The sequence below is a fragment of the Urocampus carinirostris genome, chromosome 15 (assembly GCF_059441175.1).
Source record: "Urocampus carinirostris isolate Australia breed hairy pipefish chromosome 15, RoL_Ucar_1.0, whole genome shotgun sequence".
In the NCBI taxonomy this organism is placed as follows: Eukaryota; Metazoa; Chordata; class Actinopteri; order Syngnathiformes; family Syngnathidae; genus Urocampus; species Urocampus carinirostris.
Genome location: NC_142363.1, coordinates 18,709,981 through 18,998,338, shown reverse-complemented (window position 1 = coordinate 18,998,338; position 288,358 = coordinate 18,709,981). Strand labels below are relative to the sequence as shown.

General features: G+C 38.9%; 3 protein-coding genes across 9 annotated transcripts; 1 reads left to right on the top strand and 2 right to left on the bottom strand.

Annotated features, from left to right (window-relative positions):
* Positions 1-91,056: 91,056 nt before the first annotated feature.
* colec11 (collectin sub-family member 11) lies at positions 91,057-97,219 on the bottom strand. Its single transcript, XM_088354258.1, has 7 exons — positions 97,126-97,219; positions 96,021-96,178; positions 95,888-95,959; positions 94,225-94,296; positions 93,380-93,433; positions 92,656-92,751; positions 91,057-92,585 (listed from the first exon to the last, which is right to left on the bottom strand). Exons 1-7 carry the CDS (start codon positions 97,131-97,133, stop codon positions 92,194-92,196), a joined length of 852 nt encoding a protein of 283 aa, XP_088210384.1. The 5' UTR covers positions 97,134-97,219; the 3' UTR covers positions 91,057-92,193.
* Positions 97,220-102,394: 5,175 nt separating this feature from the next.
* Positions 102,395-194,454, top strand: LOC148351777 (unconventional myosin-VI-like). 2 transcript variants are annotated; one of them, XM_088353927.1, is made up of 33 exons: positions 102,395-102,621; positions 112,199-112,322; positions 120,982-121,051; positions 121,121-121,194; positions 121,403-121,532; positions 122,557-122,662; positions 122,759-122,814; positions 122,900-122,997; positions 123,085-123,249; positions 125,079-125,159; positions 126,254-126,434; positions 128,033-128,177; positions 137,533-137,690; positions 140,166-140,257; positions 140,584-140,656; positions 143,856-143,983; positions 147,085-147,180; positions 147,599-147,769; positions 149,807-149,845; positions 149,924-150,017; positions 151,011-151,141; positions 151,210-151,287; positions 151,377-151,506; positions 152,742-152,832; positions 154,161-154,311; positions 158,519-158,727; positions 158,797-158,875; positions 168,591-168,751; positions 170,538-170,588; positions 175,317-175,420; positions 187,121-187,255; positions 189,459-189,677; positions 193,575-194,454. In XM_088353927.1, the coding sequence occupies exons 2-33, from the start codon at positions 112,206-112,208 to the stop codon at positions 193,772-193,774; spliced, it is 3,813 nt and encodes a 1,270-aa protein (XP_088210053.1). In that variant the 5' UTR covers positions 102,395-102,621; positions 112,199-112,205; the 3' UTR covers positions 193,775-194,454. The 2 variants fall into 2 exon arrangements, with proteins under 2 accessions (XP_088210053.1, XP_088210054.1); XM_088353928.1 differs by lacking the exon at positions 170,538-170,588 and having other exon boundaries at positions 102,396-102,621.
* A 1,343-nt stretch (positions 194,455-195,797) lies between these two features.
* Positions 195,798-261,284, bottom strand: LOC148351776 (interphotoreceptor matrix proteoglycan 1-like). 6 transcript variants are annotated; one of them, XM_088354020.1, is made up of 19 exons: positions 260,982-261,284; positions 244,777-244,998; positions 242,343-242,509; positions 242,082-242,110; positions 240,885-240,934; positions 240,768-240,814; positions 240,547-240,696; positions 237,866-237,924; positions 237,291-237,478; positions 237,084-237,224; positions 236,850-237,002; positions 235,199-236,784; positions 234,416-234,505; positions 221,932-222,151; positions 213,725-213,935; positions 208,413-208,598; positions 206,730-206,898; positions 199,156-199,239; positions 195,798-196,337 (listed from the first exon to the last, which is right to left on the bottom strand). In XM_088354020.1, the coding sequence occupies exons 1-19, from the start codon at positions 261,049-261,051 to the stop codon at positions 196,254-196,256; spliced, it is 3,906 nt and encodes a 1,301-aa protein (XP_088210146.1). In that variant the 5' UTR covers positions 261,052-261,284; the 3' UTR covers positions 195,798-196,253. The 6 variants fall into 6 exon arrangements, with proteins under 6 accessions (XP_088210146.1, XP_088210148.1, XP_088210144.1 ...); XM_088354022.1 differs by having other exon boundaries at positions 237,084-237,212; XM_088354018.1 differs by having other exon boundaries at positions 236,850-237,224.
* Positions 261,285-288,358: the final 27,074 nt, after the last annotated feature.

Genomic DNA, 288,358 nt, shown 5'->3' with positions numbered 1-288,358 from the left:
TACGGCAGAGGGGACACCTCACCGCCAGGCCAGGAAACCAGGCATAGCTGAGGAGCCTCCTAGACGCCAAAACTAGGCGCGGCGGGGGTCCTTCTCCCCACTGCCGAAACAGTAAACCAGGCACAACCGAGGGGCCTTCCTTCCTCCAAAACAGGAAACCAGGGGCAGCCGAGTTAAAACAAAAAGTAGCTCTCAGCTTCGAAAAAATGGTCTGAATTTGGTTTACATGATCTTGTTGTCTATGAATTGCTGAGGTATCACATTTAAAACTGTCGGCAGATACAAATCAATCAATATTTTTTCCCTTCTGCCCAGTAGCAAGTTTTTCAACCCAATGTGGCAGGAAACTCGCCCGCCCCTGCAATATACAGTTACCATAGAAAAGAAAACTCAAATCTTGAGTCAAATAAAACTTCCTCAAGCCTTTCAATGGCATTATTTCCCAAACTTTCATCGATTCCACCTGGGCTGAACTCTATTTCTGCAAAATTATACACAGCATGGATATTTACAGCCCCCCAAAAACAACATTTTCACACAATTGCTTGACAGGTCACCGTTCCCATTCTTGATTCTTGTCAAAGCTCTGAAGTTTCCATTTATGAAAAATGTCTGGGTAGAAGTCTATCATTACGGCAATCGCTGCCTCAGTGTTGTTTCGTCTCCCCCTCGAGCGCTCATCATATTTGAAGGCCTGTAAAAAAACGCTCTCAGCTTGGGCTAGCGTATCGGCGCGCACGCTATCATTTTGCACCAATGGCGATCTTCACGGGCAATCTGCATCTAGCTGTGGCACAGTTTTGCCACGGGAATAAGAATCAGACACCTGTCTGCGGTGGGAGCTTTTATTTATTTGTATCCTCCCCTTTTTTCCACACACTTCAACAGCTACCGAGCAGCCGAGCGTATCCAAGCAGGGGAGGGAAAATGTCTCTTTCAGGAGTAAGAGAAAGGTACTTGTTGTTGTGAAATAAAAACATTATTATTATTCACAATGGTTATTGACGCTGTTGGGTTAGGGTTACAAAGTAACCCATTTCTCAAACCCAATAGCCTTTCAGGTACTGTGACAGGTTTTTAATCGAATCTATTAACTCAACTTTCGTTACGACATGAAGCAATACTGCAATACCCAGGGGAGGGAAATAATGGTATTTTTGGTATTGATCCGATCCGTGTGGCGCCAGCTTCTGTCACAGTTGCCAGGGCGCCCAATTGGACCCGCCCATAGACAACAGCTGAAACTTGTTGTCAGATTTCTCGCTATCACTAAATAAATGCTGTCCTGAGAGTCGTTTTTTTGTCGGAGCGTCTGTGATACTCTGTTTTGACACGTCCAGCCCTAAGAATCTCCGTTTTTCCCGTGTTTTTGCTCTTGTTTTGCCAAGCCCTCTGAATCTCAGTTTTTTTCCTGTGTTTTTGCTCATGTTTTGCTCTCGCCACGATCTGTTTGATTTTGACTTCCGCGTTCCGAGCAACGATCTCAGGATCGAGTGTGCGCTCCTTTTTCCTCTCCCCAATAAACTGTGAGTAATGTTACGTGAGTGGGTTCTGCTTCCTGTCCTGGTCCTGACAATACTGTAGAACAATGCCAAGAAGACAACTGAAATACTGTATTTTCTGAACTACAAGGTCCACCCAAAAACTCGAAATTCAAAAGTGAACAATATAATCAGGTGCGCCCAAAAACCCGAAAGTATGATACATTTCATTGCACAATATTCAGAAAACAAAAGTAGCAGTGCAAATAAAGTGATTTGAGAGTTAAAATATATTTATAATCTTACCACAAATTGACCATATTATGTCAGTGATACTTAAAATTAGAAGACAGTATCGACCTTAAGACAATTGTATGGATCCAAACTAAGAGCTCTCCGCGTATCAATAATATTCATATTTGGATCGTTCGCGTTACTTATTGAATGCAGATAATGAACTACGATGACGACTGCTTAACAATAATGTACCACTCATATTGTCTCATACAACACTATATCCGCCAGTAATAATGTGTGGGCATGTTTATTTGTACCATCAAAATACAACCAAATACAGTTACAGTTTTTCAAGCACAGAATACAAAGACGCCAGGTGGGTAACAGAGTTACATTTTAAATGAAGTAACTTGTAACTAAGTACAGACGCTCCCCTACTAACAACCATACGACTTACAAAAAACTGTGGATACGAACATTTTTTTCGGGATGTCGAAAAAATCCGGACATTGCTGTTAGTTAGATTTTGCTTTGTGCACTTTTTTCCGAGTACAGGACATTACTGTAGTGTTTCTTTCCGCTGCTACCTGTGTGTGGTGGCGCTGTGAGAGGTCACCCAGCATCCCCCCCAAAGAAGAATTTCGCTTCGTCTTCCGAGTTCGTGTGTAAACATTCCATACTGTATTTCCAAAAGAACTTTGACATTTGTATTGTTTAATATCTTGTGCATCCGTTCAATATGGTCTGTGTAAAGTGTAAAGAAGAGGCAAGCTGTTTCATTTCAAATGAAAGTGGAAAATGGAAGCTTGATGCGGTTGAGAAAATGGTTGCATCACTTTTTTTCGGCCACTTTTTACCACAGAGGAGGAAGTAGCCTAACTCTTGAAGCCCATCTTCCAAAAGTAAGTCAAACTTAACTTTACTTATGAAATGAAATGATCTGCATTTATGTAGCGCTTTTCAAGTCAATGACTTCCCAAAGTGCTTTACAATGTTCTCCACATTTCCCAATAGCGGCCTAGCAGCCATGTAAGGCGCTAACCTGCTTATTGGGGGTATTAGAGGTTCAGTGTCTTACCCAAGGACACTTCGACATGTAACACGGACGAGCCGGGATTCGAACTGGGATCCCTTGATCCCAAGACGAGCGCTCTACCTCCTGAGCTACTGCTGTAAAGCATACTATTTTATGAAATGCTTATTTCTTTGTACAAAACAATACAGGTTACTTATACAAGCCTTGAACATACTTATATAAACCTTAAACATACAAAATATAGTACTGAAGCAACTTACGAATAAATTCAACTTACAAACAATTGTCCGGAACTCGTTCATAAGGAGGACAGCAGTTGTTTTCCCCTTCCTCCTTTGGCTTCGGAGCATAGGTTCTGACCTCATTAAAACTGCGTCCTGTTAAAGAAAATTATCTGGCAAATCAGGGGAAGACCAAATGCATAACCTGGTGCCAAGCAGCCCCCCGCCCCCCAATTATGTTGTGCTTTATTTTTCAGAATGCTGAGTTGATGAGGATTGAGTGCTGCTGCCTCTACCATTCACATTTCTGGGTTTCCTGACTACTTGAATCAGCTATTTATCAGACAGGAAAACGCTTCAGAGGGTCATCAACACAGCCCAGAGAATCGTTGGTTGCTCTCTACCCAGTCTGGAGGACATTGCCTGCTCTCGCTACCTCAGCACAGCAGAAAACATCATCAAGGACTTTTTCTCACCCTGGCCACCACCTCTTTGACCTGCTACCTTCCGGCAAGTGCTACAGGTCACACAAAACAAAAACAAACAGACTCAGAGACAGTTTCTTCCCCAGAGCCATTACCACACTTAACACACACCGCACAAAAAATGAAACTCTTGCAAACACACTACCTCATACAGATGTAAAATTGTATTCATGCCTATGCTCACTTTGCACAATGTTGACTATTTTTGCACTTAATGCATATTGCACTAATACGATCCCAAAACTGTATGTAACATCCTACATGACCACATTTCTTGTGTAAATATTGTGTAAATTATAACCTTATCTTCTTTGTTCCTTTATCCTGGCCATTAGACTGTTAAATGGTCAATCTAACATATAGTTAACTTAAATCTAAACGGCTGCTAATCCGACTTTTTGCACTACTGGCAGTTTTTTATAGCTTGCCACTCCTTGCACATTGCTCTCTGCACTATTGTAATTACAGCGTTATTGTTACAGTGTTAATGTTACTGTGTACCTGACTTGTTAACCTGACTGCCCATTTTGCACATCTGGTTAGCTACTCTTCTTGCACTATCGGCACTATGGTAAAATACTATACGTAGCCAAAATACAATACAACTTATTTATATCTGTACATTCAAGGAAACTGTGGGGGTCAGATGCATCGACATTTCGTTCTGTATACACGTGTACTAGAATGACAATAAAGTAGATCTGAATCTGAATCTGAATCTGAATCTTCTTGGTTTTCTCTTATCCTCACTGTTAAATGTGATATTGGAGTGCCACGCCCAATTTTGTTGTCACAATATGTCCAACCCATTTTGTAACAATGACAATAAGGTATAATATATTCTATTCTATTCTATTCTATTCTATTCTATTCTATTCTATCTATCGACCCTGGTCATATCCCTTAAGAGGGGTGACCGACAGCAAGGCAAACACATACATCAAAGAAAATGAAAAAAGAAAATAAAAACGGGAAAAAGAAGCAAAAAACACACACAATTATTTTGGGGACCATGGCCAACCCAAATGCCCAAACACCCAAACAAGTTAAGCACCTCGGCATCCATGCTTTTGTTTCTCCAGATGAAAACGGGACACAAGAAAGCGGCCACGTCACTCGGGTCAGGGTGCCACAACACACTCTTCTGATCAACAGCAGGGCCCGACAGCTTTCACTAGTTTACCCCTGCCGCATCATACGGGTGCCCTGCCCATCCCTTACAACGCGTCTAAACATCCCACTATCCTTTTATAACACCTCTCCACTTATTCCTATCACAAACAAGAGCTCTAGCTTCCATTATATTTAGACCTCTTGCCTGCGGTGCACTCATAACACCATGCATCCACGTCAATCGCGGCCTTCCTCTTAATCTCCTTCCATTGACTTCTGCTCTGTAGATCCTCTTCAACATTCGCTCCTCATGCCTCCCCTCCATGTGTCCAAACTAACCGAGTACTCTCTTTTCCACATGCTTTCTCAGTTCCACTACTACTCCAATTCGGTCTTTCACAATTTAATTTCTCAATCATTTAATTTCCTTCTCAAATCTGCGTTCAGGCTCCAAGTCTCTGCACCATTCAACACAGTCGGCACAATCACACTCTCATACAGTCCCCTCTTAACATCCATACTCATACTCTTGTTGCTCATCACTCTCCTCAGAGCACCCAAAACCTTGCTTCCTTGATTTACTCTGTGCAATACCTCGCACTCCATTCCACCAACTGCAGCCACATAACAAACCAAGTACCTAAAGCTTTCAACTTCTTCCAGCACCTGTAGCACCTTGAATCAGCTAAGAGTCGAAAATACCCTGGAATAGCCAAAGTCTTATGAAGTATTTTAATGTAGGGCACAGAGACACGGATGAACCACAGAAAAACAATAATAACAATAATTATTACTGTTTTTCAGTAATGCAACCAACTCTGGACATTTAGGACTAATAGTGCTACTTCAAATATGAAAATCAAACCTTCACTGGAAACTCAATAGTGATGACAGGCAAAACAAAGCTGAGGCACTGCAAGTTGATGAACTAAAATGGGGAAAAAATGGAAGAAAAACTGAGCTCAATACTGCTTAAGCTTACGCCGACAGGGATGCGTGACCGTTGTCTAAGTTTGTCCCGGGAGTACGGCATCAAACGCATGTTAGCAAGTCCCGGGGGAAATAACAGCACCGGTGGATGCCGTATTGACAGCGTTGTTTGCCCCGGTCTTCTCGCTATCCGATCAGTAGCTTTGGCGAGAGAGGATGAAAAAAACAGATGATGTCATTGGGTCACGGAGCGGAATATCCGTCTGAAAACAGCAATCATGCCGCGGTGGGTTTGAAACTGGCTTTTGTGCAAAATGGGGAAATAATTCAAAGCTTCATCAGATGGTGGATTTATTGGATTTAAAGAAATACAATTGTGACTCCTTGCACCAGCATGGCAATATGTTAAATTGATTACTGATTAAAGAAGAATTAATCAAACTCTCTAATTGGCCGCAACTAGCAGTAGACCTCTTAATTAGGTCAATTAGTTTATTAGCTAAAGAAAATCAACATTCTGTCAGTGAGCTACATCCACACATTGCCTAATAATATCAATAGCCAATTGAAAATGATCATGTATGTATTGATCGTAAGTGTATGTTTATAAACAAACTTATAAACAAATGTTAATTCCTAATCTTTGTGAAATTCAACTTTCAACCTTATTGTCAAAAAATGCTATTTGCACAACATCCTACACAAATTAATTTACTTCCTCTTCCCCACGTGCAAACATGCAATAAATAAGATACAATACAAATAACAAATAGCAAAAGTGTGCATATAAATTATAAAAAAATATAAGGGTTAGGGTGGGGAAAAAAATTGCAAAGTATAGGCGGGAATCATAAACAATTGTGTACTTAAAAATAAGATACTAAATAGAATAGAATGTCAGGACCGGAACGGAAACAGGACCCACTTGTGTGACGTTTACCACAAGTTTTATTGAAGGAAAGAGGAAGGGTTGCGCCCACAATTCGGTGTTCGCTGGAGGCGGGAAGGAAATCACTCTCGTACTCGGATTGCGATCCAAACACGGAAGTGGATCTTCCGTTGCGAGCGATGGCGTTGTCAAGGACGGAAAACAACGGATCGTAAGTCGGGAGAGCAGTCGTGGTCGGAATCAAAACGGTCGTAGTCGGAGACAAACGGGAGCAAAATCGGGTCAAAAAAGGCTTGCCTTGAAAAACAGGTTCGCAGACGGACTGACCACGGGATTGACAGGACTGAGTTCAAATAGTGACAGGGAGCCAATCAAAACCCACGGTGGGTGGTGCCAAATGAGCGGGCACAGCTAAATCTCATCAGTAATCATAACAAGAATTGTCATTGATTACAATGTAGTGTACATTATTTACGACAGGATTTGGCATGCAAAAAAATAAAAAGAACATTAGGATTGATAGGCAATATTTACAAGCTTGCAAGTGCATCAGGAAACAGTGCAATTCAAATTAGCGCAATGACATGAGCAACAACATTGTGAAAAAATAATATAATAGAAAACAATATTTACATAAATTGTTACTCTTTATTGCCCTTTAAACTTATCGAAACACTCCTCAATTTGTCCAAGTATGACATAATACGCAGTACACAAACCCAAAATACATTGTATATTTTAATTATTATTTTTTGGGAGAGTGCTGCTTTACTCTTGGTTATTCATTGAGTCACTTATACTGATACCATGTACAAATACCAATAATATATAAATTATATTAAATAAAAAGCTGTTTGATATCTTTATATAGCTTTTATTTTTAGCTATTGATTGTTGAATGGTCAACTGATACCTTAAATCACTTATACATATACAAATATATAAAGATATCAATTAATGTCCATTCTTAATGGATGTGATTTTGATGTTTTAATTTAAATACATAAAAATAAGCTATGAAAGTACGATTTTAAGTTATTACACTTTAAACTCGTCCAAGCTGTGTCGTAGTATTCAAGTGTAACATAATACACCCTATACAAAAGAATGAGCATGCTATATTTGTATACTAACCTTCCATGGAGTTACTGATACCAGGTACAAATATCAATAACATATGCAATATTTTAAATTAAACATTCTTGTATTTCAAATAAATAATTTCAAATTCTAAGTTCCAACTAACTAGTATGTTTTATTCACATATTTAGTGAATGGAAATGTATCATCCCTTTTATGTATAGCGCCTGTTGTTAAACAGACACTAGTATTGGCTACCGATACCGATGCAATACTATATGCAATGCTAGTTTTACCAACATAGACTTTCCAAAACAAATGCATTGTGCCTGAATATGTCCATCGAACACAAAAATATAACTCTAAAATACATTGGGAACTTATTAGGTCTAAAGTTGCGTTGTCTTTGTTGTGTTCCCACTACCATCACAAACCATAACTTTTCTGCCTTGGTGCCATAACTTGTTATTTCCAGATACTAGGTTCTGTTCTAATGTTCCGGTTGAAAAAAACATTTAAAAACCTTAAAATACACTTCAATGACAGTTTCAGTTTAAAATAGACTCAGGGGCACCCTGGGGCAAAACAACCCAATTACTCCTTACGGTACCTTTCAGCTACCTGCGTTCCATACATCATGCTGTTAATTCTTTGCAATTGCCTTATGCAAATCCAAACGCTTCTTATCGCAGACACTTCATTACTTTTTTCTCCTGTTTTCATTTTTTTCAATCTCAAGTCAGCAGGTCAAGCAGCACCTCATATTCTGAGATTAATCACGTAGAGGAGGACAACACACTGTACAGCCTCACTTGTTTAATTGGCCCATGTGGCTACGTTGAGCAGGTGCTGATATGTGTTTTTTTTTTCATGAGTGCGGGGCCCTCCACGCAGCCAAGAGGGCGCATAAATGGATAGTCTACTTGAGAGACCCTCTGAGTAATCCCCCCCTGCATGTTTGATGCTTTTTAGGGGGGGGGTCTATCGTAGCCCTTCGCTCCTCCTGCTCACCATATAAAAAGCATTATTAATATTCACCAGAAATTTCCAAGAAGAGCAATGGAGGGTCGCTACGTCCAGATGCATGCCCCTTAAATCTGTCTTCAATTAGTCTCCGCAAACTTACATCTTCCCGTTGAATTCTGATTAGCTGATCTGGCAATTTACTCAGCTGGCTTGGAGAGCACTCAGTGCCCCCTTTTCTAGTGCAACCTTGCTGCTTTTGAGAATGGAAAACCTTTGATCAGATGGCTCTTATTATCTATAAAACCCAATACTATTAGATTTCCTCTCCATCCGTGTGCATAGTGCTTTCTATCCCCTCATTTATATCAAAGCTAGACAAGATGATTATGGCTTTTAGTTAATATATACCTCATAGCTTTTTTTCCAGCACTATTGTGGCCTTCCCTCTGATGTCTCCTCAGCTTGCTACTCCCCTCTTGTGGCTGACTCGGATGAGTTTCACATTCACTGCAAGGTCCGTCCACACAATTAGGTATGAGTAACACGAAAGCAACGCACTGATATTCTGTGCATCACCGGGGGATCTAAAGCATGCCTATTAACATATAGAGTCTTTATTTCAACCCCATTCACTTCCGCATCAATTTCAAAGCGTAATACCAGCAGGTTGCTGCTAGTAGCGCGGCGTGGGGCTGGGACTGAGCTTCAAATTTGATCGTTTTTATCTGATTGTGCTGGTAAACAGCGCCGTGATGGATACGATCTCATTACAAGGGGAAAGTGAGAGTTTAATTTCCTGTACATGTTCCGTCTTTATTAATGTCAGAGGCAGCGGGGGTCATAAATTACGTTACAGGTCTCGCCGCTCCTGCTTGACACAAATGAGGCCACAGAGTCGGTTTACATGGGATTACACCGGGCACAATCCTCCAGCCAATTTCAATTTGGCCTTGTGTTAGGGTAGCTTTATATAACGCATCCCAAAGCGGAAACACACCTACGGTGTGTTGAAAAAGCTCGAATATAAGCTTTGCACCATTCACTTTCAATCTTTGTCACAGAATGGGATTTTTCTCAATGTGTTAAAACGGTCGCCAGGGTGGTAAAACACCAGCTGGTCGCTAAAGCAGTCTTGTGTTGTCTGTCAAGATGCCAGCTGAAGGGGGAAGACAGGGACTGTTGCACCTTGGTGCTCTACGTCCGGCGTAAACAGATTTCAATAATAAACCTGTCAACACTCAAATCTGAATACCAGGGAGTCACAGCAGCCTCAACACTCTTGCCTCAGCAACATGCATCAACCTAGACTCCTCTGAGAGACGGGATCAGTATGTCATTATTTCCACAAATATCTCAGCTGCCCCAAGTTCTTGTCTTCATTGCCATAACATTCAATCATCTTTTTGCGTGTTTTGTCCAAACGCTGTAATCTTTATCGAACAAAAGACAATTGGCCCTTAGTGGCTCTCTGTCTCAGCATCCCCTGCACCTGATCTTTAGTATGCATTGACTGATGCAGCTTAGAAGCTAAACGGGAGATATTCCCCTAGGGGACCTCTGTGTAAGATGTGTAGTCTTGGGCTCGTGGTAATCCAGAGAAACCACAACATGGAGATGATGTTTGGTTATAGATAAGGCGGAATGCATTTATCTATGTCCACCTGACCACAGCTACAGTGAGTGGTTTCTCTTTTTACTAATATAAATATAAACACAAACACAGCGCTTTATTTAAGCATGTTTTAATCCCCACTCAGTGGTCTCCAATTTCACAACAGTCTTGGTCAAGAACAGTTAATAGAGCTGACAGAGAGCGTTAAGCCAGGCCTACCGTAGTAACGCTATCAATGTATCACAAACAGAGAAAATAGGGCGCACAAAACAACAACAAACGACTCTTAAGTCATCGTTTCTGGTAGCATAGCCACATAATGTCTTCGTTATTATGCAAACTTAGATCAAAAGAGAGAATAAAAGGGTCTCAATTATTATATACAGAGTTATATTCATGGATTTAAGGTGTCCAAAGACTAATAAGAGTGGATTCAAAATGTTGGTGACCACATCAACCACACATAGAAATGGAATCACATTTGTGAGAGATAATGGTATATAGAAAATATAATAGTTTACAAGTTTTACTTTAATTACCAAACACCACCTTCGCATGTATTGGTTTTGGTCATATGCTAATGAGGGCGCAGTGATGTTCTCAAAGAAACTGCAAGTAAAGTAGCCACAGTAACTTACAAACTTCTGTCACTGACAACTAAACGACCCAACAGCAGCTAAAAAAAATAAAATACCCACTGCAAAACAAATAACTTTGTTTCGGTTCTCATTGATCCTATGCACATTGAGTTGATCTTGAATCCGCTAGCATGGCATGCATTGTGTGTAGTACAAAAGGCGCCAGGCTGTCGTCTGCATTGCGTTCTGATTGGCTATAAACAAGCGCTGTCGATGTATTATTTGCTCTAAAAAGGGACGTTTGGTCAGCGTTAGCTAAACCCACATGCTATTGAAACAGTGATCCTTGGTCATTTTCATCACTTAAGGTAAAGTCTGATTCATACAAAAAAGGAAGATTCATTTTTGATAGTTGTTTTATTGTATGTTCTTACTGTAATTTTCAAAAAGTTGAAGAATTTCTTGATATCGTTATTTTTCTCAATGCGGAGAATGTGGTCATTGAGTTGTTATGTTCCTGCATTATGTTCCTTTTGGCAGAGCTCTATTTAACTTTCTGTCTTTTTGAAATCGCTAGTAGGCAACATTTGCAATAAAAATTAGGTACCATTTGAAAAATCTGTCAGCAAAGGGAGGCTTTTCTCTGAGTATGTTAATGATTTACTAACTTTAACCATTTAGTCTTGTTTGCTATGGTTTGATTTAGGAGTTTTGCATTCAGCCTGTTAACGTTTCTTGGTCAATAATTATTATTCAAAGCCACTTTTGAGTTATATATTTTTACTTCATATGTGGTATTGTATGTACAGTCTTGGTCTTAGTCTAGCTTTCTTAAAGTATTGGTCTGGTCTTGGTTTTGACCTCCAAATGCCTTGTCTTTGAGTTTGTATTGACGCGTAAAAATCTTGATCTTGAACTCCAAAAGAGTAGTGTCCAAGTGTTTGGGTCTTTTCTTGGTATTGCATTGGTTATGACGTCAAAAAGACTTGATCCTGACCTTTAAAATGTTGGTCTTTTCCTGGTCATGACCTCCATAACCTTTGATCTTGTCTTAGTCTTAACCTCAAAAAGTATTGGTCTTGTTTAAATGCAGAGATCATTTTCAATTTTGTTTTGTTTTGGATCACCAAAAGTCTTAAAGTTGACCTCCAAATGTCTTAGTCTTGTATGGGTTGTGTGAAGTCTTCCAATTATCCGTCCTTTCTTTGTCTTGACCCTAATTTTGTCTTGGTCTACACTTACCAAAAGTCTTGATCTTGACCTCTGTTATTGCTCATAATACTCTCTCTTGACCAAACCATGTTTCAGAGTTTTCTTAGTACTATCATTTTCTATGTCATTGATCGATCTTATCAACCCGACCTAAAGTAGTGGACATTCTTTATTAGTTTTGTGAGTTAAAAATGACCTAAAACTAATTGCTAGTATGTGAGGTATTCTCAGCCTGCTGCAACCTATCACCCTATCTGTATACATGTACTTGCCCTTGACATTATCATCAGTATATTTGCACAAGAGGCCCTGAGGTTAAGTTGGAATACTGCTGAGGTTTCTGAGCAAGCGGCCCGCTTTAAAGAAAGCATCCAAGGGCTAAATACCCGCCAAGAGGCGAAGTAGAAGGCAAAGAGCTCAGTGACCGAAGCTCCAGTCGAAGAGCAGCCCTCAGGGGACAACAGTAATTAAACAGTGATTAAATTAAGGGGCAATGTGGGCAAAGCGCTTGCTGATTGACACTTCGCCAAACCCCCCAACCTCCCATCCCTTCTTCACTGCCTCACACTCAGCTCGGTCATAGTGCTTTGGTTTCTATTGACCTCCAATTACTGGACCTCTCAGGATTCCACAAAGTCCGATTCTCGAAAACAGTTTTCGTCGCGCCGTTGTTCCTAGGGAAAAAACAGACTCAAGTCTTCCAATATTATCAATGTTTACTTCAGATAAACTCCATACTACAAATCACTCCACTGTTGTGCTGGGAACGCTATCAGTCTTTGCTGGCAGATATGACTTGCAATCACAAGAAGTGATTTAGAAACTCTACGCATGCAGAATCCCAAGCAAGCACAACAAGCCTGCAGCCAGGCAGCCTCACAAGTGCTTTATCAAATAGTTTTCCAAAGAGGGAGGTGTGCTATAAATTATCTATGGTGACTCCTTAAAGCCAAAGCAAATACATACCTAGACGGACATATGGGTGAGGACAACAGCAATAAAAGCAGCTTTAGCAAACAATCCGAAAAGGCAAGACACTGGAATTGCCTTCCTCGGGGGCCTGGAATTCTCGACACCTTCTTAATTTACCCCGCGTGCCACGAAGCATTGCCCGCAGGCCCATGGATAGATTTTCATAATGTATATTTTTTTAAGGTCTTGTGTCCATGAAAACAACACCGAGTCCTTAAACAATCTGTTAAGTCTTCTGATAGAGAAGAAGGCCCTCTTAGCGTGTAATGAAAATTCAAATCGCAGCAAGGAGATGGATCATGGAGAGACAAATAACAGGAGCCCACTTTAGCGGATGAGCTAGAGATGACAGCTATTGATTAAGTGCTCAAAGAGCGCAGCAATGAAAGGCCAGCAGATGCCATGACGGCTCATGAAAGAATCATACGGCTCATACTCGAGGTGCTCAGCAAGCTGAAGTGAGCATTTCCTACTGCAGGGCAAAGAGATGATATCAGGATTTCTTTACTAGGTTTGAGAATTACAATAATAAACATTATGCGATGCGTTTTTTTTTTTAAATAAAGATGTAAGACCAATTGCGGAGTTTGGACAAATGTCCTTGGGATTATAATTTTGAACTTTTATCTAAGCACTACCGGAGAAGAAGACCAACGTGTTTGATTGAAGACAGTCAGAATTGTGTAGATTTCTTTTATCCAGAACATTTTAATGCACTGGACACATGTTTTCATTATAAGGTCACATTTCTAGCTGAAAAATAAAGATGAATGCCAATCACATTCTTCCTTGCCAAACTGCAACATACTAGAGATAAAAGACGCATAAGTATCTAAATTGCTATCCAGTAATCCATCAGGTACCGTTAAAGATGAAAAATGAAGCTTCATGAAGAACTTGTGCTAGTAGAATTAAGAAAATAGCACTTCTGACCATTTCTATCGTGCTAAAATGCAGAAAACAAAATATTTTTTAAAATGTTATATTAAATTTAAAAGAAAAAAAAGAATTATGTTTTTACTATTTTGATAAAGTGTAAAAATAAAAAATAAAACAATAAGTGCGAAGATAAAATTTGTATTTAAATAATAATTGTTCGAATAATGAAGCTATTTCAACATATTTTTATTTAATTAAAGAGGAAAAAAAATCATTGAGAATGCTGAAAACAATGTTTTCCCATTGGCAAAATTGTTTTACTTATTTTAAAGGTTTTATTCTTAGTTTAAAACATCATGAAAATAAGTTAAATTATCGTAAAATACAAACATAATTCTTGAGATAAAGTCTGTATTTAAAAAAATATAATACAGCTGTTTAGACTTATTTTCTAAAAGAAGATTAGAATGATTTATTGTATATTCAATCAATTTATGTTAATCTCCTCAGCAAAATACAGCATTTTCTATTTAGTTAATTAATTTTGTGAGGACAATTTCACAACTTTTAAGGATTGTTAATTTGCATTAATGCGTTTTAACAAATTTATAAAAATTGAAATTAAAAAAATATTTCTTATTATTTGCTAAACCTTTTGTCTGTTCAACTTGATAGTTGTTTGTTTTTACAATTGAGTTCACTGGGAAATTGAGTATTAGAAGAAATGGTGTGGTTTGGTCATTCTGAGTATCTGTACTTTGTATTTTCCTTTGTGCTTTTTCACACTCACCATCATGTTGTCAAATACTACGAAGTGTCCCTTTAAATATTCAAAACACTATTTACTGGAGTGAAGAAACATCTCTTCTTTACTTCTTTATTCCCATCATTAGTTGCCAATGACCTAAAATCACACCAATGGAGCCTTTTGATCAGAGTAAACCTCACAGTGTCTCAAGAACAACTTAAATTATTCAGATATTAGACCATAGAAGTATTACTCTCTCGGTAGTAGAGCCTTTAAATGACAAACATCTTGCCTGTGAAGACCATCTCATTCCATTGCGTATATTCAAATAACAATTCTTTCTCTGAATCTATCCCTTGCGTGCACTGTCAAAGGTCTCTCCAGCCCGTGTTCCGATGGAAACCAAGCAATAAATGCTTGTTAAACCCATCATGAATATTCAGCTTACCGCTCTGAGCTGCCAGTTGCTTCCAACCTCATTATCCTTGGACTGTATAGTGGCAGGTTCGCATGCCAAGTTACAGGCAGGATCACTTATAAAAAACCCTTAAGGTCGCCCTCAGTGGAATTCTAAGCCGTCTTTCGGAATACCAAAACAAGATCATCAAGAAAAAGCCCCGGCGTTAAATTTTTACTCGACTTGAGACGATCGACTCAATCGTCCATTGCACGCCAACAAACCGTAATTGTCCAATGAGCAATGTGACTTTTGGAGTGGAAACTCAAACATTAAGAATGTATGCTTTCTTCATTTTTTTTATTATGGATGTCACCCTATATGTGGTTTGGGTAGGGGGAAAAATCACGTGTATGAATAAATCAAACATTATGGAAGCATCTGGAGCGAAATGAAGTGTATCCAGAAATGAGTATTTCGGGGAGCCATCATCCAAATATTTTCGTATGTCATTTGTGATGCATGGGAGGCCCATTGGACTCGATTACCTCCTGGCATTTCCCCCCCTCCGAGAGTGAAGGCGGATGGTGATAAGACAATCATGGCACTGACATAGTGTAAATATATGAATATGTTCATTCATCCTGCTTGCCGATAAAGACACAAGGGCGCACAAACGCATGAATGGACTTGTCCGGTCGTACCTGCCTCCCCGGACGGCGACGTGCCCTTCATTATCGGCCGGTAATGCTCATCACAATGACTTTTTTTTCCGCCGTAGCCATCTCCTCTCCCAACTCTCACTCACAATGAGAAATGGAGGCGGAGGGGGGGAGATAACGCAAGGGAGACCATTTCTCTTGACATTCATGATGGCAAACTCATCAGTCATGCTGTCAAAGGCGATGCTATTGGCTAGTTTGGGATTTATAAGGAATAATGATGGGTCAAAAAAAAAAAAAGACAGTTAAAGTGTGTGCTTTTGGATTTGCTTGGGGAGTGTTGTGTACTGGATACCGTCTCTGCATAAAACCCAATTTGGTTTGTCAGTGACCCCGTGCACTGTCTTTGCATTCAATCTCAGTTGTTGGGGAAGGCTTGTTTGTGATAGCCATGGGATTTCAGATTCCTATGATGAAGGACAAGTGAAGCGAGAGATTTATTTAAGTCTCCTTGGATCGTATACAAAGCACTGAACAGGTATCATCCAACTTTACGTGGCCGTCTGCAGCCAAGACAGTATTTATTCATTGAGTGCAGAAATGTACAGATTGGTGAATAGCTGTGCCCACTGGCTGACAAAATTGTCATTCAGGTTGTACAGTGATGATTTTTGATCCAAGCGGGCATAAGCCCAAAAAGAGAAAACAAGAAAACAAGGTATTTTGTGTGTTGTGTGAGAAATGGCACCCTTCACACCCTTTGCTTTTTTCCTTCTGAATGGCAACCCAAAAACATTTTCCCTTGCCGAAAAACCATTGCTTTTTAAAAAAAAAATCCAAATTAATTCTGGAATTTCTGTGTCTTTTTCCCCTTATTCCGGCCTTGTCACTGTGACACCGAAATTAGATGAGAGATGCACATATTCGAGTCATTTAAAAACTGAATTTGACGTCCACTCAGCTGATGATTCACTAGTTATATATGGAATAATGTTGGGTCAGACAGTTAAGTTGTATGGTTTCGGATTTGCTTGGAAAGTGTTGTGTACTGCATGCCGTATCTGCATAAAACACAATTTGGTTTGTCAGTGACCCCGATGCATTGCCTTTGCATTCAATCTCAGCTTGTTGAAGCAGGCTTGTTTGTGCTGTCCTAGGGGGTTTTCTGATTCCTAGGATGAAGGACAAGAGAAGCGAGAGGTTTATTTAAGAGTCTCCTTGGACGGTATACGAAGCACCGCACAGGTAACACCCGACCTACAACTGGGATGAGTTCCTTTCAAGATAGTGTTTGTTCAATGACTGCAGATTTCTGTGGTAGATTTTTGGTAGATTTATGTCCTGGCTAGCTTCCCAAATTGTCAAATGTTTTGTCCTTTGATCTAAGTGTGCACAAGCCTAAAGAGAGCTATGGCCTCAAGTCAGAAAGTGAGGTATTTAGTGCGTCCAGAGAGTTATAATCAACGTCCCACAAACAATGTCATTCTCCCCTTTGGTATTTATCTTCTAGCTGGCGATCCTCAAAACCTTTTTCCTTTCCGAATAATTCTTGCTCTTTCCGAATTGTATGCGTTTGTTTGAAAACTCCCTGTGTTTTCCCTCTTTAGCGGAATTACAAGCTCAACAAGGCTCTGAGATGCGTGGTGCATATCCTGGAGTTGCTCAAAGACTAAGCTTGAGGTCCACTAGATGCTTATAACAGATCAGATTCCCTTTTAAATTGGTTTCCCTCCTAATTTGCTTACACATTTCTACTTAAACACATGACTTTTAGACTTAACATGTTCTCACTCCGACATTAAAGTTTTTCAATGGTATTTGTCGTGATTGCCGATTTGGAGCACCAGCGGCGGCTTGTTTAGCGCCAACAGCCCGGACAGCTGATTGGTGGACACTCCCTTTTTAAAACCCCGGCTTCCTCTTGGTAGCAGTCAGATCGTTTCGAACTGTTACCTTCTGCTCAGTTAGCCTTCTCGTCCGACCCTGTTTTTGCTAAGCCTTTTCCTGTCTGATCTTCGTTACTGACCTGTTTCTGGACCTGTTTATGCCCCGTTCTGCCTGCCCCTGTTAACGACCTTGATTACGAACTCGTTCTCGCCTTTGATCTTCAGTTCCGGCCAATGACTTACTATTCCCACCTGTCTCCGTCCGACACGGAAGTGTCACTCCCGCCTCGCTCGCTCCTGTTGTCCGTCAGCCCTCGGATCAAGCAAGCAGGTATTAGTTTAAATAAAGACTGTTAATTCTATTAAATCAATCAATTTGTGTCTCTTTGGATAATTTGTTAATGTCACCGTCAAATTAAAAAAATCACAAATTGATAGAGAAATAATGAAGTAAATTAGATTGATTTTCCATATAATTTATCGTTGTTTACGCATAAGGTTAAAACTAAACCCAAGGATTCAGAGGAAATTACATTTTGCTCACATCAGACATGCTCTTTTTATCATATCGAATACGTTAAATATACTAAAGATATGTCAGATATTGAAATTATAAAATTAGCATCTTTTAGCGAATGTTGAAGAGGATCTACAGAGCAGAAGTCAATGGAAGGAGACCAAGAGGAAGGCCGCGATTGACGTGGATGGATGGTGTTATGAGTGCACTGCAGGAAAGACGTCTAAATCCAGTGTAAGCTTGAGCTCTTGTTGGTAATAGGAATGAGTGGAGAGGTGTTGTAAAAGGATAGTGGGATGTTTGGACGCGTTCTTAGGGATGGGCAGGGCACCTGTATGATGCAACAGGGGTAAACCAGTGAAAGATAGATAGATAGATAGATAGATAGATAGATAGATAGATAGATAGATAGATAGATAGATAGATAGATAGATAGATAGATAGATAGATAGATAGATAGATAGCATCTTTTAGAAAAAGGATCAACTTTTGGCCGTGGTTGTAAGTATGGTTGAACATCAATAATGCAGCAAAATCGTCCACATCACGTTGCCCGTCGTTTTTAGAAAAATATTTGGCCCTCTTTTCTGCCTGGCAAGCACAAAGCAGGCCAGGTAGGGAGAGTTGCTAAAAGTGTGCCTGTCTGTCACACCTCAGGCATAAACTTAGAGCGTGGCTAAGGGTGCTGGTTGTGAGAAAAAGGCTGTTTTATACGTAGAAAAGCGCAGGAAAATAGTATGGATCCGATCCAAGTACTTATTTGATTGATCCGCCCACCCCTACTCTCCCAACAAATACAAAGCACTAATTACATTTTCCCATTATCACCAAAATTCAACTGATTTGGATAGTCAGTAAATAACCTCAATTCAAATAAAATAAAAATCAGCATCTCCTTCAAAATCCATCATACTCCATACACCAAAAATATGAAAATTGCATCGCTATTTCTTCGTCTCAAGGTGACACTTTGACTTTGCGAGTTTCAACCTTCTACCTGTGGAACAAGGACAACAACAAACCAGTAATAACACGTGTCAAGCGTTCCCATTCTCCCTTCCAACTCGTGACAGGCAATGACAGACGCTCCCTGAGCACTTCACATTGTAAACATAGCGGGACACTTTGTATTGAAATGTCTCCAGTGCATGTGTGACATCGCATGTAAATTATTAGTTTCAAAGTCATTTCAAAGTGCAAAATATCTGAGATGTATAGCGTAACCCTTTGGGAGCACACTGAAGGGATGCCCGCGAGCAGAAAACGTAATCGTTGGCTCCATATTATGAATTTTATTCATTACTTTTCCTATGATATCAGGAAAAAGCTAATACATTCTGACAATAAAATCCATGTACTTTTGCAGTGTTTATTCAGAGCCCATTTAGAGCCAAGGCCCACGTTATTTCATTAAATAAATCACACACCGTCCATCAAAAATATTTTGGCCTGGACGGACAAGGACCTTAAGCCGTCCCCTCTTCCGGTGAATGTCTGTTTGATGTAGCCTCCATCTTTTTGGTTTTGTTATTTTTGGTCCGAAATATATTTTATTGTTTTTTTCCAGAGCAATATTAAACAGCTTCATGATACAAAGTTGATAAATATACTATGGTACGTAATGAGCAAAATTATGAAAGTATTCCTGGATTTATCCTGGTTGTAATCAGCTCGTTTCGCTTCATAAATCCCTTTTAAACTTAAAAAGACTCATCAGATGATTTACAAAATGGCTGTAGGCCTCAGACGTTTTTATTGAGACCACTCCCAACCAATTGCAAGCTTTTGCACTGTCCTTAAGCGGTATCAACCTATGAGGGCTTGTGATGAAATGAGACTGCATAATCCAATTTGGTTTCAACATTTTTTAGCCAATAGTGACCAATTCAAACTTTTATTGACATATTTGTTAGCCAGATAAATCCCAAATGTAATTCTTTGCAATTTTACAGGCTGTATATAAATCACAACTGAAATTAAATCTGAGAAAATACAAACCAGTATCTATTTTAATGTGGGATTTCCATGCAAATGTGCACAATCATGAATTAATAAAGATATGTTGAACATTTACAATTGTTTCACAATGTCTAAAACGTGGCCAAAGTAGCATGCACAGTCGTCTCCAAATAGGCACTTTTGGAAATGCTGTTTACTTTTTCAAAAAGTGATCAAATTTGACCTGGGACCAGGTAATGCTTCATGCTATTTTACCTTCTGTTTTTCAAGTAACATAACCATGTTCCACTATTTTGCAGGCATGCACTTTCAGAAAAAAAAAAACGGTTAAAATGATAACCTGCTATTTTTGTGTGTTCCAACTTGGGTTACTCAATGTCAGTGGCACTTGCAGTGATTGTTTTAATTTGGGACAATACTTCAAAATAGACTAAAACCATCCATATTTTCCACACCAGCATTCAATTCACTTTGGGTATGTCTTGGATTGTTATTTTAGGCAAATTTTGCAGTAACTTCACAGGGTCAACATCTAATTTTTTACATACAAATGTATAAAACACATTATTTTATTACGCTCTATTTTTCTTTCTTTTGTAAGATAAGAAAATAATCGTTGAAATAAGAAAAATGATATGCAAGTTTTTCCCTTTATATAATGTATTTTATTGTTTTTGGTACATATTCTGTAACAGTCACATGTACTACCTGTTGAGCAAATGATTAGTATAAAACAGGGGAAAAAATAGTAATCTGCTGCCACCTACTGATATGGATGAATATTACCTGGGCCATCAGCTCGTGTTTATCTGACTTTATATTGAGTCACCTGTTGATTTCTTTACAATTTATGATAAAAAGTAATTCCTTTGTACACATTATACTGTGTAATTAGAATTTGGTTCAAGTTTCAATTATGATAAAAAGTGTTAAGACCGTCAAGGCGACGGCACCAAGGTAACCGCAAGACCCTTTTTTTCTTTGTTTTCTCAATAGTTTATCATAAAGGATATCGTGTAATATTAAATTCCTCCTAGCGGTACAAAACAACATTCATTCAGTAAAAAAAAAATTAAAAACATGGAATTGCATATTAGACAAAAACACATGAACTATGATACCGATGTTAATTTTTATAAAAAATCATAAGAAAAGTGTAATTTTTTTACACAATGGAATCGCCACTTAGTTTGCCGCCATGTTTTTCCATCTTCCATCTGCCACGCTGTGTTGTGGCACGGGCCCTCACTCATACCAAGACAACACAGTGCCGTCTAGTGGCCAAATATTACACATTGGGGTTTAATGTTGTTTATTTTTAATGTAATGTACAGATGGAAAGAATAAAATGTTGCTGAATATGGTTATAAAAAGCAAATATCGTAAACAATGGCAAAGATGAAGTCGAGTAAATGTCCTGCAATACACTAGACAATGACTCACAGCACACAATTTGAAAAACACAGATTCAGAGCACCTGTACATAATATGATCCTCCACCTTCTTTTAAGTGTAGCAACATTGCTCATAGCTTATGTCAAATGACCCAACAACTGAATTTGGGGCAATTTTGATACAAGTACGCTTATGAGACCTATTGAAGTCCAAGAGTACTTGAGTCGGTATGGAAATTCTGAATCTGAGATTGCAGCCGGGGGGACGGGGAATCGTCTGCGACGTTAGCCCCCCGGCACCTCGCTCTTACCGTAGAACGGCACCGAGAAAAAAAAAAAAAAACAAGCAGCAAATTAACTCCTCTTAATAGACGGCAGGGATTTACAGTGAGCTGGGTTTGAACTGTCGGACCGAGCGAGGAATGAAGTATGGTGTTTTAGCGGAACGGCATCAAGAGGCTTTGGAGTGTTTTGGCTAATTGGCACACGGCTGCCGACTTCACATACACGGCAGCATTTATATTAATTTGAAAGTAACTCAAGCGGAATGCTCGCGGATCTATACTTCAAGGAAGTTCGAAAGGTCGCAGCCACTTGGTTTTCATATTCATTGGCATCATAACAAACAGAACGCAGGCATTAAGGCAGATTTATGGGACATGGTTTGCAATTGAAAATGTCTAATGTGTAGAGTTGCACAGTTCCATTTTATTGTTATTATTTTAACATATTTATTATTCTGTTTAAGTTTCCCAAACCTAAGATTAAACATTTTTTTGTTTCTTTTATCCCTCCAATGTGAAAACATCCTGAAATTCATTTTTTTGGGGTTAATTATCTAAATATTTTCTCAATGGTTTATGAAAACCATATTTTTTAAATATGTCATTTTTTATTGTTCAGGCATTTTTTTCAGATCACAGCAAAAATGTATTAATTTCTGAAGATCATCACCATCCTGATGATCTTGTTATGTCACCCTACCATTGCAGTTTTTGCCTGAGCATAGTTGACAACATTTTTTCGTAGGGTCCAATGTGCCCTACGGTGGTGTTGCGTACCATTTGGTTTGTCACATGGGCTAAATAGCTGAGGGCTAGAAGTTTCCTCTAGCATCGCATATCCATGGCCTGGATTTTCCTTTCCAGCTTCTCTTTGAGACTCCATGTCTTGCAAGCGCAGAGAAAGATAGAAGTAACCAGCGCTTGCACGAGTCCTATCTTTGATTTCACTGCTATGTTCTTGTCCCTCCAAATCGGTTAAAGTCTGGCAATTGCAGGTGTGGTTTGAGCTCTCTTGGCTAAGATTTGTGGTTCTGTCCCTTTTTCTGATATGACAGCTCCAAAATATGTATATTTTCTGACAGGTTAAAGTTCTTGGTGGCTTAATCGTCACTCAAAATAAGGACAGAAGACAGCGATTTTATTTAAAAGAAAGGACTCTCTTTAGGGCTTTTAGAACAGGCTGGAATTTCTTGTCTGGGTTTTTTTTTATTTTTTTATTTTTTTTAAATGTAATGTAATGTTTATTGAAAGTATTGTTAGATACATTAATCAAAACATGACACAAAACTAATGCTGAGAATGAGCATGGCCAAATTTGGTCACCTTACGCCCCATCCCCTAAGAAAATTTGAAAAATCTATCTCTGCCAACCTTTGCTTAAAAAGTTGCACCGAATTTGCACTAACAACCCGGTTAGGCAAAAAATTCCAAATGTTTGGTATCCTGAAAGAAATAAAGTACTCTAGATCTCCATGGTTTGGGTCTTCTCCTGTTCTCCTTGAAATTTTAATATCCATTGCTGTCTTTGGCCCTCATTTTGAGTATCTACAAAACTATAAAATCATCAGGCATCTTTATACATAATTTATACAAAGAGAGGTAGAAAGGAGGAATATTACAACAACGAACATACGTGATTATCATTATTTAACAAGTAGTTTTCACTATATCATATCATAGTGTGGCTCCAACTAAACAATATCAGGTCTCTTTTTGGCATTGTGCCTAATTTTTTTCCGCAATCGCACAACCTTAATATTAACATCTTTCTAGAGTTGAGCTAACTGCTGATTTTTCTGTGCAGTTATAAAATATACAGCATGATAGGTTCATTTTTTTTTTTATTTTGTACAACAGCAAAGGAGATTGCATAGAATGCCAGTTTGTTATTTTGACTAGTATGCACTGTTTACATTGTTGTCACTATCGGCCAGTCGTGTTGCTCTGTCCCTTCTGATATTACAGCTCCAAAATATCTTCATTTTCTAAACAGGTTGAAGCTCTTGGTGACATAGTAACAAGTCAAAATAAGGACAGAAGACAGCGATTGTATCAAAAAGAAAGGGCTCTGTTTAGGGATTTTAGAAAAAGTTGGAATTTTTGATTCAAGGTTTGGGACCTCTCCTGTTCTCCTTGCAAGTTCAATATCAATTGCTGTCTTCGATTCTTAGTTTGAGTGTCTACTAAACTATTAACGTATCACAGCACCAAAAAAAACGATTTTAGACTAAAAGATCATATCCTTCCAAACGCACCCAGACATCGTTGATCGTTTCCCGACTGCTATTTTTCCGCAGGCGGCGACTCAACTACGCTTTGACGGCGAAAGGCTAAGCACGACGTAGACAAAGCCAAGTCGGGGAATCTTTGGATGCATGCACACACTTAACAGTATAGGAGGGAGCGAGGTGTTTTTCAATGCATTTAGATGAGACCTTTAACAAAAGGTCCCTAATGCAGATATCAATGAAGCAGGGGACTCTGCTATCTCGGCGAAATAGGCTGACGGAGGGATGTCACCCCGCGTGCATGAAAAATGATGGATCCCATTTGTAAACTTCTCCTTTATCCGCCGACACGTTCGCATGAGCGCCCCCGGGTCCCGCCCGCCACCGCTGGCTATTAAACAAGGAAGAAAACCTTCGACTTTGCCTGCAAATAGCAAGTGGTCTGGTAAAATTGGCACTTTGGCAGCCTTTCCGAGCGTATGCCGGGGAAAGGCGAGAGGATCGGGAATATTTCAAACCAGGTGGATTAGCATTGGAGCTATTTATATTTTTTCATCATTCTCCTATTTCTTACACATTTCTCAAAGGACACCAATACAAGAAGAGCAAAAACAGTGACCATTTCTTCCTGAATATTAAATTTTAGGCAACGGAATGTTGAAGTGGCGCCGCATATTCGAAAGTGATTTAAAAACCAATAGCGACTCTTGAACTACAGATGAGTTGTGGTACAAAATGTATTTGGTTTATATCTCATTTTCCTACAGGAGGTCATAAACTCACCTTATTGACAAAACAGCCTTTTGTCTTATCTGCAAAAAGTATAACATCTATTGTACATTTTTTAAAAAGTCTAAAGGATTTCAATTCAAAAGAATATGACTTATTTTATACAGTTTCCAATCCTAGTTCCTTCAATGGTCCACAAATGCTCAATTTCAGACATAGGTTCAAAACAGCGATACTTAAAAGAAAAGAGGATGAAAGAACACATACAGACCTGAGCTTGTGCAATCGAAACATTAATTCAATTAATATATGAATATTTACAAAGAGCGCAATTGTTTTTATATAAAACAAATGAAAAAAAAACTTTAAAATCCGTCTTGAATCACTGGTATGTGGACAGGGCAACAGGTGAAATGACTGTCTAACTGTATTTCAATATCAACAATTGTAAGATTGGGAAAATATTCAATTAAACATGAATTCTAACAAGGGCAGCATGGCAGCGCAGTGGTTAGCGCGTGTGCGGCACAGTTCTGAGGTCATGAGATCGAATCTTCTTGTGTGGAGTTTGCATGTTCTCCGCATGGTTGTGTGGGTTTCCTCAGGGCACTCCGGTTTCCTCCCACATTCCAAAAACATGCATGTCAGGTTCCTCGGCCGATCCAAATGAGCGAGTGAGTTGTCTGTCTCTGTGTGCCCTGCGACTGGCTGGCAACCAGCTCAGGGTGTCCCCTGCCCGCTGCTCGAGGATAGCTGGGATGGGCTCCAGCACCCCCGCGACCCTACTGAGGATAAGCGGTTGGATGGATGGCTGCTTTCTCGTGACCGTTTAACATTCAAAAGTCTCAATTTGAAGGAATGGTCAGCCCAGGGTATGGTAAATGATACTAACATCGGCTGCTATCTAGTGACCATTTAACAATTAGGAACCTGAATTATAACAAATAGTATTGGGTGTATTGATTGTAAACTATATAAGTGTTGAATGCCTTCTGTTGACCATCTGCCATTTGGGAATCTGAATTTCAATAAATGGTATCAGTCCTGGTAATGGTACACAATACTAGTATTAGCTGCCTGAAATTAAAGGATTAGTACCGTGTGGTGATGGTAAGTAAACATTATCAGTATTTGCTGCCTTCTAGTGACCATTTAACAATCAGGAAACTAAAATTAAAGAATTGGTAAATTGCCGTTCAATATTAAAAATGCTATATTAAGGGAAAAAAGGGATTTCAACATATTTCTATAAAAACATATGTACTTTTTTTCAAAGTGAAGGGATTTTTACATACTATGAGGCATTGGTATGAATGAATATTAAAAATTAGTGGATTAGTATGAGGTGATAAATAAAATCCCTACAATTCCACCAAAAAGGTGGTAAATTGTACTCACTCAAGTCCTAGAATTGAAGAATATTAATCATACGTCGGAAAATGAAAACTTTCCAGGAAAACGTGAAGGACATCCTCAATGCTGACATTGCGCTTTTGCTGATGGAGTGACTTTGGGAGGCAGCTGCTGTGTAAGAGTCACGCCTGAGGGCTGAGAGGTAAATTCACCAAGTTAATCACATAATGAGGCCAATTAAACATTCACCAAAGCCGGCCCAAACCCTCAACAAATGAGTTGAGCCGATTCCCTCCGGACTCGGGTTGGACAGCGACCCGATGGTCCTTCGGTGGCTCATCTCTCTAGGTTTTATCTGTGCTGGTGCACATGGTTGTACATGTCCGCTACCGATTGTCCTCCGGAGGACAAAGAGTCACCGGAAAATGCGTTGCGCGGACCCTCTGCTGAGGACAACAGCAACATTCATTAGAGAACCGTAACAACAGCAATGAGGGCGATAAAATGTTACAGTCGTGCACATGTAAAGTCAGAGTAATAGCAACAGATTTTTATGGGAATTACACTAAGCCATAAGCCTGTAAAGTTGATAAGGTATCGCATTTCATAAAAAGCTCTTAGTAGTAAAAATGCATAGTGTCTGTCGGGGGGGAGCAATTAGTTAGCAAAGTTTTGACAGTACAGTGGTACCTCTCTATACGAGCACCTCTACACGCGAGAATTTCGATACAAGAGATTTTTGGGAACAAAATTCTTGCTCGCGTTACGTAGGAAAATCTAATTCAAGGGCAGTCCCAGTGCTTACCACTAGAGACTGCTCACCGCTTGTGAGCACTCAGCGCCATCATCTAAGTCCAGTTTGTGCATGCGCCTGTCCGAATCAGGCACCTCATTCCAAGCCGTTTCTTACCTTCTGGTTTGCCCCCTTCCAAAACGGGCCTGTTTGGAACTGGGCACCGTCCCTAACTATCCTCAGCCCTTTATAAGGACATTTTGACAGGACACCTCATCTGGTTATTTTCATTTCCACTGCCATACCAGGTTTGTTAGTTACTGGTTTCTTTATTCCCTTGCTCCTTACATTTTCCATGACCAGCTTCAGTCTGATTTGGACTTGGTCAGGTTTTGTTTTGTTTGGACATTTTCTTGTTTTGTGAACCTATGTTTGTTCTTTTGTACATCCTTTTGGTATTAAATGCAACTCCTCTGTTTTCGCACCCCTGCCTCAGTTCCTGCTTCCCCCACATGGGTCAATCACCCTCAAAACTTAACGTGCCTGATTATACCTGTATTCCACAGCAAGTATGTTTCATTTTCTCTTTAATCAGATTTTAAAGAACCACCTTTTTGGGACTTTTTGTATACTTAGCCGTGAGTTCCAGAAAGAGAGAGAAACAGTAAGGTGTCTGAGAAAAAAAGGAAGAATGCTGACAATTGATACTAACCAATACATAATAGAAATAATAATAGCAGCGAGTGCCTATCACAAAGCCTGAAAGAATGTATGCAGCGCTTTGCTGTAGTAACTTCCGAAGGGGGTTGTAATTTTTCCTGCAAAAAAACTGCAAATAGGAGGATAAACAAGAAAAGCATGTATCTACAGAGGAAATTAGAGAAGTGCTGGCTATGTGAGTGGAAGTTGCTGCTTTCAACGAAAAAAAAAACATCCAGAAAACTCTCTGGAATCATTCTTTTGACATTTTGAGGGGGAGAATCAGACAATTTTCTTCAAAAAAAAGAAAAGAAAAATACCTGTGGAAAGTGATAGTGTTGCGAGTCCAGTTAAAGGCCAAATGAAAGTGATGAATGAAAAATTGAATTTTAAGTGTACATTAGAAGTTTACGTATCATCAAAAGTCGTGCCGTCCCTCCTCCCTCTGCACCACGCACACATCTTTCTTACAGCAACTCATAATAAACTCACATTTTATTTCATTAATATTATCTTTTATACAGAGATGCATTGGTTTTCGCGTTTACTAGGGACCCAAAACACACGGGAAAAAGTGTAAATCCATTGCGTCGCACCTTCATAATAGCCCCTAAAGGGTTGAACTTACCTCAAGGTTACCTCATTACCAACTCAGAGTATACAACCATAACAAAAAACAATTCTAAATATACAAATAATGAATACATGTTTTATCGTCAAAAGAAAAAGAAAATTGGAGGGCTTCTCCTTTCAGTTTTTGGAAGCAATTTAGAGAGCGACCGGCTAGCTGCGCGCTAGCCTCGGGTGTCCTCTGATGGAGACTTATCTCTGCGATGATTAAAATAAGACCAACTGAAATGTGGTGGTTTTCCCACAAGTTCTGCCTCCAAGTCATCCATCTCATGGCTAATGGACCTGGCGTTGGCAAGATACAGGGTACGCAGCAGTGGCTTTGGAGAGTAGTTAGTTAGTCACAGACTCCGCCCAAGTTGCTTCTGTTGGGAATTAAATATCAAAATGTACTGTTTACCAAATTGTTCCAATTAGTTATCTGACTCCATTAACCAAACACAACCTACATTCACCCAACAATTTATGCACGCTCGTTTCTTGAGGAAAAAGATGAACAAGAAAGCCGACATTTTCACAAAGGGGCAGATTTAATTTCATTAACAATTTAACTAAGTGTACTCCATCGAAAACGGCCAAATTAGTGTCGTTGGAGTCTTTGGGAAGCCCTCTTCTGAAGTCCTTTAGCTCTCTCCTATTCACCATCCTCTCCCCGCATAATGGTGTGCCGACTCCTCCTATGGGCCTGCCAAGGAAGCCCCCCCTGGGCGTCGCGATGTCTGGAATACTCAAAACATCACCAAGCGGTTCTAAATCATCAGGGCCTCACTGCGTCTGGATGTGCTGATTATCTTATCAGCAGTAGGACCCGTTCTGTAAACAACATCTTCCACCACTCATGTCTGCCCTGAACTTTCACCGCTCATTGAATAAAGGCACAGTCAGTAAATAACTCCAGCATTAAACTCAATAAATGTAACTTGTATTCAATCATATAAAATCCTTTATAGTCAAATATATAAAACCCTTCACTTCCGACATAGCACCCCAATTTCGTTGTTAGAGTCCGATCTAATTAATGAATTTCCTTTCAATGAAACAAGCATCGAAAAGTTAGCAGTTGCTATCCTTCCATGGTTGTTTACCGCTGCAACACCACCCCACATTTCGACCGACAGCTTACAGCAGCCTATCAGAGTCCCACACACAGAAAGTTGCACCCAACCACAACACAGAACACCTTCATCACTGAAAGCAAGACAAAATCAATTCATTTAAAAATCCACGAAGGAGTGAAGCAGCAATAACCGAAGCGCGAAATACTGAGGGGCCTCTACACTTTTTTTTATGTCCAATTACAATTTGAGTGTGTTTTTAGGGATCAGGAAAATGTTTTTTATAGCTCTTTAGGGTTTTTTTGATTATTTTGAGAGGTCGGGAGCGAGCCGGTTGGTTTTGAGTAATTACGGAAAAATTCAGATGTTATACGAGTATCTCGCGCTACAAGCTCGATCCTGGATTGAATTAAGCTTGTATGTAGCAATACGACAGCATGCCCAGTTTTTTAGTGTTTTATAATGATTTCCCCTGCTTCCATTTGAATTATTACTACAGTCACTTTACAGCATGTTAGCTACACTGCCAGAACGCGTTGTTGACGAGAGTTTGTGAGTTTTAGAGTGCCACTAGAGAGCCTAAGAGAGTTCAAGTCGTTCCAGCTGCAATTAGACCTTCCCGAGTGCCTTTAGCTTACGTGTAAACACGGGTTTGGCATGCACGCTGGAGGGGTTAAAGTTCACAAGGGTTGGATCTGAACGAGATGGATTACAGCTGAAGAGGATATTCCTGGTTTAGCATTTGAGTTTCAGGGGTGGCAAATTATGTTGTTGTTGTTTTTTTTACTGTGTACAATGAAATTGTTTACCAAACAAGTGCTGATAGAGAAGTTTCCAGTCGGCAAATGATCATGAAAATAAAAGTTTACCTTTAGCACTCAAGGTAAGTGGCCAACATCATGAGTGAAGTGTTAGATAGATAGATAGATAGATAGATAGATAGATAGATAGATAGATAGATAGATAGATAGATAGACAGACAGACAGACAGACAGACAGACAGACAGACAGACAGACAGACAGACAGACAGACAGACAGACAGACAGATAGATAGATAGATAGATAGATAGATAGATAGATAGATAGATAGATAGATAGATAGATAGATAGATAGATAGATAGATAGATAGATAGATAGATAGATAGATAGATACTTTATTCATCCCCGAAGGGAAATTCACATTTGTTGTAGTCATTACCCCCAAAAATGAGTTAAATAAGTTTCTAGTTAATGCAGAGTAAATTGCTTTAAATTCTATGTATTTAATTCAGAATGAAATACCGTGGCTGCCGATTGGGCCAGCAGGTAGTGTTAATGGTTTCCTACCCAAATTAATAAATCATAGCCTCATATTGTGTCTAGCATTTATCATGAAGGAAGTAGTACTCTCAACATATTTTCCTATTGGCTTTAAATGATCTATTTTTTTAGTTTATTGATGTAGATAATGATTGATCAGTTTAGAAGTAAAATAGTAGAGACACACACATACCGTAAATTCCGGACTATAGAGCGCAACTGATTATAAGCCGCACCCACCACATTTTAAGGGGATAACCGCTTTTGTACTTACTCAAGCCGCACCTGTACATAAGCCGCATGCACCCACATGAAAACATGTATCACAATCACAAAATTTACCCAAACCCAACTTTGAGTCCCGCAATTGTAACTGAATATAAAGTACACAGTCCCAAAACCACAGCCGGCAAGATGAACGGAAAATGATACCGGTACTTAAAATTTGATGCAGACCTGCAGAGTCTGGGTCCCGTTAAAATAATCCAAGAAAAAAATGTATATTTCCAAAGGTAAGGGTGGGAAAAATATATATCCAATATTGTCTGCTGCGTCCTTTAACACGTCTCACCTTTACTCCACTTCCCATCCGCCCCCGTTGTTTTCGCCCCTTCTTTTTGATTCGCCCGTGGAAAACATATCAGAATAAGTCTCTAAAATAAATACATTACAAAAATATACAGTTGCTAATACATATTATACATGGTTATACATATTTACAAAGAAAGACGCTACACTGAGAGAGTTTTCAAAGCTTTAATAATAATATTGTAACTTTCATCCCAAACCGTGCCTGTGAAGGGTAGCAAAACGCTACTAGCAACACGCTTGCAACACAGTTGACAGGTCTGTTAAAAAATATACGGTACTTGTAGAAATTACGGTAAATCGTCCTCACCTATAGATGTCGTCCCACGCTCCCTTATTCAAAAACACGCTAGCAACACACTCGCAAAGTACAGATTATGTGCAGTAGCTCTGTTTCCTTCTTCATCAGATGGCTCAATTGCTTTTAGCATGAAAGCTGCGTCATGTGCCTTTCTTATTGCAATTTACATGGTGAGGATATGTCTACGCTAATTTAAATTGTGCACAAGCTAAGAAGTTGCAGTCTTACTCGGCGCGTATATTCCACTGGTCCAAATCTTACCTTTTGTACTCAAGCGCCGCTGGCGGCCGTTAGAAAAATTACATAAATTGGCCGCATCACTGAATAAGCCGCAGGGTTGAACGTTTGGGAAAAAAGTAGCGGCTTATAGTCCGGAATTCACGGTACATATGGCAAATGATTGATACTAACAATTGACATTTATTTACATGAGAAAGGAGAATTGAATCACAGACACACACACAAAAAATACTTTGTTGACACAACCCCTCGCAGTCTTGGAAATCGGTCACTTGGAAAGAAGTTTGGTAGCAAAAAAGAAATCATTGGTGCATAGATGGTGTTAAAACACTCGACTTATTTAAATGATCGAGAATCATTTTCATTGCATGTCTAAGATGAAGTATTGGTTGTCCCTGCACCAAAAGAGTCCATTGTGAAATATTTTCTTGGTTTACCTCACAGGAACCCAAAGAAAGGTGTCTTGTTTGGAGTGTTTGTTGAAACGGATGCCGGACCAGAAGACGCCAACCTTCTGCTTTCAGGTCTGGGCCACATGGAGACTCGGCCTTCTGAAAAACCAAAGGCCACCCCATGCTCTGCCGTCAAAATAACCATTATTATTTGTATTATTTTACCGTGCGCTCACGTGCCATTGGTTAACCCCTCGAGTGCCACTATAATAGGTTGCCGACCCCTGCTATAGGCTACAATAAAGTCCTCTTGTTTTACAAGGTGTTTTTCAAACAACTGAGCTGAACACAAACACCATAATAATTGTGAAGCTTCTATTTTAAGGACATATATTTGAGATAGTTTCTTTTTAGCTACAGAATAAAGCCATTTTGAAGCAGGGCATCAAACAAACTAATGCACAGAAACACTAATAAGAGCATTTCATCAGCATCAAGGCTTTGGACGTACATCTTAGGCCTGTGCCAGACACTAATGAGGATGTCGAGGATTTGTCCCGGCTAAGACGGACAAGAGAGACGAAGGCGGGCCCGTTTTGTTGCCCGGTTTGTTAATAAAATGCAAAGCGGGCGAGGCGCGGAGATGATTCCGACTTAATCCGTCATTATCTCGCCTTTGAAGTGACCTAGCGCGTGGCGTTCAGACGGCGACCTCAAAGCTCACCGGCAGCTTCTTCATTAGCCGCCATGAAATGGAGCCGCCGAAGCATCTTTGATGTCCTCTCTACCCACAAAAACACACACTAAGATATCCCGAGGTGTGACTAGACTGGAGCATGCAGAAACACTACGTTTTTTAATCAATTACGTCTCTCACCTTAGGGGCCGCACATTCATTACATAGGATGGGAGCAGCCGAGGGACGATGTTTGAAATGCTCAGGAAGTGATTTTTTTTTTCTTGCCTGGATACAAATAGAAGAAATTGTATAGTTGGAGGCGAGACACAGTGCTGACACTTTTGCACGACCCGTTGATGAAATACGAAACAGTCAAAGAGAATATTATTTTTAGAGTTGGTGTTATTTAGCGCCTCCTAGTGGAGAGAAAAAAACTTTCATGAGGAAAAAAAACATACGGATTGTCAAAAATGCATGATTTATCCATTTTTTGTCTTCTTTTAATACTTTTTTCCTTTCTTTTTTCTTTTCTTTTTCTTCCTTCTTTTTTCTTTTCCCCTTTTTTCTGTTCCCTCTTTCATTTTCTCTTTCCTTTCTTTTCGCTTTCCCTCCTTTCCTTCTTTTTCCATGTCACGAACCAGAATGGAATCTCAGACCCAATTGCATTCGTTTTAAAGGAATCTTTATTGGATTGAGCTGACAGAGCTAGCTTTGGAAGCCGATGGTTGTCAGTCGCTAGCAGCGTTGGACGGAATGGCAACTCTGTGACAGGTAGGCAGAATCGATACAGCTTAGCGGGCAGGTCGGTGGCCAGGGCTGGGGAGTAGATCGTCAACGTGTGACAGAAGCAGGTCAAAACAGGAGGCAGGCAGGAATCAAGCAGGACAAGACTTTGGTACTGGTAATCTGGCGAAACACACAGGGAGACACAAGTACGGTCTGACACTCCTCTCTGGGTACTGACAGCTTAAGAGGGGAGTGCCAGCCAATCAGAGAGCGCGCTCCTGCGTGCCAAACGATTGCCCCAGGTATCTTCATTTTGGCAATCATGACATTCCAGGTTCTTTCTTTTCTTTATCGTTAATTTATTTCTTCTTTTTTCTTAATGATTCCCTCTTTTTTAGTTAATCCTTCACATTTTTTTTCTTCCTTTTTTCAATCTTTTGTTCAAATTTGATTCCTTTTTCATTTTCTGTTTTTTCTTTCATTTTTCTTTCGCTCTCTCAATTGCCCTTTTTTATTTCCTTTCATTTTTCTGCATTCTTTCTTCCTCTCCCCTTGCTCTTTCTCTTTTTTTTCTTTTCTTCATTCTTTTCTATGTTCTTCTCCATAGCATTACCTTTTTTTTTCTTTTTCTGATTTTTCTTCTATTTTCTTCCTTTGGCCACAGTTTTTGTCAGTGTTATTCCTTTCCCACTGCCTTTTTTTTAAATTGACTTTAATTTTTCTGCAAGAGACCTGGCCAGAAAAAAGAGAAGAAAAATGGTGCGGTTTGGTCAGCTTGTGTCTTCTTAGTTTGTCTCTTTCCTGTTATTTTTAGCCCTCCATTAACAGCATCAGTTTGAGGCCAAATATTACACACTGCTCCTTTAAGACTTTTTTTGATACGAGACGAAATTGTACGCAGTACTTTTTACCCCTAGCGGCGTTTCATCACTTCCAACAAGCGCACCCGGGTGTTAAAGTGCAGGACTGGTACAGCGAGAAACAGCAAGGCCATCTGCCATGGGAATGCAAACATCCATCTTGCTGGAGGACAGCAAGTCTGGGAATAGATAAGGAACACGAGTGGGATGGGAGAAAGAGCAGCGTTGGAGCAAATAGGTGAGGACAAGGTGAAATCTAGTCAGGGGAGGTGTTGGCAATTCAGCGGTCATGTCGACATTTTGAACCATTTCCTATACAAGGTGCCCTGAAAATACAGATACACATTTCAGTTGCTGAAGACATTGTTTTTTTCTTTCTTTATATACTCGATTCGTTGAACCGAATGATGGCGGCCAGACTTGACTTGGTCGGAAATGCAAAGGCAATTTAGGAGGAACTTTAACAGAGAACCACCGATTTCATTAACCATCAAGTAGGAATCTGATGGAACTCTACAAGCATCACAAAAGAAGAACAATTACTGAAAATATTTCAACTGCATTCAAGAAAGTCTTTGTGGCAAGCTCGTTGTGAGGTTGGCATCTAAAAATCATCTTTCCATCGCATCATAAAACGTCAATGGAGAAGGCATATTCAAAGATTAGTCAATGCCCTTAATGACGATGATCCAGACTAGAGGAAAAATCGGGCCTAAAGAAATTTCAGCCCGACCCGAGTCGCGGGTATATAAACCCGAACCCGACGAATAAACTTGATTTAATAACCGAGCCCGAAAGTAACCCGAAGCTTTAATTTGCCGTGCGTACTACTGTGCGATTCGGCTGAACTAAGGAGCCTGGGGTTTACTTGGGGCTGAGTACATAGTTAACATCAATAAAAGAGAACAATAGATAACATGTTGAAATTTGTCCAAAAAGTGCATGACAGCAACAACGCCTGAAGACTATAAAATAGTCCAAAAAGTCCCTGACAGCAACAAAACCTCAAGCCTGTAAAATTGTCCAAAAAGTCTATGACAGCAGCGGCGCAGCTTCCCATCTCTGTCAGCTGGTCAATGCAGACATTGACATGCTTCAGGTCCAGAAAATGGTCTGCTGACTCATCTCTAATTGTCATTCTCCCTCGAATCGCCACCATACAGGCAGTTGGAAAAAGACAGGAAAAGAAAAATATGAGGTGGGCATTAATCATAAGCTACTGAACAACAGTGGGTCCAAAGTCTTTATTTAAAAACTTCCACTGAGGTTGCAGATCTTGTCTACGGAGGCAGAGCATTCCACAGCACCGGGGCCCGGATGGAAAACACTCTCCAGCCTGCAGACTTCTTCTTGGCTCTTGGATTCACAATTGGAGGTAGAGGTATAATGGGTTTTTGTCTCTAAAAGAATAAAGAATTATGTGTATTCCTTTTTTTGGTGCCACCTTGGATACTTACACCGGTATCTACAATATCAGCTAAACAAGGTAAATTTTCATGAAAACTCATATGTTGGTTCCGTTGGCCAATTTAAGGGCTGCACTGATGAAGCGGCTAGGATCCATTCCAAAATAATGTTGGGTTTGTCATTAGTATAGAGTAACAACTAGAGAGATAGGTAGGTTGTTACTGGGTGCTGAATAATACACACTGTCTATTCATCCATTATCAGCACCGCTTATTCTGGAACCCTCTTCAGGCAGTTGGCAGGGGACACCCTAAACTGGTTGCCAACCAGTCACAGGGCACACAAAGACAGACACCTCACTAACTCATTCACACCTAGGGACAATTTGGACCAGCCAATTAACCTGATATGCATATTTTTGGGAATGTGGGAGGAAACTGGAATGCAGGCACAAGGAGAACCTGCAAACTGCATACGGGGAAGCTGCGGTAGCTGGACTTGAACGAGCTATACCATAATCACCAAATTCAATTCTTCTTTATTTGATGTGTTTCTTTCCACACCCTACATAAAACACTTTTTCAAGCTGAGAGCTACTTTTAGTTACTAACAAGCACAGAGGAAGGACTCCTAGTTTGATATGCATGCAGGTTTATTATTGGAAATAGGGTTAAATAGAATCAGTAAACCATTAAAAAAGGCTGTTTTCAGAATAGGTCCGCAGGCACCTTAGCTGTTCAATAAGGGGCACTCTGGTGCCCATAGGCACCATGTTGGAGACCCTTGATATAAAACATATATAGTACAGAGCTCCCCTATTTATGACTTTCCAACTTGCGTAAAACGGTAGATACAAAAAAAAAAATCTCGGATGTCGAAAAATATCCGGACATTGCTGTTAGATTTTGTAACGTGCACCTTTTTCCGAGTACAGGACATTACTCTAGTTCTTCTTTCCACTGCTACCGGCGTGTGACACTGTGAGAGGTCACCCAGAATCCACCCGGAGGTAAAAAAAACGCTTCCCCTTCCTAGTTCGAGTGTAAACATTATATACTGTATCTCCAGAGCACTAAGAACTTTTATGTTTTGATTTTTTAATATCTCCGGCATCCATTCAATATGGTTGGTGTAAATTGTAAAGAAGAGGCGAGCCGTTTCTTTTGAAAAGAAAGTGGAATGAGAAAGCTTGATGCGGTTGAGAAAATGGTTGGAACGCTTTTTTTCGGCCATTTTCTACCACTGAGGAGGAAGTAGCCTAACTCTTGAAGCCCATCTTCCAGAGTAAGTTACACTTAACTTTATTCATTTTTATAGAGCATATTATTCATGAAATGTTAATATTCTACTACAAAACAATATAGGTTAGGTATACAAGCCTTAAACATAGAAAAACCTTAAACATACAAAATATAGTACTGAAGCAACTTATGAACACATTCAACTTGCGAACGATCCTCCGGAACGTATCGCATTCGTAAGTCGGGCAGCGTCTGTATAGTATTCTCAGTACATGAGCAGGACAATGTGAAAGGTCATTTGAAAGGGGAGTAAAGAAAAAGCCATAACCATCGCATGCCAAATACCGCAGTCAGCAGACTGTACACAACGGATGCTATCTGGCATTCTCCATTTATTGTTATTTTTAGACTGTTTCCTCATCACTGTATAATCAATATAGATGGTCCCACTGACACAGCACTCCATATTACCTTATCACGCTGAGAGCTTTTAGCCGTGCATGCAGCCATTAGCTTCAGATGGCCAGGCAGAGCGCAGGGAAAGAAAAGTGGCCTCTTGGTACCTTCGGATGATGTCATCAGCGAGAGACCTTTGTTTTATATCGCCGCCATGTCCCTTCTGCTGGACGGGGGCAGTTATCAAGCCCCCTCCCCTGAACCGCTCTGAAAAATTACCTTTGGCATTCAACATCACTTGCTTGTTGTTGTTTCCAATGTTCAGAGACACTTTTGTCCAGTAGCTGCAGGATGCTATAAAACCTTTATTGCATCCACATTGTGCCCTTGAGCAAGACACTTCAGCAGAAATTGATCACCTGCGAAACAAAGCAGCATAATGGCTCATAACGCAAGATGGTGATGTCAGGCTATCTTATCCAGATGTGCGTCGTAATTCAATTTGGAGCGCCCGTATGACCACTGAGCTTACAAATGAGTCTGGTACTGATACAAACTCATCATTTAAAGATAGCATTTAGACGTGAGGGGAAATTTGTTTTAGGTTTTATTAGTCCGTATAATAAGATAGATAGATAGATAGATAGATAGATAGATAGATAGATAGATAGATAGATAGATAGATAGATAGATAGATAGATAGATAGATAGATAGATAGATAGATAGATAGATAGATAGATAGATAGATAGATAGATAGATAGATAGATAGATAGATAGATAGATAGATAGATAGATAGATAGATAGATAGATAGATAGATAGATAGATAGATAGATAGATAGATAGATAGATAGATAGATAGATAGATAGATAGATAGATAGATAGATAGATAGATAGATAGATAGATAGATAGATGGGGGATTAGAAAGGTGGATAGGTTGATAGGTTGGCAAGTAGTTCTGTAGGTCGGTCGGTCAGTGGGTTGGTAAGTCGTTCTGTTGGTAGTTTGGTCGCTAGGTTGGTCGGTCAGTCGGTAGGTTGGTAGGTAGTTCCGTAGGTATGTTGGTAAGTAGATAGGTCGGTCGTCGGTAGGTTGGTAAGTAGTTCTGTAGGCTGGTAGATCGGTAGGTAGGTCGGTCGGTACGTCGATGCGTGCGTAGGTATGTCGGTACTTCAAACATCGATTTTCAGATAAGGTATGCTAGCAGTTATTGACCTTTCTTTTCTGTGGCAACATGCTTATTTGATTGGAGAATGTACAGCTCTAAGAAGTATAAGTGGAAGTAAACATATCAAATTAAAATTGATCTGAAAATTGAGATATTTGTACAGAAGCCCTAACAGAAATTGCACTACAGTACTTTAAAAAGCTAAAGAATGCGCTACTGAATATAGCTCTGAAGCGTAGCATTAAAAAAGTACATAAAGCTCTACAAACGGAATCCCCACAACAACTCTCGCTACGCTAGCGTGTAAAAGAGAACGACTCCATTACTTTGATGACCCTTCACCGAAAGAGAAACTTTGGAGTTTAGCATCCAATCAGCAATTGCAACCCAATTTAGCATAGCACCAAGAACCATTGTTCCGACATGTTCACTGGAGCGTTTCAGGTGGTCCGAGAAAGCGCGGCCGTCGTGCGCGGTGACCGGTGTGTTATTGACAGATGGCCGGCCCCCCTCCTGTACACCCCTGAGGCAGACGTCTAAAGCAAACAACTGGATACACTTGATGCGATCCTCGCATCAATAGCGATCAATTATTCACAGATTTGCGCCGGCTCGCCAGAAGAAGCTCGCCTGCAACGTGAGGAGCGCGAGACCGGCATGCATTTTGTAGGAGAGCGCTCGGTACACGCTGTTGTGGTGCGATGACTTCCAGCCTGTCACACTTTGACAGAGCTGCCATTAAGTGGGTCAATGACTCCCATTGTCTGCATTAGAGCTATTAGCTTTTATGGAGGAATACATAATGCACGACGGCTTTAGTATTCAAGTTCAACATAGAGAGAAGCTTGTTTTATTCATTTCCAATTGAGCTTCAACTTTGAACTTGGGGAAGAATATTTTCCTTTATGGATTGCTTTTAATCCAACCCGAGTGGGATTATTTAATGAGGAAGTCCTCTGCTTCGATAGCTAGTTTGACTAAGCCAAGTTGATTATTTGATTGATTCGGTGTATCTAGTTCTCAAGTCAGTTCAGTAAAGTCTTCTTCTACCATTTTTCTGGTTGCTTCTCCTGCTCATATCTCCAAATTCAGTCCGAAAACTATCACTCGAGCCATGTTAATAAAGTTTGACAGGACTCAAACACATCTCTCAAGTCTCAAGACACAGTGTGCTTTGTTACTTCAGTGCCTGGGCCGCATTGTATTATGTTATATATTTACGCCATGTTTTTGTATAACTTCTTGTAAAGTGCAAAATGAACATATCTCAAAAGTCATTTTGATCACTATCACTTCTCTTATGTTACTACCAGGGTTGGGTAGGGTTACTCTAACTGGATTACTTTCAATTACTTTTGGATTACTCCAATACCAAATATGCTAAAAAAAGACAAAAAAACCTAAGTATGAATAAAGTTATGACTCACAACACGTGGTAAGCGCTCTTTGATCTCCGGCAAAACTAACATAGAATGCGACAGGAACAAAATGAAAATAAATCCAAACAGCTTGTCAACATCATTTTTGCCATTCCATGTATTCCATTACTCCCCAAGCCTGCACAAAATTTAGTAATTTTATTCACATTTAGTTTCTTTTGTCTTTTATTAGCATATTTGGTATTGGAGTAATCCAAAAGTAATTGAAAGTAATTCAGTTAAAGTAACCCTACCCAACCCTGGTTACTATGTTTCTGAACGAAGTTTGAAGAGCCACACCTTGCATTGCACTTTCAAGTGTTACTTCAGAGCCTGGACAGCATCCTATTCTGTTATATTCTGTACTTTGAAGTACAAAATGAACATATCTCAGAAATGAGCAGGAATCTTTTCAGAATCACTGAACAAAGTATGGCATGTCACTCCTCTCATCCCAAAGTCTCAAGAGTGTCATGATGTGCTTTGTTACTTTAAAGCAGAAGTCAGGAACCTTTTCGACCTAATGAGCCTCAAAAGCAAAAATCTTTAGATTATTTTTAGAGAGAGCCACACTATAGTTTAAGACGAAAATAACAAACCCGCTCTCCAAACAAAATCTAATCATTCAGCGCAATTTCACTGTACGATCTTTGATGATTTGATGAAATGTAAAAAATAATAATTATGTTTGGCATTATGATTATTTTATAAATGTTGCCATGTGTAGCGTGTTACCCATGCGTATATAAATATACCACTTGAAATGTGTCTCCCTCCCGCAGTTGGTTTAGTGTTGAGGCTTTGTAATTTTCGTCCTAACAAATGGCTTCAAAACAAGGTGCAAGCAAAGTTCTTCGGTAAAAAGGTGACAAAATACTGAAAACGAGGATACCAACGTATTCACCTTCAGTGCAGAATAGCGCTAGGCGAGGAGGAGAAGGAGTGAGTGCCAGAGCTCCGCCCATTTCTTCTGCTCGCCCTATCAAATTGCTATAGGTGCTTTTGCAAGAGCATCTGGGTGTTAAATAAATGTTTATTTGGCTTTTTACTGTAAAGTATGAACATATTGTTTAATGATTTGCCATATAAAGGTTAATTTAGCAATTTACAAACACAACAGAGTCTGTAGGTGTGACACCTTGACTGTAAACCTTAGTTAAAATTCTGTCCTGAAAATATTGGACTGAACCCATTGATTAGGTAAAATTGTCTCGACTTTGCATTTGCAGAAATCTACTTCAAAACCCACGATATATTTAGTAGTTGTGCAGGATTTCTTCTATATCCAAGCCATATGTACTCATGAAAGGAGCCATATAGAAAATATACAATTGTTTCATTTTGAGCTCCAATTTCAAAGGTGTAGAGGTAACAAACAACTTTCGACCAGGATTGTGACTTACCAACCCTTACAATGGTGCCATATGGAGCAGAGAATGTATGTAGTTACTGAGTAAACACTTTAAAGCTGTGTCGGCTGGACTTTAGACTTTTCATATACTTGCTGGGCTGCTATGTGTTGCGGTACTAGAGATGGATCCCTGCTGACCGTAAGCCAAGTCAAGTCATTTTTATTTGTATAGCCCTTAATTACAAACAGTCCCAAAGGGCTTCATTGGTTATTATACAGACTATTTTTTCAGACTATTATTACACCATCCCCTGATCTGGAACCAACATGAGGGCAAGGAAAAACTCAAAAAACCTCAACATGAGGAAAATGAAGAAACGTTGAGAAGGGACCGCACATGTGGTATCCACCTTCCAGGATTACCAGACAGCAAAGGATGTTGCAATCACAAATAATACAGAGATATTGTCCACAATAAGTATAGGTTCTTCATATGCTATAGTGTAGAAGTGAGTCTTAAGCTTAGATTTAAACATTTCCACTGAGGTTGCAGACCGGATCTCAGGGGGAAGAGCATTCCACAACACCGGTGCCCGGATGGAGAACGCTCTCGAACCAGCGGAACACTTCTTGGCTGTTGGGATCACCAGAAGACCGGCGCTCTCAGAACGAAAGCTTCGGACCGGAACATAGGGGGAAATCAGATCTGAAAGATATGAGAGAGCAAGTCCGTGTATGATTTTGTATAATACTAAGAGAACCTTGAAATCACATCTTAGGCTAACAGGGAGCCAATGCAGGTTAGCCAAAATTGGCGTGATGACTTAAGAAAAGTAATTGGTAATTGGTAATAGTTACTCACTACTTATTCCAAAAAGTAAGTAGTAGTAGTTACCAGAAGTAAAAGAAGTTTTATGTTAAAGAATGTGAAATTTCCTCAGCAAATATGAAACCACGGAGTGACATTTGCGACCAAAGAGATCTAAAGTCCGACTATTTTTAGAGAACCGTTTCTTCTGCTTGGTTCACTAAAAGAAGCCAGTGCTTTCGGTTCCCAAACGGCTCTTTGGGGTTTTTTTTTTTTGTTTTCTTAATCTCTACATTACCAATCAGTATGTAACATTATGCACAGAATGACTCAAAAGGGGGGGAAATTAACGAAAAAAGACAAAAATGATGGAAAAAATATAATAAAGAAAAGAAAAACGATAAATAAAATAAGAGAAATAATAATACTTTACATTTTTATATACACGCATTATCACTGAAAAACACAGGAAATATAATTTAAATCTAAATCTAAAATAGAAGATAAAATACAAAGCAATTTTAACATTTTTGTGCTCAAGAAAATCAATGTCAATAACACTAAATAACAAAAAATGCATTTTGACCAATCATAAGGAGGGAACCAGCTGTTAATTGGTAGGGCCGCCTGGCTCTCTTTGTTCACTTCCAAAAGCCGGCTCGTAGAGACATTTCTTCGTGAATGACAATGATCGAGTGCTGTCAAAATTAAACCTCATTAGCCTTTTCTTTCAGCGCATTAGTAAACACTATATTTATAAAAGCTATCTAACTATACGGCAGTTGCTATTTTAAATGAAGACATGATCCAAAAAGACAGGAAGTGACATAAACAATTTCGGAGGAGAGCGGAAAACCTCTGCTGTAAACAATGACATTAAAAACATTTACAGACGCAGCCCTATTTCCGGATGATCGTTCGTAAGTTGAATTTGTTCATAAGTTGCTTCAGTGCTATATTTTGTATGTTTAAGGTTTATATAAGTATGTTCAAGGCTTGTATAAATGTAAAAAAATAAAATTTCATGAAATAATATGCTCTATAAAGATAAATAAAGTTAACCTACTTTTGGAAGATAAGCTTCAAGAGGTCCTCCTCCATGTTTGAGTGGCCAAAAAAGCGATCTAACCATTTTCTCAACCGCATCAAACACTCTCATTCCACTTTCATTTCAAATGAAACGGCTCGCCTGTTCTTTACATTTTAAACCGGCCATATTGAATGGATGCACAAGATATTAAACAATAAAAATGTCAAAGTTCTTAGCGCGCTGGAGATACAGTATAGTATCTTTACATACGAACTAGGAAGAGAAAGCCGGATTTCTTCTTCGGGGTAGATGCTGGGTGAGCTCTCGCAGCACCATACGCCAATAGTGGCAGAAAGAAGGACTACAGTAATTTCCTCTACTCGGAAAAAGGTGCACACAATACAAAATTTAACTTACAGTAATGTCCGGATATTTGTCGATATCCCAAAAAAATGTCCGTATCTACCTTGTATCGTAAGTCGAATGGTCGTACGTAGAGGAGCGTCTGTATTCAACTGCGATTCTGTTTTTATTTGTAGATCTATAGTTGTTAATGTGTTGCAGTTGTATACTCGCAGTCTTTAAGGACATCATCTCGAGTTACGTTTATGTTCTCCCCAAAAACCAAACAAGCATACAAAAGCACTTTTCTTTTAAAGTCGGAAGTCTGAAAAATCGCAATAAGTTTTTTTTTTGCGCATGACCAACAATGAGAACTTTACTACACCGTCCTCATTTTACAAAAAGCACGTTTTCCCCTTGTCTGCCTCACTATCATTAAGCTATTAGTTGCTTTCTGCAGATTTAATAAAAACTGTAATTATTTCCCGTCTCGAGAGTCGATGTCCGCTAGCCCTCTCTGATAAAATAGAAGCCTCCCAAAAAGAAAATCATCCTAAAACTTGTATAAAAATCATTTACCATGACTCTTCATACAAAACTGTGCCTGGGACCTTCACTTCTTAATAATTAAAGTCCGCAATTAGACATCTTAGCATGGCCTCAGTGTGGGGTTCCATGCAATATTCATAACAAGGCGTAATTATGCAATATATTCACTGAAATAAGAGGCCATATATCCACAGCGGGCCTGTCAAGAGCCAAGACATTTTTATTTGCTTTGTAGCACTGTTTCATCTTATACATGAGCAGCTGGCTCACAGAGACAGTAGAGAACGAGGACGTCTGGCCCTTGGCACTGTGCTAGTCGCTCATGGAGAGAAGAAAAAAAGGAATTGGGAGATAACCAGTGAATGGTGATGCTTTTGTAAAAGGACCTTGCTAATAATGAGTGATGAGTTGTTCGTGAACAAAATGGCTCTATGAGCCTCTGTTATGACTCTTGGATGTGAACATTGGAAGCGGGCTCCTCACTAATATAGAGCCAATTCTAGTCAAATGCTTTTTTACTCTTATGATAAGTCAATATCCATGGATTCTGGGTTGTTGACTTTAAATTTGTTGAGTATAAACAAGGTCAAAATTGTTTTGTATTCTATCTTGTTTGTAGATCTATGTTTTAACTCATTGACTGCCATTGATGGCTATAGACGTCATTGCTATCAACGGCAAAAGAGTAGGGATGAGAGAGTTAATTTGATTTTCCTGCGTTTTTCGGGGATAAGGTTTTTTTTACAATTCGATTTTTTACATGAAAAAAAATCAAAATTTGATTATTTTATGCCATAGTGTAGTTGTTGTTGCACCTAAAAGTCAGAGTTTTTAATGTACTTGTTGGGTTTTTCAGAGATTCTGAGGTGATTGACATTAACGTTGTTTCGTGTCAAAATGTTAAAAGTTCAAATAAGTTAGAAGTTCCCTAAAGAGTGAAAAAAATCAATGCTCAAATGGTTGAGTAGAATTGATTTTTTTTCAATCTATTATTTCCTTGTGTGTGTAATGTTTCATTATCATTGGTAATACACCGGTCAATGTAACTATCTATCTTTTTCTTTTTCTTTTTTTCAAGCTTTTTTTCTCTTTTCCCTTTTTATCTAGCAATTTTCTTCCTTTTTTTTCTTGTTCTTTGTTTATTTTTTCCTTGATTTTTCATTTTTGGCTTTTCCTCTTCCTTTTCTCCTGTTTTTTGTCCTTGTTTTTCATTTTTAATAGCTTTTTAATTTTTTTCTTGCCTTTTTCAACTTTTTTTTTACCCTTTTTTGGATTATTATTCTTGTTTTTTGCCTTTTTATCGTTTACCCTTTTCCATTGTTGTTCATTTATTTTATTTGTTTTTTTTGTTTTTCCTTTTTCTTGCTTTTATTTTTTTTTCTTTTTTTTTTTTTTTGCTTTTTCAATTTTAATCCTTTTTTTGCTTTTTTATTTTATTGTGATTTTTTTTTTATTGTTACCTTTTTCATTGTTGTATTTTTTGTATTGTTTTTCCTGTTTATGATTCTGTGCGTAATGTTACTTAATAATTGTTAATTTATGGATTGGCCCAAAAAAAAAAATCTAGAAAATCGTTTGGAAGCAGAAGCAGCTTGCTCTTTCTAGTGAGCAGAGCAGAACAAGACTGTTCTCTAAAAAGGGCCAGAATTCCCATCAGTACTAATAATGAAGCCTATTTGCCAGACAACAAAGACACCTTAGTGGACATCAGTCGGCATAGTACAGAAAATATATACGGTCGAGGTTCTGTGTGAAAACAGGCTCGCTCTCCTGGGATGTATTGCATGATAAATTATACATAATGCTCATAGTAAGCTATTGTAAAAAAAATGATTGTAGGATGGAAGAAAAAGAAAACTCTTGATGGCGCCTGAAGCAAATAAGCATCAGCAGCGGTCTACAGTGGACGCGCTGTGAACAAGGTTGGCTTTCATCTGGAGATGCGGATCAAAGCCGGCGGCGAGGCGCTCAACAAACTGCCAATCAAAGGCGCGGCAGTAAACCGGGCCGCGTTGCACTTCACAAGAACCGTCGTCTGGGCCGTGGCGCTGATCACACGCTGAGGCGCTCGCAACACAATTGCTGATTTTCCTGTCTTAGTGTACATGTTGCACAACGCCGTGAATGTTATCACTATCATTTGGACTGTTACTATGTTTCTGAACAAAGTATGGCAGGTATTACTTTCAATCTCACAGTCTCAAGGGTGTCAGGGTGTGCTTTGTTACTCCAGAGCCTGTTCAGCTTTCTGATCTGTCGTATTCCTACGTCATTTTTTTGGCCCATTCCTTTCTTTAAGTGGAAAATGAACATGTCTCAAAAACCATTAGGGGTGTGCAGCATTAGAGAATCATCTGGGTTAAGACATGAATTCATTTTTCCGTGGAATTTCCCTTTTTGGCAGGGTCGTTCACCTCTAAAGCGACCTACCTGATTGCTTGTAAAATAATGTGACCGTGGCCAAATTTGTTCTGGTCTGATTGTGTTATGCCTGACTGGGGTAAGTACCCACATTTGCCAGGTACCCAAGGAACAGACTCAAAGACAACAATGCTACAGGACAGGATTAATTGAAATAATTGAAGTGTAGATGTGGGAGACCAGGATCTGAAGCAAGTCTTGCTGAATCTGACGAAGGGACGTAAAAGAAGGGTAAGCGTAGGGCTGGAGACACTGGAGTTCGGAACAGAAGGCATCAACCAAGAAAGGAATTATTTCAAAAATACCAGTTTAAAACTTGAGTGAAATCTGGGTGGGCTTCAAATGCCACAATGGTGAACCACCATCTGATTGTCTTCAGCAGGCTTATAAAGGGATCTTGATTGAAGGCGGCTACAGCTAGGTTGATTGTGATCCTCCTGTGCTGGCTGAGGCTGAAGGCTGGGCTGGTAGTGAGGAGGAGGAACAGGTACCTTTGAATTGGTGGGGTTGTGCCATAGGAGAGAAAGAAGAATGTCTTTCTGGGAAAGCATCAGCAAAACCAAAAATGCAGAGTCAGGTTTGTTTTGGTAGACTTCACATTTGGGATAACCTACCTGACTGCCTGTAATAGATGGTGTTGATAGTCGTTGTTCTGGCCCAGTAGGGTGGAATCCCTTTCTTGGAAAAATATTTTGTCACCAAAATCAAAAGTGCTGGTTCGGCTTTTTTGGCACTTTTCACATCGAGGGTAACCTACCTGAAATCCTGTGAAAGATGTTGGTCATATCTAAACTTTTACTCGCTTTTCTTGGGTGGACAGACACACAAACAGACAAAGGGTTTTTTCCTATTTGACTGGTATTCCTCTTATCCGAGTTCTACTCAAAGATGATTATTTTTCGGTAGTCTAGATGGTAAGGCGCCCGCTCCGATTCTGGGAGGTCGCTGGTTCAAGCCTAAGCCGAGTCATACCAGAGATTTACAACATTGGTACTCGTTGCCTCCCATTAAGGGTTGGAATTTGGGGGCTTGGTCACCTAATCACTGCCAACACAGCAGTTGGGTCTAAAAAATGGCGGCGCCCTGTTTAGCTGCGGCTGCATCGGCTCGCTACAGTTTAACTGTACGGGTCAGGTGTATCGACATTTCGTTCTGTGTGCATGGTTACAAAGAATGACAATAAAAGTAAATTCTTCTTCTTCTTCTCCTCTTCTTTTTGTTATTTTGAATGACTGATTGAATGATTCATACGCAAGAGACATCCTTCGGTGTGTCTTGGGCAAGTGCATTCTGTCGGTGCATCTGGGACATTTTTTTATGGGCTTGGGATTTGCTCCCCCTTTACTTTATAATTTAAACTGTGGTATTTTTTCTTTTGTAAATGTTCATCCATCATCAGGATACCACCTTTAATTTTGTAATTCAAGGGAATAAAAATATAGCAAAATAACTTAGATGGTGTTTGTAGTGTGCAGATGGAAAGTAAACACAATCAATAAACTGTACTACAGATAGCACTACAAATGGGAGTAAAACCTAATACAAGTGTTTCATGAAGCTTTATAATGCTTTGTTTTCCTAATACCATTTGCTAGTCACTTGTTTGAAGGGCTAAACAATAACAGCAACCTCCCTTTAAATATTCTTCCTGACAATAAACCAAATCTGTCTGTTTTAGTCGCCACAAGCTGTACTGCCAAACACCGACCTTTTGAATACGGCCCCCGTTTACTGTCGGTACAATACAGATGCGATTAACATAAATAAGAGTCGAAGTCAAACAGGCATAAAGGTCATCACTCAGGAATAGTTTGGGATCCGCAAAGTGATTTACAACAACTTAATTTGACTGTGCGGAGTCATTTATCTGCCAGGGAGGGAGCCATACAAGTCGCGACGGGGGGGACAAAATGCCGTCACTGCACACGTCCCGCATCCTACCAATCAGTCAAGATGCTTTACACCTTCTGTCACGGACCCTAACAGCTCCCATAAATTACCAGGCCATTGCGCTTGCTGCCAATAACTTTTGAAGGAGAATCTTTGCCCGGTGCAGAATACTGTAGGCCAGGGGTGTCAAACTCGTTTTAGCAGGGGGCCGCATGGTCAAAAAACATTTTCACAGGGGGCCAGACTAGTAAAGTTATGTTATCAATGGTGTTCCTAAGATATAGGGCTGGGGTGTTTTCAGAGCTTCTCAATTAAATTAAGATTCAGTGATGAATGTTAGGGTCTGACATACTTCGTATCACCAAGGGGCCCCCAACCGGGGTTTGAACTGGACACAGTGGGGTCTAATAATTGCATACCTGTGCCCAATTATCCAGAACCCTTTAAAAGGACATTTTGAACATTACACGTAGTCAGGCCATTCTGTTGGGTTTAGGTGGGACCATGTGGGAGAGGCAGAAATTACAAACAGGGGTGCTCAAAACAAGGACGATATTTATTTACAACAAAAGGAGGTACAAAGTGACAAATAAACATGGGTTTACTGAGTAACAAAATCTCCAAACAAACCAAAACCTTCTTAGATTTTATTTTCTATTTACCTGAAAACAAATAATTATCCAATAAGTAGGGGCGGCAGTAGCTCAGGAGGTAGAGCGCTTGTCTTGGGATCAAGGGATTCCTGTTCAAATCCCGGCTCGTCCGTGTTACATGTCGCAGTGTCCTTGGGTAAGACACTGAACCCATAATATCCCAATAAGCAGGTTAGCGTCTTACATGGCTGCAATACAAGGCCGCTATTAGGAAATGTGGAGCACATTGTAAAGCGCTTTGGGAAGTCATTGACTTGAAAAGCGCAATATAAATGCAGATCATTTCATTTCATGAGTCAAATGGCACATAATAGATTTGTTTTAATGGGAAATAGGAAAATAAGATTTTTTTTTATTATTATAGCATAAAAGATAATATATTTATATATTTGTGTTTATGTATTTTATTTTTTTGAATTATAATACATTATTTAATTGTTAAATTAGATTGTACATTCTTAATGTATTGCCTTATATTAATTATTCAATAGTTAATCTATATATATATATATATATATATATATATATATATATATATATATATATATATATATATATATATATATATATATATATATATATATATATATATATATATATATATTGAATAAATAATCATAATAAAATGGCCAATGGATTTTGAGTTTAGTTGTTTTTTGTTTGTCATTCGTTTGTTTTTTGTTTGTTTTTGTTTGTCTCATCTCATCTCATCTCATTAGCTGCACCGCTTATCCTCAGTAGGGTTACGGGCAGGGGTCAGCAATAAATGATTGGTGAAAAATTAATGCCATTAATTGCGAAAAATTAATGGAATGGTTGCTTAAACTCATAAATCCATTTATTGCAAAATTTAAATAATTAGCAATTATTGCAACCCATTAATTGCGAAAATATTCGGGCTCATATTACCTATGAAAACCGTAGATATCAACGTTATTTAACAACGGCAATGCTTTTCTAAGAAATTTTTAGCGAAAATTTATTACTTTTGCACATATTTTTATTTCAAAACCTCAATTTTTGACGATGATTTTGAAGTAAGGCCGGCCTTATATTCGGGGAAACACGGTAGCTGTACGTACGTAGTGTGGTTGCAAAGCAGCTTTTTATTGGTCGGGACAAAATCGGGCTTGTTGATTGGCTCACGTTTTGCCTCAAGCACGTACGTCGTGGATGCACATACGCACACGTTGTACACCACTACTACTACGCTGTATTGATTGTAATCTTCGCACGGTTATGGGACCGAAGGAAAAAATGGTTAGAGAGTACTTCACGCAGATTGACGGCAAATGGCGCTTCTCATGTGGCGCCGAGCGCATCCAACGGCGCAACACCGGTTGGAGCAATTTGGAAAGCCACATTAAAAGTCAGCACTTGAAGAAAGAAAGTAATGCAAAGAAGCAGGAGTCATCCAATCCTGGATCGATAGAAAATTTCCTGTCGTCACCGGCTAGTATACCATTAAATTACCAATTAATGGCTAGAAATCCAATAAATACCCATTAATTGGCCTTGCCGCGAAAAAATTAACATTAATTTTTTCGCACTTAAATTTTTTTTTTTTTTTCCAAAAATCAATTACTGATGACCCCTGGTTACGGGGGTGCTGGAGCCCATCCCAGCAATCATCGGGCAGTGGGCAGGGGACACCCTGAACTGGTTGCCAGCCAATCGCAGGGCACACGGGGACAGACAACTCACTTGCACATTCGCACTTAGGGACAATTTGGACCGGCCAATTCACCTGAAATGCATGTTTTGGGAATGTGGGAGGAAACCGGAGTGCCCGGAGGAAACCCACGCAAGCACGGGGAGAACATAGAAACTCCACACAGGAAGTCTGGAGCTGGGTTTGAACCAACGCAGGAGGTTCCAAAGACATGAACTGTGCCGCACATGCGCTAACCACTGCGCCGCCGTGCTGCCCTGTTGTTTTTGTTTGTTTTTAGTTTACATTTTATTTACTTTCAATGTAGGCAGAGGAAAAGTAAAACAATCATTTAATTCAAAGCACATTTTTATGTGAAGAGTTATAATTTTAGTGATTAGAGAATTAATCAGTAATTTAAATGGAATTTAACCACTCAATTATATAATCCTCTTGGTGTGTGTGTGAATGGGTAAGTGCGAAGCACATTGTAAAGCACTTTGGGTGGTCTTCATTGACTTGAAAAGTGCTAAATAAATTCAGATCATTTACCATTTACCATTATCAAAAATAGATACCAATACATTGCAATTAACTAAAATAAAGTATTATCTGTGTTCAAATTCCTAATATTCTGAATTTGTTTATTCCTGAAAAGAGTCACATACAGTTTCACAGTGCAGTTCAATTTCCTGCTAGCGGATGTTTCATGTATTTGACCCATCGCCGTACTTGCATCAGTGTTTTCATAGCACAAATGATGATTCACTATGCTATTTATTTTTCATTCTGCTGATAGATTTCCATTTGATTTTCAGAAGGTTTGACGAATGCTTTTCATTCTTGGCGTCGGTACACATTTTAGCGAGAGAGTTGTATGGCATGAATGATGCGGAATCATTTATAAACGCAGACGACAATGCGATAGGGAATGAGACATAAATATGGCCGACCATGCTCCGAACGGTAACATGCTGTGGTATATTTCAAACGCCCCCCACATCAGGAGACTATTGATAATCTGGGGTGGAATATTGACTATAACTGCAGCAACTGCCATCAATATTGGAATAATATACATGGTATGTTGAGCAAATTATGTCGGTGAACGTGGCAAGCATGACAAATATTCCTGAACTGTGTGGATGTGAACGATAACACGTAAACAAGGTAGCCTGTTGGATCCGTTTCTTTAATTTGATTTGAATACAGGAATTACGCTGTTCCCATTCCTTGTAGTGATCAGTGTAGAAATTAAATACAGTATTGGTAAAATTCAACAATTATAACTATTTTGGAGCCTTACTGCATCACTTATATTGTGATCTTTTATTGATAATGGGTTGGCATATTTATATCCAGGGTTGGGTAGGGTTACTTTAACATGATTACTTTCAATTACTTTTGGATTACTCCAATACCAAATATGCTAATAAAAGACAAAAGAAACTAAATATGAATACAATTATGACTCACAACACGTGGTAAGCTTTCTCTCCTGGCTTTGATCCCTTTGATCTCCGGCAAAACTAACATAAAATGCGACAGAAACAAAATTAAAATAAATCCAAACAGCTTGCCAACATTGTTGCCGTTCCATGTATTCCGTTACTCCCCAAGCCTGCACAAAATTTAGTAAGTTAAAATAACCCTACCCAACCCTGTTTATATCTACCTATATTTTAGATAGATCTTTCCTCATCTCAGCTATATCTACAACTATAAAATAAAATACTCAAATCAGGGGGCCATCTTAAATCGCAGGGCACACAGGGACAGACAACTCATTCGCTGTATATATATATATATATATATATATATATATATATATATATATATATATATATATATATATATATATATATATATATATATATATATATATATATATATATATATATATATATATATATATATATATATATATATATATATATGGGAACCTGTCGTGGGTTCAAATCCAGCTCCAGACATCCTGTGCGGAGTTTGTATGTTCTCCCCGTGCTTGCGTGGGTTTTCTCCGGGCACTCCCATGTTCCAAAAACATGCATTTCAGGTGAATTGGCCGGTCCAGATTGTCCCTAGGTGTGAATGAGCGAATGAGTTGTCTGTCCCTGTGTGCCCTGCGATTGGCCGGCAACCAGTTCAGGGTGTCCCCTGCCCACTGCCCGGAGATGGCTGGGATGGGCTCCAGCCCCCCGCGACCCTAATGAGGATAAGCGGTACGGCTGATGAGATGAGATGAGATATATATATGTATATATATATATATATATATATATATATATATATATATATATATATATATATATATATATATATATATATATATATATATATATATATATATATATATATATATATATATATATATATATATATTGAATTAATTTGGCATTAAAGAACATCTTTGAAGACCAGACACAAAATAAGTACAAAATGTCTCGGCCAGGGTTGGGTAGGGTTACTTTAACTTGATTACTTTCAATTAGTTTTGGATTACTCCAATACCAAATATGCTAATAAAAGACAAAATAAACTAAATATGAATACAATTACTAAATTTTGAGCAGGCTTGGGGAATAACGGAATACATGGAACGGCAAAAATGATGTTGGCAAGCTGTTTGGATTTTTTTTCATTTTGTTTCTGTCAGATTTTATGTTAGTTTTGCCGGAGATCAAAGGGATCAAAGCCAGGAAAGAAAGCTCACCACGTGTTGTGAGTCATAATTTTATTCATTCAAAGGAATGATGTTCAATAACAAAACACAGGAACAAAGTAACAAACAAATGGTCAAAGAGACGACAACGGTGTCTGAACTAGAAACATAAACTGAGTTAAAGTTTCTAGTCACTTCCTTTAAAAAGTAACACATTTGTATTTGCAGTTACGTGCCTAACACTTTGCCCAACACTGCTAATCATATAATATATTGTTGTTTTTTCAACATGCACGCTATAAAATATAAATAACACAGGTGCCTTCACACAAAATAAGTCATTTTAGATTACAGAATCAAAACCCTTCGGAGAAGATGGTGGCCATAAATCAGAGGTGCTAAAGTTCTCCCAGATGTAAGAAAGCGCTAGCGGTCGTGGTGACATGCAATACAAGAGAGCACCTGCTAATGCTAAAGCAGGACGTATTAGCAGCCTCTTTATGGTCATGCTTAATGCTATGCAGAGAGAGTAAACGATAGTGAGCTACAGCCCAGTTTTTAGTGATTTGTCGATCGTGAACGAAATAAATCGATTTCCCCATGAATAAGGAGCTGGCTCTCTTTGAAATTATCTCTCCCTCTCTCTCTCTCTCTCTCTCTCTCTCTCTCTCTCTCTCTCTCTCTCTCTCTCTCTCCCTCTCTCTTTTACTCACTCTTACTTTTTCTCTCTATTTCTCTCTCACCTTTCCCCTCGCTCTCTCTTTCTCTCTTTCTCCCTCTGTTTATCTCCTTTTTGCTGTCTTATTTTCCCACCTTGTCTCTATTTTCTTGCACTCTCTCCTAATTTCCCTCCCTCTTATTTCCTCTCTCATTATCGCTCTTCCTCTCTCTTCTTCTCTCTCTCTTAGCTCTTTCTCTGTTTCTATTTTCCCTTTTTCTTTCTCTTTTTCTGTGTCTCTTGAAGGACCTCTTAACCCGTCAATTTAAGTAGAGTCATCACTGCGTTGTTTGGTTAGCATACACAATTTGAAAGTTTAAATTAGGTAAAAGTTTGTTGTATATTGAAACATCCATCCATCCATTATCTGCTCCGCTTATCCTCAGTAGGGTGCTGGAGCCCATCCCAGACGTCTTCGGGCAGTGGACAGGGGATACCTGAACCGGTTGCCAGTCAATCGCAGGGCACACAGAGACAGTTTGTGGAATGCGTGAGGAAACTAGAGTGCGCGGGGGAAACCCGCACAAAAGCACGGGGAGAACATGCAAATCCCGCACAGGAAGGCTGTTAGCTGGATTTAAACCCATGACCACAGAACTGTGCTGCAACGTGCTAACCACTGCTGTGCCACCCTTATATTCAAACAATAAGGGGTATTATAATAGAGTAGCATTATACATTTTAAAATTAATTACTTTGGAGAATAATATTTCACTATTATTCTTAATATATAAAACAAAACCAAAATCTAAAGAGGCGTTTGGGAGTCAAGAAGGCCGGTTCTCTGAAAGGAGACAGAATTCCCATCATTACCGGTTTTACGCATTGATGCACCTACCCTTGAAAAAGGCAAGCGAGGGTCTCCGATAGAATACGCCTCGCGCTCTCCTAGCATAAATCAGTTTTTCCATATCATCATCTAGTCATATCCAATGCATATGCAGCTTTAATCAGTAAATCTGTCAGCTTCCTACTCTTTTAGTGATATATCAGACTCGTAATAGTCTGGCGCGGATGCCGTAAATTCCCGACTGAGGCCGCTTTCCTTGAAATTTTGAAGTTCACCAGATAACGGAAGAGAGTCGCTCGTTTCTCAGCGGGAAGCCGGGATGAATTTTTCCCACCAATATCCATAACCACGGATATCCTTCTTCTCCATATTGATACAACTACCATTTATACAGTATATCCAATGTATTTTGATTATAATGTGTATTTATTCGGCGGCACGGGGCTGAATGGTTAGCACAGTTCCGAGGTCATGAGATTAAATGCAGGTATCAGCCTTCCTATGCGGAGTTTGCATGTTCTCCCCATGCTTGCGTGTGTTTCTCTTCTGAGCATTTCCTCCCAGATTCCAAAAACTTTCATGTCAGGTTAATTGTCCCTAGGCGTGAATAAGCATGTGAATGATTGTCTGTCCCTGTGTGCCCTCCGACTGGCTGGCAACCAGTTCAGGGTGTCCCTTGCCCACTGCCTGAAGATAGCCGGGATCGACTCCAGCGCCCCTGCGACCCCACTGAGGATAAGCGGTGCAGATAATGGACGGATGCATGTATATTTAATCATTGAATGTTTACTTATTTTTGTATTGGGGAAAAACAAAAATACAACAATTGGAATTTATCTATTTTTTGTTTACATTTACAACATCTAAAGCGAAACAAGTTCCAGGACAGAACCTAGACACATGGGAGCACGTGACTAATTATTAATAATGGAATTTTGTTGTTAACCAATTGATAGTGGCCTGAGTATATTTCCCTTTATCAGTATAAAATTGCCCTGAAAATTGTAATCATTCATTCTTTATCAAATGTGAATTCGTCTTGGAATAACATTTTGTAATTAAAATGTAAAAAAAATCAAATAAAGATCTATTTGTATAGCAACTTTCAGCCAATGCATAGCAACTCAAAGCGCTGTATGAAAAAATTGGGTATATAAATAATCAAAAATGATAACAAAATGATGACAAGGCACAGACTATCCATGTGAAGAAAGAGACCCAAGGGAGCCTTATCCACATTGATAGGGATATTTGGCCAGCTAACCAAACTCTACCAGGGCGGAGGCCCAGGAAACATAGAAATTAAGATGAAACAGATTTTTAAAAACGAGTAAAAGCACCTTAAAACCGATCCAAAAATGCACAAGGCGCCAATGCAGCAATTTTAAAACTGATGTAAGGCTTTTCCTTCTCCAGCTGCAGAATTTAGCACCAGCCACAGGCTAGCAATATTATTTTTGGGGAGGCTAGAGAGCAGGGTATTACAATTATCAAACGAGATTGCATAAAAATTTCCATCAGCACCTGAGAGAGACATGGGCTGACTCTGGTTATCTATCCATCCATTATCTGCACCGCTTATCCTCAATAGGGTCGCTGTGGTGCTGGAGCCCATCCCAACAATCTACACCTAGGGACAATTTCGACCGTCCGATTAACCTGACATGCATGTTTTTAGATAGTGGGAGGAAACCGGTGTAGAACATGCAAACTCCACACTGAGAGACTGTGGTAGCTAGACTTGAACCTGAACATCTGCACCGTAGGGCTGCGTGCTAACCAACCAGCCACTGATAAAACCCTATTCGTGTTATATTTTTAATATTTTGAATAAAATTCAGGTTTAAAATCTCTCTGCTCTGTGACTTCCAGGACTGATGACTGAGGTTGGTCCGGTCCTGGTTTAGCTTTAGGAAGTTTTTAGCCATCCATGTCTTCATATCAAAAATGCATTTTAAAAGTGTTAAAAATTGTGAAAATGCATGTTGTATTTTGCCACATAGTCTACATTTACCGTCTAATACTCAGTACTTGAACAATATAACACTTAAGGGCTTAAAAACCCAAAGGGCCATCTTGCGCTGCACATGGAAAACGCGTGACATTGTCCCCGTTTGATTATAGTTGACCTTGTGCGCAGAGACCCAACGACCGCCGTGAGCTTCGGGGAATAGTCGCTCGAGAAGGAACTTGCAGGCAAATGGATTCAGAAAAGGAACAGAACGAATCGAAGGGTGCGCTCGATAGCTCTTTGATTTTTTTCATCGCCAAATTCTTAAGGAAAGGAAAACGATTGATCACGGCGTCCCCGGTGGAATTGGCATTTCTAACAATATCAATTAAGTAAAAATGCTTAGCTGACTGCTTGATAAATCAGCCGATATTGTTTAATCAAAACAAATGATCAAGTCTGCCTCAATATATTTTCTCAAACGGTTTGACGTGGAGAAAAAGGGTCACAGCCGGCGTCGAATCAATCAGCTTCTTAATACGTGAAAAGTCCAACAAAAGGCAAAGTGATTATAAGGAACGCTTTGACGAATGTGAGCAGCCAGATGGTCTCCCAATGGCATTGAATCCTGAATGCTGAATTGCAGTATTCCTTTTTTCTTTTTTTTTCGCCTCCGCCGTAATGGTCAATATCACACACACACACACACATACACTCTATAAAGCATTTCTTCCTTATGCACAGTAGTGAATTAAACGGGGTAAATCAGTTTATATCTTGGGCTGAGAATGTAATCATGTAATTGGATGTGATCATCACTCTTGGGAGTAACGCGTTAGAAAGGAAATATTTTTCTGGATGGAGTACAAAATGTTGTAACTCAACTGTTGTTTCAACATAGAAATGCCCCCCCTACTTACGGACATTCGAGTTACGAACAACGGTACATAAGAACGTTTTTTGGGGGATGTCGAAAAATACCTGGACATTGCTGTTATTTAGATTTTGTATTGTCTGCACCTTTTTCCGAGTACAGGACAACACTGTATTGCTTCTTTTCGCCATATCTGACCCCGATCTGTCCTTTCAAACACACGTTAAGAATATAACTAGAACAGCTTTTTTCCATCTTCGCAATATTGCTAAAATTCGCCCTATGCTGTCTCAGTCGGATGCGGAGATTATAATTCAATTTACCTCCCGTCTCGATTACTGGAATGCACTACTCTCCGGTCTCCCGAAGTCCAAAATCAAGAGCTTTCAGCTGCAGCGAGGCTTTTAACTAAGACAAGAAGGTTTGATCACAATACCCCGATTTTAGCCAGCCTGCATTGGCTCCCTGTTGGCTTGAGGTTCTGTTGGTATTATACAAAATTATACAAAGTCATGCATGGACTTGCTCCCTCATATCTTTCAGATTTAATTTCCCCCTATGCTCCGGTACGGAGCTTTCGCTCTGAAAACCCTGATCTACTAGTGATCCCAAGAGCCAAGAAGAGATCCGCAGGTCCGAGAGCGTTCTCCATCCGGGCCCGGTGCTGTGGAATGCTCATCCCCCTGAGATCCGATCTGCAACCTCAGTGGAAATGTTTAAATCTAAGCTTAAAACTCGCTTCTACTCTATAGCATATGAATAACATAGATTTTATGTTGATAATATGTGTATTATTTCCCCTCGTGTAGGTTTTAGATGAGGGGGATGGTGTCATAATAGTCTGTAGTTTGCAATAGTCTTTGATCTGTGCAACCCTTTGAGACTCTTTGTGAATAAGGGCTATACAAATAAACATGACTTGACTTGACTTGACTATTGTTTAATATCTCCTAGGGTTGGTGTAAAGTGTAAAGAAGAGGCGAGCCGTTTCATTTGGTGTACACGTTTCCTTTTATTTATATGGCTTTGTTATGTGGCTACTTTTAAAAAGCTTTAGATGGTCTGCTTCGATGTGAGTATTTACAGCTCTTTGTAATAACATTTCTACTTTCAGAGTCACACGCTACTTTTGGGTGTCAGTAATCTTAGGGTAACACATTTAGTTTTCTAATTGAAGTACCAGTAACTGGAACCAAGATTTATTTTTTTTAGTAGTGTGCTTAACTTTGGTGAGCAACATTATTATTTTGCATATATTACAGGGGGATTTCACAAGCAGGAAGGAATACTGTTTTCATCTCAAGTCAACGAGTCATGGCGGCACAATTATCGCTCATTAATATTCACGGCGCTCTTTTTCATGACCGGCAGACGGCCTCGCTACGTTTGGCCTCAAAGGGGGAAAAAAGCAAGGAGAGAATCAAGTTCATTTACTGTGCTTTTGAATAAAGAGCTACACTAAAGGAAAATGGAATAGAAGAATCTCTGAGAAATGTACTCTTTGATGATGGCAGAGGAAGAAATTTCCGTCAAGGTGTCAGCTTTTATTTACGTTAATAGAGTCTATAGGATCGATTATTAAGTGATTATTGTTGTTGCAAAAATGATACAAAAAAATAAGAATTGATATTATGTATTGTTATTTTACAAAGGATGTAACAAAGGAGGTCTTAACAGAAAAAAAATGAGTGTGACATATACCAGAGCAGCACAATGACTATTTTCAATAATATAAAAAAATGAAGAAAAATATTTAATGTGGGAAATGTCAGCTAATTTCTTCTTCATAGTATTCCTAGTGGGCAGCACGGCGGAGCAGTGGTTAGCGTGTGTGCGGCACAGTTCTAAGGTCTTGGGAACCTCCTGTCTGGGTTCAAATCCAGCTACCGGACTTCCTGTGCGGAGTTTGTATATCCTCCCCGTGCTTGCGTGGGTTTCCTCCGGGCTCCTGGTTTCCTCCCACATTCCAAAGACATGCATTTCAGGTGGATTGGCCGGTCCAAATTGTCCCTAGGTGTAAATGAGCGAGCGAGTTGTCTGTCCCTGTGTGCCCTGCGATTGGCTGGCAACCAGTTCAGGGTGTCCCCTGCCCACTGCCCGATGATTGCTGGGATGGGCTGCAGCACCCCCGCGACCCTATTGAGGATAAGCGGTGCAGATAATGAGATGAGGTAATGAGATGAGTATTCCTAGTATTATTTTATCCATCCATTATCTGCACCGCTTATCCTCAGTAGAGTCGCGGGGGTGCTGGAGCCCGTCTATGCTATCTTCAGGCATTGGGCAGTGGATACCCTGAACTGGTTGCCAGCCAGTCGCAGGGCACACACACACACAGACAAGACACAGACAATTCACTCGCTCATTCACATCTAGGGACAATTTGGACCGGCCAATTAACCTGACATGCATGTTTTTGAAATGGGAGGATACCGGAGTGCCCGGAGGCAACTCAAGAAAGCACAGGTAGAACATGCAAACTCATACCTGTCAACCTGTACGGTTTTAAGACGAGTACAACGTACAAGGAAATCTGTACGGAAAAACGCAAATTTGTCAATGATGGGTACCATCCGGTGTACACCGACTATCACAAAACGGCAAATCAATCAAGTTAAAGGAGTTCGCCGCGGAAGCCTCTATCTCGATATCGTTTTTTTCGTTGTAAACGAAGCGAGCGGCTTGATGCTACTGTGCGCATGCGTCTGCCGCCTGGGGATTTCCCATCATGCATCATTCCAAAAAAAAAATGGCTTACGATTATTTTGTATTTTGTACAAAAAATACGACAGTTTGTACGGGCATGGAGCCATGGATGTTAACAGGTATGCATACTCTGCTCAAGATGGCTGGTAGCTTGATTTGAACCCATGACCTTAGACCTGCCCAGCAGTATTATTTTAATTTACAAAAAAATTGGATTCCTTTAAATAGTTCTATGAACAAATAAAATATTATATTTAATCACCACAATTAGCTGTCAATAAAACTAAACTAACACTAAGAAAGTTGATAATGTAATTTACAAAATGTTTTCCACTAGAGTTCGTAATAGCGGACAGCACCAACCCATCCTCAATAATCAATAAAATATTTGCAATACCTTCAACAAAATGTCACGAAGCCGTTGTCAACATTGACTTGAAAACGGAAAATTAAAATAACTTGAAAGCTTTTAGCACAAACTAATAGTATGAGTGAGTGCCGCAAGCTAGCAGTACCATTCAAAAGAAAGTTAAATGGGTAAAGAATATTTGACAAGGTTTAATGGTAGGTTATTGTTAAAAATACATTTTTATTAATAGTTTAGGTAAAAATTGTAAAAATACAATATGGTAACTTGTCTTAATAAAAAAATATTCTTTAACCAAGCAAAAATGATAGTGTACAGTTAATGTTTTTTCCCATTGATACCGGTTATTGCCAATGCCCTAAAATGGACGAATTCAAATAACTTGAATTATTTCAGTATATTTAAAAAATCGAAAACTCAATAATTTGCTTAAAAGGAAAAATTGTTTTTTTGTATAGCGCCCCCCAGTGGTAAAAACATCAATTAATAAAAATAATAATAATTAATAAACATTATGGGATTGAATCATAACACTGTTGTAAATAAAGTTCACTGAGTTGTTATCAATGACAATAAAGACAATTCAATTTTCTTAAGCAAACACACTTAAACTATCTTAAAATATTTTTAAAATATTTGTAGGACGAGATATCTGCATGTGTTTTACATTACATAAGTCTCAACCAGAGGGAGTCTAATCAAGGAATTGACCGCCATTTTGCTGCTAATGGTACACCCAAAAACCAAATTTCTTTTAAAAGGTAGGCCAAAAAAATGAGGGGAAAATGGTGTATTTTGGTCCCTTTGAGTCTCTGTAGTTTGTATTCTTCCTTGTGCTCTGTAGCACTCATTTTTTGTTTCAATACACCATAAAGCGACAAATATTTAACAGTGTCCCTTCAATTTTCTGCATGTGAGCCTCAAACTAAACGTTGGTTGACACCAACGCTTTAATCATGGCACAGGTGTCAAACAGGCGGCCCGTGGGCCAGATCAGGCCCGCTAATGGATTGAATCCGGCCCGCGAGACAACACTCAGAGAAGCGCAAGAGAAAAACAAGCTGCAGGTTGAAATATGTCAACTTGATGTTGTAAAAGCCAGGTGCCTCTCACAAAGACACTGTATTTGTATTTATTTCTCTCTCTCTCTTTCTTTTCCACCCCTTTTCTCCCACTCTGTCTCTGTCTCTTTTACTCTCTGTGTCTCTCTCTTTTTATCTTCCTTTGTTGCTCTTTGTCTCTTTCTCCCTCTGTGTCTTTTGACCTCTTTTGCTCTAACCTCCTTTTTTTCTTTTCTCTCCTTTCGCTTTCTCTTTTCATACCCTTTGCACTTTCCTTTTTCTTTTCTCTCCTTCTGTCTTTCTAATTCTCTTTAGATTTCTTTCTTCTTCTCCCTTTCTTTTCCCCCTCTCTCACAACTTTTTATATTTTGTTTGTCACGCTCTCTCCTTCTCTCTCTTTTTCTTTCTTTGTACCCCCCTCTCTACTTTTCCCTCCCTCTTTCTCTTATTTCTTTATCTCTCTTTTTCTTTCTCTTTAATCTACGAGTCCTGCCCACAACAGAATGTTTGTTCTATCGTGTGGCCCCCGAGTTCAAATGAGTTTGACACCCATGGATTTTGCCAGTATATATATTTTTTTAATTTTCTCCAGCTCAAACATTCCACGTTTCTCACAATGCTACTGTTATGTCCTTGGTTTTTAATGTATTTCCACTTAGTCACCAGCGATGAAGCCTCTGTAATGAGATTCCAAAATCGAACTGCTATTTCCTTAAGTTCCATGTCATAAAAACATTCTGATATGTTACAGTATGTTTTTCCACAACCAATCTGAATCAGCAATATTCACACAGGACTTAAAGCAATAAGTAATGAACGGAGATATTGACGAGGTCCTTAGCCTGGGTCATAACTGCCCCCAAGAAGTCAATAATTATCCCGATAAGAATATCTTTATTACAAAAATGCATACGGCAGCAAAAATCTCGGCCACACCAAAACATCCCCCCGCGGTGTAATTGCCACCGCTTGGAATTATAGTTTTCATTAAAATGGAATGTTGGAGGTTATTGATTGCTTAAATAAGACTCAATATCTTCTCATTTCAAAGGCGAATGAAATTGCCGGCAACGGTAATATCGGTCGACTGTTGTGCGCATTCATTTCCGCGTTAGGCTGCCGCATATTGCCGTCCCTGGAGGATTATCAACCAGAAATAAGTGTATTTAAATGAGCGTCATTTCGACGGGGCACCTAGCCGTGCAAAGGCGTCCGAACGGGTAGGAAAGGCTCGACTGTGCTTTATCATTGCAAATGTACGCGAGGAAAAAAAATTGCAGGCTTCATTTACTGGCTACACACAGCGACAACGACATTATATGATCATAAAAACCTTTTTTTTAAAGCTTGACGGAGTAGCCTCAGCGGACACAACATTGTGTTTACTATGCTTTGCTGTCTTTAACGAGCGCCGTGGAAAGACTTCAAAATAAAGCACGGTTCACATTAAGCGTGTTTTATTCACAAGAAAATGATAATGTGGGATTGGTGTTGACCGTAATTGCGAGTTAGGCTGTTTTCCTGTGGCATGTACTTATGAAGAATATATACAAACAAGGGAAAGTGGCTCTTATTAAACTCATAAGCACTTGCTGTGCAGATCCTGCAACGTTTTGTCATCACGACTGGAAAGGAAACTGCATTGATCGGTCACAAGTGGAACAAAAACTAAAAAGTGCTACAAGGACAGTAGAACTTGAAATTGGACTCACAGTGACACCACCCGGATGGAATCCACCCATATTATAGTCTTACAACGTTTCTAAAGTGGAATCAAGACAACAAGCACCCGCACATATCAAGGAGCCAATGTGGGAAGCGTTCACGACCTGGTCATGATGAACTTCCTTGTTCGCCTCCAGAAAAACAAGCAGTCATGGAATCCATGGATCAAGTTTGACCTTGAGCGACTGAAAGACCCACAGGTTGTCGAGAGCTACGAGGCCTTTTGCTCTTTTGCTCGCCTTGGACAAAGTTGGTGAAACCCTTACTACCAACTTATCAGAGACAAAGACTGAAGCAGTAAAAGAAACATTGGGAGGAGATAAAGCCATGGGTCACAATGCAAGAACGCAAGAAGAAATCATACAGCCCCAAAAGAGCAACCATGTAAAAAAAACAAACAGACTCAGAGACAGTTTCTTCCCCAGAGCCATTACCACCCTATACAGACACCGCACAAAAAAACTGAAAAACTCTTGCAAAAACACTACCTCATACGAACGTAAAATGGTACTCATGTCTATGTTCCTTGCACATGATGACTGCACTATGTTTACTGCTAACCTTGCACAATGTGGCTATTTTTTTGCACTATGATGACTATTTTTTGCACCAAATGCATATTTTGACTATTTTTTGCACTATGATGACTATTTTTGCACCAAATGTATAATTGCACAACCCCCCTACGTTACCAAACTGTATTATGATACCAAACTGTATATAACATCCTACATGCCGACATTTCTTGTGTAAATATTGTGTAAATTATAACTATAACCTTATCCTCCTTGTTTTATAACCTTATCTTCTTGGCTCTTTTACCTCACTGTGAATGTATGAAACTGGAGTGTCATGCCCAAATTTGTTGCCACAATATGTTAACCCATTTTGTAACAATGACAATAAAGGTATATTCTATTCTATTCTATTCTATTCTATTCTATTCTATGTATAGAGCAGCCAACAACAACAAAATTGAAAAAGCCTAATAGAAGCAATGGAGAAATGGACCTGAGTTAGAAGAGTGCCTCAACTAGAACCATTCAAAGAAAGCCTCACAGATTATAAAATACCTCACACAAACAAAACAAACAAAATTCAGCAGCATTCAAAATGAAGCAGGGAATAGCCTAACTAAAGAAAAAGAGCATATGAATATACGTAAGGATACTGTTCCAAACTCTACAACAACCCGACACATGGAGACCCTGAGGTCCTTGAGAATTCCGGCCCAGGAGAAAGTGACGACTTCCCCATCCTCCAAGAACAAGTACAGGCAGTACTTAAGGTCCTGAAAAACGGAAAGTCTCCAGGAATTGACAACATCCCATCAGAACTTATACAAAATGGTGGAGGACCAACTTAAGACATCTTGTCAAAGATTTGCCAAAAAGGATCTGGCAAAAAGGACAGTGGCCATCTGCATTGGCCAAATCGCTCATAAATATGCTAACAAAGAAAGGAAACTTCCAACTATGTTCAAACTATGTAAAAATCAGTCTATTCAGTCAGGCGTGTAAAGTTATGTAAAGGTCCTACTGAACAGACTGAAACCACATCCTGTTCAAACAACAACCCAAAAAACATAAAAAGTCACTGAGCCGCCGGATGCATGAAATAGGAATCCAGCGATTGTTGTGTCTGTTTGGAACGCAGAATATATTTATTTTATAATGTTTCAAACAGTTTTCATCAAAGATTTCCATTGCCTGTTTGTTTTGGGCTTTATCTGGATGTATTCTTGTGATAAAAGCCTGCAGTGTTTCCCAGCAGGCGAACACTTCCTTACTTTCTACCAACGATAATGTGAAGGTGTCCCCAGGGAGCTCTTTTTCTCTTATGCAGATCATGAAAACTTTTTTTAATACAGTGGAGATTGTAGACATGCTTCACCAAATTGGCAACCCTACTCCCATTTACATATTTGGTGAGTCCTGGCTCTGTTTCCCTCCTCTTAACGCTGGACCCATGGCTAGAAATTAAATACGACTTTACAGTGTACTTTAAACAATGCGCAATGGCAAAAATGTTGGCTGCAACCAATGAATTTAGGAATAAACCATTGGGCAATTTAGTGCAGGGGGGGTTAAGGGCAGAGGTGGGTAGAGTAGCCCAAAATTTCACTCAAGTAAAAGTACTGTTACAGTGTTCTCGTTTGCCCGCGTCCCTGCGTCTTAGACGGATCATTTTTGCTGTCCACTTTTTTGACACAAAATTGTCATTTTTACCCGATTACATTTTTTTAAACAAAGACTTACCGCACTCCAAACTTTTCGTCAGGCAGATCCGCCATTGTTGTTTTGGTCTCTAGATTTTTATTATATATTTGTCACCGATTTACAATTTCAACCTCGATAACAGTAAATTTCGGGGACCCATAGATCTCTGTTGGGACCCATAGATTTTTGAGCATGCGAGACTCATCACTTTTCTGAGGTAAAATGAACACTGCTGTTACTTCAAAACAATATTACTCAAGTACAAGTAGAAGTAGTCACCCACATACTTACTCGAGTAAAAGTAAAAAAGTACTTGGTGGAAAAATTACTCAAGTACTGAGTAACTTTTGTAATGTCATATTTATTGATTTTTTTTAAAACAACCAATCAGATCATCAAATGATCAAAGTCCATCAAATCAACTAAAAATACATTTAATTTAAAAGTAGACTAAAATGATCAATGGGAACTCAAGTGTTTTAAGTAACAATAAAATAAAAATATGATAAATCAAATGAATAAATTAAGTACATGTAGCACCAAGTAGCACATTTTAAGCCCCAATACTTGACTTAACAGGCTCTGCAGCAGAACAACAAGCTGGCCCATGAACTCGAACAAAGGAGACATTATATATTGTAGCTGGTGTTTCGCACCCTTTTTAAGGGGAACATGCTTTTGACGTGAGGTTATGGGTGCTCCTTCTCTTCTGAGTTTTTATAGTCGGTATAAGAGACATTTTCGATCTGTTTCATCTGTAAACAACTTTTCCCCCCACTATAGTTGGATATGGTCACGTGACAAGACTTCTACGTTTGATTGGTTAAACATTGTAGAGCCTGGCAGAGTTCTCCATCAAAAAAATGCCCCTTAGCGGAGACAGACAGACGTGTACTTACGTCGAGGGGATTTTTAAGTAACGAAGTAACGACTTTAATGTTGCCTAATGTAAAATTACAGTTTTTTCTTCCGAATTTACTCAGGTAAAAGTAAAAGTATAAGGATTTAAAATACTCCTAGAAGCACAAAATTTCCCAAAACCTACACAAGTAAATGTAACGGAGTAAATGTACTCTGTTACTACCCACCTATGGTTAAGGGTCTCATCTAGCTGAAAAACCGTGCAGAACGCTCTTGGTGCGCACCTGCACGAACCTTCGGTAGTGTCTCTGATTCAGGATACTCGAAAACTAATCGTAACACTGCACTTCCTGAGATTGCTAAGGAATAATAATCTAAAACAGCAGCTGCAGGTGTCCTTTTACAAAGCCACAGTGGAGAGCATCCTAACATACTGCATCACGGTGTGGTATGCTGGGTGCACAGCAGCAGACAGGAAAAAGCTCCAGAGGATCATCAAAACAGCCCAGAGAATCGTCGGCTGCTCTCTGCCCAGTCTGGAGGACATTGCCTGCTCTCTCTACCTCAGCAGAGCAGAAAACATCATCAAGGACTTTTCTCACCCCGGCCACCACCTCCTCGACCTGCTGCCTTCCGGCAAGCGCTACAAGTCACACAAAGCAAAAACAAACAGACTCAGAGACAGTTTCTTCCCCACAGCCATTACCACCCTAAACAGACACCGCACAAAAAACTGAAAACTGTTGCAAAAAACTACCTCACACGAATGTAAAATGGTACTCACGTACATGCTGTCTGCACTATGTTTGTTCACTGCTCAAAACAGACACCGCACAAAAAAACTGAAAACTCGTGCCAACACTACCTCATACGAATATAATGGTACTCATGTCTATGTTCTTGCACATGTCGACTGCACTACGTTTACTGCTCACCTTGCACAATGTCTGACCATTTCCTTTTTCTGCACTATGATGTCTATGTTTGCACCAATGCATATGCTGACTATTTTTTTTTTGCACTATGATGACTTTGCACCAAATGCAATATTGCACAACCCTTACGATACCAACGGTATCACGACAACACTGTATGTAACATCCCACATGCCGACATTTCTTGTGTAAATACCATGTAAATTATAACTATAGCCTTATCCCCCTTGCTTTATAACCTTATCTTCTCTGTTCCTTTATCTTCTTGGCTCATACCTTACTGTGAATGTGTAAAACTGGAGTGTCATGCCCAATTTCGTTGTCACAATATGTTAACCCATTTTGTAACAATGACAATAAAGGTATATTTTATTCTATTCTATTCTATTCTATCTAAAATAAGGAAGATTTTAGTCAGACACGAATTTCGGATACCGAAACATTCATAAGATGCGTAGATCACAAAACGTGGTACGTATGTCTGTGAAAGCACTAGCTTCTCGAAAGGTCACACCAGCCAGGCAAAGCCGTGGTAGTCAGGTTTTTTCGTGGCTCTCCAGGTCTAAATAAATAAAATAGCTGGACAGCCGCATTGATCTCCAGCAAAGTTGAAGCAGGAAATGGCAAAGGAGAAGACGGGAGCCCGGTGAGGGATTGAGGAGAAGCAGGCAAGCAGGAGAAAGAGGCGGAGGCTGCCAACCGATGAGGTAATTGTGATTAATCACTTTTCTCAGAGGGCAGCGTGTCGAGCGTGCTGAACAAAAGGGAAGAGACGGAGGTAATGCTGGTGTTGCAGTTAAAAAACAAAAAAGGAACACCTGCCTGTTGTGCAGATGAAAGATCTAAAGACGTATATAAAAGATACAAGGAAATAATGGAGCAAATAGTAACATTGCTTGACATGGCACTCAATATTTTTTATAATTGTTTGACAAGAGAGGCAAAGCAGAGTTTATGTCGTGCTAGGCACAGCAGGCTGAGAAGATCTTTTTTTTTTCTTTATATTATGTTATAGTTACGTTATTACCAGATTATTATTAGAAGTAGGGTTGAAATAGCCCCAGTACACCAATAAAACATAGTATAAAGCTTAGTATAAGGGCACTGAGTAATTTACTTATATAAGTTATAACTCATTTAAAAAAAAAAAACATACAAATTGTTGATCCATTTAAAGTCATTGGTCGATGATCCCTCATGCCAGTTAGATATCAATTTTTTTAAGAAAATTACAATGCTCCAACGCTGGTCCACTGAGCGACTGAAAGACCTACAGGTCGTTGAGAGCAACAGTGCCACACATGGTGAGAACGCAAGAAAAAAAAAGTTTTGAGCCAACAACAAAAAATAGAAAAAGTTTAAGAGAAGCAATCAAGAAATGGATCAAATACCAATGCTTTGAGTAAGAAGAGTGCCTCAACTAGATGAATTCAAAGAAAGCCTCCCAGATTATAAAAGACCAGCCTCTTCATCCAGCTCATCCGATGGGATCGCGAGGCGTTCGACAGCCCAACCGAGAGACATGGTCCCTCCAGCCTGTCCTGGGTCGTCCCCGGAGTCCTGCCTGTGGGACATGCCCGGAACACCTCCGGAGGGAGTCGTCCAGGAGGCAATTTTATCAGATGCCCAAGACACCTCAACTGGCTCCTCTCAATGCGGTGGAGCAGCGAGTCCCTCCTGGATGACTGAGCTTCTCACCTTATCTCTAAGGGAGAGCCCAGCCGCCCTGCGGAAGAAACTCATCTCAGCCACTTGTATCTGGGATCGTGCTCTCTCGGTCATGAACCACAGTTCATATCATCAACCATATCATTACAATATACAAACCTATCAAATCATGTTGTTGGAAAAGTATAAGTCTGTATTTAATGAATGTTACATATTTGTGGTTGATTGCATTAGTTTGCACAGAAAAACGCTTTACTAGAGGAATCAAGCAAAATAACACTAAAATATATAACTTTTTGTATAGATGAATGTTTAACTGCAAATGTTTTTTACGATCAGATCGACGACTGCCTTGCTGTATGATTTTTTGATGACCCTTTGTCTGCATGATTACTTTTAGATTACCATTTTCATTTGCCCATCAGAGGAAAATGAGAGTGTTTTGTCTTCTCCTTCTTAACAGACTAACAAGCCTCTCTGGATCAAAAATGACCTGACGGACGTCATTTGTGATTTAAACATTACTGTGTTTGGACCTAAAGGTGTACCATAGGATCAGTCTTTAAATAAATAGACTAAATAGACCCATATTTGTATAAACATAATAAATAGGTGTTCCATGTGGAATATTCATCTTTGCATATTTTAGAGTAGGTCTCACAAATCCTTTTGAAGCTCAGAGCTACTTATTTGTTCCTGGTTGATATAAATCTTCTTTTTCTTAATGTGGTGTTCGTTTGATTTCGGGGAGCAAGAATGTGAGTTTCCAAAATAAAGGCTGAAAAATAATTAGTAGTTCCTTTGAAGGTTTCATTATACAGAATATTCTGGGCATAAATGAAAACCTATGCCTTATGGGATGAATTGCATTCTGCCAACAGGGATAAAAGTTGGATTTAACTTAATGTGATCTTCAATTTAAAGAAGTAAGGTGATAGGCCTAACAAAGCGACTTTTGGCTACAAAAAAGTCCTAAAGTTACATAAGTACGACAAAAAAAAACGAAGAAGTTATACTTGAAAACATTTACAACCAAGACTAAATATAGGCAGTGAAATATTTCAATGTTACAACATGACTTGCACAAAGGCCTACTTTGTTGTTACTACGTGATTATGTAATTACCAGGTTGTAATTATGTGTTACAATACTCTCAGTCAACTGACATATATGCATTGTATAATGGCACGGAGGGATTTACATATGTAAATTATAAGCAAATTTTCAAAATATTTTTTTAAGAATTGATGCATTGAAAGACACTGAAAATATTAATGTTTTCCCATGCCAGTTAGAAATCAAATTTTCCAGAAAATCACAATGACCAATCGCAGCTGTTTTCAGAACTGGCACGCAGGCTACTCAGGTGTTCTTAGGAGGGTACTTGGTGCCTTCAGGCAACCACATTAGTGACCCCTGCTTTAAACTAGTTTTTAAGGACTGTGCCGATAGCAGAAGCTGTCAGGTCATTGTACTTCATGTCACATTTGGTCGGGCTTTTATTTTATGGTTTGGACATTTTATTTTGTGTTTTGTGACCGTTTGTGACTTTGTTCCTGTATTTTGTTGCGCAACAATCTTTTTTTGATCACTTGAGCCTCTGGTCTTCATTTTCTGTGTCTAAGTCAGTCTTTCAAATCATAACAGAATGACCGGACCAACAAAGAACACCATGGAAATCTTAACATCCCGTCATGGCAGCAATTAGAAGGTCCCTCTGCTGCTTCTGTTGCCTTTTCCGCCGGAGGGGGACAAGGATCTCCGGGGCAGTTTCAGGATCTGTCACAGAACCTTTCTCTAGATGGCACCAACATCTTCTTCAAATAATTACTGTGCCGACAACAGAGCCTGTCGGGTTTGGTCCGTTTTTTGTTTTATGTTTTGGACATGTTATTTGTTTTGTGACCACTTGTTTGTTTATTACTTTGTTCTTTTGAGTGTTTTTTTAAACACCATTCTTTTTTGAGCACTTCAGGCTTTAGTCCTGCTTCCCACCAACTGGCTCCTCCCATTAAATTGGAGCAATATGCACGGATCCCAACAATCCTTGACCCGGGTACCGTAGCTTACATTTTTTAAGCCTTTTATTTTGGGGTTGTTGGTCTCTCCAGCGTGTCCTGGGTTGTCCCCGGAGTCATTTTTCTTTTCCATTTGCTCCAATTTAATCTATTTTGATTTTAATATTTATGGAACATCTTGATTAGCTATCACTGTATTGTAAAAACGTATCTAATTTAAAAATAAACTTTGGTGATTTTACTTGTTAAATATCCTTTTTCTTCCGATAATTAAATATTTAGTCGAGTCGTCAAGTTTTCTGTCTTGCCCTAACAAAAACAAGTCTCAAAAGGGGGCGCAGACTACTATTACACTTTACAATACATTTAGTTTTCAATTCTGAATTCTTTCAAAATGCAAGAAAATAACAAAATACAAAACAAAAAGATGAGCAGTAACACAAAATGCAACCCGGGTCTGTAGTGCAAGAAATAAAAACGATTTGTACCTAAAAAAGTGACCATTATGTATGTATCGAGTTAGCAATGTACATAAATGACTATAACAGATAACGAATAGATAGCTTTCCTCCTGCTGAGGCATGATAGGAGTTCTGATTGCAATGGAGTTGTTTACGGCCATCCATCATCGATTCCTGGCCCCGTCTCTCTTTCCATTTCCCCGTCTTTGTTGTCAAGGTCCTCAGCTGTAAGACGGAACAAATAGAAGACTAAAACAGAGACTTGCCTAAAGGTGCTACAGTTGTTGCATTAATCGACTAATCAGTTATGAAGTTAAATGCTAACCATTTATATGATGGATTTGTTCAGCTTTGAAATAGTAAATATATGCAGTTTTTCAAAATTGACTTTAACATTGGAAAAATAATTGGTGTAGTGTTCAGTTAAAATCAAATGTTTCTTTATTGTCTCTATAATAATAATGGTAATCTCCACCAACTATTTTATCGATTAATTGTTTAGCCAAGACAAGTCTCCAAGTATTGGAAGTTTCAGTTCCTCAAGAATATATTATTGTTTGAATTTGGGCGTGAGGGAACCATGTGGGGTAAGCAAGAACTGAAGGTAGGGGTGCTCAAGAAGAGAGATGATTTGATAAGCATATGGGGTACAAAGTGACAAACAAGGGTTCACAAAACAAGGAAGATAACCAAAAATGGAAAATGCAAGGAATAAAGTAACAAACTAACATGTGGGCACTAAACTACTACACGGTCACCAATTATTTATATTATTGATCAATAAATTGGCTAAAAGAAATCTCAGAATACTATAATATCAGCTTTTTTAAGTATAAATATTTCTATATTTTTTAAATGCAGAACACTATTGAATCTGAATAAAATATTGTTGTTTTTTGTATTAACACTGGTCAATTCAACCACTGATTTATTTTATGGAATTTTTACTTAGTTAATATTTGAGGATTTGTTTTCACCTGTCTTTACTGGAATAAAACGATTGTTATGAATCGTAATCAAATATTTTATTTCATTTTTGTCCTTCAAATACGACTCTACTTCGTGCATACATTTTTTACAAATTATTGACCACTATGGCATTTTAAGAATAGTTATTTTGTTTTTTAATGATACCGATCGATTATTCTTGCGATGAATCAAACTCCAATGTTTCATTTTTGTTCTTAATACAGAGCTTCTTCTTTTTACCAAAAATTCATTTTTAATTAATTTTAGATAAAAAGGTCACCAAATACTCAAAATTTTAGCTTCTCAAGAGTAAATATGAACTGTTTACTTTATAATCGATTATTCTTGTGTTTAATCAAAATCAAATGTTAACATGCATGTTTTTGGAATGTGGATCCGGAGTGCCGCGAGGTAACCCACGGAAGCACGGGGAGAACACGCAAACTCCAACCAGGAAGGTTCGATCTCATGACTTTAGAACTGTGTTTATATTACTTCTGTTGACATGTGGTCGTTAATTCTATAAACTATTTACAAATGATTGATCGTTTTTGTGGACCCATTCAAACGGTTTTGATCTGAAATGAGCGATTGGTTTTATTTTGAAAAACAATCATCAACCTACAATCTATTTTCTGACATACAAGATTGCCAAACCAGTAAATTACATATTAAGTCTTTTATCATACATATGCAACATACAAGAATAGTATTAACATATTCGATTTTATTCTTATTGTATCCTAGTATTCTTTTATCAAGGTTGCAAAGACAATTTCTTCGACATTTTTATGTTAATGGAGAAACAATTAAAATTTGGACTGGATATGTTATAATGTAAGTTAATGTGTATCACAATACCGGGATTGAAATAAAAGCACGTTTGATTCATCCAATTACAAAATAATGAACCGATTAATCAAATATTTAAGAAACCTGTGTGAATATTGATTGTGATAAAAGTAGTTTGAACAAATGAAGACAAAAACAAAACCGTTCAGTTCACTCTTCAGTTTTTCTACGATACATTATCGACAGTTTTCCTGATAATCGGACAAAAAAAAGACACAACTTGCTCCGACACTCTTTTAAACATTCCCTCACTGACCTTCCATTTTTCACTCCCTTGGTAGCTCCCCTGTGACTTCTTTTCTATCGAATTCATCTGCTTCCAATACTTCGTGTGTGCACAAGCTATCAATCAGCATGGTAGGGGGCGGTGTTTGGCAAACTAATCATTTATTGATGGAACGGGGAGAATGGGCAAGGGGGGGGCTATGAATTTCTAACTGCATTTGTCTTGTTTATCAAGTCAGATCAAAACATTTAATGGATTTCAAGGAAATCCCAGATTCATGGACAGGCAAAATGTGAGGAAGTAGTACATGTTTTTTTTTTTAATAAAATCTATGTCTTTTTATCTTAATGATTACTCAAGTAAAAGTGGGTGCATGCTTTATAGATCTTCCATGAAGGAGAGGAATAGATAGATAGATAGATAGATAGATAGATAGATAGATAGATAGATAGATAGATAGATAGATAGATAGATAGATAGATAGATAGATAGATAGATAGATAGATAGATAGATAGATAGATAGATAGATAGATAGATAGATAGATAGATAGATAGATAGATAGATAGATAGATAGATAGATAGATAGATAGATAGATAGATAGATAGATGGATGGATGGATGGATGGATGGATGGATGGATGGATGGATGGATAGATAGATAGATAGATAGATAGATAGATAGATAGATAGATAGATAGATAGATAGATAGATAGATAGATAGATAGATAGATAGATAGATAGATAGATAGATAGATAGATAGATAGATAGATAGATAGAAACTTTTTTCATCCCTGTATTCATTTCCAGTAGTATCCTTGTGTAAAAAAAATTAAAAAAGAGATATAGAGTCCAAAAATATCCAATATAACTTGTAGAATTAGAATTTTAAATTGTGTTGCGAAAAATAGACACTGTAATAAAAAATAGAGCAATATGTGGGGTTGGGGTTTAATGTGGGCTTTTACTCCCTCAAAATATGTATATATATATATATATATATATATATATATATATATATATATATATATATATAAATATATATATATATATATATATATATATATCCGTGTTATATGTCGAAGTGTCCTTGGGTAAGACACTGAACCCCCAATACCCCCAATAAGCAGGTTAGCGCCTTACATGGCTGCAAAGATCACGGCCGCTATTGGGAAATGTGAAGCACAATGTAAAGCGCTTTGGGAAGTCATTGACTTGAAAAGCGCTATATAAATGCAGATCATTTCATTTCAGTTTGTTTGTCACCTGGACTTTTGAATTAAATAGTCTTTTTTTTTCTTTTCAAGCACACCTGCCTCTGGATACGTAATCTATGATAAAACAGATAATAAAAGATCACACAAAAGATAGCACCTAAGATAAATTCCAAAAAAACAAGTTTTTTTAATTTAAGAGAATACACTTCCGTAACGTAAACAGAACAGATCATCCCACTTTTTTTTCCCTTTCACCATTTTGTGATTTCACTCATGAATCGAGGTTATGAAATTGAATTAGCCTCCGGCAGTCGTCTTTCATCTCTTCCGCTTGTGGACACAGCCGAGCGTGCGAGCTTGAACTCCATTTCAACTCTTCTCTTTTTCGTCAAGCAAACTCCGCTCCCTTGTTTTTTTTTACTTCACACTCCCCACTTCTCGAATATTCAAACGAATATCAACACCTCGTACATTAAAGAGAGCAAACAAGTGAACGCTGGCATTGCCGCCGTTCCCCAAGATTTCGTGTTAGTGAGCTTGCAGAAAGTGCAGTCTTGTGGATGCCGGAGATGAATATTGCACCCACCCCCCGAAATGTGCTCCCCACACACACAGAGAAAATAGCTCACCTTTCTACCTACAAGAAAGAATGTGGGTAAAATAGTCTCTTCAAGAAAGCTTTTATTCGGATATTGTCTGGTGTAAAGACAACAATCGCCACCTGGATGCGTAGAAGACCAAGGCAATTGTTGTCGACTTCAGGAGCATGTCCCACTCACGGTGCTGCGGTGGAGAGGGTGAGCAGTACCAAGTTCCTGGGTGTAAGGACTTGTCCTGGAGCCATAACATCACATCCTTGGCCAAAATAGCCAATGAACAGCTGTAGTTTCTGCGCAGACTCAGGAGAGCAAGTTCCCCGCCCCCATCGTTCTCTTGTTCTTCAGAGGCACCATCAAGATCATTCTGACCAGCTTCATCACTGGGTTGTATGGAGCCTCCACCATGTTCTGCCAAAAAAACCTTGTTTGCCTTCCTTTTAGGTAGGGGATTGAGGCATTTGTTGTGTTTTTTGAGAATGAAAAAAAAAATGTTTAACTATCAGTTTGACTCAAAATCACTGAATCCAAAAACATTTTCCTCTTCTGTTTTGGGTGAAAGACACACAGCTTACTCCTTCAACCTCCCTCACGTCAGACGTAATTTGTGCTTTTTGCCAATAGCTTGGAAGCTTTACAAACTTTCTGCTTTTTAGCCAAATCTTTTACTATTTGCAACTTGTAATCTGTAGAATTGTATTTTCTTTTAGGTGCCATTTTGTTCAGTTTTACTTTTGTTCGCCACACGTCACCAAGATGCGCACTTCGGCCGGAAACCATTCATTTAGGTGCTGCACTTGTAGGGTACACTTAATTTGAGAGACTCAGCCCAAAGTAAACCCCAAGATGCGTAGCTTAGCCATAACGCAGAGTTCGGCGACGAAGTACGCACGGCTGAAGTAAAACTTCATGTTTACTTTGGCAGCAAATTGTTTCGGGGTTTATTTCTGGCTCATTTATTGATTCAGGTTAATCCATCGGGTTCGGGTTTATACACCCCCGACTCAGGTCGGGTCGGGCTGAATTTTTTAGGCCAGATCTTACCTCTAACCTGAACCAACTTACCACGCTATATAAACTTAACAGTGCCATCTAGCATCCAGAGATAACATTTGGTTTGCATTTTTTTTAGGTCATAATAACTTTTGATAAAAATGACCTAGAGACTCACCTCTTTTTTATACATACTCAAAAATGTATCATGGGCCAGATTAAATCATCTAACGGGCTTCGTCCCAAGTCCAAGCCTTATGTTTGACATGCCTACTCTTTCTCTTCTATACGTGGGAAAGGATGAGATTATAGTTCAAGTGGCAGCTTCCAGGAAACTCTAGCACCAGAGTGTCTGAGGTCATCCACATCTACTGTATGATATCCTTTGGGAGGGCAGCAGGCATCAGGAGCCCCCCAAGCATGAGGGAATCGGAGATACCGGACGCAAGAACCGACCAGCAAGTAATCGCTCGTCCTCTAACGTCACAGGAGAGGAGTCAACAAGAGGACACTGATATGATAGCCCGGAGGCCTAGGGATGTGGGGGGGGCGGGGAAGATGGAAGTCCAGACCAAGCGGACCCAACAGCCTTCAGCTAGTATGCAAGCTATAGTATCAGCAGGAGCCACTCCTTGCTTGCTGCTCCTTGGGGATCTGATGCACTGTAGCACTGTAGCAGCAAGTAAAGTGGTGAAATTGACAGTTTAAGGTTGTGTTACCCTTACAACAACTGTTTTACTTCAATAGATAAGTTTTAAGAATATTAAAATACTAAAATGGATGGAAGTTCATTAAGGAGTGTTCTACTTAGATATAGTATGTTTGTTTGAGCATTCAATTGAAAAATATTGTGAAATAATGTTACTTTCAATTCTGTGATCTAGTTGGTTAGTCAGTGTGTAAAAGGGAAACATGTGAAGCACATTGCAAAGCGCTGTGGGAGGTCTTCATTGACTTGAAAAGCTCTATATAAATGAAGACCATTACATTTACATTGTCATCAGTAGTCCCACAATATGGCTGACAGGACTCTACCTCGTCCAATCTATCTCCATCCACGTTGAAGGAACAACAAAGCAATGCCGTAAATTTCAAAAATTGTTTATATTATATAAAAAAACTATATCTTGTAATAGTTTAAACAGACGTAAAACCTTAGTACTTTCATTTTGTGAACTTATTGACACATGTTCCTAATACATTGTGATGTACTTATACAGTTTTCATCATCCAGAGAAAGAATTAAGGCACATCCACTGTGGTGGTTTAGCTCAGTGTGATATCAATGACATAACAAAGATAATTGTAAGAGGATATGTATTTTTGAAAGGGATTACAATCCATTTCAAAAAGGATTTCTGCCAATCTCAGTTGCTTGTTAAAATTGTCTAAAAAGGCTTTTCTTTCCTAACACTGAGCCTTATCAGTCACAAAAACAGTATCTACTGGAAACTAGGAACTGGGACATTGACACATGTTGGTTAGTTGGTTAGACCTTTATTTTGACACGTATTTGAATAATCCCCCAAGCTCACAAAAAATGATGGTAGAGGTAAAATAAGATTTGTTTGTTTTTTGCACACTAAAGTCCAGTGGTAACCAATCTGGTGTCCGCGATAGCCCCATAAAAACAGCAGAGGTTCCGGCAGACCATATGTAAAACAATAGAAATGCATATAAAACCGGTAGCCTAATTAGTTAGATAAAGGTAGCTCTCAAGTTAAAAAAGGTAGGCGTCGTTTGTTTTAGGGAGGTGGACCCAAACACAGACACACAAGCTCAATGACAAGACTTTATTGGGGGAAAAATAACTAAGAAAAACAGTGCCCTGCACATTAGGGGGAGGCGAGAAAAAAAACACATTAAAAGTCCAGAAAAACTCACAGCTCAAAAAGTCCAAATTGACGAACTAAAGCAGGGGTGGCGAACAAGTTTGACACAAAGAGTTGAAATATTTAACTGTGAGAGTCAAAGAGCCACACCACTCACTGACCTGCCCTGACAGACAGACACACACAAACACACACAATTAAAAAAAAACATTATATCCTATAACACACACTTCTCCTTAAGATACAACAAGTACCGGTATTGTTCTTGTATTGATGTCAAGGAAAGTGTCCACCCTCAATACACACAAAAAAACTCAACATGAAACAAGGCAAAGAGCCACAGTATATAGAATATATGATGAGGCAAAGAGCCGCATTATTATTGGCCAAGAGCCGCATATGGCTCTAGAGCCACGTGTTCGCCACCCCTGAACTAGAGGATTCAAGGGGTCGAGAACCATACACAGGCAGGAACATTAAAATGTCAAGCAACTATCCGACAGCTTCTGCTGTTGGCACAGTCCTTAAATACCTCTATCTTTATCAGATTCTGGTTTGGTCCCTTTGCCAGTTGGCACCCTCTGGAGGATGTTTGCTTATGGATCTTAACAGGTGTCCCTAGGTATGAGATGTTCTTACTAAAACGTCTCTTCGGTCACTCGTTGTTTACGATTCGCAGAGCAGATTTCATTTGCTCCTATTTTGCATTCCCCGGTGTGCGGCAGTAAAATATGACGTACGATTATGAAGATGTATTCTCCGGGCCACTCTTAATTCTTTCAACTCACCACGCAATCATTCAACTTCCGGACTAACTCTTTTTAATCAGCAAAGAGGAGCCGTTTAGCTAATGCCATCCAGCACTTATTGCGGTATCATGAACGTATCCGCTGATACTAATTTACCGTAATGCTCGGTGGCCGGACAGCGGGCCAAATCTCCACCAGACTGAAAAATTAGACTCATTTTTAACATAAAACTCTCAGCAGAGTTTTTGCCGCGCACTTACTTTGTACTGCAATCCTTTAGGTCAGCATTTTGAGATTAAGGATGAGGACTGGGACCAAAGAGCCTTATCGAAACAGTCCTAATTTAAGCATTCTGGGAAAACGGCTAACTCAGCTTTGTAGGGCTAACAGGAACATAGCGTGCCGGATGACATCATCGTTGCAGCAGGAGGACCCATTATTATGGAGGACCCATCTTGCCAAGCATGGAAATCAATGTATACTCTGAATACCTTCAAATACATGCCGTATTAGTCAATGAACACATAGAAATCTTGTTATACCAAAATAAATGAATTACAAAATGTATAAATATATAAACACATCGCATTTCTGTGCTTATGTATTTATACATTTTTGTTATTTATTTATTTTCAGCTTTATATTGTTATGTATTTTGCCATTTATTTTGTCACCAATTTTTTCATGTATTTCTGTATTTATGTTGTCATTTATTTGGTCATCTATTGATTTTGTTGTTTTTGTGTTTTGTATTTTGGTGTTTATTTTGTAATTTATTTAGTTGTGTATTTTCTCATGTATTTTGTCACGTGTTTTGTCATTTAGTTTTTTTCTGTATTTTGTAGTATATTTTGTCCCTTTTTTCGTGTATTTTGTCGTGTATTTCGTCGTGTATTTTGTTCTGTATTTTGTCGTCAATTATGTCATTTATTTCGTATTTTGTTGCATTTTGTCCTGTATTTTGTTTTTTTGTTTTTTTTCTGTATTTTGTAGTGTATTTTGTCACATATTTTTTCATCTATTTTGTTTATGTATTTTTTCATTTATTTACTTTATTTTTGTATTTATTTTGTCATGTTCTTTGCAATGTATTTCGGCGTTTTGTTCGGCATGTAATTTGTCATTTATTTATTTATGTATTTATTTTAGCATGTCATTTGTTTATTTTGTTGTTTATTTTGTCATTTATTTCGTCAAGTATTTTCTCGTGTATTCGTCAAGTATTCAAGATATGTCTCAACAAAATCCTATTTAAATGGGGAGGTGGCCTTTTCACGCATTGGTTGATTAGTATCGCTGCCCTGGTCGATCAACCAATAGGTGAAAAGCTCAGTTTGTTTTGACCCACCCACCCTTTTCGAATTACATCTTATTCTTGAGTCAAGTCAAGTCAAGTCATGTTTGTTTGTGTAGCCCTTAATCACAAGGGCTGCACAGACCACAGATGAATGCAAACCACAGAATATCACTATACCATCCCCTGATCCAAAGCCTACATGAGGGAAAGGAAAAACTCAAAAACCTCAAAGAGCAAAAACCTGTGTGACAAACTAAACAGCAAATTGTATGGACAAAAAAAATCCTGAAATAAATCGATGGCAAAATGCACAAATTTATGAATAACATGCCTAAATGTCATATATTACGGTATTTTTGATTCATTTTTGCGTTCATTTATTTATATGGCATATATTGTCGGTATTTATGTTTCTATACCTTTATTTTTACACAAGGCAGGATTGCTTCTCAATAACAGTTGTCCCAATTGGGCAATCCAGAACTGGTGCTGCACACAAACGCTCCGCAGGCAAGGTTAAATTTTACAGATCCTGCGCTAGAGCGTTTTAAAGCATCGTTTTACGGGCGTTTCTAAGCAGGCCGCAGTTGCTTTGCGAGGTCAAACTGAAATTAATGATGGAGACGACCCCGTCATAGGTGACGGATTGCGACAGGGAGGGCCGGAATCGTTTTAGCCACCTCGGAGAATCTTGTTAAGCGTTCATTTCATGTTTACAGATATTCATAAGGATTTCAAATGCGAGAACATTCATGAATGTTGGGTGAATTATGTTGAGGGCAAGCGCGGGCTGGAGGAGGCGAGATGATGTCATTGTGTTGTCTCTGGCTCTATCTAGCGGTAAGATAAGGGACTACAATTGTTTTGTTTTCGGTCTTTTGGCAAAAACTACTGAGAGCAGGGGTCTCAAACTCAGGGCCGCCCACTGCTAGGGTCTAGCAGTGTAGGTTTGTCTTCCATTTTTATCCATTTTTTATCAATTCCCAACACAAATAAGATCTAAAAATAAACCAAAAAAACCGTGATAATGAATTATTTTTTCAATAGGGCTGCACTTAAAGGAACAATGTGTATGATTCAGTGACTCCAAGTCATTCGTTAAAAAGGAATAAAATATTGGTTTGAATGATGAGCAAAAATATGTGAACTGTATAAAAGTGTTTTGTTTTTATATGTTTATAGGCCAATAAGTTTTTAGTTTACATAACATGAGTCTCACCTAAAGGGAGATGAAATAATTATTTGTCTTCTCGCTCCTATGGGTAAAATAATTTCCTAAAAAAACTGGAAAAATACTGAGCAAATAAATTGAAGAAAAAATGTGCTTTATGGTCACTTTGAGTCTTTAACATTTTCATTTTTACATGTGATTTTAAGTATTCGTTTTACTACAACATGTAGTGGTTAAATAATACACACTGTACCTTTAACTTTCTTATTAAGTGCCTCAAACTATCACCCTGAAGGCTGCAAGGGCCCCCTGCACTCGATTTTAAAACCCCCGACTTAAAGGGGGTGTTTTATTGTGGTTTCTTTGGCGCTTTAAACTGTTAAAATAATCTTCCATCCATCCATTACCTGCACCGCTTATCCTCAGTAGGGTCGCGGGGGTGCTGGAGCCCAAACCAGCTATCTTCAGGCAGTGGGCAGAGGACACCCTGAACTGGTTGCCAGCCAGTCGCAGGGCACACAGAGACAGACAACTCACTCGCTCTTTCACAACCAGGGACAATTTGGACAGGTCAATTAACCTGGCATACATGTTTTTGGAATGTGGGAGTAAACCAGAGTGCCCGGAGGAAACCCAAGCAAGCACGGGGAGAACATGCAAACTCAACACAGCAAGGTTTGATCCTATGATCTTAGAACTGTGCTGCGGACACGCTAACCACTGCGCCGCTGTGCTGCCCTAAAAAAAAAAAACTTCATTCATTAAAAAAAAATCTTTATTTGACTTATGAATAACAAAAAATGAACTATCATAAAAACGTGTATTTTTTAGAAAATGCTCATAAGTCAAGGAATTTGTATTTATTTCACATCATGTCAGCTCCCTCTAGGTGAGCTCACATGATTGTCAGTCATCTCGTAGCTACCCGTACCCCAAAAACCAAAAAGAAAATTGGTGAAATATGGTCACTTTCAGACTTCGTAGTTTGTGTTTTTTCTCGTGCTTTGTAGCACTCGTTTTTGGATGCACTATAAAGGACAGTAACATCTAGTGGTCAAATAGTACACAGTGTCACTTCAGATACACAAATTCTGCGGTTAAACATGTTTTACCGTAGTTTTACTGCAGTTGCATTTTGAAATAATTATCAGAATGCTCCTTTGATACAATATGCTATGTTTAAATATTATAACTGTTTTTGTCATCTATTGAATGGTAGATAATCCTGTGTGTTTGCAAAATAGAGTCTTTCTTAATACCGTATTTATGAATAGATGTCCACATATGTCTATGTCTAAGTGCCATGACACACCAAATACAATGCCTCCCAAAAATATATGAATCATAAATTTATCGCATAAAGAGGTCCAGAAACATCAAACCATATCCTAGAGGCTATAAAAAATGTCTTCTGAAAGAAGGGTTTTTATTCAGTGTGCATCTTTTTCTATTTAATATTTACAGTACAACATTGAGAGTGAAATTGTTTTTTTTGTTTTCTTTTTTTTTTTTAGATAAAATTGTATATTTCCGTAAAAAGTCTAAACTATATGTGACAAATTGCCTTGAAATCTACAGTGAATATTTTACTGTTTTTTACAAAACTGTACACCACAGTGCGTTGTTGATAAAAAATAGAATTTAGAATTGTCTTTCTTGTCTTTAGGATGAAAAGGCAAACATATTTACAAGGTAATTCTTGGAGACTGTCCCAAGTTGTAGGGGGAACATAGGATTAGTGGAATGAAAAAGTAGTGCAATGACATTTAAGCAACACAATTCCAAAATATGTTGATGAATAAGATAAAAATACTATTTTTTTTTCTATACATGGGCAAAATATATATGTCCACAGCCTTGTTCAGGGGGAGGACGGCCCTAGAGATAAAAACCTCTGTGAGCCTGTAGCGTCTGCCAGAGGGCAGCAGGTCAAATAAATGATGGCAGTGGTGAGAGAAAGAAAGTGTTCTTCATTCCATAAAGAACCTGCAATAGTCAAAATATGTGAAGTACAAATATTTTTGGGGATATTATAAGGGAAATCATGGTCCTTTTATACTCTTACATTGTTATACTCTTATACTCTTATATCTTTATATTTTTAAAGTATATTCAATAAGTGTGTTTTTACAAATATATGTTATATTCAATAAGTGTGTGGTTTTACAAATTTGAGTTGTGCTCAGGGGCGCACACCTTCAAGGTCAAAAGAATAAGTTCCCAGACACCAACTAGGTGTCTTTCATTAAAAAGCAAAGACTTGAAAGGCCACTAACAGTTTCCTAGGTACTTCTGCATGCTAGCTTATCCGGGAAAAAGAACATCCAGGTGCTAATCAAACAATGAATTACTATAGTGTCCAAGACCCCTCATGCTAGCTTATCACATGAATCTTTTTACTCCCAGGAACTGTTGTCAACCTCTAGACAAAGGAAGTTTGTAATTGCTGGCTATTTATCTGGGTTAAAGGATACGGCCTTCGATGTATATTGTTATGTTAGCTTTCCCCCTAGTGGAAGAGTGTACTCTTTTTTCTGTGTTTATTGTTGGGTTAGAATGCCCCCTAGTGGCCAGCAGTGTATACCACATCATGTAACCAAATAAATCGTCCAATCAGAATGCCTCTTACGAGCACGTGATCTATTTTATCCTCCAATCAAATGTGTAGTTTCATTTTTGTGTTTTCCAATAAATGAGCCTCTAGCCATAGGCCTTCCTTAGCTGATTTTGTAAGTATGAGCCTCCGACGGAAGGGCTATCAAAAACCAAAATCTCAGACTCAGAGTGTGTTCTTTTCTTTATCCTGAAACAATTTCAAGTTTTAACCTTGACAGATATGTACATATTTATTCATCTATTTATTTATATATGTGTAGTCTTTAATCACAGAATGTCTCAAGAGACTTCATATGTTACAGTTACACCATCCCCTGATCTTAAACCAACATGCAGGCAAGGAAAAACTCAAAAACCTAAAATTGAGGAAAATAAGAAACCTTGAGAAGGATTCTCACAAGTGGTAAACCCCATACATTCAAGTTATATATTTTTAAATAAATCTTGCTTGTATATTGCACTATTCATTCCAATAGGAGTGGAAATGATTTCGGGCCACTACTTTTTTAGCTCAGATTATATTTTGACTTTATCATGTAGATTATTTTGGAAAACAAAAATGTGGTGTAAACATTATTTTAACTTCTTTTAGCGTGTGGAAAAGAGTAAGTGATAGATAGATAGATAGATAGATAGATACTTTATTCATCCCCGAAGGGAAATTCACTTTTCCAGCAGCATCCCTAAGCTGAGAACAATCGAAAATAACTGAGAACAATCGAAAAATAACACGGGAGCTGCTGGAGTGGCTGCCATTCGTGACGGCGCCGGAGAAACGATTCAATTTGAATCATGTACAAACAAACAAACAATTGAATCATGTACAAGAAACGATAGAAAGGTTCGTCCTCTGCCTTTTGGTGCTTTTGTGGGTCCAGAGCGTTTTGTCGATGTTTTTCTAGAAACACCAAATTTAAAAAGATGTGTGCGTACATATTGTGGGTTTGTCAAGCTGTTGTACGTGCTTGTACAATTTAGACAACAACGTTATTAATGCACAAGGAGAACAGGCAGAAAAGGGGTGGGGCAACTGTTTAGCCAATCAGAATTCAGACCACTACGTACAATGACATTCTGTGAAGTAATGAAACTGTGCAGGGATAATTGTTGAACTGAGGTCATTGACAGTCGAATGTTTTGAATCCATACGAGGATCACATGGCGTCAAGAACTTGCACAGTCAGCAGCTGTAAATGTTGCAACCCTGGGCATGTAGATCATATAATGTTTAAATACTGTTAGATTTTGCGATGTCACCTTACCAACGCCAGCAGATTGGTCAGTTAGCTCGTCAAAATGGAAACATTGGTATTTAAAACACCAGGAGTTTGTAGACACAAGATCACAATAATCCGCATGCATACCTGTGCGAGCGCATACCTAATGCAGTGTTGTCAAGCTGTTCTATGTACTTGTACAACATAGACCACAACGCTATTGACACACAGGCAGACACAGACAGGAAAGGGGTGGGGCGGCTCTGTAGCCAATCAGAATTCAGACTCAATGCACAATGAAAATCTGTGAAGGAGTAAAACTGCGAAAAGTAAACCACGATACAACAATGGATTACTGTACGACTCAGGTCATAGACTGTACATTTTACGGCAATTCTGGGCATGTGGTTTATGCAGATTGGTCAGTGAGCTCGCCAAAACAAAAAAATAATGGTATGTAAAATCACGATATCAAGATCACGATAACCCCCATGCATACCAGTGCGTATGCATACCTAATGTATTGTTGTCAAGCTGTTTTATGTACATGTACAACAAAGACAACAATGTTATCGATGCACAGGCAGACACAGGCAGAAAAGGGGTGGTATGACTGTGTAGTCAATCAGAATGCAGACACAATGCACAACGAAAATTTGTGAAGGAGTAAAACTGTGAAAAGTAAACCATAATAAAGCAAGGGCATACTGGATAACTGAGGTCATAGACTGAAAATTTTGGGCATGTGGATTATGCCATCTTACATACTGTTTGATTTTGCAGATGGGTCAGTGAGCTCGCCAAAACGAAAAAATTGGTATTTAAAACACCAAGAGTATTTAGAAACACGTGTACAACATAAAAAACAACATTATCGACGTACAAGCAGACACAGGCAGAAAAGGGGTGGGGCGACTCTGTAGCCAATCAGAATGCAGAAACAATGCACAATGAATATTTGTGTAGGAGTGAGTCCGGGAAAAGTAAACTGCAAACAACGAAGGTTGACTGGACAACTCTAAATAGATAGTAAATTGTGCAGTAACTCTATGCATGTGATTGATAAAGTATTTAAATACTGTTGGATTTTGCCTTGTCATCAAACCAACGTCAGTGGGGTCACCAAAACAAAGAAAAAGTAGCGAAAACACAGAGTATATGAACACAAGCTGACCATGACTCCTGTGCATACTTTCTATGACCTTGTTATGCGCCGTGAGATTTCTTTTCCCATGTACACAATACTGCATGTATTGCAAATATATGTGAACATAAAAAGCGTCAATTGATACCAGCGTCATTTTTCTCTCTAGGAAAAACTGCCGTGCGCCATAGCATTGTCATCTTTCATCGTTAGAAGCATCACGCGTTAGGTGACACCTCAAGCTGCTGACTGTGCAAGTTCTTGATGCCATGTGATCCTCGTATGGATTCAAAACATTCGACTGTCTACTTAATCTCAATACGAGTGTCGTTTTTTTTTCCTTCTTCACTCCGAGGAGTCATCGTCTCGGCGTAAATGATGTCCCGCCGCACTTGATCAACTGGGCCAACCCGTCAAGTCGGGATTACCCATCAACGTGGAACCAAACGGTAAATCGGTGCCCGGCACAGACAGTGATGGATGATATCGGTGTTTCATAACCAATTGCGTTCCTCCGAAACGGGGAAGTTTTAATTGAAATGCGGAGGTTGAGAACAAGATACGGTTTTCGCGTATCACAGGACGAGTTTGAAGGATATCCAGAGAAACCGAAATGATGTTGAAGTTGCTCCTTTCTGATTGGATAAGTTGCATGAAGAACTTCAGTTCTTGTATTTCTCATTTAAATGAGTTCAACTCAATATGGTGGTGTTTCTTAACCTTTTTTGAGCCAAGGCAAACTTTTTTCATTCCAGAATCTTCCAAATGTTGCGTAAGTTGTCAATACAGTGATCCCTTGTTTATAGCTGGGTTACCTTCCAAAAGTAACGCGTCCATCCATCCATAAGCAGGGTTGGGTAGGGTTACTTTAACTGGATTACTTTCAATTACTTTTGGATTACTCCAATACCAAATATGCTAATAAAAGACAAAAGAAACTAAATCTAAATAAAATTACTAAATTTTCTGCAGGCTTGGGGAGTAATGGAATACATGGAACGGCAAAAATGATGTTGGCTAGCTATTTGGATTTATTTTCATTTTGTTTCTGTCGCATTTTATGTTAGTTTTGCCGGAGATCAAAAAGATCAAAGCCAGGAGAGAAAGCTTACCACGTGTTGTGAGTCATAATTTTGGGTTATTTTAAATTTTGCAGTTTCCCTGTACTGTACGTGAACAGATCGTTTGTATATAAAAAGATAAACGTCACCAATAACCTTTCAAGTTTTGCGGTATTTTTGAATGAACAAAAAATATTCATCAGTAAAAAAAAACTATATTTTACTACATTTTTATTATTGCAAAATAAGGCGCTTTATTTTTATTTTATTTATTTTAGTATTATTCTCGCAGTCTAATGTGAAAGTTTAATCCAAAAAATTATTACATATACTTTGCTGTACTACCTCATGAGCAGTATATAAAAAAAGGAAAAATCTGCTGCCACGGTCTGATATTGATGAATGTCACACTTACTTGGTTGATCACTGAAAGAAATCTCTTTTACGATACAATCGTAAAAAGCGTTAGCTGAATAAGTTATTAAATATACTATGCTACTTCATGAGCATATAATAAGCATACAACAAGAAGAAAAAACAGTCAACTGCTGCCACCTACTGATGTGGATGAATGTTACAGCAATGTGGTTAATTACTGTAAAAAAAAGACTTAACAATGCCATGTTTTTTGCAAAGATGAAATTAGGCAATTTCCTGCAGCACACTAAATGAGCTCTCAAGGGACACTAGTGTGCCCTGGCACACTGATTGAAAAACATTCTGTATGCATAAATAAAAACTTTTGGCATCGCCGTCACCCACCAAACTATTTTTTAATCACGCTGTTTATAAATGATTGCACGGTACATATAGCTTAGTACAAAGCTAACAGGAGATTGCACAAACAATCACTCAATTAGTTTGTGTCAAACAGTTCTTGGTCAATTAAATGCATAATTCATCTCTGGCATTAATTATTCATGTCTTAAGGGAGTGATGCTTTGCTTTATTAGGATTGCATCATGAATATTCAAATTATTTTTTTCTTAGAGAGGTCAGTAGGATACCTCTGCAGGGACATTTACTCTAAAAAAGAAAGAGAAAACAAAATAAAAGCTAGAGATGCAAAGAGGAATTATTATTAATGACAAAAAAATGCTTTAAAGACGGAAATGCGACACACCCTAAAGTTCGTGACCTCTGTATTTTGCCACTTTAATCATTAAATTATCTAAAATTTCGTGTATAATTAATCTGAATGTGACAAATGTTTAACTTCCTTATTAAAGGACAATGTAGTTCATTATGAAAGGTAAAAAAAAGGAAGTTTGAGTCAAGAGTGGATCACTCATTTAGCGAATATGAGTGGTAAATATATTATTCCAACAATTTTTTGACCAATTGAATTAAAGAGCCGAGTTTATTCTTTTTAAAAGTCTTCTCGCCTTTTTGGAGAGACACATAGGTTTTTAGATGATTACATCAGGTAAACGGATGAAAAACCTTGTTTAGTTATTCTGAAGGGCTGCTGCACAAACTTTAGGTGAATTATCTTTACCGTTTTGATAGTTCAATATACTTTAATCAAGACACACACACTCTTGGATTTATGGACTTTAACTAATCATCTACTAAAGAAGCTTGAATAGAACAGAAAATAAAACAAAACTAGAAGTTGAAAACTTAAACTGGTACTTTTAGGATAGACAACAACATTGCATTGATTATTACGTTATGTATTTTGATAGAGTTGAGACCTGGCCAGGATCAGCCAGGGCCTTGGTGCGGCTCCTCCTGTCAGGACATGCCGTCCTACCTTGTGGCTGGCCAAATTCAGACTGCCCTCGCGAGGTGAGACGTGTACCAGCTCTGTGTTACGGTCTCCCAGGAGGGGCGGACCCCCTCCGGTGGAGTTGTGACGGCACCCTTTGGTGCGCAAAGGAAGCCAACGCCCTCGTTCCCAAGCTCACAGCATTGCAGTATCAGTCAGATGACATATCTATATGATTGACTTCAAACACAGTACCCACCTCACAAGTTTTGACATTGTTTGTGTCACGGTTGCCATGGCGCCCAATTGGTCCCCGCAGTGTGGCGCCAGGTTCTGTCACGGTTGCCACGGCGCCCAATTGGCCCCGCTCATGGACACCAGCTGAAACGCGTTGACAGATTGCTCCCTGACTACTTAAACGCTGTCTTGTGAGTCGCCTGGGGTCGGAGCGTCTGCGAAACTCCTGCTAAACTCTGTTGTGATATGTCAAGCCCTGTGAATGCCCGTTTTTCCTCTTCTCCCCAATAAACCGTGAGTAACGTTACGCGAGTAGGTTCTGCTTCCTGTTTCCTGTCCTGGTCTGAGACAGTTTGATCATTTTCTGACATTGCAAAATGAGATTCTGACTAAAGGTTGAATACTCAATTGGACCAAAATGTACCAGTTGTTTTACAGCCCCACAAAAATGGGTTGTTTTCAAACAAACCTCAAACTTGAGTTTAGCATAACACCGCACCACCCAAAAATTATTTCATTATTTCTTAAAAGGGTCAAATAAATGAGTTTATTTGTTTAAAATAAAAATAATTTAATTTAAGTACTATTTTTCAGCAAAAGGGGTCATTTGATGTGACACAACCAAATTAAGCTTACTTTTTTTCCCCAAATGACCACCAACCGAAAAAACAACTTCCCCAAAATGTGGTCGTATTATTTGAATCGATGATCCTCAAATTTTAGGTCACTACATATTAAGCGAGATTTTGTTTGTTTGTTTTATAACACACGCTTAACTTGTTTTATTCTCTTCCAAACAACACCTTGAAACTCTTGCCAAACAGAAAATAACCCCCCAAAATAGGATGATTTTATTTGAACACAACCCCAAAAAATAGGTTATTCTGTTTAACAGACACAGATTTTAGGCAGGGTTGGATAGTGTTACTTTAACTTGATTACTTTCAATTACTTTTGGATTACTCCAATACCAAATATGCTAATAAAAGACAAAAGAAACTAAATATGAATAAACTTACTAAATTTTGTGCAGGCTTGGGGAGTAACGGAATACATGGAACGGCAAAAAGGATGTTGGCAAGCTCTGGATTTATTTTCATCTTGTTTCTGTCACATTTTATGTTAGTTTTGCCGGAGATCAATGAGATCAAAGCCAGGAGAGAAAGCTTACCACGTGTTGTGAGTCATAATTGTATTCATATTTAGTTTATTTTGTCTTTTATTAGCATATTTGGTATTGGAGTAATCCAAAAGTAATTGAAAGTAATCAAGTTAAAGTAACCCTACCCAACCCTGATTTTAGGTCACCAAATATTCTGCCTTTTTCATTCTTTTTTGATTTCTCAGAAACAATGCCCCAATATTGTTATATGTGAAACAAAACCAATGCCTAAAAATTGTGTATTTTATTTGGAATAACCCCCACAAATGTAAGCCACTCTATTTAACAGCCACACATTGACAAAGCAGTTTATTTAAAAGAACACCCCAAACATGTTATGTGTTAAACAAAAAAAACAAAAACAAAAAAGGCCCCTGTTTGGTAAACCCAAAATATTTATTGTTACAAAAAATACTAAGAAAAAACTGAAGATCAGATCAAATTGATACAAGTAGTTTTGGGAGCAATATGAATTGGGCCAAGTGTAGTTTCATTCCACAGGTGTATCTTTATCAGGATATTGTAGTGGGTTTTACATAATTCACCCACGGAACCATTGTTTAGTTAGCGAGTTCCTAGGGGGACTCTTAATTCGGCCTCTTAATTCAATAATATTAATACTGGTATCAAGGTAATACCAGACCATATTTTTGTGTATCAGTAGTGATATCAGTTGATATGCTAAGGACTGGACAATCGGCAAGTGATGGCCTGTCAAGTCTAATTTATTTGTATAGCACCTGTCAAGCAAAATTTTGAGAATAAAAATCCGTTTGAATTAAGTACTATACAAAACAAAAGTTTATAAAAAATAATGGGAAAAAGGGCACTTTTGAATCAGCCCAATACATTTTAAACACATTTGTTTCATTTGGCAATGTTGGTCTTGGTTTCAGGGAAACAATTCTGCATCCATATTAAGCTACTTAAAATATCTGCACATGTTATTAATGAGGACTCAAGAGTTGAGTACAGACTCTGCCCTTCTTGCAAATGGGATAGGTTCCGGACGATCTTTTGTAAGTTAAATGTGTTCGTAAGTTGCTTCAGTGCTATATTTTGTATGTTTAAGGTTTATACAAGTATGCTTAAGGTTTGTATAAGTAACACTAATATGCTCTATAAAGATAAATAAAGCTGAGTTTAACTCACTTTTTGAAGATGCGCTTCAAGAGGTCCTCCTCCGTGGTAAAAAGTGGCCAAAAAAAACATTCTGACCATTTTCTCAATCGCATCTGTCTTTCTTATTCCACTTTTATTTCAAAGGAAACAGCTTGCCTCTCCTTTACACTTTACCCCAACCATATTTAATGAATGCACGAGATATTAAACAATAAAAATGTTGAAGTTCTTAGTGCGCTGGAGATACAATATAGAATGTTCACACACAAACTAGGAAGAGGAAGCAGGATTTCTTCGTTGGGGTAGATGCTGGGTGACCTCTTAGCACCACCACACGCCGGTAGCGGCAGAAAGAAGCACTACAGTAATGTCTTGTACTCGGAAAAAGTCAGGACAATACAAAATCTAACTTACAGCAATGTCCGGATATTATTCGACATCCCGAAAAAAATGTTCGTATCTACCGTTTTACGTAAGTCGAATGGTCGTAAGTAGGGGAGCGTCTGTACTCGTCAGTCAGAAAAAAGATGTTTTGAACATCGCTAATCTTTATTATAAACTGCTACCAAACAAATGAGTAGTCACTGTTTTCCTACTGCAATGTCCACCTTATGCGATAGCAACTTAGACATGGTCCTTGTCAAATTCGCAGACAAAATACATAGTCGGGTGGCAGGCAACATCAGTCCATTCCCCAGAGGCCATCATCTCGGCGCAGTCCTCATCATCATACGCGTTATTAGGCTCCCCTTTTCTCCATTTACTGAAGGTGGATACAGGGGTTTGGTCCATGTAGGTGAAAACCCCTTCCACGTCCAGATCGTGAACTCCGATGTAGACTCTGCTAAGGTCCGCTTCTGTGACGTAACCCGCCAATGCGGCATTGGCGGCCTCGTCTTTGGGCATGGCAAGGTGTCCGCCTCTGGTCAGGCAGTAGCGTTCGGCATCAGAGTAACGTTTTTCCTCTTTTACCAACAGGTAAACCTTATCATCTGTTTCTTTCAGGCCAGCGACGGCTGCGATGTAGAGAAGTTTTGAAGGAAGAGTTCAGGGGATGTACACAAACATAAACAAGAAAACTCTTACCATTTTTGAAGAATTTCAATTCTGAAGAAAGCTGGGCCACGACGATGTCCATTTCGCCAATTATTTTTCTTATTGGTGAACAATCACACGGGATGCCTAATGAGTCCAGTCATTAAATATTATGTACACTGTTAAAACTTCAAATTAGTGGCAACTCAAAAAACATGGAAGTATAGACACGGTAGACCCTGCTCAGCCATAGCCCAAAACAGGCAATACTGGTGAGGTCATTCTGGTACATTGCAGTGCTGTTCTACTGTACTCGTTTTCGTTGGTAAAACAATGATGACGGGATATTTTTAAGATGGAACTGTCGAGGTTTTAACATACATTGTTTCGACCAAATTTCCTCCAGATGAATAGCTGGTCTTTGCATAGAAGAAGTGCTGTCCCAGTTTAAAATTCCGTCAACGCATGTTTATTCATTAACGAGGACAATTTAAATGCTGTCAGTCTTTTAGAATTGTTTTACTAATACCATTGTGCAGACATCATTCTCCACCCAGATTCATTTTTTAATTTTTTCATGAAAAGTGTTGAATGGTAACGTGGATATGAACATAGGGAGTTGAACTTATAGGATGGACAGACAGAAGGGGCTAACGACTTGCAATAAGCAACATAACGCCAGATTAGATTTTCCTTCATCATGAATATTAATGCTCCTGATAGAACCCTTGGCATGTCTATTCCTCCATGTATGTGACGGTAGCTACTATGATACCTGGCTCTCCATCTGGGCCCTGTTGTCCTGGGTCCCCCATGTCTCCTTTAATACCTGTTAAAACGATTAGTTGTTGTTTAAGTCAAGTCAAGTCACATTTATTTATATAGCCCATAATCACAAAAATGTCTCAAAGGACTACACAGGATTACAATACACCATTACCTGATCTTAAACCAACATGCGGCAAGTAAAAACTCAAAACCTCAGCGTGAGGAAAAAAGAAACCTTGAGAAGGGGCCTCACAAGTGGTAATTCCCCTTTTTCTTGGAACCAAGTATTTTCAAGAAAACTATGCTTGCTTATTTTTATTTTTTTATCGGGCCATGGGTCTAATCCAACTCTAAACATACCATAAACACAAGTGGTCATCACCACAAATGAGTTGAATTTTGAAAGATGCAGTAAGCAGGTTAGTTTACAGATGCTCTAATAGTCGTAAAGTGTTTAATGCCTTAAATGCAACACTCTTTATACAACTAGAATTAGTTTTCTACATGTCTAGCAGTTTTAAGTCCAACAAACTAAGATACACTCCTTCCAAATTGGAAACATTCATCTGATAACGATCGAAAAAAATTGCAAGATTCAGGTTTTACCTTTTACAGCCATTTAAAGTCAGTTAGTTAGTTACAAATCATAAACAAGGAGGTATTTTTAGGTAGTCTCAACAGGTGCTTAACTTATTAACTGCTCAAAGAATCTTTAACTTAAAATATAAAGCTTTAACTTTGACAAGACTATTAAATAACTTATATTCACCTATTTCAAATGTTTTATAAGGATTTATGACGATGAATTTTTTTCCTAATTTCCATTCTCATTTAAAGATATTTTATATCAACCTTTCATTCCGGATGGCCCCACTTTTCCATGATCCCCCATGATTCCTTTCTGTCCTTTAATCCCAGGTTGACCTGAAACATAAACGTCATAGGAATAGATTCATTATTTCATAAAATATCCACTAGCCTGTATTTATTTACTTTATTGTTACTTATTGTTTTTATATACCTATTTTCTGCATATAATGGTGTCAGGTGTAATGGCGCTCACACCGCAGGATTTAGATAACGTGAGGTTTTGGAATGTGGAAGGAAACTGAGTAAAACATGATTAGAACAATACAAGAATCCAGAATTTTGGATTTAAACCAAAGTTATCTAACTGTTCATTGGACATGTTAATAAAGGGGCCAGTAAAATATATCACATTTATTTTCAAACGGTATAAAGAGTTTTAGGTTTGTCCTTTTCTAATAAAAACTGTAGTAAGCATGTCTACTGGTTTGGCTTGAGCAAGTCGTTTGTCTTCTAAATGTAAACACTTGACCAGCTCCGATTAGATTGACACGAATCATATCAACAAGCCGAGCAATGTGATACTTGTATTGCGTCAGTTTCTGTGTAATCCAGCCATGTGCAAATTTTGGCCTGAGGGGCAGTTACGGCCTGGAATCATAAATCAATAATACTTGGCGCATCAGTAATGTTGACCGCAGTATAAAATACATTTGTGAAAAAACAAAAATCATCATTTCACCAGATGATGGCAGTAGCCCTTTGGCCAGCTTGCCCCTTGGCTTTTTATGAGAATGTTAGCTAATTTTCGAGATGGTGACTGTAAAAAAAAAAAAGGAAAGTTGACTTTGAGGGCTGCTGGTTCAAGGACAAGTGGAAATTAGAGTATTTTTTGACCGATATACGAAACAACTGCGTCTGCCTAAATTGCCAAGAGACAATGGCTTTTTTCAAAGAATATGGTATCAAAAGGCACTGCCGGATGAAACATGCTGACGGTAAATAGCTAGCTGGAAACAAACTCTGAAAATGTGAAGCAACTTGAATAAATAAGTAAATAAGTGTGAATGAGCGAGTGAGTTGTCTGTCTCTGTGTGACCTGGAACTGCCTGACAACCAGTTCAGGGTGTCCCCTGCCCACTGCCCGAAGATAGCTGGGATGGACTCCAACACCCCCGCGACCCTACTGAGGATAAGCGGTGCTGATAATGGATGGATGGATGGATGGATATTGTTTTATTAGACAAACGTTTTGTTCATTTTATAATGGTCTGTGATTTTGTTAAATTTTATAAAGAAAAAAAAACTGCCATCTGCAATAATATATCCATCCATTCATTTTCTTTACCTGTTTATTCCAGAGCTTAGGGTCACGTGGTCTACTGAGGCAAATCCTAGCATTCTTTGGGCAAAGGCAGGGTGCAACCTGTTTGAGTCGTCAGTTCACCACAGGGCCACATAGAGACAGACAACCATTTGCGTTCATATTCACGGTTAGGACAATTTATAGTGTCCAATTAGCTTTTCATGCATGTTTTGCGTGTTAATCTTAATGGTTCAAAAAATGCTAGGCTGAGTAGTCGAACCCTCGCACCTTTTCAGCTTACCTATTTTGCCCCGCTTTCTGAAAAGTTTGGACACCCATGGTGTAATCAATTGGCTAATCTTATATATTTTTAAATGAGATCCAAAATGGTAAAAGTTGTACCGATTAGCCCCGGCGGTCCTACTCTTCCAGGCCTACCCGGCACTCCCTTTGGTCCTTTCTCCCCCGGTTCTCCTTTTTAAAAAAAATGACAATAAGATCAGTGAAACTTATCCAACTATTTTGAGTGCCTTACCTTTTAGTCCAGGGACCAGGATCTGAACAGTGCAGGTCTCCTCTGTCAGATCTTGTTCCTCTGATGTGTGTAATGTCAATACAACCATTACACACATGACAAGAAATGATTGTATTTGCCTGCGAGCTTTCATCATGGTATATAAATCATGTAGTAGGCTGGAAAGGTAGAAAATAATTTAATTTAGACAGTATAGAAAAATGTCACTTATATACTTGCAACAAGTCGCTGTAATTTGAAAAAAAATCACATATATTATACATAATGAAATTCAGTAAAACGGCTTTATGAAGACAAAAGTTCAAGCTTTGAATCACGTTAAAACATCTGTAAAGCTTCAATTCCTAGATGTAATATCTAACAACATTATTATTTGACCACATAATTAAAGCAAAAACTACATAAGGAAAATAAGTCAAACAAACAAACAAACAAACAAAAAAACACTTTTGTATCATATATTTTGTGTTTTAAATGCCCAGGTGTACATACTAATGTGACCCAAAAGAAATTTGTATTATTTTAAAAATGTGTCTCTCCCCCCTTCTTCAAACAAAGTCTGTATAAATACCACAGGCAACAATAATAACTTGATTTAAGAATTGAAAAATAGGGAAATCAATTGAAAGAAAAAAAATATACAGATATAATGAAAAATGAAAATACTTTATTAGCATATTCTATTAACTTGATTCACTATGCGAACATATGACAATTTAATGGAACCATTCATAACTTACAGCTAAAATAGCAATTTTAATAATAAAATACAACAATACTACTACTAATAATAATAATAATTACAATACTGATAATGATAATAATTATAATATTTATAATGATAATCATAATAATAATGAATATGATGAAATAAAAAATTAAAAGATGAAAATAAAAACATAAGATTATTACAAAACCTGGCAATAATTGTATTAATAAGAAACATCATAAAAGTGAAAAGGACAATAATAATAGAACATGAAAATGCAATTTTTTCTAAGAATATTTCACAATGTTATAAAATAAAAATAATGCTGGTACTATAAATGGAATACAAGTGCACAATTTACGATTACCCGGTACTAGAATTTACTCAATAACTCACCTGTACATCAAATACTCCAACAAAGTAGCACGGAGAAAACCTGGTAGGCGTCAAAAGACATAAAGAAGTTTCTAACACCAGTGTGGAGGAATGTCGGGGTTTTGACATTCATAAACACTGATAACGGCACGCTCTGCAGATAATTGGCTGGGAAAGTTGTGGAGTGATTGTTAGAGTGGGAGGTGACAGATGGTTCCTATAACTTTTTCTGACCAAAATGGTTTTATGTCCGTAAATATAGAATTGAATAAAAAATTGGCTCACTCAGGCTACTATTGTTGTTCATTCATTCCAGCAGACATTCTTTAACCAGATATTAAAAAAAGAAGATTTTTTCATATATCGCTATCTGTTGATACTGTTTTTACAATTTTACAGGTGGACTCAAAAGCAGAGACGCAGGACTAGAGGCTAAAGTGCTTAAAAAAAAATCATGTTTAATAACAAAACACAGGAACAAAGTGAAGGACAATTGTTTCCAAAACATATTAAAAAAATGTCAAAAACAAAAAGATCAATAAAAAAACAAAAGAAAACACTAAACCCAAAGGCCTCTGTTGTCTGCATAGTCCTTAGGTAGTGGTTTAAAACAGGGGTCTTAAACGTGGTAGTTGTAGCCCCCTAAGAGCACATGCGTGGCCCCCGGTCCCAAAAATAGCTCACCAGTGATGAGTCATTTTGATTTTCTCTGAAATTTGATAAACCGACATGATCATTTTGGGGCGGCATTAGCTCAGGAGGTAGAGCGCTTGTCTTGGGATCAAGAGATTGCAGGTTCGAATCCCGTGTTACATGTCGTAGTGTCTTTGGGTAAGACACTGAACCCCTAATGCCCCCAATAAGCAGGTTGGCGCCTTGCATGGCTGCGCGGCCGCTATTGGTGTGTTAGTGTGTGTGAATGAGTAAATGTGAAGCACATTGACTTGAAAAGCACTGTATAAATGCAGATCATTTCATTTCATTGTCTTTAAATACACAATCGATTCCTCCAAAATATTTTTTAAATAAGCTTAGGAGTTATTTAAGTAGATGTAGGGGTATGATATTGGGCCCAGACCTGAACCCATAAAATGTCATTCATGAAGTCGGGTCAGGTTGGGCGTCTCTCTCACTGATTTTTTTTTTTTAATTATCCACTAGTCATGTGTTATATGTTTCTTTTTCTTCCTGGAGAATGCTACACAGCATGTGCGCTACCCTAAGGACTTTGGAAGGGTTAATTCTGCCATCTTCAAAAAGCTGTTCGTTGTCGGGGCCGGCAAAAATCAATTCTGCGAGGTTGTCATGGTAGCGTGCATGCAATGCACCGTTCCTCCCCACAAATAAAATGTGAAGATTTTTGTCGGTCGCTCAAATCAAGTTAATCTGTCGGGTTCGGGCTGGTTTGGGTCGGGCTGGATTTTTTAAACCCGATCTTACCTCTACGCAGATGTTTTATTAGTTGACTGAGCTTATTTAACTTTACTTCTAATGATTACAACCTGGGGCAGCACGGCGGCGCAGTGTTTAGCGCGTGTGCGGCACAGTTCTAAGGTCTTGGGAACCTCCTGCGTGTGTTCAAATCCAGCTCCAGACTTCCTGTGCGGAGTTTGTATGTTCTCCCCGTGCTTGCGTGGGTTTCCTCCGGGCACTCCGGTTTCCTCCCACATTCCAAAGACATGTATTTCAGTTGGATTGGCCGGTCCAAAAATTGTCCCTAGGTGTGAATGAGCGAGCGAGTTGTCTGTCCCTTTGTGCCCTGCGATTGGTTGGCATCCAGTTCAGGGTGTCCCCTGCCCACTGTCCGATGATTGCTGGGATGGGCTCCAGCACCCCCGCGACCCTACTGAGGATAAGCGGTACCGCTGATGAGATGAGATGAGATGAGATTACAACCTGATGATAACATTATAACACCATAGTATTAACATGATAATCTGTCATTTTAGAAATGCATATCAAACTTGTATCCCTTTGTACTAACCCTATTAAAAAGTAGATTTGGCTTTGGTTGGTGACCCCAAGTATGCAGATTGTCAGAATAATGTAGATTTTGATTTAACACACACTAAACAAAGAATCAGCTCTGCAGGGGACCCAACAAGCGTGCTCGTCCACTTGATGGGGGTATTGTTCAAGTTAAGTTAAGTGGGTTCTAAAATGAATTGTGTCATGCTATGCATCACACTAATGTGCTGTTTTGTTCATGCAGAGGATTGCACTTAGCGTAACGTCAATAAAATAAATCAAATATCAAAACAATTAAAATCAACTTTTTCAATCACATATTTATTATTTGTAACCTAAATAACATTATACTAATTACATTCCGATCATGATGACTTTGCAGCAAATGCAATATTGCACAACCCTTACGATAGCAACGGTATCACGATAACACTGTATGTAACATCCCACATGCCGACATTTCTTGTGTAAATACCATGTAAATTATAACTATAGCCTTATCCCCCTTGTTTTATACCCTTATCTTCTCTGTTCCTTTATCTTCTTGGCTCATACCTCACTGTGAATGTGTAAAACTGGAGTGTCATACCCAATTTCGTTGTCACAATATGTTAACCCATTTTGTAACAATGACAATAAAGATATATTTTATTCTATTCTATTCTATTCTATTCTATCATGGTATCAACAATAGAAATGGAATTTCAAACTGAACAAAGAAAATAAATAGGTGAACGTATGCCTCCATGCTGTTAACTGATAGTAATGTGATATCAGCCAAAGCCAAAGTATCACCTATCCAAATTAGACCCACAAAACCCGAGGCAGCTTTCAAAGAAGGATTGTGTGTCTCCTTCAAAAATCCTCTAAAAGGTTTTAGGTGACACACCAATAAAGTATTCATGGCTCTCAAGGCAGCATTTGAAGTCGTTTCATTGTGGCTTTGCTTCAGTTTTGATCCCGGTTCTGCTCTCAAAGATAAGATTAGTAGACCTCAACCTCAAAATAATTATAGTATTCAATTTAAGCATTTGGGTGTCTATGGTCGGCTTTTATATTTTAAAAACCTGACACGCAGTTCAACATGTTTGGGAAAAGAATATCTGCTCCAGTTTTAGTTTTTCAAATTATCAATATGTGTCCAAAAGATATCCTGAATTAAGAATATAAAGTAGTTTTCCATCAAATTTGACTTGAATAGGATTCATTAGTAACAGTCTGGCTCACAAAGGTAATTAAATTTAGTATTTTTTTTATAATTATGTATTTTACTGTGATTTTACACTAATAATATATCGTAAGAGGAGCAAAGTCATGAAAAAAGCAAAACAATAAAATCTAATCAGCATATACAATTAACATTTTGAATTGAGTTATCCGTAATACTTCCTGAGAAAAGAATTAGTGCATATAAATAGGGATAAGCTGCCTCCCACTGAAGTTACAATTACTGATCACTGCAGACAGCACTCAATAACTGCACTCTTTTGGACAATAATTATTAACATATACTGCAGCTACCGATTAAATTAAATTGGATACTTTTCTGCTGCACACTGGTTGAAAAACAGCGCCTGTAGATAACAACATGTAAACAATAAAAATAGATTGAAAATCAATGGAGCCCTAAGCCCTCTGACCATAACCCAAAACCGTACACAAACCCTAACCATAGAACCCTACACCATAAAGCCTGAAATTAGCCCTAACTCTCAAACCCTGAGCCTTACCCTAACCGCTTAAACTTAAATTAAAGCAAAGTACAGTACAGAGTACACAATAATGCAATTCAAAAATACTTTTATGGGACAGGGAAACACACAAAAAACAGAACAACAATAGTTCACTATTTTTTTTCATTAATATTACCCATACTTTATTTTCCATTACACATATATTATCATTTATTCTCATAATTTTTGTTTGGTGAGCTAGGTTAAACGGCCATTGTTTAACCACCCCTGCCTTTAATGCAAACTTCAACCCCACCCTAACCCTCGAACACCAACTCCGTAAACCTCAAACCCTAACCCTCAAACCCTAATCATTTAACTCATTCAGAAACATTGTCCCTGAGTACCAAAACATAAAAGTCGTTTTTTTATTTTTTCATTTCAAAAAAATATTCCAAAGGCTTTGGCGCTGCTGATCAGTAAGTACTAGACATCTGGGAATGATTTTAGTATGGTAACTGGAAGGCATAAATGGCTTTGTCCACACTTCCTTGTGTTGCTTCCTCTATCCAGCAATTGAGAGCATGTGGGAAAACCCTGAGAGACCGAAATCACGTGATCACGTCACCGCAAAACATGGGGCGCTGAGAGTGAAAGTTCTGCTGGAAATGCATCCCTTCACAAAAAGCTGTTTTCCGGTTTTCAGGAACTTAGCAACATTTAATTGTTGTTCCCTAAGCAATGGTAGAAGCTAGAAACATACTTGTAAAAAAGGGTGAGGGTTCAAGCTTTCTTTAAATGTGTACTATTACTATGAAATTACAGGACTAAATGTTCTGTAGGCCTACAAAATGAGTCAAAACGTCAAAAGAATTCTTACACCTACACTTACCATTTGAGAGAAACTGGCATTGAATGAGTTAACACTAACCCACTTTAGAATTACCCCAATTTTAAATTTTAGTCAAATATTGTTGTTATTAAACATTATTTTCATCAATGATTGAAATTGTTTCTCACTTAATATGACATAAAACAGGGCAGCATGGCGGGGCAGTGGTTAGCGCGTGTGCGGCACAGTTCTGAGTTCATGGGTTCAAATCCAGCTACCAGCCTTCCTGTGTGGAGTTTGCATGTTCTCCCCGTGCTTGCGTGAGTTTCCTCCAGGCACTACGGTTTCCTCCCACATTCCAGAAAACATGCATTATCATGTTAATTGGCCGGTCCAAATTGTCCCTAGGTGTGATTGAGCGAGCGAATTGTCCGTCCCTGTGTGCCCTGCGACTGGCTGGCAACCAGTTCAGGGTGTCCCCTGCCCACTGCCCGAAGATAGCTGGGATGGGCTCCAGCACCCCTGCAACCCTACTGAGGATAAGCGGTGCAGATAATGGATAGATAATATAAAACAGGTATGTTAAAATATGTCTGCTGTGTGTTGGTATATTCCACAAAAACTCAGCAAATAAGATATGTATAAAAACTGTTATAAAAGTTTTATTATGATAAATCAAGTAGAAAAATATCTGGTCTTACTTTTCTTGATAGATATAAATGCTATCATTTTAAAACTCTACTAGTACGATGAGAGTAAAAACTACCTGGAAGGGTAAATTCCGAGGTGATCATGAACGCACCGCGACCTATCTCTTCTCCTCCCTGCTCCACTGTCTTACTCGATTTGACATCCATTGAGCTTCTAGGTTGGACTGTCAATTCTGAATTGCATTTGCCTAAAACGAAGAAACAGACTTTTAACTTTTTTTGGAGCAGTTTTCACAAATCACGAATGTCACCGGTTTTACAAACGTAAATTCAACTTTTAAAGGATTACGCGGCGCAAACTGACTGGTACAATTAGGAGGAGCCACAGCAACAGGTAGGCCAATTGACATCACCCGTTTAATCAAGTAAATGTCATCAATAAAGTTGCTTAATTTGTCTAAACGCTTTTGTTTGAAACTTGAATTAGTTTAATTAACTTAATGGTTGTTCTGAGTCGACAGACGGCAACGACTTTACTCAACTCCGACTTTTCAACTAGGATGACGTCACAACGAGGCAGGGGTGCTGTTAGAGATTTGAGGGGTTTATGGGCAGGGGTGCCCTCAAATTTGCCCTATTATAATTAGTGCTGTAATATCCTATTCCCTGCGTTTATTTCAGATATCTTTACTCAATAGCGTTGCTTTTGTACATTTCTATATTCGAGCTATTCCATTCCTTTCAACCTCAGCCAATTGCTCACCTTAATAATAATAGCAATTATCTTCTTTCAGCGATAATAAACCTTACAAACACAAGTGGCACCTATTTACTCACAGCAAGACAGACTATGTAAAATGAAAACAAATACAATGTGTGTAAACATGTTTATTTTATTACCAAATAATAAGACGATTATTTCATCATGTTTCTTAGTTCTTTCCCCAGTATCATTAGTGTAGCTTTTTCTATGATAACATTTGGTTGGTTGGATCCCTTAACCACTAGGGTCGTAGAGGCACCATTTCCTGTGGTGTGTCTTGGTAAAGTACAGCCTGGTAGCACCCATCCCTCTCCAGGCTAGTGAACCGCAACTACATCAGCAAATATATGAAATGAAATGAAATGATCTGCATTTTATATAGCGCTTTTCAAGTCAATGACTTCCCAAAGCGCTTTACAATGTGCTCCACATTTCCCAATAGCGGCCTTGCAGCCATGTAAGGCGCTAACCTGCTTATTGGGGGTATTAGGGGTTCAGTGTCTTACCCAAGGACACTTCGACATGTAACACGGGCGAGCCGGGATTCGAACTGGTATCACTTGATCCCAAGACGAGCGCTCTACCTCCTGAGCTACTGCCGCCATATACAATGATGATGTTCTCGTCTGCTGCAAATGGTCAAGACAATCCAGATTAGAGACGAAATGGGCAAGACGAGATTGATTTATGGGAAAAGAAGAAAAACAGCTAAAAAAAACAAAATCCAGTACATAAAACCGTTAAATGGCATACAGAATTGTAAATGATACCCCCCGCCCCCGCAAAAAAATGTAAAACACAGGGAATATGTATACATTGACAGGTATCTCATACTGTGTTTAAAAATAAAAATGATAACAGTATGTGTGTACAGCGTCATGAAAAAGTATTTTCCCCTTTCCCGATTTCTGTGTTTTTCTTGTTTTGCATATTTATCGTTAACAAAGGTTGTAGATCACTAAACCAGTTATAATATTACATAGAAACAACCCATAGACATACAAAATGCAAAGTTTTGAAATGTTGGTTCCATTTATGAAGACACAAATAATAAAGACCTATCTGGCCCTATGTGAGAACATCAACATTTCAAAACTGAAGTTTGTATTTTCTTAGGTTGTCTCTGTGTGGTATTAAAATCTGGTTTTATGATCTGAAACCTTTGTGAGTGATACATATGCAAAAAACACAGAAATCAGGAATGTGGAAAATATTTTTTCACGACACTGTACAACTATTTTTCATCCTTTTGCATTTTCCAAGTAACGTGCGCAGCAGGGAAGCGGAAGTAGAAGGCAGGAAACAGGTGTGTGCTTTCCTGTCAAGCACTATATCCATATCCCACAGTCTCCGCAATGCAGCACCCAACATGACCTGCAGATTTGCATTGGCTCAAATAGTCATTTGACTTTTTATTTGTCAGGTTTTAAGCATCCCCTCCAGAAGCTTCTCTCGCCTCCGTTGTCAGGATTAGGGTCAGATGCTTAATAGGATTGAAGAAGTGTGCGGAGTGCCGCCACATTTGATCCAGGATGCCACTTTTAGGATGAGTGCATCTTTACTGTACCACATTCGGTTCCATTTATTTTTACATGACCAAGCAAAGGTTTGTACTCTGAATTATGATTCATAGAAAGTGTTCTTTGATTTCCGCAGTGTATTGGTAGTTCACTTGAAATAGATTAACCATTTTTTACTGAAAAATTAATATACAGTGAGAAATGTACAATGTGTAGATGCATGCCATCCACAACAGGATATTGAATAACTCCATTTATTGAACATGTCAGGGCAGTACCTGGTGTTTAAAGAAAAAAGGCTGGCCTCAAATTCAAAACTGCCTAGGTGCTTTGCTGAAAAGCTTTTTTTTAATATTGAAGGAGGACAAATTTGTCTTTCTCCCTCTGCGTATCCAAATCAACACCCAGTTTATTAGACCAGACGGCTAAAAAGAAATGCTGAACATTTTGTAATAATTGACCACTAAAAGCCACTGTATTGTCTAATGCAAACGAAAACCAGTGTCAAATAAGCACAGTGTAGCAGCAAGATGTATGACAAACAAAGTGGTGACTGCCAGGTATAGACTCCGCTATGTAAAAGAAATACAGTGGAACCTCGGTTCTCGACCATAATCCGTTCCAGAACCCTGTTCGAAAACCGATTTGTTCGATCACCGAAAATTGTTTTTCCCATTAAAAGTAATGTAAAATCGTTTTAATCCGTTCCAACACCCTGAATGTTTACCATGAAGCTAACCCAGGCTAATCGTACGTTCGCGTTAGCGTAATCTTCTGTACGAAAGATTACGCTAACATAAACGTGTAAAAATAATAAAATCAGGCCGTTTACATGTCATTTAGCACCCGGGTCTCCACAAAAAGTGGTGAGCGGTTAAAGGATGAAGAAAAGAATTATGAATAGGATTTCTTACCTTTGTGGTGCTCAGCAGAAGCCATGCTGTATGTATAGCAAGATCGGAAACTCGCACACCTTCTTCATTTTGCTATTATTTCTTTCTTAAATGCAATAGTTGTACGCACTACTCTTCTTTTTTCACCTGTAGCAACTTTGCTGGTTGCACAGACCTTCTTCGGAGGCATAATTAGGGGCTAATACACTCCGTTCACCGATATTAAAAGCGAAAGCGAGAAGAAGTGCGCGCGCACGTCATAACGGTTCTTCACGAGGGGTGGGGGCAATCTACACGATCTACACCCGTACGCCGCTCAGCATCGCACCCTAGCGTACCGGCGTTCGAACTCCGATTTTTTGAACAAAAAGCGAAGCAAGAATTTCTCGAAATTTTTGGTCGAGAACCGATTTGTTCGAACTGAGAGGCGTTCGAAAACCGAGGTTCCACTGTACAAATTTCTCAAACCATGAATAATTAAAAAAAAATAACATTGGTAAGATGGTTCATGCATGTTTGCATGTTATTATTCAAATCAATGCTTTCCTTTTTAAACTGAATTAAAGTTTTTGTACCACTAGGAGGCTCTAAATATTACACGCTGTCCCTTTGAGGTTTTCATTACAATAAAACAGTTTTTTTTTTTAAAAATGAGAATCTTCTGGGCTTGTGAGTACAGGACGAGGATGTAATGGTTTCACAAATGCACTTTCAAAATGGCTGACTTTCATTATATACAAAAGGGGCAGAACACAGAAATTGGTAGAAAATTCCCAAGGCAACAACTTCACACCTGTCCTTTGTACAATCTGAATCCTGTGGGTGGCTTGATAAGACTCAAGTCTTCCCTCCCAACATTAAAGCATAACACCACCTAAAACAATGTAGAGACTATATAACAACTTGATAATTTGATATCTATTGTGGCGACAAGTACCCAAAACAAGTACTAAACAAGTACATTCAAATGTATGGATTCTTATGAGGTGCATTCATTACCACTAAATTACTAATTTGGTTAAAATATTGTTGTGACGATTTAATAGAATGAAAAGGATGTAACAAAAAACTCATACAATTATGACTATATAAACAGTGACACATTTTTATCATAGAATATTAGCAAACTATTACTAGCATCGCGAAGTGACACTTAAAACTAGAAGCACAAAACAAAGCCCACTATAATAATAATAATGATATATTTTTTTTGTGCCATCTGTATGGTGTTAGGGTTACAGCAAGTCAAAGTAATTGAATTATCTTTGCTTGCCCCTGTTTTCCATCTGTGTGCCTTATATTGAATGCGAAGGAAACTCAAGTAGGAAGCAATTAATTCTGACTCCATTTGCACTGAATTATTGATAGCAATCACGAGTAAAGTTAGGTGTGATGTAAGTTGCATCTTTCATGATTATTTTCACCATGAAGTAAAAACACAGTTACATTTATTGCCAGCTTACATCAATTGTGCCAAGGCCGAAAACATTCATGACTGAGTTGGACACTTAAGAAGAAAACTGTGCGGAATCTGAAAAAGTTCAGCCTTGATCTAGCTTTAAGAGGTTGGCGATAAGACAAAAGGGAGGGAGGGACAGTTATCTTATCATGTTAAGGGATGACATACCTTTTGGTTATGCCCTTGCTTTTACTGCATGACATTTTGAAGATACTGGTAGTCTGACTTTTAGAGAAATGGTATTTGTGATATACAGAGACCCCTCGCTACTTTGTGGTTCAGATATTGCTGGTTCACTCCTTCACAACAGCCAAGATTCAATCCGATTGGCCATTAAGTTAAAAAAGATAAATAAATGCTTCCTGCACCACGGAGGAACACTAACGAACAGGCAAGGTTCACGCTGATTTGCCAGTACCTCTTGACTAGAGATCTCCAATTGGCCAATTCATATAATTGCTTCTTTCATACTGTGCTGTGACCGGACACCTGTTCTGCTTTCCCCTTCATCTTGCTAAGAAGAGTTTGTGTCCCTCTCCTTTTGTCCTGCCACCTGAACGATGCAAAATTTTCTCTCGTTCTCTTTCTCCTTCTCTTTCTGTTTTTCTCTCTTTCTCCCTTTTTATCACAGTCAACAAGGCTTTTATTCAAGCTACGCCCAAAGAAAACAAAAACATGGACAACATTAAACATGTACTGGGTTCGCAATTTGTTTTATCCCTCTCTCTCTCTCCTAAATAAGGTGCGACACTACTTAGGGGATTTTCACGATTCGCGGGTGGTTCTGGTCCCCATTAACCGCGACAACCAAGGGATCTCTATAATACAATTTAGTGAGGGAAATTTATGTTTGATGTGTCAGTGTCACTTACACCACTCTTTTTGACTCTGCTAGCATGTCAATAATCGAATGGCATTTAAACCACATTCGCCTGGTCTGTTTCAAGGTCTTGAGCCTTATGGCGATACAAATTTAGGATACATCCATTCTGTCAGGGAAAAAAACTCTCTCTAAATAGTAACATCTGATTTACTGTAGTTCCAAGAACTGAATGTACCCAAGTAAGGACAACAAGGGTTGGTACTTTGTTATTAGGTGTACTGACTCTGCAGAGTAAGTTCACCTCCTGAATTATTTTGATTCAAAGGCAGCATCAGCACTTTCCAACTCCTATCCCCTTTGACATTTGACCACAATCTCTTACCTAATTGGCTACTCTGGCATAATGCCAAGTTTAAGATGTGATGTAGTTGTTTTAGGATTAACGGGAGCTGTTAATGACATTGATGTCAAGCTTTCACACCAACACTGTGAGCGGTAACGATTTTGACATGTTATTTTAATTGGATTAGGTTCTAGGGTCATTTGCTGTAACTGAATAATTCAATAGCTCGTGTACCAAGCCACAATTTTTTTACTTAAGGTCCAACATAACACCTAAAGTACTAAAATAACTAAACCTGCTTAGTTAATTTACAATAGTTTATGTTGTACTCCTATGAAAAAAAATTCAAAAGATCCTCACTAATTAAGGACCTCAATCTCGATGGAGTCAAGTCAAACTCTAAAAAAAATTCTCTCTCACGATTGCTAAGAAATCCAAAGATGTATTGAAGCAAACAAAAGCCATTTGACATTTTCCCCTCAAATTTACTCCTTAGCAAAACACGTTCACAGTGAGGGTAAGAAAGTTCGAATCCTCTGCAAATTGTAGCGTGAAGTGTGAAAGCGAAGAAGCCCCTTTTCAACAAGTCAGGCCAGAAGCGCCCTAGCTTCTCGGTCCTTATGCCCCCTCGGCATGACTGACCAGCTGAACATATTGTACATAGTTATATTTTGTTACGCTATGAAACAAATTCCCATAGAGGTCACTGCGAGACGATAAAAAACTGGATAGATGGGACTGTCGTGGGGCGGCAGTAGCTCAGGAGGTAGAGCGCTCGTCTTGGGATCAAGGGATCCCAGTTCGAATCCCGGCTCGTCCGTGTTACATGTCGAAGTGTCCTTGGGTAAGACACTGAACCCCTAATACCCTTACATGGCTGCAAGGCCGCTATTGAGAAATGTGGAGCACATTGTAAAGCGCTTTGGGAAGTCATTGACTTGAAAAGCGCTATATAAATGCAGATCATTTGTTCGATCACCGAAAATCGTTTTCCCATTAAAAGTAATGTAAAATCGTTTTAATCCGTTCCAACACCCTGAGGAGGTAGAGCGCTCGTCTTGGGATCAAGGGATCCCAGTTCGAATCCCGGCTCGTCCTTGGGTAAGACACTGAACCCTTAATACCCCCAATAAGCAGGTTAGCGCCTTACATGGCTGCAAGGCCGCTATTGGGAAATGTGGAGCACATTGTAAAGCGCTTTGGGAAGTCATTGACTTGAAAAGCGCTATATAAATGCAGATCATTTCATTTCATTTTATTGTGAGGAAGACAGGGGAGAATAAACAGGTGTGAAGCGCAGTACTCATCTGGTGTTACATTGCATTGTATTATTTTGCAAGTCAAACCCAATATTTGATTTTTCTACCAGATCCAATGTCACTGTTCTTAAGTGAGTGAAAGAAAATATAATAAATAGCAGAAGGGAAAAAGGAACCAACATTTATGACAAGACTTACTGTATGTCACAGACAGTGCAGCTCGGAGTGATGACGTGGTAAGCAGTAAGTACTTTCCAAATTTTGAGACTCTCATCTAATTAGTGTAAGGGGGAAGGAAAATGATAAACATGGAATCGGAATGTAAAAGAGGAAGTAATGGGATTGGTCCTTTGTCCTGTAAAATCCTAGGAAGGATTCAGCTAATCACCAATCAATGTTCTGCTCCAGAAAGCAGGTGAACTATGATTGGTTGTTAACTGAGCTCTGGCCAACATTGATGTCCTAACTCAGCAAAATGGCAGCCTCGAGGGAAGGATAAAACTGGGTGGTGTTTTTTTTTTTTATGTGTTTCCTACAAGCACAGTATTATTCAAATGCAGTGTTCAAACTTGTTGTTACTATGTAACATGAAATTGTTTGGTTTGATATCAACTTTAAAGGAAAGGAATGACAATCCGCGACAATTAAGGCAATTAACTCATTCAGTGCCGAACGTTTCTTTCAAATAGGAAGCGAGCCAATTATTGTCATTTTTAAAGGCCTGCAGAACTTGAACACTGTCGCTATATAGGCATTGGACACATGAAAAAAAGAAGCTTGAAACCTCATCTTTCATTAGAAAAAAGTATGCTTCTATCTTTTACCATTGTCCAGTAAACAACAGTTGAACATTGCTTCTTGAAAACACTCATTTCAAAGAAAACTTCTAAGAAAAACAGCCTTTTGTTAAAGGAAGCATTTCGAACACAACCTTTTCTTTGGTGCTTTTTTAATATCTATTTGTGATTACCTTCAATAACTTAACAATGCTTTCCATAAACGCAAGGGCACTTTTCTTGCAAATTAACATTTTATTGCAAGGACATTGGATTTATGCATGAACGATGCATGAACCTTTCAATTACTTTTCAGCCTTCGATGTTTACATAATTTGAGTTATCATTGGAATTTTGCGAGATTTTCTTCCTTCTCTGCCTCAATAATGCCAAAGCGACTTTGTCCCCCTTTTTTAGAAAGAATAAAGATTCGATGCGTTAAACTGTCTGTACTTATATCTTTCATTTTATCACCACACTTCGCGTAAACGGCATATGGGCTCCTGACACACTGCCTGAGGTGTCATTTTTGCCACGTATTTAAATCAATGTTTTTTTTTTAAACTAAAGGAAAGTTCTTTTGTTTCAGTAGGATGCACAAAATATTACACACTGTCGCTTTAAGTAACTGCAGCAGGATGGCAAATTTTAAGTAGTGTTTTTATGCTGACATGAGACACGGGCTCCATTATTGTTTCTGTCAGGAGGACCAGAACAGAGCAGGAGACCCCAGAGCGTTCGTTACAAGTCTTTTATTTGGGGAAGCGTACAGGGTTAGCGGGAGACGCGATGACCGTCGAATGTCAGCAGCAACGCCGTGAAGACAACTTCGGAACACGTAGCCAATCGTAGCGTGGGACGGAAGCAGGTCGAGTTTACCGGGACTGGAGAGAAGATCGTAGCGTGGGACGGAAGCAGGTCGAGTTTACCGGGACTGGAGAGAAGATCGTAGCGCGGGACGGAAGCAGGTCGGATCGGAGGCAGGCAGGCAGAATCAGGTAAACAAGAAGGCACAGGTAATCGGGAGAGTCACACGGGGTACAGAAGTATCCTCAGACCCAGAGGTCTCCGCGTAGCGTGCTTAAAAAGGGAACAAAAACCAATCAGGGAGCGCATTCCAGCGCGTCAGATGATTACCCCAGGTGGCTCCATTTAGGTAATCATGACAGTTTCATAGATTTTATCAAATCATCGAGTCACACAATTAAATAAAATGCGCTGGAGAATTAGCTTTGTCTGGACAGCGGGTTAGACAGTTTTGTTGAATTTCGTCTTGAAATATACAATATCCCCCACAAAAATCTAAATAGTTTTGCTATTATGGCACTCTGGGTCAAAAAAGTTCCGGACCTCTGGTTGGTATGCTATTATTGTCACTTTCTAGCCTTTATGCCTTTCCATCCATACATTTTCTGCGCTGCTTATCCTCAGTAGGGTCACAGGGGTGCTGGAGCCCAATCCAGTTATCTTCTGGCAGTGGGCAAGGAACACCCTGCACTGGTTGCCAGCCAGTTGCAGGGCACACAGAGACAACTAACTTTAATTTTTGAACCGGCCAATTAATCTGACATACATGCCTTTGGAGTACGGGAGGAAACCTACGCAGTCACGGAGGAGAACATGCAAACTCCACACGGCAAGGTTGCTATAGATGGACTTGAACCCTGTGGGGCTGTGTGTTAACAGCCTACCCGCTGTGCCGCAGCCTTCATGAAATTCCCCGAGTTAAATAAACTGTATTGGGATTGAATTACAATTTTTTTCCTTAAAAATTCCCAGTTGATAATCACTTTAAGATAATACATTTTGAGGAGGAAAACAATTGTTGTAGAATCAAATCCTACACCCCCATGTTGTTATTTACTAAGCCTTTTTTAAATCCTATTAATTTACCAGTCCAACCCCCTTGAGAGAGGTTTTTCTACCTGGTGGCTCCCGAGCTACATTAATTTGACACCTTTGAATTAAACCCTGGCTACCTGCCATAATTGTCCCATGTGTGCCAACCACTACAATAAGTTTAGCCGGAATTTTGGCAATAATCTGCTCAGTACAAACACTGGAAATGAAACAAGTATATATATGATCCTTTCCATTTACGATAACATAACAAATGGAATAAATTGTGACCACAGCTAAGCCATGGAGGACGGGAAGCCGGTGTGGGCCCCGCATCCCACGGACGGGTTCCAGCTGGGGACCATTGTGGACATCGGAGCCGACGCTCTCACCATAGAACCACTGAGCCACAAGGGCAAGGTGAGTCATTGCACACACACACACACACACACACACACCAAAAGGCATGAATATTTTCAAAATGAAGAATAAAATTCATTGACCCCTTTCAACCTGAATATTAATTTTGAATTGAATCGCAGTACAAAGGTAGAATCACCTAAAGTAACTCCGCCATTATTAAACAATGTGTAATAAATGAAACACGAGAGAGCAAATTTTCACCGACATGAATAAATAAATTCGGCAGCAGCAGGTGTCTGATAGTGTTGCATAGAAGAGAGCAGCTCATTAGACAACAGAGGCCACCTGTTCCACCTGAGTTGCCACTCGTTTTGAGTGTTTACAGAAGCGTTAAACATAAAATGGTGGCTTGAAAACAGGGTTGTGGAGTAACAGATTACAGGTGACTGAGTTATTTAAATAGGATACAAAAATTTAATAAGGATTACTCTGCATGATTACCATTTTATCTAAAAGCAATTTTACATGTACATAATGGCAGATAGACGAATTGTTTCAATCATAATTTAAATCGCTGGCACTCGAGAGACAGAGCTGAGGCTTATACACAACGTGTGCGCACATCGGATTTGTAACATCCAGTGTTCTCGTTTGCCCTCGTCCCTGCGTCCTAGACGCATTATTTTTGCGGGGGACGCATCGTGTCAAATCAACGTGCGTCCCCGGGATGCAAATTTTTTGACACGAAATCTTCATTATCATTTTTTAACAAAGATTTAGCGCACTCCAAACTTTTTGTGAGGCAGATCCGCCATTGTTGTTTTGGTCTCGCGGTTCGAGTTTTCGTCTGCACGCCGATCTCAAGTTCGAGTTGTGTAGTGAAAGTCCGTTTCTTTTTAGAGAACCGGCTTTTTCGGCTCAACTCATTAAAGAGAGGCGGCTCTCAAACGGCTCACTTGCTTTGATGCATTATATTACGAATGATTCTGTTGTATAAAGAAGTTGAGAAAAAAATGAAGTATAAAAGGAGAAAATGAAAAAAGACAGGTTTTTCTGGTGATCCCTTTCAATCAGTATATTACCAACAATAATTTAATGCAGAAAATGAATTAATAATTAGAATAAGAAAATGTATTATTCTACTTAATTATATTTGCATGTATTTTTTCCTTCTACAGTGAACGTCCAAGCGACTTCATTTTTTAACTTTTTTTATAATAAACCTCATTCATGTCGAGAAACTCAGTGTCTCACAACAAAATGTTCATTAACAACATATATGATATAAGGAAACACATGTACAATATAACATATTAAACTACATAAATCAACATGTTTGAAAAAAAAAAAAGATTTTTTTGTATTTTGTAAGGGAAATAACGACAGTCTGTAAGGGCATGGAGCACACTAAATTTTGGGGACCCATAGATCTCTGTTGGGACCCATAGATTTTTGAGCATGCGAGTCCCCGGGACCCATCCCTTTTTAGAGGTAAAATGAACACTGAACATCCGTATCTGTTGCGCAGATCGAACAGACGAAATCGTACACACTTTGCTGCAGATAAAAGCACTTTTGTTTTTATCCGTATTTATTTTCTCCCTCAATACAGCACTCTGTTGAATTAGCATGAGCCTACAGTTTAGTGAGGGCAGTAGTCGGCTAGTGATGCATTCAGGGACATTTAGTAAATATGATTAATCATCTTCTTTTTCTATTTTGCAGTTAATTGGTGCTCAAAATCACTCTACGATCATTGCATTGTTTTATTGTGAGAATGTTTTACTTGGCCAAGTAAATCTGAATATTGTCAAAAGGTTTGGCTTCCCCACTTCCAACAAGGTAAAACTTGAACTTGTACACAAGAGATCCCAGAGTTTGTTGGACATGTTGAAAGTGAACACTTGGCGTGCTTAAAACAATATTTCGTTTCTAATGTGCTCTTAATTTGAACTTAAACAGAGCACATATTGTCTGTTATGTGAAAGAGAAAGTTTTATTTTTGCTTAATAAACTGTATTACGGTACATGGTAAAATGTTGAGCACTTTTTTGTGGGATTACAAGCAACTACCTGACCTTGGTTTCCTCCAATTCTTTTTTAAGGTTACATGGTTCATTTATGGTAAACTAAATGTAGTGTTTTTATTTATAATATGCGTATTATTATCTTTTATATGCATATTTGGTATTGGAGTAATGCTAAAGTAATTTGAAGTAATCAAGTTACATTACAATTGCAATGTTATGGTTTTGGGATTACGTCACTGATTACATTTTACAACATTATAAAAATAAATACAACGTACTGTCCCAGGTGAATGTCACTGCTTTTCTGAATGAATCGCTGCCTCGCGGTTATGCTCTGCAGCGTTTTATGCTTCTGAGGTCTGCGGCACTTTTTTTTTTTTTTTTTTTTTTTTTTTTTTTTTTTTCCCCAGAGAGCGCGAACAACGTTGTGATAGACTATTGCAACCCTTTTCTAAATCTTTTTTTAAACTTAAAAGAACGAAAAAGAACTGCTTCTGCCAACTTTGCCACGACTCAAAATCAGGCCAGGAACCGTTAGCAGTGGAAAAATCTGTCCAGAGTTGCATCCTCAGTGGTACCCTAAAAACCCAGGCAGTTAAGAGATCCGTGAACCTTGAATTAGAACTTTTGCGGCTGTTCTCTTATTTTTTCTCCCTTCTTAATTAAACAAAATAAATGTTAATTAATTCTTTAATACCAACCTACAGCTGCATACCTTTTACCTTTCCTTAGCATTTCCAGTTTAGTTTAACTTTATCTGTGATAGATAGCTCTTTCGGCTGCCTTTTGGGCCCGACTGCAGGTATTTTCGTCGCTCCCCAGCGTTTTGTCAACACTACAGGTTTTATATAAACTCAGAACTGAAAAATAATGTGCACGTATGTAATGTTAGGCAATCCCTTTTAAGTACATATACATATGTAACTGCTCAATATTGACACACTGGTAGAAACGAGGCAAAGGGACTCTTCAGGCAATCAGAACGAAGAACACAATAAACAATGCGAATTCGTACGGTAGCGCAACCGTGTTAAGCAAACCGCGTATACTTTTACAAACAACTTAAAGTATTACTTTTACCTGAGAATGCGCACTCACTGAACTTAACAATATACTCTGCACCACGGGAGGAAAAAATGAGACTCAAAATAAATTAAAGAAAAAGTGCATTTTGAAATTGTTCAAGTACATAAAATAAACTATTCTTCTGATTACTGTATGGATAGGTAAATACTAAAAAACGTGCTTTAAAGAAAATCACGAAAATCTTCAAATTGTCTTCTGAAGTGCTCAGCAGGTTTATCTCTGAGATAGTGTTTTTATTTCTAAATTCCGTGTCAGCACCTTGCTACAAAAACACTCGTGAGCTTTCAGTCCTCTTTTGTCTTCCAGATAATAAAATCCATATCTCATATATATTCTTTGTTTTATCTGCTTTTTGCCATGCTAAAAATGTGTAAACAAACTTTACCCATCTTTTTTTCGGGTGAAATTGCAAGGAAGTTATGTCATCTACTCTCAAGGAGTGTAATTGGCCATCATTTTTTTTTCTGCGACCCACTTTTTGTGTCGCAACACACCAATTGAGAAACACTTGTCCACGTGATGGTGCTGGTGTATCACAATTATTCCTGTTGGCTGTTGCACAAGAAAATAACCTTTTACTGTTTTTAAAGTACAAATGGTTGTATCCTCAAATTATGTCCCCAACTGGCTCCATCATTCAAAAAGGCTGCGATAATTTGTTTTAATGAGCTGGAATGCTTGAATGAAGCCTGGCTTGAAACGGCCACCAACTTGATCATCGGTTTATGCTTTAGTGCAAAGCATAAACCACGTCCCATTCAGTGAGAAAATGAAAGGCCCATTGAGTGTTTTTCTCTCTCACTTTCTCTTTATTGCGAAGCTGAGCTCATTAGCGGCTGAGCCGAGTACACAACTGTCGGCCAGACTGCTACTTCTTTGTCGTTTTTTATCGCTCAGACATTCATCATGAGGTTTTTTTGTGGCCGATTCGGGCCGAATCAGTGCAATGAATACATAAATTGTGTTTCTGTTTGTGCTTCCAGTCTGTTTAGTGACATTAAAACAGTTGGTAAACAGGAACATGAATGTAATATTCATTTATTGTTTCTCTGCAATCATGTCGCTGGGTCTGATCATCTGATCATTGAGTTCAGTGTCTTACCTCATTGAGTATAGTAAACAAAGGTTTATGAACTTGAGTGTATTTTAAGCCAATATGAATCGATCACTGTCAATTTCTGCTTAATGTATTTTTTTAGAGCACTTATTCAGTTTCCTCCTTCCTTTTTTTAAGTACCGTAAAATTCTGACTATAAGCCACGACTTTTTTTCCCAAACTTTCAACACTGCGGCTTATGCAACAATAAGACCAATTTATGCATTTTATTCTAGCGGCCGCCAGGGGTGCCCAAGCAGTAGACGTAGGGGTAAGAAATGAGGAAAAAAAGACACATGTTTAATGTAATTTCGCGCTTAGTGCATGGATAAAACTAGCATGAACAAACCTTAATCATGGAAAAATGTGTCAATAAAAGGGGAGCGCTAACTACCATATTGGGAATACATTTACAAAGTTGTTTATTTGTAAATGGAAATAATGTGGTGAAACGAATGGATTACAAGAAACAACGTCCAATGAAGCAATAATGTTTAAGGCAGATTTATTTTTATCTGTCGCCATTATCGTGTGCTTTGGAGTGATTATTTTAAGTTTAAGACGCCCCATGTCAGTTACGCCGGCTTTATAGTTTTCAAGTATCTTGTTTCAGATTGATTGTGATCTTTCTCTGCTGAGTATATTTTGGAATGGTGGTTGGCCGCCGGACTTTTGATAAACAAATACGTGTCTGTACGATGTCACCAGCCACTGAAATATTTCATGCCACGTATAATTGGAAAGCTTGAACTCGTGGGATTCAATGTATGATGAAAAATGCAATAATAAGCCGCATCATTGCATAAGCCGCAGAAAAAATGTTGCGGCTTATTGTGCGAATTTTACGGTAAATGAGCCCCCGTTAGGTAATGATTTGGCAATTGGGTTCTTGACTGTTAGGAAATGGGCTGGATCCTTAATTTTGGTTGTGTAAATGATAAAAATAAGATTATTACATTTTTCATACACCTCGCCTGTTAATCAGTTATCAAAATAATATACAACTATTTTATATCATCAATGAATCAGTAATATAAAGAAAGGAAAAAAATGAAGAAGGAAGAATTTTGATATTCTCAACACTAATATCCATTGATTCAAAATTTAAAACAACATTTTTAAAAAATACATATACCTCACTGACATCAGATAAAAATGTAATATTTTTTCCTAATTCATAATTTTGGTTAGAGCTAGTCAATACGCCTAAAAATAAAAATATCTTTTTTTATCAGTCATTTTGGACAAATTGTCCTGTTTCTGGGTTACACCCAAATGCGGGGTAGCAGAAACAAAGGCGGGCATTCTAAAAAAAATGGTGTTTGATATGTAATCCCATGTACAAAGTAACAAACAAATATGTGATCTCAAAACCATTAAGTGTTCGAACAACCTGTGCGATGGGTACAGTCAATTTATGGAACTAGAAAAAAAAAATACTGTCTGTGCAAAAGTACCATAATTATAAATAATCAATATTTTATACAATTTTATTTTAAATGTTCTTGATGAGTTTATTTTGTTTTTAATATTGGACAAATGCAAAAGAGATTTCATACGATGTCAGTTCCATAGTTTGGCTCACTGCTGTATGTTGTTTTGACTATTGGCCAATCCTATTGCTATTCTTTGATTTTAACAGCCTTTTGGGCTGATATAAAAGTTTTGTAAAAGGAGGGGATCGGAGGACGGGATAGAATTCTTTTATATGAAGGGTCCTCTCCCTTCCTTCTTGCAAGTTCAAAATACAGTGATGTCTTCTCACCTCACTTTGAGTGTGTACTAAATTTTAAACTGAAAAGTTCTGTTTTAGTGTATAGCATTTGAAATTAAAAGATGATTTAGTTTGTCTTATATTTTGTTAATTGTCAATTCGATCAATAGAATACAATAAATATAATAGCCGTAAATTGGCCTACTTGATTTTTAAATTCATGAAGTTTGAGGTGTTCTTAAAAAGTGGAAAGTTAAATATTTTATCTGTCAGGTATGTGTTAAGAATGCCCAACTATGTTTAAAGAGCCCCTACATTTAATTGTCCACTTCAACTATTTGCTTTTATCCTACATTTTAGATTTAAGTAATGCTGTTCTAGGGGGAATGTTGGAGAGGTATGTCATGTTTGTTCCAGCTGTTTGTTTTTTATTTATATTTTTCAATGGTGAAAGAAGGAAAATGTCTTCTTTTGGTAGAGTCCCAACGCCAACCCAAACCCCAAAATAGATAGAAAAAATAGAGTGCATGTGATAAATGCACGTACTTTGCACCCACATCATCAATGAACTGACTGAGGCTACGATCGTGACTTCAAGCCAGAAGATGGCGGCAGAGAGAAACAAATTCCCTAAAGCTCCTTTTTTAGCTAGTTTTCACAGGGACATTTTTTTTAAAAATATTTGGACAAGGCTTTGAAGGAGACTTGCGTCACCTTGTTGTCATCCAGGTCCAGGCAAATAACTTGAGCTTTTACTCCGGCGTTGTTCTATTGAAAGTCTGGCTCATTTTAATAATGCATCTTTCTATTGGTTCCCGCTGGACCAGCGCAGTGCCGTCATCATTTGCTCACTAAGTCAGTCAGGTGTTGAGATCCTGTTGCACTTTACACCAAATTATTCATCATCACGCCGTGTCTGACCTTGTTTATCTCACAGATGGCTTCATCAAATAAGTTGATTGTCATTAAAGCTCCCCAATAGGGAGAGAATATCACATGCCGCGGGAACATATTCCTCCAGATGCCTTTAATGTGACATTAAAGCTTGATTAATGATTCATGATGGATGCTTTGTTTAGATTTTGATGACGTTTAATTTTGCTTCATTTTCCACTCGTCAGAAGTAACAATTGTGTGTTGCTACAATGAACTTCTGAAAAGCTTTTTATTTTTACACAAAAGGCTTTCGCAGTTGTTTGTAAACATAACTTTTTTTTTCTTAAAAGTGGTGTGCGTAGCTGGAGGTTTCCCTAAAAAGTTTCAAATTACATTACCCTTGGTGTTCAAATACAGTCCAAAATGCCAACCCAAACTCCAAAAAGATGAAAACGGAAGTTTATTCGAGTGCATAAAAGAATTACACATACTTGCATGTGCAACAAAAGAAGCTTGACAGAGGCTGCAATGTTGATTTATACCAGAAGATGGCGTCAGCAAGTGAAATAGTTTAAATATTAAGGTTGTATATCTGATATTGTCTCAAACAGGCTAATGAACATCTATTCCATCGAGTTAAAATATTAGTGTTTTAGACTACAATAAAAAGAAAAAAGTTTTCCGATAATACGTACCTCATATCCACCCAGAATTATATTTTTACATTAAATTAAGTCAAATCATATATTTATTATATACAGTATGTATGTATTGTTTTTTTTTTTTAATCTGTGTTATTTTTAATTTGTTTGACGTGAAAGGAGAATTTGCCCAATTTTGTTATTCTTGTATAAATAATATTGGGGCCATTCATTCATTCATTCAAGTCAATCCTAAAAATATTTTATGTTTGTATTTGACTTTGTTGCCCAAGACACACCACTATTACCCTCGTGGTTAAGGGAATTTGTCTTCTTAAAAAATAAATTTATACTTCAATCGTTGTATTTCCTCAACCACATCCATCCATCCATCCATTATCTGCACCGCTTATATTCAGTAGGGTCGCGGGGGTGCTGGAGCCCATACTAGCCACCTTCGGGCAGTGGGCAGGGGACACCCTGGAATTGTTACCAGCCAAGGCACACAAAGACAAGACAACACACTCACTCATTCACACCTAAGGACTATTTGGACTGGCCAATTAACCTGACATGTACTGTATGTTTTTGGAATGTGGGAGGAAATCGGAGTACCCGGAGGAAACCCACGCAAGCACGCGGAGAACATGCAAACTCCACTTAGGAATGTCTCATGACCTCAGAACTGTGCCGCACATGCGCCTAACCACATAACAAATATAATTTGGTAAATTATCTCATGCTTCAGTCTTGTTTAATCTGTTTTTATTTGTCAAAATGATTTTGAAGCTAGCAGTTGTCTCTTAAAGGGACAGTGTAGAATCTTTAGTTTTGGAATCTTTATTTTTGTGTGTGTTTTTTTTACTTTCATAAATACGCAAAGAGAATCATATATTACAATATATTATTTTTGTATTTATCCATACAACCAATAATAGATAATAATAATACAAATGCAGTCTGCACTACATTGTAGATATTTTGCCTATTCTGACAATCTTTTATCCTCTATTTCTCTTAAAAGTCTTTACTACATGTTTACCCTGGAGCGCCTAATCTTGTTGCATACAATGCTTCAACACATTCATGTCAATAACATTAAAGACCATTCTATTCTACAAAAAGTGTAGTGCCCCCTTTTACTGCCAAGGTTTCAGGATTACTAAACGCTTATTATTATATTCAATTCATTATAATCAATGAATAATCAGTTATTAATATATGCACAACCAATGCAATTAATGCTGCTTAATTATTCACTTTACCATTACAGACGTTCTTTGCTCCGATGAGCCAAGTGTTTCCAGCAGAAGATGATATTAACAAACATGTTGAGGACAACTGTAAGTCAAATGGAACTCTTTCCATATTGTTGTACAAGTGATCTTGATTATGATTTTTTGTCTTTCCAGGCTCTCTTATGTATTTGAATGAAGCCACACTACTGAACAACGTTAAAGTGCGATACAATAAAGAATATATATACGTATGTCTTTATTCCACTCTTTTACACTTGATGATAATTTAGCATTATTTGAACACATGCTGCCTCGGCCAACAGTTCCATTAAAAACGTGTGTTGCAGCTTAAAAGGCAGAATAATTATAGACCAAAAGGGGGGAAAGGGTTGATAGAGTGTATATGGCCATCTTTTCATGCTTCTATTATTGAGCCCTTAAAATTTTCTATTACAGACGTATGTGGCCAACATATTGATTGCTGTAAATCCTTACTACGATATTCCTAAACTGTATGGTCCTGAAGCCATCAACTCTTACCAGGGGAAGTCTTTGGGGACGCAACCGCCCCATGTCTATGCAATAGGTAAGAGCTCAGAACTTTAGATAAAAATTGGTATTAAAATGCTGTATTTCTGGACTATAAGGCACACCAAAAACTCTAAATTGGCCAGAAATTTGAAAGTGTGTCCTATCATGGTGGATATAATTGTAAATACATAGTTACAATTCAAAGATACTGCATACGTTTACTGTTCTGCCTTTGAGAAACCCATAGCGTGGTCGTTGAGTCCCCTCTTGTGGTTAACATGTTAAATGTCTGTTACTTGAAATAAACAAAAGTGAAACGCAGAACTTCAAAGGCAGCTCAGATGGCAACTTTTGAACGCTCATCGCATATCCTCTTGTTTTCGCTTGGACAATAATTGTCCATGCGTATAAAACGTATTACTTAAGGGAAGGTTTTTGTTTATGTTAACGTTTTGTACAACATTAAGTACTGTAGCTTGCATTGTTGTTAGCATATCTTAGCTTAAAATGATAAACAGCAACTCAAGAAAAATAAGTGTGGTTATTTCGGGACATCATTCTCTAGCTGTCTATCCGAAGAAAAAGGGGATACTTTAGAGTTAGGACAACACAGTAACTAATTATAAATTCATTATTTTTGTGGTGAAACCAGATGTCATAATGGTCATTTATTTTCTATGAAATACATGATTTTAATTTAAATATATGTAGTTATTACTTATGCAACCCTTGCTCTTACTGTAGTTTTAAATCCATATGCCTTATTGCCCAGTGTACCTTATGTTAAATACAGGTATATCACAAAGGACATTTATTTCATTTTTGGTGGTGTGCCTCAAAATCTGGTGCCACTTATAGTGTGGAAAATACAGTAGTATCATGGCGTCCAAACGTCTTATTTTGAAATTGTTTGTCTAAAAAGATGGAAGTATCCACTATTGGATTATTTACAAAATGAAGATGTGGCTATTTCAAGAAAACCTTATATTTGGACATGAAAATATCACTAATAGGCCATACAACTAAAATATTACTAGATCAAATGTAAGTAAACTATGTGTTTGTCTTTCATGTCTTAGCTGACAAAGCCTACAGAGACATGAAGGTTCTAAAAATGAGTCAGTCCATAATCGTTTCTGGTGAGTCGGGTGCTGGCAAAACGGAAAACACCAAGTTTGTTCTCAGGTATGTTTTTGAATGCAACGTTTTTACTCATATACTGTAGTAAAAAGGGTCTCTGCTGCCTGTTTTTTTTTTAATCTAAAATGTTCCGTTCTGTAGGTATTTGACCACAACTTATGGAAGTGGTCAAGATATAGATGAGAGAATTGTTGAAGGTAAAAATACACACCAAAAAAAAACCTGAATGCACAACAGAATGCCGGTGTAATTTTGACCTGCAGAATGTCCTTCCCGCTTCAGCAAATCCTCTACTAGAGGCTTTTGGAAACGCCAAGACAGTCCGTAATAACAACAGCAGTCGCTTTGGGAAATTTGTTGAAATCCATTTCAATGAGAAGGTGATGAGATTTTCTCACTCAAACCTCTATCGTATGAGTAGATAGAGAATTTAATCTGCATTTTTTTCCCCATTCTTGTATTGCCAGAACGCAGTCGTGGGTGGATTTGTCTCCCATTATTTGCTGGAAAAGTCGCGGATTTGCATGCAAAGTAACGACGAGAGGAACTACCATATCTTCTACAGGCTTTGTGCTGGAGCATCTGAGGACATCAAGAAAAAACTGCACCTCGATTCTCCGGACAGCTTCAGAGTTAGTGTTTTTTGTCATACATTTGCATTTACCAAATGTCACCTTTTTGTGTGATTAGGGAGGCATCAAATATACATTAGAATACGTATTTTTATCTTTCTATCAAAAAAATTATTGTTATTAATGACTTTATTATATTTTACATCATTAAGTATATAAAAAGTATATCGATAAATACATATATATATATTTATTATTTTATTGTATTTATTATCTTATAATAGTTTTGTAATTATTTATTTAGTCATGTATATAATTAGTATTTGTACATATTTATTTATTTATTCATTCATTAATGTCTGTCTGGTCGACTGTCTGTCTGTCTGACTGTTTGTCTGGCCAACTGTCTGTCTGTGTCTGTCTGTCTGTCTGGCCGACTGTCTGGTCGACTGTCTGTCTGTTTGTCTGGCCGACTGTCTGTCTATCTTAGTACCAAGGTTCATTCTATTTATTAAATATGTTACCTATATGTTCCTTGGACATAATACTAAGTTGTTAAATTTGTTATGACAGTGTTTTTCAACCAGTGTGCCGTGAGAAGTTGTCTAGTGTGCCGTACTAAACTGCCTAATTTTATTTTTGCTAAAAAGCATTCTGTTGTTCAGTACATTTTTCTTTCATTTATCAGCTGAGTAAATATAATATTCATCTATATCAGTAAGTGGCAGCAGATTACTATTTTCTTCTTTTTATATACTAGTTATCTGCTAAGGTAGTGCGGGGAAATGTTTTTAATAACTTGTTTAGTTTGACAAAGTTGTTTCAATGCACTTAAAATATAATAAATCAAATAAAGTAAAAGTATTGCACATACCTTTGCTTATTTTAATTATATTCTTATTTTGCTAAAAAACAAAACTGACTTTTTTCCAAAAACCTAGTCAAACACTTATACGTTTTACTGGCAGATAATGTTTGCTCATGTTAAGTTTTTTTTTCTAAAAACAACCAAAAGAATAATATAGTAACCCTTAAAATAGGTTAAAATATAGTAAATCCAAAATGAGAACAAAAATACTAAATGAATAACCTGTGTTACTTCCTGAGCCACAGTGATCAAAAAAACTACATGGGCCTACTGAACAGTCAATTTAACCAACATGATTATTCAATCTGTAAATATTCTATTTTTTAAATATTTTGAGCAGACCGTGTCTCTCGAGATTTTTAATTAAAATTGGCTCAATTGGGAAACACAACTGATGTTCTGTATACACAGTACTTTTTAAAATGAGAGTTCAGCTGTCAATTTTGTATTGTCCACTAGATGTCAGAATGGGACATTTTGTGATACTTGTCCATCCCCTCCAAATTGGACCTTAACCTAAATGTAATTCTACCCAGACTTAAGAAGATAACAAAAATGTGATTATCCCCAAACTTAAAGACAAATAGCTATACACACTAACAATATAACAATACCTAATTATATTTAAATAGTACATGTAATCTTACCTCAACTCTAGTTTTATTTATGCAGCTTTTAGGAAAACACATAAAATGTTGTAAGATAAATAAAATAGAGTCAAAGAAAATTACAACATGTCCTTCTGGATGTGAAGATAAAAGCAGCAGACAGCTAATTCTCACAGTTGAGATATTTGTCATTAAATCAGGTCCCAGGGTGGCAGCAACATCAATACAGGCAATTACTTCACACTATTGTCCTCCAGTCGAATGTGTGTGGCATTATTAACAGGCATGAGGGAAAATCCTTCACATGGCGACAATCATTGCAATATATCCCACAAGAGAAACCTGTCCAGAGTAAACCAAGCACAGCTAATCATGTTAAAATGTTTGCAATCATTTTCTTCTTCCTGTTTCAGTATTTGAACCGAGGTTGCACCAGATATTTTGCCAGCACAAACTCTGACAAGCAAATCATGCAAAACCGCAAGAGTCCTGAGGTAATGTCAGTTTCACTACTTTTATCTATTCACTTATCAAAAAAACGAATCCACGGTTTACTTTTCAAGTTTTTTTATATATTTATTAATGTATTCATGTTTTAATTTGTCTATTTATTTTTCTATTTTTATTTTTTGTCCAACAATGATGAGTAACCAATAAAGGCTGAACACACATAATCAACAGCGATGTTAAACATGTTTTTTTTTTTTTTTTTTTTTTTTCAATTTAATTTTTTTGCTCAATATGTAGTTGATGAATAATGCATTTCACGAACGGGAGCACTTGCTTTTGTGTGCTTGAGACATGGAACCGAATATCTTGAAACAAATTAAAAATAAATGTGACACAGCATGTAGCTCCAAATGATCAAATTGAATTCTTTGTTGCATTCATGGCATGGCATGAAAAAAATCACCTAAGCTCATTATAAAATTGGAACTTGAACTGAAAGAAAAACCAATTAAATTGTTATGCAAAAGAAAAATCGTTGTTTATTAATTGCCTAAAGTTATGAAAGAACTTTGAAACCAACTGACTATTCTAGGACGCTCCAGGTCAATATTGGACTCTGGTGTATCTTCTATTATTCCTCACTCTATTATCATGAACATTATTTTACGATGATGCAACAATTTGTTAAAATGTTTCGCTAAATATGTTGGTTACTTGTTTATGTCTCTATCACGCATCATGTTTGTGAAAAAAAACAGGATGATAAGGTGATTTCTGTTTTGTTTATGTCTCTTAAAACCCTGTGCCTCCACCTCCACTAGTTGCTGTATGCATCGCATGCATGTTGGGCGGATCCATAGCTTGTATCTTATATTCAAATGGTAAAAAAAGTAAATTGAAAAGGAGGACCATGTGAGCTATCCTGGTTTATTTGTGATTGTGTGATTAATCCATCACTATTTATAATGCATGCCTCTTCTTTTATTATTCATGCATGAACTGTAAGCTCAAGTAGCGGTGTTGGGATGATTGTGTTTGGTGTTTTCTACTTACCTCCAGGATACGCTCTGCTGAAGACAACAAGACTCCTCACATGCTTTATATTCCTAATCCTTATTTCATCCACTTGTGTCCGCAGCATGTGAAACAGGGCGCGCTCAAGGACCCTCTTCTCGACGACCAGGGCGACTTTAATCGGATGTGCCTGGCCATGAAGAAGATCGGTTTGGATGATGCGGAAAAGCTGGACCTTTTTAGAGTGGTTGCTGGTGTTCTGCACCTAGGAAACATTGACTTTGAGGAAACGGGAAGCAGCTCAGGTTGAAGAGTCATTTTAAAAAAATCACCTAAATATCTTTGAAATTGACATTGGCCCTAAAAATAACACTAGATCCAGTGGTTTCTATCCTGTTTTCATTGACATTAGGGATATTGAAAAACTGATTAAAATAATTATACAAATATTAAAGTCAGAGTGCATTGTTTGTGGTGTTCTTTAAAAGTTGAAAATTAAATATTTTCTCTATTAAGTATATGTTAACAATGCACAACTGAGTTCAAAGTGCCCTAATGATTTATTGTCTTTCTACTGCGCCTATCTGCTTTTATCTGAATTTTAGCAGAGCCTTTCGTGTCGAAGCACATTTGTGCCGGGGTTTGGCAGTTGTGAAGGGTGAAGTAACGCTCATTTTTGTTTGTGTAACATTAGAATGGTGAAAGTATAATAAAATAAAAGGCTGCTTCAATTACAGTCCAAACGCCAACCCAAACCTCAAAAAGATGTAAAAAGAAGCTTATTCAAGCGTATCTGGGAAATGCACGTACTTACACGCGCTTCATGAATGACCTAACTAATGCTACAATGATGACACAAGCCAGGAGATGGCGGCAAAAAGTTGTTCCAAATCCCGTACAACTCCTTTAATTGTAGAACTAACAAAGAAAAATATTTTGAACATTACTTTATTTTCATTATGTATTTATTATCCTATGTAAATTACATTTGTTTAATATTTTCTATAGTTTTTATATCAAAAGAAACAACTACATATAAAGCAATTTAGTAAAATTAGAAATATTCGGTATACAAATATATTTAATATGTACACTTCAAAAAGCTTAAAAGGAGAATTAAGTAAAACATTTAGTAAAATAATTAGTTATTATCTTCCATATAAGCTAAATATGCTCATATAATTCACAGATAATTTTGCAGATTTTTGATATTGTTTTATTTTTTTATATTCAGAAACAGTTTTAGTAAGATATCATAATAAAGTCTCAAACTTAAAGGTGCTGTACGAAATTTTTCTCGGGTTGACATAATCTTATGGCGTCTGTCATCATTGCATCCTCTGCCAAGCTCCTTATGTGGCACGGGCAAGTACGTGCATTTCTTAGACATGCGAGAATTAACTTCTTTCTTAATCTTTTTGGGGGTTTTGTGTGGTGTTTGGGACCGTATTTAAAACAGGACTTTTCTTACTTTTGCCAATTTGACTTTTCACTCACAAAAAACTACAATGAAGAGCATACAGTCACTCTGCCATGTGCTCTGTTCTTCTTTTTGCTCAATAAATACCTAATTTTTACCATTACAATTCCTGCCTATACTAAATGTCTCTCGTTGTAATAAACAATTAACCTATTTTTAAATGAATATTCTTTGAGTATGGCAGTCATTTATATTTTCCTGGGGCGGAAATCATGATTTAAGAATAACTATTCAAATATTCAGATACAGATGCTTCATTTTAATGTTATCTAAAATGACATATACCACCATTTGGAGACCACTGGCTTAAGCCTTGTATGGGTTGCTAATAGATCCTAAAATCAATTCTATCATGCAATAATGATGTTATAGCATAATTAATGACAATGATAACAACTGGATTTTTTTGTGTATGTCTTGTAGGGGGATGCGTTTTGAAAAATCAATCTAGACAGACGCTGGAGTACTGTGCAGATCTGCTGGGTTTGGATCAGGATGATTTGAAGGTCAGCCTGACAACGAGGGTCATGCTGACGACAGCAGGGGGCGCTAAAGGAACAGTTATAAAGTAAGAATTGACGCATTGAGGTCCGTTTCACTGTGCAAGAAATTGCTCAAGGCAGTAACTGCTTTATACAGCCTATAAAAGTTAAAATGAATCGTAAATGCATCTAAGAAATACAGAAAGTTTTTTTTCTTTATATTCCTTTATAGTTCTGACCAGTGTTGGACACTTTACTGAAAAAGGAATTTGTTATACTGTAGTTACTAGTTACTTTAAGCTGGCCTCAGATTACTGACGCCCAAATGTAGCACGTTGCTCTGAAAGTAACTATCTAGCTATAAATTATATATATATTATTATAACCACGTAATCAAATCAATAGATAGAAATTTGTACACCAACCTGTGGAAGCAAGGAAGCCTTCATTTTTCTTTGCTTGTGCAAACTTGATTACTAACAGTCGAAACGTTCCATATCCATTTTGTGTATTGTCTTCAAACTCTTGAATATTTTTCTCTCATTATCCGGGGAATGTCCAAGACGTTTTTCTGTTTTTCTTCCAGGCGTGGGTAATTTTAAAAATAATTTAACGAATAAAAATACCAAAATTCTGCATTATTTTACCGTAAATTATGTGCTCACGTTTGCCTCATTGATATCATTGTTTCAGTATAAGGCACCCCCTACCCACATGTTGTCTTCTATTTGCTACTGGTGGCACACAACCAAATATGAATGTGCATATAAACTTGACCCCCTGAATTTACTATTTTCACTATTTCATTTTATTGAATGATTTGGGTTTTTCAGGGCCGATACAGATGATTAGTATTAAGAGGAGGCCGATAACCAATATTGGGAGCTGATATACATTTGCTGTAAAAGTTTAAATATTGGCGTAAGAATATTTTAATAATGCAAAAAGCAAGAAAGAATATTTGTTTACAGTAAAAATAATTTCAACACAACTAACATAGCTAATCTTTCACTTTCACGTGATTAACAAGTGTGTTGGTTTACACAGGGATATCTAAAAAAAACAGGTCTCCGTCACAATGTTGCCCTGGTTACAGCAATCGGTGAACAATTACGTTCAATTACCTAATATGGCTATTATAGCACATTATAAACATGCATTCCAATATGGTTACAATAGTACGGTATATAAATATACAAAGCCTACTTGTGGACTATAAGCCGTTGTCATGAGGGGGCGTAACCAGCCCGTTTTTGGTTGGTTAAAGAACCCCCAAATTCAACCCAAGCACCCCCAAATGTTATAGCATTTTTAAACCCTCTTTTCCTTGATATAGGACAGGATAAACTTAAATATGAAAATGCCAGATTAAAAAAAAGTCGGAAACACTCCACTCCCTTGAAATGGTTCAAGCCATTTGATACCGAGCACCACGTTTAGATGTATCCTGATAATTGTCTTTTCTCCTCATCAGTTGACCACATTATCATCACATTTTTATGGCGTATCTGTAAGCCATTCTATGTTTAAAAAATGTTAATTGATACTGATTTTTATGATACTTCTTGGTAATAAAAGAGCTTGTGTTTGAAAAGACGGAGGTCGATTATTTATAATTTTATTTTCATTACATATTTAAAAGACTAAATTCATATGTTTAATGACTGAAAGACGTTTGTATGTGGTGTTGGTGGAAAGGGAGAGCGATAAGACACACTGGGTGCCTAGCACCCCCAAAGCTCTATACCTAAAAGTGTCCCTGGTCATGAATATTATAGCGTTTAGCAACATTGGGTCGCCTTCAGTGTTAGTGAAGTTTGCGTGAATAAGATCATTATATAGACAACGATTGCTCTTTGGTTTTAATCGCGCAAAACAATATTTCTTAATAAACACCTTATACAGTCTACAATTGCGACACTGGTTCTATCGGAAGCGCAACGCTGAGAAGCATAGGAAAATCCGAGTTCGCGTTCATGTGTAGGGGACTCAAATTCTGCAGGGGATTCGTAATTTGGCACAACACCGGTGTTAGTCGACATTTCAGTCAAGGGTGGTCACAAAGGGGGTGGAGAGAAGAAAGACCCTAATAGCTAATGTAAAAAGTATAATACGAAAATTATTCACAACAGCCCTAATTTTCATTCCAGACTGTGACTGCAAAAAGAAAACATTGAACCCGTAATGCCCCCGTAGTGAGTAGGAGCCTTGCATGGCTGACACCTCTGTTGGTGTGTCAGTGTGTGTGTGAATGGGTAAGTGTGAAGCACATTGTAAAGTGCTTTGATGTGAGTATATACGATAGGTGGAATATTAGAACATCAGTAAGGAGAAATTACGTGTTTCTCGTTCTTTGTGAAACAGACGGCGCCACTTTAAAGGTATTCAGTTGTAGGTAGATATAAACATCCCAGCTTTGGCAAAAAGAGGGTTGTATGTGACTTCAAGAGCGAAGGAGCAACTGCCAAATTGCAGTAGACTTCGTGATTCACGATCTGCTTAAAAGTAGCATAATAACGCACCATGTTGTAACGACAGTTGAGTTAAAAACTGTCCATAACATTTTACAGTACTTTTTACCGAAATAAATAATGGCGTTCCTTTGTAACGTGTTACGCCTAAGGGCCCGGTCACACAGCCGTTTGCGTCTGAATCACGGCCAGAAATTTCTGCCTGTGAAGCAGACGATGTTGGACGCTTTGATATCGGCATATAGACGAGATACAGCAGTGCTTTACACGCGGTCGGAAATTCACACGCGGTTGGCCGCGCGAAAAAGTTTTGCGCTGCCCAAAACTTTAGACCACGTGTTAAGCGCGGGCGGCACACGAGGTAATGACGCGGAAATGACGCGGAACGACGTGCTCTGGCCGCGGCCAGGGCGTGGTTACACATGAGTAGGACGCGAAATTTCAGCGGGTAATCGTGGCTGGAGCACGGTCATAGCATGTTCTGCGCCTGTATCGCAGTGTTATTACGTGAAATTAGCGTGTTACGCGTGTGACGGTCAAACGCCTTTCTCCGCGTATATACAGCGCGATTTGCCGAGCACACGTCAGTTGTGCTCGAGACGTCAAGGGGTGGACATGGATCCCTGTCACCGTAGTGACCTCGTCTTAATCCATTTTTATTTCTTGACATTTCTTTTCATTTCATAACAAGATAATAAAATAAAAATGAAAAACTATTACAATAATAACATATTGGCTTCTTCGGTGCCATAGCTTGAAACCTTGATCTTCACGGGACTGTGTCTTGAGCGGTTATGATTTCTACAGCCCGGTGTTATGCCGAGAAATGCATCCCTGCCGAGATTTGCATCCCCTCGCTACTACAACCACTTTTACCTCGTTTTATCTCACTTTTAGGGAATGTAATTGCGAACATATAACCAAATCCACTTCGTCTTGCATTTGTTGGGAATGTAATACAACATAAACCATTCTGTCTTTGTTTTTGTTGTGAACGTAATCAAACGGTTACCCACACCGTATATAAATCACTTTTGAGAACTGTTATGCACTCTACCGTAAAGCTTATCATGCAGAAATAAGCTTTATGGTAGAGTGCATAACAGTTTCAATACGAGCGATTTGAATAGCAAAAGGCAAAATAAACATGTTACCTGCTCAAAAGTGATTTGTATACGGCGTGCATTACCGTTCGATTACATTCACAACAAATACAAAGACGGAATGGTTTAAGTTGTATTACATTCCCTACAAATGCAAGACGAAGTGGTTTTGGTTATATGTTCGCCATTAAATTCCCTAAAAGTGATATAAAAGTGAGATAAAACGAGGTAAAAGTGGTTGTAGTAGCGAGGGGATGCAAATCTCGCCGGCTCGACAGCTTTTATACCCGTGGTCCACACGAGAAAATGACGCGGAAATGACGCGATGAGGAAGCGGAACAGTCGCCGGCGGGCATACCACCGATGAACAGCGGGTTGGCCAATTTTGCGCATTTTCCATCGCGGGCAACCACGGGCAAAAAAAAAAAAAAACGCAAAATTTTATCCGCGATACAGACGCAAACGGCTGTGTGACCGGGCCCTAACACTGGTTCCTGACTAAAGATTCAATCATCTTTATTCGTAATGCTTTTTGCAAGAAGTCTCATTGAAGAACTCGTAAAACACAAATATTGCATATCTATGCATGTATCACTTATTCAGTGCTGACAGAGAATGTTACAGGTCATGGCGGTATTGCGCCCATGTATATGCAGTGATGATGCGGTGTTTGAGTGATAGGACCGGGCTAGGTCGATTAATATTTGAAGAGGGCCAGATGCTGGCCTGGCCTGGAAGTGTTTCCCCCTTATGAATAATGCAGCGGGTATCTGAGGAGGCAGGCAAGTATGGCTTCGACACCATACAAAAAAAAAAAGGTCCCTACTGTCTGGAGGAGAGAGGCGGGGCCTGCCTTTGTCATAAAAACCCAGACTGATTCAGGCTGCCTTGGGGAGTTTGACTGCAGCATAAAGCTGTGGACGCTGTTATTGTATCACTCATGGTTGAGTCTCTCTCCAGAGGGGATGTGAAACATTGCCATGGATAAAAATGCTTGTCAGATCTCTCTAGCATCAGATGCCTTTTACGCAACCTGCAGCATTTAAAACCAAATGTGGAGACCGTACGATTAGCGTCTTGCTAAAATGAAAAAAAATGTGTGAATGTTAAAAAGGTGGTCGGCAACCACCGGGCCACGGGCCGGAACAGAGCTGTTGGTCATTTGGTACCATGTCGCACAGAGCGAAAAAAACATTGCCTTATTTTTGGCCTATACCATACTTATTAGTGTGTATACACACATTTTCTTTCACCCAAATAACAAATTACCGTATTTTCCGCACTATAAGGCGCACCTAAAAGCCTTTATCAACATAAATCACAAAGTCTTCCAACTAACTTGCAGCCGCCGACTTGATTTTCCCCCGAACGCCAAGTAGTACGAGGTGTATGCTGGGATTTAATTACCGGCGTTTCATTGGCTAACTAATGTGTCAATCATCATTTGAATCGATCACTATTGGCTAAAGTTATTCGGAGGTCAAAGGGCGGATCCTTTTTATCATTTACAGGCTGGCTTTGGCTTAAACGGCAAAACAAAGCCTGCAATTGGCTGAAAAAGATGTGTCAATCATCAGTTGAATCGATCACTATTGGCTAAAGTTATTCAGAGGTCAAGGGGCGGATCCTTTTTATCATTTACAGGCTGGCATTGGCTTGAACGGCAAAACAAAGCCTGCAATAGGCCGAAAAAGATGAATGTGAATAGCATGTTAGGTCGAACTACGGCGGGGGAGGAAACAGTATTTTACTATTCTGTACTGTATTTGTAAATATTTTACTCTCCTGGATTTACTACACTCACGGATATAAGAGGACATTGGCTGCACATTATTATGAACACAACGACTTCGGTGAGCTACTCCGGGTTTTATATTATCCCTGTATCTTGTTTCAGACTGAACTCGATGTTTCTGTGATAAGCGGTGCAGATAATGGATGGAATGAAGTGTCTATTTTTAAATTAAACTCAATTCCAAGTGTTTATTGTCATATGCACAGTAAAGTTGCGAGCGAAAAAGAAAATAGAAACTAAGGAATGGTTGGCATTTCTTGAATCCCAAGACTTTAACCTTCCGAATGATGGAACGATGCATTTGAGTGACATCGTATGGACACCGCATCCGCACGTGTTCTCGGCACGTATTTGCGTCTTTGCAAGCTTTCGGAATGTTAAGGGGGTAATAAGTTAGACTGAACTATCTGACTGTTTTGTCCACGTTCCCATTGTAGCGCCTTATAATCCGGTGCCTCTTATGTATGTCAAAAATAGGACCAAAAACTATTTTTTCGGGGTGCGCCCTATAACCCGGTGCGCCTCATAGTGCGGAAAATACGGTACATGTTTGGGTGCACATCAAACAATAACTGATTAATTGTGCAATAATTCATCAATCAACAAATATTACTGACCTTGTTTGCAACGGGAATCAAACACACATGCCGGTGAGAGCGCCAAATCCAAGCCAATATTTTACTAGGTTTGTAGAGGACATGGGAAAATGTATCATATTTGATCTCATCATCACACTATTTTTACTGCCAGTGCTACGTTGGTCAACGTTGTGATGGATAATACGGTAAAGAGTTCAGTCAAAATAACGATGTAAAATGTGGTATTGTGAGCATAAATAGTGTGACAATGTGATGAAATTGAATACATTCTCCTACGTCATCTATATCTCGTGATTAAACAGTAGATTTGGGCTTCTTGTTCTTCTTTTTATTATTATTATTGTTATTACACGGTTTATACGTGTTCCTGAAATCCTTGAAAATGCTCGAATTGTCTCGTTTCTTTCAAGGCCTAAACTGTGCTTGCAATTTTGGTGAAGTGCTAGTAAATGCCTGAAATTGTTTCCATGTCTCTCAACAAGTCTGCTTAAAAATGACGCCAATACTGACCTTAGGTGGCTTCGCTTTCCCATTGCTTTTCCCACGTGATTAATAGCAGCTTGACATAGTTTGTATCACATTGTCCTATGAAGCGTCCTTGCCCCTTACCAGTCACGCTCAAGAGGATAGGTGCATGCCACACCTAAACAGGGCACTATAAAATGTGTATTGGTGCAAGGTTTACATATCAATTATGCCATTTATTATGCCACATGCAAAAATAATAAGGTAGCATTTCCCATTGGTAATGGTAAGGACTTCCTGCTACTGAAAATGTAATCTACATATTACTGTCACTTTTACACAACACCTATATGCAGAGAGATTTGTCTAAAAAATTGTAATTGTTCAGATTCACAAATATATTTACGGTTTACTCTAGATTTTAAAATCCCATGTCTTGATGAATGCACACGCAAGATTAAAAATCGCATATGTAAATCGCAGGTATACTTGTGGCTCTGCAAAATACATGATTCCCACCGGATTTTTTCAATTAACCGTACTGGAGAAATTGATAATTGACTTTGAAAGTCCTTTGAAAAGTGCTTGAATTTGCCCATGAATAGGGTGTACAAAACCCTTCTTATTACTAATGTTATTATTCTGCGAGAATATCGTCAGACAATAAACCTGTCTGTGGTAAAGAAAAGGTTGCCGACCACTGTTTTATACGACCTGTAGAGTTTAAAACAAAATGTAGAAAGCAAACGATTGGCCGCTTTGCCAAACTAAAAAAATTGTGAAATCTAAAAAGAAGGGAACGTGTTAAAAGATCCATGATTGCTAAAAGGCACATATATTAATATTAAATCCCCCTCAGGTCTCCCAGCTGGAATATCCAAGTTGAACTCTTGGTCACTGTGGGCGTGCACTTTGTCCTTACAGTCAACCCTGATAAATAATGAAATTTTTTTTTTCAAATGTGGTAAAGTACCATGGGAAAGTCAAGGAGTGGTCAATGTTCCTGATGCACATCCTATTCATCCTTCGGAAATAAACATTAACATATTTTTCAGAGTACAATGTGCACCATAAAAATGGAAATGCAGAACAGTGTATTTTCTTATGTGTGCTATCATTCAATATTTATTGCTGCACAACATTGGTGGAAACGGGGATCAAACCTGAAAAACAATGGTAAGAGTGCCAATTCCTAACAACCAGGCCACTAGGGACATACTATAGATGATATAGGAAAAGGAATACTGTAGCACTTATCTCATCATCACACTGTTTTAGTCAGGGTAACATATAGGGCTGCACGATTAACAGACATCTAATTGACATTGTGATGTGACATAGTACGATTGTGTCATAGCATAACACTGCATTTTTTTCAAGGATTTATAGACTGCAAACCCTAACAGAGAAAAAATTAACCTAAGTAAATTGATTGCTGTTGATGAACCATTTGGAAAATCTGGATGGTTTTGGTCTTTTTTAAAAGGTAACACTCTGAAGTTTTGTCTCAAACTGAAATAATCACTGCAAGTGCTACTAACATGATCAATCTAAGTTGGAACATACGCAAATACAGACATTTTATTCTCGCCTTTATTTATTTATTTATTTTGCAATCTCATGCAAGATGAGTGGAGAATGGGCATCTTAGCTGAAAAAGAGCTGGGACAAATGCATTAAGCCTTACCTGTTCCCAAGTCAAATTTGAACACAGTCTGCAAAAGTTGAACATTAGTATTTTGCTATTTTTCCAAAAGTGGCATTTGGAAACTCCAAAAACACCAGTGACTGGTAACATCATACCGAAACCTCTTTGCCACTCAACAGTCCAACGGCTCGCAGGCGAACTAAGCCTTTCACTATAGTATTAACACTTGGATGCTTAAGTTGGATCAAAAATGACCCCAGGGGTTGTACTCTTCAAAATCTTTAAAAATACCAAATGTTGTCACACTGTCATATTCCAAGTATGCCTCATAAAACATGTGAATGACAAGAGGCCATTAGTGTTTTTATTTTATCCCCACTAAGTATCGACCCCACTCGTAGAAGAGTGTATCACCGGTAGGTTACGCATCCAAAGGTTAAGTACTCCCAAAAAAACAAAACTAGCACAGAAAATGCACTTTCCTTTTAAAATCGAAAATAGCTTTGAAATTGCAATACTGAAAAGTTGCAACTAGGTTTTTCCCAGAATCGTGCAGCACTAGTACCAGATACAATTATTAGAGAAATGAGAAAACAGAAAGTCATAAAAAAACAGTATAAATTGTTGTTTCACTTTTTCTAAGCTCAAACTAAGCATTTTGACAAACGTTCAATTCGTGCTGCCATGCATTTGTTTGTATCATTCAGGATGACCAAATTACTTCCCACAATGCCTTTCTGTATATTCAGTTCAGAGTCTTGTGCGCTTAGTAAAGAATTTGCAAGCTTGCAATACAAAACTGTATTTCAGTGGTCCCCAACCTTTTCTGTACCACGGAACAGTTTAATCCCTGACACTATTTTCGCAATCTGGTCTAATAATAACAATGTGATATGGTGAATAAACATATCAGACTTAATCCCTCTTCATGTGTTATCTGTATTCCTAGTAGCAGTCTATATCTGCTGCCTTATTGGTTTGATTCTCCTTTTGCAACTGCAAATTGGATTTGCAACTGTGATCAGCAATATATTCAGACTGATCAATCAAAGCACAAATATGGCACTTTTTTTGTGTGTGCAATACTGGCCCTTACTGTAGTTTTATTTCTACGAGCCATACCGTCCGGTGCGCCTTATATAATTAAAAAAAACCAAAAACATTAAAGATCAATTTTCAGGGGTGCGTCTTATAATCCGGTGTGCTTTACAGTGCAGAAAATACGGTACTTGAAAATTTGACCGCTCAGCACACGTCAAGATCAACACATCTGCATAATAAAATTGAAACAAAATATCAATTCCAAGAGAGCAGGCTGTCCCACTTGAAGGCTTTCATATCATACCATGTGCTCCCATAGGGTGCCGCTAAAGGTAGAACAAGCCAACAACGCTCGCGATGCCCTCGCCAAGGCTGTCTACAGTCGCCTCTTTGATCACGTGGTCAAACGGGTCAACCAATGTTTCCCATTCAAGTCCTCCTCAAGCTTCATCGGGGTGCTCGACATTGCTGGCTTTGGTAAATATACACAAATAGAGCCCAGTGGAAACTTTAAATGTGGGGTGCATCGTTTCTGGTGTCTTTAAAGAAGTTGAAAGTTAAATGTTTTCTCTATTAAGTATTTGCTATATGATCTGATCTTATGTTTAGCAATTATCTTTGGGGCGTAACACATCAGGTAAAATAAATTGGGGGCAAGGAGAGTGCTGGAGAATGACGTCATGCTTTTTTTTTGTTTATTTCGATAGATCATTTAATTTGTTTGTAAACATTGTGACAAATCCAGTGGGCGGGGTTTAGCCTGGAGGCAAAAGCTAAGGCGAGACAATATGTAAACTGACATACGCTGTAAAAGTTTAACTTTGTATCATTAAAATGGATGGCTTTGATGATACGTCTTTATCACCTAGGTCGCGCGTGACGTGACAGCTGAAACTGGAACAAGACTTGCGCTGGTCAGAAGACAGATGAAACAAGCTGTCGTCTCTTCTAATTGTCTTCATGTTATGTGTTTGGGTGCCAGAATCGGAGAAAAAATGATTTGTGATTGTAAATGGAAGTTTTACAGAATCCCAGCGGACACTCCTGATCAAATTTAAAGAAGAGAGTTGTGGTTAACCGCAGTAAAGCAAAAAGATTGGACCGAGGCACTTATCAAAAATGCTTGGGTTTGCAGTGCACACTACATATAAGGTCAGAAAAATTAAAGGTCTATGATTGTTGCTATCGAGTCCCTATTACTATTAAGGCTACACGCTAACATCTGAGCAAACAACAAGATACCTTGCCGATATAATATGTAATATGGACTTGATAGCAACAATCATAAACGTTTACTTTCTCTTACCTGATATGAAGTTTGCGCTGCAAATCCAACTATTTTTGATGAGTGCCGCTGTCTAATGTTTTCACTTTAATGCACAACTATCTTCTATTTCTCTGATCAGAAGCGTCGGTTGGGATCCCGTAAAACTTCAAATTAACAATCACAAAAGTTTTATCTCTTATTCTGGCGCACAAACACTCAACATGACAACATTTTAACATCGAACTAGCAGAAACGAAAGCTTGGTTTCTTCAGCGCGGAGTATTGTTTAGCCTCTCGCTTCAACTGTGCCGTAGGCTCTGAAAGGGTCTATTTGTTAGTGTAGCATGAAAATGGTGAAAGTAAAAAGAGACCTTCTTCATGTACACTCCAAACGCAGATTGAACCCCTAAGATTAGAAAAGAAGACCATAATCTGAATATTCAAGTGTGTTTAAGTAATTGCACGTGCAACATAAACGAGCTGACAGATGTTGCAATGAACACACACGCCAGGAGATGATGCCAGCAAGTAAAGTTGTTACTATTTCCATACAGCTCCCTTAAAAGTCTACATGTTGACTTTCAAGAGTTATTTATTCAAATGTAAGTCTAGCACAATAAATTGTTTAAAGGGAATGTTACAGTTGCTATCATACATAGAGATGCAACTGCAAATCAAATGTTCATGACCTATTTGATTGTTAAAGTATTTCCCAGCTATTTTAACGATTGGTTAATCTTTTAGATCCCTATTACAAATTCAAAATAGGTGATAGACCATGTTTTGTCCTGACTTTAGAACAGGTGTCAGCCACAGGCGGCACTCCCTAGTGGATCCCTGGTGTTTTTTCCCAAAAGTTTGATAATGGGTAATGATATGGTTTCTGGAGGGAAATATTCTTAACTTTTCCAATTAATGCAAATCTAAAGTGTATACACATATGGCTCTTTTGGGATGTTGGGTTCCCAACTCCTGCTTTAGAAATTAATAAACCTTTGCTTGACCCCTCAAAGCAGTAGCTAAATTATTGTAAGTGTACATATTTTAAATTGGTATATAAAAATAATGATTCTGATGCTGGTATCGGCCACTGTTTTTAAGCACTATTATATTTAAATAAAGCTCGTATTGCCCCTACAATCAAGACGTACAAATACTCAGCACTCATCTTACTTTCACTTTGTGTCATAGAAACTTACAACATCACCACTTTATCCTAAAGCAAAGAATAAAGTTAAACTACTCAATCTTTGAAACCACTGGGCAGATAAAATACTATTGTGGGAATGATAATTTGTTTTGGCTTTGATGATGTTTGATATTAAGTTTTTACAGTTTTGCTATATTGCTGCATTTAAAATTTGCTTGAGTGGCTGGATGGTCGGTATTGTGTGGTTTTTAATGTAATTTTAGCATTCGTTTGCGAAAATTTGCAGTGCATCAATAAAATATACGTTGAATCTGCCACATTAAGTTCCTTGCCTGGTTTTGTCTTCTACTTTATACTCAAAAAAGACCCCCAAAAACCTTTTGTGTGGTTTATTAATTTTTAGTTGTAGTCTTGTTTAGTATTTCCATCAATATGAATATATACTAAATAGCTAAATGAAGAAATATGTGACGCATGCTCCTGTGATCATTTTTAAACTTAAATTGAGTTCATTTGTGTTTTGTATATTTCTCAGAGTACTTTGAACACAACAGCTTTGAGCAGTTTTGCATCAATTACTGCAATGAGAAATTACAGCAGTTCTTCAATGAGCGCATACTCAAAGAGGTAAAAAAAAAAAGCCGCATGTTTTATTCCTCCTCAAAAACCTCCCGTCATGTCACAAAGTTGACATGTTCTTTCTCTCTAAGTACAGCAGGACACTGCAGTTGACACTCCCCCCCTCGCCCCCAGAACTGTGTTTGTCTCCCTGTGTTCCCGACAAAATTAGAATGCTAATTTCCCAGGGGATGTGATGAAACTTGTTTCTCTCCTGTGATCTCTGAGTGTTATTTTCTTCTAGGGGCTGCAATTAAAAGAGTACAGTTTTAGGTGACTTAAGGCACTTTCAGCAATGTCTATAAGTTCTCAGGCTACTTTGACTTTTTGTGCAGGAACAAGAGCTATATCAAAAGGAAGGTCTTGGGGTGAACGAAGTACATTATGTCGACAACCAGGACTGCATCGGTACGTTTACTTTCATTCCAATGGATAACAGATAGAGGCAGAAAGGAACTATAATTCAATTTCTATTCATAATTAATAATTTTCATTTCGTTCAGACCAGTGATTCTCGGATAAGGGTATGTTACAGCATTCTCGGGGGTATGTCAGAGTTTAAAATAAATGAAAACAAAAAAGTGCAAAATCAATGTAAAATCACTGCACTTGATTTTCCTGTAGCTACACTCAAAAACAAACAAAAACAATCTCGCTTCATTGAAAAATGATTTGGTTAATTTTAAGTATTATTTTTCAGATTTTACTACATTTTTAACTTATTGTTGTTGTATTTTTTTTATTTTTTTTTTACATATTACGACTTGCTAACCCAGTTGGTCCCAGGTTTTCAGGGCACAAAACATCCCAAAGGCACCGGAGGAGGCTCGTCTGGCACGAATGCCTGGAAGGAATCTCACCAATCCTGTATTTCCAATTACTTTTTCTGGACAAGATCCAGTGGCTACTGTGAAAGAGCAACTGGCGTTCAGAAAAAAACTGAAAGACAAACAGGAAAGACTGATTGACTGCTGGAAAGTCTGCATCAGGCTGAAGGGCTAGCCACCCTATGCACTAGTTCTGCAAAGGACACCCTAACGCACTACAAAATCCACTAAAGGAAAACAACCCTACGACCATCCGAGAGGCAGGGTGGAAAAGGGGCCAAAACGGACAGACTTCACTGCAACAAATGGAATGGAAATCGACAAAGATTTTCGGACATTTATGAAATGCAGGTGTTGGTAGGAAAAGGTAACATCCTTAAAGGGTCTGCAAATCTATCATGGAAAGATAAAGTGCTTAGCGAGAGATCAGCAGCAACTCCACACTGCCTCTGCAGGTCAAACACTAGGAACCAAAAGCTATATCCCAACCACAGAGGAGAAGGATCCCACGCTGCTGAGGAAAGGAAGAAAGGGGAAGAGCAGGTGGTGGAGAGAATCCCCTTGGAGATTGGTACCAGAAACATACCTGGAACATCAACAAACAACAACCAGCTAGCAGTTAAGAGGAAGAAGAAGAATAAAGAGGCAAGCGATCAAGTGGCTATAAGCAAACGAGTAGGCAGTCTGGGAGAAAATCGACAATGACATCACTGTACTTTGTGTGCATTCACTAAGCGGGCAGATGAAGACCAAGCTTAACACCTTGGGAGACAACATGTACGAGGATTGCAGGAGCCAAATTGGAGGGGAGGCAAAGCGCAGCCCCCAAGCAAAAGGGAAGGTGGGAAACTCCTGCAAGTGGCATGGAAGAAGAAAATAATCCTGTCAGAATGGCAGAGAGCTGTTACAGTCTTCATTCCGAAGGAACAGAATTCTGGCACAATCAGCCAGTTCAGAAGCATCACTCTGTTGAATGTGGATGGGAAGATCTTCTTCTCCATCATGGCTAAGAGGCCGCTGCACTCCATCAGTCTGGGTTACAAGGAGGAGTAGGCCCATGTGGTTTTGAAGTTAAAATAATCCTCCGACCACCTTCTCCCACCCATCCACCTGCTCAACATGGGAAAGTGTCATGGAAAGGCCTATGTCTTGGCCCGAACTCTGGAAGATCCCTCAAGCTAGGCTCAGCTTTTTGATCCAAACAACTTACAACCTGTTAGCCTGCCCCAGAATAGCCACCTGTAGTTAGGCACAGAAGAGATTTGCGCCCTCTGTAGTACCATCAATGCTAGCTTTCAGCACATCCTCTCAGGTTGCAAGGCGTCACTGTCCCCAGGCGAATACAGATGGCGACATGGCGCTGTTCTGAATAACCTGACAGGAAGTAAACATTCGGCCAACAGCACCATCATGATACACCACTCAATTTTCAAGGGTTGGCGAAAACACCACTACTCCCAGCCCATCAAACGCAAGAGAGTTCCTCTCACCTGGAATATATTTGTTTTTTCTTATTTTTATACATTGGAAATTATTTTTCTAGTAATGTCAGATTTTAAATTCAATGAAAAGAAATTGGTATCGTTGCAAAATCACAACAGTCAATTTTTCCTCAAGCTACAAACAAAAAAAAATCTCACCTCATCGAAAAAATACTGATTTTAAGTATTATTGTTCAGATTTTTCAGATTTTACTACATTTTAAAGTTATTTTTGTATTAAAATTGTTTTTTTTTCATTTACTACTACTTGCTAATAATACATATTTTTTTCTTATTCTAATACTTTTAAAATTATTTTTCTATCAAATAGACAAGTAACAAATAAAATGACCCACCTGTTTATTATTTTTACTACAATAGGGAAATTCAATAATAAAAAAAACACCTAATTATTTAAAAATATATATGTTTGTAAAGAATATACAAGTATTAAAATAGTAATAACAAGAGAACATTTGTTTGCCATCTGTCAAAAAAAACATATTAAAATAATACAAATGATACTTTAATTCAACACTTTCTGTTAAATGAACAATATTTTTTATTTTTTGTTTCAGGTATACAATGTTAAAAATCATCAGTGAGGAGTGTACTTGGCTCAAAAGATATTTTGCCAGGGGTATATCAATGAAAGATGTGTTAGATTCACTGCCCTATACCATTCGTCTTACTCACATATCACTCACTGTTCCAAAAATGTTGCTGTCTTTGCTACAAAAGCATATTTTTCTCCAAATCCCAGAAGCTCTTGTCCAAAGAGAGGCCGTATAATAAATCTTTGGGGCTTTTGAGGATTATTTAGTGGCACATGAAGGTGGGAAAAATGATACAATCTTGTGTCTTGTTGTCCTGCATGTCAAATAAATTGCAGCATTAATAGGAGAAGTGTTCCGCCGTATCAAGGTAAAGCGTTTTGATTTGTATTTCAAAGGCTGTGATTATTCAGGTACGAGGTTAACTGACAGCCATGAATAACATTTATGACTTGCAAATGACCATTTGGTCTGCGCATTAATTCACTCATCAGTCTTCTGGATTCATGCACAGGTGCTTGCTCATGCAAATATTCCTGGAGGTCTTTGGCTATTAGATTATATTCCAAACACAGCGTGCCATATGAATAATTCAAATGTGATACTAAATGAGCATCCTGATGAACATGTTTTGTGCTTTGAATATTCAATTGGAGTGGACATAACATAAATGTTACAGGATCCATTGCATTATACAGTGTTTGTACGCTGAGCTTTTTGGATGTGCTTCTGGAATGCTTTACAGACCTGGTAGAAGCGAAACTCGTGGGAATTCTAGATATCCTGGATGAAGAGAATCGTCTTCCTCAGCCCAGCGACCAACACTTTGTACTGGCTGTTCACGGCAAGCATAAAGACCACTTCAGACTTACGGTTTGGCATCTTTATTGCATGCTCACCCAGCCCAGACACAAACACACACACAGAAATGTGTGCCTGGCATTGAAATCGACTAGTTCCGTTTTTGTTGACGTTTTAACGGGGTCTGTGTGCTACTGCAGTCACGTGACAGACACACACAAAAACAAACTTCACGTCTCTCTCCCCATTTGTTGCTCTCATTCGTTTGCGCCGTCTCTCTCCCCATTTGTTGCTCTCATTCGTTTGCGCCATCTTCTTGCAAGCAAGAAATCATTAAAATATTTTAGACTGCATCCTTGACACTTGTTGAACTTTTATAACAATCTTATTAAGAATTGTCCCTGGAAAATTGTTTTCTTCACAGATTATCTGTTTGTATTCAAATCAATATTGTCATATATGTGGACTAGGTGACATAGTTCGGAGGTCTTACTAGCTGCCACTCAAATATATTAAATATGACAAAGTGCCTAGTATACCTCATGAGAAAACTGCTATTCTTCCAACTTGTCTTTCTGTTTTTTAAAGTTTTTGTGAAATTGCAGATAATTACCATAGTTCCCAGACTATATGCGCGCACACCACATTATCAAGCACACCTGCAAAAACTTTTTTGTCTTATATTCTTATATGAATAAGGCGCACCAGACTACAGGGCACATGAAATTAAGACTACAGTAAGAATAACTGTACTTGGGGTTCGTGCTAAGATTAATCAATGTATAAGTATTGCTGCCTAAAGTTGCTAAACATAGTTTGCAACAGAAAATGAATCTGGATCGTGATGGTGAGGGGCCCCGACACTACCTTTAGATCACCAGTGGTACAGATGACACATGGAATTAGACCTTATGTCGTTGTCAAACTATTTTACTAACGGTGCCAGAAAAAACAAATTTGCATAGTGCATTCCGATAGGTTAAACAGTCTCTCCATTTCACGTGTGAGTCAATAACCTCTCGCTTTCATATGTATACATACGTAAAAGGGGTATAGAATTTTGTTGAAGGACAGTCTATTTTCTGTTTCTGTCTTTCACAACGTTATTGACGCACAGGTAAAGAAGTGGAGAGACGGTTTAATCAGAATGGACTAATCATTGTTTCTGGCATTGCGAGTTAAAGACATGTGATTATGAGATAAGCTCTTATGCCTTTTCGTAGATCATCTACCACTGGAGGTCTAGTGGTTAAGTATAGGCGCCCTGACCACTAGAATCCGGGTTTGAATCCCGCTGCATCCAATGTATCATAAATTCAGACCTGCAATAATTATCGATTGATCAAAGATAGCTCAAATCAATTATTGCTCCAATGCGGAAGTATACCGTAATACATTGTGTCGTAGTGCACAACTATAAATACTGTATGCATTTCCAATCTGTAAAAAGGCTCACCGGGTTATAAGGCGCATTTTCAAATGTATGGCCATTCTGGGGGTTTTGGGTGCCCCTTACGGTCTGAAAAATACAATGCAATTAATCACTGAAAAGTACGGCACACAAAGTGTAATGAATTCTAGTAATCACAAAAATACATTACCCAAATTAAATGCATTCATGAGAACTAGTTTTTGTTATTTAATGAATTAATTGAATTTACTAATATATGACTGAAAAAAGAAAACTATTTAAAAGTTATCAAATGATGATTTTTACTTTTAGGTTAAAAAATTCATTTGGATTGTTTTTCTTTTGTTTTACTAAAGTAACATATTAAAGTGTTATAAAAGTGAAATAATGAAAACTGTCCATCCATCCATTATCTTCACCGCCTATCCTCAATAGGGTCGCGGGGTAGCTGGATACTATCCCAGTCATCTTCGGCCAGTGGTGGCCAGCCAGTCACAGGGCACACAGAGACAGACACCTCACTCGCTCACTCAGACCTAGGGGAGAACATACAAACTCAACACTGGGAGGTTGCGGTAGCAGGACTAGAACCCTGAACCTCAGCACAGTGGGGCTGCGCGCTAACCAGCCATCAGCCGTGCCACTAATGAAAACTAGAACTAAGCATTTTTTCCTACATTTTAACTTGTATTGTAATTTCTGAAGGCGAAGACAACCAGAAAGTATTTCTATGCTATTAAGTTTCATATTCTTATCCCTGCAACTAGTCTAAGTGGCGTTGTGATTCGTACTGAGTTTGTACAATATGAATTGAGCATTAAAATCCACCGGTTTTAATCATCTAAGCCATTTTGCTTTTTACTATTCAGTAAAAATGAAACCACTGTTTCTCATGGAATTGGGCAGACGGATCACATTTCAAGCTGTAGAAACAGGTGAACTGTAATTGGTCATTCATTACCTGGGCCCTGCCCAACTGTGATGTCATCTTCAGGTTTTAACCTCAATAGCAACCCCTTCATTATAAAAGGAAATGCATTCGCTTTTTAAGATATATCTTAAAGATTTTTTTCCTTAGCTTTCATCAACAATTGGCCAGGAGAACTGACTCCTCTATGCCGCACAGTTAGCTTTAACGGGTCAATTTTTAATATCCACTCAAGTTACCAAATATGGTTCATTGCCTTGGAAATGGTCTTCACTTTCCAAGTGCTTTTCTGCCTCCAAGGTACTTGAAGCACTTTTAATGTCACCTCGTTCACTCACTGAATAATGATGGTGGCATATGTTGCCACGGAGGAAACGTCTGCAGGCTCGATATCTCTCTCAGAGATCAAAGCAGGAACCTGCGGTCATATCGCATTTGCCGCTACCTGAGTTGAACCAAAGCTTATCTATGGTGATATGTACCAATTCTACAGGTTTATTTTATATAGGTATTGTTTGATTATATGCATGCATAATAATACCATAGGTATACCTACAAGAGAAAATGATCAATGCAAGCTGTTAAACAGTCAAATGAAAGCAACGTAACATTTTCTTTAGAATGTGCCTGCTATGCATTGCATAACAATAGCATTTACTTTTCATTTCAGCCTAGCACTATTGAGCCAAACAAGGCTCCCATAATCAATACTCAAGCCGCGTACAGTTGATAAACAATCTTCTGCATCGACAGTGATGGATCATTCAGGGTGTAATCATTACATATGCAGTTCAACGCTGACCATATGTAACATTGGCTGCCTCTTCTTTGCAGGTTCCCAGGAAGTCCAAACTGGCTGTTCATCGGAATCTGCGAGACGATGAAGGCTTCATCATCAGACACTTTGCTGGAGCTGTCTGCTACGAGACGGTAATTTGTCCTGCAGTCTCAAATGTATGGAGCAGTCTTTCCCTCCTGAATATTCAGGAGCTGCATTATGCAGTGATGACAGTGTCAGTAAAAAACACAAGGAAAATTAACTGTGAGCGATGCAGTTTGGTGTTGTTGATGAAGTATCACAGCAGCTGCTAAATGGGTGTCAAATCTGCAGCTTCTCAATTGAGCTTAGACCTCCTTAAAAACTCATCCGTCATCTTGGCATAAATTGTTATTGTAGAAAGTTAAAATATGAATGTGTTTATTGTCAATTGTGTTTGGCGATAAAGAGCATCTTATGTGGCTTTTTTCCCCTTTTATTTTGAGGCCAATATATATTATAATTTTATCAAGACGGAATGAACATTTTTTTCCTGACAAGTCAAAATAACGTGCGTGTTTGTGTCAACAGACTCGATTCGTGGAGAAGAACAATGACGCCCTCCACATGTCCTTGGAAAGCCTAGTGTGCGAATCGAAGGACAACTTTGTGCGGGAGCTCTTTGAGACCTCCACGACGAACAAGGACTCCAAGCACAAAGCGGGGAAACTTGGCTTCATCAGCGTTGGAAACAAATTCAAGGTCAAAGGAGGCTCCAGAGTTGATTGTTTCTCATTGCAGAGCTTGCAATGATAGGAATTTGAAATATAGCTTAACAAAATACAGATTTATGAAAACACACAGCTTTTACGTCAGTTTTGAATAAAATTGAATATCTTAATTTTGAATGGCGATTATGCATAATTTTCAAGCCATCAATCCATCTTAACAGCCTTGATTATTCAGTGGTCAACTGAGTCTATTTCAACCCTACTTCTAACAATTACATCAAGATAGTTTGGTTGTAGTTTATTTAAGTATTGATTACCAAGTGCTGTCATGTCGGTTACTTTTGCTGCCTTTGTCTATGTTGCCACCTGGACCCTATAAGGGAGACATGACGTCAGAGAGGAGGAAGGTGACTAGTGGGGAATTTTGGCTTTGTGAGTCCGTCTGTCTGTAGCGGAGAAGAGAGAGGTGACTGGTAGCAGTTTTGTGGTATCCTCAATTACGTCCGTCTTAACACACACATTGGCCGCACTGCAAAAAATGGTGTGCTGCACAATTTAAAGAAAATCTACGACTTTAATGTGCGCCCTACGGTCGTGAAAATATGGTACTGTAAAAACAGCTTCCAAAAGCTTTCTTATTTCTCACATTGATTGTATTCAAGCAAGCTTGTAATAGCTCGTGGAGCATATTTGCTGAGACACCATAACAACTACAAAGTTATTTCACACTATTGAAAGAAACTGACATGGAATGTCAAAGCCAGAGTTTATTTTTTAAGTTATCTCTAAAACCTCTATTAGTTTATTTTAGTTAAACTTTATTTTTATTTTCATTTAAAAGTCCTAATTTAAAGTAGTCTTTTTATTCTTTTGCAATTCACAGTTCATGGATCCCTTAACAGCATGGGTTGTCGAAGCACCATTGAGTATGCAACTCTAGCTTTGATTTCTAGACAGCTTTCTCCATTGTCTTTTTTTGGGTTGTGTTAATGTTGTTGGCCCAGTTCTTCTTCTCCTCCTGGCCCCTTGGACTGTGCCCTGGAGAATTATCTTGGTCAGTCCTGATAATTTTGTGACTTGACCATACCACTGAAGTTTCCGTCCGCGCACAGTTGACAACAGTTCTTTGTAGGGTCGAATGTGCCCTCTGATGGTGTTGTATATTGTTTTGTTTGTCACATGGGCTATTTAGCTGATGCATAAGTTTCTGTGGCCTGGATTTTCAATAGCATGGTATTAAAATATGGGTTCTGTTTTGATTTTTTACTGTGGAAAAAACATTTTTCCCTGTTAAAAATATCTCTTTTAAAAAGTGTAATGGAATGGTTCATTTTTAATTTGTGAAATTTCCATCATTGCATATTTCATGTATGCTGTGGCCTGCTTAATAATAGTCCATGGGCTTTATTCCATGGTCACATTTTAAAGCTAACATGTTATAACATATTATAATTGTACAAGCCTCTTGTCCATATTAAATCTTTCAAAACAAGGTTACATTGTTTTTATAAAAAACAAACATCAGCGTCACAGAACAAATTGTGTTTGGGTTTACAAGTTTCAGTCCATTCCAGTATTTTATTTCCCTGTCCTTGGGTCTTTACCCAATGCTTCTTCAAACAAAAATAGCTGTGATTTCTAGAAATCTCAGCTACTTTTTGAGAAAGATAAGACAGTTAAAGTCAAAAATGATTGCGAGACAGAGAAGTCTGAAAACGAAATCCTCCTATAAGACACTCACCAAGAAGTGTTTATTGAACCGCAAGCAGACAGTGTTCTCGTCTTCTGTTTGTTTCGAGAATGGGAAATCTGCTCCCCACACCGCACCACCCCCAATCAGGTACAAAATACGCGCCATGTTTCTCAACAGACTTTATCGCTGCTGAGGCTGCTGCAGGGCTTTCATCACTAATGCACCAGACACGGACTTTCGCACAAAGATAATGCCGTTCAATAAGGTGCTGGTGACCACACAGTGTTGCAGGGGATGTGTGGTGCCCAGCTCACTTATCTTAAAGTCCTCAAACTTAAAACTTGTGGATGAGTGCTCTTTTGCTTGTCTTTGCAGACCCAGCTCAACTTATTGCTGGAAAAACTTCGCAGCACGGTGAGTTGTTATGACCACAAAATCAAAACATCTGGCAGATTTATCTTTTCCTTATTTAATAGACTTCTTTTCATGCAGGGCTCCAGTTTTATTCGCTGTGTCAAACCCAACCTGAAAATGGTCAACCACCACTTTGAAGGTGCTCTGATTCTCTCACAGCTGCAGTGCTCAGGTAACATGTTTTGTAATATGTCCGCTATGACCAGTAACATCAGACTTACGACTAGGATTGGTTCCAACAAACTGGGCATACATCCATTACAATGGCACCATCTGCTTCCCCAGGCTGTATCTAGTTACTGTACTGTGTAATGGTGGATTGTTGTGCTGGCTGGCTGCCAAAATAGTTGTACCCATTGCCGGGCTGCTACGCGTTGCCGCGTCAGACTTTAAATTTTAAAAATATTGAGCATCTGCCAGAAAAAAATGAGCATCTGTTGGCCATTGTTGTAAAAACAGTTGGATTTTAGGCGTTCTGGTCTTAAAACTGATGGACCTATAATGCTCCAACTATTGTGTAGTAATGTCATCCACTAAATGTAAACGAACAGCCAAAATTGACGACATAGGCCACATGACCCTCAAATTGGTTTCTTAAAAAAGTAGAAGAGATTGCGAGAACATTAAGTAATTAAAAAAAGGTTGTTTTTTTTATTGAATCAATAATATCTATCCCCCCATATATATATATATATATATATATATATATATATAAATTTTAAGAATTATAACCTTGCTTATTGTAATGCTTTCTTCTTTAGTTACTGTTAGTAATAATTGTTTGGGTTTCACTGGCAGATATTTCTTCCCTTGAATAACATATTTTGCGTAAAAGAATGTTTTCTCCATTTTTGATGTATTTTAGGGTAAGATTAAAAATGCATTTTGAAATGAGCAAAAAAATCGGACATTGCATGTCGTAGATCGTATTTTTAAAAAAAACTAATTGTAATATGACAAAATAATAACTAAAATAAGCTCTTTTTTTCAATGAATTTTAAAATATTAGCTTATTTGAAAGGGGATTCTTTTAAACTATTTTTTACATTCTATTCAAAATGTTTGTCCTTTTTTTTAATTTCAGAATTATATTCATAAGTATGTTTTTTATTTCAATCATAATGTTTTAATTGTATTTTTTTAATTCCCCTTAATTTTTTGTCAGGAATGGTGTCCGTGCTCGATCTGATGCAGGGGGGATTCCCCTCCAGGGCACCTTTCCATGAGCTCTATAATATGTACAAGCAGTACATGCCTGATAAGCTAACACGGCTAAACCCAAGACTCTTCTGCAAGGTACTATGATAATAGTGTAGCTAATTGGACATTTTTACACAATTTTTTTTACAAATGTCATTTTGTAGGCTTTATTTAAAGCACTTGGTCTGAATGACAATGACTTCAAATTCGGGTTGACAAGAGTGTTCTTCCGCCCTGGCAAGGTATCTGAAAAATGTTTCCTATTAAACACAAACTCTCTATGCCCTGATAAAAGCCTAGTTAAAACTAAACATTGCTTGGCTGTTGGTAGTTTGCTGAGTTTGACCAGATCATGAAGTCGGATCCCGAGCACTTGGCCGAGCTTTTGAAGAAGGTTAACACGTGGCTTGTGTGCAGCCGGTGGAAGAAAGTCCAGTGGTGCAGCCTTTCTGTGATCAAACGTGAGTCCAGTCTACCACATATAACAGATATCATAAAAGTGTGGCAGGCGGCTGTTATATAGTTTCTACCCCAGTATTTTGTCATTCCTGATAGCATTACTTACTGTTGTTATTACACTATAAGGCGCACCCTCATAAAACCCTTTTTTGTCATATAGTTTTATATATAAGTTGCACTGGACTAAAAGGCACATGGAATTTAAGCAATAGTAAGAGCTACCATATTTATTCATGTATAACCGAAGCTTACAGTTTATATTCATGCAATGGTTATATTAAACATTAAACAGTTAGAGAACCCAGGTTGCAGCGGTGAGAGCACCGAAACCTAACCACTAAACCAGATAAAGAAGATATATGAAAAGGTATAAGATTTGATCTCATTATCACTCTATTTTTACTCAGTGTCAATAACCTCAAAAAAGCACAAGAAAAACTACTCTTTGGTGTATCTTTATTTATATATTCCAGGATGACTTTCTCCAACATTCGTTTCTCGCAGGGTAAAAATGTGATAAAGAGCTAAGATTTAATGCCTTTTCATAAGTTATCTGCATCACTGGTGATCTAATGGTGAGGTTCCAGCACTCTAATCATCGTAACCCGGGTTCGACCCCTTTTCATAAGATGTTTTGCGATTTTGGTCAGTGATGATTTTCGATTGATCAACCTTGCGCAAATATAGTAGTAAACCTCGTGCAGTCACGCACATTAGTGCACTTTTCCACTGTATTTTGCGGTATAGAAGTCGCAATGAGCTATAAGGCGTGCTTTCACATTACTGGCAGACTTAGGGTTTTCAGGTGCGCCTTGTAGTCCGGAAAATACGGTAAGTCATACTTCACACCCTTGAATGCATTTGTAATGTGGATCGTAGCGCCAAGCTATTTGAATTTGTCTGCTCAAAGCAGTCCGATCATTAAACAGCGTGCATTTTGCTCTTCGTTTTGAAAGCATTCAATTAAATTATGGAGGAAAATTGCAGACTTGAAGAGGCACTTCCCGTGTAACAGACCATACAAGCACTATATTGTATTTCATTCGCCTAATTGTATTCATGGTTTTTTTTTGTGAGTGCACCAAAACAGTATTTGCCACATTGTTGAATTAGGACTTAAGGGACTTAAAGTGCCATTTCACAATGAACGATGGTATCACATTTCTTTGTGAAAAAAAGATTTCTGCTCATATTCCAAATGTGTTTTGAAGTGTTTCCCTTCTTCCAACGTCACTAGTCAGGAACAAGATGTGCTACAGGGCTCTGGCGTGCATTAAGATTCAGAAGACGGTTCGCATGTGGTTATGTAAGCGGAAGCACATGCCCCGGTGAGTCTCACCCTCTATGTCAGGTTTACCGTAGTAATTTAGAGATCAAAATGTTTGTTTACAAATGTTTGGTTGAAAAACTGCAGTTACACGGAGCAATGACATATTTACCTGGTCAGTTCGCTTGAGATAGCTTGGGGGGAAAAGTACAATACTGTAAAGTGTAATATAACCAAGTGTTGCGCCTCTACGGTACAAAACACTCTTTCCTATTTGTTGGGATTTTAAAACCTTTTTTTCCCTAATAAATATAAAATAGAAAGACAATTGATACCCTTTGACAATTTAAAAACAGCTAATTAATTTAATGTCAATAAAGAAGTTCCATCCTCTGTTTTAACACTTTCAGTGTTACACAATTATAAAAATAAGCTGTGAATTTGTAAAATGTATTTGCACCAAAGCCAGTGTTTCTCTGCCTTTTTTAATGTATCCCAGGAACAACTAATTCTTCACTGAGGATCTTTAACGTTGTTCACCATATATATATATATATATATATATATATATGTATATATATATATATATATATATATATAAAGGTAGAGACATTTTTATCAAGTATTTTTAGAATTGAAACAGGACAAGATTTTTATTTTGTTTTACAGAATTCAAAGACCCTTATTTTTCCCCTCATATTTTATTTTACATTTTTTTCACCTTGTTTTTTGTAAAATAATAAAACTTTAAAATAAACAAAATTGTATCTGAATGTGGTAAAAGGCTGATGATTTAGCTCATTTTATATTATATGCAATATCAGATAATTTTAATTGTTAGATATTTTTTAAGGAATATTTTTTCTTAGAAGGGAAGCGAAGCAGGTGATGCGCTTTGAAAATATATGCATATATAGAACAACCCTTATTTTAATTTTGATTCCTCCAATTCATACAAATACTTAGTACAGTCACCATCATTCATTCTGAATGTTATTTTGTTCATTTTGCAAAAGAAAAAATTCACATGAAGCCAGTAGCAAAAGCAGATAATTTGATGTTGTTAATAAAGTCCTTTTTAGTAATAGTGGGCTGATCTGTATTTGCCCTCAAATGGAATAAACAACAACAGGCTGCAGATTTAACCTGTATTAGTCTAATTTGTCTCTAACTTTCGTGAGGCAACATCTGGCCAATAATTACACAAGGTTATTTTGTACAAGTGGTTCCAAGTAAGCTTTATTCTGAGTATCCTGTGTGTTCAGTACAGTTGCTTGGCACTTTTCAGGGTAAACTTTTTCTTGTATACATAATACTGCCACTGTGATCTCAATTTTTCAATAAAATTGAGGTAATTGATTAAAAAAAACTGTTTGTATTTTTTTACAGCATTGACGGTATGGTGAAGGTGAAAAATTTGAAGAAGTACATGGAGCGTTTCAACGAGGTGGTCAACGAGCTGAAGGAGGGCAAGCAGGAAATGGCCAAGCAGGTCCATGAGCTGGCAGCCTGCATAGACTCTCTGGGGGCCCGGATAAAGGTGAGTCGTCGTAAATTTGATAGCGTCCCTGCGCACAACATCCAAGGATCATTGTCTAGTTGTAAAAACTGACCTTTTTCAGTGAGTAAAAAAATGATTATTGCATGTCCTTTTCAGATGCTATATTATTGAGATGTGTGCATTATTTTCTTTTGCGTTTGCTTTAGGTTATGAAGGTTGAATTGTAAGTTCTCAAATGTTTTTTGTCCAGTCAAGGCCTGGCTTGAGAAATAGTATGAATCTGCAGCAGCCTAGCATAGCATGAACTGACTTGGTTTGCTGTCCTTTACAGACATATACTTTACCCTAATTTTTAGTCTAAGAATTACATGTTGTGTATGCCATCATACGTTTTAGACTATAAATCATACTTCATTTAAAGGTTTGTGATCACACAGACAATTCTGGTTTTCCATGAAAAAAATCAAATTTTTATTCTTTAAATTAGTTGTCTAATGCCTGTGTTCTTTTGCCCATGTTAATTTCCTTCATTTGTTGCTCAGTCTCAGATATGTCGTTTTCTGTGCCATTCTGCCTTAAAAACCAGCATCTCAGATTCGCCTCTTCACTGTAGTTGTTGACACTGGTGATTTGCTTGTACTATTTAATGAAGCTGTTAGTTGAGGATCTGTAATGCGTCTATTCCTTATATTAGAGAGTCTAATGTACTCCCACTTCTCTTTCTGCTCTGATTAGAGCCTGTGCTGTTCTCTGAAGGAAGTAGTACACATCATTGTGGGAGGTCTTCAGTTTCTTGGGAATTTCTCGCATGGAATAGCCTTCATATTTTAAAACAACAAAAGACAGTTGAATTTTTGATGACAGTTCTCTTTTTCTGGACATTCTGAAAGTTTCCCCACACCCGTAAATGTGACGCTCCACATACTCGACTAGCTCAAAGTTAAGTTAGTTTTATAGTTTCTCTAACCAGCTAAACTGTTCTCAGCTATTCTGATATCATTGCAGAAGGGTTTACTAATCATCCATTAGCCTTCCAATGCGATTAGCAAACACAAAGTACGACTAGAACACTGGAGTTCTGGTTGCTCGATATAGACCTCTTTACACCAATGTAGATAATATAAACAGACATTTGCTGCTAAAATAGTTATTTGCCACATTTACTATGTATGGTGTGTATTTCAATTAGTTTGATGTTTTTTTCATTGAAAAAAACAGTGCCTTTCCTTCAAAAATAAGAATAATAGCAATATAGGTATGTTTTTCAATACCCTACCGGTACCAATGCATAAATTTAACTTCAAGTTGTCTCAGAATGCTCTGCAAGGTGCTACACAATGAATAAAATGCCCAAACTATGCACTAGTGTCCACATAGGTCTTCCTACTTAAGTGTGCAAACATCATGCGTTTTCTCCCAATCGATATTTTCAATCAGGTCATCCTTTCTTCAATAATGTAATCCAGCATGGCTGTTCCTTAAATGATCAAACTTGATTAGCAAAATCCCAGTCCACCCCATGCAATAACTCCACCTTTTATTGGATCTCGCAAGTACTGCAAATCACCAAATAATCTACATCTTATCCAATGAGCATTCCCCACAAGGGTTGCTTTTTCTTCAAACTGTTGCTCCTCTCGCATCATTAGCAGCTACGATAAACGAGAGGTGATGATAGCTGATGCGTCCTGGCTGATTCCTGACCTTTCCTATCCCAATCCCCCATCCCAGGTTCATCTCAGTCAGCCTCTCAACCGTTTTATTCTGTCGTTATCTTATTAGCAGCCCAATGACAACACTCACAGTGCTCTGTGTCGCTAAGTGAATAATTCATGGGATGCCGATGCCTGTCATTCAGGCTTCTGTACTTTGGGGACGAGACCTTGTCACCTACCGGCTTTGTGTTCTTGTTAGTACCTCTCTCTAATGAATTTGCACAATATACTGACCTCTACTACACTCATTAATTGTCCGATATGTCCAGCAGCCAGCAAGTCTGTCTACATCTTTTTTTTTTCCTTTTTTAATTCTGTTTTGTTGAGGCATGGGAAAATGTTGGCACACAACAAAGGTCATCCTGTCACTTAAAGTTTCTCAAGGTTGGAGCAATTTTTTTCCGTTTTAAAAGCATTATTAATAATAAAGATTGTTCAGATTTGATCTGAAAATGTTATATAATGATGGCTGTTTTTCTGTGCATGTGCAACTGTCTGATTGCATTTTTAAAGGGGAAAAAACAATACTGGTGGTGGGGAAGTACTTATTTTTTTATATTTTAAATATTTAAAAAAAGCTAATACAGGTAACGTTCGATTTTCACAATGGTCATACGTGTTGCCGGGCTGCTACACACAAAATACATGTTTAAAAAAATCATTTGGTAAAAATTATGCATCTGTGAATAAAAATGAGCATCTGTTGACTAGTTGTAAGTACGAGTGAAGGTGAGTCAAGTAGTTCATAAGTCGGATCTCACTGGTAGTATTTTTAAAGATTTTTAACCATAACCCTAAGGAACAGTTAGACGAAAAATTGTAAAGTTAAGTGGTCAAAAGAAGTTTAGTACCATAATTCATCTCATGTTATGTATTCTCATGTTATGTATTTACTCATTTTACTAAATTATTATTATTCAAAGGGACTGAACAAAATATAGAACTCTTTGAGTCACTGTTGCCGTTTTCTGGCTTTTATCATTATTGCAGCCTCATTCAGCTTGTTCACGATGTGCGTACAAGCACATGCATTTAATAGAAGCTCTCGGATAAACAATTTTTCATCTTTCTTGGGGTTTGGCTCGACGTTTTGGCTCTACTTGGGGTTGACATTTTGCATGATTTATTAAACAATACAAGGAGACCAGAAACCCATGGGGACCAGCATTACGATACTCTCAAGCAATACCCCTCAATACCACATTACTCCAATCAAAGGTGTTCTGTCCTGAACAGCTCTGCTATTAGTAAGATACAAGAAGAAATAAAGTATAAGGGCTCTTTCAACTCAGTTGGTCATTATTAACATACTTAATGGAGCAATATTTAACTTTAACTTTTTTTAAGGACACCTCAAATAACTGTGCGGAGTTTGTATGTTCTCCCCGTGCTTGCGTGGGTTTCCTCCGGGCACTCCGGTTTCCTCCCACATTCCAAAAACATGCATTTCAGGTGAATTGGCCGGTCCAAATTGTCCCTAGGTGTGAATGAGCGAATGAGTTGTCTGTCCCTGTGTGCCCTGCGATTGGCTGGCAACCAGTTCAGGGTGTCCCCTGCCCACTGCCCGGAGATGGCTGGGATGGGCTCCAGCCCCCCCCCCCGCGACCCTAATGAGTATAGGCGGTACGGCTGATGAGATGAGATGAATATTTGATATCCACTAAATCATTTGTCATCTGCTAAATCAAACATTTTTTTAGGTTCGAAATAATATTTATGGACTGTATCAGTACATGTAGTCAGATAGTTCAGTCAAACTTATTAACCCCTTAGCATTCCGACTGCTCGCAGAGAAGCAAATATATATATATATATATATATATATATATATATATATATATATATATATATATATAATATACCAATTATTGTTTTTTTCAAAAACTAAACAACACTCAAAATGGGAAAAATGAACGGCCAGGGGAATAGTCAAGTCATGTTTGTTTGTATAGCCCTTAATCACAAAGAGTCTCAAGGGGCTGCACAGATCCAAGAATATTGCAAACTATTATTACAGACTATTATGACACCATCCCCTCATCTAAAGCCTACATGAGAGCAAATAATACACATATTATCAACATAAAATATAGGTTATTCATATGCTATAGAGTAGAAGTGTGTTTTAAGCTTAGATTTAAACATTTCCACTGAGGTTGCAGATCGAAGAGCATTCCACAGCACCAGGTCCCGGAATAGGATTTCCTTTTTTTACCTTGTTTACATCGACTGTGAGTGAATTTAAATCATACCAATTGAAGGCCCTTTGACTAGAGAACATAATAATGTGTCTTGACTGCTGCCAATTATTACATTTCGTTTTTCATTGTTTTAATGGGCGTTTTGTCTCAAAAATTGTTGTCAATAAAAAGGACAAAAGCTCCAGACACACTGGTTTACCCGACACTTTAATAATCTGGTTCAGATGGTCGCATTTCACCAGATGAACCCAACAAGCCTTGAAAACAATTTATCTGAACCGAACCTGAAGTTCACTGATTCTTCTTGTGACCTTCTCTTATCCCCAACAGGGTTCCATAATGAACAGAAAGGAGATTGACGCTGAGTACCAGGTGTTGGTGAAGCGCTCAGAGCAGCTGCTGTCCTCCATGCAGAAGAAGAAACAGCAGGAAGAGGAATCTGAGAGACTAAGACACATTGAAGAAGAAATGGAGAAAGAGAAGAAACGGCGGGAGATGGAAGAGCAACGGCGCCATCAAGAAGAAGAGGAACGACGGCTGTAGGTTGCCACTAGAGAAACCATCACAATCACGTATTTATTGTCTGAATTTGCATTAACTCGTTTTAGGAAATCGGAGATAGAGCTCAAACGGAAGCAGGAAGAAGAGGATAGAAAAAAGAGAAAGGACGAGGAGAAGGTTCTCCAGGTTTGGAAGTTTGTCTGTTTTCCATTAAGCATAAAAAATCACGACAAGAGTGCCACAAATTATTTTTGTTGAAAATAAATCAAAAGACTTTCCATAAAAACAACATCATGTTCCTCAACTCTCCTAAAATACTGTAGAGGATTTCTTATTTTTTTCACAGTTTCACTACAATTTGCCTAAAATTTCAATCATAGACATACCCAAAGTAAATTAAATGCTGTTCTTGAGTTTTTGAAAGAATATGGGTGGTTTTGGTTTAAAAAGTAAAACTTTAAATTGCTGCAAGTGCTACTAGCATTGAGTTGGAACACACAGAAATGGGTTTTATTCCCACCTGATTTTTTATTTTTATTTTGCAATCAAATGCCTGCAGCAAGTGTCTTTGCTGGAAAACAGGTGGGACAATAGCTTGTAGTCTTACCTAGTACCTTGTCAAATTTGATCACAATATGAATATATGTTTTTTTTACACTTTTGGTAGGTGTAGGCATTTCCAAAAGTGGCTATTTGGAGACGACCAGTTCACAAGACTAAAAATTTTGCATTAGTGCATTTTACTTTGCCCAATTTTTAGGCATTGTGAAGAGTTGTAAATGTTTTATTTTCTTTTGAGGAATCAATGATTGCGCACACTTAAACATAATAATGTTGGCTAAAAATGAATCACGATTGGCTTTGCGCATGTTTACTTTTAGCTCTGATTTGCATAAACACCATAAATGTGTACATATTTATGTTGGGAATTTCATTGGCTAACCAGGTGTCAATCCATTTTTGAATCAAATTGGTCATGACGTGCTTTTTTTTTTCCAATAATGGCCCTCATAGGTTGTCACAGGCTAAGGACCGTGAAAGAAAAGCTTGCAATGAGCCAATGGTGGTGTCAATCAAAAGTTCAGAGGCTAAGGGGGAATATTGAAAATAATCTGAAGAGTCTGTTTATTTTTGATTGGAAGTAATGAAGGCGGATTACACCGAAGATTGGCAAACAATGCAGGAATGCTTTTAGGCAGATTTTTTTTTTCTCTGCATTATCGTGGAGTGAATATTTTACACGGTCGAATTCACTGGATTTTTGTGAATGTAGCCACACCATATTTGTACCTAATCGAGTCATGGGTAAAAGTTCCCAGCACTTTTGGGTGAGCTGTGATGAGTATATATATATATATATATATATATATATATATATATATATATACATACAATCTAATGCAAAAGTTTGGGCACCACTGATCAATTCCTTTATAAATCATTGGTTGTTCTTATCAGCAATTTCAGTTAAATATATCATACAGCAGACAAACACAGTAATATCTGAGAAGTTCAAAGGTTTTACAGAAAGTGTGCAATAATTACTTAAACAAAAGTAGGCAGGTGCATAAATTTGGGTACCCTTTTTGTTTTATTGATTTAAATACCTTTAGCACTAACACAAAATTTGTTTGGTAAGCTCACTGACCCTTGGCCTACATACACAGGTGAAGCCAATCACGAGAAAGGGTATTTAAGGTGGCCAGTTACAAGTTGTTCCCCTCTTTGCATCTTCTCTGAAGAGTGGCAACATGGGAGCCTCAGAACAACTGTTAAATGACCTAAAAACAAAGATTGCTCAACATCATAGTTTAGGGGAAATGTACAAAAAGCTAGCTCAGAGATTTCAGCTGTCAGTTTCCACTGTGAGGAACATAGTGGGGAAATGGAAGGCCACAGGCACAGTTCTAGTTAAGGCCCTGAGCGGCAGGCCAAGGAAAATCCCTGATAAGTAGAGGCGAAGAATGGTGAGAATAGTCAAACTCAACTTACAGACCAGCTCCAAAGACCTACATCATGATCTTGCTGCAGATGGTGTCACTGCGCATCGTTCAAAGATTCAGCACAAGCAGATGCTGTATGGGAGAGTAATGCGGCAGAAGTCTTTTCTGCGCACATGCCACAGAGTCGCTTGAGGTATGCTAAAGCACATTTGGACAAGCCTGCTTCATTTTGGAATAAGGGTCTGTGGACTGATGAAACTAAAATTGAGTTATTTGGACATAACAAGGAGCGGAATGCATAGTGGAAGAAGAACACAGCATTTGAAGACGAACGCTTGCTACCCACAGTAAAATTTGGTGGTGGTTCCATCATACTGTCGGGCTGTGTGGCCAGTCCAGGTACTGGCAATCTTATTAAAGTTGAAGGTCGCATGGATTCCAGTCAGTATCAGGAGATTCTTGCGAACAATGTTCTAGAAACGGTGACAAAGCTGAAGTTGCGCCGGGGCTGGATACTTCTACAAGACAACAACCCCAAACACTGCTCAAATTCTATGAAGGTATTCATTTAGAGGAGCAAGTACAATGTTCTGGAATGGCCATATTAGTCCCCAGACCTGAATATTATTGAAAATCTGTGGTGAGATTTAAAGCGGGCTGTCCGAGCTCGGAAACCATCAAACCTGACTGAAGTGTAGCTGTTTTCTAAAGAAAAATGGTCAAAAATATCTTAAATACCTTTGTCAACGTTCCGATGACCCGCCGGAATGTTCATGGGTTAACCTTCCCCTCAGGAGTACACTGATATGGTTTCCGAGGTATTTTCAGCATAATAAGCAAAATGAAAATATTCAAGGATTTGTTTGTCCACCAGTTTTGAAGTTCACTCTTGATTTTGAAAAAGTTCACTCTTGTTTGGTGATGGATATGCTTGATTTGAGGATTTCTTGTGACCGTTCATCCAGGTTTGTGCAACTTGTCTTTCACTTCCGTCCAAGAACGTAGTCGATTTCCTGTCTTTTGATGTTCCCAAGTCAGAATGCTGATCAGACTGAAAAAGGCAAACAAGATTATTGAACATCACACGTCAAAGACTTGACTTTTTATTGTAATTAGTGGCGCACAACGTGATGATATCACGCTGTAGCTTAATTAGGCCTTCCCGTGGCATCAGCACTGATTCATAGCTAGACCAATCATGCCAACAGCTAAAAATATTGCCAGAAATACTCACAGTAAGCACAATCACTGATGATGTTTTTGAGTTTTTTTGTGACCATTTAGTGCTGGGGTTGGCAACCAAAAATGTTGTAAGAGCCATCTTGGACCAAAAAATAGTCTAATTTTTCTTGGGCCACAAAAAATCAGAAGCCTTAAATAAGCCTTAACAGGAATGCAACACATGCTGTATGTATCTATATTAGCCTTCTGTCAAAATGACACAAAATGAGTGTAATCGCATTCTGTGGAGAATGATGCACCACCTAACTCTGTTGTGGTATACCACCTCAAGTTTTACCTCATTACAATAATAATGAAAACAGTAAGTTTTCCTTGCTTTGAAGCATAGCGTGCCCCTTATTTGGGAAACCAAACAAGTGCAAGAACACAGCATGCAATTATAAAAAACAAGAACTGCATTTTTTTGAAAAGTAAAGGGAAATAAAATGTAGTTTATACAGTTTGTTTGTTTTTTGTGCAAATGTCAAACAAGTCAGTGCATGGGTAAATCACAGCAGCATTCTCCTCTCTATCCTTTGATACCAAATTAACGCATCCATCCTTGGGCCTGACCAACAAAAGTCAAATGATATCCTTAAGTGTCATTCCCAATATATACTGACAAAAATCAGAAATCACTTCAAAAAAACAGCTTCTTTGTTACTAGACAAGTGCCTTTGACAGGATTGTTTCAAGAGTGTAGCGTTCCATTATGGCGCTGCCCCTTTTAAAGGGGTGGAGCCTGATCTCCACTGGCACAGCAAAGATACGCCGAAGTAGTTGAAATAGAAATAAAAAGAGAGAGAGCGAGAGAGAGATCGACCGACCGACCATATAAAAAGAAATATATTTCCCTGCCCCATATTTTTCAATTTGTAAACATTTTTTGAAAAGCACAATGGAGCCACTAAAGAGCGGTGTGTGGCTCCTGTGCCACGGGTTGCTGACCTCCGGTTTAAGAAGAAATATACCAAAAGTTTTACATTAGCTTTCTGGAGGTCAATTTGTAGAGCTCTGAAGTGTTGCCATCAAGGATGAATCAGGAGGAAGAAGCAGGTATTGGGTTAATTATTGTCCCTGTTCAGCTTTTCAGCTCTACTTTCATATACACTTGTGTCCTTGTACCTCCTCCTTGCTTTTAAACGGCTAGAAACAATGCAAGCGATTTATGTCGTCCATCGAAATAATTCACAGGCTCTTTATTTGTTTTCTGTCCCCTCTGCGCAACATATTAGCTGAAATAGTCTCACAATTGTTATTCTTCCTAATCGGACATCATCGGAAGTGACTTTAGATTAAACCTCAGTGTGTATTTTGCCCAAATGAGGAGACCCTGGTTCTGACCTTTAAAACATTCCCACAAGGGTTCCAATGTGGTCTTGATGGATGATCTTATTCCCTGACAATTTTCCTCTAACCGATTGGCCCTTTTGTGTTCTCCCAGGTGATCTTTTATCTGCTTTAGTTTCATGTGGTATTTGTTAAAACCATCAATCCTAGCCTGGTCAACTCACTCATGATTTGCCAATATGTTGTTATTGTTCTGTCCTTATGCCTTCATGGATACAAATTCTAAATGTTTTACGCATTTCCTTATGCAACTAATCCTCTCTACAGCAACCATTATTACCTTTTTTTTTTGTTTGTTTCCAGTTACCCACAGCAGGAAACGCGTTACAAATGCTGCAAAAGACAGGAATGTTGCAAAATAGAAAACACAGAAATGCTAATACACAAACTCTGAAAACTAAGATGGTTATGCATAATTATAGCATTACTAAATTAATGAAATGGTGTCGATATTCAATTTCTTTTTGCCGTGGAGAGTGGAATGTCTTTCTGGGAAAAACGCTGAGCGAACAAAACTAGAAGTGCGTTGTCGGGTTTTGGGGCATTTTTCACAACTAGGGCAACCTACCTGAATGCCTGTGAAAGATGGTGGTCACAGCTAAACTCCTTCCCAATTGGGGTGATAGACACGCAAACGGACAAAATATATATACCGTATTTTCATGACTATAAGGCTCACCGGGTTATAAGGCGCACCCCCCAAAATATTTGTGTATTTTCCATCCATAAGGCGCACCAGACTATAAGGCGCTACCGTGGGAACGTCCACAGAACAGTCAGATAGTTTAATTAAACCTATTAACCCCTTAGCATTCTGACAGCTCGCAAAGAAGCAAATACGTGTCTCAGACATGCACAAACACGGTGTCTGTACGATGTCACCAATCACTCAAATGTGTCTTTCAACATATCATTAAGAATTAAACTCTTGGGATTCAAAAGCAAAGTAAGAATTTCATTGTGCAAGGGAAACAAGGTTCTTTACTGTGCAGATGACAATAAACACTTTGAATTGAATTGAATTTCAAAACATCAAGATCAATCTGAAACAAGATACTGGGAAAATATAAAGCCAATGTAGCTCACCAAAGTCGTCTTGCAGCTATCACGTTCAATAATAATACGCAACCATGCTCCTCTTAAATTCGTGAGTGTAGTAAAACAAACCGTGTAAAATGTTTACTCACTCCAAAACACACAATAATTCGGACAAATAAAAAAAAAAATCCACCGAGAAGCATCTGCATAAATAGACGTTGCTTGTTGCGAGCTGTCTATTTAGCCACATAATTCCTGTTTACAAAAAGTCAAGTCAAGTCATTTTTATTTGTATAGCCCTAAATCACGAAGAGTCTCAAAGGGCTTCACAGATCATAACACAATATTACACAGACTATTTTTCAGCCGACGAGAAGAGTAGGTTATTCATATGCTATGGAGTAGAAGTGAGTTTTAAGCTTAGATTTAAACATTTCCACTGAGGTTGCAGATCGGATCTCAGGGGGAAGAGCATTCCACAGCACCGGTGCCCGGATGGAGAGCGCTCTCGAACCAGCAGAACACTTCTTTGCTCTTGGGATCACCAGAAGACCGGCACTCTCAGATCGTAGGCTTCGGACCGGGACATAGGGGGAAATCAGATCTGAAAGATAAGAGGGAGCAAGTCCATGTATGATTTTGTATAATACCAAGAGAACCTTGAAATCACATCTAAAGCTAACTAGGAGCCAATGCAGGTTAGCCAAAATCGGTGTGGAAGAAAGCGGTTCTAGTAATTTTCTTTACATACGTTTTAAAGGATAGATCAGGGTCAAATATGACCCCTAAATTTTTAACTGAGTCACTCTATGTGATGTGACATTTGTCAATGTTCACAGCAGTTTTTGAGAATAAGTCACGGCATTTAGATGGACCAATGACTAACATTTCGGTCTTTTCAGAGTTAAGACGCAAGAAATTGAGTGACATCTACTCTTTTATCTCAATGAGGCAGGCCTCCAAATTTCCACAGTTTAGTGTGGGAGATTCCTCCAACGGAAGATATTGTTGAGTGTCGTCTGCGTAGCAGTGGAAGCTGATATTGTACTTGCGAATAATATCACCTAATGGAAGCATGTAAATACTGAAAAGAAGGGGGCCAAGCACTGAACCCTGCGGAACACCAGAGGTAACATTAAAAGATGTTTTCTCCATGCCATTGGCAACCTAACATGTGATTCACATTAATTTCTTTCGGCCAATTGCAGGCTTTGTTTTGCCCCGCTTTAGCCTATGCGAGCCTGTAAATGCTAAAAAAGACCCGCCTCCTTTACCCCCGAATAACTTTAACGAATAGTGACCAAAATAATGGTGACAAATAAAGAAAAAATCAGCCGAGAAGCATCTGCATTGATGAACGTTGCCTGTTGCTAGCTGTCTGTTTAGTCCCAAAATTTCTGTTTGCCAATGCAGACCTAGTAAAAAATGTTTTCTCCATGCCGTAGAGCAACCTAACGTGTGATTCACATTCATCTTTTTCGGGCAATTGCAGGCATTGTTTTGCCCCGCTTTAGCCTGTGCTAAAAAGGACCCGCCTCCTTGATTGACACATTGGTTAGGAAATGAAACGCCGGTATAGATAGCCTGCATACACCGGGGACTAATTTTATATACTTAGATTTAAATCCAAACAAAAACATTATCACCACCCTTGCTTTGTTCATGGTTGACAACTGAAAAAAATGCTAAAGAATGACGCCATAAGTTTTCCAGGCCACTAAATGGTGCCTGAGGACCCCTCCTGGAAAGCCAGATTAATATTTTTTGGGCTTTGTCAATGCATTATCTGTGAACACAGAATATTTTGTGACATAACAAAATTGTCTTTATCATTCCCGCCCATTGAGTGCATTTGTAAAAACATGATATAACAATTCAATGTTTCAAGATTCAATATTTCAATATTCAGTATATCAATATTTTTTGTGAGGGGGCTTTAAGTGCTCTAGAATCTAGACATTTATCATGACAATACATTCAATAAATTGTGTATTATTTTATGCCCCCTAGTGGTACAAACTGTATTCAGTAATAAAAAGCAATATTGATTTAATTAATAAGAAAAATCCATGAATTGCCCTTTATATACAGTTAATCAGAATTTTTTTCAAATACTCATGGGTTGAGAAGTTTGTCTGTACTTGATATAACATGATGCTAACGTAGGAACCCTTAAAACCAGGTTCCTCAATAGTTTGTATTCTTCCTTGTGCTTTGTAGCACTCGTTTTCTATTGCAGTACACAATACACCGACATGTAGTGGTCAAATATTACAGAGTGTACCTTTAAACAAATAAGAACAAAATGCCTTACTCTTTTAGAAGAATACAATAAATTTCTAACTTGCATTATATTCTTAGTTTGCAGTTAATCTCTGTGTTTGCCTATTTACTTGGTAGGATTTAGGTGCTGCTCATTTTTATGTGTTTGCATTCCTGTTTCTGCAACCTTCAGTCACCATTTTTTCCCCCAAAACTTCCCAACCATTGCAAAGGTGTGCAAAAAGTTACTCTGCTCTCATTTATATTTTGCTGCGTCAAGGGCTCACATGATGATATCTTGGCCCCTTCAGTACTTAAAATCTTTGTGGTGTGGTGTCATTAAGAAAGTTCAAAGAGAGAGGCTACGTGATTTAGCTCCACTTTAGAATATAAAAACTGCGCACTTGCTCTTCTGAGGGCCACACTAGGTTTTGTTGGGAACCATAAATTTTCTTCCTGGTGCTTTGTGACTGTGGAGTAGCTCAACACTCAGATCATTTCGTGTTTCTCTCTGGTCGCGTGGTCATAGCTGCTGATCTGACCATCTAGCTGCATGAATAATACATTATTGGCTTAGTCATTCATATTTAAAGCTTCTTAAAGGAAATGACCCTATGAGGACTTTATCAATAGCTGTAGAAACGAGAGAAACGATTCACGGGTCAGTATAAATCATTCTGAAGCTTTGGGTGATTTTTCTCCCTGTGGGACATTTTTTTCTTGTACAAACTTGCAAATTCAGGAAAGTTTTTAGAGCAGGGGTCACACAGGACTAACGGCATTATTGATAACGACGTTATTTTTTCAGTAACGGGGCAAGCGAACTAATTTAGTACATCTGCCGTTTCAAGGCTGTTATCATTACTGACAGTCAAAAACGGTGCTTTACTTTGGCTGCAGAACCTTTTGTTTTCAGTGTCCTGATTTTCTGGTCTCCTCTAATTTGTCTTTTCAGATCATGCTACTATTCAAAATAGTGACTACCAGATAGTTTGACAGCGATAATGACTAGGTTTCTTCATTTTCCTCATGTTGAGGTTTTTGAGTTTTTCCTTGCCCTCATGTAGGTTTTAGATCAGGGGATGGTGTAATAATAGTCAGTGGTTTGCAATAATCTGTGGTCTCTGCAGCCCTTTGAGACTCTTTGTGATTAAGGGCTATACAAATAAACATGAGTTGTCTTGACTAGTATTTACTAATGTGCCGAAAGAAAGGCCATCAAGGCCTGATTCACGAAAAATTAAAGCACCCCGACTTGTGTCGTTCGCGAACAAAAGGTCTCTATGAGCTGGCTCTTGGAATTGATTGGTGGGAAGTCAGCTCCCTTCAATCAGCTGGTTCCTCCCAGGATGCTTTTTCCTCTTATGATTTTGTTATTGTATTATTTCTTTTGTTTCTATTTTCTATTGTTGTCTTTTTCTTCACCCCAACCCATTGATACTGTTACTACGGTAGTCGGGCATAGTGCTCTGTCAGATCTGTTTATTGTGCGGTGCGCCCATTGTATGTGTTAAATACAGAAATCAAACCAGCTGCAGAGACTCCGCCTTTTATCATTTTGCGCCCTATGGTCATAAAAATACGGTAATTAAAAATCAAACATACAGACAAACATTGATATCTTTTGAAATTTAAATACAATAGAATATTTATTATGATTTATGTATTTTTATTATTTATTACTGTCCATTTAACTTTCATATTAAAACAGGGGTCTCAAACTATCATCCTGAGTGCTGAAATTGGCCCCTGTTCCGCGAGTTTGGAACCCCCTACGCGGAAGTCTTCAGCAGATTACTTTTATTTTGTTTTTATATACAAATAATCTCTTCCTGAGTCCTAGAGTGCATTCATCAAGGGCCCTCCTAGTCAATCTCTAGGGTTAGGGTTGTCTTAGAAGAATTATCAAACTGCATTGCCATGTTTGTCTAGACTCTAGACAAATGATCAATAAAGCTTTCCTAATAGTGGATTAATAGCTTTAATCAGGCTTCAGCAGACGTAGTTTTAATTGTTATATAGATTCTAGCAAAAGGGCGACCAAGCGTATTAAGAAGTTTATTTCTTTGTGTGTGTTTTTTTTCAAGGCCGAGTTCGAAATCCAGTTTGCTCTGGAGCATGAGGAGCAGGTCCAGCGGACCGCCATGCTGGAGCAGGAGAGACGTGACCGGGAGCTCGCCATGAGGATCGCTCAGAGCGAGGCTGAGCTGATCACTGAGGATGGGCAGATTGACCCCAGTCTGCGCAGGTATTGGAATGGGGGGAAAAATACACTGCCTTGCGAAATGAATGAAAGTTCGATTTTGGTCTCATTTGAACAGTGCACCTTCTTACACATGTTATTTGTGTCTCCCATGTGCCCTCTTTCGAATTCCAAACGAACCCTTTTATGGTAATCTTTCAGAAAGGGCACTTTTACAAAAGGGCACATTTATGTAGAGTACGACCAATAGTTGTCTTTTGCACGAATTGCTTTCACCTCAGCTGTGTATGCCTGTCGGTTATCCGATGTTATCATTCACCTCTTGGTTGCCTCTCTGATTAGTTTATGTTGTTGTTTCGGATGAAAGTTTAAAGGGACGGCCAGATCTTTGTAGGTTTGCAGTGGTTTTATGCTCTCTATTCTTATATAGCTCACACAGGGCTCCATTAGTATTGTAAATCTTGCAAAATCTTTTTGTATCCCGATTCTGCGTTGAACATTTTCACAACTTTATCACAGACCTGCCATGTGTGTTCATAAAACTGTTCTCCTTTCACAGAGCTCTACTCCCATCACAGAGCAGGTGCATTTAAACTGGGAGATCAATACTAGGCACTGTGTTTAGACACAGTGGAGCCTACACACCTAGTGTAATTATAAGCTCACCTCTCACTGTGTTTCACCTTGGGTACTTTTGGTAACCATGGCGATGCTCAATGATCTGTGGTTAAACCAATCACTAAATGGGTATTTAAAGTGTCTTCTCGTTAGACCTAACTAACTTCCTGAGAGTATAGTAGTATGTGTGTGAAGAGCACAGTAGTGTGTATGAGAATATAGTAATATGTTTGAGTAAGTATAAAGTGTGTCCATAAGAGCAAAGTTATATATGTAAAGAAGTATAGTAGTGTGTGTGTAAGAGTATAGTAGTATGTGTAAAAGTAAAGTAATGTGAATGAGAATATAGTAGTATGTCTAAGAGAGAGTATAGTAGTGTTTGTTTACGGGTAGGACTGCCTGTATGAGAGTTTAGTTGTGCATGTGTGAGAGTTTGTTTTGTGTGATTTATTTCGCAAACACCTTCTCATTCTTGTCTGATATTGGTCGACGTCATATAAGGTGCTGGTAATTTGTTTGGGAGGTCCAAAACCCAAGAGTCACACTATGGCCCAAATTAGGACAAAAGGGTTTATTTGTGGGAAAAAGGGATGACCAAGGCCACTAACGCTACTGGACAAGCTTAAGTCACATCACACAAAATGTGCATTGATTTACATCCATCCATCCATTTTCTGCACCGCATATCCTCAGTATGGTCTTGGGGGTACTGGAGCCCATCCTATCACCCCAAACTGGTTGCCAGCCAGTCGCAGGGCATACAGAGACAGACAACACTGTTCACTCATTCACACCTATGGACAATTTGAACCAGCATATTTGACATGCATGTGGGAGGAAACCAGAGTGCCCGGAGGAAACCCACGCAAGCACAGAGACAACACGCAAATTCCGCACAGGATGGCTGGTGGCGGGATTTGAACCCATGATATGTTAACAATGTTTAATATCATTTAATAATGTTTTTAGCATTAGCTAATTAACATTGTTTGTTATCCTTAGCCATCCGACAATTCCCCTCCATACTAGAATTTTACCTTATGATCCCCACCTCTAAACGAATTGATGTCTCGCGGGGGTCTACTTTCTATGGAAAATGCCCATGGCTGCATTAGTTTGACAAATAAAATGAAAGGACAGATATCAACACTCAAGATTTACAGTCTGTCTGTATTTAACTGCTTCTTTTCCTACTCCTTCTGCCCTGTCCTAGCGATGAGGCTTTTTTGGATCTTCCTATCTCTGCATCCTCAGCCAGAGCCATGTAAGGACAACTTTGGAATAGTTCAAAATGCACTCCCTCATTCCCTTACTTGAGTGTCCCGATCATTGTCCCATCTGTCTTTGAGCTACTCTCAATAGATGAACAAAGTTCTTGTTTAGATTCCACCAAACACACAATCACGTATCAAATGTAACAAAAGAGATTTTGATTGGAAAGATGTGCTGCTCAGAGGATATTTGTGTTTGATCAGAGGCAGACGGAAGAATATTTACTTTGCGTGTTTGCGAAGTTCTTGCTCATCGACGTTCAGGTGGCATGTCTGTTGGGGGGGGAAAAATAACCACTCAATATGCGTGCAATTGATTTGCATCTTAATCCTGCTTGAATCAGGTGTTGATTGCGTTCAAAAAGAACAAAGTGTTCTTTTTGCCGCTGCAACCCAGCAAAAGGATGATAAGTAGGCTATGTACCTTTTTGGAAAAGATGAGTACTCAGTAGTACTAGGACTTCATCCATCATCTCAGCATGTCCCCAAAACACACGTAACTGGGGACTGTTTTTGTGCTGTCGTACAAACAGTTTATTTTAAATCTCAAATGTGGCAAAGTTATTTTTATTTGCATCCTTCCCAACTTGGAAGGTGCCATTGACCCCCCTTGGTCCCCAACCCTATTAAAAAAATACAATTACATTTTGCACAATTTGGTTCCTTCTGTACAAAACATTTTTCAATAGTTAAATATGTAATACTGCTAACTTCTGATTACTGTATGTTGGATAATTACAATTTGAAGGGTTGCAATTTTGATACCATAACACTGTGAACTGTTTTATCCTACTCACTAACGTCAGACTCTTATATCTGTTCTGTCAAATTACAATATCACAATATTAAAAATAACAGAACAGAAATATTATGACAGAAAAACTACAAAAATACAACCACAGTAATGCTACAAAATACTACAGAAAATCTACAAAAATACTACTATGAAAATACTACAAATATATTACTGCAGAAACACTTAAAAAAACTACAGTAATCATACAAAATACTACAGAAATACTATAGAAATGCTAAAAGACAACTACAACAATACTACAAAACTAAATATCAAATTTGGTGCTTAAAACAGGGACCTAATATATTATTTTGCTTTAATTGTGTGTGTTAACAAAGAAATTTTATGAAAGTAATTAATTTAAAAACATAAAATAACGAGTAGATGTCTGTATGTATATTCTTTCATAAATGAAAACCTTTGCTTGGATTGGCCCATTTATTTTTTAGCCCAATGTGGCCCGAGACTCCAAAAAGTTGCCCACCCCTCCTGTAATCCATAATTGGTGAGCGTGTGGTCGTTTTACAACCACGGAAAGGTAATTATTCAAATTTAAAATGTGTTTATAAATCTTCCCCTACACTTGCACCTTATACATGCACTCTACGTCCATGTTTTTAGCTTTTACATGTGTGGTCTTGTATTCCAACTGACCAAAATAATCATTTTGGACTCTGTATGTTCCCTTGCTGCTCTAAGGGAGCATTTCCTATTAGCAACAGTAAATCGCTTGGCTACCTTGGCTTGTTTCCTGCTTGCACACTCCTCATCATCATGTCCCAGCTCCACTGATTATGATGCTCCTCGTTCTGTTTCCATGTTTTAGTCAGTGTCAATTATAAATGGTAATCTAGACGATTAAATCTACCATCCCCTTCTCTTAGTCATTAGCAGCTGTAACTAGAGGACTTAATTCCTTTGTATTAGCGAATTATCCGCCGCCACTCTGCGGGACAGCTCGTGAATGTGTGCTCAGACCTGCTGTGAGCTGTCTGAAGGTCTGCGTGCACCACCCGTTTGATTCATAAACGAGAGACTTAATGTCTGCAGATGCAGCGTTCTCAAGCTAGTTGTAAACACTGAAACACTTTGCTGCCTATGTTGGTGGCAAAGTGCTGCGTAGACCCCCTGCTGCCATGATTGTAATCTGCATCAAATCCATGTAAAGCATCTTTTTTTGGTTTGGGTTTTTGATTTGAGGGTATCCATAATAAGGATTATTTTGTTGCAGTAAACAAGAACCAAAAAAGAAGTAAGCATGCATAAAATGTGTGTGCTAGCTAACACAGTCGACATGAGCTTGCGGGAAGCCTTTATAACTTCATTCAGCGCAGTCAGGGGTTAGGCTGCCCTCCTGCAGACTTCTGGAAAGCCGCCAATAAATGAAGAGATTGTCTAGGACAAGGGTGGGTAAATATTACAAGTTGCAGACTTTGTTAAGTGAAAAAAATGGCGGAATGGGCACTCAGTAAGAAAAAAATATTGATTGATTTTTAGTAATTTTTTTATATGTGCCAATAAAGAGTCTCATTTTAATACTTTGACAATGCATGATAAAAGATTTTCAAATAGGCATTCATTATTATTATGCAGTATTTTCTGGACTATAAGCTACCCAAAAATGCCAATTTGCTCCTTACAACCCAGTGTGCCTTGTATACCACAACATATGGCGGATAAGATTGGAAATGCATAAATAATTATTAGTATCCTTTTCCATACGAGGTTGTTTGGTAATACTGTATTTGAGCAACGGGTGTGCAAGCTTTGATCAAATTGATAAAGATCGCTGACTTAACTTGCAAAACATTGTATGCAACAGAATTCAATACCCAAGTACTGGTGGTGAGAATGCCAACACCATACCGCTAGACAGCCAGTGGTACAAATGATTTATGACAACGCATTGATCATATCTCATTATAACACTATTTTTACTCACAAATAGTGATGCGCTCCTTGGCTCGATTCCCTGAAGCCTGTGCCGAGTATTTTATATGAGTGGTTCATGAACCGCGAGTCGAAGTGTGTGGTGATGATGTAAGCGGTGACGTAAAAAGTCTCGCGAAGCGGGTGTACACCGTAACTGATTCAGGAAATGATTTGTTAGCTTTGAGGGTCATTCTAACTAAAAGCAGGTTGAAATATTCTGCAAAAAGAAACCCTTTGTCTCCAAAAAATATTGTTTATAATTGAAAATAAATAAGCGCTTTATTTTACCTCCCTTTTCACTTGTTGCATAAGCATAAAGTGCAAAGTAAGATTCATGATACACTCTTACTCTCTTACTCTTTTCTATTCTGCTTTTCCTCACAAGGGTTGCTGGGGGCCTGGAGCCCATTCCAACTATATTCTGGAAGTGGGAAAGGGACACCCTGAACTGGTTGCCAGCCAGTCACAGTTACACAAGCATATTATACATTTTTCTGTCCACATGATGGCGTAGTTGGGGTAATGAATAATCTTAACGCCCCTACGTGTGCGTGTGGAGCATTTCCCTTGAGGGCTTCAATGCTTTATGGGGCTTCATTTTGCCATCACTGCTCAGGACGCCCACAACACTGATTTGCGCAGTTTGTTCTGATAGGGGCGGCAGTAGCTCAGGAGGTAGAGCGATCGTTTTAGGATTAAGGGATCCCAGTTCGAATCCCGGCTTGTCCGTGTTACATGTCGAAGTGTCCTTGGGTAAGACATTGAACCCCCAATTACCCCCAATAAGCAGGTTAGCGCCTTACATGGCTGCACAGATCACGGCCGCTATTGGGAAATGTGAAGCACAATGTAAAGCGCTTTGGGAAGTCATTGACTTGAAAAGCGCTATATAAATGCAGATCATTTCATTTCATAGGTTAAACTGTCTATCCATTTCTCTGCCAATGAAAACAAAGTATTTCAACCAAATATTGTCCAAACTCTTATATCCGCATACATACGAAACCGAGAGGTTATTGACTCACCGAAAAAGAAGTGGAGAGACAGTTTAACCTATCCAAATGCAATATGCAAATCAGTTGTGTGGCACTGTGAATAAAAATTGGATATGGTGTAATGCCTTTTCATATATAATTTGTCATTTACACCACTGGTGGTCTATAGGTAATGTTTTGGCACTCTCACCGCCACTACTTGGGTTCCATTCCAATTGCATACAATGTTATAGCTGACATAATTGTCGGCCATCTTGTTGCTACAGGTACCTGAAAATCACAAACATTGCTCAAGATCCTGCACAAAAAAAGAAAAATATTGTAGTTCTGTCAAGAGTTCTTGTAATTTGCTTTCGGTTGAATTGCACAATACAGTGATATATAGTGGTCAAATTCCACACACTTTCCCTTTAGGAAATATATTAGATTAAAATTCAAATGCTTCTTTAAGTTACGTCCATATTGTTTAAAAAGTATAGAGTATTTACACAAAAAATGTTTAGTTCAAAGAGTACCAATGAGGAATGATTTTGAAATGAGGAAAATCCTACTTAGAAAAGACAACATTTTTAAGTACAGTCCGTGACGGGTGGCTTTGCTTATTTATTCGTATTTTTATCTGAGCCTAGGTAGGAAAAAACATCTTAAAAGGGGAAATCTTATGCTAGATCAAATAAGTCTGCCTATTTGACACACTGTTTTTACTTTTACAATAGAACAAGCTAAAAACAACCTATATAATAAAAACGGTACTGACTTTTCTGATTGTATGCCAATATGGATTTTTTTTGCAATTCAGCCCATTATTTACAAGTCAAATTAGTGTCACCCCCCAAAAAACTGATAAAATCCTTAAGGTGAGCCTTTTTTCTGGCAAAAGCTCAAATAATAAGAACAAAGTGTAAGTACCTGAAGGCAGAGTAGCTTTTTGTGCACTGTCATTGCCCTGACTCAGTATGCGTCACACGCAGCCTTCATTACCTGGTCTTCACCTACAGGGGCCCCCAGGTGCAGGCGACCAAAGCCGCTGCCGGTGTCAAAAAGTATGACCTCAGCAAGTGGAAATATGCCGAGCTGCGAGACGTCATCAACACTTCCTGCGGTAAGAAAAACCCGGCGAGCCAAATTCTCTAACGGAATTATTTTTCAATTTGACACAAAATGTGGAGTGTTCTCCCCACAATTAAGCAAATTTGCGCAGAAGCACTCAAGAAATGTAGTCTCAAAGTTGGCCTTTCTGGCTTGCGGTATAGCTGTGGCATCATTGAAAAAGGATAAGACTTACACAATGACAAATACCATTAACACAACATGTGAGGCTAACGCCGAAACAAACCGTGATTGTTGTAAACACTGATTCCATACCACTCGTTTCTGCTTGGAGGTAAGCGATTGTGTCTTTTCATGTGTGTTTTTTGCCGTGTGTGTCACAGTTAGTAAAATATTGTCAGGCTGGCTCACCGTTAGGGTCGGGCCGCCAAGGGCTTTCCTGCGTCAGCTCCGGTTTTGCTGTGTTCCTTGGTTTATTCAATCCTTGCTTTAATTGTCTCATCCATTGTGGCATTTCATTGTTTATTCCTGGCCTGGTTCGCGATTATTGCCTCAGACGTTGTTGCTTTTCGTTGTTGGTTCCCAGTTAGCCTGGTTGCTCACCGCGAGTTTTTTACTGACCACCCTGGTGTTAGTGCTCATTTGGCCATGTTCCTTGTTTTTTTTTATTTGTGACGGCTTCGCATTTGTACCTTTTGAAGTACAGAGAAGTTACCCAAATATGAAAAAATAAGCTGATCATGCAGTTTTACTGTACGTACTAATACACCCCTCTTATGAAAAGACGTATCAGTGGTTGCCACATTCGCTGCTGCTGCTTATTAGGCTATTTTTTTAAAAAGTGTCACTAAAAGGAAGTTATCGGAGGACCTCTCCCATCCCGATACGTTCCGACCTCGGTCAGCATGAAGATCAGAAAATGTTTCACAGGCTGCCTGGCTTCTATCTTTATGGCACTCGCTGTTCAGTCAGGCGACTCCGATACTTCCAGCGGGATGCCAAGGACATCTGGATAATCGGCGAAAGCTATTTCACGTAACGCTGCTGCTTACATAAATCCCTTTCTGAAGGTGTAATCATGGGAGCCTAATTTTCTCTCATGCAACAGTTGCGTTTTGGATATTTAGGGATATTTACGCATAGCAAAAAAGTAATAAATCAAATTAGATGGTCATCTTTCTTTGTACAAAAGGTTTCTGTTCAACTGGCAGTGAAAAACAAATCAAAATTGTTAAAATAAATGTTGAAGTAAGATTTTTATTAGGTTTTCATATTTTTATTTAACTCCCCAAAAATCTTTACATTAACTATGATATGAAATAGTTGTATTTATTATCTGCGAGTGCTACAAAAAATGTACTTGAAACAATGATTATCCTCTGGCAAATGACAGAAAATGTTTCTTTTAATGTTATTGTTATTGTTTTACTTGGTAATAACATGTTGTCTAGTAAAATAAAACTAATAATATTTAAAATGAACAAAACTAACTTTTATGGAATTATCTGTGTCTCATTTCAAATAAATTTTAAGAAGGGTTGTAATTAAATATTAATATTATAATTATAATAAAAAACAAAAAAATAACTTATTCTGATTAATTTTAGGTATTTTCTAAAAACAGTCATCATCAAACAATAAAATGAAATAAGGATGATAATTATATTCTTATTTTCCTACTTATTTTAGAGAATTATTTCAAGCAATATTAGACAGATAATAATTTAAAAGGGAATTTTTTTTCCTGTATCTGCAATCACAAATTTTGAGAATTTCTTTTTATAAAATAAAAAATGTTTTTTGATAAACGTTTTCATAAAATATAAAATGGTTAATATTTATGTTTATTCATTATTAAGAATGGTAATTAAATTATATATTTTTTTTAAAATGGGAAAATTATAATATATGACTTATTTTGTACTTATTTTAAGAATTGTTTATAGCAATATAAGTCGGATGTTACTAAATGATAAAATGTTTTATAATAATTATTGAGCAGTATCAAGATTACAAATGTTCTTTTTCAAATAGAAAAACATTTTCCTAATCTACGGCATATTTCATTCCTTTTTTTATTTGATTTTTACCTTTTTTTTGTCCTAATATCATTTATTTTTACTTGTACATATTTATTTTTATATATATATATATTTTTATTATTTTTACTTCTTTATTTTTTTCATTGTTTTTTTATTTTAACTTATTTTTACTTTTGTATTTCTTGTTATTGTTTATTTTTCCTGCTAAAATCCTGGTTTATAAAGGAAAGGGGTCAAGTAAAACAAGGACAATTATATTAAAAATCCACAGGAGAATGTGCAAACACAGCACAAGAAATTGTTACTTAGAAATAGTTTCATTATTCTAATATTATTAAATATTTTCTCTTTTTCTGTTGCAGTACATAGAACTTGTTTAATTACAAGATTTTCAGCAATTATTACAAGAACTAAAACAAGTTTGATTCGTATTCATCCCATTGCATTGGTGTAAAGATTTTATGTGTACTAGCCTACCTGTGTCAGTTTTGTAACCATTGCATTTAAATCTGGTGTTATTGTTCAACAATCAGGCCTCCTCATGGGTCAAACAAAGTCAAACACATTTTCCTCTAATCAGCAACATGAAAAAGTTCTTTGTGTCCCAGGTTGGATCGTACTGACCCATTCAACCAACATCAACGGTACAAATCGCCTCACTGTGTCAAACTGCGTTATATGACATGCTCTATTCCATTTGCTGCTTTAGCAAAATTCTTAATGTGCACATTGAAGTGAAAATGTCACTCGGTGGACTGCTGTAGCGGTAATTGTTAACAAATGTCGCCTTTATGTTCATTTGTCCATCTGCTTGTCGGTTGGCAGGCTCTTTTTAGGTTTATGGAGGATGACTAACTTGAGTCTGGAAGGTGAATTGTTCCGTTGATGCCCTAAGTAATGCGTGATAATAAATGAAATATTTCCTTCTACATTAGAGTTGTCAAACTCAATTTACCCACAAATAATAGGGTCTGGGTGAGGTTGGGCTGCATTAGGTCACCCGAAGAAAAGGCTGATAAAACCCATTCTACCGTTCTGAAATATATTTTTCTATACAAACTATGTATGAAATAAAAAAAAGTTAGTAAAGTAGTGAAATTATGAATCAGTAAAAAAATAAACTAAGCAATCTGCAAATAAAAAAAACTAAGAATCAGATTGTCTTAGTTGTCTTTGATGACAACACAATGAAAATTGCCGAAGGAAATTAGACGTGGCCCTACAGGATAAATATGTAATAAAAGACAAAGGAGAACATTAGATTTAACAAAAAAGAATGTTAGGATGAACAGAGACTGGCCTAAGTCATGCGTATATCAGAACAATAGTGCAATGAAAAGTATTTATTAGCAGAAACATATCAAAGAAGTAAGAGTCAAGAAATGAAATATTAATACTGTTTGTTTTTTTTACTACATATGCAATATTTTTTCGTGTATTTTTTTTTTCACCTTCAAAAGAACTCATAGTTTAAGTGCATGTTATGCAATAGTTTTTAAGATAGAGTTTGCATGTTCTCCCCATGCTTGCGTGGGTTTTCTCCAGGCATTCTGGTTTCATCCCACATTCCAAAAACATGCATTTCAGGTTAATTGGCCAGTCCAAATTGTCCCTAGGTGTGAATGAGCGAGTGAGTTGTCTGTATCTGTGTGCCCTGCAACTGACTGGCAACCAGTTCAGGGTGTCCCCTGCCCACTGCCCGAAAATAGCTGGGATGGGCTCCAGCGCCCCCGCGACCCTACTGAGGATAAGCAGTGCAGATAATGGATGGAATGGATGATGGAATGGATATTACCATATTTGTGCAATAATTGATCAGTCCAAAAATATCGCTAAACCACATTAGCAAAACTTTGGATGCAACGAGAGTCAAATCTTGGTCTTGGTTTGAACAATTTTATTGACACTTTTAACAGCAAATAAACAATGTGAGGTTTGAACAATTTTTCTCGACAATTTTAACAGCAATTAAGCATATTCACAATTTCGTTATATCTGACAGTTAAACGTTAAAGCACCGAATCACGACTACCAGTAATAGAGAAAGCATAAGAATAGGTATTTGATTTTATCGCATTATTACGCTATTTTGGTTCACGGTACCAGAGACGAATGTTAGAGAATGGAGTAAACAAAGTCATCCTGAAAGATATAAATAAGCCTGCAAAAGCTCAACGATGTAAATAACTCTTTGGTGTATCTGATGATGATTCGGACTTTAAACAACATGAAATTAATACAGTGCCAATTTTATGTTGTTACTGTGTATATAGTTTACCTTTTCAATGAATGATTTTAATCATGGCCGCACGTTTTCAACAATGTACATATGTAACGAGTGTAATAATAACTTTTGTTTTATTGAAATTCCTGCTGAAATATGTGTATAGTTTTTGGTAAATATCCTGCAATGCTGAGTCCAACAGTGCCATCTGCTGGTATGGGGTGGGGTTTGGTTTTGGCTTCTAACATGTGACCAGGAGGCGGGGTTTGTTGTTAGTCTTACGGGAGAGAACTACAAAGAGATCAAAGAGATCAAACCCAGCAGAAAAAGCTAATGTTGTGACTCATCCATTTGCAGTTGCAGAAACTGTAATAATAAAAACCTCATCATCCAGTCCAGCGTGAATGTGGATCTTTGGTGGGACACGTACACCGCGGTTACATTGGTGCCGTGACCCGTGACTTCTATCAAACTCTCCGAACCGAGGACTGTCCTACCTGCCACATCGTTTCATGAAGCCATCAGCTCACAGTATTTAAAATTGACAGTGACGTGTTACGCAGGCTCCTGATTTATTTTGTGATTTTGACTCATTTACATCTTTGAAACATGTTTAATCAGAGCACGAGTGACATTTCTGAGGGTGTAGCTGATCAGATGACAAATATTATTCAGGAGATAGGACATAAATTGGCTGATAGCATTTTTTCACGTATACAGTCACACAATACAGAAGCTCCTAGCGCTGCTGCCACACAAGATGTAGCAAACACATTGAGTAAGCCTAGTTATGTGTCAGATGTAACACAGGTTCAGGTGGTTACACAGAGAAAAGTTAAAGAACCACCATCATTTATTGGGGATGGCTCAGACTCAATAAAATTACATGAGTGGGAAGATCTAATGAAGACATTTATTAAGAAGAGTAATGTGAGGCTTGAAGAGCAGGCCGAGGAAATCATTACGCATTTGAGAGGAAAAGCTAAAGATGTAGTTAGGTTTGGCATTAGAAACAGTAATATAGACGTCTACACCCGCCCTGACATGATTTATAGTGTTCTCAGGAAACACTTTAGCTGTACCAAGTACTCTGCTGTCCCTTTAGCTGACTTTTATTCAACTTTGCCCAAAGACCAGGAAGACCCCTATGACTACTGGCTGAGACTAAACAGAGCAGCTGACCTTGCCTCTGACTGCTTGAGTGAGCAGGGCAAAACATTTGACAACCCTGAAATAGAAGTTACTTGCATGTTTATTAGGAACTGCCCTTGCAAAGAACTGGCACTCACTTACAGATCTAAAACCATCGATAAGTGGTCAGCATGTGAAGTACTAGAGGTGCTGAATGAATACCACGCTGAGAAGAGCTACAAAGCAGCTTCCCTACAACAACCTGCAAATAGAGCGGAAATTGCCGTACACAAAGCTGAGGTGAACCATGGTCCAACCCTCATGCACGAGCCACCTCAGACTTCGAGCCCACAGTATGTCCCTCTAACGGACGTTATTAGTATGTTGGAGAACGTTCTGATACGTGTTACCTCAAACCAGTTTCAAGAGAGAAGGCGAGCTCCAACCAGGCAGGCATTAATTAGTTTTCATTAATCACCTCTCCTCCTCTGGAATCCTCGCAAATAAATTATGTAAATTTGGGTTTGCTTTGGGCTGAGGGGGAAGGGTTCTGATCATATCTCCCAATGTTCGGTTGAATCGTTCTGCGATACCATTTCCCATGGGGTGGTACGGAGTCGTATGGGATTTCTGCACCCCTGCCATCTCTAGAAGCTCTTTGATCAGTTTGCTCTCAAAATTAGCTCCCTGATCAGAGTGGATACGCCGTGGGAAACCATAGACAAGGAAGAAGCGGATAAAAGGCACCAAGTGTGAGGGCAATGGCTCTCCCAGTAACAGTCCACCTTGAAGCTGACATACTGCAAGTGGTTGGAGTGCCTCTTGATAATCTGCTTGATGAGCTCTTGGACCAAGTCAACGGGGTGAACAACAGTACTGTGCAAGAGGTGTTCAGAGTATCCAACAATTGTCACGCTGTTGTAGACGAGAGTGCTGGGACATCAGATGAGTCAGTAAAAAGGGCAATTCCATCAGGCTCCAATGGTTCTGTGACATCAGAAGAAGTTGCTGCTGTCCTCAGTGCTCAGTCCACTGGTGGCGTGGGTCAAGTGCTGGGAACGGATGCCAACTTCAATCTTCTGCAGAAGGGAGATCAGTCAACGGCACTCCCACAGAGTCAGCTTGTTGGTTTACAAGAACAGGACAACACAATAAGCAGAACCATGTACTTTGTGCATAGACACAAGAGACCTACCAGGCGTGAGAGAGCTGTCGAGTCGCCTAGTGTGATGAAACTACTGAAGCATTGGAGCAGACTCACCATACAGAATGGCATGCTCTACAAAATAAGGAAAGATCCTCACATGGCCAAGAAAATCTTCCAATTTGTGGTGCCTGATTCATTGAAACAGAAAGTCCTTCACGGTTTACATGACTCAGCAGGTCACCAAGGCCAGAACCGTACTTTGTCTCTGGTGAGGCAACGATTCTTCTGGAATGGCATGGAACGTGATGTTGTGAATTATGTCAAATCCTGTCAGCGTTGTGTAGTAGGGAAAACACCGGAACCACACAACCGTGCACCACTCAAGAACATAGTCACCTCTGAGCCTATGGAGTTGGTCTGTATAGACTTTTGGACTGCTGAGCAAGAGAACAAGTCTGTAGATGTCCTGGTCGTAACTGATCATTTCTCCAAAATGGCGCACGCCTTCCCTTGCAGGAATCAAACCGCCAAACAAGTTGCTCGCCGGCTGTGGCAGGATTTCTTCCTTGTCTATGGTTTCCCTCGGCGTATCCACTCTGATCAGGGAGCCAATTTTGAGAGCAAACTGATCAAAGAGCTTCTACAGATGGTAGGGGTGCAGAAATCCCATACGACTCCGTACCACCCCATGGGAAATGGTATCGCAGAACGATTTAACCGAACATTGGGAGATATGATCAGAACCCTTCCCCCTCAGCCCAAAGCAAAGTGGCCACAGATGCTGCAGCAGCTCACATTCTGCTATAACTGCACAGAGCATGAGACAACAGGGTTTGCACCGTTTTACCTAGTGTTTGGTAGGATCCCTCGTCTCCCTGTCGATGTCATGTTTCAACATGCTAATACCAATGATGCTGTTGTCAGCTACTCTGACTTTGTAAGGCATCTGAAGAAAGATCTACATGAAGCTGCTCAGATTGTACAGAGGAATACTCTCAGAGAACAGACTCGCCATGCCAAGCTGTACAACCGTAGGGCCAAAGGATCACCCCTCGTCGTGGGAGACCGGGTGTTGATCGCCAACAGAGGTGTCCCGGGGAAACGCAAAGTTGCAGATAAGTGGGAGTCGACCCCGTATGAAGTCATATCAGTCAAGCCTGATCTCAATGTCTATAGAGTCAAGGATTGCCTGACGGGCAAAGAGAAGGTAGTTCACGGGAATTTGCTGCTCTCTGTTAGCTTCTTGCCCTGTGAAGATGATCTGGCCAGCGAATCTGAACACTCAGGGTGTGACGCTGCTATGCATGGAAGTGATGTATGCCCTGATTTACCTGACGCGGTTGAAGACAGTGATGTCCGTACAGTAAACTGGGTGATACAGGCAGGTGAAGAGCAAGTTCATCCAGAAGTGGAGGATAACTCACTAGACAGCAGATCTGATGCCCAGTCTGACTCTCTCACAGTTGATACATCCAGTCGAGGAAGTCAGCACATCCCCGAACAAGATGTTGACCATACTTCAAGTGACAATACGGAAAGCCCATCACAGTGCTCTGAAAACATGATCCCTTTGGGTATGGGCCCACCACACACTGTCCTCCCAGACGAGACCCCATTGAACACTGACCATCCGGACACAGACTCCCCTGATACTGACTGTTTAGACTTGACTGTCCCAGACCCTCAAGCTCAGGTTATTTGTGCTCAACCTAACCGTTATGGTCTTAGGGTCCGCCAGTCCATCAGGACTCCTAGTCATCTTATTTGTCAGATGAATGACCAGCTGGTAGGTGACAATTCTCTGTCCGCAATATCTGCTAGTTCCTAGTTTAAGTTCATTAGAGATGCACTTTCAGTTTGAGTAACAAAGCTTGAGTAAGAAACAAGAATTGTGCCTATGTGAGCACTTACAACTACAGGAACAATGTTTGATATTTCAGAGATGTAACAGGCATCTTTGAGTCTGTGCTTAGTTAGGAGTTTGATCGCCTCCTTTCTTTTCACACTCCTTTTTGGGAGAGTTTTAGAACTGACATGCACTTCAGTTTGTTCCTTGTAATACCAGTTTTCGTGTCCTCTTTTTCATCAGTATTTGCCTTTTTGGCATGTGATTTTTTTTTCTGTTTAGTGTAGCACTCCCATATTTAGCAAAATTTCAGGGGGGTGTATGTAACGAGTGTAATAATAACTTTTGTTTTATTGAAATTCCTGCTGAAATATGTGTATAGTTTTTGGTAAATATCCTGCAATGCTGAGTCCAACAGTGCCATCTGCTGGTATGGGGTGGGGTTTGGTTTTGGCTTCTAACATGTGACCAGGAGGCGGGGTTTGTTGTTAGTCTTACGGGAGAGAACTACAAAGAGATCAAAGAGATCAAACCCAGCAGAAAAAGCTAATGTTGTGACTCATCCATTTGCAGTTGCAGAAACTGTAATAATAAAAACCTCATCATCCAGTCCAGCGTGAATGTGGATCTTTGGTGGGACACGTACACCGCGGTTACACATAGATTGCTGTGTTTGAGTTTATACCTATTTTTAATCTAAAGCAGGGGTGCGCGTTACACCTGTTTTACACGAACAATTACAGTATATAATTTTCAGTCTTTTGTGCTTGTTTAGGGTGGCGATGGCCCTGGCGAAGAAACCAATTAGTCCTTGTTTTAAAGTACCTGTACCATATGTCAGTGGGCAGGATGTTAAAGAGGTGGTGGTCATGTTGAGGAGAGTGTTTTATAATGTTGGTATCAAGATCCATTAATGTCATCCAGAGTAAGCAGAGATCAGCCAATTAACTTCTAGGCTGTGTTTCTCCCCGTAGAGAAACTAAGGAGAAAAACGTAATTGCTATATATATTTAAATGTGTGTAAAAGCAATTTTTAACTTTTCCCTTTTTAACATGAACTGTTCTAAACATGGATTCTTACAAAATTATTTATTGTCAGATTCAATTTTATCTGCAGCTTAGTGGCTGAAAGCGGCATCCGACACGCAAGTCAGGCTTTCTGACTTACGATGACACACCAGAAAAAAGTACAGCCAAAGTCTTTTATATCCATGGTCAGGCAGATAAAACATATTTAACACACTTGGCTCGGAGGCAGAAACTTAGGTAAAGTTACCTGCAAGGTGAATCCACTGTCCTTTAAGCTTCAGGTCAACAGCAGTGACTATCACGATTCACTTTTCAGTTGAAAATATTTCTTGATTATTGTAATCTGTTACTTCTTTGGGCTTCTTACTTTATATCTTCAGTGAATCCCAGGTCAAATATACTATGCAATCCATTTTATCCTCATACATATTGCTGCAAGCATTAACCAGAGTGCACTGTAGTCAGGCTTGACTGTTCTTTTTTGACGTTCTGTCCACCAAAATGTGAACTGCACTCGTACCACCGCAATATACTATCCCTGATCGTATATTACAGCGAATGAGGAACGGCAGAGCACTTTTTTGTCATGTCCTGTGCCTCTTTTCTTTTTTTTCTTTTTTCTGTTATTTATGCCTAAAATGAAGTGCACTCTTTGAGGATCCATTATCCCCAATCCCACACAAGCGGAGGCTGGCAGAAGGCACTTTTGTCGGGAGCCGTGCCGTTATGGCACGCTGAAAATGAAATGCACTGTTGTGGCCACAATCCAATATCCCCGGTCTATTGCTTAGAGTAGGGGCCAGCCCCTGACGCATGCCGTTGTGGCCTGCTTAAAGCTGACTGCTCATTTTTGGCTGTGATTTATTGTCCCTAGTCGACTGTTGCTGAAAGCGGTTACTGAACCAGCAAATTTGTATCATGGGTTGCAGCTTTTTTTCACGTTCTTTCTGCCATGAAATGAACTGCACCCGTGCAGTTGCGATTCTTTATCCTCGGGCCACCATTGCTGCGAGGGTGGGCTCGCAGAGTGCATACCAAAAATTAGTAGGGCTAGTTTGCAGACTTTGGAATATCGTGGAGGTTCTGGTCCCTGTTAAACACGACAAGCGAGGGATTACAGGAATTAATGAAAATGAAGCAATTCCACAATCAAACCAAATCAGCTTATTTCTTTGCATATTATAGTCTGTGATGCCACGGGCATACCAGGAAGTAGCTCACCAATGAGATTGCAGGGTATCCGTTCAAAAAACTCAAATGTTCTTTCTGCTTTTTGGATGCGAAATTTGTGGTCAGATTTGAGTGTGAGATGGTTCTAATTTTAAACCCTGCTTCACTAATTTACAAGAAAGTAACATCCACATCAAACTTGCGTTGAGCGCACTGACATCAAAGTTTAATATAAGTGCTTGGTCTTCAAAGGTTTGAGACCCTTGATCTCAGTGCATCTCATTCGGACGTCAAACTATAATAGAATACATTTCTCTGCATATACAGCAGTTCCTTGGTATAACACGGTTTAATTTTCATGGTTTTGCTTTACCGATTCGCAATGTTCAGTGTGTTTTGCATTATGATTGCCCTAACAATTCTCCCGCTTATCATTTTTTGACCGTACAGTGGTTATCTGTACAAGAAATAAATAAAACAGGTTTAAACAGTACTTTTATTTATTAAATGAATGAATGAGTGAGTGAGTTGTCTGTCTCTGTGTGCCCTGCAGTACCCTGCGACCCTACTGAGAATAAGCGCTGCAGCTAATGTATATGCACAAACAGGAAAGACAGTGTACTTGATTTACATTTGAGTAGTGAAGTGCGAAAATCGTTCTGTGGCTTACAGCCCATAAGTTATTTTTAAAGGAGCTGTACTAATTTTGAACTCCTTTACTCATGGTCGCCATCCCCGGGCTTTTTTTTATCATTGCAGCCTATTTCAGCTCTTTCCTAATGCGCAAGTAAGTGTGTTTCCTAGACTCACTTGAAAGTGTTGGCCTTCCGACTCTACTGGAATATGTACTCTTCTTACTCTATTTTCATGCTACACTAACAAAAAGAAACAAAAGAATCCGCAGGGATGAGCACGACGTCACTCTTAAGCACTCCTCCTGCCCCCTATTCCCTTGTCCTGATATGTTCCTCCCCGAACTACTTTGCTAAAAGTAAGATAAAAACAGGGAAGGGAAAAAAGAGCATAAGGGCTCTTTAAACTCAGTTGGGTTAACACATACTTGATAGAGAAAATATAATATACGGATGTCAATAGCAAGAAATATTTTATTCTTATCGTACTATTTATTATTATATCGATAATGAAATCATCTTCTTGGCCAGACATCGACTTGCTGGCGGCTTGCCGGGAGGAGTTCCACCGCCGCCTGAAGGTCTACCACGCCTGGAAGTCCAAGAACAAGAAACGCAATGACGACGGAAGCGATCAGCGGGCTCCAAAATCCGTCACTGACTACGGTAAGGCCAGCACGTCTAACCCCTTTTTAACGCCTTTTCCATACCTCGCAAGCATTGTTGGAATTAACGACCTTCCTGTAAATAAGGTGCTTGCGTTTGGTGAAATTCAATTAGTTGGCTGTAATATACGAAGCCCAGGAAAATGCGGACGGCTCCTTTGTGCTGCAAAATATTTATTGTAATTAACAAGTAACTGCCGGTCATGCTTTGTCAGGTTCGGCAGACGCTAATGTAACTGCTTTGTGCTGCTAACGCACACAAAAATGCACACACACATTATCATGGTTTAGATGCGTGAAACAGAACAGCGGATCTGCATTTTGGCAATTTATGCAAGCAAAATGGACAGTTAAACTTGAGAGAGTGCAGATGCATAAAACACTTTGATGTGAATTGTCCTCTAATGTAGTAGTTTCAGGTGTTACGCATTCTGTCATGTTGGGAATTCCGCCACTATATAACTTTTTCAGTAAAGGGGTAATCTAACTAATTACTTTTTCCGCCATTACAACGCCGTTGTCATTCCTGATGGTCAAAAGCGGTGCGACATCCAATTGGGAGAGGTTTTTCGGAGGTTGAACAACCAGGCTGGAGAACATGTGGAGAGGTAGATGTTGACCACATGCATACATGTTGGCTTTGCCCAAGAATTCAACATGGAACTGGGAACAATATTGGGATATGGAATACCTAAATATTCAAGGTGCTCTATTTAGGCCATCTAACAGAAGAAATATTACAGGAAAAGGATGAGGACCTGGTTAAAAAATTTACTGACAGCTAGCAAAAAAGTAATAACAAGATTATGGCACAAACAAGATCTACCCACCGTGGAGCAGTAGGTGTACAATGTGGAGGGAACCACAGGAGACGCAATTTATGGACACATGGAAAAGCGGATAAAATAAGGACACCACTCACAAACAATGAAGACTGAACTTTGAAGAATGTTTGAACATGGAAGACTGCAATAAAAAAAAACAATAAAAAGGAAGTTACCCAAAAAAAAACGGTGTGTTACTTTGGCTGCCTAAAGCCAACGGCAGCGTATTCAGCGGCACGATTTTCTGCTCTCCTTTGGGTTTTTTCTGCGTCACGTCTTTTTGGATTGTGTCATCTTTCAAAATAAAGACTATCATATTGTTAGATAACGATTACGAATATAGTATTTGCTAATGCGCCAAAAGAAAATGCAAATGAGGGCTAATTTTGACAGCACCCCACTCGTTTCCTTTGCGAACGAAATGCCTCTATAAGCCGGCTCTTGGAAGTGAACAAAGAAAGACAAAACAACTGGTTCCCTCTGAGACACATTTTTTTCTTGTTTGGTCAATATAGATTTTTGGTAGATTCTGTGTTGTTGACTTTAAAATTGTTTAGTATTCTATGTTTTTTGTTCATGAATATTTTTGGTTATATTTCCTATGATTTTCAATGTAAAAGTGTTTAATTAATAATGTCAAGTATTATATTTTTTTATATTATATTTATATTATTTTTTCTTATCTCTTTTACCCTTTGTTATTTTATTTTTTTCTTCCACTTTCGTCTTTTTTCTTCTTTTTTTCCATCTTTTTAAGACATTCCGTGCATAATGTCACATAATAATTGGTAATGCAGGAATTAAAGCCTCAAAAACGACCTTAAGAGCTATTTGAGACCCGAAAGAGCTCTTTTTAGGGAGCTAACCCCCCAAAAAATAACATTTCTCTAAAAAATAGTCAGGATTCTCCCTCCGGTCAAAGATGTCACTAGACAAATAGTTTGATGTTGATGTTAAATATGCTAGATTTTATCTCGCCATCACACTGTTTTTACTCATGGAGCATAATGGATAATATAAGAGTTCAGCCAAAACGACGTTGTGCAACGTGGCACCGTGAGTAAAAATGAATGAATGAATAAACCTTTATTTCGAACATGAAAATAGTGTGATGATGTGATAAAATCGAATTCATTTTCCTGTCATCTAGATCCTGAGTGGACTAGTGATTACACAGTGGATTTTGGCTTATTATCCTTGTTGTTATCATTATTATCACTAATGTTATAACCGGACATTAAACCGGTCCGTAGTACAGAAAAGGTTGCTGACCACTGCTTTTAACGGACACAATTTTGACCATGATTGAGTTAATTCTGAGACTTTTTTGTTTGTGTGCCTGGGTGAGTTTCTGGTTTATTTTCTGTACTCGGTTTACAGCGCAACAGAACCCAGCCCCGACCATAATGACCCAGCAGCAGGAAGTGTCCATAAACCGGCAGCAGCGTTACTTCCGCATCCCTTTCATCCGGCCGGCCGACCAGTACAAAGACCCGCAGAATAAGAAGAAGGGCTGGTGGTACGCGCACTTCGACGGGCCCTGGATTGCTCGCCAGATGGAGCTGCACCCGGACAAGCGGCCCATCGTATTGGTGGCAGGTGGGTACAAAAACAAGAATTTGATGAAGAAAGGAATTGGAGCAGCATGAGAGGGGTCATAGAAGTTCCTTTTGAAGTCGTACAAAATGTTTTCAAATACTGACCTCGCTTGCTACCAATAATCTCTCTTCATCTCTTTCTTCCTCTTTTCGGGGTTTTTGGTACCAATGTCTGCACACTTGGGTCAAAAATGATGACCGATCCATGACATTGATTATTTTGATTATTATTGATTTTTAATACCAAATTACCCCAGTATATAATTGTTTTTAGAAGGCTTCTAAAACATTTGAACAAAAAATAAACCAAATTGTTAATAAAACTAGAATAATAATACTAATTATAGATCAATCCACAACATTGATCATTGTAATCCTTTTTTTTTTTTTGTTAAACATAAAGACCCCATATTTTGGGTTTGAAAAAAGACCAAATATTTACCCAATTTAGGTTAAAATAAAAACTAACCAATCCACTACATTGATCATTTTGATCCTTGATTTTTGTCTCTGTTAACACCAAATATCCAATATTTTGGGCTGAAAAAGTGAGCAAATTTTGGTAGACTTGAAAAACACTTGGGTCAGAAATTACTCAAAATTGGGGAAAAAATAGTAATAGACCACTCTACGATTTTTTTTATCAACCAACAGATGCAATATTTTAAGTTTAAAATAAACAGCAAACTTTGATGGAATGTAAAACACTTTGATTTAACTCACCACAATTGGGGAAAAATTGCAAATAGACAGCTCCACGACTGATAATTTTGATACATTAGAAAACATAATATTTGGGCTTTTAATAAAGGACCACCTTTTGATAGATTTTGAAAACACTTAGGTCAAAACTTAAATAGTGTGTGTATATAAATTAAACCAATCCCTTATGATGATATATTTGATCCAGTTTTTAATTTAATCTTGAATTTTATTTATATATATATATATATATATATATATATACACAGACGTTCCCCTACTTACGACCATTCCACTTACAAAAACGGTAAAGGCGGAAACACTGCGTTAATGTATGCCAAAGATTTGAATGGTTGCTTCTGTACTTAGCTGTTAATTTATTTTGGGTTAACTCCTTTATAGATAGTATATGAGTTTATAATTTGTACATTCAGACGCTCCCCTTCTTACGACCATTTGACTTAAGAAAAACGGTAGATACGAAAAATTTTTGGGGGATGTCAAAAAATATTTGGACATTGCTGTAAGTAAAATTTTGTATCGTTTACCTTTTTCCGAGTGCAGGACATTACTGTAGTGCTTCTTCCGCCGCTACCAGCGTGTGGCGCTATGAAAGGTCACACAGCATCCACCCCGAAGAAGAAATCCGCTTCCTAGTTCGTGTGTGAACATTCTGCACTGTATCTCAGCACGCTAAAAACTTTGACATTTTTATTCTTCAATATCTCGTGCATCCATTCACTATGGTTGGTGTAAAGTGTAAAGAAGGGGTGAGCCGTTTCATTTGAAATGAAAGTGGAATAAGGAAGCTTGATGCGGTTGAGAAAACTTTCTACCACTGAGGAGGAAGTCACCTAACTGTTAAAGCCCATTTCCCAAAAGTAAGTTAAACTCAACTGTATTTATCTTTATAGAGCATATTATTTTATGAAATGTTTATTTTTTTTAGTACAAAACAAAAAAGTTATTTATACAAGCCTTAAATATACTTATATCAACCTTAAACATTCAAAATATAGCACTGAAGTAACTCACAAACAAATTCAACTAACCAACGATCGTCGGATCTTGTTCGTAAGTAGGGCAGCGTCTGTATATATATATATATATATATATATATACATACAGTGCATCCGGAAAGTATTCACAGCGCTTCACTTTTTCCACATTTTGTTATGTTACAGCCTCATTCCAAACTGTATTAATTTAATCTCTTATCTCAAAATTCTACACAAAATACTCCATTATGACAATGTGAAAAAGTTTTTTTTTTTTACTTTTTTTGAATTTATTAAAAATAGAAAACTAAGAAATCACATTTACATAAGTATTCACAGCCTTTGCTTAATACTTTGTTGATCCACCTTTGGCAGCAAATACAGCCTCAAGTATTTTTGAATATGATCCCACAAGTTGAGCACACCTATCTTTAGGCAGTTTTGCCCGTTCTTCTTTGCAATAAGTCTCAAGCTCAATCAGGTTGGATGGGAGACGTTTATGCACAGCCATTTTCAGATCTCTCCAGAGATGTTCGATCGGATTCGAGTCTGGCTGGGCCACTCCAGGACATTCACGGAGTGGTTCTGAAGCCAATCTTTTGAGATCTTGGCTGTGTGCTTTGGGTCGTTGTCCTGCTGAAAAATGAACCTTCGCCCCAGCCTGAGGTCAAGAGCGCTCTGGAGCAGGTTTTCATCCAGGATATCTCTCTATTTTGCTGCATTCATTTTTCCTTCTATCCTGACTACTCTGCCAGTTCCTGCTGCTGAAAAACATCCCCACAGCATGATGCTGCCACCACCATGCTTCACTGTAGGGATGGTATTGGCCTGGTAATGAGCGGTGCCTGGTTTCCTCCAAACATAGCGCCTGGCATTCACACCAAAGAGTTCAATCTGTGTCACATCAGACCAGAGAATTTTGTTTCTCATGGTCTGAGAGTCATTCAGGTGCTTTATGGCAAATTCCAGACGGGCTTCCATGTTCCTTTTACCAAGGAGTGGCTTTCGTCTGGCCACTCTACCATACAGGCCTGATTGGTGGATTGCTGCAGAGATGGTTGTCCTTCTGGAAGGCTCTCCTCTCTCCACAGAGGAACGCTGGAGCTCTGACAGAGTGACCATCGGGCTCTTTGTCACCTCCCTGACTAAGGCCCTTCTTCCCCGATCGCTCAGTTTTTGGTGGCTCAGCTCTAGGAAGAGTCCTGGTGGTTCCAAATGTCTTCCATTTACGAATAATGGAGGCCACTGTGCTCATTGGGACCTTCAAAGCAGCAGAAATTTTTCTGTATACCTCCCCAGATTTGTGCCTCAGGACAATCCTGTCTCGCAGGTCTACAGACAGTTCTTTTGACTTCATGCTTGGTGTTTGTGCTCTGACATGCACACTCAACTGTGAGACCTTATATAGACAGGTGTGTGCCTTTCCAAATCATGTCCAATCAACTGAATTTACTGCAGGTGGACTCCAATTAAGCTGTAGAAAGATCTCAAGGATGATCAGTGGAAAAACGATGCACCTGAGCTCAATTTTGAGCTTCATGGCAAAGTCTGTGAATACTTATGTAAATATGATTTCTTAAAAAAAAATTTTTTAATACATTCAAAAAAAGTAAAAAAAGAAAACGTTTTAACATTGTCATAATGGAGTATTTTGTGTAGAATTTTGAGATAAGAGATTAATACAATTTGGAATGAGGCTGTAACATAACAAAATGTGGAAAAGGTGAAGCGCTGTGAATACTTTCCGGATGCACCGTATATATATAATGAATATGTATATAAAGAATATAGACCCACTGTTTGGAGTATATAAAACTAATACATGTTGGTGAACCTGGAAAACACAAATATTACTAAAAATGCTGTATCAAGGGATTGAAAACATATACACCTCATTCTTTAGAGTAAAGTGAAAATGTCATAAGGCGTTTGTATCCTCGGGTCTACTGTATTTTCATGTAAAAATAAAATGTGTTCAAATGGTGCTTATTGTAAAACACTGTTTACATTCTTACTTCTCAGTTAATTTTCAATCAAGAATTATTCTTTTTATGCATCTACGCATCTGAAAATGTATTTTCTATTATTTAAAACTATGTGAAGTGGTCAATTTCATAGCATCAATTCCAAGACTCACAAGGGTCTACTGCATATATTTGCATTAATGCGGAACTTCAATTTTGCGTCACTGGCCCCAGGAAAAGACGACATGGAAATGTGCGAGTTGAGCCTGGAGGAGACGGGACTGACCAGGAAGCGAGGCGCCGAAATCTTGCCCAGGCAGTTTGAGGAGATCTGGGAGCGCTGCGACGGGATCCATTACCTAAAGAACGCCATCCAGAAGAAGCAGGCGAGGCCCACATACGCTACCGCAATGCTGCAGAACCTCCTCAAGTGACCATCGCATGCATTTGGCGCAACCCTCCAAAAGGCCTTCAAATCCACTCGCGGGAAAGCCTTAATGAGTGCTACATTCGTTGCTCTCCCCTCACGACCCACCCGCTGATCCAAAACAGAAAACCGCGTCAGGCGTTTTAATTTTTTTCGTCTTGACTCTCATTGGCGATGCTCTCCGTGTTTGCAGTGTTGTTTGTTTTCTTGTCGGAAGCGTTCGTCTGTCATGGCCACGTCCTGTTTCGATTTGCTCCGCGACACTGTAGAGAATCACATATTTTAGCCCGACGTTCTCCATTTTGTTCCCTTTGTCTCCAGCTCAATAAAGCCCAAGCGGCGCAAGGAAACCCTAACCGGACTTGATGTCCTAACAGGCGTTGCGGCAGAGCAAATTAATGTTCAGATCATTTTAAACGAAGAGCAAATGTGCCCACGTTGATCTGAATTTCGCACACCATTCGCAGCAGGTCGGCGGCAGGTTTTTTTCTTTTCCTTTCTTCGTCTTGGAAGAGACAAATGCAGATAATTATCACATCCAAGCAATAGTTTGTCTCAATTAGCGTATTTTCAAATGTGTGCCGCATGGTTGTTTATCAAAGGGTGATTGTTGCTTTCTTATAGTTATTCGACGGAAGGCATCTGTTATTGCGGAAATAAAGCCCTGATGGCAATAAAATGTTTTAATTTGCTGTGATGTGTTTGTAACAATGGATGACAAATTGGAGGCATGGGACAATTTACACAAACATCTTTTTTAAATACAACAAATAAACAATTATATGAGGCAAGGCATTTTCTTGTTTGAGGACATAGATAAGAGGAAAAGATAAGAAGAATGTATGGACAGATAGATTGATGGACAGACAGACAGATGGGTGGATGGATGGATGGTTGGACGGGAGGATGGACAAATAGTTGGAGATGGGTGACTGGATGATGAATTGGAGGATTAATGGATGGATTGAAATAAATAAACAGATGAATGAATGTGCAGACATATAGATAGGTGTATAGATGGATGGATGGATAGATGTACTGGAGATAACAGATAAATGTGAATTGATCGATGGGAGGATGGATGGATAGAGGGATGGTAGGATGGATGGATGCATAGATAGACATGTGGATGGACAGGAGAACGGACAAATAGATTGAGATAGGAGACTGGATGGATGGGAGGATTAATGGATGGATTGATAGAAATAGATAAAAAGATGAAGGAATGGGCAGAAAGAGAGATAGGTGTATAGATGGATGGGAGGATGGATGGATGGATAGACATACTGTTGATAACACATAGACATGTGAATTGATCAATGATGGATGAATGGATAACTAGGTGGATGGATGGATAAATAGATAAACGTGGATGGACGGGAGGATCAACAACTAGATGGAGATAGGTGACTGGATGGATGGATTGGAGGATTGATGGGTGGATCGAAAGAAATAGATTAACAGATGAATAAATAGGCATGCGTATAAATAGATGTATAGATGGATGGATGGATAGACATACTGTAGATAACAGATGTGAATTGATCAATGGATGGGAGGATGGATACATAGATAATCATACGGATAGATAAATAGATGGAGCTTGGTGACTAGATGGATGGATTGATATAAATATATGGATGGACAGATAGATAAACTGATGAATGAATGGGAAGACAAACAGATAGATAGGTGTATAGATGAATGGGAGGATAGATGGATAGACATGTAAATTGATCGATGGATGGGAGGATGGATTTGATAGTCAGATAAATAGACATGAGGATGGATGGATGAAAGAATGGATGGATAGAGATAGACAGACATAGACTGGATAAATATTTTGAATTGGGAAAATATTTGCAATGGCCTGTCATTTAGGTATGGCACTGATTTTTAGGAAAAAATAGCCAAAAAAATACAATAAAATAATATACAAAGAATTGTAAAGTGTCTAAGTGGATTCAAAAAAAAACTCCATCATGGCATGGTACAAATGATTGCAATTATGACTGAAGAAAAAGACTTCATGCGATAACATTTTGCTGTTTATTTTAATTGGAAAATGTGTACAAAAAACAATCTTCACAGATCAGACTTGGAAAAACTCAGCTGTTAGAACACCGAAGCCTTTTCTCTTTCACTTAACACTTTCTAATACAATATTCTCTCTTTTTGGGCGGGGGGCACATAAAAAGAACGTTCAGACTAGGGTGAGATACCACTGAGAAAGCGTCACTTTGTTACCAATAAATACCTCATTGTGAGGAAAAAAAACAGCCGTACCAGCAATTTTCCTAACGCTTATTGTACGCAATAAATATTCAATCCCGTGTTAAAAACAACGATGCAAAATGCATAGCGTTCGAGAAACATCGCTCTCTATGAACAATTCATCGCCTATACCTCTACAAGGGGGGCGTGGCGGCAAAGATACAGTTAGCATAGAGCATGGGTTTGTCGCCGTGGCAACTTTCGGGACGCCATCACACCACGGTGGCCTCGCCGCCTTCGCCGTCTGACGTCCACACGAGAAAACACGTTCTGTATTCGTCCGGGAGCCGCCACGTCTGGAAAAAAAGCGAGGAGATAAAAAATAAGAACGAAAAGTGATCCTAGGTTTATCAGAACGGAGCACAATTTGCACCGGCCGGTCTACCCTGGATGGAGTTTCGGCATTTGCCGAGGGATTTAAATGACATTTTTATTCCACAAAAAAGCATGAGAGCGATTTTTTTGAAAGATATCAGTCAGCAGAAAGACACAAAGGAAATTGTGAGCTATTAGATATGCCGGGAAGCGCTCTGATGTGACTGAAAAGCCAGGAAAATGGGTGCAAAACGAGAAATGTCGTCTCCTTTGACAAAAAATATCTTCTTTTCAATACATTTCAGGATTTGTGGCCTTTTGTATTTTGCAAAAATGCTCTGAGAGGCTCAAAGCAAGACAAGAATAAATGTTTAATAAGTCGTGATTATGAGATGATAACTCCATTCGGCGACCAAAATGGCAACAGCATAACAGCTTGAATTTAGTACACGTATTATCAACATGTTGGGTTTGCATTATTGCATAAGAAGTTTCCTTAATATCTAATCTCATCTCATTAGCTGCACCGCTTATCCTCAGTAGGGTCGCGGGGGTGCTGGAGCCCATCCCAGCAATCATCGGGTAGTGGGCAGGGGACCCCCTGAACTGGTTGCCAGCCAATCGCAGGGCACACAGGGACAGACAGCTCGCTCGCTCATTCACACCTAGGGACAATTTGGACCGGCCAATCCACCTGAAATGCATGTCTTTGGAATGTGGGAGGAAACCCATGCAAGCACGGGAAGAACATACAAACTCCGCACAGGAATTCCGGTAGCTGGATTTGAACCCACACAGGATGTTCCCAAGACCTTAGAACTGTGCTGCACACGCGCTAACCACTGCGCCGCCGTGCTGCCCAGTTTCCTTAATATTGTACCTGTTAATGGATGTTTTGGTACTCATCAGTAGTTAGGTGGATAGGCGACCAAAATGGCAACGGCATCACAGCTTGAATATAGTGGCACCACAGCTTAAATATATAGTGCATGTATTTTTAACATTTTGGGTACGTAATATTGTGTAGGAAGATGTTTTATTAACATTTTGAGTATTAATAGATGCTTTGGTACTCGTTAGTGGTTAGGTAGATAGGCGACCAATATGGCAACAGCATCACAGCTTAAATATAGTGCCACCACAGCTTAAATATATAGTGAATGTATTAACATTTGGGGTATTTATTGTTGTGTAGTGAAGTTATATACTATTTTATATACTTTTTTTATTTACGTAAAGTCAAATATACTTGTTCTAAAATCTGACTTCAGTGTTTAAGGGCAAACTCTGAAAGAAGGGTGTCGTAAACCGCGTTTTGCGTTGGAATGTGCCTTTCCTTCTATTCTGTGCAGATAACAATGACTTATCACCTCGCCTGGGGCGTTGTAGTATGTGCCTGGCACCATCCTGTCTGGAGGGCAATGACCTATCACCCCTACTCTCATTCTTTAAATAATTGTTGGGAAATTTGCATCAACAACGGCGCCGGACCAATGGGCAGAGGCTTGGTTATGGGGCGTGAACGTTTTATCGGCATGGGTTATAACATGGGACAAAGCTGGAAGCCCCTCGTCTTACTCTACACACGTTTGTAATTTTGGCGCGGCAGAAAGACTCGATTTGTTCAACTCTTTGATTAGCCTAAATAAATTGATATGATATTGGACTATACTCGTCGTTCGGCTGATTAAATTTCTCCGTCAAAATAGTTTCTAAAAAAAAAAACTGTATTTTGCAAAGTTTAGGTTGTTGGTTGTTGTTTTTTTAAGTTTCCCAAAATATACACACGTGCTCAATACATTTAGCTAATTTGTGTTTAGTTTAGTTTTCATAATTAGAAAACACTGTCAAAAATACACAATATTTATGTCATGATTACTCAATACGCTCACCTGTGCCCGCTCGTTTGGCGCCAGATGCTGCTGGTTACCTGATTGGTTCCCTGTCCTATTTAATCTCAGTCCTTTCACTCGCCTGTTGTCAGTCCATCAGCAAACCTCTGTTTTCACAAGGCAAGCATTTTTGACTCTGACTCCCTTCGGTCCGTTTTGTCACCCGTTTTCCACTCGTCTGTTCCTGATTTCCCCGTTTGTTTGTGGCTACAACCCGTTTTTTGGCCCCGACCACGATTTGATCTCCCGACCCAGCTAACGACCCGTTTTTGATCCCGACCACGTTTCGGCTCTCCTGTCCTGGCTATCGACCTGTTTTTCCGTCTTTGACACCATGATCTCCCTCTCCGGAAGATCCACTTCCGCATTTGGAACACGCTCCGATCCTGTGAGTGGCTTGCCTCCCGCATCCAGCGAGCACCGGATCGCTGCCGCTGCCATTCCTCTATATTTCAATAAACTTGTGAATAACGTTACGCATCTGGGTCCTCCTTCTGACCTAGCCGTGACAATTTAGCTAACTTTAAATTGTTTTTTAATGGTTTCTAAAAATAGAACATATTTGGCGCATAGTTTCCAAAAATACACTAATACCCATTTTGCTCATTTTAAGCTTCATATAAAATAAATACTATTACTTCTTACGGGGAAAACTGTTTCAGTAGTCAAACAGTGTTCGATCACCTAACCCAAACAGATCCTTTTTCCCCTTTTATTTCTCTATGCACTCATCATCGAGCTTCACCATATTACATGCAAAAGCTACTAAAATATTTACAGTCTGACGCTTGAAGTTCAAGCGCATATTTAACCTTCGTAAAGCTCAAGCACACATTTTCTCAGAAAACCGAATCTAGTCCCGTCCGCCCCGGGACTGGAGCGTCCCCGGGTCTCGTTTTGTTCTCACCTCGTTGTGCGGGATGCATTGATGGAAGTCGACCAGTTCCGAAACTAACTTGTCGGATCTTGTGGTGTAGAGTTGTCTGGGGATCTGCGAGAAAGACACAAAAGGACATGCAAAAGTGGACGCCCGCTGGTTTGTCAACGCGCTTCTTTCATTTCTCGTGTAGCGTCTAAAACTCTAAAAGAGTAAAAGGACAACTAGATAGCCAAAAAGCCTACTAAAAACCTAAAAAAAAAATACATAGCTAGCTAGAAAGGAGGACAACATAATTATAATAACATTTTGTCATGTCCTGCACGGTTGTCATGGCGCCCAGCTGGCCCCGCCCCTTGACACCGGCTGAGACGCATTGGACTGATTGCTTGTGGAGTACTTAACCGCTCCTTTTGGGACTACCCGTTGCCAGACCATTGCTTTACCTTGTGGTACTGCTCACCTTGCACAATGTCTGACCATTTCCTTTTTTCTGCACTATGTTGTCTATGTTTGCACCAATGCATATGCTGACTATTTGTTGCACTATGATGACTTTGCACCAAATGCAATATTGCACAACCCTTACGATACCAACGGTATCACGACAACACTGTATGTAACATCCCACATGCCGACATTTCTTGTGTAAATACCATGTAAATTATAACTATAGCCTTATCCCCCTTGTTTTATAACCTTATCTTCTCTGTTCCTTTATCTTCTTGGCTCATACCTCATTGTGAATGTGTAAAACTGGAGTGTCATGCCCAATTTCGTTGTCACAATATGTTAACCCATTTTGTAACAATGACAATAAAGGTATATTCTATTCTATTCTATGGAAGACCTGTTCATGCCTGTTGGATCTGAGTAATGCCTAGTTTGTAATTTTGATTGCCTTTAAACCTGTTTTGTTTTGTTTTTGGTCCGTTTGTGTGTTGGACAACTTTTCTTTCCTAATTAAAGTGACAGATCGTTCCGACTTCCTGCTTCCCGATCCGTTTCCTGACACATTATAATGTTAGTATGTTTTTTTTGTGTGATTAAGCTGCAAATAAAGCGTTAAAAATTTCTGATTTCTGGATTTTTCTTTTTAGTTTATCTCTGTCACAGCTGACATGCACCTATGAGGAAAATTTCAAACCCCTCCATGATTTCTAATTGGGAGAAATAGCAAAAGAGCATGGTGTTCAAAGACTTACTTTCTTCACAGTATACATATATAGATAGATAGATACACATTATATTAGGAATGTTTTCTACAAATGTTGATTTTTCTCTTCATCGTGTAATTTATTGAAAGACGGCAAAAAAAAAAACAGTTCCATTTATCTTTATCCGTCCAGATGCTCAGAATCCTTTTATCTACACAACCCTTTTTTTCATAACGAAGAAACCAATACATTTCCTCGAATGCCTTTACTGTAGGTAAACTAAAAAAGAATAATTGGCCATTTGCAATAAAGTTAGTGAGCCAGGAACGGGAAATCGGGCCAAACGGAATCACAGTACTAAAATGGATGCATATAGGAAAAAAGAGAGTCACCAAGGGGAAGGGTATTATTTATTCTCTAGTGATTTAAGTTTAGGTTTACCTTAACTCCGAATGAACTCAATGTCATCACGCTCGAGTTGCCGCAAGCTGGCATTGATCCCGACTAAACAACGCGTAATGCATAATTTATCGGGGCCACTATTTGATCAATTTTACAGCAACCAACATACACTTAACCACTTGTACTCCCTTTCTCATATTCGTCACACCTTTAAGCAATATTTGATGTATTATATTTCTGATTTCATTTCAGTTTTTATAGTAGATTTTCTTATTATGTCACATCGTTTTCATTCATATTTCAAGTAAAATGAGTAAAATAGCCATTGATATAACTGGTGCTATATTTCAGATTGGTCTTACCTTTTAATGTAAATTTTTTACCCAGACTAGAAAATATTGTAGCTTACCTCGGATATAAGCCCTAAAACTGCTTTAATATAACCACATACTAAAATAAATATGAATGATTTGTGTATCTTAACATTGATATCTATTGTAAGGGAAATTAGGGCCTAAGTGTGCCTTTTATACTATATTCTATACTTTTATACATTTATATTTACTCAATATTTGTGCAGTTGCTTGTCCGAGCTGTTTTCGGGAGCAACGCCTCCAAGGTCAAAAGCATAAGCTTCTCAAGCCAAAGGAACTTTGTCTTTACAATTTTGAGGCAACTGGTGGGCTCCCTATCTGTTATCAAACAGGTGCACAAACCTCCTGTAGGCTAACCCATACAACCCAAGGACAAGAGCATGAGCCTCCCAAGCCAAAGGAACTTTGGAGATCAATGGTAATTTTCTCGGTTCTCAAACAATAAACTACTGTTATGTATCATTTATTATTCTCGCACGCTATCTAATGACCAACATTATACACTGCATTTAAATATGTGATTACTGTTTAATCCAATCAGAATGCGCTTACTTACACGTGTTTTATTCTATCCTCCAATCAGAAATCTATCGTTTTCAGTCATCCGTTTACAGTGACATCTAGTGTTCGAATATCACACAGTGTTCCTTTAAATTCTTGTTTGTTTACTTAACAAATTAGTACTTCAAATTAGCATGATTTTATGCCGTTCCCTGCAAGACACGACAAGATTTTGTACAATATTTTTTATTAAAAAGTTAAAATAAATCATAACTTTAAAAATTCAACTAAAATTTTAGTGAATAGAAAGTTTAAGTGCATACATTTTTGTTTGCCAGTCGTTTGAACGAGACACTGCAATATTTGATCACTCAATGTCGCTGTATAGTGTAGTGCCATCAAAATCGATTGCTACAAAGCACAAGGAAAAAACACAAACTATGGAAACTCAAAGTGACCAAACCACACCATTTTTCTTCTCTTTTTTTCACCCAGTCGTTTAGTTTTCCGTTTGTTAGTTTTTTGTATGAAAATAATTGTATTTAGCACTAAGGGGCAGTAAGTATTACATAATGTACATACACAAGCCGCACCTTTAAAAGATTGATCAATATTTCAATGTTATTGCACTTCCACTACAGTAGGTAGCAGTAGGATTTTTTTTGTTTTGTTATATTTTATCACTCTCCTGTTATTACTATGTTGTTATTATGTTATTACCACGTTAATTATTGAAAGTACAGTTGAATAGACTCCGACAACCATTGAAAAATGTTCACTAGAAAATCATAACGAGCCAGAATTGATGAGCTTTTGCCAGAACAGGTCCACGGGCGCCTCAGCTGTCCTCAGGGGGCACCCTAGTGCCCGCGGGCAACACGTTAGAGACCCCTGATGTAGATAATATCTGCAAGCACTAACGTCTGAGAGTGTTAGAGGAGTGAGTTTGCGATTGAGCAGTAAGTAGCGTGAAAGTTAGTTGAAGTGAATGTAAATAATATTTACAATTTAGATAAAACAGCTCTTGCAAAAGTATTGGCCACCCAAGAACATTTTGACATATTTTCACATTTCAGGCTTCAAACAAATTGCAAAACTCGAAATGTTTTCTTCGAATCAAAAATATGTGAAACACAATCTCAAAGAGAAAAAAAATGTACTCAATAATTTATTTTGTGCTATTCAAAAGTAGGCTGCCTTTGAGTTAAGACTCCAACAGATTGTCTGCCGGAATCTCTCTGTATTTGGCTCCATCTATTTTCCCATCAGCTGTAATGATGTTCCCAGTCACTGCTGAAAAAAGCAACCTTGGAGCATGATGCTGCCACCACCATGTTTAACAGTAGGGATGGTGTTTTCAGGGGAATGTGCAGTGTACTCTTAGGCCAAACGTAGCGCTTTGTATTCACCCTAAAAAGTTAAATGTTGGTCTAATATGACCAGAGCATCTTGTTCCGCATGTTATTTGTGTCTCTCTTGTGGCTCCTTGCAAACGCCAAACTGGATTTTTTTTATGGTGTTCTTTCAGAAGGGGCTTTCTTCTAGGCACTCTTCTATAAAGGCCAGATTTATACAGAGTATGACTCAAAGTTGTCTTGTACACAGATTATCCTACTTCAGCTGTGTATGCCTGTGGGCTAATCCAATGTGATGATAGCCCCCTTCGTTTATTCTCTGATTAGCTAGCTCCTTCTTTGGGTCCAAAGTTTAGAGGGACGACCAGGCCACAGTAGGTTTGCAGCGGTTTTATGGTCTCTCCAGTTCGACACCATAGCCAGGGTTGGGTAGGGTTACTTTAACTTGATTACTTTCAAATACTTTTGGATTACTCCAATACCAAATATGCTAATAAAAGACAAAAGAAACTAAATATGAATAAAATGACTACATTTTGTGCAGGCTTGGGGAGTAACGGAATACATGGAACGGCAAAAATGATGTTGGCAAGCTGTTTGCATTTATTTTTATTTTGTTTCTGTCGCATTTTCTGTTAGTTTTGCCGTAGATCAAAGAGATCAAAGCCAGAAGAGAAAGCTTACCACGTGTTGTGAGTCATAAATTTATTCATATTTAGTTTCTTTTGTCTTGTATTAGCATGTTTGGTATTGGAGTAATCCAAAAGTAATTGAAAGTAATCAAGTTAAAGTCACCCTACCCAACCCTGACCATAGCTCGCACAGTGCACCGAGAGATGTGTAAATGTTGCAAAATTAGTCATATAGGTCAACATCGGATCATTCAGAAGTCATCAGGTAACTTCTGGAGTTACTTGGTTAAGCTGAGAGAACAGAGGGACAATATTTTCCAGTTTTTTTGTTGTAAATGTACCGTAAATTCCGGACTATAAGCCGTTACTTTTTTCCCCAAACTTTCAACCCTGCGGCTTATTCAGTGATGCGGCCAATTTGTGTAATCTTTCTAACGGCCGCCAGTGGCGCTTGAGTACAAAAGGTAAGATTTAGACTGCAACTTTTTAGCTTGTGCACAAATTAAATTAGCGTAGACATATCCTCATCATGCAAATTGAAAGACACATGACGCAACTTTCAAGCTAGACGCAATCGAGCAGTCCGATGCAGAAGGAAACAAAACTACCGCACGTAAACTTTATTTAGCGAGCGTGATGTTAGTGTGTTTTTGAATAAGGGAGAGCGTGGGACGACGTCTATATGACAAAGTCTCTTTCCCATACTGAAGGAAGACGCTTTTAATGACGTTTTACTATAAGTACGGTATGTTTTTTTAACTGAGCTGTTTACTGTATTGCGAGCGTGTTGCTAGTAGCGTTTTGCTACCCTTCACAGGCACGGTTTGGGATGAAACTTATAATATTATTATTAAAGCTTTGAAAACTCTCTCGGTGTACCGTCTTTCTTTGTAAATATGTGTAACCATGTATAATATGTATTTGCAACTGTATATTTTTGTAATGTATTTATTTTAGAAACTTATTCTGATATGTTTTGAACGAGCAAATGCGAAAGAAGGGGCGGGGCAAACGCGGGCTGACGGGAAGTGGAGTAAAGGTGAGACGTGTTTGTGGACGCGGCCGACAATAGTGGATATATATTTTTCCCACCCTTAGGGGCCGGTCACACAGACATTTGCGGCTGAATCACGGCCAGAAAATTCTGCCTGTGAGGCGGACGCTATTGGACGCTTTGAGATCGCAATGCAGACAAGATACAGCAGTGCTTAACACGCGGTCGGAAATTCGCGCGCGGGTGGCAGCGCGAAAAAGTTTTGCGCTGATCAATTCTTCAGAGCGCGGGTACACAGCCTTTCACGAGCGTACCAAGGTTGAACCACGGCCAAAAATTTCTGGCCGTGAAGCGGATGCTGTTGGGCGCTGTTGGACGTTTTGAGACCGCCATATAGACGAGATACAGCAGTGCTTTACTCGCGGTCAGAAATTCACACGTGGTTGGCCGCGCGCAAAACTTTTGAGCTGCTCAAAAGTTTGAGCACGTGTTAAACCGCGTGCCGCACACGTGGTCAACACGAGGTAATGACGCGGAAATGACGCGGAACGACGTGCTCTGGCCGCGGCCAGGGCGTGGTTACACATGGGTAGGACGGGAAATTTCAGCGGGTAATCGTGGGTGGAGCATGGTAATTGCATGTTCTGCGCCTGTATCGCGGTTTTATTACGTGAAATTAGCGTGTTACGCGTGTGACAGTCAAACGCCTTTCTCCGCGTATATACAGCGCGATTTGCCGAGCACACGTCAGTTGTGCTCGAGACGTCAAGGGGCTGAACATGGATCCCCGTCAGCGCAGTGACCTCGTCTTAATACATTTTTATTTCTTGACATTTCTTTTCAAGATAATAAAAAAAAAATGATGCCATAGCTTGAAATCTTGATCTTCACGGGACTGTGTCTTGAGCGGTTATGATTTCTACAGCCCGGTGTTATCCGAGAAATGCATCCCTGCCGAGATTTGCATCCCCTCGCTACTACAACCACTTTTACCTCGTTTTATCTCACTTTTAGGGAATGTAATGGCGAACATATAACCAAAACCACTTCGTCTTGCATTTGTTGGGAATGTAATACAACTTAAACCATTCCGTCTTTGTTGTGAACGTAATCGAACGGTAAATCCTCCCCCCCTCGCGTGAACGCGCATTCTGCTGCGCTTCCAACGAAAGCGATCGTATTCTATATAAAACGCTTATTAAAACAATAAAGCGAGCTAATTATAACAATTGGGAGATCCTAGTCTATATAACGCGTTTATTTAAACAATAAAGTGCGATCGTATTCTACAAAATGCGTTTGTTAACGCGGATGAAAAAGTCACCAGTGTCAATGCACGCTTACAACAAAAGCGATCGCAGCAGAATGCGCATTCACGCGGGTGGGTGGGTTGGTTGGTCGGGGGTGTTGCGTAGGAGTCGGATTTGGGCACAACATCGGCTCGGGAGCTTTTATACCCGTGGTCCACACGAGAAAATGACGCAGAAATGACGCGATGAGGAAGCGGAACAGTCGCCGGCGTCTGTTTTGCGGGCATACCACCGATGAACAGCGGGTTGGCCAATTTTGCGCATTTTACATCGCGGGCAACCACGGGCAAAAAAAAAACGCAAAATTTTAGCCGTGATTCAGCCGCAAACGGCTGTGTGACCGGCCCCTTACCTTTGGAAATATACACTTTTTTTCCTTGGATTACTTTCAACGGGCACCCGGACTCTTAAATCTTAAGTACCGGTAACATTTTCCGTTCATTTTGCCGGCTGTGTTTTCTGGACTGTATCGGGTATGGGTTAATTTTGTGTTTATATTGCGTTTTTTCCATGTGGGCGCATGCGGCTAATATACAGGTGCGGCTTGTGTATGTACAAAATCGGGTTTCCTCCCGAAATGCGGTGGGTGCGGCTTATAATCAGGTGCGCTCTATAGTCCGGAATTTACGGTATTATAAAATGTTCTTCCTTAAAATTTGGTTCCACTTCTCGATTGTGTCTCACACGTTGTTGATTTTTCTGAAATGATTTTCAGTTTTCTGAGATTTAAGTTTAAAGCCTGAAATGAGGCAAAAAGTGATTGGGGGAACAATATTAGCTACTGACGACTGAGAGGGTGTTAGAGCAGCGAGTCGGCGATGTTGGCGGTCCGTATCGCTCAGGTTAGTCAAGGTGCCGGCACGGATCGATACCGTGTACCTCGATACTGAGATGTATATTTTCGACGGGTGCGTAGAGCTCCTGCTGGGACGACCCCGAAGTGGACGGACACGGCAGCGTGGACACTTGACTTAACATGCCCTCGTCGTGCTCGTACACCGGGTTTACCCTCATTGTGTTTTCAAAGGCATAAGGGGCAAAGCTGGGCCTAGCGGGGGGGGGGGGGGGTGGGGGGAGGAGCTATGTAAAAAAAAACACATCTAGGGCTGCAACTAACAATTATTTTGATAATTGTTTATACGGCCGATGATCTTTTCGATTAATCAATGAATCAGATTTTTTTTTTTAAATAAAAAGTGATAGGTTGGTTTGCGAACGAAAGGGCTAATGAACCTGCTCCCCAGCAATAAGGAGCCGGCTCCCCTATCTTTATCTCTTTATATCTTTCACTACTTCTCTCCTTCTCTCCCTTTCTTTCTCTTTTTATCTTTCTTTCTATCTTTCTCTTTCTATCTGTTTTTCTCTGTTTCTCTCTCTTTATCTCTTTCTCTATCTTTCTTTATATCTTTCACTCTATGTATCTTTTTCTCCCTCTCTCTTTCTCAAATTTTTTACATTTCTTTTCCTCTCTTCTTCCATCTGTCTATCTCTATAATTTTATTTTTTGGTCTATTTCTCTTTGTTTTTTTTCTCTTTCTTTTTCACTTTTACTCTCTCCCTTTCTGTCTCCCTTTCTCTATCGCTCCTTCTTTCTCTCTTTCTCTTCCTCTCTCTCATTCTTTATCTTTCTATAATTATATCTCATTTTTTTCTCTCGATCTCTCTTTCTCTTTCTTTCCCTTTCCTCATCTCTCTCTCTCTCTTTCTCTCTCCCTCCCCTTTTGTTTCCCCCATTCCTCTCTCTCCTTTTCCCTCCCTCTACCTCCCCTTTTTTCCCTCTTTCTCACTCTTTCTGTCTCCCTTTCTCTATCTTTCCATTTCTCCTTCTTTCTCTCTTTCTCTTCCTCTCTCTGTCATTCTTTCTTTATCTTTCTATAATTCTATCTCATTTTTTTCTCTCAGTCTCTCTTCCTCTTTCTTTCCCTTTCCTCATCTCTCTCTCGCTCTCTCTCTCTTTCTCTCTCCCTCCCCTTTTGTTTCCCCCATTCCTCTCTCTCTCTTTCTCTCCCTCTACCTCCCCTTTTTTACCCTCTTTCTCACTCTCTCTTGACGAAGCGTGTTCTTTGCTCAGAATAAACAATTCGAAAGTTTAAATTACTGTAGGTTAAAGTTCACTGTACTTTAAAATAATAAAGGTTATTATAATAAAGTAGCATAGTCCGTTTTTTAATGAATGATTAATATTTTGGTGCATAATGTTTCATTATTGGCAACATAGTTTAGAAAAGACAATGATCTGAAGAGCCGTTTGGGAGCCAGAATCCCATCAGTAGCTACAACAAATTTGTCGCAGAATGAAGCGAGCGTTGTGCAACAAAATGTGATTTTGACTCGCCCTCTGCTGGATCAACGTGGTACTACAGGCACGTCTCTTCAACGGCTACACTTTACATCATAACCGAACAATGCACTCTTATTTGCATTGAATGACGTGCTGAGCGGCTCATAAATTGCGCGACAATCAATCGATGATGAAATCCGTTGCTAACGCTCTCGGGTTGTTTTAATTGGTTGTTGCAGCCCTAGTCACGTACCACCCATCAAAACATGTCGGAGACTTACACCAAAGTCAGTGCCTTTCTGGTGGCGGCGCATTTTTTGTTGATAAACGCCAGGATGGCGACGATGGCGCAAACCAGGCAGAGGCTCCCCACCAGGCAGGTTATAATTAGCGAGGGGTCGAGGGGAATGGACACCAGGGAGCTGCAACGTTCCCCGTGGTAGTGCCAGTATTTGCCCACAGGACATCTGGAACATAAAAAGGATCTAGGTTAGCTCTAATAGGGCATATTGACAACAGACACTTCATTCAAATTTCAACAACACCCTACCATCTACACCACAGGTGTCAAAAAGGCGGCTTGCGGGCCAGATCAGGCCCGCTAAGGAATTGAATCCGGCCCACGAGACAACACTCAGAGAAGCGCAAGAGAAAAACAAGCTGTAGGTTGAAATAGGTCAACTTGATGTTGCCAAAGCCAGGTGCCTCTCACAAAGACACTGTACTTGTATTTATTTCTCTCTCTCTCTCTCTCTCTCTCTCTCCCTTTCTTTTCCACCCCTTTTCTCCCACTCTGTCTCTGTCTCTTACACTCTCTGTGTCTTTCTTTTTCTCTTCCTTTGTTGCTCTTTGTCTCTTTCTTTCTGTGTGTCTTTTAACCTCTTTTTCTAACTTCCTTTTTTCTTTTTTGTCATGTCCTGCACGGTTGTCATGGCGCCCAGCTGGCCCCGCCCCTTGACACCGGCTGAGACGATTTGAACTTTTTGGGACTGCCTGTTGCCAGACCATTGCTTTACCTTGTTGAAGACCTGTTCATGCCTGTTTTGATTGCCTTTAAACCTGTTTTGTTTTGTCTTTGGTCCGTTTGTGTGTTGGACAACTTTTATTTCCTAATTAAAGTGACAGATCGTCTACGCATATGAGTTCCGACTTCCTGCTTCCCGGTCCGTTTCGTGACACCTTTTCTCTTTCTCTCTTCGTACCCTTCGCGCTTTCTTTTCTCTTTTCTCCCCTTCTGTCTTTCTATTTCTCTTTGGATTTCTTTCTTCCTCTCCCTTTCTTTTCCCCCTCTGTCACGACTTTTTATCTTTTGTTTCTCACGCTCTCCCTCTCTCTCTTTTTCTTTCTTTGTCCCGCCCTCTCTCCTTTTCCCTTCCTCTTTCTCTTGTTTCTTTATCCCTCTTTTTCTTTCTCTTTAATCTACTAGTCCGGCCCCGACAGAATGCTTGTTCTATCGTGTGGCCCCCGAGTTAAAATGAGTTTGACACCCCTGATCTACACTAAGGGTTACATGAACAGAAATGCTAACATGCTCAATATTTTGTTCAGTTTATTTGCCGATGTACAGTGGTAACTCTATAGGAGACACGAATATTTCAGTATACAGTTTTTTTTCAAACAAAAATCTACATCGCTATAAAAAAGAAAATCTAGTTCACAAGCAGTCCCTGAGGCTAGAACTGGAGACTACTTGTGACTGCTTACTGCCAGGATTAGCTTGGCCAGTTTGAGCATGCAAAACCACAACAGGCCCAAAAAATAGTTTTGTAAAAATGTTCATTTATGTTACACAGTACTGTTATACTAAAAATTTCAGAACATATTTTTTAGCTAGTGATTTAGGATCTAGTCCAGGGGTGTCAAACTTATTTGAACTCGGGGGCCACACAATAGAACAAACATTCTGTCGGGGGCCGGACTAGTAGATTAAAGAGAAAGAAAAAGAGAGATAAAGAAATAAGAGAAAAAGAGAGGGAAAAGGAGAGAGAGTAGGACCAAAATAGAAAAAAAGGGAGAGAGGGAGAGAAACAAAAGAGATAAAGAGAAGTTGTGAGGGATGGGGCAAAGAAAGGGAGAGGAAGAAAGAAATCCAAAGAGAAATCGAAAAACAGAAGGAGAGAAAAGAGAAAAGAAAGCACGAAGGGTAGGAAGAGAGAAAGAGAAAAGGAAAAAAGGAAGTAAGAGCAAATGAAGTTAAAAAGACACAGAGAGAGAAAGAGACAAAGAGCAACAAAGGAAGAGAAAAATAAAGACACAGAGAGAGACAGAGAGTGGGAGAAAAGGGGGTGGGAGAGAGAGAGAGAGAGAGAGAAAAAAATACAAGTACAGTATCTTTGGGAGAGGAACCTGGCTTTGGCAACATCAAGTTGACATATGTCAACCTGCAGCTTGTTTTTCTCTTGCGCTTCTCTGAGTGTTGTCTCGCGGGCCCGATCTGGCCTGCGGGCCGCCTGTTTGACACCTGTGATCTTTGATCGTCTTTGCCGAGCTCCGAAGAGCGGTATGCTGCCGTACACCGAAAGGGTGAACAGATAATGAAGGTGCTGTATCCGAGTCAGACTAGGAAGTTTTTTCGGCTAGTTGTAATTATTGAAACCAGTTCTATAGGTTTCAAGTGGGGAAGAAAACCCCTACTCAAAAACAATTAAAGCGGAATGGGCACCACCAGGCTGTTCTTGCCCAAGATACACCACAGGAAGTGGTTCCAGGTTGACCCTGGCAGTTAAGGGATCTGTGAGTACAATGAGTGCTTAAGTATTGTGGACTGTCTCTCGATTTTATACCTGATTTCAAAATAAAGCGATCATAAATCTTACAAACACAACGCGGCACCTATCTATTCACTGACTATGTAGAATACTGTGACAATATTTGCAATGTATGATGACATGATGATACATCTAATACCTATGACAGATGATTCTGATTAGAGCCAAAATGGGAATAATGTATTTTTTTTACCTTATAAAAATTTTAATAAGGCGTACACAATTTCAAATGATCAAAAAACGTAGGAAATACAGGGAAAAGTATTACCGTAAATTCCGGACCATAAGCCGCTACTTTTTTCCCAAATGTTCAGCCCTGCGGCTTATTCGGTGAAGCGGCCAATTTATGTAATTTTTCTAACGGCCACCAGCGGCGCTAGAGTGTGAAAGGTAAGATCAAGACCAGTAGGAAATGAGCGGCAAGAACAACTGTAACCTCTAAGTTTAAGCATACATTGTCTGTGAAGCTAAGGCACGTTCCGACAATGAGGAAGACGCCCTTGATGGCGGTAGCTAGGAGGAGGAAGTTGAGGACGATCTTCTGTGAATTTGCTCGCCGACTTTGTGTAAACGCTCAGACCCTTGGAAAATTAGAGGGAACATTGATCCCATTTCTTTTACACTGAAAACAGGGTTTTATGGTTTCAAATTTGGCTTTTAAATCATCTACACCTAAAATTAATGTCTTAGAGGGGAAAGAAAAAGTGTCCCCTTTTTTAGGGGAAATTGCGTGTCTTCTTCGACAACAACTAGCATATTTATTTTCTATTCCGAAAGCCATGGTTGTCTTCTTTGTGGGAAGAAAATCCCATTCCTTGAACACTGAAAACTAGGGTGTTATTTGTCAAAAGTTTTCAATAGTTTACTCTGAAAAATGACATTTTTTCGAGGAAGAAAATTGCTATATTTAGTAAGTGAAGCCCACATTTGCTCAAATAGAAACTGAAAAACCCAGCCTTTCATTTAATGTTCATGTCATGGGGTGTTTTGTATCAAGGAAATGTAAGATTACTGACAGAACCATGAGAAATAGTGTTGTATGTATCATATCCTATTGAAATAGATTCCCTGGGTTGTCAATAGTATTAAAAAGCTTCAATTTATTTTGAAAATTTGTCAACATTCCAACAGTCTGCCCCTCAGATTGCAGCCAAATGTTGGATTTGATCCTAAATTCATATGACTTTGACACTCTTGATTTTGATGATAACCTTAAAAAAAGTCCCTATTTTGTATCAATTAGAAAAATGATATGCATACCGATTTTTGATAAAAATGTGGATTAATATCACGACTTTATTTGGGTAGTAAATATTAATGGAGTCTCAAACCTGCAGCTTCTTGGAAGACAGTTTGAGACCCCTGCCTTAAAATGATATTTTGAAAGTACAGACCCTGCCCTACTTACAGACTATCGTTCATAACTTGAATTTTTTCATAAGTTACTTCAGTAAATATTTTGTATGTTTAAGGTTTATATACAGTAAGTATGTTTAAGGCTTGTATAAGTAACCTGTATTGGTCTGGAGCCCATCCAAGCCATCTCCAGGCAGTGGGCAGGGGACACCCTGAACTGGTTGCCAGCCAATCGCAGGGCACACGGGGACAGACAACTCACTCGCTCATTCACACCTAGGGACAATTTGGACCGGCCAATTCACCTGAAATGCATGTTTTTGGAATGTGGGAGGAGACCGGAGTGCCCGGAGGAAACCCACGCAAGCACGGGGAGAACATACAAACTCCGCACAGGAAGTCTGGAGCTGGATTTAAACCCACGCAGGAGGTTCCCAAGACCTTAGAACTGTGCCGCACACGCGCTAACCACTGCCCCGCCGTGCTGCCCGATTTGTTGTCATATTAATCCTTAATTTGTTTTAGATTTATATTTGTGTAGTAAATGTATTTATTGATCTTCTGCTGAATTATCTTTGTATCTTTTTATCACTGACTTGTATGTTTTCTTACTAAGTCTTCTTTATTGTAATGCCTTTTTTTCCATAGGGGAAAAAAGAATTAGTGATCCCTCTATGACTTTTACTGTTTTGCTACTACGCAGATTCCCATTGCGCAGTGATCTGCATTCTGATTGGCTAAACTGTCCCACAAAAGGTAGTTATAGGTAATAAATAAACCCTCCTTGTTTTATAACCTTATCTTCTCTGTTCCTTATCTTCTTGGTTTCTTTACCTCACTCTGAATGTGTGAACCTGGAGTGTCATGCCCAATTTCGTTGTCACAATATGTTAACCCATTTTGTTACAATGACAATAAAGGTACATTCTATTCTATTCTATTCTAAATCAATAAATGTTTACACTATACAGTGCCCTTATTTGCTAAATGAATTCAAGGTTATGTTCTTTGATTTTAATTCATTGTAGAATATTCGATTGTGTAGTATTATAAAAAAAATATTATATTCATATTGGAACCTAACCCCGCAATAAAAGATGGATCCATGTATTTGAAAACAGAGTTGTATTTTTGTCAGCTCTGGTGGCCCCCAAGAAAATTGAGTTTGAGACCCCTGCTCTAGAGGCATAATTGCAGGTCTGAAATGTCATGTCTTTTTTTTCTAATTCCCCTTTTGTGTTCTATTTTCTTGTTTTGATTTAAATATGTTCTTCATGTAAGAAAAAATGGAATTGGGTTGGGAGTTAAAAGCTTCTGCTTCAGTCGGTTTATGTATTATATCGTTGTATTGTACAGCTGTTTTGGTGCAAATACTTCGTTAATTCCTTTCTACATTTGTACTTGATGTTGTTTTTTTAATACTGTGCCTAAATAAAAAGCCGCAAACAGCTCACAGCGACATTACTGACCTGCACGTAGCTCCATGGCTTGGGATGATTTCGCACAAACCCCCGTTGAGGCAGTAGTCGGGCTGAAGGTCGCAAACGCTGCGGCACGGGTGACCATCCACAGCGCTATAACCCGGTTCGCACTGACAGTGCGCCTCGTCGTCCCAAGTGTTCTCCACGCAGCGCGAGAATTCGTTACACGCCAAGAACTTGCAGGGATCTGTTTCGTCGGCTGCGGGAAGACACGGGAGAACACCATTAAAGTTTCCTGTAGGGGTAAGATGTCATTGAAAGAACACAACACTTACAAAACGCCCAATCCCGTTAACACCACACGTGAATCAAGCTCCGAAACAAACCATTGTAGTAAATAGCATACCCTTCATTTCTGCTTGGGGGTAGGCGATTGTGGCTTTTCATTTGTGTTTTTCGCCGTTGGTATCATTTTGTCTGGCTAGCGTCAACGCTCCTGAGGGCTTTGTTGTTTTGTTTGCACCTAGTTTTGACATGTCCCTTGGTTTATTCCTGGCCGGCTTTGCGTTAGTCACCGTAGACATTGTTGCTTTTGGTTGTTGATTCCCATTTAGCCTGGCTGCTCACGCGTGTTTATCGATCGGCTAGCTGAGGGGCCGGCAACCTATGTTTTGTGAGCCATATTGGCTCTTTTCATGAATGCATATGGAGGCAGCACGGTGGCGCAATGGCTAGCGCGTGTGTGGCACAGTTCTCAGGTCGTGGGAACCTCATGCGTGGGTTCAAATCCAGCTCCCGGCCTTACTGTGCGGAGTTTGTATGTTCTCCCCGTGCTTGCGTGGGTTTCCCCTGGGCACTCCGGTTTCCTCCCGCATTCCAAAGACATGCATTTTTCGGGTGAATTTGCCGGTCCAAATTGTCCCTAGGTGTGAGCGAGTGAGTTGTTTGTCCCCGTGTGCCCTGCAATTGGCTGGCAACCAGTTCAGGGTGTCCCCTGCCCACTGCCTGATGATTGCTGGGATGGGCTCCAGCACCCCCGTGACCCTACTGAGGATAAGCGGTTCAGCTAATGAGATGAGATGAGATGACATGAATGCATATGGCTCGGAGACTAAATTGATTTCATGCTAATTTTCTCCATGTATTTCTTAATTTGTCCTAACCCTAACCCTTTGCTATGGTACATCAGAAGGAGCCAAATCTACAATAAAACCATTTATACTACTGTGCAGTATATATAGGGCACATTTTTAACTTGAGTTTAAAGTCAAGGTGTGACACCCAAAAAAAACCCCAACTCATTTTGGCTGTACATAGATAAGGAATCCTCTACATGAAAGTTCAATGAGACACTTTATGATTAAAAGACAACAACTATTTTTAAATACCCAGAAACTCTAGCAAAGCACCTCGAAGGATGTAATTGGGTGAGTTATATGGATGGGTGGAGCTAAGCAAAGAACACAAGCACTGCTTTCTGTCTCTCGCCCTGCGCTGTCTGCGTTGAAGGTAAATTCCTCTGGATTCTCGTTTGCAGAATTCCGTGACATTTTTACAAAAAACTTTGCTCGCACTTTAACAAAAATGACGGCCAAAATGAGCATTAACACTTGTAAGTAAATACGGGAGGGAGACACATTTTAAGCGGTGTATTTACATGGTACACAGACTCTGACATTATTACTTCATAGATTTTATCAAATCATCAAATGTCACACAGTGAAATAAAATGAGCTGAAGAACAAGCTTTTGTCTGGAAAGCTGGATTAGCGGTTTTGTTGAATTTTATTTCAAAATATATGGAGTGGCTCTTTCTCCCTCCCCCCCAAAATATCAAAATATTTGTCTTCTATAGCTCTTTGAGTCAAATAAGTTCCAGACCCCTAGGCTAGCCTTATGTTAGCGTTGCTTTTGCCATGTTCCAATGTTTGTTTATTCTTGGCCGACTGCGTTTGTCGCCATAGCCTTTGCCGCTTTTTGTTGTTGGTTCCCGGTTAGCTTGAATGCTCACTGCGTGTTTTATGGTCGACCGGCCTCGCATTTTATATAGTATATATCTGTGGTTTACATAACAGATTTTTAATCTTTTAATCAGGATTTTTAGATTTTGAATAAATCACAAATATGATTGTGGATCTGAACAATACATGTGTATATGTTTTGGGGACAAATCTCCCCCATAATAGGTTTCGCGTAAAAATGACAATGAAAATAATATTTAGCTTACAATTTAATTTGCAGGAAGTTCTTCCGATTATAATGGACCTTTGGGAACCGCTACCTTAATTGTTTCCATAATAAATGTCCAAAATTGATGCGTAATCCCAGCACAAATACACGTTTTCTTAAGCCCAGTTTAGGTGCACCATGCACCTGTCCTCATAGACACGAACCGTAGGGTGCGTTGATGCTTCATACCACACAAACTAATGGCAGCTGCTGTTAATCGTGAGTGAATGAAAAATGCAATGGCAGAGCAAAGCCACTATAGACCAGTGCGGTCGTCATTTTTAAGCAAACTTGTTCAGTAGATAATAACATGGCAACAATCACCCAAAACTCAAGCAGAATTCAACCCTTGACAACACGACTTTAAAATTCAACCATTTCAAGGATTTCAAGCACCCATAAAAACCTCTGTTGGCGGCTCTCGGCGTAGTGTGTATTTTGCCAGTTAGCCACTTTTTGACCGCTCGCCCTTCGAAGCACCATTACTTCCAAAACTTCACTTCAAACACACATAACCTCATTGATAAATTAGCACGTAAATTATTTTGGCGACTGGTCCGCTAGAGTGCCGGAGTGCTCAGGATGAATAAAGACTAAACATGCTGTGTTCAAAACGCACTATCCCGGTAAATAATGGGAATATACCGATGAAATATATCTAGATGTTATGCACATTTTGCATGTTTAAGACTTTGGGATTACCATGTTTGACACGTGCGCCGCGAAAGGCCGCTCTGATGGATGGGCGGGCCAAGAGGCGACTTTTAATAAGATATATGGTCGGGAGCAGGCAACAAACAAGATGCATCACGTTTACGGTGTTGGGACGAGGCGGGCGGGCGGCTGGGGACTTTGACCTTGTGGCATGAATGAGCATACGACTTGAGTCTGGAACTCGCTGAACTTCATTAGGGGGAAACGAGCCGAGCTCCATAAATTTCCCATTTGTTATTCACGGCCGCGCCGTCGGATGTGCGGTCGATACAAAAATGGAATGTGAGTTACAACGTTTCGCCTTGGCGACACCAAGCGCCTTAATTATGAGTTTCAGGGTTGTCATTTTAGCGCACGTCTTCCTGATAGCTAGGTAGCTAGCTAGTTGGGTGGGTGGGTGTTTCTGTCGTGATTTAATTCAGTTTAAGCACAGATCAAAAGAATATATGGACTATGATGTACTGCTTGTTTTACGCATATTTCAAAACCTTTATAATAATGCATTGAAAAGGGATACAATGATATTGGTTTTATATTCAGGGTTTCCGTGGATCCCTGAATAGTCTTAAAAGGCATTGAATTCTCATCTCATCTCATCTCAATAGCTGCACCGCTTATCCTCAGTAGGGTCGCGGGGGTGCTGGAGCCCATCCCAGCAATCATCGGGCAGTGGGCAGGGGACACCCTGAACTGGTTGCCAGCCAATCGCAGGTCACACAGGGACAGACAACTCGCTCGCTCATTTACACCTAGGGACAATTTGGACCAGCCAATTTTCTTAACATGGGTGTTTTTAGAAAGTAGGAGGAAACCGGAGTGCCTGCAGGAAACCAATGCAAGCACGGGGAGAACATGGAAACTTCGCACAGGAAGGCTGGTACCTGGATTTGAACCCACAAAGGAGGTTCCCAAGATCTTAGAACTGTGCCGCACACGCGCTAACCACTGCGGCGCCGAGCTGCCCGGCTTTGAATTCATTCTTCTAAAAACAAGTCCTTTATTGGCATTAAAATGTCCTATATCCAATTGTTTTAAAATGTGAACACATGAACAAGATGTAATAACGTTTACCAATTGTCTTTTTTATAACATCATGTGACTGCAATAACGGAAATATCAAAACGGTGATGTGGATTCAGTCGGGCCTTTTAGAGCCGACACATGTCTTAGGTCTACCCACAATACAACTTAGGACAGAGACGTTTACTTTGCACCATGGGAAAGTGTCATTTTAATAAAAAGTGGTAGAAGAATGAACGTTTTTTTGTCATGGCTAAAAGTTGTGCCATTTAATGTGTATGAGAAACGGTGTACTGTGTGCAGAAATATTTGTTTTTTTTATTTGTTTGTTGTTTTTGTTGTTGTTGGTCTTAAATTTTATTTCAAAAGTTATTACAAAAGTCTCATTTAACTTGACCTAATCTGCCCTATAGTACGTTACTGACCTTATTGTCTGAAAGAGAAGTCAACAAATTCCTTTTGGATATTATTTTAGCCTAATTCGTTAGTTATTATTAATTTTTAGGGATTAGCAATACAACCCAAATATTTATCCAAGTAAATTTTTTGCCATTAAAGCCAAAGTTTTTATCAAATTAGGCTTCAGCCAATGAGTAATCGCCCTTACCCTGCTTTTTGGGCGGCAGTAGCTCAGGAGGTAGAGCGATCGTTTTAGGATTAAGGGATCCCAGTTCGAATCCCGGCTTGTCCGTGTTACATGTCGAAGTGTCCTTGGGTAAGACATTGAACCCTCAATTACCCCCAATAAGCAGGTTAGCGCCTTACATGGCTGCACAGATCATGGCCGCTATTGGGAAATGTGAAGGACAATGTAAAGCGCTTTGGGAAGTCATTGACTTGAAAAGCGCTATATAAATGCAGATCATTTCATTTCATTTCATTTCATTTCATTTCATTTCTGTTGGAGCGCAATGATTGGAAACTTGGAGCTGTCTGGACCACAGATCTTAACACAACAACGAACTCAAAATGGCGGCCCTCAGAGATGGATAACAGTTGGATAAACTATAGCTTCTTTACGCATAACACTAAAAAACATAAACCAGTTGATTTTTTTTTTGTGACTTACATAACGAAATGGGCAAATCACTAAAGAAGACATTTTGACGCAGAAGACGATGCAATTTTTTGTCACCATAGATCACAGGTGTCAAACAGGCGGCCCGCGGGCCAGATCAGGCCCGCTAAGGGATTGAATCCGGCCCGCGAGACAACACTCAGAGAAGCGCAAGAGAAAAACAAGCAGCAGGTTGAAATATGTCAACTTGATGTTGCCAAAGCCAGGTGCCTCTCACAAATGCTGTACTTATATTTCTTTCTTTCTCTTTTTTCTCTCTCTCTTCCTCCCTTTTTCTCTCACTCTTTCTCTCATTCTTTCTCTCTCTTTTTCACTCTCTCGGTCTCTCTTTTTCTCCTTCTTTGTTCCTCTTGCTCTTTTTCTGTCTTTTTACCTTCCTTTGCTCTCTTCCTTTTTTTCCGTTTCTCTTTTTCTCTCTCTCTACCATTTTCCTTCTCTCTTTCTTTCCTTCTTCTTTCTCTCCTTCTCTCTTTCGCTCTATTTCTATTCATTCCCCTCTCTCACCATTTCTCTTTTTATCTCTTGTTTTTCATGCTCTCTCTCTCTCTCTCTCTCTCACTTTTTTCTCTCTTCCTCCCTTTCTTTCTTTGTCCTACCTTCTCTACTTCTCTCTCTCTCTTTCTCTTATTTCTTTATCTTTTCTCTTTCTCTCTAATCTACCCTTCCGGCCCCCGAGACAATGTTAGTTCCAACGTGTGGCCCCCACGTTAAAATGAGTTTGACACCCCTGCCATAGATCATGGAAGACATATACTCAAATTCTAATGCAGAACACAACGGCATATTTCTACATGAAAGATAATGACACGCTGTTTCAGCATAGAAGTAAACATGTTTTTATCGGTATCAAAAAGATAACACTTTTATCCAGCCTAGAAACTAAAACACGTGGAACAGTAGTTTTTGGTCTATGTCACTTACAATGTCACTTATTAGCATAATAGAAAACAACGCTATATTTCACAGCAGAAGAAGAACCAAGTTATTGATGTGAAAGAAGAGTACACTTTTTCCAGCTTAACAAAAAAAAAACAATGATTTCTGGTGCATAGATAAGGAGTTGTTTAGAATGTGGAGGAACACAACGCTAATATTGCCTTCAGAAGCCTGTTTTCAGTATAAGATACTTGTTTTTAGCATTAAAGGAAAAACAAGCTTTCATCAATTTGGGATATTTCACTTGTTTGCAGGTTTGCAAGAAGCTAGTTTTCAATGTCTAAAAAAGACGACACTTGGTTTCTGTGTGAAAGAAAATAACACTAATTTTCAGCACAGAAGAACTAAGTCAATGGTATAAATGTGTACACTTCTGTCTAGCAGAAAAAAACAACAACATAATTTTTGGGGCAGAATAAGTTGAGTTTCAACATAGCCTAAATAGTTCACCTGTTTTTAACATCGAATAAAAATAACCCTAGCTTTACGCACAATTGAATCTGCTAGTTTAGTGTGTGGAAAATTCAACAATGATTTCTTTCTGCGAAGGAAGAAGCTAGTTTCCAATGTCTAAGAAAGATGACACTTGTTTGCTGTGTGAAAGAAAATAGCACCAATTTTCGGTATATAAGAAGTTAGTTATTGGTTCAGAAGTGTACACTTCTTTCTAGCAGATAACAGGGCAGAAGAAGCTGTTATTTAACATAGCCAAAATAGGACACTAGTTTTCAGCCTCGAAGGAAATAACCCTAGCTTCACGCGCAGATAAAGGAGCTAGATTTCATCGTGAAAAATTCGATGAGGAGTTCTACTGCTTTGGATAACTCTCAAAACAATGGAAGTTAGCAATAGTCTGTGGTCTGTGCAGCCCTTTGAGACTCCTTGTTATTAAGAGCCTCAGAAATAAACATGACTGATTTTCAGTGCAAAAAGAAGCTAGTTTTTAGCCAAATATGAAGCAACTTTACGGCTTAGAAGATGATGACCTTTGTCTTGGCGAAGAAGAAAAGAACGCTCGTTTTAGGTGAAATTATACTACCATTATTTTTTTACCTACAAATAGCTCGAAATTCTACATTGGAGACAATTGATTAAAAAAACATCTGGAAGATTCAGTGAGTACATGGGACCCCTAACAAATATTTGAAAGTCTATCTATCTATCTATCTATCTATCTATCTATCTATCTATCTATCTATCTATCTATCTATCTATCTATCTATCTATCTATCTATCTATCTATCTATCTATCTATCTATCTATCTATCTATCTATCTATCTATCTATCTATCTATCTATCTATCTATCTATCTATCTATCTATCTATCTATCTATCTATCTATCTATCTATCTATCTATCTATCTATCTATCTATCTATCTATCTATCTATCTATCTATCTATCTACCCTGGTCATATCCCTCGAGAGAAGTGACTGACAGCAAGACAAACACATAAACAAAAACAAAGAAAATAAAAAGGGAAAAAGTAGCAAAAAACAAACACAACATTTTTTTGGACCATGGCCAACCCAAATGCCCAAACAAGTTAAGCACCCCGGCACCCAAGTTGGTCATGCGTTCGTCCCTCCAGATGAAAACGGGGCACAAGAAAGTGGCCATGTCACTCGTGTCAGAGTGACACAACACACTCTTCTGTTCAACAGCAGGGCCCAACATATTTCAGAGATTTACCCCTGCCGTATCATAGAGGTGCCCTGCCCATCCCTTAGAACAGGTCTAAACATCCCACTATCCTTTCAAAACACCTATCCACTCCTTCCTATCACCAACAAGAGCTCTAGCTTCCACAAGATTTAGACCTCTTTCCTGCAGTGCACTCATAACACCATCCATCCACGTCAATCGCGGCCTTCCCCTTGGTCTCCTTCCATTTACTTCTGCTATTTGAAAGTCTACTCAAAATTATTTATTTTGGAGACCAAGCACCAGGCACAATCGTCGTTTATTCCGAACCTTCAGACTAACGAATCGCCTTTTAGGGAGGCTCGGCCGGCTCCAGGAGCTCACAAATTTTTGCAACTGTGTGTAGCCTGCTAAAAATCAATGAGATTTAAAAGACCCAGTTCGACTTAATCAACCTCAGCATCAGTTTCACAGCTACTACAAAAAAAGACTGGCGTGCATCACAGTGTGAGGCCTTTCTTTATTTGGGGTAGTGCCACGTTTTGCGGGGTTGGGATTAAAAGAAGAAAAAAAGCAATAAAAACTTCTTTTCGGGTACGCGTAGCAGAGATTTCATTAGCAAGGACGCGTCACCTTGTTCTATCTCCAGGGAGCGGCTATCAATCTCGATGTCCAGTCGTTTGGACGCGGCGCTGCAGAAATCTTCCAGGACGCAATGCACCGCCTGCGTCACGTTGTACGGAACTTCTTTCTCCAGCTTCAGACGACTGTTCACCACAACGCTGCCGTTGCGGAAGTTGAGGATTTCTAGTTGCTTGAAGCCGGTCAGGTTGGACTCCAGGTAGGGTAGAAGCTGAAAGGGGCAAGGCAGAGGCAATTAGGACCGACGTCGTAGCGTGGTTTGATTTTGTTTAAAGGTATTCCCAAACTGAGTTTTTGAAGTTTCAAAATGTTCCACGTGCTACGAGAAATTCAGTCTCAAAGTTGACTTATCTGGCTTCTTAGCGGGAGTACTGTGACATCATTGAAGGACTACAACACTTTCAGAATGGTTAATCCCATTAACACAACACATGAGGCTAGCTCCGAAACAGGAAATTATTGTGGCTTTCCCTTTCTATTTTTTTGCCTCGGTGTGCCAGGGTTGGTAGAATTTTTTTTTCCAGCTAGCTCCCTGTTAGGACCGGCCTGCTGTTAATGGCTTTTCTGTTTTGTTTGCGCTCGTCGGCTGCCCACCATGTGTTGTTTAGCCTAATGCTGGCACCAGTTTTGCTGTGTTACTTGGTTAATTCCTGTAGCCGTTGTTGCTGGTTCCTACTTAGCCTGGCGTCTCACTATGTGTTGGCTAGCCGGTTGTAAGCGCCGGTTTTACCATGGCCCTTGGTTTATTGCTGGCCGGCATCAGGTTGATCTCCATTGATGCTTGTCATTGTTGGTTCCTCTTTAGCCTGGCTGCTCACTCGAGTTTTTTGATCCGCTAGCCTGGTGTTAGAGCCGGTTTTGCTGTGTTCTTTGTTTTTTTTAATTGCGAAGCCGGGTGAGAAAATTCGCCATAGCCGTTGCCGCTTTTCATTGTTTGTTCCCGGTTAGCCTGGCTGCTCACCTGTGTTTGCTGGCCCAAGGGCTTCCCTGTTTTGCTGGCTGCCCACCTTGTGTTTTTCAATCGGCTAGCCTGGGGATAGTGCTGGTTTTGCTGTGTCGTGACTGCCAATTTGGAGCAACTGCGGCAGCTTGATTGGCGCCAACAGCCCGGACAGCTGATTGGTGGACACTCCCTTTTTAAACCACCGGCTTCCTCTCAGTGACTGTCAGATCGTTGCGAACTGTTGTATTCCACTCAGTGAGCATTCCCGTCCGACTCCGTTTCGGCTAAACCTTTTTCCTGCCTGATCTTCGATATTGACATGTTTCTGGACCTGATTAAGCCCGTTCTGCCTGCCTCCTGTTACCTGACCCGTTTTGCCCCGTTACCTGCCTGCCTCCTGCCTACGACCTTGCTTACAAACTCGACCTCGCCTTTGATCTCCAGCCCCGGCCAACGACTCTCTATTTCCGCCTGTCTCTGTCCGCCTTGCTCTCTCCTGTTTTCCGTCAGTCCTCGGATCAAGCAAGCAAGCCTTACTCTCCCTCTCTTTTCAAATAAAAACTGAGAAACGTACGCTATTGAGTCCAGTGTCCGTTCTGGTCTGTGACATGCCGCGACCCCTGTTTTGTTAATTCCAGGCTGGCTTCACGTTTGTCGCCATAGACTTTGGCGCTTTTCATTGTTGGTTCCGGTTAACTTGTCTACTACTAATACTTCACTTAAAACACCCTAAACCTCTAATGCAAAAAAATTTGGCGAATGCCGTGCTCGGGTGCTGATGTTCTTCTGATGATGTCACAGCTCCGATGACAAAGGCAAGATATGTTGTCTTCAAAATGCATTATCTCGGAAAATAATTTGAATATACTGATGACAACTACTTTATATACATTTTATACAACAACCATGTACAATTTCTTCACGCATTCTATGTTTAAGAATTTGGGAATACCTTTAACAATGTCTACATGGTTAACAGCGTGGTTAGTACTCAAGGTGCTATGAAAGGATTTCAAGGTGAGATCATAACAAGCAGGAATCGTCTTGATCTCAGGAAGACGGGACGTGTCCTCCCTTAGAAGAAGACTACACCCAATGGCGTGCACAGACATTTCAGAGGACTAGTGCCCCGGGGGGTAAAGAGGAAATGGTATGTTTGACAGAAGTGTACATTTATTTGGCCATGCTTCCAACCACGGGACAAATAACTTCCCCTGACTGCCTACTGTAGCTCTTTTTCTAATGACTTTTTTATCCTTTCCTTTTTAAGCATTATGCAACGATTCCAGTGGTTAATAAATAGATCATTCACTGCTGCAACTAAAAGATGCAACAAGCCATTATTGTAATCACTTAATCTGTTAATTATTTTGTTAATTATTTGGATTAACGAAAAATGTTTTCTTTTCAATTCATGTACTGTATTCTAGAACAGAACTTTGGTCAAATAAATTAAAAGATACCATATTTTCCCGGCCATAAGGCACATCCAAAACCACTGAATTTACCAGAAATCTGGTGCACGTTTTAGAATAGAAAGTAAAATGCATCAACTTGAAAATGCATGATTACGATGAATTGCTCCTACATATTTTATCTATGTATTAATTATTTGATCGATTTTTAGTGTTGGTAACATTCATAATAAATTTGTTCCTTAAATATTTCATTTTATTACAATTAATTTTTTTTTCAATGCAACCCAGGCTCTTACCTTATAGTTTAGTGCGCCTTATATATTTAAAATGTCTGACCAATTACTATTTTGGATGGTGCGCCCTATCCAGTGTGCCTTATAGTTCAGAAAACACAGTACTGTATTCAATTTATGGCCATTCAGTGACTAAATTATACTATTTATACCGTTCATTTTCCCAAATAAAAACAATTCGCTGGACACAGGTCCAAACGATCTTCTTTCAAAATAATGTATTTTAGAATGACCCCAAAAGGTTGTGAGGAAAGTAACACCCAGACATACTGACAAAAATAATGAAGAGTTACCTTTCAATGTTGGCGCCAACGTTAGCTAAAAAGTTCATTGGTATTCTCTCGAGAAAAATCATTTTAAAATTTTGCCCAATTTAGAGGATTTCAAATCCAAAGTTGACGATTTGATTGATAATCAATTAGTTGTCGCATGATCATTTAGTTCCGATTAAATAGGAAAAAAGTATTTACCCTAGTTGATAATTACATCATTTACTGTTGTAACTAGGAAAGCAACAAGCGTTTATTCCAATATTCAATATTTTTTTTGTTTATTTTGTTGATTATTATGATAAATATGTTTTAATTTCAATTATTTTATTCGAGAACCGAATATTTGTTCTATTTTTAAAAAACTATTAATGGTCATTTAGTTATCGGTTCAGCTTGTTAAAAAAATAAAAATATATTTTCCCAAAAAAAACCAAAAAGAAGCTATTTCTGAGAACCCAAAGTGTATCTAAATAATTAATTGCTTATTAAATTATTGAATAAATAAAAAAAAAAATCAACGAGTATTGTCGATTAATCGATTCAGTGCAACCAAAAAGAAAAACGTTTTGAAAATGAGTCAGACAGGCAAATGCCATTTTAAGGAAGCCAATTATTTTCACTGGCAATTGAAAAAGGACATCTGTTCATTGTATACAGTATTTATAATACAACTCAATGCAAATGTTTTCTCTACACCGTGACGATAAGAACAGCATTAGATTCAGCATACTCACGAAATATAATATGATATCATTGTTTAAAGGTACAATGTGTAATATTTGACCACTAGATGGCATTGTATTGTCTAACGCAAACAAAAACCCGTGTCGAATGAGCACCAAGACTACAAGGTGTGGATTCGGCTGTGTAATATCAAAACATCAACATTGGTATGATAGTTCATGTATTTTTTCATTCAAATCAATGTGATTTTCTGTACCACTAGGAGGCACTAGATGTTACACACTGTCCCATTAGAAATTAGAAAAACACTTGTTTTTTCACTTCCTTGTAAAACAATCTGAGCGTCAGATGCCTCAGCGCTACCAGCTCGGTAGCCTAGATGGTAGGGCGCCCGCTCCGAGACTGGGGGGTCGCTGGTTCAAGCCTCGGCCGAGTCATATCTAGACTTGCAACCTTGGTACTCATTGCCTCCCTGCTTGGCGCTCAGCATTATGGGTTGGAATTGGCGGTTTTGGTCACCTAGTGACTCCCAACACAGCAGTTGGGTCCAAAATGGCGGCGCCCTGTTTGGCTGCGGCTGCATCGGCTCGCTACAGTTTAACTGTACGGGTCAGGTGTATCGACTTTTCGTTCTGTGTGCATGGTTACAAAGAATGACAATAAAAGTAAATTCTTCTTCTACCTGGTGTCTATTTGTACACACCGCCCGACCACAGCTATTTTCTATAGCAGCCACCCTCCGATCCAGAATATAATAATGTCACATTTTCAAGCGCGACCACCGAGAATAGTTTGCAATTGAATATTTTAACGCCGGCGCGAAATCCATAATGAGATCGGCAGGCGAAATTAGATTTCGCTAATTGCAGCTACGTCGTTACAGCAAGAAGACGATGAGCTTAGCGAGAGACGACAGACCGCGAAATTTCGTGAGAAGCAACCTGCCATCGCGGTACGAGCTCGGCGTGGGGAACAACCTGACTCAGGCGATATTTGAGCGCGCGAGAAGTCAACCGGTTCGAGTAATGGCCGCGCATCAACGGGCATTGATCGTACTCCGGCAAGGCGAACACCGAGCGGAGGAGATTAGGGCCTTAGCTGGACGGGCTGCGGAGCGAGAGATAAGAAGGCCTTAAGGAGCTCGCCTCTGATGGGGTTACTTCGCATTTCGCTCGCCGTTAGCTTTCACGTTAGCCGTCACGTTAGCGACTTCCCTGTGGCTAATAGTCCCTGGCAGGTTCGTTATCCGCCGTGACCCACCGAGTACCCGTGTCAAATTATCCGATGGATTCCAGGCAATGTTCCCTCTAATTTTCCTCGGGTCTGAGCGTTCACACAAAGTCAGTGAGCAACGCTTGAAACTACAGTGAGCAACCATAATCCCAAGTGTGGCAAGATAATTAATTATCAAACAAGTCCAAAACTTGCAATGCTAAATTATTTTTCTCTTTTGAATGAATTGACTCATGTACTATTGCAAAGGTTGTACGGCCTACAAACGTCGTTTGTTCTTACAATTCTTTCACAAAGATATCCATTTCTTTTTATTTCCTGATATATTTTGTCGCATAATATTAACATTTTTGGGGGCTTATTTAGTCGGTTGTAAGATACAGAACTGTACTTAATCACATTTTTTAGTGGAAGTACAATGTTGGCAACATGATTCACTTTTTATTTACACGGCTCCGCCCGATATCTATTTATCGAAATGAGAATTGGAAATTATTTGAATGCAACACAAACTTTTTATTCTTTTTTCTGTGTTTTTTACTATTTTTTTTTTAATTCCTTTAAAAAAATCTAGTTATCTTTATATTTTCCGAGCTGTTACTTTTTTCTTTTTGTTCTCTATTTACTTTTTTCCTACATTTCTTTCTTTTCTTTTTTCTGGCTTTTTTCTAAATTCTTCTTTTCTCTTCCTTTTGTTTCTTTTTTTCTCAGCTTTTCACTACTTTTTCATTTTGGTATTTTTTTCTTTTTTGTTCTATTCCCCCCTTCCTTTAAGTCGTTTTGTGCATAATATTACTTAATATTTGGTCATGTTGGGATTAAAGAAGCAAAAACAACCTAAAGAGCCGTTTAGGACCTGAAAGAGCCGGTTCCTTTTAGTGAGCCGAGCCAAAGAAGCCGGTTCTCGAAAAACTCTACTAACTTTACTCAACTTTGTTCGACATTGAGTTCAAAATATCGCATTTAGAAAACAGCGTCAGGGGAGCCCGTATATTTTTACCTTCATGCACTGTAACTTTGACTTAAGTCGCTTCTTAAGTAATTTTGAGCCCTCGTTTTTGTGCGCTGGCTAGATTTTCTTGTGCGGCGAGAATATGCGAGCAGTGCGCAATTGCGCAAGCGCGCAGCTTAGAGGGAACACTGATTCCAGGCCTGACCGGTCATTTTTAGAAAGAAATACTAAAAGTAGCGCTAGTTGTATCTACTGGTTCCCAGTGAAACATCCCGATCACAAGGCCAAATGTCACAAATGGGAAGCCGCGTTTTATGGAGGATGAATTCGGCCATATGTTGAAATAGATTTAGAAATAGATAAATAGATGCAAAATAAATAAATGAACACATAAATACATCATGTAATACCTAGATATTTGACACTCATTTAATATAGTTATGCATTTTGTCATGTATTCATTGTGTATATTTTTGTGAGGTTTGTCGTTAATTGTGCGGTACCTTCTCAAGGTTTCTTCATTTTCCTCATGCTGAGGTTTTTGAGTTTTTCCTTGCCCTCATGTAGGTTTTAGATCAGGGGATGGTGTGATAATAGCCAGTAGTTTGCAATAGTCTGTGGTCTGTGCAGCACTTTGAGACTCCTTGTGATTAAGGGCTGTACAATTAACTTATTTCTTTGTGTATTTCTTCGTGTGTAACGTTATAAACTTTGTCGTGGTGGTTGTTACATATTTTGTCATGAATTTTGTCATGTACTTTGCAGTGAATTTCGTCGTCATTTTTATCATGCATTTTTGGTGCATTTAGTTTCAACTTGATTCGCGTCATGAATGTTATCGTGTTTGTCTTCGTATATTGTTATGAATTTTGTCGTGTATTTCTTCATGTGTTTGTCGTAAACTTCGTAGTGTATCTTGCCGTGAATGTTATGTGCCTTGTAAGTTGTCATGAATTCTCCCATGTATTTTGGTGTGAATTGTTATCCTGTTATCTGGTGTGTCATATGTCGTGTATCTTGTCGTGAACAGGGTTGGGTAGGGTTATTTTAACTTGATTACTTTCAATTACTTTTGGATTACTCCAATACCAAATATGCTAATAAAGACTAAAGAAACTAAATATGAATAAAATTATTAAATTTTGTGGAGCCTTGGGGAGTAACGGAATAGATGGAACGGCAAAAATGATGTTGGCAAGCTATTTGGATTTATTTTCATTTTGTTTCTGTCGCATTTTATGTTAGTTTTGCCGGAGATCAAAGAGATCAAAGCCAGGAGAGAAAGCTTACCACGTGTTGTGAGTCATCATTTTATTCATATTTACTTTCTTTTGTCTTTTATTAGCATATTTGGTATTGGAGTAATCCAAAAGTAATTGAAAGTAATCAAGTTAAAGTAACCCTACCCAACCCTGGCCGTGAATTACGTTTTGAATTTCGCGTGAATTTTGTAATGTACTTGATCGTAAATTTTGTCATGGATTTATTTCGCGTAATTCATCGTGTATTTAGTCATGTGTTTAGCCATGCATTTCTTTGTGTATTTCCATTTCAATTTTAGGAATGTATTTTGTCGTGTAACTCGTTTATTTTTGGGGTATTTAGTCGGGTATTTTGTTGCGTATTTCATTGTGAATACAGAATCATGTATTTTGTCCTGTAATTCATCGGGTATTTTGTCGTGTATGTAATCGTGTATTTAGTCATCCACTTGGTTGTGTATTTCATTGTGAATTTAGTCATGTATTTTGTCGTGTATTTTGTCCAAACAAAATCTTATTCAAATGCTTGGGCGGGTCATATTAGCTTAGCTTTTTGCTTATTGGTGTAAAGGCATTGTAGTTGATTGGTGATCCTGTCAATCGAGGAATAGGTGAAAATCAGCCCTCAACCCTTAATTTGGATAACATTTTGTTGAGACAAAATACATGACAAAATACACAACAACATACACACAAAAAACACGTGACAAAAAAAAAATATGCGAAAAAATACATGACACAATACACAAACAAATCGCAACAAAATACACTGCAAAATAAAAAAAGGACAAAATAAATGATAAAATACATAAATAAATGAATACATTCCATTTCTGTCATATATTAAGGTATATTGTACGTGTTCATTTATTCATATGGCATATATTTGCTAGTTATTCAGTCATACATCTCTTTCTACATAGAGCATGATTGGTCCTACATAGCGATTCAGTAAGGGCACCGTGAGTCATTCCAACCTCCATGTCCAGTTTTTAGTGGTTGCTTCACAAACCAGTAGGTACAGTCATGGAGGATTTCAACAAGAAGAACGAGACCAAGAAAAAGTTTTAAGGATAGGAACTGATACGTGTGCAGCATGACTAATGGGAGTCTGGCAAACCCATTTAAATGGGCTGTTTCATGTCACATTGAATTTCTTTGGTATCAAATAGCCCATTTAAAAGGCGATTCTAATGGAGTATTATTGATTTAAAGGCTGTAAATACTTACCATCTCAAACGTCTGACCACAATATTGTTTGCGCTTCCAGGAAGTTACATACAAGAAATGACGAGGAAAACTGCGAAAACCTTTGTTCCGGCAACCATTAAAGATTGGAGATGGAGAGGATTATTGTTTTTTTTTCATGTTTTGGGGTTGGGGGGGTTTCTTTTTGACAATTTGATCGAGTGATGTCAGACAGACGGGAAAGAGTTTGCTTCTCTGTGGGAAAATAAATCAACATCGTCAACAGGATCAGTTCAATCTGGTGAGAAGCTGAAAGTACACCGGCGGCGTATTGGGTTGTAATCAGCTCGGTAGCCTGAAGGCTAGCCTCGGGATAGAAAAAAAAAAAAAAAAAAAAAGAAAAAGCAGGCCAGATACATAGGTTGTCTCCACAATTTGACAAAACAGTCAACCTCTCAGAGGAAACTAAGTCTAAAGCAGAAGACAGCGACATGGTATCCCCCAAAAACACCTCTGTAGTTTAGGAAAATGTGTCACTGTATATATACATTGTATGAGTTCATGATTTATGACCTCATTTTGGTCATAATGAATGCACTTAAGGTTATTTACGTATTTAAGTCAAATTATTAACTTCTTAATGTAATTACTTGTGTACTTGACATTCTCAGTTGTCATTCGGTCCCTAGATTGTGTTTTAGTTTGCTGTTAGAAGGACCTTGAGTTTTATCAGTATTTGCCCGGTCCATTGCAACCTGGTCCTTCTTTTTTTTTTTTTTGTATATTATACTTGAATTGTTTTATATCTTATTTTATTTTTATTGTTTATCAACGCAACATCCATTGCAGCCTGGTCATCCTGGAAGGGGGATTACCTCAGTTCCTTCTCGAGTTTTTTTTCTTTTTAATTTTCCTCATGCTGAGGTTTTTGCGTTTTTCCTTGCCCTCATGTAGGTTTTAGATCAGGGGGTGGTGTAATAATAGTCTGTAGTTTGCAATAATATTTGGTCTGTGCAGCCCTTTGAGACTCTTGTGATTGAGGGCTATACAAATAAACATGACTTGATTTGACCCGGTCTAGACAGGGGTGGGGATTTTTCCACTACTTCTGAAGTTTAGTTTTTGTCATGGCACACCTAGTATAAAAGTAATTCTCAGCCATTTCGATGACCGGAAGCCATTGTCCGGTAACTCAGCGATCAGCAACCAATGTGCTGCAGAAGAAAAAAAGAGTTGCCTAATTGTTTTGCTTTTTTTGCATATAAACATGTGTTGGCCTGGAGTTAGGAGTTTGATCGCCTCCTTTCTTTTCACACTCCTTTTTGGGAGAGTTTTAGAACTGACATGCACTTCAGTTTGTTCCTTGTAATACTGTACCAGCTTTTGTGTCCCTTTTTTTTCATCAATATTTGCCCTTTTGCATGTGATTTTTTTTCTGTTTAGTGTAGCACTCCCATATTTAGCAGAATTTCAGGGGGGTGTATGTAACGGGTGTAATAATATTTTTTGTTTTATTGAAATTCCTGCTGAAATATGTGTATAGTTTTTGGTAAGTGTCCTGCAAGGACGAGTCCAACAGTGCCACCTGCTGGTATGGGGTGGGGTTTGGTTTTGGCTTCTGACATGTGACCGGGAGGCGGGGTTTGTTGGCAGTTTTCAGAGGGAACTGCTACTGGTAAGACACATCTTTTGGTGCTCCACAAAAGAAGTTAATTTTAAACATTACTTGCCAAAGACCCACCACAGGAAATGGTGACCCTACAACCCCAGTGGTTAAGGGATCCAACCAATCAAACACCTGCACACACACTTTTTTGCCTAAAAAACTCAAAGTAAATCATTTGACAAGGCAATAGTTGTTATTGAATTTAGCTTATTCCGCACAAAGAAAAATCACTGGGAATAGTCCCTCAATCCGTCTATATATTTCCCTCCAAACTTGGAAGGTGGACACGGTCCTTCAGTCAAATCATTTGACCTCTGTCAGTCCTTCAATTAGTCACCCCATTATTAAAAGGTGGGCAAAAGTGTAAATCTCCAAATTAAATACATTGTTTGTTTTGCTATTTTAGGGGGCGACATGGGGAGTTAGTTATCTGCATGACAACTTCAGGATACCAAAATATTCAGTCGAAATGAGACTCTGAAATCTACGGATTTTTTTGTGAATGAATAGTCCTGAAAATCCAGTACAAGATGGATGGATGGGTAGGTAGTTTGGCACTTAGATACGGTAGGTAATGTAGGTTGGGTAGGTAGGTATTGTAGTTAGGTTGGTAATGTATGTAGGTAATGTATGTAGATAGGTAGGAAGCTAGATAGACAGGTAAAATCTAAAAAAAAATCATTAGACTTTCTTCAAAGCTGCCACTCATGCCCTGATAAGCTTAAAAGTTGCAAAAGAAAGTTACAAAATTACACGGCTTCACAACTGAGTTTTGTTAAACTCCTTAATTCTTGTATTGATCAATGATAACCATTTGACCAAGTAATGTTACGTAATTACCAAAGCTGCTAAAGTCTTTGATTAGATTATTTCCATTGTTTAATTCGGCTTATTTGTTTCCGAATTCCCAAACAAATCCAACGAAAAATCAAAACTCCGGAACAGTTCTTCAGTTTTATTAACTTTGGAATTTACAAGACGTTTGTCGTCCTATCTAGACATGGAAGGGTAGGGTAGGATTGAGTTTGTTAACACGCATTGCGATGCCCACACATGGCGCAAAGCCGCTTGTGCCCTTGAGTTGCATGTGTACGTATGCGTGCAGGGCAGGAACTGACCTGAATAACAGAAAGCTTCTTAGCATACTCAAATGACAAGCCTCCACAATGACTAAGGCAGACCAAGGTCTCATGATTGAGACTAGAGTGCGTGGGCCGCTTTGCAACCCCCAGAAAACGACAAACAATACACCTGTAGCACCCCAAAACCAATGGGAAACAATGCTGACTGCTAAAAGCTTTTATGAGATCTCTAACATGACCAAAAACTCAAGCACCACAATTTTTTTTCCCCAATATTTAACTTCAATAGCAATACTGCATATCCGTGAACTGTTATCGACTACTTTACTCCACTATGGATATGGATGAAAATAAATGTGATTTTATTTTTTAAATAAAGGAAAAGGAAGACAACTTCAAAGGTTGGATAAAATACGGGTATTTTCCTTATTCTATCATTTTACAAATAATAACAAGCCTGTGTTTGTACCAATGACGACAATAACAGACTTATTTTAAAGAATCTTGGTTTATTGTGTCCCTTATTTCTTAGATAAATAGAAAACCACCTTTAATGTAAGGCAGGAAATTTTCAATTTGTGATGTATGAATAACTCCTCAAAATTATTTGGCTTATTTTTTTCAATAATGTTCTGCATATTTTGTATGAGGTATTACTGACTAGTTAAAAAATGAGTGCAGTACTAGCACTGGTGTTGCTTTGGTGGAAATAATGGCGTCCAAGAATCGTAGTTTTTGTAATAAGTGCATAAAATTGACATGAGTAATCTTCCAAACCGATTACAATTTTTAACTGCTAAGGGAAAGTCGCATAAAAATATCTGTCCTTATTTTACTATTATTAATAAGGCCCCAGCGCATCAATGTCACAAGAAATTGAAAAAAAAATCTGGAAAGATTTACACTTTAAAATGACCCCTTTAAAAAATAATAATAATAAAATGGAGTTGCCCTGCGTTATTTTGACATATGTAAACATTTATATTTATTTCATTCCCTCAAATAATATACAAAAAAAAATTCTAAGTCAGCTGGGATACCTACGTTTTGAATAAACATCTAGATAAGCACTTTTAATCTATTTATTGATGGAGGTGGTGTCAAAAGCAGACAATTATGTAGTCTTAGTATTTTTGTTCAGATTTACTGATTTTGTCACTCGCAAGTACACGCATGCTGCCCCTGTAGGTTTGGTGTGCAAATGAAAACAATAATTAAAAAAGGTCTTACTTTCATAGAGGTTAAATACAGGTTACAGGACACACAAAGATTGGTGCTAAAAGCTGAAGATAGATTTAAGGCAAAAGGCCTACAAAGCTAAATTTAAGAGCAGTGGCAGCTACTGTGAAAAACGGTGTTAGTGCGCTTTTCAATACATCATACTGGGTGAAGAAAGATCCATTAGCAAATGGTTAGGTTGCAAGGTTGGCGCTCTCTCTGAGCCGTCACACTTGTGAGTTCCAATATGGAAAAAAAAAATACCGGAATGGAAGCTAACGTCGTCTGTCTCCTAGGCCCAGATTTACTGGATGCTCCAGGATTTGCCGGCTTTCTGGGCCTGGAGTGTTGAGTCTGAGTGAAACACAATGATTGGTAGAACTTTTTCATTACTTTTTTTTCTCACCACTTCGACTACCGTTTGATCTTTGAATTACTGCTTTGAAATCAGAGGCGGAACACTTGTCGGAAAGACAAAACATAAGGGATCTGGGAACATGATATTCAAGATCATCCGGGACACAGCTCGGAAGGTCACCCGGGACATGTTTTAAATGTGATCACTTTGTAAGTTTTGTTAGTGTTTAGCACATACATTCATTGGCTTGTTTTCTTTAACTTCTTTCAAATTGGGCCTCGGTCGTGTCGCACTCAATTGGCAGTTCAACACAGTAGAAAAAGTACATTGATTTATAAACTCGAGGGGCAACAACCAAGTAAAAAGTCTAACAAAATCACTTTTACTCTCTCTATTTGCTGGCAAGAGCACAGTTTGATCAATTTGGCCTTTGTTTAACATCATGTCAAACATTTTACTCTTAAAAAAATAGAATTTTAGGAAAAAAAATATAAGATATGTCTTGTAAATTTGGTTGACAGCTGTGAGGATAAGGCTTGCTACAAAGTGCAGTCTCACAAAGTCCGTCTTGAGTGCCAATGACTCTGTCAATATAAAACGTTTTCATCGCTTTGACGAGCTCATGAAAAAAAGTAATGGAAAGTAGCATGCATAAAAATTATGTCCAGCGCAAACGCTTGTGTACCTACCAGCTCGAGAAAAGTGTTCTCCAGTGATTTATATTCGGTGGAGGTCTTGTTGAACAGATCGTCAGAAAACATCATGTTGGTCACCCTCAGGCTAAAGAAAACAACTAACTCTCTGCTCTGCTGCACAGCGGCCATGACGGGAGTGCTTGCTTGTCTGGAAGCCGGGCCGGCCGTGGAGCGCCCATCAGCCTCTGCAGGGTATCTGACGCTGCTGCTGTCCTCCTCCAGGGGTTGGCTCCCTTCGGTCTCTGTCTGTTTCGGCTCAACGTCGTCCTGGATGTTGGCGTTGCCTGAATGAGTTTCCTCAAGAGCTGGGGTCACAACACTGGGGTCTTCGTTTGAATCAGTTTCGAATGTTCCAGTGTGAACTGGGCCAAGGGGTTCAGCGGGGTCTTCAATGATTGCTTCTGTGGAGGACATGCTTAGTGCTTCTGTGGGGATTGGACTGGGGGATTCACTGGGGTCCTCAATGGAAACTTCACTAGGAGCAATGTTCGTGGCTTCACTGGGAACTTGAATAGGATCTTCATTAAGAGTCATGGTGGATGCTTCAGTTGTGACATCATTGGTATCTTCAACCCCTGGGCTACTGTTTGATTCACTAGGGACAAAGCTAGGGGTTTGACTGGCGGTTGGGTTGGCAGGTTCACTGGGAGCTTCAATAAAGACTTGGCTTGGATCGTTTTCGTGTGTCATGATGGAAGCATCAGTTGGGACATCATTGGAGTCTTTGACGTCTGGGATGCTGTTAGCATCACTTGGGACCTCAGTGGTGACAACAATAGGGGCTTCACTGAGAGCTGTGTTGGCAGGCTCACTGGCAGCTTCACTGAAGACAAGACTGTGATCTTCATTTTGTGTCGTGAAGGACGCTTTGGTTGACATATCGTTGGAGTGTTCGAATTCTGATTCATTGGGGACAATACTGACTTTGATGGGGGATGCAGTTGGGACAACAGTGCTGACTTCAATGGAAACTACACTAGACACAATACTGGGGTCTTCACTGGTGGATTCAATAAGGACATTGACATTGGGAGTGTTACCAAAATTTTCATCTGGAAGTTCAACAAAGTCTGGGTTGGCAAATTCCGTGGGAGCCTCGCTGGGCACTTCACTAGAAACCTTGTTGCGCACGTCACTGGGGATGGCACTGGGGACTTTCATTGGAGCATCACTAGGAACATTGCTTAGATATTTTGTGAAGAACTTGGTAGGGACTGAACTTGGAATTTCACTGAAGACCTCATTAGAGATTTTGCCTGAGGCCTCACTGGGAATTCCGTTGAGGCTGTTGCTCAATTTATCCATGGGAACTTCATTGGAAGACAACACTACACTGGAAATCTCAATAGGGGCTTTAGTGGAGACGATTGCTACTTCATTTGAAGGGTCATCATAGTTGTCTGCAGGTGATGGTATAGGCTGCATGTTAGGGTCCACGTCTATGACCACATCCTCATGATGCGATTGTGAAGATTCGGTGCCAATGAGATGAGTTTCATCAATGATCACAACTTCAGGATGGGAGTCAAGAGGTGATGAGGTAAAAAAAACATTCTCTTCTGTGTCCACCCCTCCAGGTTCTTGTAAGAGAAAAAACACTTTGAGAACATATTATGGGTTATAAAATTCTCGCCTCAACTTTTACCTTCTGGATTTGTGTCCTTGACTTCGGTATCCTTTGTCTCATCGAGATTCGCCTCTGATGTTGTGGTTGGCATGACGACATTGCTGATGTCGCCCGATGGGTCACCTCCGGAAGCATCCTCCACTGCCGCCACCACTGGCTCGTCATCCGTGGCTGTGGGTGCAGACGAGGATGCTGGGAAAACTGTCAGTATGAAAGGCACTGAGATGTGTCTTTTAGCTTGATTTCCGGTACTTTCTGGTGCGTCTGTTGCTGCCACTGTCGGTAGGACCATCCGCGTGGCCACTTCCTCTGTGACCTTATTGGCCTCGCCACTTCCAATGGTATGCATGCTGAGTGCTGCGTCTGGATAGGCTGTAGTCACTGAAGAAAAACCTGAGAAAAATCAATTTAACTCTCCCTTTAGCTAGTGTTCTTGGGTAGCGTAAACATTGCACTCACCGGCTTCAAAGGTTAGCTTCTCAACATCTAATGGAAGCGATGGCTCCTTTTGCAGAGCTTTCACGATCATGAGCCTCAGTTTAGGGGCATCTACCACATGAGTCTGCTCGACCGGCGGCTCCGGTTCATCACTGAGCTCAGTGTCACCATTAAAGACGACAGCATATTGCAGAATCGCATCCTCGGAGCTAAAGCACATAACAAATCAATTCACAACGTTGACAGACTCTTTATGGACTGCTGGAGACTTGAAAGAGTCGGTAATTGTAAGGACCAAATCAAACTGACTTCTGTTAAGTAAAAACTTTAGTATACACTTAAAATAAGGCGAGAAGACATCGATGGATTTTGAACTTGCAGGGAGTGTTGGAAAAGGGGCTTTCAGATATGAAAATTCCATCACTTTCTAAAGCCCTCCTCCAAGCCAACTCTTTTTAATACATTTTCAAGGTCACGAAAAATAGATCAGCCCTTTGTAAGTATTTCAAATACTTCAATAATCTTCCTAAATTTTTACTCAGCTTAATCCCATTTTTATACCCTCTACTGTTTCATTAAGCATAAAATAAACTCACCTGAATCCCAGCATGCGAATTTCTTTGAATCCTGGAAGTTTTTTAAGTGCGTGGAGTATCTATCAAAATAGCAACAGGAAAAACATCAAAAACAACTCAGATAAATACCATATTTTCTGAACTGTAAGTCACACCTAAAAAACCTAAATTGGCAAGAAATTTGCGTGTACAATATGGGATTAGAAAATGCATTCAGTATTTATGTGCATTACTACACTGCGTTCTACCGTACACTACCATATTTGTGTAATGGTCAATCAAATTGAAAAACATGAACAGCAAAAAAAAATTGCAGCGGGACTTGAACCCGATTGGCGGCGGTGGGAGTGCCGATACATAACCACCAGTTACAGATGAGGAAAAGGCATTATATTGTATCCGATTCATCAGCAGCTACACCAAAGAGTTGTTCTCCATTTTCTCCATTCTCTTACATTCGTTTATTGCACCATGAGTAAAAATAGTGTGATAATGTAATAAAAATCGAATGCCTTTTCATATGTTAGGTTTCGGCGTTCTAGCCACAAAGACCCAGGTTAGATTTCTGTTACATACAATGAGTTGCAACTGCGGTCAGCCATTTTTTAATAATTCCACTAACATATACAACAAGTGTACACAATATGAAGGGTCTAGTAAGCTTCCTTCCACCAGATGGCCCCAACTAAGTTTGGAACTGGGAACAGGGGTGTCCAATCTCCACACACCTATCCCTAATCATCCTCGCTCTTTGTAGATGACTGTCTGGACAAGCATACTTGTTCAGGTCTTCTTGGCACGGAGAAGATCCTGCCTCCCCCGCATGGGTCCATCAACGGCAAAACAGAATGACCCCAGCAAGTATGCTTGTCCATACCGTTATATATAAAAGGCTAGGATGATTAGGGACAGGCCTGTGGATATTGGACACACCTTTTCCCAGTTCCAAACTCGGTTGGGGCCCTGTGGTGGAAGGAGGCTTACGAGACCCGAACATGTGCAACAGTTTTACACTAATAAACTCCTTGCGCCTTATAGTTTATATAAGAAATATATGACAAAAGACTATTTTTGAGGGGTGCACCTTATAATCCAAGGTACTTAATAGTGCGAAATATACCAGGGTTCCTACAGCTTAAGGCAAGTTAAATTCAAGACTTTGAGATCGAATTTAAGACCAAGTTGACAAAAAACAACAATTGAAACAAACAAAACAAAAAAAGACAAATATTTCTTGCACACAATACACAATGATTCGTACACATTAACTGGCACAGCTTTTAGCCATGGCTGAAAACATTTGTCGGGCAGACACTTCTCAATAAAAATACACAAAATTAACCTTTCTGTGTATTGCGGGTACACCTAAGACATGCTCCGATAAGCCCGACTGAAACCACATCACCGTTTTGATAGTTCCACTCTTGTGGCCACGCCATGTTGCCATGAAGATAAATTGGTGAGTTATTTAAAAAGACAATAAATTTTACTCAAACTTTTTAATTCAAACAATTATAAATCTTATTAAGTCTTTCAAAAATTGTATTCAAGACATTTTAATGCCAATTAATGCCCTATTTTTAGAATCATGAATTCAATGCCTTTTAAACCTTTTAAGCATCCGCGGGAACCCAGTTTGTGGTAGGTTTTCAACTCTGTTTTTCCTGATCTTCCCCCCAGGAGGTCCAAATATAACAACAATTAAACTAAATTGGCTAAGGGTTTTTCATTTCCATCCAGTCCAAGTAGTTCATCCTGCTCCTTTACCTATCTGGTTTCTAGCTCGAAAAGTAGTTCTTGGGCAATTCTATGACTCTTCTCTTTACCCTTCTTGGATATGAAATGAATAATAAAGTGAAAAATAACGCAAGGACTTCTTCCAGTGTCACGCCCTAACGTCTCCCCTGCCCCTCCCGGACCACATTCGCAAATCTAAATCACTCAAGTGACATAAAACCCAATTAAAAACACATCTTTTCAGAAATTCCGATAATACAACCCCCCACCACCACCACTGCTTCCTCGAATCTGAACCCCCGGCATGGAACGATCACTGCCGTGTCAGTGCCTCTAATTGATTTCTTCCATTTCCATAGCAATGTCGGGCTCGCCAAACCACGTGAGGCCCCGAAAAGTCAGCTCGCAGTCGGCGCGCCGCTAAAGGCTGAAAATTTGACTCTATAATTGAATAAATCACGTCAAAGACACTGCCCCCTCTAACCATTTCAAGTACGAAGTGGCACCGGAGTACTTATTCACCTTATTAGCTCGACACCTAACCTTCTGGCGCTGAAACTAAAGGACCCCCGGTGGACAATGATTCATGGTCGAGTTTGGGCCAAGAGTAAAGTGGACACCCTCCGCCATCCCAATGAACAGATCCTCTTGGATTGAGTCCAAGACCGTAAAGTAGCTGCAGTTGACAAAAAAGGCCAATATAGACCTGAAGATTAAGTAACACTGTACATGTCAGGCGGCAACTGTTTCATAATGTTTGCTGTTCTTAGCTTTTAAACCAGATATATTAGACCTGTGCCAAATCTGGCATGTTGGAAATATCATACTGCAAAAAAAATGTTGTTGTTGTTTTGGTGGTCCACCCCTGGTTTCAGTGTTTCCATCACAACACTGACAGTTACTGAATTCAACTAAATAACCAAAACCTGAAACTCAAAATGAACAGATCTCTCTTTAGATTGTACCTTGTCCGTTACTTCTCCGAGGACATCATCGGCGTCAGCTGCCTGAGGGTCATGCAGCAGCTCGATGTACGATGGCTCCACGATGGTAGCGTTAAACTCAACCACATACTCCCCGTAATTCTCTTGGACCATATTCGGCTCTTCTTGGATCTGGAAATGAAAAATTATTTAATACAAAGGTTTTCATTTGAAAAAAGGAGAACGTGTAACAAGTTTATTACCACGTCATCTTCTGTCGGAATGAGAATCACTGGTGGGGCCCAGGTGCCTTTTAAAAAATGAATATGTTAGACTATTCCCAGAGAAGCCATGGTCATAAAATACTCTTTATAGCTTACCTGTTTTTAACTCACATTCCACCCCTGGTTCCAGTGTTTCCATCGCAACACTGACAGTTAAGAAAACAGTCATTTCAATTCGATCAAAAACCAAACACCACACACTTATTCTTTTATTTATTTTTCGCAAAATGATACCAATACCTAAATCTTGAGTTATTGATACAGATATTACATACAAACACCCTTCTCTCTGCTAAAACATGAGTAATATTTCGAAAGAAAAACTTCTTTTAACAGTTGTTGTTTCCTTTTTAAGCATAATACAAACACAAATTCCCTTAACATGATAAACAAATCACACGGGGAAAAAATAGGGATGATGAGTTATAAGAGACCCCCTCCCTTTTAAATGCCAATAATTAGAATTCCATGTATTTAATAGCAATAAACTTTTCATCTCAGGTTAACGATTGTTAAAATCCCAGTAGAACACGGGTCAAGAACCTATGGCTCGAGCTATATACAGCACGGAAATAGAACTATGCTCATGCTAATTTTATCGACAGCGCTCCAATTCTGAATACAGACGCTCCCCTACTTACTACCATTTGACCTTTTTTTCAGGATGTCGAAAAGTATCCGGACATTGCTGTAAGCTACATTTCTATTGTGCACCTTTTTTCCGAGTACAGGACAGTACTGTAGTGCTTCTTTCTGTGAGAACCGGCGTGTGGTGCTGAGAGCTCACCCAGCATCCACCCGGAAGAAGAAATCATACTATACTGTATCTCTAGTGCGCTAAGAACTTTAACGTTTTCATTGTTTAATATCTCGTGCATCCATTCAATGTGGTTGGTGTAGAATGTAAAGAAGAGGCAAGCTGTTTCTTTTGATATGAAAGTGAAATAAGAAAGCTTGATGCGGTTGAGAAAATGGTTGGAACGCTTTTTTTCGCCCACTTTTTCCCACAGAGGAGGACCTCTTGAAACGCATCTTCCAAAAAAAGGTTAAACTCAACTTTGTTTATCTTTATAGAGCATATCATTTTATGACATGTTTATTTTTTAGTACAAAACCATACAGGTTACGTATACAAGGCTTAAACATACTTATATAAACCTTAACCATACAAATTATAGCACTGAAGCAACTTACAACGCTAAATCTAGTACGGCCAATGTCAAATAATTAAGTAAAACATAAATCACACACAAAAAAAACACACTAAAATATAATTAAATGATTTTTACTTACCCTTCCAGTTCAGCCTGCTCAGCAACTCTCTGAAAGTAAAGAAAACATGTCATTCATGTGTAATTCTAAAGGTTTTGCATGTATAAGACTAATAGTACACCGGATTCGTGTAATGCAAGGGAATCATCGTATTTAGCAATTAACAGTATTTTTCGTGGTATTAATCATTTATATAATTCTCTTCGAAAAATAAAATAACAATGACTGCAATAATATGAATATACAGTCAATATGACTGTATACCGTATCGAATGCACCTACCCGAGCCACCATGTCCAAATGCTCCTGAGAACTGCTGAAATTCCGAGCCAGGTCGTCCATACAGAGATTTTCATTTTGGCAGGTGTAAACCCAAGACCGATACTCCTCGGTATTTGGGACCCTGTCCAGGAAAATACGAAAAGCCTCCCAAATGGCTTCCTGACAAACTGAAAGAAAAAGGCACAGTCTTGTGGTATTGGCAAAGATTAGTTTCGGCAGTTCTGAGTAAGAGATGTATTCTAAAAAAGAGGAATATTGATTATAATATGAACATGGATTGGAATAAATATACCCTACTCTGTTTTTCTTGATGTTTTCTTCACAAGAAATCGGAGCACAGGAAGCGTACGTGCAAAATGACATTTATTTGTGCAAAGAGGGATTAATTATTGCATTTTCTATAATTATCCATACATTCATAAATGCATCATTATACGTCTGTAATTCCACAGCACATTCTGGAACCGCTTTTAATTGTGTTTGCACCCAAATATAGAATCATTTCAATAATATAAACATGTAGAATACTACGAAAGTATGTGCCATTCAAATCAAATAGTGTGTTGATTGCTCTCCAACAGTAACGGTACTGGAAAGTTGCTCTTTTTCTGTTTACGTTTACTTTAAAGTAGACTTTAACTCAAAGGATGTCCTTATAATATTGGGTTTGAGGGCTCTGACTCACTCAAAACTGCATTTTTTATTTGTAGAATATGAGTTAAGAAGGAGTATTGACCCTTTTTAAGCCATATGTTGAATATACAGACGCTGCCCTACTTACAAACGAGGTTCGAGGCGATCGTTTGTAAGTTGAAGTTGTCCGTAATTTGCTTTACTGCTATATTTTGTGTGTTTAAGGTTTGTATAAGTAACCTGTATTGTTTTGTACTAAAAAAGAAACATTTCATCAAATAATATGCTCTATAAAGATAAATTTAGTTTAAATTACTTTTGGAAGATGGGCTTCAAGAGGTCTTCTTCCGTGGGAAGAGAGTGGACGAAAAAAAGCGATATTACCATTTTCTCAACCGCATCAAGCTTTCTTATTCCACTTTCATTTCAAATGAAATGGCTTGCCTCTTCTTTACACTTTACACCAACCATTTGGAATGGATGCACGAGATATTAAACAATAAAAAATTCTTAGTGCGCTGGAGATACAGTATAGTATGTTTACACACAAACTTGGACGAGGAAGCGTATTTTTTTTCTTCCGGGTGGATGCTGGGTGAGCTCTCACAGCGCCACATGCCGGTAGTGGCGGAAAGAAGCACTACAGTTCTGTCCTAAACTCGGTTAAAGGTGCACAAAACAAAATCTAACTTACAGCAAATATTTTTCGACAAAAATGTTCGTATCCACTGTTTTTCGTAACTCTAATTTTTGTAAGTAGGGGAGCGTCTGTAATGTTATAATCTTGCGGATTTCTTAACGGGACAGTTGGGGCGTGCAAAAAAAAAAACGTACATTATTTGTGCAAACGAGAGATTAAACATTCCATTTAGTATAATTATTCATATATTCATTAATGTGTTTATACATCTGTGATTCCATAGCACATACTGGAACATCTCTAAACTGTGTTTGCATGCAAATCCAAATAACATTCAATAATTTAAACATATCGAATACTAAAAGTAGGCGATCCAATTCATAAAAGGTCAATTTATTTGGGGTTTTAATCCGCTGCTTTTGCATATCTTTATGAATATAAATACCCTCAAACACAATGGAGTATTCTCACGCCTGCAAGGTGCAAATTGTTCGACATCATCTTTATACTCTTGGCAAATTAATTTCTGCACACGGCGATTATGTCCCCCAGCACCAAAGTCATCTGGTTTCTTTTTTTTTTTTTTCCTGACTCATGCTCGTTATCAACAGCCAAGGTCCTTGAATCAAATTACCAAATCTATTTTTTGGGGACTGACGCCATTTACATAAGAATGCTTAATATCAACTACGTCCTTGTGACTTTTACCTAAAATTATCCCTCAATTTTCTTTGATCATATCATATATTTGTGCTTTTCTTAGTTGCCTTTTTTAAATCCATAAAAAATCACATTTAGCTGGTATTTGAATGGGAAGTGAGACGTGCGGAATAAACAGACAAGACATCAGTATTCAACAGAAATAAAAGAATGTTTTTCAGGTGTTTACTGAATGCTTTAAAAATAAGAGAGAAAAAAATGATTAAACCAAAAGACAAGGCTGACTTGCGAAAGCCAGGGCCTTTCTTCAAACCAAACAAGAAGTCACAGGGCATTTAAGCTGTCGATGAGGGCAATCCGCAAGATGATTGCTTGCGAAAAGAGCAGTCGGTGAATGAAACCACTGGCCAAAGCAGAAAACACTCGTTTAAATAAATCGAAATATACACTCCTAAGCTGCAGTTCCTTATGGAAGAAAAAGCGACGTTTTAGAAGATTTACCCCTGAGCTTGTAGTAGGCTCGATGGCTGCCGATCACAGCTTTCACGGTTTCCTGTGGACATACTTTGACGCCGGTGGTTAGAATGGCGGACCTCTTTCGTCGGTGTGCATCCTCGATGTTGAACCTCCCTTTCAGAAGGTTGTAATTCGTCGTCCTCGAAGCTTCCAAAAAGTGTCGGTATTTCACATCCCGGAGTCCAGAAATACCGTGATGCTGAATGTCTGCGAGGAGAGGGGGGGCATAGTTAGCTTTGTGATTCACAGAGATTAAGATTGTTAACGTTTATAGTTCAGTAGGCACTCAAAATAAGGAGAGAAGGCATCAATTAGTTTTGAACTTGAAAGGAGAACAGTAGCGGGACCAAACCACAGATAAAAAAAAAATACAGACGACCCTCTACTTATGAACAACGGTACATACGAGCATTTATTTGGGATGTCGAAAAATATCCGGACATTGCTGTAAGTTTGATTTTGTACTGTGCATCTTTTTCCGAGTAGAGGAGAGCACTGTAGTCCTCCTTTCCGCCACTACCGGCATGTGGCGCTGTGAGAGCTCACCCAGCATCCACCCTGGAGAAGAAATACCCTTCCTCTTCCTAGTTTATGTGTAAACATACTATACTGTATCTCCAGATTTTTATTGTCTAATATCTCATACATCCATAATATGGTTAATATGGTTGGTGTAAAGTTTTAAAGAAGAGGCGGGCCGTTTCATTTGAAATGAAAGTGGAATAAGGAATCTTGATGCGATTGAGAAAATGGTTGGATCGCTTTTTTTCGCCCACTTTCTACCACGGAGGAGGAAATAGCCTAACTCTTGAAGCCCATCTTCCAAAAGTAAGTTAAACTCAACTTTGTTCATCTTTATCGAGCATATTATTTTATTAAATGTTTATTTTGCAGTACAAAACAATACAGGTTACTTATACAAGCCTTAAACATACTTATATGAACCTTAAACATACAAAATATAGCACCGAAGCAACTTACGAACAAATTCAACTCACGAACATCTCGCTCATAAGTAGGGGCGTGTCTCTACAACCTAAAAGCCCTCCCCTAAACTCTATCTTCTTATCAAATGTCTCAGGTTATGAAAGCAGATCCCTTCCTAAATGGTGGAAATTAAAGAACAGCAACATGATTGACCAATAGAGACACTGATACAAACAATACAACATAGTCAAAACGGCAAACAACGGTGAGGTATAATAGTCAGAATAACAAACTGGCATCCTATGCAAATCTCCCTTGCAGGTGTAAAATACAAAAACAGAATAGCAACGTTTTACATTTTACAGCTATAAAAATTGTCAGCATAAACAAGAGATAGTGAGAACACTGATTTTGTTTCGTTCATTAGAAAGAGGGCTGGTAGAAGATACCATTATATCTGAACGAAATGCGGATTGACTGGGTCCCAAGATTAACCCTTGGGAAACAACACAATCAACTGCCTCTCAAAAATCTATTTCGTAGCTGAGAATCCCACCATCTAAGTACAGTCCATAGGACACCTAATCATTTCCTCAATCAATGAGAGCAAAAGCTACAAGAATTCACGCAGAATGAAAAGATACACCAGCATCTGGTTCTTTTTCCAGGACAGAGAAAATATTTATGGAATTGATAGTCATTAGCCCAATAAATATCAAATTCCGATGACTATGAGAGTTTGTAACTGCAATTTTTGTGTGTAGGCATCCCTTTAAAACATTCCATGGTTTATTCTACTAAATGTGACGGAACTGAAAACTTGCACTTATGTATCTCATATTTTGCCATTGAGTGCATGTCAACCAAATCAATTCCCTATTATACTTATATTTCACCGACAGCTACTAGATTCAAAACTACACTTAATGCTTGTAATCAATATTTACCCAATATTAGCCGTAAGTTGGTAAACTATGATTCGCCATTCGCTTAACTCTGGTCAAAATGTAGGTCATCATACCCCAGAACACCAACTATCACCATGGCCGAACCCAGCAAAATATGAATACAGGTTTATTTTACTACTTAAAGTGGCAATGTAATAATTCACCACCAGAGGTTGTTGTATCAAATAGGGCTGCAACAACAAATCGATTAAATGTATTATTAAAAGCGTTGGCAACTAATTTCATTATAGATTCATTATGGCGCGCTATCCACGAACTACTGAGCAGTTAAATCAATGCAAATTAGAGCATTGATCTCGTTGTGAAGTCGTAGGTTTGTAGTATTACCTTAGTCCGGCAAACACTACAACGTTAACAATTTTTAAGGGAACAGAAAGCTACAGAAATGCAGAGGGAAAATAGAAAAGAACAAATCAATGAAATATATTAAGTAAAATGAAAAATAATAACGATGATGTGAATCTCAACACAAGGGGCAGATTCTTATCCATATATCATTTGCACATTGGAAAAGTTTTTCATAATCAAAGATTTGACCCCAAAATAATACAAAACGGTTGACAATACAGTGGAACCTAGGTTTTCGAACGCCTCTCAGTTCGTACAAATCGGAGTTCGACCAAAAATTTCGAGAAATTCTTGCTTCGCTGTTCGGTCAAAAAATCGGAGTTCGAACGCCGGTAATGCGTGAGTGCGTACGCTAGAGTGCGATTCTGAGCGGCGTACGGGTGTAGATCGCCCCCACCCCTCGTGACCAACTGTTATCACGTGCGCACTTGCCTCTTTTTTCTTTCGCTTTTAATATCGGTGAACAGAGTGTTTTAGCCCCTAACTATGCCTCCGAAGAAGGTCGGTGCAAGCAGGACAGGTGAAAAAAGAAAAGTTGTTCGTACAACTATTGCCTTTAAGAAAGACATAATAGCTAAATATGAAAGAGGTGTGCGAGTTTCCGATCTTGCTAGGGAATACAGCATGTGCCTTCTGCTGACCACCACAAAGGTAAGAAATCCTATTCATAATTATTTTCTTTATCTTTTTTTTTTTTTTTTAACACGTTCGTGTTAGCGTAATCTTCTGTACGGAAGATTACGATAACGCGAACGTACGATTAGCCTGGGTTAGCTCTATGATTACGTTGAACATTCAGGTAAACATTCAGGGTGTTGGAACTGAGCCCAAAATTCAGGGTGTTGGAACGGAGCCCCCTTTCCAATGAAGCGCTAGCCACTTGTGGTGCTAAATGACTTGTAAACGACCTGATTTTTTTATTTTTACACGTTCATGTTAACGTAATCTTTCGTACAGAAGATTACAATAACGCGAACGTACGATTAGCCTGGGTTAGCTTCATGTTTACGTTAAACATTCATGGCAAACATTTAGGGTGTTGGAACGGATTCAAACGATTTACATTATTTTTAATGGGAAAAATGATTTCGGTGATTGAACAAATCGGTTCTCGAACAGGGTTCTGGAACGGATTATGGTCGAGAACCGAAGTTCCACTGTAATTTGAAAAGTGGGTTTACATTTTTGATAATTTTTTGAGGATATGATTCATGCTATTCATAAAATGTAATTTATTGCTCTTTATTTGTTTTTGTTTTGTATCATAAGTCTAAATGTAATACGATCTTTGGATGAGGTGCTAAGAAAAGAGAATCGTACGCATTTGCAGGTGTATAGCATACATTTGTAAGTCTTTTTAATTATTGTGATTTGACAAACACTTGGATTTGTTATTGTTTTATTTTACAGAATATTCAGTTGTTTTGTGCACTAGTTCTCTATCTGTCCAAAACTAAATATTTACATATAATTACAACTGTGGCTTTAACCCATGCTTTACGGCCACAACTATAATTAAAATGCTGCGTTTAGACTAGTAGTGGCCCGTAAAAAAACATAATATTGTTGTAAAATTATTTGGATTGACTTCCCTTTTAAGTATTAGAAATGACCGAGCAGTTTTACAACTTTTTAGTCCCTGTGCCTTCAGACAAATCTCTCAAATCTAATAAATATCCCATCCATCACTTGGCTCAGATGTTTTCCCCCTGTGTCAAGTCCAGCCTGAGACAGTTCAAATAAAATGGAAACAATGTATCTTTGTCTGGTATTGTAAGTGTTAAATTATAGTGCATTATTGAGCAATACAGAGACCCTTGCAGTTGAGAAGTATTTTCCTTGCTCAAAGAGTTTTATCACCCTTTGGGGAGGTGAGCTTGTTTAGACCTATCAACTATTTGCATGTGGAGTAAATCTGCATTCTTCTGTTTGATGTATCCTAGTATACAAATGAAGTGTCCCTTTGTTACTTCCCTCAATTTCCCTTCCCCAACAAACTGGAAATAAAAAGGGTAGTAGGTGAGGTTTTGGGCACATTAGAATCAGACCTACAACTGACTACGTTTCCTCATGAGCTAAATGAATGTCTCTCTGAGAGTAAGTGTCCCGGCTCCTAGGCTTTGTAGCGTATTATGAACTGACCGATAACGGATAATGGATAATGAATAACGAAGATAGATCAATAACCCTTAACCCCCCCCCCCCCCTTATTGTATGTTTCATCCAGAGATATAAGGTGATAGACCTAACAGTAGGGTGTTAATCTTTAATGATAGGTAGATCGGTAGGGTGAAAGTAGGTGTTTTCCAACCAGTTGTATTTCCATTCATGTTTGAGTTATACTGTTTTCGTTTTCCAACATAGTGCTTAGAAAAACAATCAATACAACTGACTCGGATTCTGAAGGCTCCTTTAAGCCACATTTTATTCAGCATATTATCGATAAAGTTGTTATTTGGTGTATAGGTCATCAGTCTTATTGTCAATTAATACCAAATCGCTTCTGCTGATCTTGTTGAATATTACTGAAATTTGAATTGAATTGTCTTTATTGTCATTGATATCAATGTTGTAAAACATTGCATGGAACAAGATCAGACATGTAAATCCAGGGTAAACATGTAATAAAGACTTTAAAGACAAATATAAGATAAATGAAATATTTACTAAGTAGTGGTTAGAAACTGGCCCAAGTTATAATAATAGCGCAATGAAAGGATAGTGCATCGTAACAGTAGTGAAATTCTGCAGAATAGAAGTTTTTTTTTGGTTTGAACAATTTTATTGACACTAGTAACATCAAATAAACAATGTGAGGTTTGAACAATTTTTCTCAACAATATTAACAGCAATTAAGCATATTCACAATTTCGTTATTCACAATTTCGTTATATCTGACAACATGACGTTTTAACAATTTTTTTAACACACAATTTCATTATATCATATCCCAACAATATGAGTTTTTATCGACACTTTTAACAGCAATTAAACACATTCACAACTTGTGCACTTAAGACCGCCAAATTGAACAGAAATTCAATAGTGTGCCTTATAACCCAAGGGGCGCCTTATATATAGGAAAATACGATTGATAAAACTAAGTCTGTGGTATTACACAGGGTTTAATGGTATACTACTGTTTCTTTGCTGATTTATCAATCAGGGGAAAAAAACACTGATCAAAATTACAAAACATTGCATGCATCGGGAATCAAACCCAGTTCACAGTGGTGAGAGTACTGAATCTTAACCACTAGACCCCAAATGATATAAGCATTAGCTTTTATCTCTTTATCACACTCTTTTCACGGTATCAAAAACCATTGTTAGAAAATGGAGGAAACAGAAAGTCCGATTCATCATCAGATACACAAAGTTGTTTGCCTCATCATGTTTCTTTGTGTTTATTTATCTCTTGAGGCGACTTTCTGTTTTCCCTATTGTTTAACATACGTCTTTGGCACTGTGATTAAAAATAAAGTGATAACGATTATAATGCTTTTTTATGTTATTTTTGGTTGGGTTTTGCAATCTCACTGCCGCAACCCGGGTTCAATTCCCATTGCCTACGATGTGTTGGTCAGTGACTTTTTTCGACGGATCAATCATTGCACTAATCTATAATTAAGTGAATGAAATGTGCAACGGTTGTGCACACAAATAAATACAGTAGCTCTTATTGTAGTCTCATGCGCCTTACATATGAAAATTACTGGGTGTTTAAAAAAATGTATGTCCTTTGAGATGAAAATATCACAAAAAGTGCATGGTTAAAGCGAATAAAATGTAAAAGTGTAGTATCCAGGATCATAAGATGTATTCTTTAAACTCTGAATGAGAAAATTAAAAGCATGTCGATTATGTACACACCAAAGAGTTGTTTCCCTCTTCATGCTTTTTTTGTGTTTATTTATATCTTTCAAGATTACTTTTTGTTTTCTCCATGTTCTAACATTTGTCTCTGGCACTGAGTGAGATAATGATATAAAATCTGATGCCTTTTCAGATGTCATCTGTCTCACTGGTGGTCGAGGGTTTAGGTGTTGTCACTCTCACCGCCGCAATCTGGGTTTTTATTCCAATTGCATGCAATGATTTGCAATTTTGGTCAGCAACTTTTAGCAATCATTGCACTAATATACACTGTAAAGGTATAAAAAGTGTGGAAATAACTGTATAAAATGGGCAGGGGGTATACACAAGTAGGTTGCTCTTACTGGCTTTTTATTTCCATGCAGCGAATAGTCCTGTCTGCCGTATGCATGAAAAATATATGACAAAAAGCTATTTGTTTGGGCTTCACCTTATAATCCGGTGCCTTATAGTGCAGGAAAAAACAATAAATGTCACTGGTATGACCTAAGTTTGACTAAGTTCGTGCCGGATTACATCACAACAAGCTATCAGAAAAAGATTAACTCCAACACAGTTGGGCAACCACGTGGGCACGAACAAGGTACAACAGGCTTCCCACGTGCAACAGACCTCAGCTGGGAAGGCAGCATGGGCAAATGTTGCGCAAGCCGGGGTGTCGGTGGTCAGGATTGCATCAGAATTGTTGGAGAAGAAAACTCAGCATTGTGATGCCAGGTGGCAACCCTCAGAGGGCTCCTTAAGACAATAAGCCAGGATTTACAAGCCCCCCCGGCCAGACCCAGACGAGATGTCGTCAGACTCGAATAACAAACGGGCCTCTGCTGGTTTATCAAACACGCTTGGAGTAAAGATTTTTTTCTTTCTTGTTGTTCTTTGTTGTTTTTATTAGAGGGGAAAAAAAGGAGGGATCAATTTTGCAGCGTGATCTTCTTTCGATTATGACAAGCGAGATGGATTCATGCAGACAAACACAACACTGTGCAGAATACTTGGTTTGTGTTGTTTCAGCGAACGTCTCGGATAAACACTTGCTTTGTGGTAATAATACCCTCCTTGACATAAATTGTTTGGGGACTGAGTGGAAACATATGTTGGCCTAGAGAGGGATGGGCTCCACCAGGCTGTACTTGCCCAAGACACACAAAAGGAAATTATGCCCCTCTGACCCTATTGGTTAAGGGATCCAACACACCAATATTACACTGTACTAAACTCTGAGAAATAAAAGGGTAGGTGGTTTAACAAATGCAGAGTACACAAAGTCACACCTATTTAAAGTTCAAGTCATGTTTTGGGTTTGCTATTATTATTTTAACAATAATATTCTGTAAATTAATTTTGACTTCTTCTGTCCCAAAAGAGAGCATAGTCGCTGATGACGAAAACGGGCATTTTCTTCTAATAATCTGAAAAAACTACCGTTTGTTTTTCGGTGACAGGAGCCATCATCTTCATAATCTCTGAAAACTACCATCATCTTCTTCTGCGCTTGAAATGCAGCCTTTTATTCTTCTGCCTTGAAAGCTAGCATTGTATTCTTCTCCTGCACCAAAATCTGGCGTCGTCTTCTTGTGCACTAAAAACTAGTGTTGTCTTCAATTCCGAAACCTAGTCTTCTCTTATGCTGAAACCAGCATTGTATTCTTCTACTCCAAAAACTAAGCATTGTCTTCTTCTGTGCCTAAGACTAGTATTGTCTTCTTCCAAGCGGAAAACTACCGTTTTGTTTTTCAACGCTGAAAGCTAGTATTGTCTTCCTCTACTCCAAAATCTAGCTTTGTCTTCTGCACTGAAAACTGGCATCGTCTTCTTCCACACCAAAAAAAATGATTTTTTCTTCTTCAATTCCGGAAGCTAGCAGTGTCTTCCTGTATGCTGGAAATTAGCTTTGTGGTATTTATTCTACTCCCAAATTTAGCATAGTATTTTTTCAACGCTAGTTTGGTCTTTTTCTATGCTGAAAACTACCATAACCTGCTAAAACCTAGCATTGTATTACTTTACGCTGAAAACTAGCCTTGTATCCTTCTACTCCAAAACTCGCACTGTTCTACTTTTCTGTTCCTAAAACTAGTATTGTCTTTTCTATGCTGAACACTACCACGGTCTTTCTCTAATCTAAAAGCCAGTGTTGTCATATTCAATGCTGAAATGTAGCATTTTCTTCTTTTACTCCCAAAACGTTTTTTGTCTTCTTTTGCCGCAAAAATTACCATCCTATTTGCCGACTCAATAAATTAGCATTGTTTTCTTCTGAGCTTAAAGCTAGAATCATCTTTCTCAATGATGGATTAGTACATAGACTGCAAAAGCCAATGTGTGAACAAAAAATAATCATCTATGTTGAGGAAAATAGGAGTTTTGAAGGTTACCCGAGTGTTATTCCCTGTCCTTAGATGTTTGTTTCCCAGTCTCGAAGCACACCTGGTAGTCTGAACCTGGGTCGCCTTCCGGCCTTGCAGATACGAGTATACCATGTCCACGTCTGGTGGTCGCATTGTGAGGGCTGAAGGTCGCGAGGGAATGTGTTGGATGGAAAACTGAAAAATCGGAAGAAAACAACTGGCGGGGAAATGCGAGTAGCCAGGGGTGTTGGCATTCATCTTGGATGATGTCCCGGGATTTAAGAGCCGATCTCGCATCTAGTTTGTTTGAGCGCCATGAAGAAAAGAGGGAAAATAACAGAAGAACATGACTTCCCCTTTAAGGTGTAAGCACAGTCCTGACTTGGAAATAGCCCACCCAAGGCCACAAAGTCTTCACCATGATTCAAAAGTGAAAAAGAGAAACCGTTTAAAGGTTCACAATGTGACTCAGAGAGAAAGGATGAGACATGGGTGCTCTTCCTCCTTGCGTCAGCCTCGGTGATTGATGCTCCAAAGCACGTCCTTCAGATTTCCATGTTAAAGAGAGTGAATAGTGCACCTCTCACATGCGCTGGCAGCTATGAGCTTCCAATAAAATGAGCGTTTATTTCCCGTTTTACAGTATGTGTTGTCATTCAGCCTTTCTTTTTGTTCGTGTCTTTGCACTACATAAGGACAATGCATGGTGAGATGCCCTTGACGTCATATGTGAAAGGGACAAGGGAAATGGGAACAAATGCATTCAAAATCGGTCTCAGACGGGGAAAACAATGATTGTCAAGAGTGAAAGCAGGTCACACTTTTGCGCTTGTTGTTGGCGGAATCTTCGGTACCACTTAGACCCCAAAAAGATGTTCAAAAATGTGGCTAGTTGCAGTGAAAACATATATTTTGGTTTGCTTTTTTATTTCTAATCATGTCACTTCAATCGGTAATGTCATTTAATATATACAGGGTGACACAAAAAAACAGAAATTGGGTAGCTGAACCCAATTTTACTACATATTTTTTAGCCTTATGCACGCTGTTGCCTGGTTCCGCTCAGCCACTTGCTCATGCCTGCCAATTCACTCTTCAAAAATTAGTTTTGTTACACTATTTGGGTACATGTTTATTGTTTAGCAAGGTTTTTGAGAGACCTTGGTTTGAACTTCTGACTACTTTTTCCATAGGTTCTACCCTCTCTAGCTTCCTCCTGCAATTCATAAACATGTATGACAGGTAAATTAATGATGCTTTTAGATTTGGGCTCCTTCTCATCTAGTCTCACTGAAAAACTGAAATAAACCATTGAAAATAATCAATTCTTTAGATGTGGTTGCACGGATGGATGGATGGATGGATGGAGATGGATGGATGGAGATGGATGGATGGATGGATGGATGGATGGATGGATGGATGGATGGATGGATGGATGGATGGATGGATGGACGGATGGACAGACAGATGGATGGATAGATGGATGGAAAAAGTGATTTGTGGATGGATGGATAATAGTATTTAAGAATGAATACATAGATGTATCGAATAAGTGATGCATGGATGGATGGATGAAATGATTTATGGATGAAGTTATCTAGGGATGGATGGATGAAGTGATTAATGGATGAGAGTATTTAAGAATGAATGCATATACAAGGCAATGGATGCATGGATGAAGTGATTTATGGAGAGATGAATCAATGGATGCATCCATTAATAAAGTGATGCATGGTTGGATGGATGAATGAATTCATGGATGAATGGATGGATATATCCATCGATGAAGTGATGCGTGGATAGAATGATGAATGGATGGATAAATGAATGGATGGATGGATGATGGATGGATGGAAGAAGTGATTCATTGATGGATGGATGAAAGTGCATTCATTCATGGCTGAAGCAATGAATACATGGAAGAAGTGATTTATGGAGGTATGGATGAATCAATGGATGGATGAATGGATGGAGCGATTCATTGATGGATGGATGAAAGTATTTAAGAATGAATGCATGGAGGAAGTGATTTATGGAGGTATGGATGAATCTATGGATGCCTACATTGATCAAGTGATGGATGGATGGATTTATGAATGGATGGATGGATTTATAGATGGATGGATCAATGGATGGATTGAAGTATGTATAGATCAAAGGATGAATGCATGGATGGATTGATAGATGGATGCATTAACGGGTAAATGGATAAAGTGATGCATAAAAGGTTGCATGAATGGATGAATAGATGAATTGATTTATGGGGGTGTGGATGAATCGATGGATGGATGGATACAATGATAAAGGGATTTATGGAGGTATGGAAACATCGATGGATGGATAAAATTGATGAAGTGATGGATGGATGATGAATGGATGGATAAATGGATGGATTAAATAATGTACTGATTGGAGGATGAATGCATGAATGGATTAACAGAGGGATGCATTGATGGATGCATGGATGAAGTGGTGCATGAAAGGTTGCATGGATGGACAGATGGATGGAAAAAAAGCATCCAACACATTACATTTTAAATCATGTTTCAATCTGTATGAATGTGTGAGGCACTAATCCAGAATGTCTGCCACCGTTGGCCCAAGTCCTCTTCTTCTGTTTCTAGCCGACTCCAACCCCTACGAGCGCAAGCAGTCCAAAAAAACGCAATAGGAACCAAAATGATGGATGTAATCTCATCAGGTGCTAATATCCCGTTTTTCAGCTCCTCGGGCAAACCACACTGATTAGACTTGCGAGCGTTATAAATGGTCTTGCGCGACTTTCGATAAGACAGCCGTCAACGAGGCCGTTTTTGGCACGACGGTTGTTTTAACGCGCACATGCACGGCCACGGGGGTTACAATGGGGCGGAGGGACGGCCTTAATGGCCGACGCAGGCTCGAGGGGCCGCCCGGTGGAGTTACGAGCCAGAAAAGATTAGCGTCCTGTGATGCGGGGAACAGAATGCCTTTTGTTTCTTTCGGCGTAATGAGCTCAAGCGGGCACATCACACCGATCAAGACACCAGACGCTATTACATTATACTATCCGAGCGCAAACCTCCTCTTGTTTTGTTCATGTACAGACTTATATATATACAGTTAAGAAAATAAGTATTTCAACACCCTGCTATTTTGCTATTTCTCCCACTTAGAAATAATGGATGGGTCTGAAAATTTCATCGTAGGTGCATGTCTACTGTGAGATAGATAAGCTACAAAGAAAAATCCAGAAATCACAATGCATGATTTTTCAACAATTTATTTGTGGGATATAGCTGCAAATAAGTATTTGAACACCTGAGAAAATGAATGTTAATATTTGGTAGAGTAGCCTTTATTTGCTTTTACAGAGGTCAACCATTTCCTGTAGTTTTTCACCAGGTTTGCACACACTGCAGGAGGGATCTTGGCCCAATCCTCCATACAGATCTTCTCTCGATTAGTCAGGTTTCTCGGCTGTCGCTGAGAAACAAGGAGTTTGAGCTTCCTCCAAAGATTTTCGATTGGGTTCAGGTCTGGAGATTGGCCGGGCCATGCTAGAACCTGATATGCTTCTTACAGAGCCACTCCTTGGTTTTCCTGGTTGAGTGTTTCGGGTCGTTGTCGTATTGGAAGACCCAGCCACGACCCATCTTTAATGCTCTGAGGGAAGGAGGTTGTTTCCCAAAATCTCACAATACACGGCACCAGTCATCCTCTCCCTAATGCAGTGCACTCGTCCTGTCCCATGTGCAGAAAAACACCCCGAAAGCATGATGCTTCCACCCCCATGCTTCAAAGTAGGGATGGAGAAATTGCAAAATAGCACGGTGTTCAAATACTTATTTTATTCACTGTATATAATTTATTTTGCCTATTTCATTTTGCATAGTCGAACAAGCTTGGGAATAGCAGTGGCAAACACATTAGGTGCACTAGATAGAAAGAGCGCGAAAGATAACCACCAATACTAAATAGAAAACAACTGCTACATGTTTTAATATACAAAATTTCCGTTAAGCATTCCTCAAAATGGGGGGACAGAACTTCCTTCCTGAGGGATGATTTACTGATGCGTCAAACTGCCTCCGTACACGTCAACAGCTGCCGAGAAGGACTTACAGGATGTCGGATTTGTTTTGCCTTAAGTATCTGAGGGTGGTATTAACCTTCTTAAAGACCAGATACCTAATAATAACACCAGTAATACAGCCAATACCCATACTATCTCTAACGATTCTTTCAGCATTCTCATAAAATGTACGTATATATTTTTAGTAATATAAAACTATCAAAATCATGTGAGATTGTTTGCTAGCCAAATTGTCCAACCTGGCATTGACAAGGTGGACATTTTGAGCACAGGATCAATCTTGCTTCAGCATCACGTCTTCATAGGTAAGCAAACTGCATTATAGATTACAAATAAACATTTTTTTTATAGTTTTAAACGACAATCACATACTGTGTATCAAAACGTGGGTTCAAGGTCCGTGAGTAAATAAAGAGACAGCAAACAGCAATTTTAGAGAACCAAACACAACGCTCAATATGATTAGAAAATTTAATTGCACTCATTTATCGTTTTCATACTTACTATGTTTTTACAATTTCAACCAGTCTCCAAACACTACCTATTTTGTTTTGTTTGTTCTTATTATCTTACTTTTTCCTTTTACGTCTTTATTACATGTTCATCCTGGAGTGCCGTGTCTAATCTCGTTGTAAATAATGTTCACTTTAATGTTATCAACGAAAATAGAGGCAATTCAAACAACAATACCCGATAATGACTGGCGTGTCAAATAGCTCCCAAACAATAAAACTCATGAGAAAATGTGTTTTGGGATTGCAAATATTTGTACTAGTATGTGTCCAAATATATGAGTTATAATAGTTGATGTTTATTATTATGCAGCATTCTCGGCATAAATGAAAAAGTTCAACTAGGTCAAAGTACAACTCCTTCATAAGAACTGAAATTAAAAAAATCCTTTTCAAAATTTAATGCTAGAAATTAATCGTAGTGTTCCAATTTTATAACCGTATCCTAGTATAATGTCATTTTCTTTCCGCGGATTTTATGTCTTTATATATTACATTCTTATTACAAAATTCCGAGGATTTACAACTCACGGTTCCTCACAATCGAGCTGAAATTACCAAGGTAATAAAACTGCAAAATGGAATTTGGATAATCACCCAGCAGCCATTACCCGGATCCCACTTCTGACATTTCAGAATGGATTCCTAGGTTCCAATGTAGTCTTGAAAGGATTAGTCAACATTGTTGACAAAAAAACGATAATAAAAATAGTCGACAATGATTTTCATTGTCCACTATTGTCGCCGTTCATGTTTTTCCAACAGAGTGAGACATCTCTACACGGAATAGTCTCTGTTGAGAATCGCATTTGAGCAATAGCATTTCTGTCTTGATATAAACATATAGCATCAACATCAAGTATGCGTTTGGGCGTATTTTAGCCAGAAAAGACTACTTGCCAAGTTTGCAAATCATTGAAGTATCTCAACGATAAAACATTTAAAGAGACAGCACGTAGTACAGTTGGACAAAACGGAGTCTGACTCGCCTCGGTAAGATTCAAGAAACGTTCATGACAAACATTGATGACGCATGCATTGCACATTTTGTTTGCGTATGTTTTGGTATGATAGAGAGTTTGGGATATAAAATGAATCCATGCAATCTGAAGAACGTTTGTCAGGGCGGCAGTAGCTCAGGAGGTAGAGTGCTCGTCTTGGGATCAAGGGATCCCAGTTCGAATCCCGGCCCATCCGTGTTACATGTCGAAGTGTCCTTGGGTAAGACAGTGAACCCCTAATACCCCCAATAAGCAGGTTAGCGCCTTACATGGCTGCAAGGCCGCTATTGGGAAAATGTTGTAAAGCGCTTTGGGAAGTCATTGACTTGAAAAGTGCTATATAAATGCAGATCATTTAATTTCATTGTATAAACGTTAAAAAAAACGCAAAACGTCAGTTGTTAAAACCGTTTTCAAAGTTAAAATCTATACTTTAGTTAGACTTTGCTACTGACTACTGAATATACTTCACAAAAAGGATGTTCTGTGTTATATGTACTGTTCTACTGGTACTAATGGGCATGTTCTTGGTTGGTGGTCCCCAAACTACGGCCCGCCTACCCATTTGATCCCCTGAACAATACCAGATCATTTGGACCACAATCAGGGTCTAGTTGTGCGTTATTATTGTGATGGGATTTCAACCTGGGTGGCGGCGATGATTGCTGAACTCTTACTACTTCATCACTGGCAACATTATCACACTATCTTTACTCATGGTACCTGAGACGAATATTAATATCATCGAGCATTTTTCTTACGAGTCAGGCAGCACGGCGGCGCAGTGGTTAGCGCGTGTGCGGCACAGTTCTAAGGTCTTAGGGAACCTCCTGTGTGGGTTCAAATCCAGCTACCGGACTTCCTGTACGGAGTTTGTATGTTCTCCCCGTGCTTGCGTGGGTTTCCTCCGGGCACTCCGGTTCCTCCACATTCGAAAGACATGCATTTCAGGTGGATTGGTCGGTCCAAATTTCCCTAGGTGTGAATGAGCGAGCGAGTTGTCTGTCCCTGTGTGCCCTGTGATTGGCTGGCAACCAGTTCAGGGTGTCCCCTGCCCACTGCCCGATGATTACTGGAATGGGCTCCAGCATCCCCGCAACCCTACTGAGGATAAGTGGTGCAGCTAATGAGATGAGATGAGATTTTTCATAAGAGCACACAATCAGTGACTTTCAATTCTGAGAATAGACTAATAAACTATAACCTATTGTCACTTTAATATGTAAGACACACAATAAAACTAACATACTGTACATCTTTGGTACCCTGACTAAAACAGTGTGATAATGAGATAACATCTACTGCCATTTCCCAAATCGTCTCTCTGATCATGGAACAGTTAAAATTGTGCACAGCACAACAAAAGAGTGTTATTTGGTTATCATTAATTTTATAATCGCGTTGTTATTTATTTTCTGACTTTCATTCTGTGAAGAATCCAGAGAGAATTTTTGGGGTATTATTTCTTTCATTGATGGTGTTATTATTCTTTTCGTAATTTTGTTCTGCGAATTTATCATTAATGAATTTCTTGAATTACTTGATCGTGGCTTTCCTGGTAACAATATTGTTTTTAGATTCAGGCACTCCTGCAATCATCACACATTTTCTGTTACAAACTGACCTCTGCCCCTCGACAGAGAAGGGAAATTTTATGTGGCCCTCACTGGAAAAAGTCTGGGGACCCCTGGATTACAGAGATATAAAACAAATAAAAAACAAATAAATTGATAAGAAATGGACAGAGGTTTTTTATGTACATGTCCCCACTGACTAAGCACTCCGCCTGATCGGTTGTATTCAATGTTTTTACAAATCAGCAGTACGTTCAATTGCTGAACTCTTACTACTTTATCACCAGACACATTATTACACTATCTTTACTCATGGTACCAGAGATAAATATTAAAATCGTTGAGAATTTCTTTTTTTTTCCTTGCACCCTTTTTTCTTGTGTTTTCTATATTTTTTCACATTATTAAATCAATTTGATGGTAAATATAAGAAAGAAATAAGTATTATCCGAATATTCGACTAATCGCTCCAATTGTCAATGAGTAGTGGACTATTTAAATAGTCATTAGTTGCAGCCCTATAAACAAGACAGAACTTTTTCCCAAAACAAGCCGTCCTACCTCTAACTTGACTTGCTCGCAGGTTGAGAGGACACAAAACCAGGAGAAATAGTCCCAATTTCGAAAGCATGGTGGGTTAATTTCCAAGGTTACGCAAGGGACGTGGTCAGCGAGTACGAGTGTCCTCATCAGTGCTGTCCCGGGTTGCTTTCTAAGTTTCTGGGGCGCCGAGGCAGGATCCCAGTGAAGGGGAGAAGGGAATGCATGGATGGATGAGCAGAGGGAGCAAGAGGGGTGGGACGCGCTCAGGAATCCTGACCCGGGTTGGGGTTGCTTCCCGTCAAGAGTGGCGATGCTGATGAGGTTAAGACTGTAGATTCTGTTTCGGGTCTAATCTCTTTACCTTCTCCTCAAGGACTGTAATCCGCCACGTGGTCGGGCAGCCTCATCCTGTTAGCCGCCTTCTGCACACGTTTGGGGGAGTTTGAAACAGCCTGCTTTTTAGTGCCAACCATTCGTTTTCGGCCGGGAAGATCCTTGACAGGGAAAACGCCATTATGATACACTTATTGTTTAAGGGTGGTCCATGGGTGTAAACAGCCCATTTTTGTGGGTGCTGAAACTGTCATGTCCTGCACGGTTGTCATAGCGCCCAGCTGGCCCCGCCCCTTGACACCGGCTGAGACGCATTGGACTTATTCCTCTTGGAGTACTTAAGCATGCTCCTTTGTACTTTGCGTTGCTGGAACGTTTGTTAAACCTGGTTAAACTCCGTGAGACTTCTGTTAAAACCTGTTAAATGCTTAGTTCTGTAAATCTGCCCGTATTTGATCCTGTTTTGTTTTTGGTCTGATCCTTTTGTTTGTTTTTGACAACTTGTCTTTTGTTTGGATTTTTAATCCACTCCGCGACCACCGATCCTTGGATCGAGTGTGCGCACCCTCCTCATCCTTCCCCCAATATATTGTGAGTACTTCTACCCCCAAATTCAACCTAAGCAGACCCAAAAATTATACCATTTTTAAAAGTCTCTTTTCCGTAATAAAGGACAGAATAGGCTTGAAAATGATGAAAAGCGCTGGATACATTTTTTAAAAAAAAGTAAAACAAAACAAAAATCTTAATAACGCAGCGTCTGAAATATTCTACTGCCATAAAATGGCTTACTCCCTTTGATTCCTAGCACCGCTACCCAAATCCTCACTGCACCATAACCACTGCATAACATACTCTCATTGTAATTCACCATTGCCTCCACAGACTCTGCCGCTATGCTGCAAGTGACAATAGCCAAGCGAAAGAGGAGCAGGGAAGGGGAGGAGAGCGGTGCGAGGAATTAAATGGACTGAAATATTTGCGTATTTTAAAATTTGTTTTTGTTATACTTTTTTTGTTTCTAGTGTTTATATAATATTTAAGCCTTTATTAAGGATAAGAGAGTTTTTAAAATGCTATAATTTGCGGGGGTTGAATTAGATGATTCAGCACCCCCAAAAACAAGCTGGTTACGTCCATGATCAATACTACTTTATATTTACTTGGATCAGATCGATACCAAAATAGCCTGTATTGCAGACACCCACATTTGAAAACAACCTGCTTTTTGGCGTCGCCCACTCAGAAAAAACAGGGAAAACAAACCAAAATTCATTTCTGAGTTTCGATTGCTGTCGTCTCATTTCCATCCAATCTCAAGCTGGGTGGCGACAATTTCTTGCTGTGGTTCCTTTCATCATGATATCTTACATCGAGATCTACTTTCTTTGCAGGTGTTATTGCTATTTCTTTCTTCTGTTAGTATTTTTTTCATCTTTTTACGTGTCTGCCTATTGTTGCTTTTCTTTGGTCATTGCCAGTGCTGTTTCTCATAATAATTTTGCCTGCATGATTTTATTTTGGAAAATAAATGAATGATTTGTTTTGTCTATTCTGCCCACTCTTCGATTTTTACAACTTGTTACCTACCCTTAACCAACTATTTCAAGATTCCCTCTTGGGAATCCTGCATTTCACTAAAAAGTGTTCAATAATAATTTCAGATCCTACATCCATCCTTCCATTATCTGCACCGCTTATCCTCGGTAGGGTCGCGGGGGTGCCGGAGCCCATCCCAGCTATCTTCGGGCAGTGGGCAGGGGACACCCGCAACTGGTTACCAGCCAATCGTAGGGCACACAGAGACATACAACTCACTCGCTCATTCACACCTAGGGACAATTTAGACTTGCCAAATTAACCTGACATGCATGTTTTTGGAATGTGGGAGGAAACCGGAATGCTCAGAGGAAACCCATGCAAGCATTGGGAGAACATGCAAACACAGGAGATTCGATCTCATGACCTCAGAACTGTGCCACACACGCGCTAACCACTGCACCGCGATGCTGCCTCAGATCCTACAATTTAAGTCAAAATAAGATGGAAAATGTTGCCAGTAAAAACAGCTTGTTCTGCGAACTAACATTGCTAAGATACATTTCATGACTTATTTAGTTTGTAAATAACTATTTTCGCTACTTCCCAATTTAAAACCCAAGGTAAAACTTTTACACAAAAAGTAAGAGCAAGTTTAAACACATTTAAAACATTCATTTTTGAACCATGAACAACTACCGTAGCGTGTCTTCTTGTGCTAGCTAGCATTGATAACATGCAGCCAATAACTTGGAAGGTCAATGACTATTTTCACTTTTTTCCATTTTAAACATTACTAATATGCCCTCTACCAAAAATGCAAGTTTAGATAGATTAAAACAATTCTAGTATGGTTTTGTCACAAACGAGCAGCTCGCTTTCTTACTAACATTGACCACATACATTGAATAACTTATATAAACAATGCTAACATTCGATAACTTATAAAGTAAATAACTACTTCCACTACTTTCCAATATGGAATTACAGTAATACCCTCTTTAAAGTAGGAAAAATGCAAATTGAGATGCATTAAAACGACTCAAATATTTTTGGGCTCAACCAACAACGGTAGCTTACTTTCTTTTGCCAGTTAACGTTGCTAAAATACCTTATAAGAATGTACCTTAAAAAATAAAAATACTGGTATACCAGTGGCAAAAAAGTGGGCCTGGATAGATTAAAAAAAAAAACTCAAAAAATTGTTCTGTCACGAAAAATCAGCTCACGTTCTTGTGTTAGCTACCACTGCTAACAGACAGTCCATAAGATACAAAGAAATAACTATTTTCCAATTCAGAATTATTCTGTAGGTACAGTCTCTGCAAAAATTTAAAAAGAAATTCTCGTTTCATATTGCATTTTCCCCCAACTTGATAACGATTAGAACAGCTGAATAATTGTCTTGGTGAAAATTAATACTATCTTGCTTTTTTATGCTAAATGTCATAATAATCATTAATGTTCATATTTTCAGTTTTCAAGTATATTACTCTTTTAGCTAACTATACACGTTTTTGTTTTTTTGTTTTTCCCAGTAAACAACGTGCGAAGTTATGCGTGGTAACATTGTTAAAGATGGAGTGCATCGTTCGAAGTGTCCTTAAATAAGATGAAAGTTACATATTTAATCTATTAAGTTTGTGTTAATAATTCCCAAGTGAGTTCAAAGGGCCCTTTAGTTTTATTTACACCTATCTGTTTTTATCTTACCCAAAGTTCGGGGAGGAACGGGTGGCGGAGGATGGACAACCAATCAATGGCAAAGTAAAACCACCCTAAGCAGTGCCAGCGTCATTTTTAAGCACTTACAAGCACTTTCCCCAAAATTCAAGCGTTTTCAAAGATTTAAAGCAAACCCTGAAAATACAGTTATTGTTTTTTTAAGACTATCCCTCCTCGAATACATTTTTTTTCTTTTAATCACTTTATCCCGCTGAGGCGTTTATGTAATTTCATATGCAAATCAACAGACAACAAGGTTGTGGGCCGCCATCGCTCACAGGCCACAAATTTGGCAGCGAAACATGAACGTTTTGGCGTTTAGCCTGGGTCGGCATCGGGGCGTATCAGGGCAGGGAGTCTCCGTGCAAGCGGTCCCCGCCCTCCTCTCCTCCTGTGAAGAGGATTAGCCGCTCATGTTAGTTGCTAACAAATTGCTGCTGTAAATAAACCTCTTCAAGAGCAGCCTAATCCCTCCTGGCACTTTTCTGACACACTAATCTCAATTTGGAAGCAGTGAAGGCTGAGGCACAACACGTTTAATTGTGAAGCAAGACTTAATTTCTGGTGTGGCGCATATGTGAACGAGTGCGTGACTGCGTGCATTCATGCATGGAGTATAAAAGAGTTCAATGGGGATCCGGTAGCTATTTATTTTTTATTTTTTATTCAAGCGTGGGCTCTTAGAATTTTAACGTAAACTCATGTATGTTATTGAGGGACAACTCCAGATGTTCTGTTATGTGGAAAATATACTTTTCTCAGCTATATTTTAGTACAGTTACAAAAGTTTCAGGTTACAAAGTACCTGAACGGGAAAGAGCCTCTAGATACAAAGGCGTTTCTGTCAAGACCAGAACAGAGGCAGGACCCACTTGCGTTTCTCAAAGGTTTTGTTGGAAGAAAGGGTTGCGCCCACGATCCGGTGATTGCTGGACGCGGGAAGCAGGTCGCTCTGAATGCGGAAGTGGATCTTCCGTGGCGAGTGATGGCGGTGTAGGGAACGGAAAAACGGGTCGGTAGCCGGGACAAGAGAGCAAAAACATGGTCGGGGTCGTAAGCGAGTCGTAAGCCAGGAAAGGAGAGTAGACTTGGTAGGGGACGAAAAGAGGTCGAAAGCCGGGACGGGAGAGTGGACGTGGTCAGGATCGAAAGAGGTCGAAAGCCGGGACGGGAGAGTAGACGTGGTCAGGATCAAAAATGGGTCGAAGCCAGATGACAGACAGACAGACGAGAGCAAGATACTTTGAGAGAAAAAAAACATTACAATCTGAAAAATCCTCATCATTGGATTTAGGTCATGGCCAATTATTATTTCTCCTCTTCCAGGGCCTACTGGACAGCAGCAGATATCGGTATCAAACGACAACAACCAATATTGCAATCTGATACAACTAGTACTAAATATTTGCATCCACCGACAAAAAAGAGTTGTATTTTAAAGGAAAAACCTTCAAATCCAAATATATGTCCCCCCTATTATTGGATTTATTTCATGTCAAATTATTATCTTTTTGATTTCAAATGGATACTACAGGGCAGCTGATACTGGTATCAGCCACCATCACCAATCTTGCATACTGACACAAGTAATATGAAATATTCAAAGAAAAGACTAGTATTTTGAAACAACTACCTTAAATTCATATTCATCTACTTTCAGCTTTCATACATGCCTCCTCAACGTTTGAGTAATCGTTAATACCGATACCCCATACCGAAACAACTAGTATATACAGTAACGTTCATATTTTGGAAAAAAAAAAACTTAAAATCAAACACATGTTCTCTATTATTGAATTTTATTTCATGGGAACCTATCATTTCTCTACTTTCAGGTTTGCCAAATGCCTACTAGAGCGTATCTGATACTTGCATTGGCCACCTGTCATGAACAGAACGGAAACAGGACCCACTCGCGTAACGTTTCTCACAGTTTTATTCGGAAGAAGGGAAAGGATTGCACACACGATCTGGTGATCGCTGGTTGCGGGGAGCAGGTCGCTCTGAATGTGGAAGTGGGACTTCCGTGGCGAGCGATGGCGGTGTCGGAAACGAAAAAAAATGGGTCAGTAGCCGGGATAGAAGAGCAATAACGTGATCGGGATCAGAAACAAGTCGAAAGCCAGGAGAGGAGAGTAGACTTGGTCGAGATCAAAAACGGATCGTTATTCTGGGTGGGACAACAGACGTGATTCTACTGATACAACTAGTAGGTGACATTTGCTTCGCTCTGCAAAAAAAAAAAAAAAAAAACACTTAATTTGAAATTTAAAGAATAAAATAAACATATTTTCCTTGCTATTGGATTTAATTCATGGAATATTATTATTTGTCTACTTTTAGGTTTGCCATATGCTGTCTAGAGGGCAGCAGATACTGGTATTGCCACCAACGATCCAGAATACTGACACAACAAATACACTATCATAACTTCTCAAAAAAGGAAACATAATAGTTTGAACGAGATAACTTTAAATCCAAACGTATTGTTTCTAAATATTGCATCAACGGCAAATTATTATGTAAAGACTGAGCCCGTAAATAAACTAGTTAAATAATATTTTATTCTATTGCTTTGCAGTCTTGAAGTCAGTCAGGCGGAATTGTATTAGAATAGAGTAAGTAGGGAAAAAAAAGATAATTTCCACTTCGATGTGCCAAACAAACTCAGTTTTTTACTGATCACGTTATCACAAAACCTCATCAACTGAGCATTATCAACAGGCTCTGTGGACTTACCCAAAGCCTGGAGATTGTACTCTGCATTTTCGATTCCATCACACAACCGCTTAAAAAGATCACCAGTCGATACTTGAGCGCGCCGGGATGTTGTGTGGGGGATTTGCCTAATTTTAGCTGTCATTTTCTCTTGTTGTTTGCCGGCTCCAGCCTTTGTGTACATCACATCACTCATGCATTCTTTTACGACTTCTGCGTCCGAGAAAAATCCATGCCTCTCGCTGATTGCCTTTTTCTGTTGTGTCATAAATAGGACAATACCCTTGCTAGCATTTCATATGACAGTATAATTGGATAGCTTCTACGTTTCTTGTTCTAACCTCAGAATTTCCAGTACTTTTCTCTTCAAAATTTGTAGTCATCGTCTCATAATGTTATCCAAAATGAAACTTTAACACAGCTATTGATCTTTTGCTACTGTGAGGGGGGATGAATACAAATTTGCATCGGTCTTTGAGTTGCCAATTTTCCTCAGTTTTGTAGTAGGGCTGCAACGATTGGTCAATATTGTCGACAAAAATCGATAATTGAAATCGTTGGTGAGGAGTTATATTTTCGATTTTGTCGCCAGACACGTTTCCCCCTACAGAGTGAGACATCTCTACATGAACATAATCTGAGAGTTGCCCATGTACAAAAAGGTCTTTGTATCGGGCACGTAAACATGGTGGCGTCAACATCAAGTACGCAAAACAAAACTTTAAAAGATTGGGGGCATTTAAGCCTAGATACGACCAATGAAAAGACTACAGACGCTGGTCTACTTACGCACAAGATAGGTTCCGGACGATCGTTCGTAAGTTCAATTTGTTCGTAAGTTGCTTCAGTGCTATATTTTGTATGTTTAAGGTTTATATAAGTATGTTTAAGGCTTGTATGAGAAACCTGTATTGTTTTGTACTAAAAAAGAAACATTTCATAAAATAATATGCTCTATAAAGATAAATAAAATTAAGTTTAACTTACTTTTGGAAGATGCGCTTCAAGAGTTCCGCCTCCGTGGGTTTACTTTTGGCCGAGTCCCTCTTACCAAGTCTGCACTGCAAGCGCAGCACCTTAAAGAACGGTTTGGCGCTGAAGTGCAAATTTCGGCGACATGTAGCGAAAGAAAGTTAAACTGAACAAAATGGCACCAAAAAGATAATCAAATTCTGCAGATCACAAGCTGCAAATAGTGAAAGATTTGGCCCAAAAGCAGAAAGAAAGTTTGTAAATCTTGTAAGCTATTGGCAAGAAGCAGATTTGATGTCTGACGTGAGGGAGGTGGAAGGAGGAAACTGCGCATCTTTTTCCCGAAGACCAAGAAGGAAATTTTATTTGGATTTTGTGATTTTGAGTTAAACTGATTGTTTGGTAAGCATTTTATTTATCTAAATAATTAGTTAAGTACAAGCAAGTGCATGCAGCATGCATGCAAGACAGGGGAAAAAAAAACAATAAAAGGGAAAGATAAGCTCAACATTTTAAGCCTAAACCCAACTTTAAATCCCAAATTTTTCGGGTTCGGGCCAGGGCCAAAGATCTTACCTCTATTGTGTATCATAAAGCACGGTGAAGCCCAAACATTTAAAGTGAACAGTCAGACAGTTGAACAAAACAGAGTCTGACTCACCTCGGTAAGATTAAAGTGCCATTCAAGTCGTTTGATGACTTGCATCGTAAATTTTATATGTGTATGTTTCGCTATAAAATAGAACTTGAGCCTTATGCCGGACTGTTCCTGACAAAGATCTTTAAAATGAAATGCATGCAGCCTGAAGAACAAACGTCAGTTGTTAAAGCTAATTGATTTAATGGAAATAATATGCTTTTATCTGCTGCTTCTTAGTTTCTCGTTTCCTTTCCGTTCCTTTTAGTTAACGTTGTCGACAAATATCGATAATGGAAATAGTCAACAATGAACTTGATTGTTGCGGGACATGTTCTTCCAACAGAGAAAAGCATCCCTCCCTGAATATAATCTGCCGAGAGTCGAGCATACGCAATACCCAATACTGTCTCCGTCTAGAGCAGGGGTGTCAAACTCATTTGAGCTCTGGGCCACATGCTAGAGCAAAAAATTTTACGGGGGCCAGACTAGAAGGTTAAAGATGAATAGAGAAAGAAAAAGGGAGAGATAAAAAAGAGAGAGAACAAGGGAGAACGAGTAAGAAAGAGAAGGCAAAAGAGACAGGAAAAGTGAGAGAAAAAGATAGAGGAATCACAAGAGAGGGAGAAGGGAGAAAAAAGGGACATGGAGACAGATAAAGAAAGAAAGACAGAAATAAAGTGAGAACGAGAAAAAAAAGATAAAAAAATTAGAGGAAAAAGAAAAAGTTCGACCATAAGAAAGAGAGAAAGAGAAAGGGGTGAGTAAAAGAGAGAGGAAACAGAAAAAAGTGAGAGAGGGGAATAGAAAAAAAGTCAGAAAAAGAAAGATAAAAAAATATATCCATAAAAAAGACAAAAAGATAGGTTTAGAGAAAGAGAAAAAACAGAGGGCTCAAGAAATAGAGAGAGAGAGAGAGAGAGAGAGAGAGAGAGAGAGAGAGAGAGAGAGAGAGATAGCGAAAAATAATACAATAGTTGCTTTGCGAGTGGTGCCTGATTTGGGTGACATCAAGTGGAGATATTTAAAATTGCTGCTCTTTTTTCTTTTATGCTTCCCTCAGTGTTGTCTTGCGGGCCGGGTTAAAACCCTTGGCGGGCCTTATCCGGCCCGTGGGCCGCCTGATTGACACCCATGGTCTAAAGCAATAACATAAATATACAGAAATAGCAGCGCCAACAAGTGTGAGAACCAAAACTTTTCAAATTTTTTTATTTTTTTTTGCCAGTCCTTAAAAAAACGACAGTGATTTATTGATGTATTTCTGCCTCTAATTTCCATGGCTAATTGGTTTTAATTTTAATTTTGTAAGATTTCAGTTTCTTCAATAAAGATGTATTTTTCCCATGTTTATTTTCTTTTCCACACGAGTAAACCAACTTCATGCTAAATTCAAGAAAAACATATTAATTATTCGACTTATCCTTTCAATAGTTGGTGAATAGTAAAGTATTAAAGCAATCGTTAAATGCAGCCTTATTTTGAATGAACAAATTAAGTATAACTAAATGCAAGGCTTTTCTTTTCAGTGCCAGTAAACAAATTAAAAAGGTAAATATGTTCAAAAGGACAAAAACGATATAAGTATTATAAATATGTGCATATTCGCTGTGGCAGTATACATATGAACATATTTATTGTACTGTAGATATACACAGGGTTGGGTAGGGTTACTTTAACTTGATTACTTTCAATTACTTTTGGATTACTCCAATACCAAATATGCTAATAAAAGACAAAAGAAACTAAATACGAATAAAATGACTAAATTTTGTGCAGGCTTGGGGAGTAACGGAATACATGGAACGGCAAAAATGATGTTGGCAAGCTGTTTGGATTTATTTTCATTTTGTTTCTGACGCATTTTATGTTTTATGTTTATGTTTTGCCGGAGATCAAAGAGATCAAAGCCAGGAGAGAAAGCTTACCACGTGTTGTGAGTCATAATTGTATTCATATTTAGTTTATTTTGTCTTTTATTTGCATATTTGGTATTGGAGTAATCCAAAAGTAATTGAAAGTAATCAAGTTAAAGTAACCCTACTCAACCCTGGATATACACTTACCAGCCACTTTATTAGGTACACTTGTCCAACCACTCGATAACACTAATTTCTAATCAGGCAATCACATGGCGGCAACTCAGTGCATTTAAGCATGGAGACAGGGTCAAGACAATCTCTTGCAGTTTAAACTGAGCATCATTACGGGGAAGAAACGTGAATTGAGTTACTTAGATCGTGGCAATCTTGTTGGTGCCAGAAGGGCTGGACTAAGTATCTCCGTCAAAACCCGAACAGATGGTAGACCCAAACGAGTAACGTTTCACAACAAACTTTATTGAGGAAGTTGAGAAGCCAGGTATAGGAAAGCAACCGCCAGCAACCCGGCGATCGCTGGGCAGGAAGATCAGGGAGCTCACGGGATAAGAGCGTGGTCGGAAGGCGGGAACAAGTTGAGTAGCCGGGACGGGAGATCAGGGCGTGGTCGGTGGGCAAACACGGGTCGAGTAGCCGGGGCGGAAGATCGGTGTGTGGTCGAAGGAAGGAAAAAGTCAGGGAGCCAAAGACGATTGAAAGCCAGGGGTAGATGAGCAGGATACAGGTAAGGACGGGACAGACAGGAGCCAGAGTCAAATAGTGCTTGCCTTGCATGTGCGGAGGTTTGCTGACGGACTGAAAAAAAGTGAAAGGAAGAGTTGAGTTCGAATAGGAGTTGAACCAATCAGGCAATGAGCAGCCAAACGAGCTGGCACAGGCAAGGGCAATGGGCAATCATGACAATCTCAGTAACTGCTACCTACCGGAATTTTCACGCACAACCATCTGTGGGGTTTACAGAGAATGGTCTGAAAAAGAAAAAATATCTAGTGAGTGACAATTCTGTGATGCTAGAGGTCCGAGGAGAATGACCACATTGGTTCCAGCTGATAGAGAGGCAACAGTGACTCAAATAGCCGCCCGTTACAACCAAAGTAGGCAGAAGAGCATCTCTAAACGCACATTAAGTCGAACTTTGAGGCAGATGGCCAACGTCAGCAGAAGACCACGCCGGGTGCCCCTCCTTTCAGCTGAAAACAGGAAACAGAGGTACAATTTGCACAGGCTCAACGAAATTGGACAATAGAAGATTCAAAAAACTTTGCCTGGTCGGATGAGTCTCGACATCTGCTATGACGCTCAGATGGTAGGGTCAGAATTTGAACGCATGGATCCATCCTACCTTGTATCAACGGTTGAGACTGGTGGTGGTGGTGTAATGGGGTGGGGAGTATTTTCTTGGCACTCTTTGGGCCCCTTGGTACCAATTGTTGCAGCGCCACAGCCTACCTGAGAATTGTTGCTGTTCTTGTTTGTCCCTATATGACCACACTGGTCCCAACTTCTGTTGGCTAGTTTCAGCAGGATAATAGATAGATAGATAGAGAGATAGAGAGATAGAGAGATAGAGAGATAGATAGATAGATAGATAGATAGATAGATAGATAGATAGATAGATAGATAGATAGATAGATAGATAGATAGATAGATAGATAGATAGATAGATAGATAGATAGATAGATAGATAGATAGATAGATAGATAGATAGATAGATAGATAGATAGATAGATAGATAGATAGATAGATAGATAGATAGATAGATAGATAGATAGATAGATAGATACTTTATTCATCCCCGTAGGGAAATTCACACTTCCAGCAGTCTACTCCGTTGTTTATTAACAGATTAACATGATGCCCTAGGGGTGCTTGTAGCGGAGTGGATGACGTCACGCTAGTCCAAAAGTTCGACATCCCTGCGGCAGATGGAAATCTTTTCTTTGTGAAAATCCAGGGATACACCACCTCGTGTTAGCAAGTCCACCTCGTCTCCGATTCCCCCCGGCTTTCATGTCTCTGTATAGCGGCGTTGAAGCTGGATAGCTCCGGGTAGCTCCGGGTGGCTACACGTTAGCGTCCGGAATGCTAAACGTGAGCCACGTTTCCGCAAAACACAGCAACTGCGCTCCCTGTGCACTTCAATGTTTTCGATGTTTTTTAATGCGCCATGTCATAAATCTGGAATCATCTCAGACTGGTTTCTTGAACATGATACTGTACTCAAATGGCCTCCGCAGTCACCAGGTCTCAATCCAATGGAGCATATTTGGGAATATATGGAATTGGAGATTCGCATCACGGATGTGCATCTGACAAATCTGCACGAACTGTGTGAGTCAATATGGACCAAAATCTCTGAGCAATGCTTCCAGCACATTGTTGAATCTATGCCACGAAGAATTGATGCAGTTCTGAAGTGAAATTGGAATTGGAATACGGCATTTTCCTGCAATCTACACTCCACCAGCTGGCAAAATGTCAGCGAAAGTGGCAGTGAACTCAGCGACCCAATAATAGGCTGTCAGTGCGTTAGCGTCTGCCCGCGGGTCGTTGGCATGGAGACAAATCTTTGTATGAATCGGCTGTCCCGGACCCAAAGCGAGGATTTTTTTTTTTCATAGTTCATCATCGTCTCAACCCTCAAAAAAGCCCCAAAACAAAACAATGACTCAATATTAACTCATTCAGTGCCATAACGTATAGATACATTTTCATAAGCGCTTGAGTGCCAAAACTTAAAAATAAGTTATTTTTGTTTTATTTAAATTACATATTATAAGATGGTTTTGCGCAGCTCATCAGTAAGTATAAAGGCTCAGAGAAGGATTTCAGTATGACAAATCACCATTAGATGGCAGGAATGGTATTGATCTGATCTTTGTCCACACATCGAGGAAGCCCCCGCTTCCTAATATTGCTTCCTGTATCCAGCGATTGACAGTGTGTAGGCGGCCCCTATGGCAAGTAGTCAAAGTACAGCCGCGTATTGAGAAAAATGATATGGATACGTAGTTAACACTTCAACAGATATTTGTTTTCTTTCTAAAGAAGATGACAAAGTCGCTTCATTAAGGCAGTGAGGGATGATGTTTCGTGCACATCCGTGGGAACGCGATCGCCATGGTGACCGAAATCGTGTGATCAGGTCACGGAAACAAATGTTGTTGGAATAAAATGTTATTTTTCAAGCAAAGTGCCCTCGTGTTTATGGAAAGCAGTAATCTGTCACGTAAATAATTACTTTTTAAATGAAGTAACTAGTAACTGTAACTACTATGTTTTCCAGACTATAAGTAGCAGGTTTTTTTTTACAGTTTGGCGTGGCGTGCGACTTATACTCCGACGAGACTTATATCTAAAATTATGAATACGATATTATATCATTGAGTTTTAACTTTGTATTACTGATATTATTTAGCACTTCACATATTATTTTCACATTAAACTGCAAGAGGGCGCTCAACCTTGCCCTGTTGTGTGGGGGATATTTTTTGAAGCGGAAAGAGGAAGAGGATTATCGTCCCCAGTAAAAGTTAAACCGAAGATGAGGATTTTATTGAATTTAGTGATTCGGAGTGAACTTGATAGTTTGATAAAAATTTGATGAAACTAATCTAGTTTAAAAAAACTATACCACGTAAATGTTTGCATGTAGATTTATTCCCAGATTTGAAAACTGGATCTTCCAAGATAGGCCCGATGGCCCAAAATTTTGGACCCAACGGGGCCCCCGACTCCAAATAGCTGCCCACCCCTGGATTACAACATGGAATGGCTTCTACCGTAAATTACGGACTATAGAGCGCAGTTGATTATAAGCCGCACCCACCACATTTTAAGAGGAAAACCGATTTTGTACATACACAAGCCGCACCTGTATATAAGCCGCATGCGCCCACATTAAAACATGTAACACAAACACAAAATTAACCCAAACCCGAAACTGAATGTCCTTCATTGAAGTCCACAGTCCAAAAATTACAGCCGGCAAAATGAACGGAAAATGATACCGGTACTTAAGGTCTGATGCAGACCTGCAGAATCCGGGTCCTGTTGAAAGTAATCCAAGGAAAAAAGTGTATATTTCCAAAGGTAAGGGTGGGAAAAATTTATCAGATGAACACATTTACTCACGCAACTCCTTTTTCTTTGACCAACTTTTTACCCTCTCTTCTTTCCTTGTTTGTCCCTCACCTTTAGCGGTCTCCACTTAAACTCGGCACCCCGGGTTTGTTCCGCCCCTCACTTTTCGTTCATCCGTGCAAAACATATCAGAATAATTGTCTAAAATAAATACATTACAAAAATATACAGTTGCAAATACATATTATACATGGGTTACACATATTTACAAAGAAAGACGGTACACTGAGAGAGTTTTCAAAGCTTTAATAATAATAATATAACTTTCATACCAAACTGTGCCTGTGACAGGGCAGTTAATGGTAGCAACACTCGAGCACCGCTGGCGGCCATTAGAAAAATTACATAAATTGGCCGCATCACTGAATAAGCCGCAGGGTTGAAAGTTAGGGAAAAAAGTAGCGGCTTATAGTCCGGAATGTATGGTAGTAGGTATGCAAATTATCAAGTAGTAAGGGGCCCCAAATCTGATTTTGCTTAGGGCCCCACGAAGGCTACTATGTATTGTAATGTCTGTAACTTTTGTGGCTGCTGTTTGTGTTCACACATGGTCCCTTTAAGAAAGGACGTGTCGCGAGGGAGGAGGAAGGAGACAGATGCAGGAGCTTTGTGCTTTGAAGTTGGGATTTTGAGTTTTTCCTTGCCCTCATGTAGGTTGTAGATCAGGGGATGGTGTAATAATAGTCTATGGTCTGTGAACCTCTTTGAGACTTCTTGTGATTAAGGGCTGTACAAATAAACATGACTTGACTTGACTTGAAGTCAGTCCGTGCGTCCTCGTGAACGGTGTTAGTTACGACCAACAGTAGATCATGTGTGAACGTTTATACCGCTTGTTATTTTATTTTTTTGTTAAATTAAATAATCAGCAAATGAGTTCATCATTGATCACATCGAAGGGCATTGAGTATGTCGCCTCCTGGACGTCAGATGTTGTTTTAGCGCAGTGTGCACATCATGAGAGTGACCTTCATTCGTCAGGATTAGGGTCAGAGTCAAGATGACAACCAAGATGAAGATTAACAGTAGCGACCCCGTGGTCTCAAGTTCTCAACGCACCAACGTGACAGTCGTGCTGCGTGCTTGCTTGTGATATAATCACCTTTGCAAAAACACAACCTAATTGGCGTGGGTTCTTTATGCCTTAAAGGTATTCCCAAACAGAATTTTTTTTTTTTTCAATTAGGCACAGAACATGTAGTGTTCCTACCCACAGTCATTCAAATATGTTGCAAAATATTCCATGACAAGGGGGACTGGAGAAATAGCAGGAAAAAAAACTCACGGGGGCCGGACGGAGAGATTAAAGAGGAGAGAAAAAGGGAAAAGTGATAGAGAAAGAGGGTGAGCGAAAAAAGGAGAGTGAGTTATATAAAGAGGACAGTTATATAAAGAAATGGGAAAAAGAGTGAGAGAGTGAGAAAGAAAGATATAAGGAGAGAGAAAGGAGAGAGATAGAAAAAGAGAGAGGGAGACGTAGAAAGGGAAAGAGTGAAGAGGGAAACAGTGAAATTAAGAAAGAAAAAAAGAAAGAAAGATGGAAAGAAAGAAAGAAAGAAAGAAAGAAGGAAAGAAAGGAAAATAAAAAAGAGAGGGAAAAAGAGGGAGAGATAAAGATAAAGAGAGGGAAAAGAGATAGAGACAAAAGAGGGAGAGAGGGAGAGAGGGAGAGAGAAAGAGAGATATATAGTGATATAGAAAAATGGTAAATGGTGAATGGTCTGCATTTATAGCGCTTTTCAAGTCAATGAAGACCTCCCAAAGCGCTTTACAATGTACTTACCCATTCACACACACACTCGCACACACACCAATCGGAAGTCAGCCATGCAAGGCGCCTACCTGCTCATTGGGGGGCATTAGGGATTCAGTGAAGAGAAAAAAGAGAGGGAGAAAAAGTAAGAAAGAGCGAGAGAGACAAAATTAAAGAGAAATATAGCGGTAAAAAGAAAAGGAAATAAAGAAAGAGATAGAGAAAAAAGACACGGATATAGAGAAAAAGAGAGAAATGAGTGAGAAAGAGGCAGAATGAAAGAGAGAGAGAAAACGAGAAAAAGAAAGAGAGAGTAAAAGAGAGGGTGAAAAAAGAGTGAGAGAAAAAAAAGAGTTAGTAATATAGTTACAGTTGCTTTGCGAGGGGTGCCTGGCTGTGTCGACATCAAGTGGACATATACCCAATTGCAGCTCATTGTTGTCTTGTGCTTCCCTAGGTGTGGTCTTGCGGACTGAATCAGGCCCGCTAAGGGTTCTAATTCAACCCACGGGCCGCATGTTTAATACAGACATCATAGAAGGAACGCAACTTTTCCAAAATAGTGAGTTACATTAACAAATTAGACAGCATTTGTCGTGAACAAAAACTACATACTGCTTTTTGTATGTGTTTTTCGCTGCAAGGTTGGTATAATTTTGTCGGGCTAGCTCCCTGTTAATGTTGGGGCTGCCGAGGGCTTCCTGTTTTGTTTACTCCTGGTTGGCTGCTCAACCGCACTAGAACCGGTTTTACCTTGCCCCTTGGTGTATTCCCAACCAGCTTGGCCTTTATTGGCGGAGCTGTTGCCGCTTTTCTTATCTTTCTCGATGAACCTGGCTGGTCACCACGTGTTTTTTGATCAGTTAGCTTTGCGTTAGCTCTTGTTTCGCTGTAATCCATGTTTTTTTTAATCCCAGCTGATTTTGCGTTTGTCGCTTTTTGTTGTTGGTTTCTGGTTAAACCGTTTCCTCACCGCGTGATTTTTGGTCGACCAGCCTCGTGTTTTTCTTCCAAGGCTGCGGTTCAGATCCCAGACAGTGATCTATTGTCGACTCTCAGAGTGTTCATTTTTACAGTTTGCCCCTTTTTGAAGTTGGGATTTTGAGGTTTTTCCTTGCCCTCATGTAGGTTGTAGATCAGGGGATGGTGTAATAATAGTCTATGGTCTGTGAACCCCTTTGAGACTTGAAGTCAGTCCATGTGTCCTCGTGAACGGTGTTAGTTACGACCAACAGTAGCTCTTGTGTGAACGTTCATATCGCTTATTTTTTTGTTTTGTTAAATTAAATAATACAGCCCAGAATCGTTGGTCCCCAGTGTTTTGCTTGCCTATATAGTCTGACATGTATGATTTCAGTGAAAATGTGGTAAATGACTAAAATACCTCCCCCGCACACACATTTTAAACAATTCTTTATCGGAGAGGTCATTTTCTTGCTCCAATATTTACCATATTTTAATGTTTTTCACCTTTAAAAGAGTAAGTCCCTGGTGAGACTCAATTGTGCATTAGTCTAGGGTATGCATGTTTTGTGTCCCTTAAGGGCTTTTCTCATTCTTTGCGCACACACACATACAGTGTCCCCAAAACTTGTTTGTAAGGAAATACTGGAGATTAGAGCCATTGCTGTCCTTGTTACCTCATCACTCTGTGACTCAATACCTTTGTCACGGACCAGGAACAGAGAACGGACCCAATTGCGTTCGTTTTACTCAGTTTTATTTAGAAGGATGAAAGGACTTGCACCCACGATCCGAAGATCGTCGGTCATGGGTAGCAGATTGCAGGAACGCGAAAGTGGCACTTCCGTGTCGAGTGAAGGTAGTCGTTGACAGCGAGAACAAACAGGTCAATGGCCGGGGCAGAAGAGCAAAAACATAAGTGGGTCCAGAAAAGAGGTCAGCAACGGGAATCAGATACAACAGGGCAGGATAGAGAGTGAGGAGTCACAAAAGTTTGCCTAACGCGTAGTGTAGGTTCACAAACGATCCGACGAGTGTTGTCAGGAAGGCGATAGTTTAAAAAAGAGAAAGCAGCCAATCAGCATCCGCGGCTGTTAGCGTCAACAGTGCCCCGCATCAGTAATCATGACAACCTAGGCATTCTCCACAGAAAATACAAAAACTTCCCGCTTAAAACACATGTAACTTCTCCAACTTAATTATTTTCTCGGAAAAACGAAAAAAAAAAATCAAACAATTGACACGGAAACATGATGACCGGGCTTCCTGGGATGCTAGTGTTCCTCCGATGATGTCACAGCTCAGATGACACGGACAAGATTTATTGCAAAGCCACTGTTTCCTCACGTTCTGGCGGTTTGAGGATTTGGGATTGCCTTTAATAAGAATTTTTAAAAAATCAGAAGCAACCATTTCTTCCAAGTGTAACGCTCAACCACCATTTGATGGCAACAAGCCTGACCTTCTCATGCAGATGATGGCTCAAATCATAGTGCAATTACAGAGGTCACTTTAAATTATGCAGCAGGGGGGAAAGGAGCACTTGCCATCTGTCAGGAGGACTTATTTCACTGCTGCAAAACCTGCTGTTGTCCTCTAAGCGCCGACATCCTTCATCCGAACCATTGCGTTTGAATTTGATTCCATTTGTTATACTTAATTTACCCCAAAGGAGAAATTGTCTGTTCAACTGCGGCGTGTAATACTTATGGCTCACGTTCCTCCGCACTGAGAAGAATTGAGAAACGTGGAAGGCGGCGATGAGTGATAGCGGGGCGCCCTCGGCTACTTTGGGGGTAGTTTGTGTGATTGATTTCCTTTTATTTTTGTGTTGCCGCAATCGCAATGTAGAAATGTTAGACCTGAGGTTCACGTTTAATTGAATTTGATTTCATCTATCTGAGCTGCATTGTGGAATGGCGCCTGACTCTCCTCGGTTCGAGACAGCTCCGAGACGACAACCTCCTTGCTCTTGTTATTGTTGTTATATTTTCAGCTTGGATTTCTGCCCTGTCTGTTAACCTTAAGTATATTAAAAGTTAAACTTGCAAGAAATGTTGAGGTTAAAACTTGACATTGTATTAAAGTAAAGAAAGAAACGGAGGCACATCCCACCTAAACTCTCCCCTAGATCTGCTTCTGAGATCGGCTCAGAGAGAAAAGACTCCCATCCGATAACTACCAGCCCATTTATTCAAAAACAAAGGCCTAAAACACACTGATTGGCTTAAACAAGATCACATGAATACATGAAAAGAATCTAATTGGCCTAAACAAAATCCCATTATTAAATGGAGTGAAATAATGCCGGTTGCTAGATGGCGTGCGAGCAAAATAAATGAACATTAAGAAAAGTGAAACTTTCATAACATAAAATAACAATGAGGTACTGTAAGATCAAAGAAGTATACCAAGGGGAGGCAAGCTTGTGACCAGACTTTCCGGCACTAAAGTGAAGGAAATCTTGACTAATGGTTAGCGGGCCCCAAGATGATACAATTGTTGTAAGAATACAAACAGCACCTGGATATAAACTTTGTTAGGGTACGTTTGAGGATGAAATCACACAAAGGCAAATTCGAACTATAATGAAACTGTAATTTTCCCCAAAATAACATTGTAAATATTTTTGCCCATTCTTTTCGGGCATTCTTTTTATTCTTTCTTTACGCTTTTAGGCTTTTTTACTTCTTCATCCTGGAGTGCCATGTCTAATCTCATCGTAAAGAATGTTCACGACGTTGTACCCAGTGACAAAAAAGACAAACTTAATTCAATTTTTGGATTACTTTAAAATATAATGCAACACCATAATTTATTATAATACAATGCAATAAAATACAAGGAATTAAGGGTGTTTTAAAAGTGTTTTCATAATTTTTTGCTTTTCTTACCATTTCGGACATATGACAATATTATTTGCCCAAATTCATCTTGATGTCGTCATTACAACTCCGAATACTGTGTTTGAATTTTAATTAATGTTCTGTTTATTTTTTTAGATCAATACAGACCAACATTACCCTAGTATGATGAAGTTAATTTAAGTTGTTATTAATTTAATAATTATGATTTAGTTAATTGGATACAATAACATTCTTTTTATTAAAAGGACAGTGTATTACTGTGTGTATTATTTAGCTCTTTCTAGTGGTAAAAAAATATTAATTTTAGTACTAAGCTAAATTATATGAAGTATCATACAAACTTGCATTTTGTAGGTTGAGAAATTTCCATTTAATTTACATAACATTAGCCTTACATAGAGGAAGCCTGCTATTCTGTTGCTACGGGAAACCGAAAAATAAAAAACCTTACTAGAGGCTAAGCAAGAAAATATGTAACAATACACGCTAATTTTTCCACACCCCAAAAAATTTCCCCTCCTAAAAAAAAAAATTAGATCGCGCGTCATATGGTAGTAGATCACTATAATTAAGCAATGATTGATCAGTCCTCATTTCCTTAGCTTTGATGCAACAGGAATCAAACCCAGGTTGCAGAGGAAAGAGTGGGGAATCCTTACAATCAGGCCATAGGGTAGTATGCGACAAAGGAAACGGTATTAGACTTTATCTCAGTTAACATACAGTGTTTTTCCCAGAAAGCAGTGTCTGAAATAATGTCTGCCCGGGGGCGTGCATCTTTTACTTCGGGCGTACAATTTACAAAACTTCTCCGCCCGGGTGGCCAACAACTTTTTCAAGGAAAAAATAAAACAAAAAACAAAAAAAAACAAAAAAAAGATTTTTTTTTCAAGTCAAACGTTTGCTTTATTCCAATTTCGAAATCTTCGTACGGTTTGAAAATTTCAGAATTTCGGTTCGTTTAGCAATTTGCATACTCGGCAGCCGATCAGAAGCTTGCGTTGAATAATTTCGTGCTTCCAGACTTTCCCGAGCGTTATAAGGTTGTGCATTTGCATATCGGTTTCCAAAGTAGACCCACAGAGAACACAAGAAAAACGGATCGGTGGCTAGGAATCGAACCTAAACCTCAGCCCCACAAGAAAGATTCAAAAGAAGCTAACAAAATTGATGACGCTACAAAACGTAAACGTACATTGAAAGCATCATGGAAAGAGGAGTTCACGTGGCTTGTAGCAGATGATGCAACGCAACCATTGCATGAATGATGAGTAAATACAGGTACATACTGATGGCAGATGGAAAACAGCGATGTCATATACATGCAATGAATGTTATAAGTAGATTTATTATAAACTTAATTTTAAAGTGTTGTTCTGTTATATATTGTGATTATCAATCCTTAATACTCTGCAATAATGGCTTTTTTGCGATTAGTCGTCTTATTGTGTTTCAAGTAGTGAAAAATGGGGGGAAGACACTGCAGAAAGACATCTCACTCTCCAAGAAAGTAGTAAAATCTTTAACAGGCAGTCACATAGGTTACCCCTGATATAAAAACTGCCAAAAATCACTGACTTGGCATTTTTTGTTATGTTGACTCAGCAGCTTTACCAGAAAGACAACTCTACTCTCAGATTTTTTTTTTGTTTTCTCCTTGGATTCTTTGCATATTGATGTTAATATTTTCCAAACAATATATATGTAAACAATTCCATATTTGAACCGTTTTTACCCCCATTTCAGGATTTGAGTCTCCATTGCAGCCTGGTCATCCTGGAAGTGGGATTACCACATGTGCCGTCTGTTCTCAAAGTTTCTTCAGTTTCCTCATGTTGAGATTTTTTAGTTTTTCTTTGCCCTCATGTAGGTTTTAGATCAGGGGATGGTGTAATAATAGTCTGTGGTTTGCAATAATCTGTGGTCTGTGCAGCCCTTTAAGACTTTGTGATTAAGGGAGTGACAGATAAACATGACGTGACTTTACTTTACTTGACATCTGGACTAAGTCTTACTCTATGGGTTTTCAATTCTCACGTGCCAATGATCCTGTCGAAAACAGAAATGCCACTCAAAAATATTTTGTGTCTCAAAGTCGGACATTAAAGTGGTCCGTGGAAGAGAAAAGATTGCTGACCACTCCTTAGGAATACCAAATTTTGAGAAAATGTTCCTGCATTTTAAGGCACACAAATCTTATATACTGCAGTGATGCAACATGAGCTAATTTAATAAAATACTACATGTGTTTTTCTCTGTTCTTCATGATGGCTTGGCAATGACATCTCACTGTCCAATTTCAGGAGGTGATAGGGAGCAAACAATCGAGTGGAAACGCTTCTCTTGAGGAAAATTGACCGTGCGGCTTGATCCGGTGAAAACGGCCGTGCGAGCGCCAATATCAACAGCGGCCTCATCTACTTTACTTTGTACGTGAGGGTTGTCCTAATCCGCCGTAATCTGTGATGAAGATCTACTCATAAGGGTAGTAGCTTTTTGATTAATCGTGCACCCGAGGGGCTCGGCCCGGCTCAGCTTGGTTCTAACCTGCCCGGCAGCCTGTTAAGTGCATGATAAGCATCAAAAGTGGCAGCATGATTCAATGGATAACCATCAGGAAGTAGGAGGCAATTAAAAACCTTATAAATGCTGGATCTGGCCTGCTCCTCTACAGGAAGGCCACACAGCAGCAAAGTGACTTGAGTGACTCGGTGAAGGTTTCCTTTCCAACATCCTGTCAAGTCATTGATTTAAAAAAAAAACAATTATGCAAATATCAAACTCGGGAGTCCAGCCGAGTGCTAGTGCACGAGTGGCGGCTCATGATGAGATTATTTTTTGGGCAGATGTACCGAGGGCGGGAAGTCTGACATCCTTCCAAATTAGGATTCACATAAATTTGCCTTTGCTTATACTTAACATCAGGTTAAATGTTGTGGTAAATGTAAACCCTTAAAACAGGGGTCCAGAAGTATTGTTCGCTAGCTAGATATCTCTCTTTTCATGAGTACCGTAATACCTTGCTGTATTACGGTTTACTTATAGAAGATTAAGACATTTTCTACCGCCAACAATCCTGGACTCGTGGACCCACTTAACTTGCTCTGGAGCCACATGCGGCTTTTTGGCGCTCCCTTGTGACTCCCTGGTGTTTTTACAAAAATATTTGATAATGGAAATATATGTGGTTTGTGTAGGACATAACTGGAAGCAAGTGCAGTTCTTTATAATGTCCACATGCGGTGTCATGTAGAGTCAACTGGATTGTTTCCTTAATCCATACAGCAAGATTTAAATTATAATTTGACAAAACATATTTTTTTTAATAAGGAACAGTGCTTTAATTTGTTAAACAAATAATTAAGTCTGTAAATTGTGTCTTTTTTTGAGTAATAAATATTGATTGAGTAAACAAATAAATAAAGGATTCTACTTTACAGGTTTAAACTATTGCGGCATGTTTTTGGAACGCACCCTGTGACTTGGAAATAAAAAATAACAGACGGAATAATCTCCTCCATTGTTGTTATTGTCACGGTTGCCATGGCGCCCAATTGGCCCCGCCCATGTGGCGCCAGCTGCGGCTCAGATTAGCTTGGTATTTCCTGTGCGGTATTGTTCCAGTTTATTTTGTCCTGTTTAATATCGGTTTCAGTTTAGTTTCGGTCTATTCTTGTCCTGTTTATTATTTTCTCCAGTTTTCGTTCCCGTCTACTTTGTCCTGTTCATTTTCGATATCCTGATTTATTATCTATCCTGTCTGTCCCGTCCTGTCCAGTATCGACCCCATCTGTCGGATATCAACTCAGGCAATTGGAATCGATCTTGTCCGTCTCTGGCTTCCTGTCTTTCCACGCCAGACCAGCTGCGTAACGTGCATGACTCCCCATTTCCCGTAAAATAAAAGGCATGTGTGAGAACGTCGCGCGTTTGGGTCCTGATCTGGTTCTGGTTCTTGACAGTCATATTCAAAGCCAGAGCAACTCTATAAGTTAGTTGTTGGGTCCAATATATATAGGGCAAAGTTTTAACTACAGTTTACACCCACGGTGATACATCAACAGACCCCGGTTTAGTTGTTTGTCTCTAAGGAATCCTTTATATGGGAGCTCATTAAACAATATAAGTTCCCTGTTGAGATACTTTATGATGGAAACCCGTAAAACAAACTGTAAACACCCGATATTACCAGCCAAGCACCTGAAACAGTTTGATTAGGTTAGCATTAGTGGGAGGCGGATCCCTCCCATAAATACATCTGTATCCTTCTTGCTTACAGTATTTAATGGCTCTGGCATTAATATTGTCTGTCTATGCCTCTTTAAAAAATATATAATAATAATTTTTGGTTCAAAATAATTGATCAATACAATTATTTTCAGACCAAGCGTAATACCGATACTAATAAGGATACCGTCACACACCGCCAGTCCCCCAAATCAATACAGTACAGCGGATAATTACTCATTGCTGCGTCTCATGTGTTTACCAGTAGTGCTTGTAAAATGGCTTGCCAGAAGAATGTATTTACATGATATATGTATGAATAAATTATATCTTCACATGAGGCTTGTTCAGAAACTTAGCCAGAGTTAGCCTGTACAATTCGTTTCCATACAGTAATACTTCATTGCAGTGCAAATGGAGAAGAAAGAAATTGACAAAATTATGCGAGTATCTGCTTAAGGCAGTGAATAAACATGAAAGAAAATTCAATTTAAGAAAGGGTCACTCAACCGTTTTAATCAGTGGATTTGAAACTCAAATATTAGCATAATTCATTACCTGTTTGTTCTGGCATTCTTTTTTATCTTATTTTACTTATTTAAAGCCCTATTACGTGTTTTTACTGGGGAAGAATCGTTGGGATCTTTGGAATTCTTGGGATCATTGGAAACAATGTTCACAATGTTGTTGTCAATGACAACCAGGGTTGGGTAGGGTTACTTTAACTGGATTACTTTCAATTACTTTTGGATTACTCCAATACCAAATATGCTAATAAAAGACAAAAGAAACTAAATATTAATAAAATGACTAAATTTTGTGCAGGCTTGGGGAGAAACAGAATACAAAAATGATGTTGGCAAGCTGTTTGGATTTATTTTCATTTTGTTTTTGTCGCATTTTTATGGAGATCAAAGACATCAAAGCCAGGAGAGAAAGCTTACCATGTGTTGTGAGTCATAATCCGGAGCAATCCGGCTTCAACGCCGCTAAACAGAGACACGAAAGCCGAAAGCCCGGGGGAATCGGAGAGGAGGCGACTTGCTAACACGAGGTGGTGTATCCCTGGATTTTCACAAAGAAAAGTTTTCCATCTGCCGCAGGGATGTCGAATTTTTGGACTGGCGTGACGTCATCCACTTCGCTACAAGCACCCCTAGGGCATCATGTTCATCTGTTAATAAACAACGGGGTAGACTGCTGGAAGTGTGAATTTCCCTACGGGGATGAATAAAGTATCTATCTATCTATCTATCTATAATTGTATTCATATTTAGTTACTTTTGTCTTTTATTAGCATAGTTGGTATTGGAGTAATCCAAAAGTAATTGAAAGTAATCAAGTTAAAGTAACCCTACCCAACCCTGATGACAACTAAGACAAGTCTAATTCTAATCAGATTTACGATACAGACGCTCCCCTACTTACGACCAGTCGACGTAAAATAGTAGATACTAAAAAAAATTCGGGATGTCAAAAAATATCCGGACATTACTCTAAGTTAGATTTTGTATTGTGTGTGCCTTTTTCCGATTAGAGGACAGTACTGTAATGCTTCTTTCCGCCGCTGTGAGAGGTCACCCAGCATCCACCCTGAGGAAGAAATCCAGCTTCTACTTCCGAGTTTGTGTGGATGCCAAGATAAATAGGGAAATATATACAGTATATACCTTTTAGTGCTCAGAAACTGGCCTAAGTTGAGAGTGCATCCGAACAATCGTGAAATAAAAAAGTAAAGCAATAAAATTAATCAGCATCAAAATATCAAATAAGTCCATAAATAAGATAAGTTTAAGTTTAAGCGTACCTTTAACTGGAAAAACAGAAGATCGCTATATAGTGGAACCTCGGTTTTCGAACGCTTCTCAGTTTGAACAAATCGGAGTCCGACCAAAAATTTCTAGAATTTCTTGCTTCGCTGTTTGGTCAAAAATTCGGAGTTGCGATGCTGAGCAGCGTACGAGTGTAGATCGCTCTTTTTGTGACCAACTGTTATCGCGTGCGGACGTGCTTCGTTTTGCTTTCGCTTTTAATATAGGTTTACGACGTGTTTTAGCCCCTAATTATGCCTCCGAAGAAATTCAGTGCAAGCAGCAAAGTTGCTACAGGTGCAAAAAAAAAGTAGTGCGTACAGCTATTGCATTTAAGAAAGAAATAATAGCAAAATATGAAGAAGGTGTGCGAGTGTCTGATCTTGCTAGGGAATACCCCACCGTCCACCTGCGCCTTCTGCTGACCACCACAAAGATAAGAAATCCTATTCATAATTCTTTTCATTATCCTTTTTTTTCATTTTTACACGGTTGTGTTAGCGCTATCTTTCGTACGGAAGATTACGATAACGTGAACGTACGATTAGCCTGGGTTAGCTTTGTTTACGTCAAACATTCAAGTTAAACATTCTGGGTGTTGGAACGGAGCCCAACATTCAGGGTGTTGGAACGAAGGCCCCTTTCCAATGAACCGCTCACCACTTGTTGTGGAGACCCGGGTGCTAAATGACTTGTAAACGACCTGATTTTTTTATTTTTACACGTTCATGTTAGCGTAATCTTTTGTACGGAAGATTGCGATAACGCGAACGTACGATTAGCCTGGGTTAGCTTTAGTTTACGTTAATCATTCAAGGTAAACATTCAGGGTGTTGGAACGGATTAAAACGATTTACATTATCTTTAAAGGGAAAAATGATTTCGGTGATCGAACAAATCGGTTTTCGAACAGGGTTCTGGAACGGATTATGGTCGAGAACCGAGGTTCCACTGTATTCCTTTTTCAGACGGAATACAGTCTGCATGTAACTGAACCAAAAAATTGGGCCTAATTATCTTGATGGGTTCACCAAAGTCGACAAGGAGCAAGTTTGCATGACGCATGCAGTTGGCGTGGATGGCATACACTTGGAAACTTGTCATGCTTGGCAACTTCGATTAAGACAGATGGACCACGACGTCAACCCAACGTGCTCTGTGCGTGCCTCGCATGGAAAAACACGCCGCGCTTCAGAAATCAAACGGGATCAAAACAACATCAAGCGCAAAAGGTGCTCGCTCTGCAGTGTTGGGAGTAACACGTTCCTAAGACATGAATACTTTTCTCGTTAACGAGTACTATAATGTATTGATATTTGTAACTCAAACGTTACAACGTAGTGCGTTTCTCTGCTTCTAATTGGAAAAACCTTACAAATTTCAATGTTGGTACCACTTCCTCCTTCACTCAGGACCGATGATTAACACTTAGTCTGCCAGCATCACACCGGTAATCATGTTGTTGATACAGAGCTGGCATGTTTAAAAGTACAACTCAATACAGTTACGGTGGCATCATCTCAACCAGAGTACAATAATTTCTCCCTACTGATATTCTCCCTGTCACGGTTGCCCATTGCCCTCACTTGGGCCCGCTCGTTTGGCGCGAGCTGCTGCTCGTTGCCTGATTGGCTCCCCTCCCATTTAAACTCATTGCTCTCATTTACTCCTTGACTGTCCGTCAACGAAGCTCTGTACTTGCAAGACGTGTATTTTGACTCTGTGAGGTATCCTGCTTGTGTCTCGAGTATCAGGTATCGATCCCGGCTGTCTCGTCCTGTCCAGTATATTGCTCCAGTCTCCAGTATACGGTATGGATCCCGCTTG

Coding starts and splice junctions, on each gene's coding strand:
- LOC148351776 (XM_088354018.1), bottom strand. CDS start 261,051: ATGCTTTCGAAATTGGGACTATTTCTCCTGGTTTTGTGTCCTCTCAAC. Junction 237,225..237,290: donor GAAGCTAACCTTTGAAGCCG/GTGAGTGCAATG, acceptor GATTTTTCTCAG/GTTTTTCTTCAGTGACTACA. Junction 222,152..234,415: donor CGACGTTAGCTTCCATTCCG/GTATTTTTTTTT, acceptor TGCCCCTTTCAG/CTTCTACCCTACCTGGAGTC.
- LOC148351777 (XM_088353927.1), top strand. CDS start 112,206: ATGGAGGACGGGAAGCCGGTGTGGGCCCCGCATCCCACGGACGGGTTC. Junction 112,323..120,981: donor CACTGAGCCACAAGGGCAAG/GTGAGTCATTGC, acceptor TTACCATTACAG/ACGTTCTTTGCTCCGATGAG. Junction 151,507..152,741: donor CAGCCTTTCTGTGATCAAAC/GTGAGTCCAGTC, acceptor CAACGTCACTAG/TCAGGAACAAGATGTGCTAC.
- colec11 (XM_088354258.1), bottom strand. Junction 93,434..94,224: donor GGGGCCATCCGGAATGAAAG/GTTGATATAAAA, acceptor TCGTTTTAACAG/GTATTAAAGGAGACATGGGG. Junction 92,752..93,379: donor GGGCCCAGATGGAGAGCCAG/GTATCATAGTAG, acceptor TGGACTCATTAG/GCATCCCGTGTGATTGTTCA.